General features: G+C 34.0%; 4 protein-coding genes across 26 annotated transcripts; 1 reads left to right on the top strand and 3 right to left on the bottom strand.

Moving 5' to 3' along the window:
• Positions 1–4,162: 4,162 nt before the first annotated feature.
• Positions 4,163–4,915, bottom strand: LOC143245597 (uncharacterized). The gene has a single exon (XM_076491954.1). It carries the CDS (start codon positions 4,913–4,915, stop codon positions 4,163–4,165), a length of 753 nt encoding a protein of 250 aa, XP_076348069.1.
• A 7,829-nt stretch (positions 4,916–12,744) lies between these two features.
• LOC143244999 (calcium-binding mitochondrial carrier protein SCaMC-2-like) lies at positions 12,745–60,599 on the bottom strand. The gene is made up of 10 exons (XM_076490705.1): positions 60,209–60,599; positions 40,811–40,937; positions 33,534–33,621; positions 26,993–27,104; positions 26,183–26,341; positions 22,552–22,698; positions 19,922–20,038; positions 18,193–18,360; positions 17,247–17,394; positions 12,745–16,552 (listed from the first exon to the last, which is right to left on the bottom strand). The coding sequence occupies exons 1-10, from the start codon at positions 60,401–60,403 to the stop codon at positions 16,377–16,379; spliced, it is 1,437 nt and encodes a 478-aa protein (XP_076346820.1). The 5' UTR covers positions 60,404–60,599; the 3' UTR covers positions 12,745–16,376.
• A 14,438-nt stretch (positions 60,600–75,037) lies between these two features.
• Positions 75,038–150,832, top strand: LOC143244997 (early estrogen-induced gene 1 protein-like). Of its 9 annotated transcripts, XM_076490699.1 has the most exons (11): positions 75,038–75,395; positions 94,688–94,786; positions 101,068–101,115; positions 109,911–110,160; positions 118,825–118,945; positions 127,919–128,109; positions 137,628–137,758; positions 139,551–139,734; positions 143,393–143,477; positions 144,177–144,288; positions 145,636–150,832. In XM_076490699.1, the coding sequence occupies exons 4-11, from the start codon at positions 110,015–110,017 to the stop codon at positions 145,749–145,751; spliced, it is 1,086 nt and encodes a 361-aa protein (XP_076346814.1). In that variant the 5' UTR covers positions 75,038–75,395; positions 94,688–94,786; positions 101,068–101,115; positions 109,911–110,014; the 3' UTR covers positions 145,752–150,832. The 9 variants fall into 9 exon arrangements, with proteins under 9 accessions (XP_076346814.1, XP_076346813.1, XP_076346815.1 ...); XM_076490698.1 differs by lacking the exon at positions 94,688–94,786; XM_076490700.1 differs by lacking the exons at positions 94,688–94,786; positions 101,068–101,115 and adding an exon at positions 100,802–100,937.
• Positions 150,833–158,601: 7,769 nt separating this feature from the next.
• LOC143244996 (nuclear hormone receptor FTZ-F1-like) lies at positions 158,602–264,256 on the bottom strand. 15 transcript variants are annotated; one of them, XM_076490686.1, is made up of 7 exons: positions 263,879–264,255; positions 228,241–228,306; positions 195,401–195,691; positions 186,075–186,811; positions 162,999–163,257; positions 161,929–162,029; positions 158,602–161,239 (listed from the first exon to the last, which is right to left on the bottom strand). In XM_076490686.1, exons 2-7 carry the CDS (start codon positions 228,278–228,280, stop codon positions 161,093–161,095), a joined length of 1,575 nt encoding a protein of 524 aa, XP_076346801.1. In that variant the 5' UTR covers positions 228,281–228,306; positions 263,879–264,255; the 3' UTR covers positions 158,602–161,092. The 15 variants fall into 15 exon arrangements, with proteins under 15 accessions (XP_076346801.1, XP_076346802.1, XP_076346794.1 ...); XM_076490687.1 differs by having other exon boundaries at positions 195,401–195,688; XM_076490679.1 differs by lacking the exon at positions 228,241–228,306 and having other exon boundaries at positions 195,401–195,748; positions 263,879–264,256.
• Positions 264,257–286,217: the final 21,961 nt, after the last annotated feature.

Below are 286,217 nucleotides of genomic sequence, written 5' to 3'. Positions count from 1 at the left end.
TTCCATAATAGCTATAAAAAATGTAATAGCCTATAACAGTTATAAAGCCACTATAACATGCCATAAGTTTTGTTGAAAAAATGGCAACATTGTTGAACATTACTAAAAAAGGAGTATGAACACATTCTCAACATAATGAGAAAGGGAATAAGGTGTGTTCATAAAATAAATAGTGGTAAAAAATCAGTTAGATGAATAACTTCTAATAGAATACAACTAAATTCAGAAACAATGTAAAATTGAATTAATATTTTTATTTTTATTACAAATATTAGGGACTTTGCTCTAGGCTAAGTGATCCCACACTACATCTTTACTTTAGACTTATCATATCAATACTCACTGCACTACAAGGTTTCAGGACACCCCCTTCATAGCCCCTTTGCACTTCAATCACTAAAATTATAATGGACAGATAGCAGTTGAACTATTATATCTTCACAAACGCATTTTGGCTTTTATGACTTTTCCTACTTTGAGAAATCAAGTGTGATGTGATACACACACACACTGAGTTTTAGGCAGATTAGAATTGGATAATATGACATTAGAATCATTAGGCAGAGGGAAAATATTCTATATAAATATAATAGTACTGTCTGTTGTATGTCCATGTAACTACTTCAAAGTGTGTGGATGACTCTTCACTGGAATTGGTATGGAGGTTCATTAGGTCTATGCAGAGTACATATAAATTTTCAGTTTCCCTTGTTTTGGTTTATGAGTGTTATTCCAGTTTTTACCACTACTTTGCCTTCTGTTTATGGATCTTCACCACATTTAATATGAAGGTTTGTTGGGTCCATGAGGAAATACATGCAATGATATGGCTTCCTATTCTGTGTTTTTCAGTTTTATGGGTATTTTTACAATTTTTCCAGTTACATGTAATGGAACTGTAGTGGTAGTTTGCTTCTCAGGCTGAGATGTTCCTCTTCCCTGCCATTCTATGCATGCATATTTCCAGTTGGTTCAGTGTTTGTTGGAGGTAGTTCAGTTAAGTGAGTCCTTGCATGTATGCTGGCTTGTTTCCCTCCTCATACCATAAATTGAATGTCTTGTGCCCATTGCCAGCAAGTCTTGGTCTGGAGATTCATCCAAGCTTTGCAATTCCTATTCCTACTATCTGCTGGATGCAATTTTCTGACAGATCCAGTGTTGATTGTAGCTGGATGCAGCACACTTTTCTTCATGTGTATGGCTGGATATCCTCCTCCTATTGCAGAGTGTAAGTAATATATCCATTGCCACCTGTATCCTAGGATATTTTTTTTTAAAATGCAGCATATTTTGTTTTGGCTTTAAAATTTATGGTTATAAGATAATTAATCAGAGGTTGGGATATGCTGTTTTAATGCAATCCTTCCTCATGATTTTATTTACTTATTTAAATGCAATTATTTAATTTCACTAGGATTTATTCAATGTATGTGAATGGTCACTATGTCACACCTTCCATTGCATTGTTCAAGCTTATGAAGTTAAGTATAATAGCTGTAACTAGTGATGTATGAAATTGAGACTATAATTTAGCCTCGCAAGCTTGTTATAGTAATTATATTGCTGCAAATGTAATAAAATGTAAGCAAATGATATATTGCATGTCCTGCTCTAAATACTTTTCACCTTATTACTTACACTAATTCATTTTGTAAAATAAAAAATAAAATTTATTTATTAACAAAAAAAATGTGATATAGGTGTGGAACATTGTAGATTTGAGCACCCACATCTTGTTCTCTTAATATCTAATCTTCTTATGTGAGACTACCAAATTGGAGGTTAAGACTGATAGATGGTGTATCTCTTCCGTAATGTGGGTCCTACTTTGACAGTCACCTCCAAAACCTAGGATACATTTTATAATCCTATGTTGTAGCTTGTACCCTAGGATCTTTTTTTAAAAAATGCAGCATGCTTTGTTTAATTTTAATGTGTTTTGTTTTGGCTTAAAAATTTATGGTTGTAATTAATCAGAGGTTGGGATTTTTTTAATGCAGCCCTTCCTCATGATTTTGTTTACTTGTATAACTTCATTTAAATGTAATTATTTAATTTCACTAAATACATATGCATATATATATATATATATGGGTGTTTTTGTGTGAATTATTCAAGATTAAGGAATACTCATTGCAGGAAGATAAGTTTTATTTGTTTTTTAATAAAAATAAGTGTTACAGAGAAACTTGTGTTAGAAAATATTAATGTTAGTATCCTAGAATAGCTGGCAATTGCCACTGAAAATTATTATTTGTTTGAAATGACTCGTTTTTGCCTATTATGTTTTACATTGGAAATTTGCACAAAACAGAGCATCATCTGACTGATAAACATTTCTTTCTTAGTTTAACTAAATGTAATTATTACAAGGAAACTGTGGCAGGTTGAGTTTTTAAAACAGTGCATTACTAGCAGTTGTTAACCCATTATCTCATTTGGTAAAACATTCATTTGTTAAAATTCATTGGCATTTCATGTAATATTCAGTGTTTAAAACTCAATTTTTATAAAACAATGATCATTTTTTCACATAAGTCAAAAAATGAGACTGTTCTCAGTTTCAAAATTACAATAAAATACAATAACTTACTCTAAAGGATAAAAATAAAAAACCTGATATGCCTGTTTTCAGTCCCAGTTTGTCCCAAGAAAAGTGTTCAGAATGCATAAAATGTCCCAGTTTCATGATGAAGACATCAAACTGTCGTTCACAACAAATCTCAAATGTAATAGGCCTGCATTGTTATAAAATATGCTCTTCTGCTGCCAAACTTTCAAAAGTTAATCTTTCTGTTTATGTGTGTGATGGTAAACTTAGGTCTTTGCAGATTTTTTAGTTAGTAGTACTTTAGTAGACCTGTAACAGTTGGTGGACAATTGTCATGGACTATTCTTAGATATTTTTATTACTGACAATGATTAACCTATTATATGTCAAAATGAGTGTGTTTTATTAGATACTTTGAAAACAGACTTTCTTTTTCAAAGATGAGTGCACTGTTTTCAAAGCTGTATTTCTGATAACACAGTGCCAAAGCATACATTATAGGTCACACTGCAGTAAAAGGCACAAATACCATTTTGTGTGTGTATATATATGTGTGTGGGTGTTAATGTATGTACATGTACTCACACACACACACACACACACACACACATATATATATATATATATATATATATATATATATAAACCTATTTCCAAATTAAAACTTTGGTGCCATTTGCGAGTTACAAAACTTTTGCTAACTAGATACATCCTTTAATATCTAGTGAATAACCTAAATATATTAATATTTTAAACTTTTCCAAAATTAAGATCCATAAATTTGGAAGGATATAATATGGTAATTATTTGTGGAACTAGTTTTAAATTTTGCATAATTATTTTCACATTGTAGATTTAATAGTCTACTTAGTTTTAGGAAGATCAGTAAGGATGAAGCTCACACTGAAGGTATTGGTTGAGTTTTCATGGAGTGACTGTGATGTGTTTGTCTGAATATACACATTTTACCAACTTGCTCATAAACAACTGTGATAGTTGGTTCTTAGCAGTTGTGCTATACTGATGAATTTGAGATATTTATTTTGAATTAGATATCTTATTTTTGAAGGGCTTCTGTTATGGAAATATAAAGGTAGAGCAATTTAAAAATCAAATGGTACACATGCCACCTTACATTGAAGTTAATCTACCAGTAAATGAGGCTGCACAAGGAGTGTAAATGTCTTCTGTTATTTCTGGCAACAACCTGACCAGATTAAATATACAAAAGTACTTTAAATTTTCTATCTACTGCTCAGAAGAATCATCATGTGCCACCTTCATTGAGATGATTGACTATACCAATCCTCTACTTCTGCCTGTCCTGTGATTTTTCTGTCTCAGTCCACTCTTTAATATTTGTTATCCACTCAGTTCTTGATCTTTCCCTATACTTTTACCCCTGTATTTGAATCTCTAATAGAACTTGCTGATTATTATTTCATCTCATAATATGGCCAAATTATGTTTCTTTTCTCTTCTTGATGGTCGGTACAACATATCTTTTCACATTGCTGATTATTATTTCATCTCATAATATGGCCAAATTGTGTTACTTTTCTCTTCTTGATGGTCGGTACAACATATCTTTTCACATTGCTGTTTATTATTTCATCTCATAATATGGCCAAATTGTGTTACTTTTCTCTTCTTGATGGTCGGTACAACATATCTTTTCACATTTACCATACTGAGAATTTCTTCATTTATTACTTTATCTATCCAGGATATTTCCATCATCTTTCTGCACACAAACTTCTCAAATGCTTCCAGTTTGTTAATGAATGCTTGTGTGAATGTCCATGGACATATAATAGAATTGACCATATACAGCACTTTATGATTCTCTTCGTTTTTACACATCTTTGATGTCAAACCTATTTTCGTACTATATTTTTCATCACCTGTTATGGTCTGGCCCAAGAAAGTGAATTTTTCTACTTCATATATATCTTTTTCTTCTATTTTTATCTGAATTTCTGACTTATTATTGTGCCTACTTATCAGCATGCTCTTTGTCTTAGCATTCATTTTCATTCCATACATCTTTCCTGTGTTATTTACATAATTCAAAATATATTTGCCTTTTTCTGTTGCAGCCATTGGTACAGTCACATCAGCATATTTTAAATTGTTTATTACCATGCCACCAATCTTAATATCTTTATTACTCTCAATGCTGTGAAAGATGTTTTCTGTACCCAGATTAAATATACACAGGGAGAGGACACATTCCTGGTGTACTACTATTTTAATTTGTATATCTGGTGGTGATCCTTCTTTGGTCCTTATGAATGTTATTTGGTTCCAATGCAGAATTTCTATCAGCTGCAGATCTTTGCTGTCCATATCTAAGCCTTTCATGATTACCCAGACAAAAACTTTTTCATAATTGATGAAGCACATACATATACATTTTTCTCACTACCAAAGTGTCCTTCTGCTGTTATTCTTAAATTGAAGATTCTTTTTGTTCTTTTTCCTTTCATAATCCACTTTGCACTCTATTTCTTCAGTTGTTTGTTGCTTTCTCTTTAGCATGATCTTCAACATGGCTTTCATTATATGACTCATCAGACTTAGTGTCCTGTAATCTCAACAGTTCATGACTTTTGGTTTCTTTGGTATTTTGACAAATATTGAATCATTCATATCAGATAGAATGTATCCCGAATTGTAAACACTATAATTTTCTTCAGTCATGCACTGTCTAATGTTTTTGACATTTTTGTAGTTATTTCATCACTTACCTTGCTAATTTTCATATCCTCAATGACCCTTTCTACTTCTATATTCATAATGGCTCTTCCTTCTTAGTTGTCAGTATTAAGTGGGTGTCCTCTATCATTATAATAAGAGTTCATTCACAAATGTATCCACTTTTATATTTTCCTTTGTTAGTCACATCTTTTACCTTTTCTTGCACTTCTTTTGTTTTATGCTCTCTGTTTAAAACCTCCATCTCTTCACATTTCCTATTCCACTAGACTCCTGTAGCCTCTTTACACTTATCTCTGATGTCTTTATCTGTTTCTTTGTAACCTTCTGTTCCTTTTGTATTTTTCTGACTTTCATCATGTGCTGTATTTCATCTGTTATCCCTGATTTTCTTTTTGAGGATAACTATCTTTGCAGACTCCACTATGATTTTTTTGAGTGACTCAGATGAATGAGATTTTACAGAACTTACAACAAGACCAAATTCAACACAAACTGATCATTTCTCTCCCTACATTCCCATGTTTAGCCATTGGAAAGAAAGAAAAATCAAAGAAGCTATCTGCATAAAACTATCACAACCTGAACTCAATGGGGATAACTACCTGCAACAAACCACAGGTAATATGATGATGTCACAGTCTTGCTAACACCTGCCAATCACCACATCAGCTCAACCCAACAACTGCACTTTGCTTAATTAGACACAACACAAATACTTATAATGACCCAAAGGAGACTTCACTATAGAAGCCAAAAGTCTGCTTTCCTTTCAATAGGTAGTTATAGTCCATTAAAGTTGTCACACCTACTATGTGTACTCAAAAGTTTCATTGCTTCAGAATCATCTTTAAAAATATTTTGTATATTCAAAACCCATTTGAGTTCAGTAATAAAGAGTAAACTAATAGACAGAAATAACTCAAGCTTTTCATTAGCTTATTAATTCTTAGAATTACTACTAAGTTTTCTCCTGTTGACACTGATTTTTTTGAACTACTTTAGAAAGAAGAAAGCTAGCTTGCTGTTTCACCAGTTTTTTTCTGAATTATAGTAAATTCATAATGAATAAGTAATTTATGTTACAAATAAATCATACTTTGTTACTATTCCTTACTACAATTGTGATTGATTTAAATTACTTATTCTAGTTCACTCCATTACAAGTTTTGTTTGTGCAATTTATGACCTAAATAGGGCTTAGTTCACTTGTGTCTTGTCTATTATGTCCTTGCCAAACTGATGAAACCTGGTGTTGGGTGAAAAGCTTTATTGGCACTAGATATGGCAAATGTGATGTGACTGCCTTGTTATTACACACTTTTCTTTCCTTTTACTCATCCATCCCTATAATTAGTTAATCTTAACTAATATTGTATTGAAATACTACTATTTGAAACAATAAGTAAAAATGTGCTATGTTTGAAAATACAGATTTTTAGAAAGCACATGTTTATAACTTTTTGAAAGCTAGCTCACTATTACAAGTGCACCTAAAGCATGTGCTTTATTTGCATTTTAAGAGGTTGTTGTTTAATGTTTATTATTAATTTTATGCATGTTTAACTCAACGACTGCATCCGATGTAAATGTGTGGAATTTTTGTAAGCTGTACACCATGTACAATACAATCCAATTCAACTGCTGGAGGCAGACTGTACCCTATGCAGTAAAGCAGCAGTCGACAGATTGTGTATTTTCAAAAAAATTTGAAAGAGAGAGAGAAAAAATTAGATGTAATGAATCTTGATTTAAATAAATAAACAAATACAAATAGTGGTTGTGTTTGTTTAATGAGAATTTTGAATTAAGGAGTAAACAAAATAGTTTGTGTTATTAATTTCAAACATAATGTGTTAAAATACATGTTGATTTGATTCCCGAGACTAGAAATTAAGAATATGAATTAAATACTTTTGTTACTATGGGTATCATCAATACATCATGCAAGCTTGCTAGTTTTGCATACAACAGTGTGCTCCATTTGTCAAAAGGATAGTTATTCTTTAAAAGTGAGCCATTTATTTTTAACCAGTACAAGGCAATATTATAATTAAATGTGATTGCTTTAATTTACAGCAATATAACTGGTATTGATCTAAAGTTAAGCCAAAGGTTCCACCAATCATGGAAAGTCAACAGAAGGAAAATATTTCCAGCTCAGGAAGCTTATGATTGAGTTACATAAATATGTTCTTTTACTGGTGAGCAGGAAAAGTGTCAGAGAATTTTATAAAGTAGTTTAATTTAAATATCTTTATTTGATTATGCTTTGGCAATCTTTGGATATCAAATACAGTATTTATGATATATGTAATGTGTATATTTATACAAATATATTTTTTAAACTATGCTGATAATTTAAATACTTTATCAGAAACATATAGCTGTGTTTGAAGGTTTATTTACCAGCTAGAAATATGGAGATAATTATAAACATTTAAAGATTTGTCAGGCTGCTTTCAAACGGTGTTAGATTTTTTCTCTTGTTAACAGATGTTCACAGTTTTTGAATAGTAATCACATATTAAATATCACTCATATTCATATGAAAAATTTAAGCTCTTGATTTTTATAATGCCAGTTACTTATAAAAATATTGCTTTAAAAATACACACCCCTACAATAAATTATACATAATAGCTTATTCTGTGTATTGGAACAGACTCTTACAATGTACAAGGAATAAGAAAATCCATATTTATTTTGTAATCAAAGTGTTATTGTTTCATTATTATACATTGCTTATTATTTTTACAATGAAATATCATTACTCTGGACATCAACAGTCTGAATTACTCACAATTGAGAAGGATTTTTTGTATTGACAAGTTTTCACAATAAGAAATGTAATCAATGATATATATATATATATATATATCCAAATCCAAACAATCATTACTCATAACAAACATGTATTTCTAATAGATATATGACTCCACAACAGTCAAGTATTGGTCAACAATTAGAACAAAAAATGAGGTGATAACTACTGATCACAAAAAAACTTGCACTGACATGTGGGTACCAGTTTATAAGTTTTTCTGAGAATGCCTTCACTCACTTTGAGTATCTGTTTATAACTTTTCTAAAATTAACATTCACAGCAGAGAGGTACATGTAAACTACAACCAGAGGTCATCAAAGTGATTTATTCTATAATAAAATCACAGTACTCCAGAATTAACATTCATAGAAGTATCAGTATTGTAATTGTGATGTTGCTTTATAAAAGAATTGAAATTCAACTGCAAACCTTTATAGCATTAAGCATTTCAGTTTAGACAGTGAGTACATGTTCCAGAAAATTCAAGTCAACAAATGAGAAAAACAAATAATTTTAACACTTATGAAAACTAAATACTCTTTACATATTAGACCACTAAATAAACTAAATAATAACTCTTAAACTGAACAGTCACATACATCCACAGAACCTCAGTATCATCCTTCATGCCCTTACACTTCAGTTTCTCCCTTTGATTCCTGTTTGTCTTTGTTTCTTTTATCATCTCTCCTTAGAAACTTTTCCTCCTCCTCCTTGATGTGTGAATGACAACATTTAGACTTGTTTGCTGTCATTACCTCTTGCATGTTATATGGGGGCAAATTTTCCTTGACTCCTATTTCCCTCCTTTTCATTTCTCACCTTTCTCATACTTGCAATTGAGATAACCTCTTATGTACTGCCCAAGCTCTCTCCTCTTACATAGGATTTTGGTTCATGTTTGCTTATTCCTTGGAACCCTTTCCCATGATACTTCTGTTACCCTTATGGGTTAGATTCACAAGCTGATTTGTCTGGCTTATTCTTCCTATTCTCCTAATGATTGCCATCTCTTCCAAGTCTCCTTCGTTCAAATACATCAACTTACTATGTCTTTGGCTGCCTAATTCCATCATCCTTTATAATATGTAGTCATGCTGGCATTTGGACCAATTCTCATACATTTATCTCACATTATCTGCATCATCTGGCCATTTCTTTTTTCTGCAGGTCACCATCTATTTCCTGTTGCCATCTTGAACTTCATGGTTTCTCTATGAGTGGGTGGATGCTCTTTTTATACTATTCTTTTTCACAGGGGCCTTTCTTACATGTAAAGATACTGCTTTAAAGTGGCAGGTGTTGCCTGAACAGGTATACTTATTAAATCTGCACTGTATGGCCATTCAGGTCAATAATTCCAGCCATTGAGATGGGGTTTTCCACAATACCACTTGTATGTTTTCCCTCATAGTATTTTACATTATAAATACCTTTGTCCCAGGCAGTACTCTTATAGACTAATGTAAGTAAAGTAGAAGGGGATTGCTGTCTATCCTTACAGCTACACTAATAAGTGGCATCAGGAATGGTCTGCCTTTTGTACTGTCTATGGTGATGCGTTCCTCTTCACTCTCCTTGGTGGAGAATTGTTGCATGCTCATTTGAGTGTTGTCATGCATTTGCTTCACTTGAAAACACATTATGGTAGGTGGGAGTATCAAGGCTAGTGGTAAATGATATTTTACACAGGGCAGTACAAGTTAAGAAAGGCTGTTATGTGAGTGGAAGTAAAAATTTATCAGAAAGACATTTTCAATGTAGGAAAATGTTAACATTGGTAGACATCCAACAAATTTTCTATATGAATAAAGAAAATGAAACCTTCTGAATAATATGATAAAAATTGGACAATGTCAGTGATTTTACAGGCTCAGTAATTTCATGTGTGGACATGTCATAAATAAAATAAAAATGCCATATGGGTTTTAAGATTGAGTTAAAATTGGCCTACAGGATAAGTATTTGCTAAAAACCTATTGTCCTGTAAATTCATATGTCAAGATTTTATTTCCCATGTGATTTCATTCTCTTTCTTTGACTTCATTAACACAGGTTCTCATTTTGACTCCTTTTATGACCTCACAACTTTGATCACCCTACTTTTTTAGCTCAGCTTTGAAAATAGATACATGTAAAGTTTAAGTAACACTGGATAGAGCAGTTTATAAACCATATAAATACTGTGGGAATAAACAGGTATGAGAAGAAATGTATGATTTTGTGAGAAGTGATCTAGCCCCTGTTAAAAAAACGTTTAGAAATCTTTGAAACAAGCCACAAATTGGAAATTTTTTATCCTGACTTGTCCTTAAAATCCTTCTGTTTTAAGTCAACTTTGTTTAAAGTTACATAAATTTCCTTCACTGGTAAGATACCAGATTTAGAGAATTTGGTAGGTGGCAAAATATTTTGAGTCAAATCCTTATCTATTGAATAGTAGTTTTAAGTTTTAAACAATGTTTATATACAAGAACTTGTAATTTATTAAAAAAAATTGTATGTATTAAATATTAACTGATTTCTACCAGACTATTGTCAGCCAAAATACTGTTGTTTGATCTGACTTGATATCATTTTAAGTCACTGTCAGTCAGCTTTTTATTCTTTTTTGTATGATTTAGAGCTGAAAATTGTGGCCACCAAAATTAAGATTCTAAAATTAAATAAAGTACTTTTTAACATTTTTCCAATACTTTCTCACAACAAATGTTTTAGAAACTTCATAACAAAAAATGATAGTAAAACAATATCAAATATTATTATTTTTAACACAAAAAATAGATACTATTTAGTATATTTGTTATATGTCTGATGCAATTTCAAGAAATATCTTGTATTTAACATTCTCATCTGCAAACAAAATGACAAAGTGTCTTTTGTCATACACTAGAAACCATCTCCAGTAACATCATCCATTTTCCTGGTATGTGTTTTAACAATTTCATTGCAAAGAAATTGAAAGCCATCACATTTGGTGATGTGAATGACATTCATATCCATTTCATTATTCAGCTGACTGAAGTAGGCAATGGTAGAATGTGAGTTCTGACTGGAACCCTCCTCTTGTGCACCTATATCCTTTTGCCTCATTTCAGTACAAATCCTGTATTTATGTGTTATATATATAATACATAACACTGGTTTCATTGTAAATAGAGTTCATTTTGGCCTTTGAATCCACTATACTGATTTCTGAATTATACCAGAGTATCTGTCAATGATCAAAAATCCCTTTTGAAAGTTTTGGGACATTCTGCATACTACTTTTAGATATATCTTTACCCATTGACCAGTAGAAAATGCACTAAATTTGTTACACTTATAAAGTTACATATGCTTTATCAAGTTATCTCCGAGTGCTATTTTTCCCTGAGTATGAGCTGTTCATACAGTTTCTTAAGGTTGGTTCTCTTTTCCTGGATATGTAAGGAAAACCACTTGTAAACACTTCTGTTGCTTTTCCATAAAGAAATTCTTCACAATAACTTTTCAAACTGTTTCGTTAGGTATGTGGACTGCTTTTAGCACTGAATTTTCTGTTTATGGATTCTCATTTGTTTTCCAATACAACAAGTACACTTCATATGCTCATTATGGAAATTCTAAATCTCCACTCCGAAAACAGCTTTACAATGTGGGTGTGTGAATATTTTGTACTGAAAAGAGCTGTTACATATTTGTCCCAAAAGAGATTTGTTTTGGAAGCAGCATACTACCTATAAAATGCCATAAAATGTCTAAGCATAATTTTCATACTAGTTGTTCCACTGTGACTATTGGCTATTGGTTCTCACATGACTGGTTGACTTGCATAGGAAGAATCGAAAATAAACTCTTATCATTGCTGCTAAAAGGAATAACTCATGGTTAGTTTGAAATAATGCAGCAAAGTAACAAGGTACTACATTTGAAGAATTTCCTTTGGTTTAACTTTTTCCAGCTTGTAGAAGAGTAATTGTTTGTAATACTGTCCATTATTGTTTAAGTTTTGAATTAATAACCAATACCCATCCAAAAAATTAGTTCATGGTGATTAGAAGGCTCATTCATTGGATAATAAACATTGATATAGTTAATTCAAATCAAACATCAATTATGATAATAATGCACACAAGACATCATCCATAAAAATGGAATACTGATGGGAACAATTTATGTATTACACACTTTTTTTCCATTTGAAGCATTATTATTTTCCTCAACAAGTGAACTGTATAATATTTGAAATATCTACAAAAGCAATCCTTGGGTGTTAATCCAGCTAAACAACAGTGAACATTTTTTTTACTTTAGCTCATTAACAGCAATCATTTACTTAAAACAAAAAGATTCCTTTATCATAGCTCACCCTTTCAATTTCTTCCAATTCTATAATAACTGCCAATCTTTCTTTGCCTGAACTGATTTTAAAACTATTTTTTTCTCTTCTAAACTCATCTTTTGACTTCATCCTAACTTAAGAACACTTCAATCTGCTCTTCTTGTTATGGTTTAAGGTTATTCCATGCCACCTGCCAATATGAAGTTTTTCTAATCTAATGCAACAACCTTCCTTGGTTTTAAAAGTCTTGAATTTAGCTGCACTTGTAATTATTAAGAAGTGTTGGACAAATTTTTGTTACTGTTTAGAAAATTAAACATAATCCATGTTTCTGGAAAAGAAAGTTTTTATTTACACACATGATGTTACAAATACAAATAATACACTTGAAATTGTTATTTTGCTATCTTTGAATAGAGTGGAATGCTTATGGCATTGTTCTATGGTAAAAGAACTGGAATTCCAATTCCAATTGTTAAATTCAAATAAAAATATGATCTTTATAAATGGAATATTTCAAAAATTTCTAGTAATAATTTCAATGGTGAATCAGCTTTACAATTCATAAAGGAATGTAGCAAAAATATATTTTCTGTAATATTATACTGTTTAATCTATTTTGTAAAGTGATCTTTATTTCATAAATAACCACATGGAAATATCTTTAGTTTTCAGTTACTTTTAAAACTGAAGATTAGTTGGTGATTTTCATTCCTTGTCACTAAATCCATATAAATATCTTTCTACAATGTGTACTAATAATTTACAAAAATATATTGCACTGTACATTTCATAGGCCAGTCTAATATAAGCATAACCTACTCATTATTACTTACCTAGTGGTGAGTTTACAGAAAAGTTAACATTATACACAGAAGTTTGGTGTTTTAATCGGTTAAAAATAAAACAACCATTACACATATGTATATTAACCACAACATACACTGTATTAATATACTGTGAAATTAAGGAAAAAAATACTGCTTTTTCATTTGAATGTCAGTGAGAAATATCAACTACTGCTATACAATTTTTAAATGTGTGTCAGTTTATATTCCATATAACTAGGTGAAAAAACTTGTTACATTCTAATGGGTTCTTCTAAATAGGAAACAATATAGTTTATACTCACAGCAGTCATGGTAGACAAAACTACAACAAAAGTGATCACTTTTGTTCATGTTATTTGAAGAATATTCACTTCACTATTTGCAACAGTAGGAACAGTAATAAACAAATATCAATAAAAATACTTTATTAAACATTACCACCTTTTTTTAATATTTAATAAAGCACGTTATCTTTCAGTCATAAACAAACATATTACTCAGTCTCAAGCTTAAGTCATTGACTTAAAGAAACTATCATTTTACTATTTGAGCATTTCAACATTACCAAAGACCAAAATGAAATGTTACTTTTTTGTACAAATTAATTTGCTCAAATTGCAAAACAAATAAACAAAGAAAAAACAAATGAGATAACTGTTTATACATTTGTTTAAAATGATTTAAATAAATTACAGTTCAGAGCTGATAGAAGAAAACTAAGGTGCATAAGTTTACAATAAGTGATTTATACTGAAATTATTTTGAAACATTACTGGTATGTTTGTTCAGTGAAAGGTTATCATAAGACTAGTTTATAGTTACACATTTGTCATATTACTATGATGGGAGGTCTATACAGACTTGACATACATAGACTTGCATCTGGAATGTAGAGAAAGTCAGGGCTTCACAACTCTATGGCCTGGTCAATTTTCAGACATGAAACCCCACTGAGCAACTATAGATTAACATCAATTAATCCTGAAGAAACATTCCAGTAATATCATTTCTCAGGATTCTCTAAAACAAATTCTGTCCTAGAAATGGGCTACAGTCTTGCCTAAAGACTAATTTTGTCCACTGTGTGCAAATATATTGCTACCCTGTACAAGGCAAAATGCTGCATCATAAAGTATAATACCCTCATTTTTCAGTGCTAAACGTAGTTCCACAATGAACCTGTATTGTTTCAAACTTAGGTGAATATTATAGTATATATTCAAGTATCTGTATAATTTTCACAAAATAGCAAGTCAAAAAGAAAAATAAATATATATAAAATTAGCTTAAGAAAAACTATTTATTCATGTTAAAACTTTGAAACCAGTGGTCCTATTTCATAAAATAAGATTCCAGTTTTTCACAAAGACTTAGAAATGATTAGTTCTACTTCAAAGAAGTTTCCAGTCCCTTAACATGGAATAAGTTTAAAAGCAGATAAACATTACTTTGGAATGACTGTGTATTCTAGAACAGTGCAACATTTCTGTTCTTTTTTTAACCCATTTTGTGTTTTGCTCAGGATAATTCAGGTGCCCTCCATGTTTCACAACAATACTTGCCCAAGATAACTGAACAAACCACTTTTAGCTACACTTCAAATTATTTGCCCAAAGGTATTTGCATGTTATCACATACTGCAATAGGCTATAAAAAACTTTCCTTTTAGTTTCACATGGAAGATGTTAATCAGAATTTATTAGTGCCAACTCACATGTAACTTGACTGAAATTTATCAAAGCTCATCTGTAAACATTTTAGGTTTAAACAAAATAATAATGTTTGAAGAATATACATGTTTAATGTTGCTTCTATTTACTGAAGTTTTTCTCATAAAAGGAACATTGTTCTGAAATTCTTTTTTTTCTTTGAGTTCTCAAATACTACTTGAACATTTTAGTTAGAAATTTCTCCTTATCATTTTATCCTTGGTTGAAAGTTTGTATGCACTTAAAGTACATTATAATTACCAAATCAATCCGTAAGTCATATAACTGAACAGGAATGTTTGATTGTTTTTTTCATTTGCAACAAAACCAAATTAACTTCAGATATAAACATATAAAAAGTTATTTCTGAACCTGAACACATGAATAACATCAATAGATTATGACTTACGGTAGAACTATTTGTAAGTTATAACATGTGGTTTGATTATTAGCAAACACAAATTACATCAATTTAATTTTTTGAGTATTTTTGCTTTAAACACAGTGCTTTTGAAATCCTATTACAGTAAAATTGAAATGTAAATTAAGGAAAATAATCAATAACAAATACTAAAGATATGTACAAGGTTTTAACAAAATTACTCAAACAATGGTGTGTATCAATTATATGGGTGATCATGAAATTAGTTTATTTACCGTAGCTTACAACAGAAAAGACATTTTCATGAATTAAGAATTTGTTTAAATTAAAAAAATGTTTGTTGTTAATCTCAAAGGGTTGTCTTATAAGACACCAAAGATATTGAAATAGTATTTAAGTGTTATAAGCCTTTAGACTTACTGTTACAGCATTGGAAAGATACTTGAAATCTTAAATTTGGTTTAAGTATTTCTTTCTGTTTCAAACTTAACTACAAAAAATAACTGTCTCTTAAGTTACTGAACAGTAACATTTGAATTTCTTAATTGCTTCTGATATGACTTTTTAATCTAAAAAAAAAAATCCCAATTCATTAAGTGCCATCTACTAAATTATTTCAAAAGATACTAATGAATTAATTTTATCTGTTGCACATAGGGCAAAATTTTTCTATATGTTAAAAACTAAATACACATGAGAGTGTGAGAATTTGTGACAATAAATGAATGAATTGTGGAATGAAACTTAAAATAAGCATATTATTAAATAAATATACCCCAAAATAAGTTATCATGCAATTTAACATACAGAACCTAGTGTTAAAACATGGAGAAAGTTTTTCACTGATTATAATTTATATCTGTTATACAATTTCTTTCCTGAGTTCCCACATATAAAAACTGATGCAAGTACAGTGAAACAAAAACTAAGATAATTAGGAAAATCTGTCAAACCTTTAGAATTAGATAAAAGCAAGAAATTTCTAGCTGAAGGTTCACAATCACATCCTAAATTTGAAACTAAACACCACAGATGTTATGTCATGGACACTCCCAACATTCGACGCACATGTTCATACATCACATAGCTGATACTTACAGCTGGAGCAACTTTCATGAAATTTGGAGTCATTCCCCGGTACAGCCCACTGAATCCTTCTCGTTGGACAATCCCACGAAACACAGATACCATGCCATTCTCAGATGAATTTTCTGCAAGATAAGATTCTGTTCTTATTCCCTGGCTCTACTAAAAGTGCTGAGAATAAAATATCTGAAGTACTAAAAGTATAGGAGAAACTTAAAAACAAAATACACTGAGAAGCAAAAATAAATGAAAACCACTAAGTTCTGGGTAAAATGTACAAGTACATTAACTGCAATGTTTCACTGAGATAATTCAGTACCATCACATACGAATGCAGTTTTCCTACTCTACTGAGCTTTATATTTCAGATATTTTAAATTTAACTTCATTTGTAGAGTACACCCTCATAAATTTTATATACATGCAAACAATACGCTACATTTGTAAGCATACTTTAATTACACAATACAGTTGTACAGAGGTTATAACACATTTTCATTTAAATACACTAATTTCACCATAAATAAAGTTAAACTTTTACCAGGCAACTTGAACATTGAGCATCTTTAGTGTTAAAATCATAAAAGATGACCTGCATCACAGTATCATAACAATTTCAATACTGACATTTCCCTAACTCATTTCACTAACTGTTTATCATTGAGTTTAACAGCATATATATATATATATAAAAGAATTAAATGTTTTTCTGAACATGTCAAAGATAAGTAGATTTACATTTAACTTATCAATCAGAAAAAAAAAAATTGATCAATTTCATTACAAAATCTTAAGCCCAATAATATAAACTTTTCTTACCTTGAACTTGTAGTCGAGTCCTAACTAAAGCTAATGGATAACTTGCTATTTGACCACATGAGCTGCTTACAGTACCACAACCTAGTAATACCAAAACTCCTGGGTCCTCTTGCTTCGAATATTGTCTAAGATATGTCTTTTTAAGAGTCTTTGAGAAGAATAATGAGACTTAGGAAGGTCTTTAAAACAAGCAAACTAATAAATAACTAGTTTTACATTTATGTTAAAAGGTTAGTAATTCTTTAAGATTCCAAAATCGTACCTTATCCTTCTGTACTTGAAAAAATTCCTTGGCTTTTGTATTTATCTGCTGATAAAGTTACAATAAAGATTTTTCTTTAAATAAGGCAAAAATAGAATTAATACTAAAGCTTTTCTAAACTTTTCCAGAGCTCCTGAGTACATATTCACTGTTACATTTATAGATAATAATATTATAATATGTGCCTGTGTGTGTGTGTGTATCTATTTATGTGACCAAAATAATAAATACAATGTGTTGCTATCTATTGAATGGCATCACAAACAAAAATCTATAAAAAACATTATACACTTTGAGTATTTAAGACTTCAGCAGAAAAATAACTATGGTATGTGCAATATTCATTTTGCTTTTCCAGAATACAATTTTAAATAAAAGTACTCTCCTCACAACAAGAATGATTTTTCACTAGGATAGTAGGTGAGGATTTGATTGTATCTTTATTGACGTAATCTATACAAGTACAATAATAATAGTAGTAGCACAAACAGTTACCTGTAGAATGACATTTCTGCTTATAATAATCAGATATTTGGCTCTTAAGTTCCTGAAACTAAAAATATTTTATACCTTTCTTACAATATTTGTTAATACAAGTATGCAAATGCATAATGGTTTATTAATGTACATCAGCAACAGAAATCAATACAGAAATTTAAAAGAAAAACAAAACACTTAACTCACTTCATATATAGCTAGATCAATTCCTGCATATGGCAATATACCAAGAAGGTTTGGTACATAACCACGATAAAAGATTTTAATTCCACCATTATTATATAATTTAACTGCAGCATCCCAAATTCCATAGTATTGACCTGTCTTTCTGAGAGCAAGTCTAGTTTTCAAAACCTGTAAAGAGAGAGTTTTTGTTAATCTGTTCATGCAAGTCTCGCACGACTAAAGAATAATAATAATTAAAGGGGAGCATAGTCCAGCAATACTTAAAACACGAGAAGATAAACAAATTTTATATCACATTACTGTTTACTACTAAAAACTCTTTATTGTAAAACTTCACAAAAATTATAAAGCCAACTATAAGACTTAAAAATATTTACATTCCACAAATAAAAAATGAATGCATACTGAAAAATGAAATTTTCAAATATACAATTATTCTTGCAAAAGTTCATAATTACAAACTTAAAAGAACTTCTGAATTTGGAGTTGTTTTCTATCTTTTTGAAAACAAAATTACTAACATAACTGATAAAACTCAACATACAATTTATTTTAATTTATTCAGTAACTCATTATTAAATAATTTATTTTTCTCTATTTACACCTGCAATTTTTAAAAGCTTATTTAACAAATTATATAAAACTGTTAAGATTCTGTGTTTACTTAAAGTATTGGAGAACAAGGAGAAATGATATCTTAATATTTATGGCATTTTAAGGTCCTTTTCAAAATACCATTCAGTACTTTAAATGTACAAATAATTTTAAACGTTTCTACTAAACTTAATATTGAACATCATGCAGTAAATCAACTGTTTAGTGATATTAACTTTGTGTTACAAATCATCACATATGCTTTCACTTGCCACACCACCATTATATAAGGCTTTATTGTATTTTCTTCTGTTTGCTAACTCAAACTGATGAGCCTGGATAAGGCAAAACTGCAGCCCACAGTAGAGGATGCAGTGAGTCACAAAATATACTAAATTATCAGTGGTAAAAATAAAATTGTAATATCAGCTTACAGTATCTAGCAATGATTGTTCAAGAAAAAGCATAAGTAGCACTGGAATGAAATAACACTAAAAATATCTTAGTGTTTCTATTGTTAATAAAAAACAAATGCAGGTATCAAAAATGTTAATAGTGAATTTTGAACTACAATGTCAGTAGTCGTAAATACATCACAACATCTAATGAGTGTGGGAAAATCAATATATCAAGTTGATTTACTATCACTAAATTCTGGCATACATAAATTCACAGTGACAATAGATCAGCTCACTGCCAAAATAAGTAAACCTACATGCAGTCACAGTAACAATACATTTGCTCACTTTTACTGCAGCTAGGCTGACATTTAGTAGACTTTATGACAGTAAAATGACCTAAAGCTACTCGTTTTAGTTACAGTTGCAAAAAACTTAATCTCATCTTAATATTATCAATTTATTTTCAGGCCCAGAATTGACAGAAATTGCAAAGGGGGGATCTTTAAAATTTACTTAGGTCAATTTACTTCTGAGAAAATTTAATCTTCTATTTCAAACAGAATTAATATGAAGAAAATACATAAAAACCTTGTAAATAAGCAGTACTTTTATTTCCGAAAGCCAATAAACATTGAAAGTTACTTGAAAATACTACCATAATGTTTTAAAATCACTGCATATTATCAAAACAACTCATAAAATATCAAAATTTAACTATAACAATTTATGACTACCTCTAGAGGATAAATAATTGTTTGAGAGAAACCACCAGCCAAAGATCCAGCTATGAACCTTTCCAATATCCCCAAATCTCTCTTACTGTCTCCGGTACTTCGAATGAATCGTTTGGCCTAAAAATAAGAATTTATGTGACACCAATCAAGAAATCAGATGTGTCCTTAAGGATTCTTTAATGCTTCAAATATATATTAAATCTGTACTACTGTATTTAGTATTTGGCCTAAAAATAATAATTTATGTGACACTAATCAAGAAATCAGATGTGTCCTTAAGGATTCTTTAATGCTTCAAATATATATTAAATATGTACTACTGTATTTATCTACCCCCCCACACACACACACACACAAAATAGCAGGTTTCAGTAATATAAGGACTTTTATCACAGTATCTTTTCCACTGTATTCTGTCTCAAGATACCACTGTCTTCTTTCTTCTTTCAGTGACCTAATTATTTTCATTTTTTGTTACTACTTTCAGGTTGTATCTACAAAAACATTGAATAAAAATCTAAAGAGGTTACAGTTCCATTGTATAAGTCACTAGTTAGGCTACATATGGAGTATTGTGTTCAGTCTTATGCTTTTTACTTTAAAAAAGACATTGAATTGTTGAAGAGTTCAGAGAATGGTTATTAAAATGATGCCTAGGATGAAAGGGTTTGTCTGGTGAGGAGAGATTATCATCCATAAAATTGTTTTCTCTTAACAACATGAAGAATTGCAGGGGATCTGTTTTAAGTGTTCAAAAATGTAAAAAAAATTAATAATGATGATGCATCAATATTTTTCATACTTCACAGCAAGAATTTTCAGAACTAGGGGACACAAGTACAGATTTAGGCAAGGTAGAAGATATCTTTAGCTAAAACAATTTTATTTTTCAAATAAGGTGGTTGGCCAATTGAATGGGTTGTCTTCAGATGTGGAGGTTGTAAACATGAGTGAGTTTAGAAGAAAAGTGGGTATACACACACACACACACACACATACATACATACATACATACATAAACAATAAGGGCTGGCTTTAACTTTTTTTTTAGTTTGGTTTAGAGGATGAAACAGCCAAGAAGGACTAACAGGTCCCTTGTTGTTTCTTAACGTTATGTTTCCATCTTTTAACTGACATTCTTTAACTTTAACTGACTGCTGTCCTTATTTTCTTTATACTTATCCTTTGTTCAATATCTACACGTATCATATTTTAACAACATAAGTAAAAATGTTAAAAAGTTTCTCTTATTCTATTGTTACAAGCCCTTTTCACTTTTTTCTTTCTCCTTACCCAAGGTAAGATACCATCTAACAACTCTAAAAGGTATTTTTAAAATCTTAAGTAGTAAAGTAGATTACTACACTGTTCTTGGTACCAAAGTCCAGCAATATACACCACAATTACTGTCAAGTACATACACAACTGGCACTACAGCATTGGCATGTATTAAAACAATTCAAATCTGTTACATGTTACCACTACTACAGCACTTTTATGTATTAGAACCATTCTTGACCTAATTGTATGTTACTGGTACGACAGTATTGATTCATTACATTTCACTGGCACCATAGAATCAATATACATTGGAATCAGTCCTTAAATCCATATGTTACTGGTACCACAGCACTGATATGTATTAGAACCATTATTCACCAATTAGTTTTACTTTTTTACCACAGTTAAGTAATATTTGAGAACTATACATTAAATACATCATCAGTTAGACTAAAGATCATGATACATTTAACATGTTCAGAATAGAATCTTTGCCTCTCTAGTTCAAACAACCACGAATGAATGATATTGCACAGAAAAAAACCCAAAAAAACAATTTTTTTGGCCCTCAAATTACCAACTTAATTTTATACTTTTCACTATAGGGTAGTCCACATATTGGATCACACATTTTTTTGCCTGTTACAGGACAACAGATAAACAGAACCTGTAAATTTAGATAAACTGTTCACTTTCTATATAACATATCCCAGAAGTAGTAAGCAGAATTACTTGCAGTATTGATGATACTTTTGTTCAAATTTTGTTGCTTCGTATGTTAATGGAAGTTGTGCCCTGCATAAAACCAACAAAGTCATGAACCCACAAGCAATGTCATGCAAAACGTTTAGACTAATGTGTTTAAACAGCCAACAGCAGTCCTCAATCAGTAATTCTAGGATTAAGTATTTTCTTAGTGATGAATGTTTGAATTTATAGAATTTTATACACTTTTAGACAAAATTATTTTTGAAATAGAGTTGAAAAATGTATCTAGTTCCAAAGTTATATGAAGATGATTAACTTTTACAAGTTGCAATTTCTACATTACCACAAAATGTTCCTGCATGTCCTTGAAAGAATCTACAAGTCAAAACCGTTTAGAAAATAATTTCTATTCAAATACTATGAATGCATGTTGAACATTCAGCATACATTTATATTCTTTACAAGTATCAACTGATGATTAAAAAAAAGTTCTTTCTTGATTCTCAAAAATGTAGGTTTTTTTTTATGAAGATACACAATTTAGGGACTACCAAGTTGTAATATGTAAAATATAAAAAACACAAATGAATAGTAATCAAATATAAAAAACAATCATGTGCTAGAAAAACAAACAATCTTACTTGTTCATAAGCCATAAATTTCAGTGCACTTTCTGGTGCTATCTTTAGTACATTTATTCCATTACCTCGCCACAAGGAATGGATTCCACCCTCGTGCAACATGTGCACAAAACAAGATCGCACAGAGGCAAACTCAGCTCCTTTCACCTGTAAAAAAGTTCTCATATTACTATGAACAAAATTCTTAACTCTACATCTTTAAATAAAGACATTTTAGTTAAAAACATGTTCAAAGGAAAGCATAGTTTCACAATAAAATGAATAATGATACTTAAGATGAGTAATACAAATTCCACTTTCAATATATATAAAGCAAAACTATAAATAATTACATTATTCCTAAGTAAATTAATAAATTTACTTAGGAATGTATTAACGTGTAGAATTCCAAAACACTTCTGTTATAAATAAACTATATTGCTTATTTTAAGTGTTATCATCCTTTCTATCAACAAAATACATTCATGTAGCAGTACCAATATTTGACAACCAGTCTTCACTGAGCAATACAAGTCCTCAAACCATATACTGATCATGCAGTTTTAATAAATAATCAAACCAGTACTAAAGTTCTAAAAAGCTAAAATATTACAGAATAAATCTAACTTTAAAATAATCTTCAAAATATGTATTATATCAAGGATTATGTTTATAAATATAAATAGAATTGTGCCACCATATGTCAAAATTTATTACCTAATATATTTTATTCATACTAAATGTTGTATCTATTAAGTAACTTAACCAAATTTTTTAGGTTGTACTTAAACACATAGCAACAAAATTGGCTATCTTTGATGTCCCTTACAGGTATCAAAACCCAGTTTCTAATGTTATAAGTCTGTAGACTTGTCACTATGCCACTGGGGAACTCATTCAAAGCAAATTATTGTCTGAAAATTATATTAATGAATGTAAAATATATGAATAAGTTAGGATAAAAAGTGATTTACTATCTTTATAATACTATAGGCAAGTGAAAAAAACAATTATCTCCTGTTTAAGTAAGCTAAGTAGATAAGAAATGTGACAAAAAATGAACAAAAGAATTACAACTCACAAACAGAATTTCAAAATATTAACAAAAGAAGGTGTCAAAAATAGGAAGAATTAGATTTTGAACCAAAAGTCTACTAGTAACAGTTTCTTGAAAAAAAGTGGCAGGAAAGAGTTTCCCACAATGTGATTTAAAATCACTGAAACCTTATTAAATGGACATTTCTGTTTTACTCTTTTTAATTTGCAAATTTGTTTGCTATTACTATTTTGTTTCAATTATATTTTAAGTAACTTAAAAAACAAATATATTACCAATCTGTTATAGCTTATGTAATGAAAGTATACTGTATTGAATTCAGTTGTATAATTTCTATATTCCTCTGTTTACCTGAACATGTAATATGCTCACAATAGATAACTGACCAGGTAAGAGATCTCTAGTGTTCACAAAAAGCCATCCCTAATTTCAAACAACAGATTAGAGGAAAGAAAACAAACCCATAGCACCTGCCACTTGAAGCAAATACTCTTAACTGAATATTAAAATTACTTGTCACTTTTATAATGGACCTACAGATAAAATTGTGATGTGTTTGGTAGTATCATGTCACAAACTTGATACTTTAAATTCCCCAGGCTGATATATGTTTTCTACTTGACCATGCTTGGGTCTCCCTCACATGTATAAAAGTACATTGGCTGTATGTTGTAATCATTTTATTTAAGCGTCTCAAACGCTTTAAATCTTTCAATGAACTAACACTAATTTTCATATTTCTAGCTTTTGTTTTCAGAAGCCACAGGTAAGAACATCAACAACACTACTAACACATACTATCTGTGTGTAAATTATCTTCTGAATTCAACTAGATATTTTTCTATTACTCTTAATGTAACACTTCAGAATAGTGTTACATATATAGTCTTCAACACTTGTGAGCTAATACCTTAATTTTGAGGTTTCTCTTATCTAGCTGTAGTAGAAGGTTGCTTTCTTGCTTGCTTCTCCTTGTTTTCTTTTTTTGTTTTGTTGTTGTTGGTGGTGTTTTTTGTTTGTTTTGTTGTTGTTTTTTTTGGGGAGGCTAAATTGTTCAGAGTTCGATAGAAATCTTAGGAGACAACCAGAGGAACTCAAACAGATGTTGCTTTTTGCCCAGCATGTGGTAACATTGCACAGCTGTATATGTAAACTCAAGAAAGTTGAGCATAAGTAAAAAGATATAAATTGATTGTTATGCTACTGAATTGATTGTAAATTTCAGCTGGAAGAAGGTTGGAGAAGGTGTGAATATTTGTTTAAATTAGATTTCCTCTTCCCTTACTAGAACTATAAGATGATGTTTCAAAGAGACAGTGACCTATAAATCCTATGCCTGGAGAATTTGATGTCAAACAGTAGTATCCACAGAAAACCCACTTTCACTTGTGAAGTATCAAATATTCTAACTGACAAGTGCCCAGTAAAAGTTGAATGGAATTAAAATTATATAAAGATACCACTGACAGAACAAGTGATAAGTGTAAGAGGAATAAATCAACTTCATTTGACTAAGGGTTTGTGATCTTCTAGACGGAGTAACTGAATGGAGTTTGCTGACAGAAGATGTCATTTGGGTTATCATCATCATCATCACTGAGGAAAGGTGTTGGAAAAAGAAGAATGTGTGACACATCTTATAAGTAGGGTCATGACTCAGAAGCAGCAAATTGTAATGACTTAGTTTGATATATTGTTTCAAAGTAAATGTCAGATTGGTTCCCTTAGGTTTTGGTAGCTGTACAAGTTAGGGTTTTCTGGTCTACTGTTGTTGTATGTTCATAGAATGTTCCAGCTTCCTGGGTTATTGTATAAGTAATCATTGTCTTACTATTATTGTTTTTCTCATGTTTTAGTTTATTATATGAGTGTGTTGGTCTTTGCTTGCTTAAGTTACAATGATAGGCATCTGAGTTTTTTGGTCAGTGACAGATGTTATGTGATGTCATGTAAAAGTTGGATGGACAGCTTACTTGAGGTGGTCACTGGAAGACATGATTTATAATAAAGTTTTTCAGCTTTGAAGTTAAAGAAATGAAAGAAGCAAATGTGGGAAAGAACAAATTCTGCTATTTGTTTTGAGGTAGTGACTACTTTCATAAAGTGTGATGGATCTTCTGTTTTTCTAGATGTGATATGGTGAACTGTATGCATTTTGATGTGCAGATCTTCCTCAATGGTTTGATGTATTTTTGTTAGTGGTAATGGATTGATCAGTGTAGGCTGGCTCTACTGAGATATTATATCATGGGTCAAATATGTGATCTTGTATGCAATCCCAAATTTTAAAATATTAAATTGAGTTTAAATACCAAGATCCAATCAATTTTACTAAATAGTTTGAGAAATCTATAATTAAAATTAGTAAGCCTTCTCTGGAAAAAAACAAAACACTTGATAAAAGATCTGTCAAAATGTTAAGAATGTGTTCAACAATTTTCAAAGGTTAATAAAAAGAATTTCTTATAAATGGTCTTATAAACTTGATATCCTCTGAACATTACAAACTAGAATCAAAAATAATCTAAGCATGCCAATTAAAAGCTTTCTTAGGTAATTATGTTACTGTTTTTCTACACCAATGCAAAAACATACCTGTAAAAACACCTTTAGTCTGTCTAGTGGTGCTGTAAATGTTCTAGAAACAGCTCCTGCTATACCACCTGCCACCAGATGCCGCCACCACATGCCAGTTTGCATTTCAGTTTCTGTAAAGTCATCAGGAACAAGAGTATCTTCTCCAATATCTACAAACTACAAAAGCAATTAAAGTACTTGAATTAGTTAGATTTTTTTAATAAGGAAATGTGTACATAAAAATTTTTATACCACGATCAATCATATTAAGTGGTCAAAATACCTGATTTAATATAATAGTTAAATATGCCTAAAACAATAAGTATTCTGGCTACTATGTCAATTTGATAACTACAAAAATAATTTATATTTACACTTTAAGAACTAGGTAATGCTCACATACAAATCCTACTACTGACACCTGATTGATCAATTTAGTCTTACATTTCTCACAAAATGTATACAAATGGCAATTATGTACAACACAGTATCACTTTCATACAGGGCATAAACAAGTTTTATGTTACATAGACAAAGTATTCAATTGTGTACAGTGTACCCAACTGCTTTATAACTTATACACGAGTTACCTTTTTTTTTTTTTTTTGTAACACAGCATGCTGTAGTTACTTTATCATGCATTGTAAACACATTGGTTTTGCCCACATACACCCATTTTTACAAGGTGTATTTAATTGGTGTATCTAAATAATTTTTGCTTTTGTACAAAGTAATTACTCTCACACAGAAACAAATAGTTTCTGCCAATATACCAAGACATTTACACACACAAAGTTTTATGCTGAATTTAAAATAGCCAACCCTTACAGTAGAATGTCTCCAGTAGTGGTAGATGTCCTTCAAATCTGGTGAGGGATGAAAAAGTAAATAACTCCTCCATTCATCAAAATTGATTGTGAGAGTCTTATCCTTGTCCATACTGGAAAAAAGAAAATATATTAATTAAAATTCCCAGATTTGTAAAATTTCTTAACAACAGAGCATTTAGTTCAAACTAATTAAGGGTCTTTCATATATGTAGTTTATCTTTTGAGCTTGTTGTAGACAGTAACACTGATGCATGGTTAAACAAATATACTACACAGTGTATCACTCTAAATACAGAATTTTATATTACATTTTCCCACACAAAATTGTGGCAAGTTTCCAACTTTCCTATCTAGTCACTCCCTCCATTATTTTATGATCCCTGGCCAATGTCATGTGACCATCAAATGAGAACAGTACTTTCACCTAATAAATTAAACAGTATACCAGAACATCATGAATTTCTGCTACTTTTTAGCCATAAATCACCAAAGAGACACCAGAAATTTACTGAAATAGCATCCAATAACTGTATCCTACTAAACTCTCAACATGAAAACCTCACAAACATGATTTTAGTAACCAACATTACTCAATTTCAGAAAATCATAATCTTTAGTAGTAAAACAAAAGAATGAAAAATAAATCATAATTGTTTGGTTGGTTGATTATGTAGTTTATGGCACAAAGCAATTAGGCTATCTGTGCCAAACAGATCGTAAAAAGTTAAAAGCAAATTTAGTAAAATTCATAAAAGGAAATTAAAGTAAAACAAAACAAAATTAAAGAAAAAACAAATAGTGTAAAACCAATGCTTACATCTAGTCTACAACATTAAGAGAAAAACTACAGTAATTCAAGTTGTAATGGACTTTCTGTAGCACAACTGTAATTATCATAACTTGTCAGGAAGACTAACAAGTAAGTACAAAAACCAAAGTGAGTTATTATTATAATTTTGCTACACATCTTTTAAAACCTTTTTATTACTATCCTCTTTGTAAATGGCCATAACGTGAAATAACTCAGAACCAGGTTGACTAACGGATAGTTCAAACAGCAGCATTAGTCACCTGAAGTTGGCCTTTCCAGTCCTGGTTTCAAGTTATTTAATGTTACGGCCAGTTTCTTATTTCAAATCGAACTAGATGAACTGTGATTTTAAAAAGGAGCCATATTAAAAGGTGTAATGTATATATTAATGTAAAAATTAAATGGCATTAAAAAGATTAATGGCCTTGAAAAAACTAAAAACACCACCCAGGTGGACAGTCTCACCACCACCAATAATACTGTCTAATGTTATGGACAAACCTTGGGACAAAATATGTTTAAAATAAAGCCATCATTGAGAGTGGTAATGACAGCAAGAAAGTAGAATGTGGCTTATTGTGATCTGAGTGTAACACAAACTACACACTGATGCATCAGTTCCAGATAAAAGAAAATGATGAGTTAAAAAACTGTAACCAATGCGTAGTCTACTAAGAACAACTTCCTCTTTGTGATCCCTACGGAGAGCAAGACAGCCAAAGTCCAATAAACAATTTCAGTTGGAAAAGCTTGTTTTCACATTGCTCACTCCAAGTCAAATGCCAGTTGACATGGAGCAAAACCTTGAATACAGGACTACAGTCCATGTATGGGACAGGCACAGCAGTGATAGTGCCAGAGCAGATAGATTTAGCTACAGTGTTGATGAGCTCATTCTGGCAAATACCAATGTGACCTGGTATCCACAAAAACTGGATAGAAGTAGATGTTAAAGAGAAATGGGCCAGTCAGTTTTGAATATCAGTGAGAACAGGGTGTGAACCAATGTGAAGCAATTCTAGGGCCATTAGAGAACTAAGCGAGTCAGTATAAATAGTGCAGTTTGAGTACTGTGATCCAGGACAAGAGACATGGGGTACAGTTCAGCAGTGAACACAGAAGCTGTAGAGGAAATTCAGTGCACAACCACCAAACCACAACAAACCATGGCAGAGTCCACACAGTCACCTGATTTTGAACCATCTGTATAAATAGTAATGGAAAGATATAGCAAATAGTACACAGTATTTCCAATCAGGAGTGTCTGCTTTTCTCAGATGACTTAAAGATAGGTCACATTGGGGACTATTAAAAGCCATGGTGGAATGGTCTGACCAGTGGATACAGCAATGTCATCCAAGGACAGACTCAATTCATCCAACTTTGCCTGGATACAAGGGCCAAAAGGAGCAGTGGCAGACTGTCTGTTCTGAAAAAGCATGGCCCACTGATGAAGGAAAATACAACCACAGGTGGAATGCTTTTGTAAGGAATGAAGTTTTCATAGTCAAGTTTTGATCAAATAACAGCACAATATATCTTTAACATAGAACATTGATCTGCTCCCCAACTGGCGGTAGAGAGGACACGGAGGATGTTCGGTGCTCTTGTACATTTGACCCATAGCTGCTTGATGTGTGGTATAAAGGTCAGCTTACAGTCAAAAATAAGTACCAAGAACTTTGTTTCAGGGACCACAGGCAGCATAAATTCATTGATACAGAGTTCAGGATCAGAGTGAATACCTCATTGGCAGCTTAAGTGCATGCATGGTTCACTTCAGTAAACAATTAAGGCAGTCTGCAGCTGCTGCCCAATATACCTCATGCTCAACAACTGACACGAGATGTGGAAGTTATCGCCATAGAACCTGTTTGCAGCAGTGAGAGGGAGTTGTTCAGTGATGGCATTAATCTTTATACTGAAAAGTGTGACACTCAGAACACAGCCCTGAGGGACTCCAAGTTCCTGTAGAAAAGAACGGGAAAGTGTCAAATTGGAATTTCCTGTTTATTAATAAATTTTTAATAAAAATAGGCAAATTGCCACGCAACCCATATATATAGAGGTGTTGCAAAATTCCTTACCTCCATTATGTATCATAAGCCTTCTCAATGTCAAAGAATATTGATACAAGATATTGGCATTTGAAAAAAGCTTCTCTGATTGACATTTCAAGTAGAATCAGGTGGTCCATGGTGGAGAGCTGTCATCAAAACCCACACTGGGTGGGCGAGAGGAGGTTGTTTGAGTCGAGAAACCAAACAAAACGAGCATTAACCATCCTCTCTAAGGACTTACACAGACAGCTCATCAAAGCAATTAGATGGTAGTTTGAAGGAATATTGGGATCCTTCACAGGCTTATGGAAAGGTACAACAACAGCCAGGTATCAGGAAAACATTCTCCTGCCAGATCTGGTTAAAAACACTCAGAAGAACAGCAAGAGAAGCAGGAGATAGATGGCACAGCATGTCATAGTGTATATCATCAGGTCCAACTGGTAAACTGCCAGACTAATGAAGGGCGAGTTTGAGTTCCATCAGTGAAAAGGGACGATTATAGTCAATAGAAACAATCAGCTTGTAAGAAAAATGGTGATTGCTCTGCCTGAGTCTTGATAGCTAAGAAAGTGGAAGAAGAAGCAGAAGTAATAGATATCCCACAAAAGCTTTCATCTAGAGTATTGGTGATGCTCCAAGTAATAGCTACTTCCTGGTCTTCAGAGAGCAAGATCGAGAAGGGGACAAAATTATATTGCCCACCGACCTTTCGAATCTTGTCCCACATGACTTTGGAACTAGTGGTAGAAGATATGCCAGTTGTAAACTTAATTCAAGATTCCTTCTGGTTTTGACGTCTTACCCACCAAGCATGTGCACAGGCCTGCTGGAAAGCGATGCAATTCGAGAGTGTGGGATATCTACAGAATGTATCCCAGGCCCGTTTTTGAGCCTTCCGTGCCATGTGGCAGGCAGGGTTCCACCACAGATGAGGATATCATGGAAAACGTGTCGAGGTTTTTGGAATACATTGAGCAGCTGCTTGTGTAATACAGTCATTTATTGATGGCTTACAGATGATGGCAGGATCAAGTTCTGCAAGAGCAGTGAAAGAGGGCCAGTTTGCATGAACCAACTTCCACCAGAGCACGAGATTCGGGTGGCACTGACCATAGCCAGTCTCTCTTGAAATTATAGGAAAATGATTACTGCCTCGTGGATTACTGTCAACCCTCCAAGAAAAATGGAAGAACAGTGAAGGGGAGCAAATTGAGAGATCAATCGCAGTAAAGGACTGATGAGGTGCATGAAAATAAGTACAAGAACCACTACTGAAAAGAAAAAGTTCATGATCAGAGAGCATACACTCTATGGAGCAACCTCTCCTATCAATATGAGCACTTCCCCAGAGAGAATGATGTCCATTAAAGTCCCCCAGGATTAAAAAGGGAGACAACAACTGTTCAATGAGAGCATCAAGGTCTGATTGATCATAGGTCTCTCCAGACAACAGGTAGAGAAATCAAACAGTGATGGTATGACCCAAGGAAACATGGATGACTAGGGGCTCCAAGGATGTGTCAAGTGGCAAAGATGTGGTGGGCACACGATGATCAATCAACAATGCCATCCCTCCATCACACAGCCTGTCATTTCTGTACAAAGAAAACTGCTGAAAGGTGACTGTATAGGCATGTTTCAGAATTGTTTCCTGTAAGGAAAGACATACAGGATGGTAGGGAGCAATCAGTGTTTTGATGTCAACCAGACTAGAACGTATACCTCGACAGTTCCATTGTATCAAGGTGGCCATTTTTATTTATGTGTAGGAAAACTGGGTGAAAAACCATCCTGTTTACAACCATGTCTTTTTTCTTTACAGTCTTTATTCAAGGGAGGTCTATCGACCTCCATGGATCGACCCTGGGTCAACTGAGCAGGTCTTTGGTGTTGGAAGAGGATTCCAGCGACTGAGGACATGAACAAATGATCATTTTGCATCTTGGGGTGGGAGAAGAGGATGTATCCAAGGAAATGCCTGTACCTGGAATCAAAGGAAGTGGATCTTGGAATTTTCTGGAATGTATCTAAGGGATAGAGATGAGTGTTAAAGTTGATTCATGAACTTTTTAACCATGGAGGTTAAAAGACTTTTCATTTGGTTTGAGAATGATTCTTTTGGGGGCACAGAAATTCGCCTGCACTGCCAATCTATAGTGGAATGAAGTGCAGCAGCATATGTCCAAGATGAAGTGGTGGATTGCAACTTTCAAGCTCAGGATAAGTAATGTTATGAATCGTTTTCAAATGCTGCACCTCTTTTTCTTTCAACCATTTAGGGCAAGAACGGATGTAGAACAAATGAGAGCCATTGCAATTGATACAATGAGGGTCTATTTCACACTCATAGGCATCATGGTCCTTGCCACCGCAACGAGCACACATCAAGGAACCACGACATGACATCTTTGTGTGACTGAACTACTGACACTGGAAACATCAGAGAGGGTTGGAATGTATGGCCATACCCTGCAATTAAGATAACTTGCCTTAATGGTGGCAGGTGGTCGTGGTGATGTAAATGTCAGAATGAAGATATTGGTCGGCATCATAATTAATTCCATCTTTGCAAATGGAGATACACCTCACTGCAGAAACTCCTTGAGTGGGGAAACTAGCAACAATCTCTGACTCAGGAATGTTTTTCAAATTCCTCTCAACAATAACTACTAATGATGAATTCAAAATAACATCAGATGTAACCTCAATATGTATATTCCCAATCACCTTTCAATGCAAGAGGAGTTTACCGTGTTGAGATGTGGATGTTTCCACCAATATCTCACCAGATCGAAGCTTTTTTATTGACTTTGGACAGCCGGCAAGTCCCTCTCGTCCGTTCTGAATGAAAAAGGGACACATCTGCCTTAAAAGTGTGTCTGAAAGAGAATGTAGGATAAGAAAATGAGGTACAACAGGTGTTACAGATGTTAAAGATTGCTGCTCAGAATCTTCAAGACATGGTTATTCACCTATGGACTGTTTTTTCACTATTTAAATTTTTATTTGGAGGATACATAATAAAAAAGGAACATTTCAGTGCCCATTGACCCCACCCACCATGGAGCCCTATGAGGGGATGCACTATAATGCCAAACAAGGACAATGCAGTAACACCAGGCTTTTGTGAGTAATATACCCAAAAATCAGCATCAGATACAATGTCCACAACACCTGTTGAGAACATCCAACACTGGTACTTGGTTGAACCTAGCCCAAGGAGGATCACCCCAAGGCTGCCCATCTACAGGAATTCAAGGCCAAAGTGGTGTGTTAGGGTTAGACCCCTCAACCACCAGGATCCTCTCTTCCCCTTCAGGGGTCACCACATACAGCAAACACGCGGGTGGATATTTAGATCCCAAAGGAGGTACACTTAAAGAACAGAACATTCCTTGGGAGGTCCCCTCACCATGTACAGGAATCCACATTGAGGGGATAAATAATAAAAGCCAAAATTATCATGTTTCTTACTAATAAGTATATTTTGCTTTCAATTTTCTGAAACAAATGTAATTATTTGAGTTTTCTTTAAGTGTAAGATATGTTAAAAAATGAAAAATATTGAAATATATATTTTACAAACTTGCAAAGGAGCCTAAAAGAAATAACAGAACTTGCTTTTAACACTGTAAGATACGTTACTGACTAAAAGTTAAACATACCGCTGTACAAGATTAATTGCTTCTTGATGGTTTAGAGAAATTCCAAGTTTCTTGAATGCATTCAAAATATCAAGAGCATCAATTCTACCTAATAAAAAACAAAAAAACAACAAAATACTTGTAATTCAAATTCTTGGGGTTGAGAATAATGAGATAGTATAACTTAAGCATACTACTACTAGTAGTGTGTTCACTACAGTTTTCATATACCCTGAGCTCAAAGCTCACTGACAGGTGTGGTCATTTTTTTTTAACTCTTTCTTAAATCTGTGGACAATTGAGAATAAAACTATCAATATCACACTTTGTAAGTATTTCATTACAGTACCAATAACCATTGATATATATCTGAATTCCAAATTTAACACTGGAATTTTTTTTTTGAGAAAAATTACTTTTCTTTCAAACATTTCACGAGTTGAATTTTTTCACCTGCTCAATATGTACACACACACACACTAACAAACAAATCTAACTTTGGTTTTTACATACACAAACTGTAAGGTCAAGTGTTCTTAGTTATCACAAGTAACTTAAATTATGCAAAATACTTAAGAAACAGAAAAGCTATTTTGAACATTTCTAAACATGTGTACCACTATGGAACCAATTAATAAATATTATAACCCTTCTGGTTAATAAATTGTAAATAGTGGTTATGAAAAATTGATTGATTGATTGATTGATTTAGTGTTTTATGGCACAAAGCAGCTAGGCTGTCTGCACCAAATGCCCAGCAAAAAGGTAAAAATAAATTAAATGTAGTGCAACAGTTCCAGATAAAAGAAAATGATGAATTAAAAAACTGTGACCAATGCATAGTCTAGTTAGAACAACTTCCTCCTTCCAAACTTTACGGAAGCTAAACAGCCAAAGCCCAATACAGGGTTTTATTTGAAAAGGTTGTTGCATTGCTCACTCCAAAAGGACTGCCAGCTGGCATGGAGACGAGCCTTGAATAAAGGACCATAGTCCATGTACGGAATAGGCACAGTGGTGATAGTGCCAGAGCAGATAGATTTAGCTGCTGTGTCTGCAATCTTGTTCCTGCAAGTACCAACGCAGCCTGGTATCCAGAAAAACTGGATAGAAGTAGATGTTAATGAGAAATGGGCTAGTCAGTTTTGAATATCAGTGAGAACAGGGTGTGAGTCAACGTGAAGCAATTCCAGGGACAATAGAGAACTAAGTGAGTCAGTATAAATAGTGCAGTTGGTGTACTGCTTAGCTTCAATACGATCCAGCACAAGAGATATGGCGTACAGTTCAGCAGTGAACACAGAAGCTGTAGAGGGGATTCTGCACACAACCACCGAACTGCAACAAACCATGGCAGAGCCCACAGAATTACCTGATTTGGAACCATCTGTATAAATTGGAATGGAATGATTGTTCGATAGATGTTCAGTAAATAAAAGATGGTATTTCCAATCGGGAGTATCTGCCTTACTTAAAGTAAGGTCACATTTGGGGGCTGTAATAAGCCATGGTGGGATGGGCTGACCAGTGAATACAGCAATGTTATCCAAGGACAGACCAAATTCATCCAATTGGATACAAAGGCCAAAAGAAGCAATGGCAGACCATCTGTTCTAAAAAAGTATGGCCCACCAAAGGAGGAAAAAACAACAACAGGTGGGATGCTTTGGTAATGAACGAAGTTTTGAAGCATATGGTAAAGATAGTTGCAAATGGCAGAGGTGCAAAGAAGGTTCATAAGATCCTATGTATAAGCTTTGAACTGGTGAAGTGTGGAAAGCCCCAGTGCAGAGTCAAAGTCCATGATGATGAATGGGGTCCAGCATCTTTAAGGCCGAGGGTCTGGCAGAGCCATAGACTATTGATCCATAGTCAAATTTTGATCGAATAAGAGCATGACATATCTTTACCATAGAACATCGATCCGCTCCCCAACTGGCGGTAGAGAGGAAGTGTCGAGCCCACACGAACTTGGAATCTCCTGTCCATTAAAAAAATTTTAATAAAAATGGGCAAATGGCCATGTAACCCATATATATGGAGGTCTCGCAAAATGCCATACTTCCATATTGTGTCATAAGCCTTCTCAATGTCAAAGAATATTGATACAAGATGTTGGCATTTGAGAAAAGCTTCTCTGATTGATGTTTCAAGTCAAATTAGGTGGTCCATGATGGAGTGCTGTCGTTGGAACCCATACTGGGTGGGCAAGAGGAGGAGGTTTGATTCGAGGAACCAAACAAGACAAGCATTAACCATCCTCTCTAAGGTCTTACAGAGACAGCTCGTCAAAGCAATTGGACGGTAGTTTGAAGGAATCTTGGGTAAGATAATAGCCTGGCACGAGACATCAGGAAAAACATTCTCCTGCCAGATCTTGTTAAAAACAATTAGAAGTATATCAAGAAAAACAGGAGAGAGATAGTGCAGCATGTCATAGTATACATCATCAGGTCCAACAGCTGTACTGCCAGACCAATGAAAGGCCATTTTCAGTTCCAGCAGTGTAAAGGGACAATTATAATCAAAGAGACAGTCAGTTCGAAAGGAAAGAAGTGAACACTCTGCCCGAGTCTTGATGGCCAAGAAGGTGGAGGAACAAGCAGAAGTGCTAGATATCCCACAAAAGCTTTCATCTAGAGTATTGGTGATGCTCCAAGTAATAGCTACTTCCTGGTCTTCAGAGAGCAAGATCGAGAGGGGGACAGAATTGTAGTGCCCACCGACCTTTCTAATCCTGTCCCATATGACCTTGGAACTGGTGGTAGAAGATATGCCAGTTGTAAACTTAATTCAAAATTCCTTCCAGTTTGGACGTCTTACCCACTGAGCACGTGCACGGGCCCGTTGGAAAGCGATGCAGTTTGAAAGTGTGGGATATCTACGGAAAGTATCCCAGACCCGTTTTTGAACCTTCCGTGCCAAGTGACAAGCAAGATTCCACCACAGACGAGGATATCGTGGAAAACATGTCGAGGTTTTAGGAATACACTAAGCAGCTGCTTGTATAATACAGTCAGTTACTGCTGCCACACAGTCGTCTATTGATGGCTAATTCAAAATGGCATGATCAAGTTCTGCAAGAGTAGTGAAAGTGGGCCAGTCTGCCTGATCCAGCTTCCACCGGGGCACAGGTGGAATCTACCACAGCCAGTCTCTCTCAAAAGTACTGGAAAATGATCACTGCCTCATGGATTATTGTCAACCCTTCATGAAAAATGGGAGAATAACGAAGGGGAGCAAACCGAGAGATCAATAGTGGTAAAGGACTGACTAGGTGTGTGAAAATAAATGGAAGAACCAGTATTGAAAAGAGAAAGATTGTGATCAGAGAGCATATGCTTTACAGAGCGACACCTACTATCAATAACAGTACTTCCACAGAGGTGACGATGTCCATTAAAGTCCCTCAGGATTAGAAAGGGAGACGGCAACTGTTCAACGAGAGCATCAAGGTCCGATTGATCATGTCTCTACATGTGGCAGGTAGAGAGAACAAACAGTGATGGTATGACCCAAGGAAACACAGATGGCTACCGCCTCCAAGGGTGTGTTGAGTGGCAAAGACAGGGTGGGCACATGCTGACCAACCAATAGTGCCACCCCTCCATGTACTCGTCCATCACACAGCCTGTCATTTCTCTACAGAGAAAACTGCCGAATGGTGACTGTATCAGCAGGTTTCAGAGATGTTTCTTGTAAGGAAAGACCTACAGGATGGTAGAAAGCAATCAGTGTTTTGATATCATCCAGATCAGAACATAAACCTCTACAGTTCCATTGTATCAAGGTGGCCATTTTTAATGACAGTAAGCAAAGTGGCTGGAGAACCCTTCTGTTTATGACCATGTCTTTTTTCCTTACTGTCCTTATTCGGAGGAGGTCTATCAACCTCCATGGATCCTACCTTGGGTCGATTGGGCAGGTTTTTGTTGTTGGAAGGGGATTCCAGTGACTGAGGATGCAAACAAATGATTGTTTTGTATCTTGGGGTGGGAGAAAAAGATGTATCAGAAGAAATGCCTGTAATTGAAACCGAAGAATGTTGATCTTGAGGTTTGTTGAAATGTATGGGAGGAACAGAGATGGGTGTAGAAGTCGATTCAACCTTTTTAACCATGGAGGTCAAAAGGTTTTCATTTGTTTTGAAAACAATTCTCTTGGAGGCACAGAGAGATCTGTCTGCACTACCACTGTAGTTGTGGAACGAAGTGCAGCAGCATATGTCCAAGATGGAGTGGCGGACAGCAATTTCCGAGCCTCAGGATAACTAATGTTGAGTCATTTTCAGATGCTGCACCTCTTTTTCCTCCAACCATTTTGAGCAAGAACAAAAGTAAAAAGGGTGAGAACCATTGCAGTTGAAACAATGTGGGTCCGTTTCACATTCATAGGCATCGTGGTCCTTGTCACCACAATGAGTACATGTCAGGGAACCACTACATGACGTCTTTGTGTGGCTGAACCTCTGACACTGAAAACATCGGAGGGGGTTTGGAATGCACAGCCATACCCTACAAATTAGATAACCTTCCTTGATGGTGGCAGGTACACGTGGTGATGTAAATGTCAAAACGAGGATATTTGTCAGCAGTGTAACTCCATCTTTGCTAGTGGAGAGACCAGCAAGAATCTCCGACTCTGTGACGTTCTTCAAATTCCTCTCAACAATAACTCCTCGTGATAAATTCAAGGTAGTGTGAGGGGTAACCTCGATCGGTACATCCTCAATTGCCTTTGAATTCAAGAGGAGTTCACTGTGTTGGGATGTGGATGACTCAACCAATATGTCTCCAGATCAAAGCTTCTTTACTGACTTTGGAGAGCCAGCAAGACCCTCTAGTCCCTTCTGAATAAAAAGAGGGACATTTGCCCTTAAGGTTTTTCTCAAAGAGAATGTAATATAAGAAAATGAGTTACGTGTGTTACAGATGTTGAAGATTGCTGCTCAGAGTCTTCAAGACGTGGTCGTTTACCTATTGACTGTTTTTTTCACTAACTTATTTAAATTTAAATTTTTCGGTGCCCACTGACCCCACCCACCATTGAGCCCTATGAGGGGATGCACTACAAAGTCATGCAAGGACATTGCAGCAACACCAGGGTTTCATAAACACTATACCCAAACACCAGCATCAGACACAATGTCCACAACACCCATTGAGAACTTCGAACACTGGTACTGAGTTGACTCCAGGTCAAGTGGACCAGTCAATTGACCCAAGGGGGGCCACCCAAAGGCTGCCCGTCTATAGGAATTCAAGACCAAAGTGGTGTGTTAGAATTGGACCCCTCAACCACCAGGATCCTATCCTCCCCTTCACGGGTCTCCACCCCGGCAAACACATGGGTGAATGTTCAGATCGCAGAGGAGGTAAACTGAAAGAACAGAACCTTCCCTGGGAGGTCCCCTCACCACGTACAGGAATCCACACCGAGGGGTTAAAAAATATTTACAAAATTTACTTTACTAAGGAATGCTGATACCATTTTGACCTGGTTAAGAAAAGTACTTACAATAATTACCTTATTAACTCTTTCAGCATTGGCTCAGTCCTAGGGAACTGACCTTAAACATTTCATGCTTGTTATAGTTTTTGATTCTACAAATTTTAAATTAGCAATGATATCTTCATGAAATTTTACAGATTATCAATACATATCACAAAATAGCAGATTTTAACTGATTTTTTTCTTTTGAAATGTTGTCTATCCAACTTGCAAGGTAATTTTGATTTTAAGATTAAAAATATTTTTATTCTTCAGAAATATTCAAATCTCACATATGAACTTTTGTTACATACAGATAATTGTCAAATGTTTAAAAAACTTCACATTTTATCTGTTATTTTTATTATTAAACCTCTGTATAGGTTTGGTCAATTTGACAGACCTCATTACCACCATACAAAATAAGGAAATACATATAAATTATGCTTTTCTGGTTTTAGAATGACTATATGTAACAAAAACACAAATGATTAGTCTAAATGGCTTAAACCTCATTACATTTTAGATATATATATTATATTGACCTTTCAGCTTTGCCTGGCAAACATAACAGAAGATGCAATGATGCAGTGCACAAACACTCTTATTACTGTATCCAAGAATAAAAAAATCTGGCCTTTACAAAGTGACCTGTGTTGACTGTTTTAGTGAACTAGTATTTTGTAAAATAACCACACTTCAGTTATGATATCTATGTATACAAAATATTACTAAATAACAATAAGCTATTTTTCTTAAAACAGTAAGAAGTATAGCATAAGGTTGCTAAGCCTTATCAAATTTTGAACATGGAAGATGTGAATTAAAATAATTTTCTTAGGTTACATATACACATTTTAAAATAATCAAAAATAAAATATGATATTAACAACATAGCATTCCACAATAATTTATCAAGTTCAGTAACTAAGCTGGATTTAGGTCTAAACAATTATGAAATTTTAAGCTCACCCAAGTCTTACCTTACCACTTGAAATTTCTTTAAAAAAAAAAAATTCCTCAAAAGGAAATATTTCAAAAGGGTTCAGAAAACAACTAGGAGGGCATCCTGAGTTTCTGATTGGTTATTCACACATCATAGAAAGAAGTAGGTACACTTGAACATTTCCAAAAATGAGCAGGGCCATGGCGTTTGAATCAGAAAATATAATGGTATCTCAGTAATTAGAAAAAGTAAGATTATTTTATCTTCTATTTTATCAATATTGGTAATTTGAGTACGTAATTCATAAGAAACTATAAATTTTATATTTAAACATGCCAAACATCTAATTTGAACCAATGTTGTATTCAACATGCCATGTGATACACACAAATCAATACTGAGATGATTTTAATATATATTTTTAAATTAAAAATTAACTAATGTGTGATACTAAAATTTGAATTATATTCTACAAGGTGACACCAAACTTACTGACAAATTGATAAAATAGTAGTTGAATAAAGTTTGAATGTACGTCAACAAAAATGACATGGCATAATGCCCATAACCTATGTTGATAGGGTTAAGAAACACAATATTGTGAATAGATTAAGTACTTAATATTTATCATATTCAGGAAGAATTTTGTCATTACAAATTGATTAAAGAAACTACTTAACAATACTCGTCTTATGAAGAAACACTTGTACTATTATGACTAAGTTAACTTAGGCACTTACAATATTTATCTACTACTATTTAAGAAAGAAAAATATGTACCCTATGGTCAGATTAAAAAAAAATCACATACAGCATCTTATATTTAAACACACAAATTTTACACCAATAAACAGTAGCTTACCATCTTTGTTTTGGTCTATACTCTTGAACACTACCATCAATTGTTTTTCATGTTCAATCACATAATGCACAAATTCGGCAAAATCAACATTACCACTTTTGGCCAAGTCAGACTTCTCAATGAATTTCTATAAAAAGATAAATATAAAAATTACACAAAAACTGAAATAACCCTTCAAAGACATGCTTTTTTATCATTACACCTATCAAAGTAATTGAAATACTGCTATTTGATCTCTCATTATTACTTTTTATTGATTCGTAATTGTTCAGCTTATTCAATTAGCATCATAACTCATGACAACGCAGTTAATGAAAGTTAACATTTTCCTAATCTGAAAATGTATTTCCAATAGATACTCACCTCCTCTCACATAAATACTATTTTCCTCGCACATCTGCCAATGAGATTTCCAATGTACTAGCCATGAGTTAACTTCCACTTAAATTTCTGTATTTAATATGAACTGTGCTGGTCCATGATAATGCTTTCACATGACAAAAGCCTTCCACCAGTAGGAGGAAGATACAAGCCCCATGCACAATAACTCCCCTTATGCAAGTATGATAATTTCATTATTTGATAAGGCAAGACAAAATGCAACAGAAGTGAGGAGAACGAGTGGGAATGTTTGAAGGGGTGAATATCTACATTTCCAGATAAGGAAAATGTTAACTTCAGAGACATTAATTCACCCACCTCTTCACAAATAAATGCTAGAATCTAATGATGAACTAGTGGAGAGGCCCATGCAAATTTTGACCTAAAACTCTTTTCAGAAAGTACTCGTATGGAAGCATATGGTGGGTGACACCTGACAGCAGGGAGCTCTATAGGGTCACATCTGTAGGAATCCACATTGTCTTGACAACTCAGAAGACAAATGATGAGGAACAGGAGGACACAAGAGGAGAAGTCTAAAGTTGAGAATGGTGACAAAAGTGTCTATGAGAGGCATACCTAACTGTAAGCAAACCCAGCAAATGACCTGGAAGTGTAGAGGCTACTTTACTGGTAGAATGCAAACTGCCTGAGAAATGCAGTTCACCATCAAGTTCTTAGCTCTTAGCAAATGATAGGAAACAAGACAAATTCAATGTAAATGGGTCCAGAGCCCAAAAGCAAATGGTCCTTGAACAGGCACCCCCTGAAGGAACGGGAAAGAGAACATGCCTGATGAATAGCAAGAAGTTCAAGTAAGCCAATGTGGAGGAAATGCTTATCCTGCTTCCAAATGTCAGAAGTCATGCAGTTATTCAAAGATGTGCCTTAATAAGGAAGGGAAGATCTAATTTAGGAGTAGGTAAAGAAATGGTAGAAGTAGTAAGGGCAGAGTCCAGTAACCATAACAATACCTCAAGAAGAAGAGAGGGAAGGTTTACAAATGAAGATAATGGACATGCTATAGCTCACAGATGAGAAAAAGAAGAATAAACCCAATCACAATGAAAACCAAAAGAAAATACCCAAAAGTTCCAAATAATGAGTTGGCATATGAAAGAATTCAAATCTCATAAGAAGCTACCCCAAACCTGTAAAAGAAATGAGACAAGGATACTACCTTAGAATGGGCCAAATGAATTCAATTGTCCAAAAAAAAGGAATGCCAGCCTCAAGCCATGAATATGGAGAGTAAAGACTTTTATGATACAAATGAATACAAAAGGGGCCAATATTACATTAAAAGGAACTGAAAGATATGAATGTGATGGAGGGAGCACAGAAAGCACATGAAGGACAGAATGAGATGGATGTTTTGAAAGGTGTCCAACAAATATAAACTATGGTCAACTGCAAACTGGGTGAAGAACACCTTAGATCAGATGTCTCCAAAGTGGTTAGTACTGACCCCCAGGGGTCGGTTAGAAATTTTAATACAGAAGCATCATTTGAATGACTTATTAAATATTGTTAGTCAAATCAACATAATATATTGTGCAGAAAACAAGAGTCATGTAATGAAAGAAATAAAAATATCAGCTGTAAATTAATTGTACAAAAATACAGGAGTCATTTAAGAGTTTGAACAAGAGAATTGTTTATTCTCCACCTACCCAACTGATAGTTGTAATTGAGCCAATCAAGAAGCATTGTGAGCATGATGTATTCTTCAATATGTTTTAGGTTTATTCTGGCTTACATTCCTGATGATTATCAATGACAGTTTTTCTTGGTTATTTTAATTGTTTATTGGTGTTTGCTATATCCAGAAGTGGAGGTGTGAGTTTGTTTACTTTAAAAGGGACATTAGGTATCGTAATTAATAAAACAGTACTTAAAGGTTAAAAAATCAAAATACTGTACTTAAAATAGGTAAAATAAAATTTTGTTTCAGATCTACGAAGTATATAACGTTGTGCCACATGGTCATGTAATTCGATAGCAATAAAAATTAAATACAATCTCAACTACTTTATATATTTCTATGCACTTTTGCTTATGCTTTAAATTTAAAATGTTAAAACATTGATCTGTCCTTCTTGTAGTCTGTTGATAAAGTTCATTTATTTAACTTTAGTCACAACCTCATTAACCATAATGACAGCCACAGATCCTAAAAGAAGTGCTGACAATATTCATTTGATAACTTGAAACTTGGATTCATATCTTCACTTACAAATGAAACGAAGCCTATGTGCCTCCTATGTGAAAAGGTTTTAAGTAATGATGCTATGAAACCTGCAAAGATGAAAAACCACCTTCAAAAAATTCATCCTGATAAGAAAGATAAAGATCTTGAATTTTTAGAACATTGAAAGAAAAATATAAAAATTGACCAAATATAATGTCATTTATGAAAGCATCTGCTCAGGTTGATAATGAATGAGGGTTAAGGGCATCATATAATATTTCTCTTAATATAGCAAAGAAATGAAAACTGTAAACTATTGGAGAGGAGATCATAATACCATAAATTAAAGAAGTGATTGAAACTGTTATAAAAAAGACACTGGTTCTGTTTTAAAATGCTTGTCTAAGTGCAAATACAGTTCAAAGATGTGTTAATGAGACGGCTGAAGATTTGTTAAAAACTTTGGCATCCGAGCTTATGCGTTGCAAGTTTTCCATACAACTTGATGAATCAACTTTTGGTCATTCTCATGGCTTATGTGAAGTATTTTAGTCCAATTCATAAACAAATTATTGATGAGTTTTTTTTGCAAGGTATCTTAAAAGTGATGCAAAAAAGGTGACAATTTATCAGTGTTAGGAGGAATATTTAAACAAGCACAATATTCCACTCAGTAATATAATTGCAGTTGCCACAGATGGCACACCTTCAATGGTTGGCTGTTACAGAGGATCTGCTACTTTTCTTCTGGAAAAGGTTCCTGATGTGCATACAGTTCACTGTGTATTACAAAGACACTACATTATGGCAAAAAATCTCAGTGACAAATTGCATGATACGCTAAAGGTGTGCATCAGATCGATAAACATCCACTTAATTCATGACTGTTTGCTAAGTTATGTGAAAAAAAAATGAAGAATTGGTGAACCAATTACTGTTGCACACTGAAGTGAGGTGGCTGTCAAGAGGTGTGTGCTTGTAAAGGCTTGTCAAGTTGTATGACTCAATTGTGGAGTTTCTTACAGGTGTGGATTCCTTTCTATATGTTGAGTTGAATAAGAATCATCTTTTCTATTTGGCAGACCTATATTCAAATTCTAATGATGTACATGTCCACCTGCAAAGTAAAGATGTAATAATTATTCAAACCCGAACAATCCTCTTAAGCTCCCAAGTCAAAATAGGCCTTTTTAAATCTTCATTGCTACGAAGAGAGTTTCAGTACTTTTCAAACTTATAGCAACCAGAAGATGAAGACCAAGTTATTTCTGATGATGATTTGGATATATACATAAAGCACCCTGAAAAACTGAGTACAGACTTTAAAGTGCTCTTTGAGGAATTGGAGAAATTTCATGTACCTGACTGGATTGTTATGCCATTTGATTTGGAAATAGAAAAGGTGATTGCTGAATCTAATTTACAAGATGAACTCATTGAACTTTCCATGGATCTTGAAGCTGAATCACTGTTCAAAAATACAATCCTCAGCAACTTCTGGAATAATGTAAATATTGTTCATAAGTATACAAAACTTTTTGCAGCAGTGAACCCTTTTTTACTTACATTCCCAGGTTCCTATATGGTTGAAGTTGGTTTTAACCATGTAAATTCAGTCCTAACAAAGCAGAGGAACAAATTTAACATAGAAGAGTATGATAAAACTCACCAATTTACAACCAAATATTAGTGCTTTTCTCAAACATCATCAACCACATCCCTCCCATTAAAGATGTCAGACAATCAATAAAAAGGTAAAGTTGGTTTATCATAATATATTACTATTATTTATATGTTTTTATTACGTTTTCTTCCTTTAACTATGACTTATAGATTTGTTATTACTTAAAAGAATGGAAGGGTTGATAAAAGGTCAAGAATTTCATGAAGGGGTTGACAGCCAAAAAAGTGTGAGGACCCCTGTCTTAGACAGAATCAGAGGAGGTTGAAAAGGAAATGGAAAGAGAAGTAAGGACAGAGACTATGGTTGAGAAATGAAAAATAAATGACAAAAGGAAATATCAGAAGAGAGAGAGAGAGAGGTACCCACAGGGTCAAATGACTTCTTGACTTCCTTCTACTAAATGAGGAAACCTGGAATGGAATAATTGGAAGTAAATAAATTCAGATGAGGAATAGGAGTAAAGGACAAGGTTTAGAAAAAAGAAAAAAAATCCCTGAAAAATAATAATAACTGAAATTGTACAATGTCAGTTCAGGTTTCCAAAGAGAAATAAAGACCAAAGATGTTTAGGAAAAGAAAGGTATCCCAATGAAGACTACATATACAAGGAGGAAGGTTTACAGTAAAGAAAAATGTAACCTGACTTAAAGAGTCCCAATAATGGAGGAATCAAGTATAGAGATACAGCAGCAGATGTGGAACAAGCTGGCAAAGAAAATGGAATTACCTTCTTCAGAAAATCCCCTTGGAGCTCAACAAAGTACCTCACACAAAAGATGGAGGTAGACAAGAAAGAATATAGTGGATTGAGAGAAAAGGATGAAGACATAAAATGGGGAACAAGAGAATGAAACAGAAGGCAATAGGTCTGATCTACAGAAGCCAAATAGATTTCAAATTTTTCATAAAAGATGAAAGTTACATTTTACAACCTTCTGCAGTATTACAAAATTTTCTTAACCATTTTACAATGGGCTGAGTATAATATACAGAAGTTCATGTGCACATTTGCACACCAAGTATTTACCCTATTTATTCAGTATGCATACCTTCAAAATATTTGGTAGAAATTTAGTAAAGACTACAGGTTTTTTGTACACAAAATAATCAGATTTTTTAATGAAATATTTTAACTAAAGATTTGTTTGAGGAAATAGTCTATTTGACTACTAGTCTGGGTGCAAAGTGATTTCATGTTATGATTAAAAAAAACTATTCTTCATCCTAAAAATCTGGTATTATTTGCATAATCTCTAAAACCTCCTAAATAAATTTCAAATATTTGTTTTCAGTAAAACTTTATATTTTGTTATTTCCTGATTTCTAACTATGTGGGGTCTTGTCACTTCACCTTCCTAGTAACCATCATAAAACTACTAGGAAAAAATATAAATTATGCTTCTTCCCATGCTAGAATGATTACATATAAAAACAAGAATAAGCTTTGTATAATATACAGGAGTTCATCTACACATTTGCACACGTTAAGTATTTGCACTATAACTTTTGGTACAGCATGTGTATCTTAACAAAATTTGACACTTTCAGTACAGATTACAAGTATTTTGAATACAAAAAACCAGATCTTAAATTAAATTTTTTTCTAAAGATTTGTTTCTGAAAACAGTCTGTTTGATTACTAGTCTGAGTACAAAGTAATTTTGTGTTATGATTAAAAACTATTCTTTATCCCAAAAACCTCAAATGTTATTTATGTAATCTCTAAAACATTCTAAATACATTTCAAATATTTGTTTTTGGTAAGAAAATATTTTGTGTTTTTTTTTTACCCTATGTGGATATAAACCTTATAATTATCATAAAAAATAGGAAATAAATATAATTTTTTATGCTACAATAACCACATGCTACAACACAAAAATACAAACATTTAGTCTAAGTAGCTTAGGTATCATAATGTTATATATATTTATTTAATTGATCTTCTAGTCATGCCTTGCTAACATTACATAACTGGCATTGATGAGGTGCATGTGCATTCATGTTACCATATCCAAAAATATAAAACTGCCACTGTCAAGGCTGTGTTTTAGTGGACTAGTATTTTGTATTATACAGTAACATTTAAATTATTAAATATTATATATGGATATAGGTTATTAGCATTTATAAATAAGTTATGAAACTATATTTCTTAAAATATGGAACAATAAATAAAGAAGAAAAGCAAACAATTATTTCTTCTAGCTATGATCTTTGAACTCAGTTGCTGCTGGACACAGATTACAGAGACTTAAAATTTTGTACATGGAGGATATCAGACAGTTTTTTGATTTTTTGGTTATTCAAGTGTATACATAAAACCTAAAAGAAACATTTATAGTTGAATTCTATAATTTATTTAGCATAGTAACTAAGCTGTATTTAGATCTAAAAAAGTACAAAATTTCCAGCACATTAAAGACATAGCCTGCCTCCTTGAAATCTTGGATTGAAAGAATGTGGTAGCCTTTTCACAGATTAAAATGGCTTAGAAAACCACTAAGTTGATGTTCTGAACTCTCGATTGGTTATTCACATCCTATATTGTAGAAAGTGTACATGAGGGACAATTTCTAAATATGGGAAGAGGTAAATGAGGCCCACTATGTTTGTTTCAGTGCAAAAGCCATATTTTAGCAAAATAAGAAAATACGAGGTTCTTATACATTCTAGCTTGTCAATATTGATAATCTGAGTTCCTAATGTATACAAAATTATAGATTTAGTATTTTGACATCACAAATATCTAACTTTAACTAGTACTGCATTCAACATATCATGAATCACTAAAATCAATATTTAGGTGGGTTCTTTTAATATTTACTTTTAAATTAAGAAATTAACTCATATAATATTCAAGCTTGAATTATAATTTGCAGTTTCATTCAAACTTATTAACATAAATTCATAAAATAGTTCAATAAAATTTTAAATGCAAGTCAACAAACTCAATGACATGGTATTTAAGTCATGCTGAAAGGGTTAAACTACTTTATTATCAACAAATGCAAATAAACTTGGTATCAAACAGAAAGTTAATGAACTAAATTTTTATATTATACAAGTTTTTAATTTTATAAAGAAAAATTCTTTTAAATCAATCTCCCCCAGTACAAGAACAACTAGATCTTTCCTCTTCTCTAATTTATCACCACTCTGAGAAGTATGCAATTTAACAATAATTACCAACTTTGCAGGAACATATATACAGACAGCTTCTTTACATTTTGGATACTTTAATCTAAGTTTGTTGGTCGACTGATTTAGGGGTTTATGGCAAAAAGCAGCTAGGCAATCTGTGCCAAACATATGGTAAAAAGTTAAAATTAAATTTAGTAAGATTCATAAAAGGAAATTAAGGTAAAACAAAACAAAGTTTAAAAAACAAACAGCATTAACACCAATGTTTACATCTAGTCTACAACATTAATAGAAAAATTACAGTAATACAAGTTGTAAAGGACTTTCTGTAGCATAATTGTAATTACCATAACTCCCCAGGAAGACTAAGAGGCAAGTACAAAAACCATTGTCAGTCACCTGAAGTTGACCTTTCCAGTCCTGGTTTGGAGTCATTTGAAATTATGGCCATTATCAAAGTAATAAAAGTTTTAAGACTTGTAACGAAATTTTAATAATAACTCACCAAGAGGACTAACGGGTAGTTCAAACAGCAGCATTAGTCCTGAAGTTGGCCTTTCCAGTCCTGGTTTCGAGTTATTTAATGTTACGGCCAGTTTCTAATTTCAAATCGAACTAGATGAACTGTGATTTTAAAAGGGAGCCACATTAAAAGGTGTAATGTATATATTAATGTAAAAATTAAATGGCATTAAAAAGATTAATGGCCTTGAAAAAACTAAAAACATTACCAAGGTGGACAGTGTCACCATCACCAATAATACTGTCTAATGTTATGGACAAACCTTGGGACAAAATATGTTTAAAATGGTGCCATCATTGAGAGTCGTAATGACAGCAAGAAAGTAGAATGTGGCTTATTGTGATCTGAGTGTTACACAAACTACACACTGGTGCATCAGTTCCAGATAAAAGTTAAAAAACTGTAACCAATGCGTAGTCTACTAAGAACAACTTCCTCTTTGTGATTCTTACAGAGAGCAAGACGGCCAAAGTCCAATATACAGTTTCAGTTCGAAAAACTTGTTTTCACATTGCTCACTCCAAGTCGAATGCCAGTTGGCAAAGAGCAAAGCCTTGAATACAGGACCATAGTCCACGTAGGGAACAGGCACAGCAGTGATAGTGCCAGAGCAGATAAGTTTAGGTACAGTGTTGGCAAGCTCGTTCCCATGAATACCAAAGTGGCCTGGTATCCAGAAAAACTGGATAGAAATGGATGTTAAAGAGAAATGGGTCAGTCAGTTTTGAATATGAGTGAGAACAGGGTGTGGATTAACATGAAATTATTCATGTTAGTAGCAGGTCAGTATAAATAGTGCAGTTTGAGTACTGCTTAGCTTCTATGTGATCCAGGGCAAGAGAAATGGCATACAGTTCAGCAGTGAACACAGAAGCTGTAGAGGGGATTCTGCACACAACCACCAAACCACAACAAACCATGGCAGAGCCCACACAGTCACCTGATTTCGAACTATCTGTATAAAGAGGAATGGAAGGATGGTTCAAAAGATGTTCAGCAAATAACAGACAGTGTTTTCAATCAGGATGTCTGCTTTTCTCAGATGACTTAAAGATAGGTCACATTTGGGGACTGTAAAAAGCCACGGTGGGATGGGCTGACCAGTGGATACAGCCATGTTATCCAAGGACAGACCCAATTTATCCAATTGTATACAAAGGCCAAAAGAAGCAATGGCAGACCATCTGTTCTGAAAAAGCATGGCCCACCGAGGAAGGAAAAAAACAACCACAGGTGGGATGCTTTGGTAATGAAGGAAGTTTTGAAGCATATAGTAAAGACAGTTGCAAATGGCAGAGGTGCAAAGAAGGTTCATGAGACTTTATGTATAAACTCTGAACTGAGGAAGTGCAGAAAACCCCAGAGCAGATCCAAAGTCCTTGATGATGAATGGGGCCCAACATCTTTAAGGCTGAGGTTCTGGCAGAGTCATAGACCAGTGATTCACAGTCGAGTTTTGATCAAATAAGAGCACAATATATCTCTAGCACAGAACATTGATCAATTCCCCAAGAAGTGGAAGAGAGGTCACAGAGAATGTTCAATGCTCTTGTACATTTGACCCATAGCTGCTTGATGTGTGGTATAAAGGTCAGCTTATGGTCAAAAATAAGCCCCAAGAACTTTGTCTCAGGGACCACGGGTAGCACAACTTCACTGATATTGAGTTCAGGATCAGGGTGAATACCGTGTTGGCAGCAAAAGTGCATGCAAACAGTTTTAGAGAGAGAGAAGTTAAAGCTGTTTGCTGTGGCCCACTTCAGCAAATGATTGAGGGCAGTCTGTAGCTGCCACTCAATATACCTCATGTTTGACGATTGATGTGAGATGTGAAACTTGTCAAAATAGAGCCCATTTGCAACAGTGAGAGGGAGTTGTTCAGTGATGGCATTAATCTTTATACTGAAAAGTGTGACACTCAGAACACAGCACTGAGGAACTCCAAGTTCCTGTAGAAAAGAACGGGAAAGTGTTGAACCCACACAAAGTTGGAATCTCCTACCCATTAAAAAAAATTAAATAAAAATTGGCAAATGGCCATGTAACCCATATATATGGAGATCTTACAAAATGCCATACCTACATGTTGTATCATAAGCCTTCTCAATGTTAAAGAATATTGACACAAGATGTTGGCATTTGAGAAGGGCTTGACTGATTGACATTTCAAATCGAATTAGGTGGTCCACACTGAAGCGCTGTTATTAGAACCAACACTAGGAGGGCAAGAGGAGGTTGTTTGATTTGAGGAACCAAACAAGACAAGCATTAACCATCCTATCTAAGGTCTTACAGAGACAGCTCATCAAAGCAATTGGACTGTAGTTTGAAGGAATCTTGGGATCCTTCCCAGGCTTAGAGAAAGGTAGGACAATAACATGGCACCAACACCAGGAAAGATATTCCCCTGCCAAATCTGGTTAAAAACAATCAGAAGCATCGCAAGAGAAACAGGAGATAGATGGTGTAGCATTTTATAGTGATCATCATCAGGTCCAAATGAAGGACCAGTTTGAGTTCCACCAGTGTAAAGGGACAATTATAGTCATAGAGACAATCAGCTCAACAGGAAAGATGTGATTGCTCTACTTGAGTCTTGATGGCTAAGAAGGTGGAGGAAGAAGAGCTAGATTCCCAGCAAAAGTTTCCACCTAGAGTATCAGTGATGCTCTGTTTATCAACTAGTTCCTGGCCATCACAGAGCAAGATCGAGAGGAGAACAGAGTGATATTGCTCTTGACATTTCAAATGTTGTCCCACATGACTTTGGAACTGGTGGTAGAAGATATGCTGGTTTTGAATTTAATCCAAGATTCCCTCTGGCTTTGATGTCTTACCCACCAAGCATGGAAAGTGATGCATTTCGAGAGTGTTGGATATCTACAAAAAATATTCCAGGCCCAGTTTTGAGCCTTCTGTGCCATGTGTCAGGCAGGGTTAAACCATGAACAAGGATATCATGGAAAACGTGTTGAGATTTTTGGAATACATTGAGCAGCTGCTTGTATTATACAGTCAGTTACTGCTGCCACACAGTCTATTGATGGCTTAAAGATGTCTGCTCTATCAAGTTTTGAGAGAGCAGTGAAAGAGGGCCAGTTTGCATGATCCAGCTTCCACCTGGGTACGATATTCAGGTGGCACTGATCACAGCCAGTCTCTCTTAAAATTATAGGAAAATGATCACTGCCTCATGGATTGTTGTCAAACCTCCAAGAAAAATGGAAGAATAGTGACGGGGAGCAAATTGAGAGATCAATAGCAGTAAAGGACTGACGAGGTGCATGAAAATTAGTAGAAGAACCACTATTGAAAAGAGAAAGGTCATGATCAGAGAGCATACACTTTATGGAGCAATCTCTCCTATCAATATGAGCACTTCCCCTTGAGGGGATGGTGTCCATTAGAGTCCCCCACGATTAAAAAGGGAGACAGCAACTGTTCATTGAGAGCATCAAAGTATTATTGATCATAAGTCTCTTCAGGCAACAGGTAGAGAGAAAAAATTGTGATGGTACAACTCAAGGAAGCACGGATGACTACGGCCTCCAAGGGTGTGTCGAGTGGCAAAGACAGGGTGGACACATGCTGATCAACCAACACTGCCATCCATCCATCACACAGCCTGTCATTTCTGTACAAAGAAAACTGCCAAAAGGTGACTGTATTGGCAGGTTTCAGAAATGCTTCTTGTAAGGAAAGACATACAGGATGGTAGGAGGAAATCAGTTTTGATGTCATCCAGATTAGAATGTAAACCTCGACAGTTCTATTGTATCATGGTAACCATTTTTATTTATGTGTAGGTGAATTGGATGGAGAACCCTTCTGTTTACGACCACATCTTATTTTCCTTACAGTCCTTATTTGAGGCAGGTCTATCGACCTCCATGGATCCTGCTCTGGGTCAACTGGGCAGGTCTCTGTTGTTGGAAGGGGATTCCAGTGACTGAGGAAGTGAAAGAATGATCATTTTACATCTTGGGGTGGGAGAAGATGTATCCAAGAAAATGGCCGTACCCATAACCAAAGAAAGTTGATCTTGGGATTTGTTGGAATGTATGTGTGGGACAGAGATGGGTGTTGAAGTTGATTCATCAACTTTTTTAAAAAAAGACTTCTCATTTGTTTGGAGAATGATTCTTTTGGAGGCACAGAGAGATATGTCTGCACTCCCACTGTTGTTGTGGAATGAAGTGCAGTGGCATACATCCAAGATAAAGTGGTGGACAGCAACTTTCAACCCTCAGGATAAGTAATGTTATGAATCATTTTCAAATGCTGCACCCCTTTTTCTTCCAACAATTTATGGAAAGAACAAAAGGAGGATGGGTGAGAGCCATTGCAATTGATACAATGAGGGTCTGTTTCATACTCATAAGCATCATGGTCCTTGCCACCCCAACAAACACACATCAAGGAACCACAACATGATGTCTTTGGTGACCAAATGGGTGACAGTGGAAACATATGAAAGGGTTTGAAATGCATGACCATACCCTGAAATTAAGATAACCTGCCTTGACAGTTGCAGGTAGATGTGGTGATGTAAATGTCAGAATGAGGACACTGGTCAGCATCATAATTCCATCTTTGCAAGTGTGGATATGCCTCACTGCAGAAACACCTCAGGTGGAGAAACCAGCGAGAAGCTCTGACTCGAGGATGTTCTTCAAATCCCTCTCAACAATAACTCCTTGTGATGAATTCAAAGTAGCATGAGGTATATCCCCAATTGCCTTTGAATGCAAGAGTTCACTGTGTCGAGATGTGGATGTTTCCACCAATACATCACCAGATCGAAGCTTCTTTACTGACTTCTGAGAGCCAGCAAGTCCCTCTAGACCCTTCTGAATGAAAAAGGGAGACATTTGTCCTAAAGGTTTGTCTGAAAGTGTATGCAATGTAAGAAAATGAGGTACAACAGAATCTTCAAGATGTGGTCATTTATCTATAGACTATTTTTTTAGTATTTTGTTAAGATTTTTAATTGGAGTATCCATAATAAAGAAAGGGAAATTTCAGTGCCTGCTGACCCCACCCACCATTGAGCCCTATGAGGGGACACCCTACAATGTCAAACAAGGACACTGCAGCAACACCAGGGTTTTGATGAGCACGATACCCAAACACCAGCATCAGATACAATGTCCACAACACCTGTTGAGAACATCCAACACTGGTACTTGGTTGACCCTAGCCCAAATGGACCAGCTAATTGACCCAAAGGGGCCACCCCAAGTCTACCCATCTACAGGAATTCAAGACCAAAGTGGTGTGTTAGGGTTGGACCCCTCAACCACAAGGATCCTCTCCTCCCCTTCATGGGTCCCCACGCACAGCAAACACATGGGCGGATGTTTGGATCCCAGAGGAGGTAAACTGAAAGAACAAAACCTTTCCTGGGAGGTCCCCTCACCACATACAGGAATCCACACTGAGGGGTTTATCTAAGTAACTTGTTTTATATTTTTAAACAATTCTGGTTTGTTTACTGACCTTTACAACTTTATGCCATTTACTGAAGAATACTTTTCTACTGGTTTCTTTCAAATATATTGTTTAAATTGTTAGTTTTCACTATCCATTTAGGGTATTAAAGGAATATTACTGTCAGATACAGGAATTACAGCTTCTTTCAATATTGCAAATGTAATACAAAAGGTCAAATTAATAATTTTACTTTTTGGTGAACAATTGATACTTTTTGAGAATCAGCTTGAAAACTAATTGTGCAGTGAAAGGATTAAGTTTAAATTGGTGAAGGACTAATATGCAATCACAATGAAAAAGCAAGCACATGTAACAAAGTAAACACACCTATGCACAGCGATACCAATAGATTGTTAGAATAGTAGGGAGAGCTAGCATACTAGTATAGGTTGTATGACATAATTGGAAGGTAGTCACATGATACATACCTTCTGAAATGGCATGAAAATAAAGGGGTATATAATAGGCTGGTGCATTTTCAGAATTGAACTACTCAGATCTGAAATTTGAACACACCTGTTCTATGCAGTGATAAAAAGAATAATGAAGTTACCATAAGTTCAAGTGTTTAAAAGGAGTTATTGCACACTAAAGTTGTGTTGACCTCCTACTGGTGGAAGGCTTTTGCTGCAAGATGTCATCATGCACCAGTGCAGGTGACATTAAACATGTGAATTTAGGTAGGAGTTACTTCAAAGATAGACATGTACATATCTCATATGCAAATGCACAAGGATGATAGAACTTGTCTCCAAAAGGTGAATTACCTCAGAAATTAATGTCTCAGATTATTACTATTTTTGATCATTCTAACTATTGAAACCTCATGTGAACATAACTGATTACCTGAATGTATTCAGTGTATGAGCCTGAAATTAATTAGTTATCAAATTCAACCACTTACTCAACTCTACTTAGATGTAATAATGCCAACTTAGCTCAAATATTATTGTTTAGTTGCAATACCCCTCCATGTCAGCTTCAAATATCCAATGTCAAATTAATCACTGAAAGGTATGTACAGTTGAACAGAAAGTACATATTCCACAGACATTAGGGTTACAACAACTAAATATAATTACAATCTGGAAACAGCACAAACCTTCAATTAAATAATACTTACACAATAGTTACATATAGTTCAGCACTACACATACATATTTCAAGTACTTCTACTAAACTTTAGTGCCTTAAAGAGCATGTACTATCTAAAACAGTAGAAAAGACAGGCTTTAGTCACCAAGTGATTACTATAATGATTGTTCTTGTACATTCAAATAAAAAGAAAAGCACTTAATATTATCCTGGATAATTTATATTTTATCTGCACACTATTACTTTTACATATGTGAGGATATATATATATATATATATATATATACACATATCAGAAGTCTATGGATTTCAAAGAAGTCCATTGGAATAATTGTATAAACACAATATGACACTGCAATAAGACTAAAAACAAAACAATAAAAATATTTGGTTTTGTTAGCACTTTTATTAATAACTGATTATAAAAACAGCAGAATATACAACATTATTTTGCATCAGATATAATTACTATATTCTTTTGAAGTCTTTTACATTAAACAGTGTTAAAATAATTCACATCACAAAGAAAGCCTTGAATGATATTTTGATAATTTTGCATGACCTCTTGATACAAATTATCATTGAGATAAAGAGAATTTGAAAGTAAATGTGATGATCTTTTTCTTTTTGTAATAGTGAGAAAGAAACCTATACATCTTGGTTGACTTTCTGAACATTTCAAAATATTTTCTATCTTTAATTACTGAATTATATTTGCTCAAGACTTAAAGTGTGCACGTATGTATCTCACCGATTTTTTTTTATTGGCCTTTTGGTTTTCTACAAGCACTTTACTGTTAACTCCAAAATCACAGACATTATTTAAGTTTCCTGTATTTACACATATTCATGCAATTTTCATTCTTCTTAAATGCATAATTACATTAAAAGGAGTTTGCCAGACTTAAAAGGACAAATATATCCAACAGCCTAAACTCAAACTATTTCTCAGACAATTATGTATATAAAATTTTCTACTATATAAACTCCTATAATATGTATGCCCAACTTTGAATGAAACTCTATAGTGAAGTGAAACATAAGCAACTTATTTTATTTACGAACAAATACAAATGAAAGTACCAATTGCATTTGCTTCAATAATCATAATAGTTAACTCAAGTTTTTCTGGCATTTATATAAAACTGTGATTTTCTCTCTACATATTTCACTTCTACTACCCTTTTTCTTATAATGGTTACTTATTAAACCTGTACATTGCAGTACTTACTGATGCTGCATATATGCATGTCTTCTAATGCTACACATATGCCACTTTCCTGACAATCAGATGGTCTGCTTTTATTGCTGTTCATGTAGAACCACTGCTATCCTACACATCTGGATGAAGGCTAAAACTCAAATGAACATATGTAGCCTGTACTTTCTCTTAGTTCAGTACTAAGGAAAATGAAATGGTCATTTAAAGTTGAAAATAATACATTTAAAACTACTAACAGTAGCTAAAATTTAAAACATTTAAGGAAAATATTTGTTTTATAATACAACAGCAAAATATGACTTAAACCACATTATTAAATACTTAATGGTTTGTATAGATTTTTGAATATTAAACTGAATTTTTCTCATTCTATCAAATTCCAAGTACAATAAAACCTTAGTGATGCTATTAATATTGTCCTTGAACATTCGGCTAAGTGTGTGTACCTAGATATGCTCCTAAGTTTTACAAAAATGTGTCTTACAGTGATAGAGAGTGACCTAGTTTTTCAAGGACTTAGTTCAGTTTGAGTGGCAATCTTGCTTTGAAACGGAGCAGCTTGATTCTATACCTTCAGGCCATATCTAACAATTATTACTGCATTATAAGATATTTTAAATTTTACAGAGAGATAGATAGTTGCAATACTTTACCAATTTTAATGACAAAGTCAAACTTGACACTATATGAGAGCATAAAATGGTTGGAAAAATTATGTTATCCTGCTATACATGAATTATCCTACAGTATACCCAGATGATAATGACAGTCATAGTTCAATGTTTCAGTTCAAATTAGTAATTAGTTCTCTAAATATGGTATATTGCTTATTAATACTTTCATTAACAATACTAGTTATATCATTTAGCATACTAAAAATCATTACTTTTAATTTTTATAATTTTATAACAAATATTGTTTTGTATTATTAGCTTAACATGTGTATTTAAGACTAATTTAAAACTTAAGCTGGCCAAATTCTGTGATTGGCATTATGGCCACAAATATCATTAACTATGAGCATATTAAACTAATGAAAGAATAGATTCTAATCTTTGTTAGTAGAAACACAAGTATATTACATCACTTATATTTACAGCCTGGTTGACTTGTTTTCTTCCAAGTACATGGCTTATTCTGATTCTGACTTATTCAGTTAAGGAGTAGAAACTTTATTTGAACATTCATATTATTTTAAAAACAACTGTTTGAATGTGTTAAGTCAATGTCAGTTGAAAAGTTTTCTTTCACTTGTTTCTGTATATAGGAAAGCTTTTTTCTTAGCTCTCATTCATTTACATTTTTCAAAAGTCTGCTTACACTGCCATATAGATATTCTAGATTTTTTTTTTACTTTTCTTTTTCACTTCAGTATATGGGTATTATGGGTTGTCAACTGATAGAAAAGCAATTTCAATATTAGGTTAACTATTTCTTAATGAGTTGGACTGAAATATGAATTTAAAAAGCATATAGTTTTGATTTCAATGCTTTCATTAATTGTTAATTTAAAAGGCCTATGGGCTAAATGGATTCCTATAATCTTCTCTTTTCAGGTTCTTAAATTGGCCAAATACAACCATTAACTGCTTTTCAAAACATTCTTATTTTCCAATCTTACTTAAGTACAGACCACTAATGACAAACAGCTGTAACTTCTTAAACCTCTCTCCAATTTCTTGTATACTTTTTATTTAACAATTTTTGGGAATAGAAAAAATATTAAAAGAAATACTAAGTTAATGAAAAGGAAATTAAGCTTAACTACCAAGTTATTCAGTAATTAAGGTTAAAGAGTAGTTGTAATGGTTAACCATTAATTTCTAATTTCAATATTACATTTGGTTATCTGACAAACAAAACTTCAGTTGTCCTACAGAAGCAATAAACTTCACACATCATATTAAATTAATGCATATTTAAAGTTCTACTTGAGATGTTGCAGTTATGCAGCAAGATCTGAATAACTTGGCATGCTGGATAACACATGGATAATGTTTTTTCAATCCTACTAAAAATAAAATGATGCACATTGATTATCACAATGATAATTATTCATAGAGCATTGCTAGAGAAACTAATTAAAGCTGATGATAAAATATACTTTAGTAAAGATGTTGTAAAATCTCTAGAGCCTTCCAGAGAAGCTACATAGCTAGTAATAATATAAAGAGGGTTTCAGGTTGTATACATAGAAACATTTAGTCAAACAAAATCATTGGTTCATTCCACAAAGAGCTGGTTAGGCTTCATTTGAAATAATATATTCAATTTTAATCACATCATCTGAGCAATGGTGTTGAGTTTTGGAAACAGCTCAGAGAAAAAGTACCAGGATAATTCCAGGTTTGAAAGATGTTATTATAAGGGAATAGGTTGAAATATCTTAACATGATTTTGATAGAGAGAAGAACTTGAGGCTATAAGTGAGGTTTTAAACACAATTATAAAGTTTAAAGCCATAAATCCAAATTGTCTTTCCATAACAAAAATATGTAGATACTACAACTAAAGAACACATGTTTAACATATGGAAAAAATAATAACGCCACTTAAGCCAGTGTTACTTTTTTAACACAATACATGCCTTGATTTAACAGTAGATAAACAGTAGATAACAAACAGTAGAAAATGAAATGTATAACCAAAGTATTTAAAAACCAAACTGGATGAGAGTTATAGATTTTATGGCTGTAATGAATAAGGTGGGGGGTATATATTATGATGGAGTAAGGTATTGGTAGAAAATGGGATAGCTTATATGAACAAAATGGTTGGCTCCTTGTTATCTTTTATGAATAAAATCCACTTTTTCAAGTATCTTTGGTAACAGTGTGGATATAAAATATCATTTATAACATGTTTTTTTTCTAAAACAATCTACAATTTTTCACTTTTTCCAGTGATTACTTATTTTCAAAAATATGAATCATATCAATAGCGTTCCAATATTATGAATTTTTCTATTATGAAAGGAGCTTCCTTTTAAGAAGTTTTAAAATGCTTTCAAAATTGTTTTTTACTCAACAAAAATAAAATTTATGCAAAGTTTCTTCTTAATGTTTAGGAACCTGAACGGATAAGGATTCTGTTACTCTCCTTCAACTGTAGGAAAGCAAAATTTTTAAATAATGCAATCCAAGTTTAACACTGTGAAAGGAATTTACTATCAATATCACTGTACCAGTTTTAACAACTTACAGAACAGAAAAGAACAAACTGTCTAATCAATATTGATATATTGAGCTGCAAGCTTTTTAAAAATCCTTCATACCACAACTTCCTAATATTAATTAGTTTTATAAGCTTCTACATCTTCTAAGAAAGTTTTATGTTCCACAGTCTTACAAGTTACAATAAGTTATACAATCAGAAAACAAAAAATTCTGACTTAGGTTAAAATTATGTTTAAATTCCTCATTGAGTTTTAGTTTTACAATGCATCAGAAAAGAAAAAAAGTGTTCTATGTCAATAACTGACATTATAATAATGAACACAAACAATAAAAGTTGATACATACAAATGCGTTTCGTCGACTCGACGTCGTATGTTTCCAGTCTCAGGTAACGTTACCTTACCAAAGACTAGATACTAGTAAATACTAATTATATAAAATACTATTACAATTTGTACTAAGTATTGCAATTAGTAATGTTATACATACTTCAACATGGCTTGGAATATGTGGTAATCCCATTCTTTGAAGAGCTTCTGTGAGATCTTCAAAATCAATCCTGCCATCTTCATCAACATCTAACTGTTTGAACAACTTTTCAAGTCTTCCCTCTTCTTCTGACGGAAGTTCCAGGTAGTAATGAGGAGGGTGATTAAACGAAATATTCTGTAAGTATGAGCTCATTCTGCTTTCCCCAACTAATAAATGTTTTAAATGGTAATTAAATAAAATTTCATAGTTTTGCTCATTAAAATTATAATTTTACATTTATTTTTTCTCAACTCTCAAAAATAAGCAAAATACCTAATAACCAAACGAACCATCCACGAATAGAAACTAGTCAACCTACAACCCATGTCTTGCAATTTTACGATGACGCAACGAACATTTTAAAGAGACATCTATGGAGAATTAATAAAGCAAGATACGAGTTTTACAAAACTCGTAAAAATGTATAGGATAGTAAATAGTTTTAGCATAAATTTTAAAAACTTCATCTTTTTAAATTAATGATAAATGATGTGTACACATGATACAAACTATAAATTTGGAGATACATTCATTATTCTAGCATTGCTGATTAAAAACCTCATGAACGTCCTTTCACAATGCCACATGAAGTATTATATTAGGTAATTCTTTAGTGTTAAAAGATCATATTAAAACTCTTTTTATGTGGTTACAGTTGTTTTAGAACCACGCTTAGTCTGGTAACACTACGTCAATCTCGATTTTTATTAGTTTTTCTCCTAAATCGTTTACAGTGACGACCTGCCTGTCTTAGTGTTCAGGTTCACAATAATCCGACTTAAGAGTAAGAATGTTATCGCGCTGAACACAAACTAAAAAGAAAAGATTACACTGTTTGTACATTATAGTCTGCGAGTGTGTCCACTTGTTTTTCTTTCTTTTTCCAAAGAAAAATGTTGATTCTTTACTTAAAATGTGTCCTACTTACTTGCACATCAAAAGGAACACTTACACTATCTCATCATAAGAAATCTCCAAAGTTCTCCTTGACGAACTTTGCAGTTATAGAAACTCTATATGATACTTATAAGTTGTAAGGAAATCGCTTTTTAACTGAAAATACCACAATTAAATACATAATTTCTCAAAAATGGCCACTTGAAAATATAATTGATAGTAGAAAACGAAGTGGCTATGTTTTAGAAATAGAACAAATGGAAAGCTTTTGTTTGTTTGTTTTGGAATTTCGCACAAAGCTACTCGAGGGCTATCTGTGCTTTGTTTGTTTGTTTGGGAATTTCGCACAAAGCTCCCTATTTAGCCGTCCCTAGTGTAAGACTAGAGGGAAGGCAGCTAGTCATCACCACCCACCGCCAACTCTTAGGCTACTCTTTTACCAACGAAAAGTGGGATTGACTGTAACATTATAACGCCCCCACGGCTGAGAGGGCGAGCATGTTTGGCGCGACTCGGGCGCGAACCCGTGACCCTCAGATTACGCAGCGCACGCCTTAACGCGCTAGGCCATACTAGGCCCAAATGGAAAGCTAAAATGCCTTTATGATAATCTGCAGGCCTTGATTAAATAAGAAAATATGGTACTAAAAGTATTTAACTGTTTTAAAAAAGTACCAATGATTCTACGGTAGTTTCAACTGTAGTAACATATCTCTATATACGACCGTTCAGCAATATAATTATTCATGGAAAAGACAACACGAGTAAGAAAACATTAGTTTATTGAAATTAAATAAAAAATTAAGTTTTCGATCATAAACTAAAATTCTTGTAGCCTACGAATTACAGTTTTAAAAGTTAAGCAAATCGCTAAATTAATTCATTATGAAAATTTATTCCTCACCTGAAATTTAAAAATAAAGCTGATAAGTTCCTAAATTTCGAGGCGTTCATTATTTTCAGAGAAACAAAAGTTTGGCGTGTAAAAACTGAATGATACTATTTGTTATGTAGTTTGTTCTTCGCAAAAGGTCTGGTATGGCCAGGTGGTTAAGGCACATGATCCATAATCCTGAGGATCGCGGGTTCGAATCTCCGTCACACCAAACAACCTCGCCCTTTCAGACGTGGGGACGTTATACTGTAACGGTCAATTCCACTAGTCGTTGGTAAAAGAGTAGCCCAAGAGTTGGCGGTGGGTGGTGATGACTAGCTGCGCTCCCTCTAATCTTACATTGCTAAATTAGGGACGGTTAGTGCAAATAATCCTCATGTAGCTTTGCGCAAAATTCAAAGCAATCTTCGCTATAACATGTCTTTACTCTATATAAAAATCAACGTTCTTTCAGATCTGAATTACACAGCATATTATCTAAAATATTTTCAGATATTTTATTTAAATAAACGTCAACCCAAGAAAAATCTATCTAGCAAAAAATATAAAAAATACATAATATTAAAAGGAAGGTGTACTATTGTTTTAATTTTATTGCAAAAGAAAAAACGTGTTTTTGACACTGAGGTTAGACTAGTGGGGTTAATTATTTTTTTTAGTTGAAAGTGATACTTTATTCATCTTGAGGATGTGTATGATACATATTAATCGTTTCCCCTCGGTGGGCTCAGCAGATAGCCCAATGTGGCTTTGCTATAAGAAAACACAAACATATTGATCAGGAATGATTTTAAGCAAAAGTTATTTTTAAAATCCAATCATAAATTTTCTGTGTAATTGTTTTCAAACTGATTCCCTTAGATTTGACAGGCGACTTGAGGATTAATCAAAATGAAAAGTTTTTAATATATTAGAAGTATACATATAATTAAATTGTGTGATGTTTAGGTAATGTCCAGTAGATTAACTAAAAATTCCGGAGATAAGGAGAGGATTGGAAATATGGCTTTCTTGAACAATAAAATGAACTCGAATAGCAAAAGAAAATGGGTAAATAAATGTTACAATCACGCTATCTAATTATCGTTCTTGTCTTTTCACCATTGCGAACAGATAAATGTCTGGCCACATTGGAAGAACCCTATTGGTTCAATACTTTAGATTTGACATCTAAATACAGGCAAGTAAAATGAATGACGAGAGTGTCCCCATAATTATTTTCAATATGAGAGATGATTTGCATGAGTTTTGTATAATACTGTTCGACGTATGTAACACTTGTCATTTCAACAGGTTAAGGAGCTTACACTGAAAGAATTGCAATGGAGAAGTACCTGATCTATGTTTGCGAGTTCTTGATGTATGAAAAACATGTAAGAGTATGAATCTGAGAACATGAAAATGCATACAAAAATGTAATCTCTTTGCTATATTATGGGTAGAGAATGAGTATCCAAGAATCTTGCTGTAATAAAAGTGGTATGAGATTGGCCTCAACTTGTGACCAAATTAAATGTTCACAATTGTCTTGTTTTCATTATATTATGTATGATTCATGACCAACTTCTCAATATCATCAAATCTTTATCAGATTTACTGAGGCATAAACATTCTTTCTCAGGTGAAGTGAGAAATACATACAAGTATTGCAGTCCCTGAAAAGTGCTTTAGTATAATCTCCAATGTAGCATATCCAAGATAAGACTATAAATCACATCATGAAATCAGGATAGTGTTATCACAGTTGTAGGAGGAGGTAGAATGAATAATTACATACGTCAGTCATACAGTTAAGGATCCTGACTGCAGATAAGGTATGAAGAAGAGAAGTTGCTTGCTGTCGTCTTTATGAAACATTTCTGGCACAACTTATATGATAAAAAGTTCACTATTTGAGTGGGTCAAGTAGCATTAAATTGTTGGTGAAATTTAAAGCCTTATAAGGATGACATTATACTGAATAACAGCATCGTAGGAGTACGAGTTAATAATATATTATTGCCCAGACCAAGCACATGGAAATTCAGATGGCGAGACGCTATCCGTTTTCTGATTGTAGGAGTTAAGACAATTTCTGCTAGAACTATAGATCATACAGTAGGGGATTTCGCTATTAGAAAAATGCCGTAAATAATGTTCTAAGAGCTGAAGAGCCTAGCTCTAGTTCTATCACTCCATGTCATATAGCAAGATAAAAACTGCCCAATTCGGATTAAGGGATGTAGTGTGAATGCACATAACCCATAGCGTTTGTATAAGAATAAAAGGTTCTGAGCAGTGATTTTCAGCCTGTGTCACAGTTAGTGATCTTTAGAGTACTGAGTCACAAATTATCCAGACTTTCCACAGCATAAAAATTGAGAATGATGAAATTGTTACATGCATTTGTGCTGACATTTGGTGGCAGTTATTCTGGCTATATTAGAGTTGAGATATTCAACACTGATGTAAATATTGTACAGGGGGTTCCATGTAGAGGTGATCTTCGGCAAAGAAATTGTTATTTTTCCTGTCTAGAGAATAGTCCCAGATGTCACTCATCCACTCCAAGAGAGTGTAAAAGGTTATCTGTATAAAGTGGACTGAGACCCTCTTTATTGGTTAACACGTTCATTCAGTTTGTGGCTGATGCATTAGCACAGTAGTATTGTGTCACTACAATTAGAGATGATAGCTAGAACTCTAGAACTTAGAAAACACTTAAAAGGTTGTTCGGACTCTTGATTTCTGAAAGGGCTTTGCAACCATTACTTTACAAGCTATCAAGAATAATTCAGCTATAAGAAATATCCAGTAGATATTGAATGATAACTTTTTAATTCGTACAGTTTATGATGGCTGGTGCCAGTAGGTGTACTGGCGTTGATAGCTTGCATAGCTGAAAATGATAGATAGTTAGAGGTTTCAAAACAGTCAAAGGAGTTTTTCAGCCCTTGCTTTCCGAGTTATCAAGTGATTTCTTTGAGGTGAATTAATAAAATTTCTGAGACATTTCACAAATGTCAGTAATTTGATTTAGCACTGAAGTAAGAGCTCCACGGTGATTAGCACATAGTCATTATAAAATTTCTATTGTTGGTAAACCTACAGGCTCTATAATTTCTTTATATGCAGTGAGAGAAATGTGAATATAGTGATATATATTATAATAACAACACAAATTATTAATCTTGACTTACGACAAACTTTAACTGAAAAATTTAACTTTAATCAAGCTTGGTATATGTTTATCTTTTTCATGAAACCTGAAAAGAAAATTTCTCGAGTTTAAAATTAACCAAACATGAGCTGGAAGTTACCTGTTGAAAACTATTATATGTAATTACATGTAATAGAGATAAACGTATAAGGCAATGTACATATCTGAATAAGTACATACGTTTGGTTCCACGTTTCAACCAAACTAAACATGAAAAAGTTGGCCTATCGTTCTGCTTACTGGACTCGTGGATGTAATTAGATTGCTTACTGATGAACTGAACATTTAGAATCTTGCTAAGTCAAGTGTTGGGTTGGTACTAATATCTCCAAAAGCCAGGTCACTTTGGTGAGAGCAACTCAAAACCCTCCCACCACAACCCCTTCATACAGATAGTGGAGCCGCCAGTGGATCAACCAATCCTCACTTTCATACCGGTTGTCACCTACCTACTAGTGACACAATAAAAATTGAAAGAATTTACTGTGCTGCTGAAACACATCCTTCAGTCGGGCATCCAAGGATCGTTACATACCAAAGCCTCAGACGGCCTTTCCAGACTTAATGTTACCTTGATCAGTGACGATAAGCAGAGAAAGGGTATCTACCAGCATTCCACCAGCATCCACTAAAACAGTGACAGAAAATATAACTTCTGAACAACAGACTGGCAGCATAAATACTAAATGAAGGGACGAACCTCATTGATCGCCAAGCTATCCAAGTCAATGAAGGAACTTGGCTTTTAGGGGCCCCACCTCCCAAACCACCAATTAGATGAAGCATAGAGCTTCTGCAGGTTCAACATTTGAACTAATATCAATGAGGCCATAGACAATAACCCAGCAGCAGTCGAGCGTAGCATTCCTGACCATTCTACCTACCATTGTCATAGACTGCTTCACCTTGCAGTCTTGCAGTAAATCTGCAAAGTGCAAGACATCGTAAAGACGATAACAGCAAATTGTCAAACAATTGCTATGCTGAAGAATCTACTGACAAGTTTAAAATAACGACAAAGGTGATCGGTCATCATGGGTGCCTTGGATGAGTGTATATATTGAATATTATTATTTCTATACTGTTATAACTTTTGTATATTTATATATTTCTACATTTTCACTTATTTTCTGTTTGGTGTGTTTTGTAGGGAAAGGTAGTTTACCTTTTTTTTTTTAGTATAATGTTTAACTTTTCTATATCATTAATTTATGGATATGTTTTGAGTACTTTTATTTAATAGTAATGAAATGCACTTTATTTCTTTTTAATTATTTAGTATTCTTATCCAATTATCTTTTTTGTATGTTATTCGATGTTTAATAAAAGTTTATTTTGGTTTAGTTTGATATATAATGGTACTAAAATAATGGTATTTTTTTATATTTCTATAGCCTGCATATTTGCAGTTGCAACTTTGATAGCTACTGTTATTTCTCCAATATTACTGCAGTAAGTCTACAGACACATAACGCTAAAAACCAGGTTTCGATACCTATAGTGGGAACAACCAGTGGTGGGATTCAGCCTGTTTACATCAGTTCTTAAGAACCTGTTCTTATAATTTCACGAGTTCGCCGAACCGGTTTTTATCGGCTCTTAGCCCTCTGATGCTAGATGTACTATAAATCGACTGTCACTATGGGAATTCATGCAATCTAATCATCTGTCACTATTGGGATTCTTGCTACGTCAAGTCACGCGCAATAACACAACTCTAAATTATTACGATAACGTTTGAGACCGGATTTGCACGGGTCTCTACAAGTGACAGATCAGATATCTTAGACAAAGGAAGAAGAGCATTGCCGTAGACTAATGTAGGCCTACATTTTCCTGTGTGAACATTTGGAATCAGTCATTTATCATACTTGGAGCAGACAGAGAAAAGAAGTTAAGTTTGAAAAATGATGTAGTCTGTGTAGACTTCTACGCTATTAACGTTAAACTGTGATGCTTATTGTTATTTTGTAGGTTTTGCTATTCTAGAGCAAAATTAAAAGTTCATGGATTGAAGATTTAGCCTGTATTGATGCTTTCGTTGTCGATATTTTCAGTACTGGTTGGTTAACATTGCTACCTTCACCTTTTTAAAGCCAAATTCTGCCGGTTAAACATTTAATTTATTCACACAATGAAATGTCATTTAATATTCATTTTACTAAAAATGTTAAGCGTAGTGCGTGATGACATCTGACCGTCTAAGGGAATAAAATACATTTGATGTTTCTGCTCGGGATACTGAATCTCTCTTTGCTTGTATTTTCGTACTGACAGGATACAAAATTTGGATACTAGGCTTAGTAGGCTAGTACTCACGTAGAAAAGCTATTCCAATAATAGATACAAACATGAACCATAACACCATAGTACTACATTTGTGTTGTAATTACATGGCTTGGTAAAACTATATTTGTGCTTGTTGATTTATACTTATGACATAAAATTCATTGCGTAAGCGGAACAGAGTCACCTAAAAACAATGCTTGCAAAAATAGTTAACGTTAAATTAATTTTCTCTGTTTATATGCGGCCAAAAAAATTAAAATATGATTATAAAAATAGTTTTCATATGAAAATTTATAAATGTAATTAGGAAATAATTTTATATTTTTAGTCCTTGTGGTGAAAGTTTAATAAGAAGTTATATTAATACATTTATTTTTTGATAAAGGAATTTTGGTATTTCAGACTTCGGCCCCTAAAATGAAACCGCAACATGATATACTGGAGTTTGGAAGAAAAACCCCAAGAGCTGAAAATTCAAAGTTAGATCCAATTGCACATCTAACACCAGTAACTTCAAAAAGCGATGAAACTTCCGCTTCTAATACTTCGAAAACTATGATGAAGATCCAGCAACTGCTCTTCCAGGTTACTGGTGTATAAAGCAGGCCGAGGAGTTCAAGAAAAAATATTATGGTTTGGTTGTTCACAGCAAAAAACTTGGTTGTGATCACTATGCCAAATTTGACTCCATAAACATGAAGGGAATTCACGTATCGATGGAATGGAGAAGCTACAGTGTTGAAGCAGTCGAAAGATCATGCAGATGATGCAATTACCAAATGCCTAGATAAAATAAACCAAAAAATATCAGTTCTACACGTAAAGGTTTTAATACAATATACAGTTTAGCAAAACGAAGCAGGCCATTTTCTGATGTTGAAAATGAGACTAAGCTACAAATAAATAATGGGTTGGACATGGAAGTGAGATTCCATTTTCGGAATACTGCTGTTAAAATAGTTGACAACATTGCAAAGGAAATTAAAAATGAAATATTTACTAAAACAAATGAAGAAAAATTTAAAACTGTGTCATCACTGATGAAGGTTCATCCATATCTAGTAAACCAGTGATCATAATTTTTGTAAAGGTTGAAGACTGTGATATGTCGCCCATAATTTTTCTTGATTTGGTTAAGTTGAAAGGGTAGGATGGGGAAACTATGTACATACTCTATTAAAAAGTTTGCATGATGCAGGATTCGATAGTGGATATTTGAAAAATAATTTGTTCGCATTCTGCTCATATGGTGCAAGTGTAATGCTTGGCCACAAATGTAAGAGTGAGCACTAAACTTAAAAATGATTTTTCTGACATAATAATCTGATACTGCTTAAGTCACCGCTTGCAACTGGTGTTATATGATCCTCCTGTCACTGATATAAAACAAGTGAATCACTTCAAAGTGTTCATAGATAAAATCTATGTGATTTTTTACCAATCAAATAAAAACCACATAGAACTTTTCAACATTTCGGAAGAAATTGGACTAGAAATTCTGAAAATTGGTAGAATTTTGTGACCAAGATGGGTTGATTGCAGCCTAAGGTCAATGCTTATTGTATGACGTGCTTATCCAGCACTATACAAATATTTTTCTACTGAGAAAGAATTCAGGGATGGCTAGCCGTCTTTGCAACAAATTTTTCCTGGGGGATTAAGCAATAACGATAGATATACTACAAGAAATTTCTTTACTTTCTAATGCCCTTCAAGCCAAAAATTTAAATTTAGCAAGAACTGAAGAACTAATAAAAAGGGCCATTAAGACATTTGAAATGCTCAAAGAAAATAGAGGAACCTTTGGAAAAAAAATTGATGAAACCATTGATTTTCACGCCTTTTGGAATATTGAGTTTATCGAAAACCAAAGATATGTAGGCATTCCTCGTCAAAAACTACTTGAAGCAGCAATAAAAAATATGAAAGCCAGATTGATGGATTGTGATAACTTAAAATGAAAAAATAATGTACAAGAAAATAACAATAAAATTCATGAACTAGTAACCACTTTTTAGTCAGATTCTTGGAATATTGATGAAGTTGTTATCATCTTGGAAAGTCACTGAAGAAAAACTATGAATTCAATAAGTTCTTTCATCACAAATTCAACATTAATGATTTCCGTGACTATGTGGAAAATGTCCTACAGAATTGCCATAATTAAGAGACTTCAGGAACGGTACAAAAGGTTAAAAATATCATCAATACTGTTGCTTTTAGTTCTGTAGAGGCATAAAGAAAGTTTTCAAAAATGAATATCATATATTCAGATAAAAGAAGCCACCTCACAGTTGAGAATGTGGCAAACCTGATGATAATTAATTTGACTGGCCTCCCTTTGGATTCATGGGATCCCACTTCTTCAGTTCAAACGTCGCTAAGAAAAAACACAGAGCTGATGACAACAGGGTTAAACGTGGAAATATTTGAAGCATGATAAATAAATTATTTCAGTAATATATTTTTGTTATTATTTTTCATTGCAAAAAATGAGTATGTGTAAAGCGAGATAGAACCGGTTGTTAAAAATTTTGAATCCCACCACTCGGAACAACCCAGAGAGTTTTGCGCTTAAAGACAAATAAATATAGTGTTAAAGAGTGTTTTTTATATTATTATTAAACTGTCTCAGTTTTTAAAAAATTAGAACTACTGAAATGATGTATTTCCGTGTTAAAGAGTTTAAATGTAATTTTCAGTGTTATAAGGTTTTATGTTACTTCATGTGTAGTTGTATCTTTGTTGAAGTGTTTATTTAGGTATAACATATTCTTTGTTAAAGGATTTATTTTTGTGTTATATTTAGTATCCTTGTTCAAAGTTTCATTCATATATTATTTATTATTTTCATTGTTTATGATACTACATATTACAATATTTTTCTTTGTTAAAAAGTTGTAGTATCTACGTGATGTGTAAATGTTTTTTGGAAGCCAGAAAGGGTTAGCATAATTTTTAACCAGTACAAATTTAAAGTTTATTGGAGTTAACATTAACATTAAATGTTAGCTTGAAATAATCCTCAGATAAGAAATACTGGAAAATGGGTTTATATTTTCTTGTAATGTTATGATTTTTACGAGGAGAAAAACCAGTGCTTCGCGTATGAAACTCTTTTGGTTGTGGTATTTTGTACATTAATGCATAAATTTTATAAAATATAAAAGTTTCGCTTTGTATTTTTGTAAAGGGTTAGGCGTGTACAGGTGTGAACATGGTTGATGGTCGTGTGGGACGTCTCAATAACTGTGAATTTAAACTTAATTGTGTCAATTCTATTCCACAACACGTGATACCCACCAAATACATCTAATATAAAAGGCTATTTGAGTGAAATGGTACATTAAAAACGACAAACTGATTGGCTTACCTAGAAAAAAATCAAGGTCTAGCGATGCTTTTAAACTTCGAGTATCTGAGGTAGTTTTAAAACTCAACAGGATGACTCAGTTGACAGGAAGTTCTAAGTGTCTATAAACAAACGAAAATATTACTCACGAAACCCCAACACATAAACACTGTTGTTTGAGATGAGGCGCTGAGAGGTGACAGATCCATTTCCTATATACTTTTCCCCTTGCAATTGCATAGTGCTATCTACAAACACTCTTTCCTTATGCATGTCAGGTGATGTCGTCCGCACTTCTAGTTTCATTTTTGCGTAATTTAATGAAGTTCAAAAACTTTCTACGCACACATATAAGTTACCTTTTTAATTACGTATGTACATCCTTGTGCAAATTAATTGAAACAAGACGGACAATTACGATTTTTTCAATATTTTGCGTTTTATTTCTTTTCCCCAAAGTCTTTCCTTACAAATCGGTCAAAGATTTTCAATAGGATTTAAGTCCGGAGAGTTTCCAGGCCACTCCAGCACCTTTATTTGCGTTATAGTCATAAAATTCTTCACAAGTTTCGATGTGTGACACGGAGCCAGATCTTGCTGAAAAATGCCAGATCCATATGGAAATCTCTTTTTCAATTCTGGAACGACTCTTCTCTGCAAAACTTCGATGGTCCTCGCATCATACCTTCTACGATATGTAAGCCTCCTACGTCACAGTTGATGAAAAATCCCCAAAACATCTTCTTCATGGGATGTTTTACGAACTGATTGATGTGAGATTCTCGAAGTTTCTCACCTGGAGATCTGCAAGCATGCAGACTTCTTTGACCCTGTACGAAGAAATGAGTCTCGTCACTGAATAACACCTTCCTCCATTGTTCTTGCGTCAAACATTTGGGTCTCTGATAGGCATAGCGTTGACATGCATAACGAACAGAGTAGGGCTAACAATTCCTACCTAAGAAACACCTGCCACGGGGGTAAATTACGCATTCAACATTAACTCTGACCAGAGGTGTCGCTTGACTATGCATACGGGGCCCGTTCCCTGATTCTATTTAGCAGTACCCCGAAACCCCAGTTGACGTTGAAAAATCAGAAAAGAAAACCATGATCGATAACACACTCAAACGCTGAAAATTCCCGGGCTTATTGGCTCGAGCCCCAAATATTAAGTCTCTAGCGATGCCTCTGACTCTGTCACTTCTATCTTCCAACAAGTTTGGCAACCATATAATAATTCTGCTTGGGAGTCCCATTTGAGACATTTAATGTTCTAGATCGTTGTGACAGACACTGCGGAAAACCGAAACGACGTCAAGAAAGCATGGGATAGTGTACTCTCTTTTTTATTTTTGTTAAAGCTATTAATTATTTCTTCTGTGAGCAGCAGATTAACTTATTTGTTGCTTGTCTTGATTTATGAAATATGTTTAGGACCTCTGATAGTTTGAAATAAAATAAAATAAAATTGTGCGTATGTCATTCACATTCGCGTCTGTCCAACATTATGTGTTTATGCACGGGATAACCTGAATAATTAAATTAATTCACCCTAGATGGCAGCATAAAACTCACCAAAATCAATGATGTTCATTTAACGAATAGGGGCATGTTATCTCACTTTTCATTATGTCTGAGTCAATGGTTTAAGAAAATCCACAACTGTTATTTATATTTTGTTTATAAAAGTACTAAAAATGTATAAACAATTGTGAAAATAATATAAATACACCCGTAAAAAAGGTTTTAGTTTGAATTTCGTGCAAAAGTACCGAGGGCTAGCTACGCTAGTCGCCCTTAATTTAGTTAGTTATTACCATTCACTGGCAATTCTCGAATTACTCTGTCACCAATGAATAGTGAGATTGACCGTCATAGAATAACGCCCCCACGGCTGAGTTATCAATCACGTTTGAGAAGACAGAATTTCATAACTCGCGACCCTGAGAGTGGGAGTCGTACACTCTCACCGCCTAGTTGTGCTGAGCCGTTAAAACAGTTATATTTTTGTTATAATTATGGAAGTGGAGCATCTGCCTGTTTTATACAGGACAAGTACACATAATTTAATTCTTCGAGACACTGAGAAAGTTTTTATATCTCACAATAATTCAAATTCAACTTACTTCTGCTCATCTCTGAATTTCTTTATGAATATTTGCTAAGAGTTTCTATTACTTAATTTCCCCGCACATTTCAAATTTCCTGATGCTGAAAATTTGGAAATCTTGAGGATAAATTTCCATCATTGTACCATTGAATTTCTGTTTTTGTTGTGTTTGTTTGTTTTTACTGAATTTTCTTTTTTTTTCGTTGTAGCTGTTGAAAATTCTAAAGTATTTTAAATGGAGATTAACTGAACATCAGTCTTTGTTGTATGAATTTGGGAGGTTAAGAACAATATTTATAGGGGACAAGACTTTATCTTAAATCTGTAGGCAAATGTTTGTTGATATGCTATTCTTTTCTGCTTGAGTTTCAGAATTTCTGATTCTGACGTTTCATATATATAATGGTCTGGAATAACACTCCAACCTTAGAATTACTTACCGCGATTTTGTCAGAATTAAATTTTGATTTTTTACCATTTTGAGAACCTTAAATTTCAGACATCCTGCTGTTACCTTTTATGAAGCACAATAATTGGTTGCTAAACCTCACTTCAAAATTTCTAGCTGATATTTTAGCACTTTTTCTCCTTTTATACCATTTCCTTTTTTTGCAATCGTTTAAGGCATTATAAGAAGGGACTAACTATCCGTCTGACTCTTCAAATTTTTTTCATAAGTGTTTTGTATGATTTCTTACCATTTTATGTGCGATCCATCTGATGCGGAGTATGGGACTAACGTTTCAGACGGCTAGTACCACTCCTCATGATTTACACAATATATTTCATCTGATTTTCTGACATCTGATGTGCGAGTTTCAGAAGTACTAAGTATGCTTTCTTTTTTGAAAGATGTAATACAAAATAGTGGTATGAGCTAGTCATCACATTATCATGAAAAGCTGTCCAGCAACCATTCTTCCATCGTAAAATACTAAGATAATAGAAGTTCCAGCAATTTCTAGGAAGTTTCAGGGACGCAGTATTGGAAAATTACGGTGGCAATATTGAACAATGACTATAATGATATCCTTAATCTAATTTCTACAAATCAGTGGAACGCGATTTCCATGATTTATTATGCGAAATATTTTGTCTTTGTGTTACACGACTTTCCCGGCATGACCAAGTGGTCAGAGCGCTCGCCTCGCAATCTGAGGGCCACGGGTTCGAGCCCCCACCATACCAAACATGCTCGGCCTCCCAGCCGTGGTGGCATTATAATGTAACGACCAATTCCACTATTCGTTGGTAAAAAGAGTAGCCCAAGAATTGGCAGTGGGTAATGATGATTAGCTGCCTTCCCTCTAGTCTTACAGTGCTACAGATATAAATTTATACTACCTCAACAAAAGATTTAAGTTAAAATAACCTCAAGCGGAAGATTTAACTGTGAGTAGAATTCCCATAATTCGTTAACAAACAGCTGTGAGCTGAATTTATATTGAATATTCATTACGTAAATTTTTTTTTCAATTGCGATATAAAGTTGTTTTAAGCATTTCTGTTTATATGGTGACATTTCATCCGATTTCCACATTACTGGATCAAGCCTGATAACAATCAGAACGTTATATAAATATTATGTATTTGAGTAAGTGGGAGAATCCCAATTAAATCTCTAACACGTTCGTTTTAATATTACATATATTTACGATTTTGGTTTTATGAAAGCTTCTTTGTGCTTATTATACATTGAAAAATATGCAAGAAATCCGTTACTTTGTCATGAACCACTTTATTTTGGCAGTTTCCCCGAATTATGGGCGATGGAACAAGTGTCCAAGGTTGAGCAATTTGTCTGTTTTATATAGATCAGTAGATAATTCTGAATAATCCACGTGGTCTCATACGTTGTTAAGTACATCTGCATATATGTGCTTAGTTCTTAATTAAAGACGCCCTCTTGTTCTTAACATTACTGCCTTTGTCAGACAGATCTTGAAAATAACTTAAGATTGCCTAAGTAGGTGGCAGTCTTGAAAGAAAATGATCTATGTGACGTAAGTCAAAACGGGCGTGTAAATACGGAGTTTTAAAGTTCAGTAGAAATTTCTTTACGTAGGCGGGTACCATAAACAATTCTGTCTTCACACCCTTACGTCAGCAAATAGCTGTATATGTAATGTGATATAATAAAGAATTACGTTTAACGCTATAGAAATCTGGTTCGCTCTGTATGTATTAACTTCCCACGTGATACAACTTTGAACACTGGATGATAAGATTTAGAAGAAAATCACCCGTGCTCGTTTCTTATGCTTTTTAACAAATCTACTTCAACCTGTGTACGATATCCTACATAGTCAGAACCATTGACAGTAAGAAACAATCAACCGTACTCCCACGCTCGTATCTAACAAGAAAACTGAAATCTAATGGATGACTTCCTATTAAAAGGTACGCTAAAATACAGTGTATTTCTTTCACAACTAAAGGTTACGTATTTCGCATTGAAATTTCTTTAGTTAAGGGAACGAAAAATAAAATAATCTTTCTTTCCCGCCCATAAACTGATGACATAAATTGTTACTTTACATCTGCATAATAATTTGAGAAAAAAAAATATTCAAGTTTTTAAATATATTTTGCGTATTCTAAAAAAACAACAACAAAAGTGGTGTAAATGTCAATATCTGTGGTTTACAGATTGGGCATGTCAATCAGATTTTGGGAAATACGTGAGAATCAGTTGCCAATGTTGTTAAACTGAAATACGATGCAGAAACGCTTGCGCCGAAACCATTATTATAAGGTTAATTTCAACTGCAAGCCACCCCCATTAGAACAGCTCTGTCTACGGAGTTGCAACATTAGAAACTGGGTTTCAATATCAGTAGTGGGTAGAGCATAGATAGCCCATGGTGTAACTTTGTGCTTAATTACAAACAAACAAACAATTACAAATATATTTAAATGTAATTAATCATAACCGAATATAATGAAATTTGTTTAACTAATTTATTAAATATAATAAGATAATATGTTTATAGTATAAGATAACAGTCATATAACTTACGGTAAGGTTGTAGCAACCAGTTACAATCACTTAAGCCCAATCATTAATTACTGACTTTTTTTTTATTATTGGTTAGTTGTTGATTATTAACTAGTTTTTATCCTACATTTCGGCTGCTACTCCACTGCTGTCTTTAGAGAAGTCCCGATGAAAACTATTTTCTGTATTAACAGTGTGTGCGATTCGACCTTGGGATTCCTTTATAAAATTTTGATATATTATCCATTCGAATGGAAACGTCTGTTTAATTAGTAATTAGGGGGGGTAGGCAGTAGAGTGACAAGGGAGACACGAGCTGGGCAGCAGTCCTGGGCGCAGCTTGGAAAGTGATTCAGAATTCCAGCTATTTTAACCGATATTTCATAACTAAATCTGGTAATAATGATTTGGGAAACATTTCCCATATATGTTTATTATTATATATTATTATAAACAGAACTTTTAATGATTACGTAAAATGCGGGGAACGAACCAGTTAGTTTATGATATTAAACTTGCCCCGGCGCATAAATACCTAATTATGTCACTGGAGTTAGGTGGCTGTATAGACTACTAACCATAACAACAATTCAAAAATATGTATTAAACATTGTTTTATGATCAAGTTATACTTGTAGGTGGTTACCTTAATAAATTTGTAATTGGGAACTGTGTTATGAATGAAGCAACATGATAATACTGTTGAGAATAACGTTAAATTAACAATTATTATGATGTAAGTAAAGTTCATTTGATAAAGATTTAAACGCAACTAAACGTCTAGTCATAAATATTACATTATTCATTTTAAAGCCGATTTCAAAGGCAAGCGTTTCACGGATACTTCAAAACTAAAGCAGCGTGTAACTTCAAATATTTTCAATAAAAACTCAACTACTTATCATGCATTAAAATAGGTAATAATTTATTTTAGATTAGAGGGTTGACACTGAAGAGAGAGCTTGCTGAAGATGAAAATACATAAATACTATACTAGGTGTGTAATGAAACGTAGAATGTTGCTCCCTCAGTTTTATGCCCGGCCGACTTCATCATCCTTGCCAGGAAGAGCTGGTCCCGATCCTGAACTGAGGCCGGTAACATTTAAAAAGATCTATAGTGGACTTTAACAGTCTCATTCGATACTATCCTAAGACTGAAATAGTTAACACAATTATAGTTCATATTACACACACCGAGCAAACAATAAAATATTCAATAGGCTTACCAAAAATAGTAATGAAAACAGCAGTTAAGTTCATGGTTGATATAATAAAATGCATTCAGGCCAATCAAATTGAATCATGCATTTCCTGTACTGAAATTAAAAGTATCATATCAATCGGATTTATGAAATTATTCTTATCTAGTTTTACAGCACTAGTGATGTTTGTATATCGCCAAGTTGTTTGTTCGTTCGTTAAACTGCACAATAAATGACAATTGCACGACGATGAATCTACGCGTCTTACAATGGAAATGGTTCTATAGAAAATTGAGGATAATAAACAAGTTACAATCGTGAACAGCGTAAAATAATATAATTGTTGTAAATTGAAACTTAAAATCGGCTCCTGAATGTTTATTTAATTCTTTTTATTTTTACTTGAAGGACATATTTTGAGTTTAAAAGTTAAGGTATTATGTTCTAACTGCATATGTAAAATATATACACAATTTAATACTTGATGACGAGAAACCCACTGGAAATTGTTTTTGTCTGAATTACGTGCAAAGCTACTCAAGAGCTATCTGTTATTGTGATCAGTAATGACCAAGCTAGTTCAGTGTTGGTGAAGTATTCAATAAGAAGTTAATAAGATTTAAGTAATCACTGAGTACTGGTCAGTTTAGTTTATGAAATTATGCTCTGCAAGGGAACACGGTTGTGATGAATGTTTCTAAAGAAACGAATAATTCGTTATCGTTACATGGACTGGACTCGGCTTTAATTTTACCAATGAATAAAAAATACGAAGACTGCCAATAATAAGACACACTACGACACTTAGATTGCGTTCTCAGTATAAATTAGTTGAGGCTCCATTCGTCAAGTATCACCTGAATGACCACTGAAGGACATTTTTGTCCAGGATTTTGGACAACGTGCAATATTACAGCGATATCTCTTTAACATAGAAGTTATATTCTAGTCGAAAATGAAATCAACTTAATGTATCTCTCATTATGTGAAAACTGCGCATAAACAATACAAATAATAAATTTAGCATAATTACTATGATATTAGAAGAAAATAGAAAACTAGGAATATTCATACACACACACACACACACACACACACACACAAATGATTATCCTTGCATATCTGACCCTAATTTTGAAGTCATAAACTAATGAGAAAGCTTTGTTTTTGAATTTCGCACAAAGCTACTCGAGGGCTATCTGCGATAGCCGTTCTTAATTTAGCAGTGTAACACCAGAGGAAAGGCAGCTAGTCATCACCACCCACCGCCAACTCTTGGGCTACTCTTTTATCAACGAATAGTGGGATTGACCGTAACATTATAATACCCCTGTGGCTGAAAGGGCAAGCATGTTTAGTGCGACGGGGATTCGAACCCGCGACCCTCGAATTACGAGTCGAACGCCTTAACCATGTCGGGCGGCCGCTTGAAATAAAAATGTATCTCAGAACGGCTGCTATGGGTATTAACACATTTATTGATAAGGGGTGAACGTTTCGACGTTCCTAGTTCGTCTTCATGTTAAGAAGATGACCAAGGAAGGTCGAAACGTTGTTCTCTCCTTATCAATAAATGTGTTAATACCCATAGCAGCCGTTCTGATATATATATATATATATATGTAATTTACTCCGTGTTTTAACTCTCAATGACAAACAAAAATAATTGAAGCAAATACCTTTTCTTCCCCAAATAAAAAAATAAAAGGAAAATATACGATTATCATTTCAGGTTGGACCGCACGCTTTAAATATACAATTAATGCCATAAGAACTAAAGAAAGCAATTTGATTTTAATATTTAGCTAATCACATTCTTTTTTCCTGGACGTGTTACGTTGAAGTGATTTTTTTTTTTTTTGTGAAACATAAGACCTTTATCTACTTTTACAAATATTGTTTGTTTCAGAATACGCTAAGGTAAAAAATAGTTTTAATTTATGTTTATCTGAATTCATCATGCCGTCGAACTACCTAGAAATATGAAGTTAGCTAAAATTATTTTCATAGTCTGAATATCTCAGGTACGAACCCCTTTCGTACCATACGTGCTTGCTCTATCAGCCGTGGGGGCGTTATATTGTGATGATCAATCACACTATTCATTAGTAAAATAGTAGTTTAAACTTTGGCAGTGGGTGGTGATGGCTAGCTGCTTTTCCTCTAGTCTACACTGCTAAATTAGAGACGGCTGGCGCAGATAGCCCTCATGTAGCTTTGCTCGAAAATTTTAAAACGAACAAATGAAGTAATAAAAAATATTCTGATATCATTATATTCCAAGCAGAACTAATATACCAGTGGTTAGAATTTGCATGACGTGTATCGTATAGAATTTTTCTACAGCTCAAATATCCTTATCATTAGGCGATTACTGTGAGTTGAAAATTCCTTATTTTTTAATATTATCTCGATGTATCAAAATAAATTTACATGCTTATATCACTAATATCCGGGGTTTGATTTCCCGCGATAGACAGAAGACGTATATACCATATTTTATAGTTTTGTACTGATAAACAAACGTGTTACTTAACAAGACTGTGTGTAAATCACGTTTAGTCCTTTGGTTCAAACCCGTAATACAAAAATCTACAATTCATCACATGTGAATACCATTTTGAAACATATTTTTAGAATTATATATGTATATAAAAAATAAAACTGTTAGTTATTCACGAAAAAAGTGGCTTAAAATTCCTGGCTGTTTAAAGTTATCATGTTGCAGCTTTGACATGAAACTGTTTTTGTTACCGAGTTTTAACTATATGTGAGACCTTTCAAAGACTTCTTTCAGGCTCCACTCGCAAAAGTTATGTATACCATTTATAACTTATCTGTGACATTTATCTACTTAGATTGTTGGTTGTGTAATTTAGTGGTTCACATCAAATTCCGCCTGAAGTTGAACGTGGCACATTACGCAGCTTTATGAATAACTTACACATATTTTTATCTTGAACACTAAGTTATTATTTCCGCTATGTTGAAAAAGTGAAGGAATCTTTCTTCTTGCGTTCAATGTGATTTTAGACGTTTTCCTCAAGTTCTGATTGAGGAGCAGTCTAGTGATTATAATGCTACTCTGTAGTCCGAGAATCCAAGGTTCGTATACTGTTGTCGCAAACCACTTATTTTCCGCACTCTGGAGTCATGGTTTGTCGTACGAATGACGGTCAGAATCCCGCTATTCCATTAGACTAGTCCAAGAGTTTGTCGGTACGTGTTCCTTGCCAGTTGCTTTTAACCTATATAATCTACCAGTTCAAAATCAGAGACTGCTATCGCAAAACGCCCTCGTATAGCTTTCCACAAACTCATACAATTACGTTTTTTTAAGTCAAGCCATTGATTGACAAGCTATGTTATTACGTACTGGGTTAAAAAGACGCTACAACGGAAATATGCTATCTCTTTACCAACGACACAAAGTTGCCACAAAGTAATGGTAATTATTTTTGTTATAACTGAAACTAATCTCTCAGTTTCAAAGCCTAGCAATATTCAACAGAATAGTTGTAACTAAGCTGGGTTTTGTCTTGTGTTCTGACAGACATGTAAATATCGCTGATGAAATGTTTTAAAATCATACTACAACAACTAAATTCTTTTTATCATATTAAACGCTTTCACATTCACTAAGGTTAGTTTTATAAATTCCTGTATCTTCTATAGATGGTGGGAAATTAGGTATAATAATTCGTTGGAATATATAGAAGCCGAAATTTGTGCCGAATGAAAAAGTTATCTGCAGCAAATTGTGTAAATGGAAGACGAAAATTTTGTTTCAAGAGTGAAACGTTAAATAAGTTGTTATGAGGTGGCGCTTCATTCAAACGGTCTTAATGATCCAGTAGTGAGCCTCGGGACTTACAACACTAAATAAACTATGGGCTTTAATGCATATGAAAAACTAAGCGCAGATAGACTATTGTGTACGATTATTTTAAACCGACAGATATTACTTTCATACGCCTAACATTTGTAATAAAAGTCACGTAATATGTAGGCGTTCCTCCCCTTCACATTCCTTCTAATTTGACAATTGTGAAATCCTAACCAGAGGTTTAGTTTAGTTTTTGTAATTCATAAGATTAGGTAACCTGTGAAAAAGTACATAATAATTTGTTCTTCGTAAATTTGATGAGAGTTTGTAGATGTTGTTATAAGATGTACAAGTATTCGTATTGTGTACACTGAGTGTTAAATTTATTATATAATTTCATTTCATTGTGTATGTATATACTTTATTTACTAGTGACCAGAACAATTGGTTTTGATGCCAGAGAAGTGAAACATATACAAACTGAGGCGAACTTAGAAGTACAAGAAAATATAGAATACTGAATAATTGGTCTATTTTTAACCATTTTTCATAGGTAAACACGTGAACTTTTGCTTGGGGTGAGGGCAAGAGCTTAGATTACTTGGTAGTGGGATATCTCGTCCTGGTATCTGGTCACGAAAATTATATTTGTGACTAGGCTTAATACTTTCTGCCAGCGCTGTATTATTTCCCCGAAAAGGGCCCGAAAGCCGACTGGAGGGTTACCTGTTTTAAATTCTCGCACCACTATCTAATAGTGTGTTGCTGCCAGTCATTCAATAGATACTGAATGAAGTCGCCTGTGGAACGCTCAAGGTTGCATATTGTACTGTTATGATGTCAGTAAAACGTGCGAATACCCTGAATCACGATTGGAGCTATGCATTTTGTAGGCTACAACACAGCATGACATATGAACTTCAAAAGCAAGAAATGTAAAAAAGATTTGTTACTCTTCAAACAGAACACTTGGACCCCGTGGAAGTACAGAAACTGCAATGGTTCTTCAACTCTTTTAGTCTGGTTCCCTTGATGCGAATAAAAAAGTTTGAGATTCCCAACCTACAACTTTAGTATGGTGATTAAAAACCAGTGCCATAGTAAAAGCAATAACATCTGCTTTCGACATACTTTATCATTTAATTAATTCAATAATAATTTCATCAGATTATTGTTTATTTAGGAATAAAACCAATTCAACATCTTTGTTTTCGACCTATTTTTGGTCATTCTTTAATATTCCTTAATAGTTTTGTTATTTAAATTAAGTGCGGAAACTTCAGTTACTACCTTGATCAATGTTTAAGATGTTTTAATTACTTGGACGAAAGTTCAAGGGATTATTTGTTTTTGAATTTCACGTAAAGATACATGAGAGCTATCTGCGCTAGCTGTCCACAGTTTAGCAGTCTAAGACTAGAGGGAAGGCAGCTAGTCATCACCACTCACCGTCGACTCTTGAGCTACTCTTTTATCAAGGAGTAGTGGGATTGACCGTCACATTATAACGTCCACACGGCTGGGAGGGCAAGCATGTTTGGTGTGACGGGAATTCGAATCCGTCATCTTGGGATAATTAGTCGAGTGCCTCAACCATCTGGCCATGCCGGGCCCTATTCCAGATATTATCATGAATTACCTTCAATATAACATTGTACCGTTGAATTATATTTTTGGATTAGTTGGAGTACCCGTCCCATGGACAAAAGTTATATAAATTCGTGTAAATTTAAGGGTGATTTTAGGATATTAAAAGTTGTTTCTCTCACATGTAATTGCAAAAAAAAAACCGCAAAAATGCCTATCGAAACTGCAAAACATAAAATTTTAAATCGCAAATTTGCATGTATCTCCGCACGAACTGAATAAATCTTCGTGACAAATTTAGTGAAGATCCTTCAATAGAAGCGAAGTATTGGTTAAAAAATACGCCCTAAAAATCGCAAAACTGAAAGTTTTTGTGTATCTTCGCATGGATCCAATAAACCTTCATATTACATTTGATGAAGATTCGTTTAAAGGGTGCCAAATATTTATTAAAAAATGCAAAAAACGTCCATAAAAACTATAAAACCGAAATTTTGTACGTACATCTACATCTAATGAACACCATACCGGTTTTGGTGAAGATTCATCCACATCCTTCGAAGTAGTTAGAGACATACAGCAGATAGTATTGCTATATTTATGTGTACAATTGTTCGAAGAATACCGTAGACTTGTAAATCGTTTCAAATATATTTATGTGCATACGATTATTATGTGCTCCATTATTGTGGAATAAGCTGCATTTCTTTCTCTTTTCCGTTTGCCCCCCGTTAGTACAGCGGTTTGTCTCCGGATTTACAACGCTAAAATCAGGGGTTCGATTCCCCTCGGTGGGCTCAGCAGATAGCCCGATGTGGCTTTGCTATAAGAAAACACACAAACTCTTTTACTTTTCTGTCTTTTTGTACCTTCTTAAAGAATTCCATTCTGAAACATTTCTCTCGATTTCGCTGCCTTTGCGTTACTGATAAATTATCAAGTTTTATTTCTAATCTTCAATCATTTCTAAAATAATCTATTCGAAACCCACGTACATTTTTGTCATACACAACCTTGTTACCCTATAATACGACTACATTTTTCCGCATGGAGTGTGTAGCTTTATATATAAATGTGGGGTTAATGATGTTGTTTTAAGCTGTTTTTTTTTTTTATTTAGATGCTTTTGTTGCTTCGTCGGAGCCATCAAACGAGCCCTAGACCCCAGTTGTAATGGGTGCAGCTATAACGGGTATTCCCAAACATCGGTTGGTCAAATAAATCTCCCCCACCTCCACCCACTTTTATTTTACTTCCTACACCTCTATATCTGATTATTAATTAAGCCTAAATAATGAGTCCAAAATAGTGATATATGATTGAGTTGGAAAGCTTATTAGAGAGCTGTCTGCCATTTTTAGATCCGTTTTGTGATTAGCGAGTTTATGTTTCGACGAAGAAATAAGATATGTAGGAATTAACAAGTCACTCAGTAAGTGACAATTTTGTATTGACATCTACTGTGACCATACGCATATTTTTGAAAATGTTTGTTTGTTATGAATTTCGCAATAAACTACACGAGGGCTATCTGCGCTAGTTGTCCTTAATTTAGCAGTGTAAAACTAGAAGGAAGACAGCTAGTCATCACCACCCACCACCAACTCTTGGACTACTCTTTTACTAACGAATAGTGGGATTGGCCGTACACATTATAACGCCCCCACGGCTGAAATGGCAAGCATGTTTGGCGTGACGGAGATTCGAACCCACGACCTTCAGATTACGAGTCGAGTGCCTTAATCATCTGGTCATGTCGGGCCCAATGAGTTAGTTCCAGAGAGAGTTGAAGAGTGGATTTCATTTACCTCTGTCTGGTTTGTGTAGTACTTGTCAAATAGGTCTAGAGCTACATTTAGACATTTTAATTACTTTAAATTGGTTTTAAAAAATGACAAGAATTCAAATTACTTAGCTTAATTGGAAGTGATAATTTGCGAGTTTTAATTTCTTATTTTCAGTTGTAATAGCTTTATAAAATGTCACGGTAAAATAGTTTCGAAACACTTTTATTAATGCGCCGTATTCTGTAATGAAATTACTATTTAATTTCTAACAGGATAAACATCCTGTCTTTATCTACGCTATCACACTCGCCAGATTAATTGCTCGTTATATTATTTTAATCACTAATCTTCCCACATGCAACCATTAGGTAATTTTGGTTAGAACGCTTGACTCGCAATCTGCGGGTCGTAGAATCGAACATCGTCATTGAACATGCTCGCCTTTTCAGCCATGGGGCCTTATAATGTGATGGTCAATCCTATTGTCACTTCATAAAAGAGTATTACAGGAATTGACGGTAAGTTGTGTTGTTTAGTTGTCTTTTATACGGTACATAACTTTAAATTATAAACGGCTAGTGCAGGTAGCCCTCAAGTAGCTCTGCGTGAAATTCTAAAAAAATATATTAAGTTTATTGTCTATTATAGAATAATGACATCTGGACTGAAGCTAATCCTCCTAGGTCGCACAAGGACGTAAACGCCGACGCAGATAGATCATTGTATATCGTATTATTTTCTAGTGTGGTGGAAGTGGCTAATTAAGGGTCAGACATGCTCCGGGTTAAATTCTTCTAATGGGCCTGTTGTGATCGCGACTGAATACCAAAGTGAAAAACAACAAAAAAACGCATCTAAACATCGAGATACGTTTCGCTTTTGGATACAATAATAAAATAATAGCTGTAGATTTTCAAGACTTTTCTACAAATTAATGAACAGTATTAAATGTTTCTTGAATAGGAAAGGGATGATGTTCTAAAACAAGTAAAAAATGCGTGTGGACAACAAAGCATAGAGATAAAAATAGAACAGATACATACAAATTCAACAACTCATTAGTAGCTGATCATATCATCTGTACTTGGTTAAACTAATGTCTTCCTGGCTCTTTTTGTAGCAAAAGAATTTGTGATATATTTATATATATATGGTGTCAAGCGATTCTAACAAGGCATTTTATATACATAAAAGGGTGTGTTTTTCGTATAGCAAAGCCACATCGGGCTATCTTCTGAGCCCACCGAGGGGAATCGAACCCCTGATTTTAGCATTGTAAATCCTGAGACATACCGCTGTACTAGCGGGGGGCATATATAAAAGAACCAGTGTATTCAATTTGTCTTGGCATAATGTTGATTGAAGTGCGTTCTTCAACCTTTTTCGTGTCTAGAATTATCTTCAGGCAGAGAAATTGCTTGGTATGAGGCTAAGTACTAAGATTATCAGGGCAGGTGAGAAAGCTCTTTCAGACATTGACCACATACCATTGTTAGCATACTCTTTCAACACATCCTGTCTTGAAAAAGGCGGCAAATTGAACAGTTTTTCCATTGGACTTTTGGTGGCATTACGGAGGTCGTCTGTAGGCATGGACTTAAGTTTCGTAAAAATTCGTGTTTACAACTGACGTTTTCATATGTCACTATTCTGTTGTATAGTGCAAGTGGCAGTTTGTCATTATTGTCTAACCAAACTGAATGAATGAGCAGAGTAGGGAGCAGAGTCTGCTAGGGGTGTTTCTCTTTAATCAAGGTTTGCATCCCAACACGGTTGCTGCTCATGTTGGATGCATTGTTATAAAACTTTTCACGGTGATCGTGAATTCTTATATCACCCTTTTTAATAAACTTAATGAGAACTCTGAAATTTCTGATTCTGTAATATTGCTTATCAGTAAGAACGTGACAGACCTCTCTACAGGGCGATCATCTAAAACATATGTAAAGATTATTGTCAATTGATCTGTGGGGGGGATATGTTTGGAGTAGTATCAAAAAACACTAAATAACACTTGGACGTTTTGTTTTCTCCATAATGGCAGTGAGAAGATTTTTTTGTGTGTAGGATTTTTATTAATGGGTCACAAACTGTTGAAGGTAAGTAAGATACATGATTTTTTCCCTTATTTGCACATTTTCGAATGTGCTTAGGAAGAAATGTATCATACTCAGTCGATAGCTCCAGTATTCCTAATTATACAGATAATAGAATATTTATGATTGAGAGAATAAGCTCTAGAACTTGGTGCTAGTATGTTTTCTCTAACTCTGTGTTTTCTGTTAGAGTCTTGCAGATTCGTCTGGCTTTGATTTTATGGATAACAAATTTGGTGACGCAGCTTGGCTGCAGCGTATTTGTTTCATGCAGTCTAAAGTCCCTTGCAGCATGTTTCCAGCCAGAGTAACTAGTTACTGGTGAAGAAGTTTCCATTGTTTTTGAAAACAATTTGTATATAATTCAAAAGATGGTTCCTTTCGACAGTGAGTAGCAAAGCCAGTCTTCTTTTAACTTTTAACCCCCCATGTGGCACAGCGGTATCGGTACATTGTGGGCTCGCATCACTAGAAACCGGGTTTTGATATCCGTAATGAGCAGAGTACAGATACCCCATTGTGTAGCTTTGTGTTTGATTCTATAAGCACAACCAATAAACTTTTAACCTTTTCTCCATTTAGTTATTACGATATATACAAAAAAGAGTCTTCGAGCATTGGCATTTTATGCTTGTCATCCGGAAATAATTTTATAGATTCACTGAAATTCGCATCAATATACTGTCAAGGTGTAATTTCTGACGCATAAACAAAACTTCTCATTTCATCAGAAATTTATGTTAGTGCCACAATGTTGGATGTAAAGGACAGGACAGGTTAGCACCTTCATCGCTATTGTAATAATTTATTTTTTCCTGTTGTTAGGTGCTTCATTCAAGTTGATGAGATTGATGGTCATAAGCATCGAGAGTTGTAGTCTTTACATGATTGTTTTACAATTTTCGTTGGCATCCAAAAAATGCCACCTCACACTGATTGATTGCCTCAGGGTAGGGGGCAATGTAATCAAATATGGCGAGGTCATAGTTCAAATTTTCACGCTTGCGTGCATGTGGGCTTGTGTAACGTCATCGAAGATGATAAGGAAATAATTCAATGTTACCACCAGAGGAATGCGTTTCTAGGTCGCCATGACAAACATTCATGACGTCATTTAACAAAGTATCACGAGGAGGCGTGTCGTTGGGAGACGCCTTGCTATGTCGCCATTACAGGCGGCCATGAGAGATGTAGAGTGAAGAGATTTTGAATGGTTGAAACCTATCATTCGATTAGCATGGCTATGTCTAGCCTTGCTTAAACCTCGTTTATTTGCATTGCAAACTGCATGCAAATATTCTGGGTTAGAACGAGGTTACACCTAATCACAGTATTCGTAGGCAAGTCAATCAAATCTTTGCATTCTACATAGCAGATAGGCCTACCCACATTATACACACACTCCATCTCTCTCTTCAAAAATAAGTAGACTTAGTCGAATGAATTGTATTAAGCATTTTCATGCAAAAATTAAGAATAATATTTTATATGTATATATATATATAACGGGCTTGTTTTTAGCCTAGGCCTGGGGCTGCAGTTCCAATATCCGCTACCTTAATCTGCTCTTGAATAGAAGTATGTAAACGTTAAAGTACTGTAAAGTATTGACAAGATCGTTGTGCCTATTACAAAGAATACGTACTTGTATATAGTTTAATGTTGAAAATATATACGTACAAGCTAATGGGCATTAAATCACAAAACATAAAAGTGAGGGCGGCGGTTGGAAAGCTTTCTGGGCTAGAAGCTGTCCCAAATTGTGCCTTAGTCTCCCTTGTAGTTTCCGCTCCTATCAAACAATGCTTACTGTTAAAGCTGGATCACTTCCAGTATGTGTGCCCACAAGATGTAAAGAACATCATCCTCAATTTTTTTGTGTAACCCACCTCACTCCTCTCGTCAGAAAGATGCAGTACTTTAAAGTTCTTTAATCCATTTCTTTTGTGCATGTATTTTTTGCAATCGCAAAATAAACATTTTTCCAGTTCGAATATACTTAAATTGATTCTGATAAAGTATCATTAACTAGTTCTCTCATAACATTCAAATACTTAAAATCGGTGGGATAATTCTTTATCTTATCGTCTCTCCAGTCATAAAACGTGTTGTTGAAACATTTGAATAAGTAGATAAAGACAGACTTATTAGTCAATAATATATTGAGATAAAAAGTGAGTTTGTTACAGCATTCTGCAACAGCGCTGTAACCTGAGTTTAAAAGTCAAGGTTGTCGTTATATTAACTAGCACGGTTTTTGTTAAGTGAATGAAGAATTTCAAGACATTAGACTTTATCAATACAAGCCTTGATATATCAAAATACGTGCCTTATGAAGGAAGGGAGGTCTTTGCAGCTTAAAACAAACAGGATTTCGCGAATTTTTTTAAACATGGAGCCATAACTTGAAGGTTAACTTAGCATTGGAATTTATAAATTAGATATTAGAGTGCTTTAATTGCACAACTTTACGAAAAAGTATATACATTAGAAATTATCTTCCTACATTTATACACGTATGCAATTATGTGCTCATTTGTTTCAGTTCTTAATTTTGTGTGTTTTTAGCGTGAGATTTCTTCTGTTAGTTTTTGTTTGTTTTTCAGATATTCACGTGAAGCTACTCATGGGCTATTTGCGCTACTCGTTCCTAGTTTTAAGTTTATAAGTTAAAACTAAAGCAAGTTTGAAAAGCTTTAGAATTCGTGTATATATGTTTGTCATGAATCCACTGTGTAAATCTTGTTAATATTATAATAAAGTCACTGGAAAAATATGTAAAAATCAACGATTTCGGTGTTTGCAAATTCCTGACAAGATAGCAATACACATAAAATATTCGAAGAGAAGTTTGCGTTACGAAAATGTTATGCTCTGTTTCGCCAAGGTATATAGTTCGGAACTCAATTAATATTTCTATCAACCTGTACATTTTTAAAATGCTCTCAAGTTATGTATAATTCAACATATGATTTTTACTTAAGGAACGTATGTTAGCCAGCCAAAGTGAATTGTTTTTCTCGTTAACTAATGACACGATATTTTAGTTGTCACAAAATTAAGTGGGGATATTCAAAACGATTTTCTAGTTAGACTATTAAAAACTGATTTTAATTCTTAAACATTCAATACCTTTGAAACTTGTGTACTTGAGGATGATCGCACCAGTCGTACCCGCTCTGAGATATATTCTTCCTGACTGTAAAAGTTGTAACCTGTAATAAAATAATTTCTCAGTTTGTTTGTAAGTTTTAAGCAAAGCTACTCGAGAACTATCTCTGTTAGTGGACCATATTTTAGTGGCGATAGAGTACAGGAAAGCCAGCTTGTCAACATCACCCACTGCCAACTCTTGGCTTATTCTTTTTGTCAACGTATAGTGCGATTAATTGTAACATCATAATGTTTCCACGACTGAAAGGATAAGCATGATTCGAACCCGCGACTCAAATATTGCGAGTCGAACGCCTATGACCAACTACTCATGCCAAACCTAACATTTTCAAGGGCAACAAAAATCGTTTCTTGCAAAATTACCTTTTAGGAATATTATTTAAATTCCAATCATTGTGTGTGTGTGTGTGTTTGTGTGTGTGTGTGTGTGCATGCGAAACGAAAAACATGCGTTTGAACATTCCACTTCCCTAGAATATTTATTCTATCAAGTGCACCTCTTGCCTTTATTACTTTTTACACAACTTCTATACATATATAATTCATAGAATTATGTAAATTTGTTTCAAATTCCTTTAATATGGGACATTAGTTTCATACATTGTCCGCATTGTTGTATAGTGAAGCCTTCTCGAAAAGTCGACACGACACACATTTTACGGTTGGTGCACGGCAAAACGGTTATCGTCAGAACCTGTAACATAGGTTCACGTATGACCAGGCCAAATCGGTAACCACACTGTTTAAGACTGTAGCTCTTAGTGTTGTGTACACAATCGGTGTGATTTTAAACATAGAAATTGTACTTCATCTTATTCTTTCATAATAAACGAAGAAGTAAATAGAATGGAAAATATTTAAGCATGAATGCGTACTTTACCACACAGAATCCATTTATCTACTGACTAAAATATCACAAAAAGAAATGTCAGCTGTTTATAAGCGCTAAAGAATTGGGTTTCTTAGCGTAATTCCTGAAACTTTAACCTTTGTAAAGATAGTTCAATTCCCTTAACTACAAGAAATAGTACCGTCCATTTATATATGTATTGTGCAGTACATATATGATTTTCACCATGTTTTATCTCATTGTGAATAATGAATACTCGATATATACAATTTAAGATCTTATTTAAGACCTGCTTCGATTTCTAAAGTATTAGGCATTGCTTACCTGACAACAATCAGTTTGAAATTTGATTACTGTAAATTCAAATTTAATTGAAACATTAGCATAAAAGCATTTCAGCAAGAAAAGAATCGAATATTATCAAGTTAAAATACATTATTTGTAGTTTTATTTGTTTAAGAACTTTTGCGCGAAGCTATGTACACAGATATTTATATTGCATGTCTCTAAGTTTGACCTGATAGACCAGAGTTTGTTTGTTTGTTTTAGAATTTCGCACAAAGCTACTCAAGGGCTATCGGTGCTAGCCGTCCCTAATTTAGCAGTGTAAGACTAGAGGGAAGGCAGCTAGTCATCACCACCCACCGCCAACTCTTGGGCTACTCTTTAACCAAAGAATAGTGGGATTGACTGTAACATTATAACGCCCCCACGACTGGGAGGGCGAGCATGTTTGGCGCGATGCGGGCGCGAACCCGCGACCCTCGGATTACTAGTCGCTTGCCTTACGCGCTTGGCCATGCCAGGCCGATAGACCAGAGAGAAAACAATCAGTGAACAGTATCCATAGTCTATGTAACAGTATACTATTTAACAGGGTTTAAACTGACAAAATATTGTGAATAAATATAAGGTTTTTGTCATAGACGTTTTGTTTTACCAATATTGAACGGTTTTTTTTTCGTCATTTCATTATTTTCCCACGTTTTGCGGTCTATTTTACTGTTTTGTTTTGGTTTTTTCCTAAACGGTATCCATCGCGAAATCACGAGCTACTTTTCTCTAAACGAATAGCAGTGTTTTAATGTCACTCTTTTATAAAGCACCCTGGCCTCAAAATACAGATAACCACTAAGTCACACCTAACCCACCAAGTATAAATTTCAATGGAAAACACTAACGTAATGTGAAATATTTAAATCAAACTCCCATTTATTTGCATGTTTTAGTGTTGTTGTTTTTAATAATTAGAACCTTATTTCAACTTTACATCTTTAGCACTATTGTATACCAACATCTTTAGCACAGATAGCCCTCGAGTAGCTTTGTGCGAAATTCAAAACAAACAAACAAACATCTTTTAGTGTTGGTAGGTATACATTAGTATAACAAGATACTTTGATTTACAGAGAAGTAAGATCATGCTAAACGTAAGTCCAACTTCATTTAATGCTACTATAGTCAACGACGAACTTTAAACTTCTGTTTTTAACAGTATTATTATTATTACATTCTGATAAGTCTTGGAGTGTATGGCTTTCCATTTTACTTCACAAGACATTGGGGTGTACGTCTTTCGGACCCTTTTTATGAGTTACGTATAGTAAGTTATTTGGAATATACTACTGGTACCAAAATATTAGGGTCACAAATAATTTATTAAGCTTAATGATTAAGCTTTTATTTAAGCTGTAACATGACCCTATTTTTTACGGTCGAAATGCATGTTTTTGTAACATTTATTTTAAAGCCACAGGTTTCGAGATTAAGTATTGTTTATTTGTTTTAAAATTTCGCGCAAAGCTACTCGACGGCTATCTGTGCTAACCGTCCCTAATTTAGCAGACTAAAACTAGAGGGAAACCAGCTAGTCATCACCACCCACCGCCAACTCTTGGGCTACTCTTTTACCAACGAATAGTAGGATTGACCGTCACATTATAACGCCCCTACGGCTGAAAGGACGAGCATGTTTGGCGCGACCGGGATGCGAACCCGCGACCCTCGAATTACGAGTCGAACGCCTTAACACGCTTGGCCATGCCGGGCCTGAGATTAAGTAATTGGCAATCAATGTACTAAGCTCAAAGACTCGTTTGTCTTTCCGTTGGTAGGCAATAGTGCGTACCGTAAATGAGGTACAGTCAGGATTAAAAAGCATATTTATTGGTAAATTCTTATGTTGTATAAAAGAGAATAATAATGAATGCCTAGCAATAGCTTGTTTAATATATGAGAGATACTGGGCTCAATCCTGAGCTTAGGAAATGCATAAATTTGGCGCCCAACTAATAACCCTTCCATGACTTTGACATTTAGCCCAGAAACGGGAATTGTTTGTGAACGAGAAGAATTTTTTTTTGTTGAAAAATGCCTTACTAATGAGTTCGACCCTAAACACGGGACAGAAAACGGGCTCTTTTTGCTGATAAGTGTGTCAATATTTTTGTCTGTTATATATGCTGTAACTCAGGAGGTTTGTAGCTTAACAAGAAGTGTTTATGAAGAATATATAATGAATGTAGATGGCTATGCGAAAATAACTTGAAATTTAATTTTCCCGAAAGGGGGTCGAAGGCCGTCAGAAGGTGTCTCCTGTTTTAGTCGCTGGTGTCGCTTTACAATAATGTGTTGTCTGTCAGTCAATCAGTAGAGAATAAAATGTCACACAAGGAACATTTAACGTTGTAATACGTGTTTTCGTGACGTCAATGAAACGTGCACATGCCGTGATTCACGAAAATGATTATTTACTCTGTAGGCTACAAAACAGCACGACATGAGAAGTTCAAAAACAAGAACTAAAAAGTATTTGTCGCTTTTACTTTTGGTTTCACTCATTCTTGAAATAGAACACTTCCAGGGACATGCGGAAGTACATCTAGTATACCTAGGTTTTAGTTTGTTCCAGGGACATGCGGAAGTACATCTAGTATACCTAGGTTTTAGTTCGTTCCATGGACATGCGGAAGTACATCTAGTATACCTAGGTTTTAGTTTGTTCCAGGGACATGCGGATGTACATCTAGTATACCTAGGTTTTAGTTTGTTCCAGGGACATGCGGATGTACATCTAGAATACCTAGGTTTTAGTTTGTTCCAGGGACATGCGGATGTACATCTAGTATACCTAGGTTTTAGTTTGTTCCAGGGACATGCGGATGTACATCTAGTATACCTAGGTTTTAGTTTGTTCCAGGGACATGCGGAAGTACATCTAGTATACCTAGGTTTTAGTTTGTTCCAGGGACATGCGGAAGTACATCTAGTATACCTAGGTTTTAGTTTGTTCCAGGGACATGCGGAAGTACATCTAGTATACCTAGGGTTTAGTTTGTTCCAGGGACATGCGGATGTACATCTAGTATACCTAGGTTTTAGTTTGTTCCAGGGACATGCGGATGTACATCTAGTATACCTAGGTTTTAGTTTGTTCCAGGGACATGCGGAAGTACATCTAGTATACCTAGGTTTTAGTTTGTTCCAGGGACATGCGGAGTACATCTAGTATACCTAGGTTTTAGTTTGTTCCAGGGACATGCGGAAGTACATCTAGTATACCTAGGGTTTAGTTTGTTCCAGGGACATGCGGATGTACATCTAGTATACCTAGGTTTTAGTTTGTTCCAGGGACATGCGGATGTACATCTAGTATACCTAGGTTTTAGTTTGTTCCAGGGACATGCGGATGTACATCTAGTATACCTAGGTTTTAGTTTGTTCCAGGGGCATGCGGATGTACATCTAGTATACCTAGGTTTTAGTTTGTTCCAGGGACATGCGGAAGTACATCTAGTATACCTAGGTTTTAGTTTGTTTGTAGTTAAGCACGAAGTGACATAATGGGCTGAATGTGATGTAGTCGGTTTTCAGTGTTTTAAGTTAGCTGGCTTACTACTGTACTGTTGGAGGGCAATACAGGTAGAAAAACCAATGTAATTAATGAGTAAACATGTGGATGTTATAAGGTAAGAATTAATGTTATATTTACACATATATACGAGTTAATGGTTCAAATATTAACAAGTAAAAAACCAAAAGGCTAAAATCATTGAAAAAAACAGCGCTTAGTCCTCTTAATACCAGTGTTTAGATATAAATCAGCTTGTGATTTTATTTTATTATGACAGTTAGCTATTCATATTATTATCTATTACCTTTTTCCTATAGGTATCGTCGGTGAGCATACACTAAACTAGTATTTTAATGGAAAGTAAGAATCTCTAGAGAACAGCTGAATATCAGACGTCAGTTCGAAGAGCAGTGATAGTAAGAAGTTATTGTTTTATAGTTCAAGTACTGTGTAAAATCAATGTTCAAGTCAAAAAATGTGACTATATGAGATCGTCTTATTTCTATCCATGTGTATTTTAAATTACGTTGTTAAGAATTAAGTGTGAAATATTCATTATTTGGGGATTCGTTATTTAATTTACTACGCAAATGTAGCAAAACACCTACATGTCGTTATGTAGCATTTTGAAACTTACTATATCTGATGCAACGAGTTTTTTTTTTTTTTTATAAGTTAGGAAGTTCTTGTTTTCTAACAAGTAATTTGTCAATTATTTCCATTAAAATCATTCTCTTGATAGCTAAGTTCACAACAGTATGTTTACATAAAGTAACTAGAGAGAAGTACAACCTTCAATATGTTTGTATGAAATAACTAGAGTACAACCTTTAAACAGCTATCTAATCATTCTTACTTTATAAACGGACTTGCACATAGACGTAGCAGACATTGCAACATCCTTGTAAAATACATAGCATTATTCTTAAGGATATTGAAACCTCATCAATTCGGTAAATTATATTACTTTATTTCCAGAAATGATATTTTAGATTGTTGCTCGTAACCCTTAAGTTACTAGTCGAGCGCCCTAACCACCTGGCCATGCCGTGACCTGAAATGCTGAATCGTGGATCTTCTGCACGAACATAATTTTCAAACAGGTTGGGCCCGGCATGGCCAGGTGGTTAGGGCGTTCGACCCGTAATCTGAGGGTCGCGGGTTTGAATCCACGTCGCACCAAACATGCTCGCCCTTTCAGCCGTGGGGGCGTTATAATGTTACGGTCAATTCCACTATTCGTTGGAAAAACAGTAGCCCAAGAGTTGGCGGTGGGGGGTGATGACTAGCTGCTTTCCCTCTAGTCTTACACTACTAAATTATGGAAGGCTAGCGCAGATAGTCCTAGTGTAGCTTTGCGCGAAATTCAAAAACAAAACAAAACGAACAGGTTGTTAGAGCACAGCGAAAACTGTAATAAGTTACTACAGCAATTCAACGCAGTTGGATGTGTGAAAAATAACTCGCGATGACCTCGGTCATTTTGGAAGCTCCTACCAGTCATTTCAGGTCAAAGTTTTGAAATAAATACCCCTTCTTTCAAATTGAATTGGCTTTGTTAAAAATTTCATCCAAGAAATTTATTTAATTTTTTATCTCCTTCTCACATGGTAGTAGACATGTTTGTGATCATTTTGAAATGCTACTTATTTTAATTACAAGTAAATATTGTGATGATGAAGCTAAGAAGAAATACTTACGTAAATTGAAACAGAATTTTGCTAAATGAATAATACCATGCGAGTATAAAATGAACATTAATTCGCCTGTATCTTGTGAAAATTTTCAGCAAGTACGTTTACAAATTATATTATGATTATATTCTGTAAAAATGAAATGGGAAATAAAAGCTCAACATTAATGCCTTGTTGAGTAGACAATTTTGTTTATCACATTTTGACTTTAAAGATGCTAAAGGTTCATAATGTTTTATGATACAATGTTGCTACAAATCATAGCAATAAACAGAGGCTGAGAACGTTATAATAGAAAAGTTTGGAAGCCTCACCGTGTACTTAACTCCATGTCACTACATCCGGTCGTATTCTCTCTGACGATCATGCTTCTTGACAGTGGCCCCTCAGCGTAGTTCTTTTTGAAAAAGGCTTCTTTGTAAGGTTGTCAAGTCCAAAACAAACCACTCTTTTCAGCGGGAGTTAACTTATTTCATCATTACATATTTCAACACTATCAAATTTAAATCGATTATTACGTAATGCAGTTTGGGTATCTGCTAACCGATATTATTGTCATTATCTTGTGCGAACTGGATTGTGAATGAAGCGATCAGATAAAGGATATTAACCGAAACTCAGTGCCAACTTTGAAGTTTTTAAAAGCGCAGCATGGTACTCCACAACGTATTGAATATTCTCTCTTTTAATGACTCCGGGATTTAATACCTGAGGTGTTCCGAAATGTTTGTTGTTTTTAAGTTTTACACAAAGCCACACAATGTTTTTTTTTGTGTGTGTGCTGTGCCCACCACCGGTATCTAAACCCGATTTCTTGCATTGAAAGTCCGCAGGTATGCCGCTGTGCCACTGGGGGGAGTTTCGAAATGAAACAATTTCCATTTGGTCCACTCATGCATTGAGGTTATTACAATGTAAAAATAGATGACTCGTATGTGTGTATACCCATATATATTGTTCTAAATTCTATGAACCACATTGAAGTTATAATTGAAACTGTAATTCTCTTATCATTATTATATTTGCCATCACAATTAACCACTGGTAGGTCAGTGATAAATCTGAGAGCTTATAACGCTAAAATTTGGGTTTTAACACTCACGGTGGTCAGAGTACAAATGTACAAATAGCCTGTTGTGTAGCTTTTGCGTAACGGAAAGTAAACAACGTCGTCGTGAAGTTAAAACATTTTGTATCGATTTTATTGCACTTAATTGACTGCATGACGGATGTTTTTTTATACAGGGTCAAAAATTTGCAGAAACGTTGGCTGTTGTTTCTTTGTTACTTAAAGTTAATGGTATTATGCATGGTATCAAATTTCGTTTAAACAACATTATTCATTACGTAATTAAAAATATCACGTTTCGTAGAGCTTATTTATTTAACTTTCACTGTTTTTATTCTTTCTTGGTAAGGAACTCTTTATATGTACTAAACGTCAAGTGTAAAAGTCAAATCTAGCCTTCTATAGGAATGTTAAATGTTGAGTAACTTTCTGTATTAAGTATCACACACGATGAAACAACTCAGGTCGTAAATCACTTATATTTTTTGTACATAATGCTAAATAGACTAACATAATTCGAAAATAAATGGGACCTTCGCAATAAGCTCTGGCTTTTCTCAGTAGACACTCAACCCATTCATTGACGGTGTTATTTTTACTTCAAAATAAAATACTTCATTACTTTAAGATTTCTAAGTTTTTAATATATTTGTTTTATAAAAATGAGAGTTTAGGACAACGACAGTAACACATTTCAAAAGCGTAAAGATATAAGGCGAAAATAGTGTTAAACTGCAAAATGTTTATAACTATCTCATCCAGGTGGTCTACAGTATTAACTATCTTTTGTCAGTTTATACTTTTGCACCAAAAAAGAATGCATTATTTTTGTTTTTTGGGGGCTAGAATATTTATTATCGCCTATATATTATACTATTTGCTTCTTTTTTTAAAAGAAAGTCGCATAATGTTTCGTTTAAATTTCGCTCAAACCCACGCGAGGGTATTTGCGATATCCGTCCAGAGTTTAACAATAATACCAGAGGGAAGGCAGCTAGTCATCATTAACCATTGCCAACTTTTGGGCAACACTTTTGCCAACGAATAGTGGGATTGACCTTCACATAATAATGCCTCCACGGCTGAAAGGCGAGCACGTTTGTGTAACGGCGACTCGAACCCGCAACCCTCAGATTGGGAGACGAGTGCCCTAACCACCTGGTCATGATGGGCCATTACATAATGTATATGGGCGTTACTTAACACGAATTATTAAGCTAAATATGATAAATTAGTAAAGAGGTGGTTAGTATATGTTTTGGCCCGGCGTAGCTAGGAGGTTAAGGCACTCGACTCGTAAATCCGAATGTCGTGGGTTCGAATTCCCGTTACACCAAACATGTTCTCTCTTTCAGTCGTGGAGGCGTTATAATGTTATGGTCAATCCCACTATTCGTTGGTGAAAGCGTAGCCCAAGAGTTGGTAGTGAGTGGTGATAACCTGTTGCATTCCCTCTAGTCTTACACTGCTAAATTAAGCCCTCATGTAGCTTTGCGCGAAATTCAATAAACAAAACAAACAGTATTTGTTTTTATGTCGCCCTCTATTGGCTCAGTGGTAAGTGGTTTATCCATGTATCATTTGTCGTAGAAAATCCTTCTAAATCACTTCAGAAATCTCCCTCCCTGACTAATTGACTCCATAAAATTGCAGTCAGTGTGTCTATATAGTGCATGCTTACCAATTTTATTTACTTTTATTATTTCTTAGCACTTTACAAGGACAAATTATAGAATTAATTTATATTTTCATAAGTTGCATAATCTAATCAGTAAGAGAAAGTAGATGACTATATTCTCACCAATGTTGCTGTTACTGTCTAAACTTTGTATGCTTGTACAAAGAGTCAGAATCATCACTTGTAAACATTTATATATATATATATATATTTTAACGATAAAAATTGTTAACTTGAAATATTTTTTTCTTACATTTTGTGCCTCTGGTTTTGAATCCAAAATGAATAAATATAGAGGAATGTTGGTATTTGTAACAGTATTTGTTTTTATGTCGCCCTCTATTGGCTCAGTGGTAAACTTGCAGATTTATAATATTAAAAATCTATTTTTGATACCTGCGATAGGCACAGCACAATTAGCTTAACTGTAGCCAAACAACCAGTTTTTGTCTCATGAATTACAAAATATATTGATAAATGCCTAACGTCAACTTTATTGTTTAATTGTTAGTGTACACAACTAATAGAAACATTGTCTGTTGCTATTGTACAGAATATTTTCTTCATTATATATAGAAAAGTTACTATGGTTATTTGCTGATGCTCCTACTTTTGAATTACTGACAAAAGAATCTTGCCAACCAGGCTAAGAGATTGACTATCATTCTTATAACGTACCACAATTTAGAGTATTGATAATGATATGTGGTTTTGCATTTTTATGCGTTTGAATTTGCGGTAAGACTTCGTTTACAATTGATGTTGAACCTTTCTAAACACAGTACAAAGTATCGTAATAAGTTGTTATAACTAACTTTATGCTTCGGAGTGTCGTTTTATAATCTACGTTTGAATATACTAGAACGTTATATTATATTCTTAGAATCTTTCAAATGTTCTATCTAGGCTTTTCTTAACTTGTCGAACTTAAGTTTCTCTTTAACAATATATTTTTTATGCTAGAATTTACTGATTTGTTTTACTGTTTACTTAAGGATACTGGTCACTAACATCATTACATATTAATACTTTTTAACGTTATAATAAATTAAATAAAAGCTTCATTTCCTTTGATTAAAATTTAGTATAAATTCATAAAAATCCATGTGAGTTACAGGAAGCCGAAGAAGGTATCGCCATTTAATGATCTCTGAACTATCCTCTTTAAGAATTTTAAATATTTGTCTGAAGCCTATTCTTAAGTTTTAGCGACTTACTGTTCTTTTTTGCTTGTTTACTTCGAAATAGATGAATTGTAGGATTTGCAACAAAATAATTTAATTTGTAAAGAACAAATATGATAAAATGTTATGAGCAAAACAATCATACCACATCACACAGGATATTTCATCAGTTTGAGATCACTTCATTTAATATATATATATATATATATCCCAAGATTAAAACATTGTTGGAAAAATAAATGATAATAATAGAAACAGAAAATAATTTTTAGTATAAACAGAATCATGCATAAACGTTTACTAGAGACTCTGCAACATTAAATATTACTTGGTGATTAAAGCTCTACTCACAAACTGAACATACCCAACCCATTGGAACTTTCAGCTTTGGGGCATTATAATTTTCGGTCAATCACGTTATTCATTTTTAAAATGATAGCCTTAGAGCTAGCGGTAAGTGGTGTTGATTTGGTGTCTTCCCTCTAACCTATCATTAATGAATTAGGGACAGGTATCGCAGGTAATCCTCTTGTAGCTTTGCGAGAAATTTAAAACCAATCAAAACAAATAATATTAAGAGTATTTGTGAATTTCTGCACCTGGGAAATTTGTTTAATTTCAAAATTTGAATTTGGGTTAGGTTACGAATAAACAGTGCTAAAATCAGAGCTCGATTTTCCGTAATGGAAAGAATGCCACTAGTTTATTGTGCAGCTTTGCGATAAAACAAACGACCGAATGAGGTAGTCTTTATTTAATTTTTAATCTTTTATAAAGACATATTTGAAATTTAGTATTTTTTTTAGCGAGGTTAAAAGAGTTACTGGAAGATGGCGCTCTTAGCTTATCTCCTGACGCCATTTGTATAATAGTGTAGCAGAAAAAAAGGATGAAAATTTTCACTATCGTTTGAGAATAACTGAATGAGAAGCAAGAAGTAGAGTAAGTTGAAACTTTCAAGAAAGATATGTTTTTAGTGTTTGGTTTAGAATATTAATCTAGTTATATAGAAAAGTGATGTATAACGTAATTCTTTTTATTTTTTTTTTACTTTCTACGCTACTTTTTACAGCACGACTGTAACTATGCTGGAATACTGGCAGGGTTATTGCTGATTTGGGTAAGCCTAACTTTCTGTGTGGTATGAGATCGTGTACAGCAAATGACGATTTATCCCCACTATATTCTGATTATAACAAAAAAGTGGAAGTTTAACTTTTAAAAGCTAAGCTATAATGTATCCTAAGTATTATTTTGCTGGAATTTAACGTATATTGATTACACGGGCGAATAATGTTATTTCCATGTTTACCGTGCGTGAAGTTAAGTTAGTGTTAATTATTACTAGTATTACTACGTAGACCATGGTCAACTATATAATATATTAACCTGTATTATGTATGCAGTATAGGCCTGGGTGATGTTATATCTTAACATATATTAATTATTTGGTAATGTTAAGATAGTTATTAATTTGTAAACTACTTGCTCATTTCTTTTATTTACCTAAAACATATTGTGTAATTTACATTATTAACTTGCCACTGTAAATTGCTAAATATAAAAACAAAAGGAGTGGAATGGGTGCCAGCTGTCTTGCATTTACAAATATAGCAGATATTTACTGAAAGGGTTTCAGTAAAAAAAAAATTATCCAAGGCTAAGGTGATAAAAGTTCAGAAGTTTTCTGTTTTTGGCTCATTTAATGTTTTGCCCTGGTGACTGAAGGCTTCTTAAATGTCATCATGAATACACTTCATATTTTGTCGTGTTGCTAACTTTAGGCTTAGCACAACCACAAGTCTAATCAGTGAGTGAAAAACAGTGCCCTTGGCACAATTAAGTAACACCTACATCTATTAATTGGCTCAAACATATTTCTCATGGTTGTATAGGGTTTATAAAGAGATGTAATTATGTTCTCAACATAGTTATGAGTAATTAAATGTACAGGTTTGTATGTTTAAATGTCAAAATTTGTTTTAATCCTTCCTTTATTATATGAATGCCTATGAGTTTAACAGACAGTTCTGAATGGCCCTGTCTTAGTAGCAGTCAACTTTAGTTTTTATAATAATCTTGATGAGGAATATTAGTTTAACTGAAAAGCTGGATAGGATCATTTTCCTAGTAGAAATTAATGTATTAAAATGTCTCAGAGACAAAATTGGCTTGTATTTTACTCTGCAACTAAAGTGATTTGTTGAAAATAAAAATTTGAAACAGAATGCAAACACAAGATACTGTGTGAAACAGAAGTGGGTAACCCATGCTGTGTTACCCTAATCAACAATCTTGTTTAAACTTAAGTACCAGAAAATGTCAGTTTTTACCCCTGCAGTATTACTCTGAAGGTTACTTCATCTTGAGGCATGAAGTCTTAATAATAGTGAAACACCTTCAGTTCTAACAGCTTATTTCAAATGATGCATTTTCAGTTCTTAATAAGTTCTTAATTTTATAATCCAATATTAAGAAGAGATCCTGAATATCCTCCAGTATGAGAAATGTGAATTTTTGCTCTAGACACCCCCTCTTCCCTAATTTAAGACCTATCCAAGAAATATAAAATTTAACATTAAATACTTATTGACATTTCTCAGACAGAGTACAAGTTTCACAGCCTTCAAATCTGATATGGTACAGTTCATCTTCTAACATAAATAGCTGTTCTTGTTCAATGCTGCCCTGTATATGAAAAACAATTTTGTATGCCACTATCCTTGAGTTCCTACATATCTTATAATAGGTTGATTCAATTGTGCCTCTCATACAAATCATCATCAACCCTCCACCAGTAAATAAATCCTATTTCACATTGTCCTTATGCGTGCAGCTCCATCTATTCAATTCTACTATACTATCACTTCTCAATTGTGCCTCTCATACAAATCATGCATCAACCCTCCACCAGCAAATAAATCCTATTTCATATTGTCCTTATGCGTGCAGCTCCATCTATTCAATTCTACTATACTATCACTTCTCAATTGTGCCTCTCATACAAATCATGCATCAACCCTCCACCAGCAAATAAATCCTATTTCACATTGTCCTTATGCGTGCAGCTCCATCTATTCAATTCTTCTATACTATCACTTCTCATTCGGCAATACTTTTCTCATGATCTTTATTTGTACTCTCTTTGAGCATTGTTTTTTCATAACTTTATTTTATTTCTCTCAACAAGTTTATTGTTCATTATACATTAGTGTTATTTGTAACTTGAGTTATTCGAAATTCGAAATATTTTATATTTCTTTCTGCCAACATGGTTGTATTTGGTCATTAATTTAGAATTTCAAATTCTAAGTTACCATTTTGGAGGATATATGTTCTATCAGCACATTTACATGCACTTAATGTAATGGTTCTTTATCAGGTAATTATAAGCATTACTTCATTGGGAGACTGACCAGCTGGTGAACTGGCCTCAGTTGGGTCTTAACATGAGTTTGGGAACCCACATATTTTGAAATACAATCCATCAACTTAGGGTAAATTAGACATTATACTGTTTTTATTTTTTAATACTGTTATTATTTTTATTATCTGTAGTTATTTGGGTTCCATAACAGAAGCTTTGTTAGGTTGGTTGGTACTCATAGTTGAGTTCTTAAGTTTGACATTAGGCTTAGTTGTATTTTTTGTCAAATATTATCTTTGGCTTACCTTGGGTCTTTGTTATTTTAGTGTTACCTATAATTCATCTTACTGGTATATCAGTTGTTAGTTTAACTATATTTTGTTTCTTCCATGCATCTCATCAGATACATGTTATTGTTAGTATACCCTGACTTAATTTTGCAAAATAAATCCTATTTCACTTTTGTTAGTTATGTTTTATACTTCATATGAACTTTGGGAAGAAGATTATATTTATTTATTTATTATTAGGTCAGGGTTTTTAATTTAGAGCTTAGTGATATCCTTTGTTCTGCAATGTTTGATTAGGTTTAACAAGGGTCTTATTTTTGGTTTACCTGTAGTTCTATTTCCATGTTAAATATATATGCAAAAACAGCTCATTTGGGTTGAGCCGTTTTTGCATATATATTTCTCTACAAGTGGGTTTTCTTGACATCACTGATTATTTCCATGTTAATTGACAATTAATTTGAAATCTTGTTTTCTTCAACAATTAACATCTAATATATATGTGTATTTCACCACTCCGTTTCGTCAGATGTAAAATATATCTACTATTCTTGTCTTTCTTTACAGTTTGTACTTGCTGTTAATTTCATTTGCAAGTGTCCCCGGAGGTTGGGTTGCACCTTACCTGCTCCCAGTGTTGCATTCCTCCCTCTTACAATGGCTGAAACAATTTCAGACAACTTAAATTTTGTTAGTTTTTCTCCATTCCATCATGGATTGCCTTCATAATGTATTCTCCTTCTTCTTTTGACATTGGTCCATGATGATCATTTATCAAGTGTTTTGTGCAAATATAACTTTTTTGTTTCATTAATTTAAAAGCTATAAAACAGCAAAATAAAAGCTTAAATTATTTTTAGCTCAATTACAAAGAAAAGTCTGACTTAAAAGGTGATTAATTTTTTACTTTCTTACATCTCACCATTCTACATTTGAAATTTCTTATTTTTACCAATTTTTGCTAATCATATTCTTTGTTAATATTTTGTATGATACCTTAAGTATAAATACACTAGGTCAACTTCATCACCATGTTTAGCATCTTTAGAAAATGTAATTTACTTTTAGTAAATCCATGTTCATTTTTTTTATTGTAACATATTTCACTAAATTATTTGCAAAGTTTTTGTATCAGCTTAGAAAATTTTCAGGTACAGAAATAAGGCTTAAATGATTTTTAAGATTCAGAGCATTTGTTATTACACCTTTTAAGAATAGGAGTAACATTAGCAAAAAAAACTTTCCAGATCACTTGAACTGTGGCATCCAGTTATGGACATCCAGCTTTCTATTGTTTTGTCAGTGGTGGATGCATTCTGAATATTGAAAATATATCAAAATGTGTCAAAAAAGTAACTTGAGAGAACTGTAGGGATGATTCAGTTGTTTTTAATCAGTGTATTATTCCATAAGTGGCCTGGATGACTGACTACTTGTATTGGTAACATCTCTTTTTATTAAATAAAGTTGAAACATAATTGAATATCAATGATACTTGTATCTTGTTGATTTCACTAACACAGATAACGACCATTACGATTTGAGCGTAATCACTGGGATTTTGGTGTATACATTATGACTATACGCTCATACAGACAAATATTACGACTTGTTGCAACTCCCAAATTATTATATAATATATAGGCCTATACAAGAGTGATAAATTGTTACCCCAGAGCTTGAAATGGGTGTAAAGAAAATTTCTAATGATATACAAATAAATTTTGATAATAAATAAAAGACATAGTCCAAATAGCTACTTGCGATAATCATGTTTGTACTTGAAATAATAAAAAATATTTGTATCTCTGACATCTACCAATAGTTTGAGTGCATGGCTTCTTCATACTGGGTACATGGGGGAATCCATAGTTACGTCATCAGTGCTTGTCAGCCAATCAGTGCTCGCATAGATGGGTATTTCTCATTTTCTAAGCGGCATAGAAACACCAATGTGATCGTTCACAAGATGGAAAAAAAAAAGAGGCCTCGTTCACCAGATTGTCTTGTTTCTGGCAAATCTAAAAGGACTAAAACTGTGAATCAAAAATTTAGGAAAGAGTATAGTGCAAAATATCTGGTCATTGCATCAAACGTTAGTGACAGTCATGTGTTTTGTACAGTCTGTCGCATCGATTTTTTTCTGTGACTCATTGCGAGATAAACGATTGTTTCAAACATACAAAATCAGTATTTCACCAATAAAAGGCTGAGGCAAAGACAAAAACGATGCAGATAATGACATTTATGAGTAAGAATTTAGAATATGAAATACAGTCATAAATGAGCAATCTGTCGCAGTAATAAATAAGTTATAATATATAATAATTAACAGCTTAGAGAGATTGGTTAGGCCTAGTAACTGCAAATGATAAAGAGCTTTGTCTACAATCATTACGCTCAGTCATTTGAAATAGTTGGCATCTTTGCACTAGTAGCATAACTTAAAGAATGAAATACTACAAAAACTTTGTTAGCTGGAAATTCTTAGCAGGATGTATGTCAGATATTAAAGTGAACAATGTTGTGACTCATGAAAATGACTGATACTGTTTTGTAATTACAGAAATCCACATGGATTTTTTTTTTTAGTCAGCTCGGAATGTGTAAAAAACATGGTGGGCTAAGGTTTGAAGTTTATCTGTTGTTGCAACTAAAATGTGACAGTGTTGGAGTTATTCTGAAGTTGTTGTTTTTTTTACAGTCTGGAATGCAAACAGTAGTCATGTGATGTCGTGACATTATTTTGGAAAAGTCTGTTCTTCAACTCTGGGTAACCTATGCATTATTTGACCTATTAAAATGAAAGAGAGATTCACGGTGTTTGGTTCTAATCCTTTATCTCGGGGGTTCCCAACCGGTGGGTCGCGACCCCCTTGGGGGTTGCGAAGCCTTGTTAGAAGTAGCTTGGGATAACATTAATTTTATTTCATCAATTACATTTTCAAGTCGCGAGTGCCAAAAGTTTGGGAACCGTGCTTTATCTAGATAGTTTGTCAGCTATCACTTTAGTATTACCATGAAGATGTTAATATATTTATGATTCAAGTCAATCCCAGTATTTACTGTAGATGTTCAGGTTCAGAAATATTAACATACTTCAAAAGCAGAGAAAAGACAACATTTAAAAGCTGTCTTGTCATCAGCTTATTTGAAGCAACTAATCATTATTTTAATATTTTGCTTGCCTTACTGTTAGTTTCAACATTATCAGGCATTCTGTACAAGCCCTTTTAGATTTAATTAATTTTTTGTTATTTAATTCTTCCATTTTATTTGTCAGTTTTAAACCTTTTGTACTCACGTAAGACCTTTTACTCTATTTTTATAAAAAAAAATGTAAATCTGTTGCTCATCATTTTTTATTCATTATCACAAATTCCATTTCACTAATGATAAATCTTTTCTTGTGATCTCAAAATTGGTTTTACATAAATTAAAACCTTATTTTTATTGATGTTGTTTTCAGGAAGTAACTTAACATCAGATATTATAATGCAATGATCACTTCCCCCAAATGTTTTTCCATTTCAGGTTCAACATTTTGAACCAATTCTTCATTAATAATTAATAATAAATCTAAAATTGTAGCCCCTTTGGTTGGTTCCATGATCACAGGGATCAAAATACTTTACTCCTGCTTTTCCAAGGAATTTAACTTTGCTTGAAGAATTTATTCTTTTCTGTTGACAGCATGGTTCATCCATATTCTTTTAGTTATGACCAGTGAAAGTGAATGTATTGGTTGGATTAAATAGAAAAACAATTAATGAGCGAATGTAATGTTCTTGATAGCTTTCTCCTGAGTGAATGTAATTTTATTTCATTATTTTTATCCATGCATCATTTGCCATAGAAAATCCTTCTAAATCACTTCAGAAATCTCCCTCCCTGACTAATTGACTTACTTTTATTATTTCTTAGCACTTTACAAGGACAAATTATTGAATTAATTTATATTTTCATAAGTTGCATAATCTAATCAGCAAGAGAAAGTAGATGACTATATTCTCACCAATGTTGCTGTTACTGTCTAAACTTTGTATGCTTGTACAAAGAGTCAGAATCATCACTTGTAAACATTTTTATATATATATAAATTTGGGTAAATGTTGTGATAAAAATTGTTAACTTGAAATATTTTTTTCTTACATTTTGTGCCTCTGGTTTTGAATCCAAAATGAATAAATATAGAGGAATGTTGGTAGAAAAATAAAAACACATATTTAATGTATTTTTACCATAAATTTTATACATATTGATTTTTAATGCTTAGCTAGCATTTATATAAATACCTTTTTCTCTATTATAATAATGCATTAAACATTAGTAGACTCATTTAATAAGACATTTATCAGGAAATTTTTTCTTCTAAAATAAAATATGTAATTAGCATGTGATTTTGGTATAACAAAGCAGTATATTTTATACTTCTGCTAAAAACGAAAAAGGGCCTGGAAAAAATGAAACTGTTGTGAAAGTGGGAATTTAGTTTTTGTCACTGAAAATGTACATGTATAAATGATGCAATATGCATGTTACTGTGACTGCTTAGATGTTAGTAAGTATTCAGTTACAAAATTTCACAAGCCATTTGAGTTTGGCTACCAAAAACAAACTTCTGACTAGCTGTTTGAATGTGCATCATCATTATAGCTTACAGTTGATTTATTCAAGGACACAATTATCTCTTTTAATGTTGTAATTTATCATATGTAGTATACGGTGATCTTTAAAATGGATATTGCACCATATACTTATCTTTTTGTGCTTAATTTTATTTAAATAAATTTTACAGAAAGTTTTTCTTAGTCATTAAGGTTATTGTAAAAAAACTTGATCAAACTTATAAGATGAAAACAAAATGACAACACATCATAATTTAAATATTTAGATGTACATGTTTGTACATTTGCAATCTCCTCTATATCAGTAGTTGTATGAATTTTTTTAAAATGAAATATCCATTATAAAAACAATTATGAGGAAGGTGTAATTTAGTTAATTGTGATAAAAAACTTATTCAGAAACAATTTTTTTGAAGTGATGTTTATCTTATGAAATATTTGTTGCTAAGCAAATAAATAGTTCTGTAAAGGTTGTATTGAATGTGTGTCTGTCTGTGTGTGTGCGCGTGTAAAACTGTATTTGTGTTTTTCTTGAATTGTTAACAGTACTTAAGTTTTTTGATTTACAAAGTGAATTATCTCACTCATTATTTTTGTAAATTAGAAATCTTCCATTCTGTGCTAAAATAAAAAATTAAATAAAAATATATATGTAGAATAAATGGGGCAAAAGTTTAGTTGCATTTAATATACAGATAGTATTGTATATAATTTCTATAAAATCTCTCACAGATAAGATAATTTGTAAAAGATAACACCTCCCACTTTTTGTACTTTAGAACTAATGCTTATAAGACAGTGAATCAATAAGTAAAAAGTAATGATTGTATATTGCACGTTAATTACATAGGATAAGAATTCAGTTTAAGGAGTGTCTCTAAAATGTTGGATATTGGAAGTTATATAAATTGTATGCTTTTATTTGTATTTTGTTTTATACACATATTGTGGTTCATTTAAAAATATAAAAAATGGTTATAAACTTTAAAAGTTAAATAAGCAAATGTGACATCATTGAATGTTTTTATTTTCTAAGTATTGTTTCCTTTATGTAACCTAAAATGCAATGTTTGAATATAAGAAAGTGCATTTTCATTATATAAATATATTTGATCATAGCATACAATGAAAATTGGAAGATATGACTGACTAATAGGTTATAAAAAAATTTGTAAAACCTTAGTCCATTTATTTTATTGCTGATTTTCAAAAAAATGTTTTACATTTATGGGGTTTTACTTGCAAGCTTAAGTGAATATTATCTGTCCTGCTAAATTTTCCACTGTTTCATTAAGTATTATGGAAAAAAAATTTTATTTCCTGTTTATTTATAAGTGCAAGTTAAGTACATTTCATTTATCAGTTAAACATATAAGGTCAAAAGACTTGCATAATTAGCTTTACCTGTCAGTTGATCTTGCAAAGATTATTGACAATTCACCTAAGATAGTGTATTGTTTGTGTAATTTTGCATGTTTTAGTATCTGGCTAACTTGGATAAGATAATGTGATGTCATGATTCACTGTTAGCCTTTTTTTAATCTACATTGTTTGTTACAGTATATTTATGTACATTGTACAGGGAACTTGTAATTCTCAAAATTGTATGTATGATGTTTTTCTTTTTCAGTTTTTCTAATGATTGTCAAGGTTTTTAGATAAAATTGGTAGATATTGCCATGCTGGTCATTTTTTGCTGGAAGAAACGTTTCTACCATCTTGCGAGAAAAAGTTATGTCTTTCATGCTAAAAAAGAAGAAATACAAGTTTCAAGTGGACTTCGTCTTGGAAGATCTGACAGCAGTCCCATTTGTGAATGGAATGCTGTTTGCAAAAGTCCGTCTGTTAGATGGAGGCAGTTTTTCTGAAATGTCATCAAGGTAAGTATTTTAGATCAGATATATTTGCACACTGAATGTGCAGGTGATTGTGAAACCAGTGTGGGGGAGTTTAATAGTTTTTAGGGTGAAGTATTTTGTGTGTATGCAGAAGAGATTATAGAAAGTGCAAACCACTGATTTTTTTGAAATGACACTAAGGGCACCATTTTAGGATCCTTTTTACATTGACACTGTCATTTTCACTCATTTCATCAGTAATGACAACAGTTGTAAAAACGTGTTGCATGTAACACCTTGAGGGATTGCTCAAACCTCTCATAATGGAATTATAGTCCTTATCTTCAGAAAGCTCATAACCAGTAGTCAGTAGTGGTAAAATGAAGGGGAATATGATGGCCAGGTGAGATTTAAATTGTATTTGTGAGGCTCAAATGATTTCCAAGTGGTTACACACACCTGAAGTTCAACAGCATTGAAAGGGTGGACATAATAATTAATAATGCCAACATTAAACAACTGCTATAGTGGTACCCCTAATGTCAATGCCAGAAAATATTAGAATGCAGTTCATTGGGATTTCATATGCCTGTATGTTTTGTGGCCTCCTTTAAGACTGTTCCAAATACTTATGCTGACTATAACCATTTTGTATAACACCAAAAGTATTGCACATGCATTTATCAATCTCATTTGTGTGTGTGTGTGTTTGATACAAATTTATCCTTTAAATGAATGATATTGGAATTAAGAGTAATTTATTTTTAAAATAGTTATATATACTATTTTCATTTCCCTGACAGTATTGTTATGTTACACATTATACTTATTTTTATTTGAAAATGTTTATTTCTACTATACTTGTTTTTAGTATCTTGGAGATGTCATAACACTTTTCCTAAATTGTCATCATAATATAAATCGCACATTTATCAGTAATTTTATTGTTGTTGTTTGGATCACTTTGAAAAGTAGACATTATTTGTGTGAAAATGTTTACCCCAATTCTTGTTATTAATATTCAGGCTTGGTTGGGATGAAAAATTTCTAGACATCTAACAAAAGCACCTTGATTAAACAAATTTGAAAAATGTCTTTTTGAAAGAGATTTTTCATGCTATAACTGACTACTGTGTACACTAAAAGTAGAAATTGCAATATTAATAGTTTTGAATCTGCTTTAATGTCCTTCGATATTAGATATAATCGGGGTTTTGCATTTGACCGAAAGTAATGGTATTGTATAATATTGTGAAATATTCTATTTATAATTTGTTTTTAATAATTTGCTTATATATACATGTTATAACCATAAATTGTAAGCCATGAACAATACACATTAAAATTAAACAAACTATGCTGCATATTTTTAAAAGGATCCTAGGTTTTGGAGGTGATTGCAGAAGTAGTACCCACATTGAGGTTAGGATACATAGTCTATCAGTCTTAACCTCTAATTCGCTAGTCTCGCATAAGAAAATTAGAAATTAGGAGAGTGAGATGTGGATGCTCAAGCCCACAATATTCCACATCTATATCATTCTTCATTGCCTGAGGACAGTTGTGGGAGGGTGACTGCTCTCCCAAGTAAAAATAAGGAAAAGATAAATATAAAAAGATGAAAAATAAATAAAAAATGAAAATTAAGGTACTACCATTTGGGGGTAAGTAAGATAAAACTTACCTCTTAAAGTTAGCATTTCTGTCCCCAGTATGGTAGAGGCACTAATTAACATGACCTCAGTAAAGTGATAGTTTACTGTGATTGTCATACTTTTACATGCAGCTCAAGCTGTACATCTGCATAAAGTAGTGCCAGGTTTTTAGATGACCTTATTTTTAAATAAAATGTACATCCAAATGAAGCCAAATGAGTAAATAAAATCATGAGGAAGGACTGCATTAAAAATCCCAACCTCTGATTAATTATATTATAACCATAAATTTTTCAAGCCATAAACAAAACACATTAAAATTAAACAGAATATGCTGCATACCTCTAAAAGGATCCTAGGGAACAAGCTACAACATGGGATTATAAAAATGTATTCTAGATTTTGGAGGTGACTGAAGAAGTAGGACCCACATTGCGGTGGGGATACACAGTCTATCAGTCGTAACCTCAAATCCACTAGTCTCGCATAAGAAAATGAGAAATTAGTGAAATGTGGGTGCTCAACTGTCTGCAGGCAGTGAAGGGTGATACAGATGTGGGAAGGTTACTGCTCTCCCAAGTTAAAATAAGAATAATAATTATATAAATATAAAAGTAAGATAAGAGAGATTTTACTAAAAATTACTTTTAGTTAAAAATAAGATCATTTAAGCACTTGGCACAGTAGACTATCACTTTACTGATGTTGTGTTAATTAATGCCTCTACCATACTAATTTCAAGAGGTAAGTTTTATCTTACTTACCCCTAATGGTAGTATCTTGTTTTCATTTTTTATTTTATTTATTTTTCATCTTTTTATCTTATTCTTATTTTAATTATGGAGAGCAGTCACCTTCCCATAACAGATGTTGGACATTGTGGGCTTGAGAACCCACATTTTGCTCTCCTAATTTCTAAATTTCTAATCTTTTGCAAGACGAGTGAATTGGAGGCTAAGACTGATAGAGGGTGTATCCCCACTGCAATATGGGGTCCTACTTTATCAGTCACCTCCAAAGCATAGGTTACATTTTATAATCCCACATTGTAGTTTGTACATTAGGATCCTTTTAAAGATGTTTTGTTTATGGCCTAAAAATTTATGATTATAGTTAATCAGAGGTTGGGATTTGCTGTTTTTAATGCAGTCCTTCCTCATGATTTTGTTTAGTCACTTGGCTTCATTTGGATGTAATTATTTAATATTAATATATAACACACACACACACACACACACACACAGAGAGAGAGAGAGAGAGAGAGTTATACTTAGATAATATAAATTACATAAAAAGAACCAATTTATGGTTCTTCAGCTCATGACAACAACAAAGCCAATGCTTCTATTTTGACATTGTGTTGAAAATATGTCATTATACGAAATAACTTATTGATATGAAGTTATATTGTGAGTTATGACAAACATCATGGCTGTTGCCAATTTAAAATGAAAGTATAATATACTATCACTCACCTATAAAGATGAAGAGCATGAACCCAATTAATTTACGCATTATATTGTTTTGTTTTTTTTTAACATTCTGATTTTGAAATTTGTTATTGTTTCAGTGACAAGACATTTATAAGCAGAGGGAGACTATAGGGCCTAAAAATTAATCCAAAAATCTTGCCAAATATACTTATATTTAATAGATATTTTAGATTATTTGACCAGTCATGTGACTGGCATGCCAACTTTTTAATGTAGCAGTCCTTTGGACTTGAGGTATGTGATTGTGTTTGAGAACAATACCACACAAATTTTGCTTCAGGTGTTTTTAATTGCTCATAAATATTTCATTATTGCTTGCATACTAAAACATGTTAGAAATCATTCATGCAACTTATTCAGTGATTGTGATGAGTGGTATTTTCGTATCTCAAATAATACACCTGGGCCGTTCCATGTCAAATCATCCAGATTTTGGAACATTTTCCAGGTGACTCCCTCAGAATGTCTTGAAAAAATTCGCATGTCCTCATCTACCTATATAATGAAAAATTGCCAAAGATTAGATCAATATCTGTAATAGTTTCTGATTTACAGCCCTGTAAAATTTTATTTTTTTTTTTTTTTTTGGCAAGTTCATTTTCGGACAACTTGGGCTGCTTAAAGCTGCAAGAGTAGTGGTGGTAGAAGGCTGACATTTGCTACGCTGACTGAATTAATCTCACAGAATTCAGAGATGGTCTCAAACCCAGTTTATCTCTCTTAGAATTTTTATAGTGAGGCTGTAAAATCATCTGAAAACCCAAAATCATGAAAACATTGGTTTATTTAATAACCCATAGCTCTAAGACTTAATATGATACAAAGCTGAATTTTCTTTTCAAATTTCCTATAACATATCAGTTGATAAATCAGCAATTGTTGTAATTAAAAGTCTGTTAGATCTGTAAAAAACTGTAGTTGCATGCAACTTTTTATGATTTAGCTAAATATAGTTTTATTTCAGGTCATAGTTTGACCATGTCACCAGTTATTTAGCCTTTTCAGATTTTTACCATATATTCTTACATCTATGAATATGATCTACAAAAAAAAATCAGGATGGTGTTCAACCTACTTTTTGAGTTATAAATTTTTAAAGTATCCTCTGACCATACATTTTTTTATTTAAAAGAAAATTCAGTTTAGGTGTGTTACTGTGTGCAAATATATCCATATAATTTTGAAAAATACCTGTCAGAATGTTATGAATCCCACTGTAATATTCTAACCAGCTTTTCACAATGTTAATTAATGAAGTTACAAGAAAAAAGAAAGAATTAATTCATTTCTGAACACGTTTATTGGCATAACTAAGATCACATGACAGTGCAAATATATTGTGTATGCAATACAGTTATACAGATGTGGCTGAGTTTAAGATTCATAATATAATAAATACAAAGGTAAATCAGACACAAAAAGCAGTGTTACAACAGGGGATAACTGAGAAAGATTATAGTCACACCAAACTGCAATAATTGTGACAATGAAATGTTTCAAAAACTGCTTTGGCAATAAATTAGTCTTAACAACATCAAATAAATATTACTTTGTTCAGACAGCTTGAATAAATTTCTGAAATTCGAGTTTGATTATGTTGAGATCACTTTGACTTAGAACATTGTGGTGAGCACTACTGCCTTGCACGGTAGGTACACTTATCAGACAAAGAATATGTTGGAAAGGAATCCAGCTTTCATCTTTACATGACCTTGCAGGCCATGAGAACAGTTCGTTTCTTGATTTATTCATAAATGACACCAACACATCGGAATGTTCATCTGATCTATCTTTTATGTTTCCCACATGACATTCATGATCATATATGCATGCCACATATTTTCCTGGCTGATAATTGTCATTGCTCTCATTAGACCCTATTTGAGCTGCTGCAGCATCACTTTCACTGCTACTACCAACAGGTACAACTGTGTACACATCATCTGACAGCCTTCTCATATACAATTTGTTGGTAGAGTGGGGAATAAAGCTATGATGTGACCTAATGCCTGCCACAGTTTTGCATTTTTCATAGCACTCAAGTACATCAAACTTTACACACTTCTGCAGGACTGTTTCCTGATTTACAAGAAAGAACTGAATGCCCTGAATGTGGTCCTTTGCGCAATGGTACATATCTGAGACACTTAAAATTTGATAATTTATTATTTTTCACAACCTTGATTTTTGTGAAGATCATGTTCAGAGATGTAAGAATATATGGTAAAGGCTGAATATAATATTTCAGTGGGATTCATAAATTATTTCAAAATTGTATGGATATATTTGCACACAGTAACACACCTGAATTGAGGGGTTTTTTGTCAAGTAAACAACGTATGGTCAGAGGATATTTTAAAAAATTATAACTCAAAAAGTAGGTTGAACACCATCCTGATTTTTTTTTTTTAGATCATATTCAGAGATGTATGAATATATGGTAAAAATTTGAAAAGGCTGAATAACTGGTGACATGGTCAAACTGTGGCCTGAAGTAGGGCTATTTTTAGCTAAATCATAAAAAGTTGCATGCAACTACATTTTTTTACAGGAGATCTAATTACAACAATTGCTGATTTATCAACTGATATGTTATAGAAAATTTGAAATCAAAATTTAGCTCTATCATATTACATCTTAGAGCTATGGCTTATTAAATAAACCAATGTTTTTTTACGATTTTGGGTTTTCAGGTGATTTTACAGCCTCACTATGAAAATTCTAAGAGAGATACACTTGGTTTGAGACCATTTTTGACTTCTGTGAGATTAATTCAGTCAGTGTAGCAAAGGTCAGCCTTCTACCACCATTACTCTTGCAGCTTTAAGCAGTTAAAGCTGCCCAAATATGAATTTGCCAAAAAGTAACAAGTAATTGCTTGAAGTTTACAGGGCTGTAAATCAGAAACTATTACAGATATTGCTCTAATCTTTGGCAGTTTTTCATTATATGGGTAGATGAGCACATGTGAATTTTTTCAAGCATTCTGTGGTGGTCACCTGCAGCCCCCTGAATGATTTGACATGGAATGACCCACCTGTTTACTACTTTAGCAGTGATGATCCACTACATAGGCATTGTTGTTGAGCATGTCTTAATCCACATTGGGGACAAGAGTCTACTTTTGTGAATCACCATTCATATAAAACTGTGATGACGACTGGTACAAGTGTACACTTGTCCACATTTTAAGATGGGAATTGCAGGTTTACATCAGTTATAAGACAAAAAAAATGTAAACGAGTTGGATGTGAAGGTAGATAATCTTATGAATAAATACAGTATGAATGATACTTTGATATTGTACTAGCAGATTACATTTTGTTATATATTGTGCAGGTGTTCTTTGTAAGTTTTAGGCCTTATGCGTAAAAATTAGATTGATATTTTTGATTGAGTAAGAATAGTTTTGACTTGTCATCTAATTATTTAGTCTGAGATCTTCCTGGACAAAGTTTGTGTCATTAATAGCTTCAGTTTAACATCTGATTTTGGCTGCTTTCTTCAAATGTTCAAAGTGACAGTGGTTAAACTGGTTAATTTTTTTGTCAGACTGTTTTATAGGATAGCTTTTCAGGTTTGGGTGTTATACTAAAGAGGTGTAATTTATTAGTTTACATTAAATAGGGCAAGTGTACAGCCTCTCCCTAAATTTAATGAATGTGCTGCTTTGGTAGTGGATTAACTCCACTTATGCATCCTCATTTAACGTCATTAATTATCTGTAAATATTTTTATTTATTTAGAAAAATAAATTCAGTTTGGCTCATTTTTGTCAAATGCTGATAAACGAGGGTGCATTTTAAGGATGTTTGAGGAATTATTAAATACTGCATAACTTTTATGAAGGTAACATAAACACTTATTTCTGAAAAAAAAAAAAGTCAACTAAGTAAATATTTTTTTTTAACTTTCCTAGTTATTTTATTCACTACATAGTGATACATGGATCTGAAGAAAAACGTTTTTCTTTGGATGACTAAATTCACTCGCTATACTATTTTTGGGAGAGTAAGAACATTCTTTCCATTGTTTTTGTTGTAGTGATTCAACATATTAAAATGTTTTAGAACATTATTGTGATTGTTGGAAATTATTGATGGTGAGAAGCCCAGTTGAAATAAATGTATCTCAGAATGGCTGCTATGGGTATTAACACTTTTACTAATAAAGCAGAGAATGTTTCAACCTTCCTAGGTCATCTTCAGGTTAACATCATCAGGTCTAGATTCATTTTTTGTTTCTGCAAGTCGTTTAGTTCTTTATATTTCGAGTTTTACATGGCATTTAGTAATTTTTTTCCTGTAAATTATGTATAATGTTTGTACACTGGTTAAAATTCTTGTACAGATTTATCTTCACCAAATATGGGATTAGGTTTTCTATTCTGCACTATTGGATGAAATGTCCATTTTTCTATAGATAATTTTTGGTTTAAGTTTCTTAGTTTCGTTAGGATAGTATGAGGGTGTATGGTTAACAATGGCATAATGTAGGTAAGTTCAGGCATAATGGAATTGAATCAAATAACACAGTACACAAATAAACACGAACGACTTACACTTGGATAATCACCATGGTGAAGTAATTGTTGATGAGATTAACCCGAAGGTGACTAAGGAAGGTTGAAACATTGTTCTCTACTTTATTAGTAAGTGTTGATACTCATACCAGCTGTTCTAAAATACAGATTGTTGGAAATGTTTAAGTTTCTTTCATACATCAAAAAAAGTGTACACCAAGCTTTAATTTTAACTGTTGTAAAATATATTTATTATACATGGTAGATTGTTGCTTGTTATAATAGTGTTTTTCAAAGCAAATTTAGTGTTGTGTGGAAGCTTCATTTGATAAAATGAGTGCTGCGTGTGTATGTCTTCATAATTTGGATTTTTTTTTGTTACTGCTATTTTAAATTATTAAACATTGTATTATTTATTTCACCCACTGGCATTTTAATATCAGATTAGGAAGACAGTTAAGATATTGTCATGTGTTAATTTAAGTTTTCATTACATTTTTAGACAACTGATAGTTACTTTATTTGCAGTCATCACAAGTAGTATTATTTAAACATTCTTAAGTAATGTCTTTTCCCATACTTATGTTTTATTTAAAATACATGTTACAGAACTTGAATGGCATTAAATCGATGTTAGCTTAAGAGAGTTTTGGTGACCAAACTTACTGATTTGTTTTAAAAATGAAATTGGATTGTGAGATTATTCAAATTTAAAGATATTCACATAATTTAGTAAAATCTAAATTTAATAGTGGTGATAATAAAGCTTTGAAATGGTTACAGCTGACCCATTTCCTGTGATACAACTTAAACATTTGTAATAGTAGTTTGTCATATAACTTTGCAATATGAAATTAATCAATAAAAGACTAGCATAAAGGTTACAAACAAATATCTTAATGAGGAGAAATATGAGAGAAAGGTATGGGAATTTGAATAAATATTTTGTCTCCTTTTTATTATTTTCTGATGATAGAAAATTGATATTTAAGAATATAATGGATAGATTCTGTAGCGTTATTTGTTTTAATTTCAGGGAAGAGGTAAAAGACCACTGTGTGAAATGGGGAAAACGATTTCGATTCTGCTGTAAGATGAGTGCCAATGTTATAACAGGAATTTTAGATCCCTGCTTATGCAGAATATCAATCAGAATGGTAACTGAGGAATTTTGTCTGTTGTGTGTCTGTATTTATGAATACAAAAGGTTATTTTGTATAACAAGTTAAACTTTTCTCAGGAGTAGAAAAACAAACAAAAAAAAGTACTTAAATTCACGAATCTTAAATAATTTGTTGTTAGATTTAAACTTGTTTTGATTCTTAGTGTTGAAGTATTTCATTGTATATTAAACTGTTCGTAGCTGTTTTGTACAGTACTCACCACATTGATTTAAGGCCTCAGCTTGTGAATCAAATTTTTTTGTGAGGCTTTGTTCATCAGTAGTACTTGCCAAGGATATTAAACAAATTAGGAGGGGAGGAACAACAGTGCCGTGTCCTCTTATATGCTCAAATAAGTTTGTTTGTAGTGCGATTTTGTGATTTGTACAATGGTCATTCTGTACAATGTAACAATTTTACACCTGTATATGTTATATAATAGTGATAGTGAAATTACATTGTTTGACTAGAGCATTGTCACTTTATTTGGCTGAATACATGTAATAGATAAAGGCATGAAGACTTGATGAAAATTATTTTTGGAATTCTTAATGAGAATGAACTTTTAATATTGTTACCACATATTAACTTAGTTTTGTGTGTTAATTTGATTTAAATTTTTAACAGTATCTAGTAATGTGAGATACATAAACTTATCTACTCAATTTGCTCAATTGAGTCTTTTTTCATTTATTTATACTTTTAATTTTACCATCAACAGTGAGTACAAAAAAGTTTTCAACTTGCTTCTTTTTTAATATGAATAATTATGTATCATATTTCAAGTTTTATCTTGTATCTTTACATAAATTTTGTTATAGCATTCTGATTATTTTATCTATCACTGCTGTTGTGTTTTTTACATTTGATTAAGTGCTTTTATCAGTTTTGATCACTGGTGATCACCCAAAGTTCTCTATAGGAACTGGAGGTGAAATATTCTTGGGTGTCAGTGTCAAATTGATGTGGAGCTTTGAAGTTTAAAAAAACAAATATGCTGTGCTTATTGAGTAATAATTATAATGTCCATGTAGGCATCCTTTGGTCTAAAAGCCATGCTGATTGCTGTCTTTTAAAAGTACAACATATAAAAGCTCATGAAAATATTTTAACTTCTTTACAAAATCTACTTGATAATCAGATTAATGTTGTGTTTCTTTGATTGCAAACTGTTTATAATTTACAAGCCAGAATTGTGTTAAATAGCCTATCTCATCCAGTGCCAGTTGTTAGTGGTGTGGGCCAATATGGTTTGAAATGATATATTTACAACTTGCTTATTCAGTTTATGTATATCTCATTCCAACTTAAATCTTTACATACATACATGTACTTATAATTTTATTTATATTATTATTTCTTGTCTTGTGCAATATCTATTCTTAGGATTGGACTAATGTTAATAGCTATAAAACAGTACAAATATCCTAATTTTAGGCAGATGGTCCAGATCTTGATCTTAACAGTGTAGGTAAGCTGGAGGTCTAAGCTTCATAATACTTTTTGTATCATTGCTTTAATAATTGTAGTATGTGGTTTTATGAATTTACACAGTTCAAGTGGTGTGTATTCAGGCATGGATGTAAAATAAATCATTATGTGCAGTTGTAATACTTATGCACAGAACAATGTAGGTATTAAAGCTAGTTGTGTCTAATGTCTAGGTTAGCCTACTCAGCTTTAGGTTTCAGCCATATGTCAATAGTATGTACATGATTATCCCCTCCAGTCCCAAATTAAATTGGAGAATCAGAAACAGAAGCAGTAGAGATGGTAATATGTTGTGCTTATAAAAGTGGTGGTGGTCTTAATAATGAAATTGAATGTTTTATTATTTATTAATGTCCATTTACTTAAAGAGAAAAGAAAATGTAGTAATAAATGGACACCTAAAATTGCTTCAGGAGTGAATTCGTTTTCAATATCCAGAAGTCTGTTTTAAGACACCCAAAAATTTTGTTGATTGTGTATGGGTAGCACTTAATTCTGAGACTGTGATTTGTATAAGTATCCAATGAGAACAATTATTAACTCTTTGAAATATGGAAGATAATTGTGCATTATGAAATACTAGATATCTGTACTTTTATGAAAGTTGGACATCTAAACTTGTTTATCATGAAACCATGACATAAAGTCAAACTGTATAATAAGTATACTCTGTAAGACTACCTGGTCTCAACTTCAGATAGCATATTTTAGTGAGTTCCCTGGAAATTGTCATATATAAAAAAGGAAGTTTATGTATTTCAGAAGATTACAAATAAGGTTTATGAAATAGTAAAACTATACAAAGAAGTACTTTGTTAGTTGGTACATCTTATTAATGAATAAGTTAACTTAAACAAGATAGAGCACAACATTTAGTTTTTACCTTGTGTTAATCTGTTTATCAGAAAATATTAACTTTTTTTAGCATGTGTATGGGTATAAACTGTTATCAGTGCAATTTGTGAAACATCTATGCTTTTATTGTGGAAACAGATTACAATTTCATAGAGATTAAAATAGTCAAATACTGATGTGGGCTAAAATAATACTATACAAATCATACAGTTTGATTACTTTCCACATTTTAATTGCTGCAAGGTTCATCAGTTTAGCTTAGGTTGTATTTTTGGTCTGCTTTGTAATTCCAATAAAAAAATGTACTTTATTCAAAACTGCTAGATATAGAAAGTACCAGGTATGTCATAATCATACACATTTGATATATTTGATTGATTTTGTTAATTTTACCATTGTTAACTCGGAGAACCCCTTGAGGTGGGTTCCTGTACATGGTGAGGGACCTCCCAGAGGAGGTAAACTGAAAGTACAGAACCTTCTCTAGGAGGACCCTTACCATGTACAAGAACCCACCTCAAGGGGTTCTCTGAGTTAACAATGGTGTTTGCTGTGTGTGGCAATTCATGAAGGGGAGGGGAGGATCCTGGTGGTTGAGGAATCCAACTCCAACATGCTACTTTCACCTTGAATTCCTGTAGATGGGCAGCCTTGGGTGGCTTCCCAGGGTCAATTGAGTACCAGTGTTGGATGTTCTCAATGGGTGTTGTGGACACTGTGTCTGATACTGGTGTTTGGGTATAGTGCTCATGAAACTGGCATTGCTGCAATGTCCTTGTAGTGTCCCCATCATAGAGCTCTATGTTGAGTGGTCTAGTTGGCACTGAAATTTAGGGGTTTTATTATGGATACCTCCATTAATGAAAAATAAAAAATTGAAAAACAACAGATTATCAGAAAATGACCATGCATGGACGATTCTGCTGTATAGTCAACATCGCATTCAGATTCTGTATCTTGATTTCTAATTATCCATTCCTTACCTGAGAAATACTTAGTGCAGATATCCTTTTTCATTCAAAAAGTGTTAGAAGGGCTTGCTGGCTTCCCTAAATCAGTAAAGAAGTTGCACTCTGGAAACATTTTGGTGAAAACATCGCCACCACAATATATCAAACTCTTCTTGAAATTGAAGGTCATTAGAGATGTACTCATGGAGGTTATTCCACATGTAACTTTGAATCCTTCCAGAGCAGTTATAGTTTAAGAGGGATTTAAAGAATATTCCTGAAATGAAGATCCTCATTTGTTTCTCCAGCCAAGGCATTTCTGTAGTGTGCTGAATCTCCACTCGCAAAGACGGAATTATGGTGCTTACTATTATTCTGATATTGACATTTATGTCACGTCCTCCTGCCGCAGTCAAAGCAATTCATTTTCCAGTGTCAATGGTTCAGTCACTCAAAAACATCACATTGTGGTTCTTTAACATGTGTTTATTATGGTGGCAAAGAGCCTGGTGTTTACGAGTGCAAACTAGAACCATGCTGTTTTAACTGTAGTGGCCCATTCCTCTCTTACTCTGTTTCTTACTGTAAATGCATGGAGGAGAAAGAGGTGCAACATTTGAAGACTATAAATACAGTTACGAGAGAAAGTGTTTGTACCCCTGCGTTCCGAGTAGTTTTTTGCTCATAACTTAAGTATCAGGATTAGGCTAATAGACGTATAATATATTAAATATTATACTAACACACATCTACATAAATTTTTATGTAAATTAAACGACAAATAAACTGTTTATAAACAAATAACCAAAAATAGGAGGAGCAGAAAGTGTTCGTACATTTCAGAACGTGAGAAAAAAACTGATATTCGCCAAACTAAAAAAAATTTTTATGGGAATAAACTACATTGTACCAGTTCAGAACTAGGTACTGGGTTCATAATTATTGGAATTTATCCAGCAAAAAATTTACTTCTGGCAATTTAGTGCTGTCTCCGTCATTATCTGCTTGGTCATCATGGCGAACAGGAAACAATTGTCCAATGATTTAAAAAACTGAATTATTGTAAAATACAAGTCTTGTGCGTCTCCTTCTGGTATTGCTACATGACTTAATGTGCCCGAAATCTACTGTTCAAAGCATAATTGCCAAGTTTAAGCTTACAGGATCAACTGCTAACCTCCCTCATTATAGATGCCCCACCAAATTTCCAGAGAGAACCAAGAGGAAGGTTGTCAGAGAAGTTAGTAGTACCCTCATTTAACACATAATGACATACAGAAAGTGGTAAGGGAAACTGGGGTTGAAGTAAGCACCTCTACAGTTACGAACATGTTACACTCTTTTGTGTCAAAGCATGCCATCCACATAGAACTTCATATTTAAAGACTGTTCATTTAGAAGCACAATTGAGGTATTCAAGAAAGCATGTGGATAAACCCTTTCCTTACCGTAAAAGTATTCTTTGGTCAGACGAGACTAAAATCGAACTTTTTGGCTGCAATGATGTTCTCAATATTTTCTGTAAGAAGGGGGAATGAAATCTTCCAAAGCACATCATCTCTACAGTTAAACATGGAGGTGGGTTGATCATGCTATGGGGTTCCTTTAGCTCTTCTGGTGTAGGCAACCTTCACCACATCAACGGAATCATGAAAAAAGAAGAGTGTTGATATATTAGGCAAGAATGATGCTCGGAACTTGCGGCTTGGGCATCGTTGGATCTTCCAGCATGACAATGACCCTAAGCACACATTGAAGTATGTGCAATCCTGATTGCAGAGGAACTATATAAGCATTCTGGAGTGGCCATCACAGTCACCTGATCTCAACCCAATGGAAAATTTTGGGCATGAGTTGAAGACCAGGGTTCATCAGCATCATCTGAAAAACTTGCAAGAGTTGGAGGCCTTCTGTGAAGAAGAATGAAAGAAAATACCAGTCGAGTACTGTCAAATGATCATGGAGGGCTATAAGGAAAGATTGGGCCAAGTAATTCACCTGAAAGGCCACGCAACTGACCATTAAAGTAGATGCACAAACACTTTCTACCCCTCCTATGCTTGGGTATTTGTTTATAAACAGTTTATTTGTTGTTCAATTTACATAAAAATTTATATAGATGTGTGTTAGTATAATATTTATAATATACTCTACTTTCATTATCCTTATCATGATGCTTTTTATGTTATGAGGAAAAAACTACTTACAACGCAGTGGTATGAACAGTCGTAACTGTATGCTGCTGTACTCCATTCCACTGCCAATGGAGTACAAACAGATCTTTCCGTGTCTTCAGCAGAGCCGTCTGCAAAACATCTGGAAAATCTTTTGTCCTTCATGATTAAAAGAGTAACAAATCTACATTTACTTCTATTTCTGTCCTTGCCACTTCTTCCAGTGATTGCTTGGTTTCTCTGCCTTTGGCTTCAGATTTGGGTGTTTTCTCAAGTCCATTCTCTTCTGCATCCCTGGAGAAGTGAAATAACCATTCTTTCATGCTTTCAGTCACTGGAATCTTTGTCCACAGACATAAACCTGCTACTCTTACCAGGGCAAGATCCATAGAGATTGACAGACATTTGTCCAATGAAGAAAAAATAATGTGGTCAAAAACAGAAGAGCTTCCTGCTATATTCTTCTTTAGGTAAATAAAAATGGTCACATTGATACAGTGGAACTGTCAGGGTTTTCATTCAGATATAGATGGCATTATAGAGTTGATTGATTCTTACCATTCTGTGGGTCTCTCTTTACAGGAAACCTTTCTGAAACCTGCTGACTCAGTCACCATTTGGCAGTTTTCTTTGTACAGAAATGAAAGGTGTGTGGTTGTGTGGCACTGCTGGTTGATCAGCATTTGCCCATCCTGTTTTTGCCACTTTATACACCTGGAGGCTGTAGCCATCCCTGCTTCCTTGGGTCGTACCATCACTATTTGTTCCCTCTACCTCGCTCCTGAAAAGACCTATGATCAGTCAAACATTGGTGCTCTCACTGAGTAGTTACCATCTCCCTTTTTAACCTTGTGGGATTTTAAAGGACATAATTTTTTGTGGGGTGGTGCTGATATTGATGGGACAAGTCATTCCATCACAACCTGTCTTTCTTCAGTACTAGTTCTTATATTTATTTTCATGCACCTAGTTAGTCTTTTACTGCTATTGATCTTTTTGTCTGCTCTCCTTCACTTTTCTCTTACTTTTCTTGGAGTGTTGACAGTAACTCATTTTGAGAGAGACTTGTCATGGTCAATGCCAACCAACCCACGTCCCTCGATGGAGTTGGACCAGACCAACTGGCTCTCTTTCACTGCTCTCTCAGAACTTGATCCTGCCATCATCTGTAACCATTGATAGACGACTGTGTGGTATCAGTGACTGACTGCATTGTACAGGCAGCTGCTCAGTGTATTCCTAAAACCACTACACTATTCCCACAGTATCCTCATCCTTGATGGAATCCTGTCTGCCACATGGCAAGGAAAGCTGAAAAATGGGCTTAAAATACCTTTCATAGGTATCCCACACTTTTAAACTGCATTGCATTTCAGCAGGCCTGTGCACATGCTTGGCAAGTCAGGTGTCAAAACCAGAAGGAATATAGTATTAAATATACCTCTAGCATCTCTTCTATCACCAGGTCCAAAGTCTCATGGTACAACATTTGAAAGGTTAGTGGACAGTATACTTCTCCCCCCTTACATTCTTGCTGTCTGATGGCGAGGAAGTTGCTGATGCCTAGAGCATTGCCAGTACTCTTGGCAAAATCTTTTCTTGTGCATCTGGCACTTGTGTTTCATCCCCCACCTTCTTTACCATCAAGGCACAGGCAAAGCAATCACCTCTTTCCTTTTGGGCTTATTGTCTCTGTGACTATAATTGCCCCTTTTCACTGGTGGAACTCAAGCTTGCTCTTCATTGGTCTGGCAGTACAACAGTTGGACCTGATGATGTTCATTATGCAATGGTGCACCATCTCACTCCTGCCTTTCTTGCTGTTCTTCTGGTTGTTTTTAATTGGATCTGGCAGGAGAATGTTTTTCCTATGCTTTGTGCTGTGCTATTGTACTCCCTCTTCCTAAGCCTGGGAAGGATCCCAAGATTTCTTTGAACTTCCACCCAATTTCTTTGAGCTGTCTCGGTAAGATCTTAGAGAGGACAACAGCTCTCCACCATGAACCACCTGATTTGACTTGAAATGTCAGTCAGAGAAGCCTTTCTCAAGCGACAATATCTTGTTTCTGTATTTATTGGCCTTGAGAAAGCTTATGATACAACGTTGAGTTATTTTATCTTGTCAGACCTCCACCCATACAAGTTGCATGGCCATATACCCATTTTTATAAAACACTTTTTAAATGAACAGGCAATTCCAAGTCTATGTGGGTTCCACACTTTCCTGTTCTTTCCCACAGGAACTTGGAGTCCTTCAGGGCTGTCTTGAGTGTTACACTTTTCATTGTAAAGATTAATGCCATCAGTGGACAACTCTCTCCTACAGTTTTAAACAGTTTTTGTGTCAAAGACTTCCACATTTTGTGTTAGTCGTCAAACGTGATTTATTGAAAGGCAGTTACAGACTGCCCTCAATCATTTACTGAAGTGGACCACAGCAAACTGTTTCACCTTTTCTTTGTCTAAAATCATTTGCACGAACTTTTGCCACCAATGGGGTATTCACCCTGATCCTATGGTCCTTGAGGAAAAGTTTTTGGGGCTTATCTTGACCATAAGTTGACCTTCATTCTGCACATCAAGCAGCTGTGTGTCAAGTGTACAAGGACATGGAACATCCTCCATGTCCTGTCTTCCACGTCTTGGGGAATAGATTGATGTTCTATGCTTAAAAGCTATTGTATCCTTATTTCATCAAAACTGGACTATCGGTCTCTGGTCTATGGCTCTACGAGGAAATCAACCTTGAAGCTGGACCCAGTTCACCATCAGTGGCTTCAGCTCTGTACAGGGGCCTTCTGCACTTCTTTAGTCCAGAGTTTGCACATTGAGACTCTTGAACCTCCTCTGTACCTTTTTACATTTGCAACCGTTTTTATTGTATGTTTCAAAACCTCAATTCTTACCATAGCATCTCACCTGGTGTTGTGTTTTCCTTCCTTGGTGGACCATGTCTTTTCAGAATAGACAGTCTGCCATTGTTCCTTTTGGCCTTCGTATCCAGGCACAGTTAGATTAATTTGATTTGTTCTTGTAACTGTATCCACTGATTAGTCCAATCCAACATGGCTGGTTAGGATTGAGAGTGATGGCATCATTTTAAACATATTTTTACCATGGGTTCACCATTGACATTGATGATGGTGACACTGTACACCTTAGTTTGCTTTAAAATTTGTAAGGGTCATTGGTCTTTTTAACTAAGATTTTAATTTGAGAATTGGATTATGTTTTGTTTTAGCATGATTTCTTTTTATATATTTTAATGATTTTACTTTATCTTTCTACTCGTCTCTGCTTGTTCTCTGCCTATCAATAAAAGTGTTACTACTCATACCAGTCATTCTTAGATACAAGAATTATCTTTTTGTCATAGTTTGGAATTTTTACATCTGATAAAAATTTGAAATGAGCTACAGTATACAGATGATATATTTTAGCTTAGAGTTTAGTTTTGTAAGTGTAAGCTCTAACTCTTCATTATTTTAACTTTTTAGGAAGCTAAGGGAGGCAGGTCCTTCCTGAAGCTGGGTTTTGTTGACCTAAACTTGGCTGAATCTGCTGGAGCAGGTGTGCACACCCGTAGATGTCTACTTGAAGGTTATGATGCTAAACACCGGCAAGATAACTCCATTCTGCAGGTGACCTTACAGATGACCTTATTGTCAGGGGATCCTTGTTTTAAGGCGTAAGTTCTTATTGTTTAGTTAGATAATGAAAAACTAACATTTTGTAATGAACTGAAATATTTAAAGATATAAAAATTGAAAAGAACTTTGTTTTTAATTTTCACTTGGCCCAGGAAATTGGGAAAAAAAATTAAGCTGTAATCCCTGCACTGTGTAGTTACTGTCTGTATCTCTACACTTGCATTTATTGTTTAAGTTTGCATAGGCAAGCTATGTTGTGAGCACTTTGCAGTATGTATTGGTTATTCAGACACCAAAAAGAATTGAATGTGCTCATCTTGTTTCTTTAAAGTTCTGGGATTTCAGAGATATTTGTATAATAAACAGGCCTTTAGAAAAAGGTTAAAGGACTTACCATTATAAACCATGTTTTTTTTGTCTATTCTGATTTGTTAGGATAACAGTGCCTGTATTACTCTGATATTTGACTAAATTAATTTTTACCAACAAATGCAACCAGCAGATGAAAAAAAAGTTGTGATTTAACTGCCTGTATCCACTTATGTAGCCTATGTCAAGGTACAAAAGTACATGGATAATTTTAAAACACAGTGGTGTAAAGTACATCTTGAATATTTCATTTTATATGATAGTAAGAGGGCACGTACCATTAAGTAAGCCTAAAACACCTAGAATGTTCTAGCTGATGTAACCAAAATCTGTTTACTTGAATTAGTATCTAAAAATGAGACATAAGATATAAATAGTAGCAAGCCCATCAGTTAGTTAGCTGGTTTTGTACCTGTCAGTTTTATTTTCAATGGCACAGTGCCAGAGAAATGTTTGGATCAGTGTTATTAATTATGCATATTTGCTTATTTGATTGATACACTGTGAAGATGTATCAGTAAGTTATTTTTGCATTATTTGTTGTGCATTTAAAGTATTTCCATTTAAACATCATTTGAAAACTTAGGCCTACAACTGAAGGGTGGTAATGTTGAAGAAAGAAACTAATTTATTATTACCTAGTGGAATGGACTTGACTTTCATTTCACCAAATAATATAAAAGAACCCACCGGATAAAAGAACATTATGATAGTAGTGATTCTAAAGTGGGACAGGGTAATTTTTTCATGATTAAGAAATTATAAACAAGAAAATATTCATTGAATTTGCAAATTATTACCCATTTAGCCATGGTTGTTTATTTGATGGTAACTTGTATAGGTAAGTAACACCAGGAAAAAAAGACTTTAAAAGCATGTTAAGGTCATAGTATGAAATAAAAATATAAAAACATCTCTGAAAATACCTCCTAACTTAAAAAAAAAAAGATACATTATGTGTGCATGCATTTCATTAGGTTTGGCCATCAGGTTTGTGTTTGTGTGTCTTGAACAGACTTTTATGCTTTTGTTTCTCAGTTGTATTCTAGCTAGTTACCAACTGTTAGGGAATAAAGTCATATGGACAAAATTTATTGTTGGAAATTAAGTAATGATACTGTGAAATACAAGTTAGTTGCATGGCTATTGCTTTTTATTTAAAGTTCGACTTTGATTTTTTTTAACATTTCTGGATTTTTCTACAGTCACATATGATGCACAACAAATTGACGCTTTTTAACTGTTAATGATAACACTTAGAATAAACATTGCTATTACATTATTTCTCTCTCTTTTTTTTTTTTTTATGGAATTTTTCCATAATCCAAGCTGATAATGTTGAATATACTTGTTTCCTTAAAGTGTAGAATTTAATAGGTACACTTTATGTAATAACATAAATTTCAATTACAAGCAAAAAGAAAAAGTTGTCAAGTTATATATTTATTTAATTTTACTTTTTTTTATAAATACAAAAAAGCTAGCTTGGTCATGATAAAAAAAAACAACACAAATTTAGCATAACCAAGATTTATATTATCCAAATCTGTAGTAATCCATATTATCTTGTATTTTTTTACCCTAAAAGGATTGTATATCCAATTACAACTGTTTTATAAGCCTTACAGGTTAAAGATAGCTTCTCTTCACATTTTTATTTTTTATACAGTGATGGCTTATGATTTGTTGATAAGTGAAGCACATGCATTTTAAACCAACTAAAAATATACCATCTCTCATAATCTGTCTCTGGAGCCAATTTCTCACTTCTCTGTCTTTATGTTGCCTACACAAACTCTCCAGTTGTTATGGCAATTGGTCATTCCAGCATGCTCAATATTTTTTAAATATATTTACTGTTTTCTTATGCAGAAATGCTAAGTTGTGGTCAAAATTTTAGTAGTAATTAATTAAAATCTTCTCTCATAGATTTAATAGGCATGTGACGGTTTCATTGTCTTGAAATTTTTACATTTTACAGTAATTTCTGTACATTGGTTCTGAAAATATCCATTTTTCTCCATTACATACAGATTTTTAACAAAATGTCGTGTACTTTTATATAAGTGAATGTTTGGTCATAGCTATGCTTAAAATATTGATAATCACTGGCTATAGATTTCTCTAGACCAGTTGCAGTATGTTATCAATCATTCTAGAATTCACATAATAAAAAAAAATATTCATTGTGGTAAACAAGAGAGTAATTGAATATAAATGAGATTTTTTTGTTTTCCTGATTTGTAAAATTTACATGATATAAAAAATGAATTATGAATTTTACATAGTTCATCTATGCAGATTTTGAAAATAATATTCATAATTTTTTTATGGTGTAAAGATTTTTTATAATTTGTGAAGAAATAAATATTACTTTGATAAAAATTATTTCATTTACTACACTGAACATTTTCTGTTTTTTTAACAAAAATGCAAACAAATATGCATCGTGATTTATCCTGATATTTTTGTGTGAAACCTACATCTTTTAGTCTCAAAACTACATGTTATGGTCTCTCTTTTATGTATTGCATCTGGAGCATCTTGTTTTAATGACCAGCAATAACCAGCCATTATGCTAATGTTTTACTTTGCCTGATACCTCCTCTCCATTTCTTTGATGTCTGGATGATACCTTTCCCATTGTTCTTAATGGCCCTGGGATTTGTAAGGAAATAGTCAATATGTGAATGTAAGAAATTAACTTTCAAGCACATGTTACATGTTATTGAGTATGCTAATGACAATATTTTTTGTAATTTGGGTTCTTGTTGTTTCCTAGGAATTTGTCAATAACATCTTTAAAAGTAATTCATGCTTTTCTTTTTAATGTTCATTGTTGTCCTTTCAAACAATTCATTGAAAGTTAGTTTCATAATCTGAGACCCAATAAAAATCCCTTTAAATTTTGCTTCTGAAAGAGCTTGGAGTTGCCACATGGTTACTTGAAAGAGTTGCCATCTCTAAGACTTTTACAAATTACTTTATCAAGCCCTTTTTTTATGTGAAGGTAACAGGACTTCGTGTCAATCAAACTTTCACATTCAGTGTTTTTCAATCCTGGTATCAGGATGACTGTGCATAGCTATTGCTTCTGTATCCTGTGCTGACTTCATTCTCTGCTGTTTCATTCACACACAAAAAAAACATGGAAAATTTGTATAACTGCATTGTTGACCCAATAACATTTTAGGGTCTTTTAAATTTCCACAAAATAGTCCGTCATGTTCTTTGTATTTGACCTTATTAAGCAGAAGTTTGAGATTTTTGTATGTTTCTTTCAAGTGAAATGAACAAGTAATAGGAATAGATGCATATATGTTATTATTGTGAAGGAGAACACCTTTTAGACTTCTTTTGGAGGAATATTGGTTTATAGACTACATCTCGTATCATTTTGTATTAACCCTTTTGCTACAAGTTTGTCTACACATTTACACAGTGTTTGCACTATAACATTTGATACAGCATGTGTATCTTAACAAAATTTGACAGACTTTTAGTAAAGATTACAAGTATTTTGTGTACAAACAAATTGATTTTTAATGAAATATTTTCACTAAAGATTTGTTTGTCAGTGTTTCATCTTGAGTGCAAAGCAATAAAAAAAACTATTCTGTCTCCCAAAAAATATTAAATATTATTTATGTAATCTTCAAAACTTCCTAAATACATTTCAAATTTTTGTTTTCAGTAAGACTATTTTGTTGTTTTTTATACTATAAGTATGGTTTGTCACTTATTCAACCTTGTAACCTTCATAATAAAAAGGAAATATAAATCATGCTTTTTTTTCAAGCTAGAATGATTATATGTTATAACAACATGAAAATACAAATGATTAGTCTAAGTAGATTGTCTCATAATGCTCTTTATGAATGTATATGTATTTATTATTTTTTATTATACTGACTTTCCAATCCTGTGTTACTAACATTACATATATTGCATTGATGTGGTGCACATGCACTCAGATTATGTATCCAGTAATGTAAAACTGACCTTAAGTCTTCCTTTTCTTAGCTGTGTTTAGTGAACCAGTATTTTGTAATATACAGTCACATTTCAATCATTATACATTATATATGTGTATATAGATTATTACTATTTATAAACAAATAATTAAATTATTTTTCTTAAAATATAGAATAATAAATCAAGAAGTAAAACACAATTATTTCTTCTTACTACAACACCTGTACTCGGTTCTTGCTTGACATAGGTTACTAAGCCTTTTAACATTTTACATGTGAAGGATATCAAATAAAATTTTTTTTCAATTTATGTATACAGTTGAATAACCAAAACATCATAAATAAGTACACTGATACCAATAAAATTCCATTATAATTTATTAAGCTTATTAAGATTTATTTAGATTCTAAAAAATATGAAACTTTGAGCAGACTAAAGACACAACCTACCTCCTTGAGAACTTGGATTGAAAGAATATGGTAGTTTTTTCAAATATTTAAATGGCTGAGAAAACACTGGGGGACATTCTAAGTTGTTGATTGGTTATTCACGTTTCATATACTGTAGTAAGAGTATATAAAGGACCGTTCAGCGGGTTTGATTCAGTACATAAGCTTTATCTCAGCGAAATTATAGATATGAGGTTCTCATTTTATATTCTAACTTGTCAGTATTAGTAATTGAGCTCCTAATTTGTATGAAATTAGAGACTTAGTATTTTGACATCACAAACATCTAATTTTAGACATTCAACATACCATGTGACATACTAAAATCCATATTTAAGTGTGTTCTTTTAATATTTAAATTAAGAAATTAACTTGTACATAGAATTACAGTTTGAATTATGATCTACAATTTGATTCCAAACTTATTAACAAATTCATAAAATAGTAGTTTAATAACATTTTGAATTCAAGTTGACAAACTTAATGAAGTGGCTTTTGAATCATGACCAGTTGAGAAAGGATTAATTTGGCAATATTGTTGCAATTAGCCAATGAACCTTCTTGAACAACATATTGTATAAATTTTTTTTTTAATGATTTATGTAACAGTAGAATGATATTCTTGGAGATAGCAAGTTTTTTACCTAAATTCTAGACCACAAAAATCTCTGAAGAATCCTTTGAAAGGTCCAAATCTCTCACCCATTCATTAAGTTAATATTGTGTACAAAGTTGTGGTTCAGGTTGGAAACAAATTCCTGTCATAATTTATTTTTACATCAGATTCAGAATCCGTTGAAACTGTATCAAGATGTTTTGGTAGTCTAGGTACAGGTACATCAGGCCCATGAGCAACAGATTTTAAAGCAGATTGAAGGTTCAGATAAAAAATTATCTTTTTATATCAAGTGTTGTAGCCTTTCATGTTACATGAGTAAAAATAGCAGTCATCTCTGAGGTGTCTAGGCTCATGAAAGATCATTGAAATACCAAAAGGCAAATACTTTTATTATTTTTAGCCCATTGTCTCAACATTTCAACCTAATTGATTTGAACTTTTGAACTTTGTGTGGATCCCTTGATCCCCAAGTTTTATTCAAAAATGTGTGTAATACACTTTTTTTGACAAATTCTGTAATGTTTTGTCTTTGTTTCTTTTAAAAAATATAACAGAATATGTTTGGGCCATTTACACAACCTCTTATTGTTCCAGCAACAAATAAATAATATTAAAAAGAAAATAACAATGTGAAAGTGCATGCACATAGACAAATACCATCTAGAAATGACATCATGTGACATGTTAACCAATTATGTATTCGTGGTGTGTTTCTCATGGGTTCTAAAACAATTGGTAATACTATCACATCATGATTGGTCAAAAGATATATATAGCCAGTGGTTGTCAACATTTTAAGCATGATAAAATGTGGCCAAATTTCAATGAAAATGGTTTATGTAAAAGTACATATGATACATTGTGAAAAACTTGTACATGGTGGAGAAAAATTGACATAAATTTTGGATTCAGTAGATACAAATTACTGTAGAATGTAAACATTTCAAGACGGTAAAAACCATCACAGCATTTGTTGTACAAGTAATTGAATTAATTAGGTTCACTAAAATTAAGTTGCCCATCTGTGGATATTAATAAATTTGTGCACTTGTTTTCTCTGTCAGTAAGATAATGCACATTCAATGCATGACCCTTTATTTACTGTTATAAAAAATCTGAGTCAACTGTTATCCAATTCAACAGTCATCTAAGTCATTCTGTAATTTCTTGATAGAGCTAGAAATACACAAGAATTTAGTGTTATTAGCATGCATTACTAGTTATACCTCTCTTTGTATCATCAATGTAAATAAGAAAAAGCAGAAGCCCAAACACATACCTGAGGTATGCCGCTAATAACAAGTCCAGTTTAACAAATTTTCAAAGTTTTACAATTTGGATAGTACTTCATTTAATATTAGTTTTATTGAAAATAACTTCTTTTCTCAGTTAAATGTATATTAACATTTTTGTATCCATAACTAGGTATTAGTGACTAAGAACCAGATACAAACTCTGGTTTGTACATGTTTTTCTGTTTTGCTCTTTGTAATTCATTTGAAGAAAATCAGATAATTTCAAGTACATAATAGCTAAAAGGTTACTAATATAACTGTATTATTACATTTATATTTATTAAATACTGATCATTTTTAATTTATTCTTTTCTCATGATTTTTTTTCCTTTTGTACAATGTGAAGGTTTTAGATATCATTAACTCTTCATGGGCTTGGTCATTTCAGACTGACCTTGTAACAACCATGAAATTATAAATACTATAACTATTATTGTGGTAAGTGTAGCTTCACATAATGTGATAGGAAGCTGCATTTGTACTCAATTAATTCCACACAGTTTTGCATAAACAACATATCCAGTTAATAGCACTCTTGTGTACAGTTATACAAGTGCACTTGGCATGTGCTATTGTGAATAGTCTATTTAAAATTTTTTGAGAAACCTATGAAATTTTATTTGTTATTTCTATGATAGTAAATATATACAGAAAAAACAAGGAATTTAGTACTCACTTTGCAAACTTGTCTTTTCCTATGACTGTCCAGAGGATTAAAGGAGTGATGTCACACTTACATGCTTTTATTTTATAAACTATACATTTATTTTCTATAAGCTTGACATAGTACAAGTTGTATTTTGTAGGTAGCACAACCATAAAGTAGTAATATGAAAACCTGTACTGTGCACTTTTCTGAATTTCTATTAGTGAGCTTGAAATTCAATATATATCTCAAGGTAAGGAGCCCAAGCCTTGTACAAGGAAGTTGTAACTTCTTTAGACTTGTATTCATTATTTCTGTAGCTACAACCTAAAATCCTAATTGCTCTACCACTAGCAACTACATACTGCTTGGATAGCTTTAGAGACTGATTGTTACACCAAGATTCCTTTCTTTCACAACACTGTTAAGGCTATTCCTATCCAAATTATATTTATAATTCAAATTATGATAACCCATATGTATTATCTTGTATTTACTACAATTAAAACCCATTTGCCATTTATTTGCCCTGTTCACTAAATGGTATAAATCCTTTTAAATTAGCAAAAGCATTTTCACAGTTAGCAGCATCCCAGATTTTAATAGGATCAGTAAATTTAAGTAATTTATTGACCATTCTTTTATCTGTTATTAATGTAACTAAAAAAAGAGTAAATTAATCCAATTTGTCTGAATTTCGTTTGTAACAACACTTTTCTTCCATCCAGCCACTCTTCTATCCAATTTGGTATTGTATCCCCCACACCAAAAGAGAGAATTTTTTTTACAAACCTTTATATGGCACCTTGTCAAATGGTTTTTAAAAATTTAATTACATCAAATTTACTCTTAATCTACATAAGCAGTAATATTTTCAAAGAATATCAAAAGATTTATAAGACAAGATTTTTCTCTAGTGAAACCATTTTGACTACCACAAAAAATTGTAAATTTTGTTAAATGACTTTACAAAGCATCTCTTTATCAGACCTTCCAGAACTTTTCCCACAACTGCTATAAGACTAATGGATCTATAATTACTGGGACACTTTTTTTTTATCACCTCTTTTGAAAAGAGTTATGTTAACTAACTTCCAGTCTTCCTGTACCTGCCAGCTGTTAAAGGACTGACAAAAAATAGTAACAAGTGGCTCACATATAGTTTTTAATCTCCTTCCAAATCCTTAAGGAAATATTATCTGACCCAGGAATCTTATCATTCTTAAAACTTCCTAATATTTTCTTGACTAACTTAATGCAGTTGTCGTCTTTGATTTTATTTCCATCTGTGAACTGAGATGCGGAATACTGCTTAAACCTTTGTTTGCAGGAAATGAAGAAAAAGCAAAATTTAATAACTACCTATTTCATAATCCTGAAGTGCCTTTATCATCCTTCAAGGGCCCTACTCTCATCCTAAACTTTTCTTTATCTGTAATATATTGTTAATTTTTACATCTTCACCCAACCTTTTCTTGTACATCTTTTTTTTTATGTTCTAATTTCTTATTTCACCAACTTTCTTGATCATCTAAGTCTCCTGTCAGTTTAAATTTCTTAAATTTATTATGCTTTTGTTTTAATTTCTTCTCTTATACCGTTAATGAGCCAACCTGGTTTTTTATTTGCATCTACCATCTACTTTCTGAAAAGAATATGTTGACCTTAAATATTTAAGAATTTCTCTACATCATCAGTTCCCAAATCCACCACAAAAACTGTATCATTGCTAGACTCTTGTATTATATTATCTTGCTCTGTTGGTTATATCCTCAAGCTATGCCCCTGGGTAGCATAATCTGATTCTTTTGTTTATATTTACTCCACAGATAATCCTGTACACATACCTGTCAAGGAATCACCTGAAAAACTGTAACTGTTTTTAATCTCCCACATCCTTCTCTGGCCCTTTTTTCCTTCCATTCAATAGTTCTTGTCTTCTAAAGCCAAGGGCTGAAATTTGTTGCTCAATATAATAGGTTTCTTACAGTTAAATTTCACTACTTTTAGCCATAATAGTACTTTTTAACTTCCTGAAGGTCATTGTTAACTGATATTTGTTGCATGTAAAAGTTTAAGCTTTTTTTTTTTTTTTGAAATCCTTCCATTTCCAACAGTCTACTACTCTGTGTTGTTGTTTTTGAAGTGCTTCTTTTTGTGTTTCAAAACAAAAAGTCAGAACAGTGCTCTTTATTTATTACAGGCCTTCCATACGACCTGCTATTATTCCAAGGGAACCAGAAGAGCAGTTACTTCCTGAAAGGAAGACAGAAGATTATTCTGAAAGTAGTTTAACTAGCAGTGGATTTGGCAGCCTTCCAAGAAAGTCAAAAGGTGAGAGCCAATTTGTCAGGTTAATTGTTACATTAAAGCTAAACTATTCAACTAATAAGATAATTTTGTCTTAGAGGAACTACAATTTAAAAAAGTGGTGTTCATAATCTATTTTTAGTATTCTTAGGAAAATGGTATCAGTTGAGTATCAACTGTGCTATTTTTGTTGGTCAGTATTTGTTGATACTTCTAGTTATAATCTGCAGTAGATGGCATTTAATTAACCTACTGAAATTCATTTGTTAAAGAAATGTATGTAGCATTTTATTCATTAATTGTTGCTGCAACCTGTCACCTGTATTCACAGCATTTGTATAAACAACCACTTTTTTGTGCAAAGTTCAGGTTTGTCCTGTATCATTATTGACCATTGGTCAACCAGACATTCACTCTTTTCTATCTTATGTGCATAGCTAGTTTGTCTGTAGTTAAGAGGGCAAATGTATGACATAAATTTTTAGATTTTTAAAATACTTAATTGGTAAAGTACAATCAAGTCTTCATTAAATTTGTTTTGTGTTAATGTATCTTATTATTGTGAACAGAACACATCTTTTTTATCTGTAGAATTTTATTTCAATGAATTTTTAAAATGATTAATTTCTTCTCTGGTGTTGAGTATTATAATTTATTTCAGATGAGCCTCCAGTTTATTATGTACATTATGTGTTACTATTTCAAATAACCAGAAATTTTAATTTTAATTTGGAAGTTAATTAACTGTTAATTGGTATCAAATTTATTATATTTGCCAACAAGATGATCTCCAGTTTTCTTTTTTTAACACAAATGTATTCATATACAAACAAAAAAATAATACAGTTTTATATCCAGTCTAAAACTGAATATTTTATCAATGATCAAGGGCCATGATGAGTAAATTAATTCTGATTTGATACACTCATTTAAGCTAGCTGGTTCATTTGGCCTAATGCTGCTTTAAGTTGACTTTTACCAATGAAGATATTTAATGTACTCATAAGGATAATAATGTCTGAAGAAATTCATTGAAGTTAAACAGTTTGTAATGTTCAAAATCTATAAACATTCCTTGTCAAATTCTGTAGTTTTCCAGTTAATAGGCAATAATCACAATTATAGCTTTCTTGGCCTATAACACACTGACTGCAGCTGATCAACAATATTCTTCCTCTGTTTTTTAGCACATCGGTTTTTATTTATCAATCGTGAGATTTTAGAACAATACTTTTAGTGACCTAGTATATTATTGATTCTTACTCAATCTCCTACAAAGTTAGAGAACAGGTGGGACTTGTGCAAAACATAGCCAATAACATTTGTCACATTCAAAAAAAGAAAACTACACAGAAACAAATGTAGGCACTAAAATAAATGTATATAAACAAATCCATTACATCAGAGACTGAGTCTGGCCACATCATGGCTTCTCATAAATTTCATCTACCCATTGCATTGTGAAGAATGGTAAGTCTAATTAAAGCACAGTGTAATGGAAATTCTTTGAGTTATGGGTCAAAGATACTTAAGTAGACTTATTGATGTATAGATTGGTAAGTGGGAAAATATGCAAAGCTTTGTAGTTTTGATCACAACTTAAAGTGAGGTTATTTAACTCAAACACACACACACACACACACACACACACACACACACACACACACACATTAATCTGAGAGTCTTGTGGATTAACTACCTCAATAATTGTTACAATAACCTGTAAATATGTTGGCTATAATAGTCCACCAAATAAAACCAAACTATTGTATAAGAAAACTCTTATGTAAATAAAAGGTTAAATTATGATCTGTAGGAGCAGATGGCACTACCACAGATGAGACTGAATGGAAGAAAGATGAACTTCTCACTCCTCAGGTGGAGTGTGAATCAGGCCACTCCCGTAATTCCAGTTACGCCAGTCAACAGTCGCATGCCTCAGGTTATAGTAGTCTCCATTCTCATTCTAGGCAAGGAAGCTCAGAGTCAGGACATCTTCGGTGAGTAGATTTGTCTATTTATTTTATATTAAAACGTATAACAACCCTCCTTTTAAATAAATGGCAAATGTTGTAACTGGTGGTATGATTAGAAAACCATAGAAACAGCACACACAATTTGACATTTCTGTAAGAATTTTGTTTTTAATTCCCAAAGAATTAAATGATATAAATTACTTAGTCTTGTCATTTTATAGTTTTCAGTTAAAGTTTACAGTTATTGGAATGTATAAGTAGTGAACATTAAAAATACTGCATTTTTTTCTTAATTTACATGTAATATAACACATAAACAAATTTCATTTCATTTATTTTTAATTTTAGCCCCAAGTAATACTGTGATCTTATATAGCAAAATGTTTGGTAATGAAATGGTTTATGAGAAAAAATGAAATGACAAGCAAATGACATGCCTTGCTTAAATAATTTTTTGAACTGTTGGGTACAAAGGACCTGTACATGTGTACTTGTATACTTATTGAGTCAGGGAATAACACATGAAGTGTTATTAACATATTGTTAATATGTTAAGTGTTGTCTTTCTTCAGAGCTTCTTATGTTGTGGATACTAGTTATACACTTGGTTTAATGCAAGATTTTGCTTAATTACATGCAAAAATGTTGATTAAATGCGTGATTGTAATGCATCCTTTTTGATGCTTAGGAAAAAGCTGGGTCATGCACATATTTTAATCATTTCAATTTATTATAAACTATTTCCATTATAAAACTATATTCCATTTTTGCTGTAAAATCTTCTAAAGAATAACATTCTGAGGCATTGACGTTTAGACCTGAAGAAGAAAGATTTGCAAGTATTAAATAATAACTTAAGATTATGCATGCTACACAGTTTACTTTGATTTGAAATTTGCACAAAGCCACACGAGGGCAATCTGTGCTAGCCATCTCTGATCTTGCAGTGTGAGACTAAAGGGAAGGCAGCTAGTCATCACCACCAACTCTTGGACTACTCTTTTACCAATGAATAGGAGGATTGACTGTCACATTATAATGCCCCCACATCTGAAAGGATGAACATGTTTATTGTAACAGGGATTCAAATCCACAACCCTCAGATTACTAGTCAAGTACCTTAGCCACTTGGTCATGCCAGGCCTTAGACAGTATGAACTGCAGAGATGCCAACCATTACAATTTGAGCATAGTCATTATGATTTTGGTGTATACATTACAACTATACGCCCATACAGACAAATATTATGACTTGTTGCAACTCCCAAATTATTATATATTATATAGGCCTATACAATAGTGATAAATTGTTCCCCCAGGGCTTGAAAGGGGTGAAAAGAAAATTTCTAGTGAGATACAAATAAATTTTGATAATAAATAAAAGACATAGTCCAAATGGCTACTTGCGATAATCATGTTTGTGTTTTAAATAATAATAATAAAAAAAAAATTGTATCTCCGACGTCTACCGATAGTTTGAGTGCGTGGCTTTTCATACTGGGTACGTGAGGGAATCTATAGGTGCGTCATCAGTGCTTGCCAGCCAGTCAGCGCTTGCATAGTTGGATATTTCTCATTTTCTAAGCGGCATAAAAACACCAATGTGATCCTTCACAAGATGGAAAAAAAGAGGCCTCTTTCACCATATTGTCTTGTTTCTGGCAAAACTGAAAGGGCTCTGTCTACAATCATTACGTTCAGTCATTTGAAATAGTTGGCATCTCTGGAACTGGCATGTACAAGGTACAGTTGTGACTATGGTACTTTGACTGCACTTGATGTTGGTAAAGCATTTTGTTGTAATTGGGCACTGTGTTGTGCACTACTACAATTTCTGTAAATTATTTGTAATATATTTAATTGTTTAACTCTTAAACTGTTGGATGAAATAGCTTGAAATTTCAAAAGGATTTTACTTATTTAATTCTGATATTTTTAGAAACAATTAAACATGCCTCAATTTTGTTGTAGATTTTATTTGGTGATTTTCATGTAAATGTTCCTTATAAAATTTTCCTATAAAATTGTAAATTTTGTTTTCAATTGTAAAACACCACAGGCAGTTTTACAGTTGGTGATGTGTAATAAAAATAACCTTTGTATCAAAAATTATAAACAAGATGACTTTTTGGAAAGGAATATTAATCACATATCTTTTAAATGTATCATACATTTTAGATCTAATTTGCCATTTATATATATATATATGTGTGTGTGTGTGTTTTGTTGTTTTTTTTCCCATTCAACTCAAGCTTTTGCTTAGATGGCCTAACATTGTCTTACACAGTGGCCTTATCAGTGAAGTGAAACTTGATACAGTCAAAAGCAAAATTATTTATTTAACATTTATTTTTTTTGTCAGTATCGTACTCTAACTTCATAGTTCAAATGATGTATAAAAATGATAAAGGAAGCATAAGAAACAAAAACACAACTGTTATTATAGTAGAAGTTGCTCTCAAACATCTCCAAGTACCATGGCATCAAGCTAAAATGTTATCACTTTATTCAGTCTACTAATCTCTGTGAACTGGAAGTAATAGTAGCTTAAGCAGTTTATAAGACCAGAAGAAGAGCTCTTTATTATATGTTTAAATCACAAGCCTATGACTTCTCAAAAGTAAAGTATAAGCAGTTAGATGTATTGAAATGAAGTTTGGGAAACAATGATTGACTGAAGTAGATGAAAATGTACTTGTATTGAAATTACATAGTAAAGTAATATAATTTTGTTGAAAGCTGTTTCTAGTTGCCTCCTAGGGGCCCACAAGTGTAATTTTATGCTTAGAAAAATTCAGGAAAATTACTAACACTGGTGGTGTTTTGGTTCGTGCTGAAATCAACCCAAAATCAAAATTCTTTACCTTTTAGAATTTTAACTTTAAAGTATATTTGGAAGAATGAGTAGAAGTTTATTTTTTTTATGAAAAATCTTAATTCAATATGTGAGTTTTTTTCTATAGGTTGATGTACCTATAATAAGTGTGATAGCTTGAAACAAATCAAAAACTTCTAAAACATTTTAACAATTAAGTGTTTGGGAATGTGTAAATATTTTAATTAAAAGAACAGTTATTACATGAAAGCTGATTTACACATTTTTTTTATTAGGAATGTCATTAATTTTTTTTATTCACTTGATACCAGTTTTTTAATTTTTTGAATAAAAATCCTGTAATATCATACTATCTATAATGTTAGTTTATTTCATTGCTTTCAGCATTTTTATTTCTGATTGATGTTTTTGAGTAATAAAAAGAAAAAAAAGACTTAGTAGATGTAAAAGCTTCCAAAATTTGGTTTTAGAAGTTGTACAAGTTGCTAAAATCCTGTCAGTACTGAGTGGCATTATAACATACTTGATGCTTAACATAGATGTCACCTACTTACGTTATTGATAGAGGTTTTACATTATTGTATTTTTTATCTACTCTCTGTATGAATGATTTGAGTATCATTACATACAATTCATAACTTTAATAACTTCAAGTTGGCTAGAATTTGAGTACAGTTATAAGCAACCCACTAGTTATGTTTCTTATGTTGTATTTCCTGCTAGATATTTTAGGTATTCATATAAGATATAGTTCAACATATAGGTAAGTGAAATGGTGCTCTTGATTGTTAGATACAGTATTTTTTTTAGTATTCTAATTTAACTTTCTACATTTTAATATCTCAGGAGCCTCAGTTCAGGTTCAGGTTACATTGAAGTGGCATTGCCAGGAATGCCCAAACTTGCTGAAAGAAAGAGACCAACAGGAAAGGTATTGCACTTTTCAGAGAAGCTATTATAAAATTCTAACTTTACACAATGTAAAACAAAGAGAGCATGTGTAAAATGTATACAAGTAAAAAAAAATACTGTTTGGGATTTGCAATTTTTTTACTTAAGTGTAGAATATTTTTAGGGCTTTTTAATACATTTCCACATAAGAAAATTATGCATATTGAGTATGTATGTTTAATTAAAGTTGTGATTCAGAAGTGCAGAAAATATAATTTTTTCTGGATTTCACTTCACTGCATTATAGACTGATGAAAATCAACTCATATTTTCAATTAAAAGCTTCTGAAATACAAGTAGGGGATTTTTAGCCACAGTTATTTTACATTTCTTTAAAATACTACATTGTTGAGAGTATTATATAATGCACATCTCCAGTGGTTTCACACAGTTAGTATTTAATCTTTGCTTACATTTTGTGATAAATTAATTGCTGCTTTCTGGAAAACAGTGCATCATTGTTCAAGCAAACAAAATGGATCTTTTTTTTTAATTAAAATGTCAGGGTTATAGAGTGGTTTTTGTGTGTAATTTTTAATTGTAAAATTTTGAGTTAACAAGAATTACTTTTTGTTTACTTTATCATTTTCCAGGTTTTGAATAAGTTTGTTGTAGGTTTATACAGATTTTCAGCACTTATGTAGTGATTTTATGTATGTATGTTTGTTTATTTTCTTAGAAACATATAACAGAAGAGAACAGAATGGATTCTACCAGAGTTAATGCTGATCAACTGATTAAAGAACTTTTTGAAGCTAGTAATTTTGATGAAACTGAGGAACATGCTGAAAGTAAGTTTAGGCCAGCTGTGACTGCATTACTGAATGCAATTAAGAAAGTAAAGTTAAATTCTTAAGTTAATTGAAGAAATGTAAAAAAAACTCAAAAGTCATTATTGAAACTTTAAGTCTGCTATATTTACTGGCAATAAAAGTTTGGAAGCAAACTCCTTATTTAAACTTTATTTTTAAGCCTAGATTTTTTATACACATGGTTAATAGTTCTTCAGCATTATATTTAAGCATCATAATTATATTGTTGTTTCTGTTTAATATATATTGGTATAGAGTTTAAAAACTTCTTGTCTTCTTTTTCCTTTTATCATGACTTGTACTTTCACCATATAACTCCAATAAGGTGTAAAAATAATAGTTTCAGAGTGGTTCCTCTCATTTTGAATGGGATTTTTTTAATTAAATAATAAGTAAGTAGCAGATGAATATCACTGTTTTTTATACATTTTGTCAAGTGTTCTTATCAAATTAAAGAGTATTGTGATTGTTCATAACCACAAAATCAGATTGTGTTTGTAGTTTGGTCTTCAGCTATTTACTTCCATCCAGTGTAGGGCATGTGCTTTGCCACACAATAAAGTTTTATATATACCTGACATATGGCTGTCATATATTAATAGTCAAAAAGTATTTTTGAACAATGTTATGACTGATGAAACAAGCTTATCACACAGAATAGCAGATGTTCAGTTTCTCGCCTTTCAGTTCTCAGTCTTTAGGTGAGAACAAATTTCAGATGATTAGAAGAGAAATAATATTACAAAAGTAAAATTACTCTTGCAGAAGTAGTATGTTATTTCTGAGTAGACCTATTCAGTAGACATCAATGATTATTTCCATAAAAACATGAAAGTTGGGAAACATATTTCTTTTTTAGTTTTTGTAGTTTCTCAAAACACCAAACTACACTCGCTAAATCACAAACCACAAATCGTAAATGCTTCTTCAGAAATATGGATTGACAGTGTTAAAAAAATAAACTTTTGTTGCAGTTGGGTTAGCTTGTGTCTAATTTTATTACCTATTATGGCCATTTGTTTCATTCTTTTATTTCAATGTAAAAAAAAAAGTTATATATACAAAAGTGTGAAAAATTGGTTCAATTAACTCATGTTCTTGCACATTATCATATATCAGTACTTAAGAAGAGCTTTCAGCAGTTGGTTCTTCCTCACACTTTCACATTTTCTGTCTTCTATTCAAAATATAGGTATTTGTACATACTCTAGATAAGTGAGATATCTGCTACAACAGTCATTTCTTACTTTAAAATATAATTGCTTTTAATGAAGCAAAAAAGAAAAAAATACATTTAATTTGATGTTTGGTTTCTAATTTCCGTAGATCGTGGACTGCAACTGTTCATTGACAAAGATGGAAAGACTACGTTAGGAAGCCAGAGCAGCAAGTCTCAATCTAGCAAGACCAAGCTAGAGAAAGTAGTGATTGAACACAGATAGCACTGTGTGGTAAAAGTCACCTACTAGAAGCACAATTTGCATTGCATTCAATGATATTGTAGCTTTATATGTAGATGTTTTTCATATCATACTCTGTGATGATTATGAAATTAAAGTTAAGGGTCTTCAATCAGATAATATGATTATAATTTCTAAAATGTTTCTTTTTTTATTGGGTTCTGTTTAGATTCATGACTAATCTTCTGCTTTGTATGCTGTTAAGATCACCTAATAACGCAATGTAAGAATTAGATGTTACTGTGGTGGCAAGTATTAACAGAGAAATTACTCCTGCATTAGCTTATGTGACCTTATAGTAGAAATGCTGATTTTTTTCTTCTGCTTTGGATGTTGTGAGATTAACTACAATGAGACAACATATTGTGTACATAAGGCACAGGATCACTTATTAAAAGACTTGTTTATGGTGGAACCTGTGAAGATTGTACACTGAACTGAAAGTAATGATTTTTTTCATTTGATGCACTGATAAATAGATACTGCAAGAAGTTTTTTAGTTGATTGGCTATCTTCACTGATCATCTACTAGAAGAACAGGTCATTTCTTCATTAAAGATTAAAATGATTATCATCTAGATACAGTGATGTTTTGTGTATTTGATGTTGTGGTAGTAATTCACTGGAAAGACATATATTTTCTGCAGTGGATGTTGTGGTTATAATCTTTTGATTATATGCATTGTTTATGATCATTGTATAATCTGTTGATATAAAGAACTAATAAATTATCGAAATCTTGTACTTTTGTCAAAGCTGGCTTTGTATGATTGCTTGTCAGTCTAGTCACAGAAAGCTGACAATAAGAAAAGAAACATCATAATATGCAATTATTATTGTGCACAAATCAGGACTTTGGATGTATATCACATAAAAGCAGATATTTAATGTAAATAACTGAAAGCAAATGGTCTATGTATATATAAAATTGATTCAAAAATATGTAAGATATATATGCTATGGCAGCAAAGAAGGTAAAGGTTTTTTTTCGTACAGGCACTTGTATATCAGTATTGTCATTAACAAACTTTGCTGCTTGATGTTATAGTGTTTGGTATGTAAGGTACATTTATAAATACCAGAATTCATGAATTTCTTTTACTGTTCTGGAAGATTTATTAAGCTGTTTTGCTTTCAAAGGAGAAAAGAGTAAAATGTGCCATTATATGAGGGAACAAAAACTTGTGTCATGCAATTGTTTGATTTCTTTTTTTCTTGAGTATTTGTGCAGTTTCAAAACTTCTTGTATCAAGATTTTCAGAAATCAGGATTTTACTTTGTGTTTCTATTTTAATTAAATCATATCCATATAAAGGTAATTAATAATAACCAAATTTTTTTATTCCAGCAAAGCAGGTTATGCTTATTTAAATGATTCTAAATCAGTCATAAGCCTAAGTAATCTTAACATTTCAAGTAAAACCAGATCTTGGAAGAAAAAAATACATCATAGATTTCATAAACTTAAAGATTAGGATAGTACAAATCAAAATTAAATAAAACTTAAATGTGTAAAAATATTTTTTTCATTTTTTTAATAATATTAAAAGCATTCAAAAGTAATATAAAAATCTACAATAATATTTATAATATTATATCTGCTCACATGAGGGAGAGAAAGTACTTTGGAGCATTTATAATATCCATTTAGCAAGAAAGTAAGAACTATAATTTTGAAGCATTATGGGATACTCAGCAAAGGTGAGATTTAAATTTAATAACTAAAATGTTTGCTAAATGATGAATATTTATTCCAGTTTATATATTAACTTTGTAAGTTTTATCTGTAACTGTGAATTTTGTTGTTGGTTATCCTACATGTTTTAACTAATTCACTTAAGAACAAAAAAATAACACTTTATGGAAGATGCTTTCTTTGTTTTTGAACAAGAATCATACAACAATCCCAAAATGTAAGTTGTAATCAAAAGTTTATTTGGTTTACAAGCTCAAGCGTGAATACAAAAAACATTTAATAACATCATAAAAGAGATGTAGATGGTTGGAAATGCTATTAAAGTTTGTTTATTTTTATGCTAAAAGACTAGAATATCACATTAAAAAAAATAACTTGTGTTATGTAGCCTTGTTCCTTTATATAAGGCAGTCAAGGCACTTTCAAATTGCTGATCTTTTAACCAGTACTTACAATAATGTTTGGTTGTTAGAATGAATATACTAATGAATCAGAGTTGACTTCATTTACAGAAAAAAATGTCTTTCTATTATCTTTTATTTTTGTCTTTCTATTATCTTTTATTTTATTTAATTGCTTTCATTTTTGATTATCATAAAGATAAATTATTTATGATTCTACATCAAGAATTTGTTTCATAATCGAACAAGTCTTAAAAAGTTTTACAAAATTTGTTATGTATTTGAACTGTGTAGTATAACTTTTGTGAAGCATGACCAACTAATATGTATTATAATGCCTTCAAGATTGTTGATTATTGAAAGCACATCACAGTATTATGTGCGAACATAAATATGTTTATTATATTGCACAGGTAAAATAAGTATTTATTAAAGCAAGCTGTTATACATCAGTTTTCATATTTTAACTCTCACGTTAAAGTACAGTGTATTGAACTAAAGTTCTGTCCTTAATATGATGTATCATAACAGCTTTGTTAATTCTATGTGATTGTATAATGAGTATACAGTTGAGAATGTTAACTGGTAGCTAATAGTTTTAACTTCATATCATGTTAAGTACATATATTTGTGTATTATGTTGTAATGAATCAGTTTTTCACTAGTTCATGTGAAAAGCTATACTGAAATAATAACCTTGAATATAAAGATATATATGGTTAAATATACTTTTTGAGCCAGTGCTGAATAGTTATGCATTTGTAGGGTTTTTAATTGGTCTGAGGTGTAATAAGTGGTCATCCACACACACAATAATAATAATAAAATTAGATAAATGCCATTACACACAGGATCAAAATAATTGACAAATCCCATTTACATGAACTGTCTATGGATTTAAATGAACATAAATGTTATGCTCTGGACATGTTATTAATGTAAGCACATAAAAAATGTCAGGTACTGATTTTTCTACTGCTTCATATGGATGTTGCTTTGAACTGTACAGATAACATATGACAGTTTTTCTGGCTATTCTTTTTGTTTTCCTAAAAATCAAGGTAAAACTAATAAGCTGCATAATGTGATTACTGTTATTATACTGTACACTGATTACATGAATTATCTAGATTAATCTTATAAAATGAAAGTTGGCAAGTTGTACATTTAATCTTCCAAAATGTACTAGTATAAGAAATGCAATATCTAGTTATTTGTAAAGATCAAGAGAAAGCTAGTGGGCTTTTTGTATAGCTTTTAAGCATGCTGCTAACAAAAGAAACTACTGGGTTAATTTTCTCAGAATTGAGGAAGAGAGTTTTATGTTTAAGTATATTAGTAACACAAGACATGAAATATCCAGGTTGGTTTTGGGAGAATCAAGGAAAGCTAGTGAACTCCCCATTTAGATGCTCTTGGTATTGACATGTAAGAATGAGAAATAATTTTTGTATGAAGTTAATATTAATAGTTAGTTTATACTTCAGTAAAACTAAAGTTATTTTTCTTTTAAGTTTTTATTCCTGTAATATTACATGAAATTTGTGACCTTAACTTTTCACTATAGTAACAATGTTTTAACCTTGTTGCCTTTGGCTTATTCTTCAATAACATTAACTAAAGTTAATGGTCTTTAGTAACCTTCATGATTTTTTGATAATAAGATTATTAATCAGCAATATTTTGCAAACCTTGAAGCATGTCGTTAACAAGCATGATGTTTTATCCTTGTTAAGTGAAGATTTTCTTGCACGTGTCTAAGAAATTTAAGTTTGATTTTAAAATAGATAATATTTTTTCAGTAAGGCTACATGGTGATTACTGGTTCAGTTGACCTCTTGCTTATCAGATCCTATACTGTGGGTGGTATCATGAGTGATGTTTCTCATCACTACTTAGTTGAGTTCACATCACATTAAGTATTTAAATACTTTGTTTTCTTAAAACAGTTATTCCATTTATTTTATAACAGAGAAAGATTACTTTGTTGTTGAAAGAAGAAATATTTTTTAACAAAATTCAGAGAATCTTTAAACTATGCCTTTGGATAAATGAACAAATCTTTCTTCATATCGTGATGTCATCACATCCTATATTTGTAAATGTCTTCAATGATCAGAAGAACCTATTGTTTCTGGGTCTTTTTTTTAAATACTGCCACAGTTACAATGGTTAATAACCTTTTTATTGCATAATCATCTTGGTAAGCATGATTTTTCTACTTTGAATGTAAGAATTGCTAGTTCTGTAAATGTTAAGGGGGTGTGAAATAAATGATTTTTATTGTGAGAAGGTATTTTGAATGTATTGCTTAGGTACATTTTTAAGTTCGTATTTTGATAAAAGAATTGTTAATGTATTACTTGAAGCTGTATTTAGATGTTTAGTAAGTATTGTTACAAAGCTGAGGGTAAAGTTGCAGGTCATAAAGAATTCTCTTTATTGTATGCATAATTCATGTTTGTTTGGAATGTACAGGAGTAGTAAACAAATTGTGTAACAATATAAAATATATCTTGTACAAACAATTTCTGTACCAATGTTGGTGAAAATTAATCGTTATCTACTAGTAGTTTAAAAATTTTGTGATGTGGATCCAGGTGTATTGACACCCCTGTAATTCATTAAGTGTTTATGGGTGCACACATTGAGATAGAGGTGCTTTCTTGTTCTTATTAAATAAACTCATCATTTTGCCTGCACAAAGTGTGCTGTCTGTGGGGTTTCAGTGAGTGGTAAACCAGTTTACAGTTTCTATTTGTACGTGTTGTTGGTTTTTAATATGATATTTGTACTTTTATCTTTGCATGTAAAATAACTATTTTCTCATCTATTCTTTTCAAGATATTCAATGTGATTGTAATTTTTCTTGACAATACTGACTTTGGAACTTTTTGTGTATGTATTGCTGTTCCATGAAAGAGAGAAACTTGCATATGTGAAATAAAATAATTTTTCTAACAGTGGTTTTATGAGGAACTGTTATAAATGACTACCATTTAAAGTGTGTGTATGTGTTTATACACTGTACATTTCTACCTTACGGTTCAGAAACGTGCTTATAAAAAGACTGAGGACGAATACACTGTTTAGTCGAAGGTTCTTGATGGAATTTTGAATATTATTATATACAGATATAGGAAAGTTTAGTAAATTCGTGGAGGATCAAAGTCTTAATTGTTTTTGAATGAGATATTCTTCAGCAAACGGTTATTTCCTAACATATTAGCCACTTGCGTGAAGGAACCTTCGGGATTAGAAAGCAGCAAAGCATGTGAAATTCACCAATGATGTTAATACACATGGATTACTTTTTTTTTTGAAAGACAAGTATAATTCGTTAACGTTACTCATATTTCCAAGAGATTGTACTCGTGTATTTCTGGACTCGATGTGATGCAATCATTGAATGGAAGTAATTTAAATCGTTCAACTATTTTCTTTTGATGGTAAGTAATCATAGGAGTTTAGATACCTTGTGTTTCGCAGAACTTAACTATGTAATGCTGAAAAGTATTGAATATCTGTGGCACGTGACAACGAAACCCGAAATAAGGGTGGTAGTTAGTGTGGTGCCACCGAAAATTCATAGCTTTTGGAAAAGGTATGTAACAGCTTCTTTCAGTGGAAATTCTTTATACATTACTATCAAGGTGTGTTTACATAGCATTTTTTATAGAATTTCCATAATGATGTCAAGTTTACATAATGAAGTTAGAAAACAAACGAATAAAGATCAAATTTGAGTTCAGGAGACCATCCAGAAAGAGAGCTGCAATAAGTGGCGTTGTGTAACAGGTGAAAACCCACAAACATAAAGGTTAGTGGTAAAAACTGTCTGTGTTCCGGCCCACAGTAAACAATATAATGAAGAGGAATCTCTATCTGGAAACGAGGCCCTCAGGGTATGGGTTCATCAATACAAAGTGTCTTGTCATACCTCTGTTCAACCGTTGCTTTCATCAAGAAACTTTAAACAAATTTTTTATCGTGTTTAATTTCGCGCAACGCTACTCGAGGGCTATCTGCGCTAGCCGTCCCTAGCCAGTGTAAGGCTAGAAGCAAGGCAGCTAGTCATCACCAACTCTTGGGGTACTTTTTTACCAAGGAATAGTGGGATTTACCATACCTATATAACGCCCCCACGGCTGAAAGGGCGAGCAGCTTTGGTGGGGCGGGGTTTCGAACCAGCGACCCTCAGATTACGAGTCGAGGGTCTTAACCCCCTGGGTTAGAGATTAGTAGTTTTTCAATGAAAACTATTGAAACTTTGTATAAAAAACTTTATTACCCTGACTATTTCATATTGTAGTTATTAACAGTTTCGTCTGTGTTTTTGAATATAACTTAATTATGTACTAAGAGAGAAATGTTATGTAAATATCACACACAACTAATGATGCTGTCTGAAACTGTAAGTAGTATTACTTAAGGAATTTAAGCACTAAATGTATAGTCTATATGTCGCTCAGCTACAAATTTCCAGACTCATTACGCTCAAGTTTGGGGCTAAATCCAAGCAACTGGCACAACATAGATACATCACTCTTCCACTATGCGTCTGACAATAAATAAGTACTTCACTTCCTCTGATATATCAATCACCCTCAAACTCGTGTTTAATAATACCTATAATTACAGAAATGATATGTATTCACGTTTTAAGTGATCCACACATCTTTTTCAGTAACGAAAAAAGTTTAAATTCGCTATTGTTGTTAAGTGAATCCCCCATAATGTTTAAAAAAAACTACACTGATGATGAGTTGACTTTTAATAAGCGTACATACACTTTTTAAGCATTGTTTTTCATGATTAATAAAAGTTTTCTCCCTTAATATTCAAATTTAAGTTTAATAATAGACCAATTGCTTTGCATAGAAATAATGTCATTAGATTTATAACTCTACAATACAATAATAAACAAGAAAAACGTGTTGTCTTTACTTTTCTTGTACTCTTAAAGCTATAATAGAAGAGCGAATAAGAATAAACTTCTCTCCCCCTCCTGGCCGTTATGACCAGGTGGGTTAAGACGTTCGACTTGTAAAAAGGGTCGCGGTTTGAATCCCGGTCGCGCCAAACATGGATACAGCCATGTTATTCAAGGACAGACCCAATTCATCCACTTGAATATGAAAACCAAAAGTAGCAATGGCAGATCTTCTGTTCTGAAAAAGTACGGCCCATAGAGGAAGAAAAAACACCCCAGGTAAGGAACAAAGTTTTGAAGAATATAGTAAAGACAGTTGCAAATGGCAGAGGTGCAAAGAAGTTTCATGAGACTATGTATAAGCTCTGAACTGGTGAAGCACTATGCCGAGTGGCAAAGACAGGGTGAGCACACGCTGATCACCCAAGAGTGCCACCCCTCAATCACACAGCCTGTCATTTCTGTACAAAGAAAACTGTCAGAAGGGGATTGTATCGGCAGGTTTCAGAAATGTTTGCTGTAAGGAAAGACATACAGGATGGTAGGAAGCAATCAGTGTTTTGATGTCATCCAGATTTGAACTAAATCTCGACAGTTCCATTGTATCAAGGTGGCTGTTTTTATTTGTGTAGACGAATTGGGTGAAAGAACCATTCTGTTCACAACCATGCCTTTTTTCTTTACAGTCTTTATTCAAGGGAGGTCTATCGACCTCCATGGATCTGCCCTGGGTCAATTGAGCAGGTCTTTGCCGTTAGAAGAGGATTTCAGAGACTGAGGACATGAACAAATGATCGTTTTGCATCTTGGGGTGGGAGAGGAGGATGTATCTGAGGAAAGGCCTGTACCTGGAACCAAAGGAAATGGATCTTAGGATTTGCTGGAATGTATGTAAGGGACAGAGATGAGTGTTAAAGTTTATTCATCAACTTTTTAACCATGGAGGTCAAAAGACTTCTCATTTGGTTTGAGAATGATTATTTTGGGGGCACAGAGAAATTCGCCTGCACTCCCACCATATAGTGGAACGAAGTGTAGCAGCATACGTCCGAGATGAAGTGGTGAACAGCAACTTTCGAGCCTCAGGATAAGTATTGTTATGAATCGTTTTCAAATGCTGCACTTCTTTTTCGTCCAACCATTTAGGGCAAGAACGAAAGTAGGAGGGATGAGAGCCCTTGCAATTGATGCAATGAGAGTCTATTTCACACTCATAGGCATCATGATCTTTGCCACTGCAACAAGCACACGAAATCACGACAAGACGTCTTTGGGTGGTCTGCTGACACTGGAAACATCTGAGAGGATTTGGAATGTACAGCCATACCCTGCAATTAAGATAACCTGCCTTGACGGTGGCAGGTGGACGTGGTGATGTAAATGTCAGAACGAGGATATTGGTCGGCGTCGTAATTCCATCTTTGCGAGTGGAGATACACATCACGGCAGAAACTTCTTGAGTGGAGAAACCAGCAAGAATCTCTGACTCAAGGATGTTCTTCAAATTCCTCTTAACAATAACTGCTTGTGATGAATTCGAAGTAGCATGAGGTATAACCTCAATAGTATGTCCCCAATTGTCTTTGAATGCAAGAGGAGTTCACTGTGTTGAGATGTGGATATTTCCATCAATATGTCACTAGATCGAAGCTTCTTTACTGACTTTGGAGAGTCAGCTCCCCTCTAGTCCCTTCTGAACGAAAAAGGGAGACATTTGCTCTAAAAATTTGTCTGAAAGAGAATGTAGTACAAGATAATGAGGTACAGATGTTGAAGATTGCAGTTCAGAATCTTCAAGACGTGGTCGTTTACCTATGAACCGTTTTTCACTATTTTATTTACGTTTTGATTTGGAGAATCCATATTAAAAAAGGAATATTTCGGTACCCACTGACCCAACCCACCATGGAGCCCTACAAGAAGATGCATTACAATGCCAAACAAAGACACTGCAGCAATGCCAGGGTTTCGTGAGCACTATACCCAAACCCCAGCATCAGATACAATGTCCACAACACCTGTTGAGAACATCCAACACTGGTACTTGGTTCCCCAAGTGGACCAGCTGATTGACCCAAGACTGGCCAACCCACGGCCACCCGTCTCCAGGAATTCAAAGCTAAAGTGGTGTGTTAGGGTTGGACCTCTCAACCACCAGGATCCTTTCCTCTCCTTCGTGGGTCGCCACGCACGGCAAACACATGGGCGGATGTTTAGATCCCAGAGGCGCTAAACTGAAAGAACAGAACCTTCCCTGGGAGGTCTCCTCACCACGTACAGAAATCCACATTGAGGAGCATCTTCTATGGTAGAAGGAAGTTGTGCAATGATAGCATTAACCTTCACACTCAAATGAGTAATGCTTAAGACATGTGGTTGAGGAGTTCCAAGTTCCTTTCAAAAAAAAAAAGGGAAAGTGTCGTTCCCACACCGATGTGGAATCACTGGTGTATTAAAGATTTGAATAAAAGTGAGTAAATAGCCACACAACCCATATGAGTGGAAGTCTCGCAAAATGCCGTACCTCGAACTAGTACGTAAGCCTTCTGAAGGTCAAAGAAAATAAGATGTTGCCACTTGAGGAAGACTTCTCTGATGGACATTTTAAGTCGAATCAGGTGGCCTACAGTGGAGCACTATCATTGGAACCCACACTGGGTGGTCGAGAGGAGGTTGTTTGATGCGAGGAACCGATGAGCGTTAACCATCCTCTCTAAGATTTTACACAAACAACTGATGAAAGCAATTGGACGATAATTACAAGGGATCTTGAGATCCTTCCTTGGATTAGATAAAGGGAAGATAACAGCCTGGAACCAAGCATCAAGAAAACATTCTCCTGCCAGATTTTGTTAAAAACAACTAGAAAAATAGCAAAAGAGGCAGTAAATAACAGGTTCGACCACTTCATTTTAAATAAAAAAGGAAGACATTTACCCTAAAGATATGTCTGATAAAGAATGTAGTATGAGAAAAGATGGTAAAGGTGTAGAAGGTAAAGACTTCTGTTCAAAATCTTCATGATGTGGACGTTTACCAATGAGCTGTTTTTTCTTATTTTATTTTTACTTGGAATTGGGAATCCATAATAAAAGAAAGATTCGGTGCCCACTAACCCTATAAACCATGAAGCCCTACGCAGACATACTAAAATGACAAACAAAGACATTGCAGTAATGTCAGGGTTTCGTGAGCACTATACCCAGACACCAGCATCAGACGTAATGTCCATAGCTCCCGTTGAGAACATCCAACACTGGTGCTCAGTTGGCCCTACTTCAATTGGAACAACCGACTGACCCTGAGGGGCACTCCAAGGTCTACGAGAATTCAAAGCCAAAGTGGCATGTTGGGGTTGGATCCCTCAACCACTAGAATCTTCTCCTCCCTTTCACGAGCTACCACACTCGGCAAACACGTGTGTGGACATTTAGACTTTAGAGGAGGTAAACTGAAAGTACAGAACCTTCCCTGGGTGGTGTCCTCACCACTAACAGGAATATTCCTCTAAAGGTATATTAATCCATAAATGATTTCTATTGTTTAACTTGTACATAATGTTACATATTATATTTCGGGCGAACTTTCGATTTGTTATGCTGGGTATTACGATTCCAAATAGCTGGAAATTTAGATTTAGAGGTTAATTGAATGCTAATATGTATCAAATTTATTATATTTACCAACAAGATTGATACACACGATTTTCCTTTGTAATACACGTATACTTTAATATTCAAACAACAACACAATTTATAATAATGGTTATTACAAATAATGATTTATATACAAAAGTTCTATAAACTTCCAAACAATACTGATTTTTATATCAGTATTTATTTTTTTTTTTGTTGATGTACACAGGTACACTTGGCTCTGTTCTTGGCTGGCCGACGCCGTATATACACTAACTTTTCACTGAGGAAGATATCTAATGTTGTCGTAGAAATACTAACATCCTAAGTTAATCCTCTAAAATTAAATGGTTTGTAATCTTGAAAATCTAGAAACGTTCCTAGACAAGTATCTGTAGTTCTCCAATTAATAAGCGTTTATCACAGTTAAAGTGGTTTATAATGAACTGTGCCAAACCAACAGTATAAAAACTGTCTCTTCGCGAGTCGATTTATAAACATTTAGGATGAGGTTCTCGAAAGTTTAGTTGGTAATAATATTGGGAGATACGCTAGGGCTTTCGTATATCATATTGCTGATTCTTACACTCGGGAATATGCTACAAATTTAGAGAACAGACGAATCTTTCGCAATACACATTTAACAGTACAAGTTACACGCATTTTAAAATGTATATTAAATTGAAACACAGATATTAAAATAAATATGGAATAATAAAGCCGTTACAATGCATATATCTATATGAAAACAAAATAAGCAAACAAGAAAAAACGTGTTTAAACTAGTACGTTTTCCATTTTACAGGCACTGTTAAAAGATAACAAATCATGCATTAATTTTTAAACTATTACAAAACAAACTTCTCAAAATGAATATAGCAGGACCTGTAGTTGTCAGTTCCATACTTCTTACAATATGATCACGAAGTTGACAATGACAATGTTTTGTCATTAAGCTACTATCTACTATTTCCTATATCCATGCGATTTTAGGGTCTGGAGGTATTTATGTTTCAAAAGTAGAGTGAAGGACGTTCACCAATTTTGTGAATATTAGACCTTGCAAATATCACTAAAATAGGGTTAAGTACAAGTCAATGATTTAAGACTCAACTGGTTTGTATAATTAAACTATGAAATTCTTACAGGTTCTTAATTAATGACACGAAAAACTTGTCTATTGAAACAATTGCAAATGTTCACTTTATTTATGAGATACTCTCTTATAAAATATGAAACTTAATGCGTGTTTTTATATACATATAAGTTAAGTTACTCCTTGTGCTGGCGGGCCTGGTGGTTAGGGAAATTTGTGAGGTGGTGTACTCAAATCCCTGTTAATTATGGGTGCGTTATAACACGACGATCAATCCCATTATTCGTTAGTAAAGAAGTAACCTAAGAGTTGGTTAACTCGCTGCCTTCCTTCTAGTCTTACACTACTAAATTAGGGAAGTCTAGTACAGATAGTCCTAAAGCATCCTTGCACGAAATTCAAAACAAACAAGCCTTATACTGCGCTATAGTTTTAAAATACTTCTGTAGTTTACATGAAATATTCATATTTCCGAAAAACAAATTTGTTCTGGATTTCATGTGGCTCTGCCAATACTATTGTGCTGTTATGCCTAGAGAAAGAGTTCTTAAGAAGCATTCGAAAGTAACCTTGTTCCTTTGGAAATGACTTTTGAAAGTTGTAGATGGATAATTCCGAATGATGTCTTTGTATATTTCACAACCTTACCGTAATCAGCTAAAACTTTTGTTATAAAACGAAACTTGAGCTGTAGTAAAGGTCGGTATTACTATACACATTATCCTGCCTATTGAATTGGGGTTCAAATCCTGAAGCTTTTTTTTCTAAATCCAGGAAGTTTCCTATAATTATGGAGGTTTGGAAAGCCTCACTAGCAAACGCATTCCAAACGTTGCAATTCCTACTCATGAGTTGATCCCCTTAGTTGTCCGTGCGCACGTTTAGCAAGCGCACTGTGTTCACTCTTTGTAAGTTATCATAAATTATTACATTTAAGTGATGTTTGTAGTAGCGTCGTCTGTAGAATAACATTTGACAATAATTCCGTTTACATGGTGTATATTTCACGCTAATTTTAGACAATATAGACGTATGCGTTATTCTGTAATAAATAATTGCAGAAACACCAAGTTTCAATTTATAAAGGAGTTTTATTTCCTTTTCATTGTTATACAGGGGTATCATGTGATTTATGGACACCAGAATGATTGTTTTTAAAGACAAAGGTTATTGTTATGATCTCTACCTTAACCTCATCAGCACCATCTACCGATCATTTATACAAGATCTTGCGTCATAAACTTACACCAATACTACAAATTACACTGTGCTAATCAAGAACATTTTAAAATATGTATTAATCAATGCGACTGCTAATTACAAGTTGGCCAGATCCAATTAAAACAAGTTAAAATCGTTATTCTTTATTGCAATAACCCATACGGCTATATGTATAAAAGGCTTAAGGACAAAGAAACGAGCGTTGTTCAACTTGTCTCATAAAATGTTACTGCATTATTACTAGCGTCAGTGATGTTGTTAATTACGTACAAAACCTAAATTTCTGGAGCAACGAACAAGACAAATGTGTGAGATCAAAGATCTGTAACAATAACCTACCTTTAAAACATGTGATCATAACATAAACTTCAGTATTTCAACCAGAAATCACCAATTATTTACATGCTCATGATGTAAGAACAAACAGTACCTAAATATATCTGCTTTGCTGCCATTGTTAACACTTTTTTTAATTACTATCTGTCATTAAAATTCGTAATCATTTACAATAAAAATACAAAAAATTCATCAATATAAAACAAATTCTATAGCTTCTATAATCTTATTTACTTTAAATTTCTAGGTAAAATATTCTAAAAAATCAGAAATCTCTGTTTCATCTCACCGATGTTGATACTTTTAAGTTTCTGTCATTGAATTCCACATTTAAATTGTTAACGACTGACAGCAATACACCAGATAGACATGACTATTTTCATATACAAAATTACGACATTTAGTGACTGAGTTGGGGCTGGAGACAAAGTTGTAGTATTCTGAATGAGATTAAACTAATAATAATGCGATTTATGGCCTTTAAACAACCAGCCCATTACTGGCAGGGTGTGGTAAAACTGGACAGCAGTTATTAAAACAACAGGTAGTGACATTACTGATAGACTGTACAAAGTTCAAATATAACAATAAAATCTAAATTATCATAGGCACAAAGGTAACAACAAGAAGTTATAATTCAGTTAACAAGAGCCAAAAACATCATGATCTTAAAAAAAAACTTCTCCTATTATTCAAACTGACCTATGGTCACTTGCTGGGAGAAAATCACAATGGCAGCGCTGTATTTTCACAAGGTGATCTCAATATAGCAGAAATTTGTGCGTCTTGCAGCATTGAAAACAAAAACACTGAATCAATAATATGTACATTTTATTTAGTTTTTTTTTCTTAGAGAGTTTATAGCTAGTGAGAAACTATATATATATATGCTCTTTATTCGACAGAATGTTTTGAAAAGAATATTTCAATGATCAATGATTTTTATTTGTTTACACAAATTTCTACCAACACAAACTCATTCCAAACCTTCAATAATTTACCGTACATTTCTGGAACTTTAGTAAAATACCAACGTGAAAAATAAATCCTTGTGATATACTCCAGCACTTTAAATAAATTTTGTTGGCTAGAAAGGCTCCCGACAAAAAGATCAGAGCACACATTTGAGATGTACACTAAGAGTCGAAAATCTGCATTAAAAATTTTACCAAAAGGGCAATTTTTTTTTTTAATTTGACCCACTTCGGGCAACATTCTAAATTTTGATGTTAATGCAGATACTACCTTAATAGTTAGCATGCTGCCCATAATTTTATATATTTCAAGAAAATACAGAGGCAACAATATTATATAAAGTCACTTCTGAAGGTGATACTTATTTTGTACTAAACACAATCAACAAACTTGCAGTATTTTTACACAATATTACCCAACACCGATAACACCCAATAAACAGCTAAATGATAGAGCTGGACACATAATGACCTACATCCTACAACAAAAATAACAAAGTCCTCCAGAAGGAATGTATATCCATCAACAACAAAATGATCTCTCACTTGAAAGAGGTCATCTTTAGCACATAAAAACTGTTCTCTCTCTCTCTCTCTTTTTTTCCCCCATAAATTTCTGATAAAAACAGTTGGCTTTAATGCTTCCATACTTTATGAAACATACTACACCAATTATTACAGTCTACTTCTTTAATTACTCTGGTTTCCATTGTTTATGTTAGCCCAGACTTCATGATCCACTGGTAAATTTCAATTCATAAGTCTACAAACAAAAAGGCAGCTTCTTAAGGTAATTTTGATGTGTATAAACGTTTTCTCCAGCTTGCTGGTAAAAATTATGATGTAATATTGTGTAAGAACAGAGGATGCCTCCAAATATGTAAAACAACTAACGATTAAAACCTCTACCTCAAAAACATCAACAAGAGAGATTAGATATCTTGTGTACTTGAGGTGTGCAACCAATACATTTTACTGATAAATGAGGTTACTGGAAGAATACATTATGTTTTCTAAGTGGTCCACCATCGTTATTTTCTTTTAGCATGTAACATCTCCATGAGCAAAGTTTGAGTAGGGGCATTACCATTGAGGTGTTTATAGTAAAGGAATTCTTCCCCTCTCACGCTAATGTGCTTCAACTCAGAGATACATTGCATCAATAGGTTGAATTTCTCCTGCAATAAAAGACAAATTTTGACATTACAAAAACAATGTGATTTCATACGAAAAATTCAAAAACACTAGTAACTGAAGATTATGGTTGAAATACGACATTGATTTATTGAGAGAAACAATTATTTGCAAGTGTTCTTAGTTTGATTTGTGCTGCCATCTATTGAACAAGGGTGAGAAGAAACTTCTTAGTAATTCCATTACTTCTGTTCTTTGACTAAACAAACATACAAGACAAGAAACCATATACAATTTTTCTTTTTAATTCTATCACTTTTATTCATAATGCACAACACTGATATTATAAAAAATACGTTACTAATTAATAACTACTTTTTTCAAGAACAGATAATTTATTACTTTAACGAGACATTCGTGGTCAGCAAGAAATGTTAATTTTATTCTTTCTACATTTTGTTTTTGTTTTCAGAAAACTGTTAGCTATCCATGAAATTTTACCGTAATAAAACAAGAAACACTTTGTTTTAAAAAGCGATTTCTAGTAAAATAACTACAATGTTAAACCTTTATTCTGTAACCTATCTTTGAAAATTTTGCTTGGACTGATAATATCCAGTACTGGTGTACGTTGATATAAGTTATCAGACCAGTGTTTGCTGTATAATTATTAAAGGTGTATTACAAAAGTCAACGCTGACCTTTCATGTTTTAATTTGTTTAAAGTACTTACAGTGATTTGTGGATAACAATTAATGGTGTACTCCAACAGAGTTTGTTTGGTTTGTTCATAAGCTTCATGGACCAACTTCATATTTGAAAGTTGTCTAACTTCTACAGAAAAATAACATTTTGTACAGTCACAAATCTAAACACCAGCGAAACACTCTGACTAAACTACAGCATAATTCAATTTTATATTGAGTTATTATTAGTTTAAAAACAGTGACCAACATGATATGAAAGTAATCTGTTTTCCTTAATTACCTATAATAGTATATAGTTCTATGCATAACTTTGAGCCAGTACTAGTTCAAATTTAATACACAGCATCTTCTATTGACTCAAATGAAAATCCTAATACAAAGCTTCACTTACTAGTTAATTTTAATCTCTGAATTACATAAAAGCTAAGTGTATATCTTGCAATCAATGTTTTTCCTAGTAGTTAAATTTGTCTGTACACAAATATGCACTCAATAATTTCAACTTCTGTTAGTCGTATTTTTGGGACAATAAAATACAGAGGTTAATTTGCAGGATAGTGCAATATTTATTAGTTCCCAATAAAGGGTACAGAGAATACTATATAACAGGTGTAAGGATCCACATATTGTAGGTCATATGGGTACAGGTGGACTACCCAAATCAAACCAAAATATTGAATTTTCAACAAGTGAACGAAAGCAGAAAGACTGGTTTTAATTGAGATATCACAAAACACAACTCCTTCTCCTAGCAAGTGAATACAATCAAATTATTTAAACTATTTCATCAGTTATATCTTCATATACAAAGTTACCATTTATTTACTCTGATGGTTACAAAATGAAGAAGCATTAGAGTTGTATTGTAGCAGCTGAAATACTTGGCAGTCAACAGGTTAAAGATGGGTATTTTTTTTAATTAATACTTAATTTGTGTTAAAAATGCTGTAAACTTGTAAAAGTTTTAGGTTACAGTTTACAAATTTAATATAGCAATTTAGCTTTTTTTATTATGGTTTAATTAAACCAAAATAAATAGATTACAAAGATTTAAGAAAATTACAGCTATACATAATAAAAAATAACACATTTTTACCTGGGTTCAACAAAATTAGAAACTTCAAACAGATGTAATCCACCAGATCAAACTTTAATTCCTGCAGTCGGAGAGACAATCTATGAAATTGTTCAACGAGTGTAGGAAGGCCCATTAGAGCTAGAGTCAAGAGATCAAACTTCTGACCATTAGGTAGAGTAGTTTCATCTGGCAGACCATTGTGAAGCCTATGGTGCAGGTTATCTAATATAAGCATGTCACTCCAAGAATGCTGCAATAGTTTCATCTGGTCATCCACCTAAAATAATTGTATATTAATAAAAAATACGTTATGAAAAACACAAGTCTACCACTACTTTTGTATATTAGGGCACATCATTTTAAAACTTTAGTTCATGTATTTTTATATATTATTTCCGGAAACCATAATTCATGTGATACACAAGTGGCATTGTAAATTTGTTTGTTATTAGATACGTAGTTACGCAAGGTTACTCAATGGCTAATTGCGCTCACCATTCCAAATTTTGAACTGATAGATTAGACGGACAGCAAGTAATCAACCCCACCCACGTCCAAATCTTGTGCTACTCTCTTCTTACAATGTACCAACAGACCCCCAGGAGTGGAGGGCTGTTTATTTTTCTTTTTGCGGTAACAGTTTGGTTTGATTTGTTTTGAATTTCACGCAAAGCTACACGAGGGCTATCTGCACTTTGCGGTAACGGGACGTGTACATTGAATCTACAAGTCCACAGTCTAATAGGCTAGCCACTGGACCAAGCTCGACAAATATGATACATCAAATAAACATGTACTATAGTGTGCTGAGTAGTCTACATAGAATAAAAGTCACGTACTAACATAGTAAACAGCAAATCGGTTTAGTCCAAAGGTATCAGGAACAATAAACGTGCTTTAACTTAAATGCTGTTTGTTATTTATTGTTCCAGAAAAAAATAATAATCATATTCTTTTAAGTGATTAAAAGTACTTTAAAGCCTTTCAAATTTATAACAATCTAATGTTTATTTCATTTTGAGAAATCAGTGGATATAAAAATTGTAATAAAATATAATTAACCTGGCAGTATGTATTTTAAAAGTTCGTAAAATATTGGAAAACCAATAGGCCTAAACATTATCACAATAACATGTTTACTTTGTATTTTGTCGTTACAGTCAATGGAGCATGAAATTAAAACTACTAGAATTTTCTGAACCATTTGACAAAAAAATTTAGTCTTTCCTTAATTTTGAATAATTTCACACTTGTGAATATTTAAACATGGGCAGTAAGTTAAATATCAGGACAAACAAACAAAAATAACAACTAACTAACAAAGATCACTAATTTATTTTTGTATTTTTATGCACCACGTGAGAAAGAGTTAGAGTTGCACGTGATTCTGCTTCATAAATGTGCAAGTTATACAATTCTTCACTCACCATGACAAACATGCTTACCGAGAGTGGTCGTGACCTACTGACCTATTTTCTTGCTCAAAAGCTTCACGGTTAGTGAAAGTGCTTCAATAAACACGAAGTTTAGTAAGCCTGTATTATATTTACTACCGTTCCTTTCATATCACGTGACTAGACTGCCAGTGACTCTTCAATACATAAAACGCTAATCTTTCAAATGCAGTTTCCGGTATTGTGTCACTACTTTGTTTAGCAATCGCGTTTTGTTAGCCAAATATTCTCAAAACGTTTTCTTCTTTTACTATAGAATCATCTCATCGTTACTTTAGTTTTATCCCAAATATCTTACATGTGACAACCTCAATAATTAAATCGTTTAATTTCTGTTGAAGATTCCGCTTAATAATTGAGTTAAAATATAAATAATAATAACAAACAACTTACACTGTAATTATCTCCGATAGTATCAAGCCATCCCTTAAGTAATGTCCGATTTTAGGTTCAGAAAATGAGAAATGATTTCAAACGCTTTTAATGTTAGTTAATAAATAACGTATGTTCCATTATTACTAATTACTTCCTGCAAGCGATTTACGAGCTTCTAAATGCCACTTCTATAAAATTCTTGGGGTTTGGAGGAAAATAACATAGAGAGGATAATTTTGACACCTTCATGTGTTCCAAGCTCTTTTCCATTAAGATAGTTCTGCAAACTTCGGAATAGATGATAATCAGATGGGGCAAGGTCTGGAGAATAAGGAGGATGTGGAAGTATTTCCTAGTCTAGCTTTTCAATTTTTGCATATATGATCCTTGCTGTATGGGGCCGTGCATTATCCTGGTGTAACACAACACCTTTACGACTGATCAAAGCAGGCCTCTTTTCTTTTAGTACAACATTCAAGCGTTCTAACTGTTGACAATAGAAGTCTGATGTAATTGTCACATTGAGTGGCAGCAACTCAAAGTGGATCACACCAACAATATCCCACCAAACGCTTAATAAGACTTTCCTGCGGTGGAGGTAGATTTTGGGCTGTGCTTTAGCCAGTTTACCTGCACTGAGTCATTGTTCACGGCGCTTAACATTTTTGTAAAATATCCATTTTTCACCTCCAGTCTCTAACCTGTCTAAAAAAGATGAGTTACGTTCACGAGAGTGCAGAAACATGCAAATGTCCATTCTTGCTCAAAGTTTGGCTTCTGCCACATCATGGGGGACCCATTTTCCAAATTTTGACACCTTTCCAAGCTGTTGCAGATGATGGTGAACTGTTGGATGTGTTGAATTAAGCTTCTGTGCTAATTCTTCAACTGTTACAGTACAATCTCCATCAAGTGCAGCCAGCAGCTAGTCATCATTAAACTCAACCTGAACGTGGCGCATCACTTAAGCTGTAGTCACCTGACCTGAACTTCTGAAACTACCTTCGAAATTTTCTTCCACTGGGAGACTCCGCACCATAAACACCTTGAATGTTTCGTGTAGTTTCTGCTGCACTACTGCCTTTTTTAAACCCATAAAGCATTATATGCCTAATGTGTTCCTCACACGCACCCATCTTCATAAGGGTTTATTTGATTAATGATCTGAAAAAGTGTAGTCGGGTTAGTTTCTTTTATTTGTCTGAGCATTTTTATATACGTCCTACTACATATTTTAGTCATTAAAGCCTTCCACAAAAACAGAAATGATGATGCATTTTCTATATTACATTTTCGACAATACTTGTGGGATGACCTGATATGTGCTCTGCCTTGATAACTTCATTTTAAAATACGTATCTTCTTAAGTAAAAACGTGGCACTATGCTAAGAGAAATTAAGAGAATCAGAAAGGTATGCAACATCACACTAGAACCGATAGGGTTACATTTATATACGTGCCTAAATATTTCTAATATTTTCACTGAAGAAATATTGTGTGTGAAAGCTTCTTTTCATTCGAAGCATTGCAAGTAATGAGCCTATATGCAACAGAGGTTGTTGACCCCGGTATAGCTATGCAACCATTTAAAGGGCAATGAACTTTAATGGAATCTCTCTAAAGTGAGTTGTTTTCGACGAGCAATCAAAGGGAACCCTCCACCAGGAAAGAATGACGAGAGGAAGAGGAGGTGGTGGGAACAGGGTGAGTGATCATTGGCGGTCAGACAGAATGACACATTTTTCAGAGTGTTGTGTAAGTGTACGTTGAAAATGTGTTCTAAGGATCAATTTGAACTAATATCTGTGCGATAATATTTTACATTAGTGCAACACTACAAATGTTCCACTCCTTTCATTGTAACTGAGAACCTATCGACAACTTTTTGAACTAAAAAGCCACGAAGACATACCTGAATATAATAAAATTACAGAACTTTAACAAAATGATAAGAGATTCACCTTTCCTCTTTAATTTCGGAATATTCTCACACAAGTAAAATCTCAAACTTTGGCAGTCAAAGTCCATATACGTACTAAATATAAAGCCGAGCTTGTGAAAGTAAGTTGAGCTAAACAAAATGATCCTCTTTCTTCAAGTATAAAGACAAAAAAAAAAGTTTATTGTTATTAAAGGCAAAGCTACACAATAAGCTATCTGTGCTCTCTGCCCACCTCGGGTATCGAAACAGGTTTTTAGTGTTTTAATCTGCAGATATGCCTCTAAGTCACAGAGAAGCAGAAAAAAATGAAATTATTTTTTGTTATTATTAACTGCTAACAAAACATAGCAGTGGGGTTTAACTGGTAACACGAGTTTGCAATGAAGGCCATTTTTGTAGAGCACTCTGCAAATATACTTGTATTGAAAGTATAAAAAAGTGTTTGTTAAACATAAAGATTCTTTGATAGATTGTTTAGGCAGAGTATTCATGATGAATAATGAAATAGTTTTAAAAATATTAAATTTAAAAGATAACTAGAAAATTCTTAAAGCAATATAACATGAATACAAAAGCCACTGCATTAAAGAAGTTACACCCAATTTACAGTTTATTTTATCACAGGATTTCATATAGTTTCAAACAACTAACCTTAGTTTCTAACCTTCTGAAAACATTTATGCGAGAAATAAGTTGAAATATTTACCGGCTGCCATAAAAACAACTTTTATCTTTTATTTTTCTATTTTAAGGACATGAATCTGAGAGCGGCCAGCATATTTCCGAATGTGGTTAGTTAGCGCACCCGACTGTGGACTTGAGGGTCCATGGTTTACATCCTATTCTGGAAAATCGCGTCAGCAATTTGAGGCCGGCACTCTTACAGAACAGTGACAGTTGAATCCAATTCTAGACAAAAACAGCTCAAGTTGACAACTGCCTTCTTTCTAGTCCTTCAGTAGAAAATAATTATATAACTACTGGCGCAAATAGCTTTTTGTAACTATGAGTGAAAATTTGAAACAAACCAAAAACGGCGACGATAATTTGGCGCTCTAACTTAGCTAAGTGCTTAAAAACCCTAGCTGAAAGTAGTATGGCACTTTTGAAAAACAACTGTTTTTATCAGGCTATCGGAAACCTTTAATAAAGTCTAAGACGTTAAAAATATAAATTTTACATACAAGCACAACAAGTGAGATTGTATCAACTTTTATTTTAAAACATTAAGTGATTATGACGCGACACGTTCATCATTTAGAATGTTATACAAGATCTTGATTCTCGGCCTTTTATACAATTTATAATACTAAACTTGTATCATGTACAACAATATATACAAATCATTTTGACGTAACGATCCAAGTACAATTATTAACATAATATTCAGTTTGTTCTGAAAATGCGGGCGTACAATTAAAATATGTACGTGCACGCATTTTATTTTAATGAACGTAAACAAAAGTTTAATGCAAATATACCTTAGTAACCACTTTGTACAACAGCATAATTAAAAGTTTAATTTTTTTTAAGTCTAATTTCAGGTTACAGAATAGTTTTATTAGTTTATCTCTAACTAAAGCAAAAGCGTATAGACGTTACAGTTATCTCTTTATCGAATATAAGCCGTATTTAAAAAAGACCTAAGCAATAACAAATGGACTTGCAGATTTCGGTGTCTGCGATTAGAATTTTGTATTATTCTAGAAATCCTGTATTTAACGAAATAGCGTTGCAACAAATACTAATTCGACCGCAAATGTTTTGCAGGTTTCTCAGTTTTCTGATAATATTAACAGCAACACTAAAGTCTACTTTGATGCTGCGATCCTTATCCCCTTTATCAACTATAAATAGGTTTCATACATTGATCCTTCTACAGTTTATACCATTATAAACAATTATGGTGTCATACAGTTTTGGCGATATTTTAAGTAACCTTAATACTGTTTTTTACTCAAACAACTTAGACACAATGAGCAACTTTAGTGTAATGAACTTTATATCATAAGCGACTTTTCATTCCAAAAATAAAACCTCTTCTCATACCTAATTACGAAGTCAAACAGAGTGAAATGAACACTTCCTAAGACTACAACAGAAGTTACTAAAACGCGTAGAACAGATTATTCATAAAACTTTCCAAGAAGGCAATTATATCATAAAATACGCTCACTGTTTTACATGGTCAAAAGCTGTTTCTTCTTTAAAAAACACACTAGCGCCAATATTCGTGTTTTCCAGTAATTGTTGTATATGTCATCATCTAATTTTTTTTATATACCAAAAACTTAACTTTCTCAACTACACTGGGCATTTCTACAGTCTCATTTGAATTAAACTGGCAGACTGCTAAAGTATGTGTGTCTGTAACAATAGTTACAGACGCGCTCGTGAAAAAGTTAGCCAACGATTCAGTTTAGGGGTAGCGATATTAAGCCTAACGTTTTTACTTTTGAAAATGGATATTACGCCTAACATTCAACATTAATTCGAAAATGGCTTTATGAGATAAAATCTTTAATATATTTCTGATCTTGATTTCTACAACAAAAATACAAAGGAAAATAAGAGAGACTGCCTATCAATAAGAGTTCGTTTTGAAAGGTTACGCTGTCACCATTAGGAGATTAAAATAGAGATAAAATTAATAAAATAAAAAGTTCCCATCTCAATCAATAATCCATTGTTTATTTATTCGTACACGTGACTCTTTCGCTGCTCGAGAATCTAATTAATTGTTTAACCAGAATAACAGGTTATGCATGCTTGGATAGAGAAGCAGAATAGACACGTATACAGTTTAGTTTCGATAAATAAAAAATGTTTACTCTCATTACTCACTTCATTCTGTACAGTTTCTTTTAATTCGTAGCATTTTAAAAGTTAAATAATATTTTCCTTTCTTTAAACCAACTAGTAAAAAATTTCGTGTAGAGGGAAAAAAATCCGTACGTTTTAATATGTTTATTATCACGTACACAATTTCTTTGCAAAATTAGTTTATTACAAGACAATGTAGACATTTTTCTAAATGGCGGTAAGAGTAAATTTAATGCAAGTTTAAAGAACAAAACACACAGAAAGAGAAAAAGCAAAAACAAGAAAAACGACCGTGACATTTTCCTAAGATTATACACGAGTTGAAAAAAAATTTCATGTATACGAATAAAACACCAGGTAACTCTCAGTTGCTAGGTGCTTTTATCTTTATCATTAAAGCCTAGTTGGACGAGAAACACTCCATTCTGCAATGTAACTAACAGTCCTAACGTCGTGTCTTTTTCCCGCCATAACTTTCTAAACCTGTTGCTCAACAATCTTGGCATATTGCCAGCATGCTATAAAATCTCGCTGAATAATAATTTAATATTTTGTTTATGCTAATATAACATTAATATTACACCCATTCCGTTCTTTATAACACATATATCCTCTCTCACTGTCCCATTTTAAATGGTTTTTTTTATGTTTCGAATGCAAGATACACAGTTTGACATCAGAAAGTTATCTACGTAAAAATGCTTTTACTAAAATATCAAGCATCAATTCATTAACCATCACTAAAGTACTTTTGTCATTAATTTATCAGTATTATTAACGAACGAATCCCCACTGACTGGGCAAATCAGCTTTGTAGTTTCAAAATACAAGAAACTGATCATTAGCGGTTTTCAAAAGTGTGTACAGCAGATAGCCCTATGTGGCTTTGCTATAAGAAAACACGTACATAAACGTAAGTCACAAAAAGACTTCGAAAAATATTATAAAATATTATTATAGCACAAACACATGGTTTTTACGTTTTCTCTATAGAATTTGACGAAGTATGTATAACACCACATCTGAACATTTCCGAAGTTTGGTGTTTATAAGAGGGTTAGGTGTTAAAAATTTTCGAGTGTGGAATAAACTGAGGCTACGTTATTTAATTTTTATACATTTTGAGTAGAAATGAGAGTAAGCAGAGAGGTGTTTGTTTATACCATAAAAAAAGGAAATAAATAAAAAAGAAGCGTGTGTGCACGTGCAGTTTGTTTTATCTCAAGCCACGAGATAGCTGTCTAAGTTCTGACACCATTGGGAGGAATCAAACCTCAGATGTTTATCAAAAGAACGTAAACATACAGCTGCCCCAATGAGGGACCAAGACAAAGGCTAAGAGTAGAATGTTATATTGCTCCAAGGTAAGGACGAAAAGTACGCTGGGAATTGATTAATTTAATTCAAAAAAAGAAGAATGTGGGCTGGTTGTGTAATGTGTTTTTTGTAGTTAAGCACAAAGCTACACAATGAGCTATTTGTGCTTTGCCCACCACGTGTATCGAAACCCAGTTTGTAGTGTAGTAAGTCCGTAGACATACCGCTGTGTCACTGGGGAGGGGATCTTGTCTATATGTATAAGGATGGACAGATATGATCGTGAATGACGAGTTGGTTACCTAATTTCAAAAACAGAATATTTTAAGAGTTCCTAATTATATCCACAAAGGAAGAAACCTACAACTTCGTTGTCTAAATCCAGAGAAAGAGGAGGAGGACAATTAGTCACCCATTTTCAAAAGAGAAGATTTCGAAGAGTTGCTTTATTAGATCGGTAAAAGGAAGAAAGCTTGGCCTGTATGTATAAACTGAGACACAGAAGAGGATGAGGGTGGATTGTTTGGTTTAAGAAGGTTGTGACTGTTATTTAGATTCATAATAATGAATATGTTGATACTTAGAGAATTATATTCAAGTGGAAAGGAAGAATATGATGTTTAGATCCTGGATGAGAGAAAGAATTCCTAAAGAAAAAAAAAACACAAAAGTACCAACAATTGTTCAGGCTTGTTTTGTTGATATGATAGTTAAAGTAAAATATTATCGCGAGTTGCTATTCATTGGAGTCAGTAATTATAATAATAAAATGATTCAAATTGAGGGTTGTTATAGCATGGATTGCGTGTGATAACTGGGTAAATTATTAACGTTTGGCGGTAAGTGTTACTCTACGCACGTGGAGAGACATCTAAATTCTGGACCCAACATATTATACCCTCCAAAATGAATAAAAGAATTTGCAACCAACCAACTAACGCTCAGCTCTCGATAGGCGGTCGTGAATTTAAACGGGTGTTTTTAAATCCAGTAACTGGTTGAAAATACATTTTAGTTGTACCTGTGAATACACGACTACTTAATTAATCTAACGTCAAATTTGATTACATATTCCACAGTTTGATGCTGCTCACTTCTGAGAGGAAGTAAAAACACAGTTTGAAAATTGTGATCCAAGGGACGCCATTTTTGAGAGTTAGATTAGGATTCAACGACCCTGAAACTTAATTCTACCTCCCCCTCTCATGATGCCTAGATAACTTTCCTGATGCATTTTAGCCACCCTTATCAGAGGGGAATATGTCTCATATATACACTGTTCGCCAAAATCTTAAGGCCAATGAACATAAAGAAAAAAATATGCATTTTGCGTTGTTAGACTCAACCACTTGAGTACAGCTTTGAAAGATGAAAATAAGAAAATAAAAATAAAAAACGTTTTTAGCATTTAATAGGGAAAATGTGAACACTATGAAATTAGCCTAAATACTAGCTGATCAAAAGTTTAAGACCATACTGAAACAAAGCGTTAATCGGTAAACATGAAACGAAATTTAGTCATTTGTGTTCAAGCATTAGCGTTATAAACATCTCCCACTGACATCTCCTGTGTTACATTGGGTAAACACATGGCAAAGGCTAAAACGTTGACAGAGTTTAAACGTGGCAGAATTGTCGAGCTGCAAAAACCAGGTCTCTCTGAACGTGCCATCGCAGGTGAGATTGGGCGTAGTAAAACTGTTGTTGCAAGTTTCTTAAAAGACCCTGAGGGATATGGAACGAGAATTTCAAGTAGTCGGCTCAAGAAAATTTCGCCGGCGTTGAGCAGGAGGATTCGACGGGTTGTCCGGCAAGACACCAGCCGATCGTCGAACCAGATTTAGATCCTTACGGGCACAGAATGCAGCTCAGGAACAATAAGACGAAATCTACGAGAGAAAGGCTTTAAAAACCGTAAACGTCTTCAAAGGCCACACCACGAAACAGCTTGGTTAAACTTTGCTGAGAAGTACCAAACATGGGATGTAGAAAGTGGACGAAGGTTTTGTTTTCTGATGAGAAAAAATTTAACCTGGATGGTCCAGATGGCTTCCAACGTTACTGGCACGATAAGGATATCCCACTGGAGACATTTTCTACACGACACAGTGGAGGAGGTTCCATCATGATCTGGAGTACTTTCTCCTTCCATGGAACAATAAAGCTTCAGGTAAAACAGGGGCGTCAAACAGCAGCTGGCTACACTGGCTTGTTGGAGAGAGCATCCTTATTGACTGAAGGTCCTCGCTTGTGTGGAAATGACTGGATCTTTCAGCAGGACAACGCTGCAATCCACTATGCCCGCAGGACAAAGGACTTTTTCATGGCGAATAACGTGATTCGTTTGGACCATTCAGCGTGTTCGCTCGAACTGAACCCCATTGAAAATGTTTGGGGTGGATGGCAAGGGAAGTCTATAAAAATGGACGTCATTCCCAAACAGTGCATGATCTTCGTAAAGTCATCTTCACCATTTGGAATAACGTTCCAGCCAGCCTTCTGCAAACGCTTATATCGACCATGCCAAAGCAAATGTTTGAAGTTATTCACAATGACGGCCGTGTAACTCACTACTGAGACCTTCCTACCCTGTTTAGGACTTCTTTTTCGTGTGGTCTTGAACTTTTGACCAGCTAGTATTTAAGTTAATTTCATTGTGTTCACATTTTCCCTCTTAAATACTAAAAAAGGTTTTTATTTTTATTTTCCCTTTTCTTATTTTCATCTTTCGAAGCTCTACTCAAATAAGTGGTTGAGTCTAACAACGCAAAATGCGTATTTTTTCTTTATGTTCATTGGCCTTAAGTTTTTTGGCCAGCAATGTATATCTAAGGTCATCCCCTGGCCACCCCGAGTCGACATGACAAGTTCGATTTTATAGCTCCAAAACTGAAAGAGATTCGCAGGTAAATTCACAGTGTGAATTAATAACCGATTAGAACGAGATAGAAATTGTAGACTCTAATTCTAACATTAGTGACCTTGACCTTGTTTCTGAATTCAGCCCATGTAAAATTTTCGTAGGAATGGTCTTTATTACTTTTACCATTTCTTTAAGAAATATTACTAATCAATTTGTTGGAAGGGGCTAAATTCTTATGCATGTCCTCCTATTTATGTGCGAATAAAATTATCACAAGTGTTACCCCTCCCAGTACAGCGGTAAGTCTGCGGATTTACAACGCGAAAATCAGGGTTTCAATTCCCCTTGGTTGGCTCAGCAGATAGCCCGATGTGGCTTTGCTATAAGAAAAACACACAAACACACACAAGTGTTGCCTATGTTTTAATAATCATATGCTATCTAAACTGCAGGAGATTTTTCCAACTCATATCATACATCGAATATTTCATAGATGACGTCTTTCCACGTGGTAGGTGGTCAGTGTTTTCTTAGAATTTTGACATCATGCTGTGAATAAGTTATCTTTCTCTCAGTTTTCTTACCATGCATGCCTACACTAATTGCAACATTACGTAACAGTTTAGTGGAGCCAATAATACTTTTACAACTTAAAAAAAAAGAAAAAAACAATTGTGGTGTGTTTGTGTATTTATTACACAAGAGTTTGGCGGTGTCCGTTTATAGTATTGGAGTTAATATTCAGTACATAAACGTATAGAAGTACAAATACAGTTTATAAAGTTCTTTTCTTCAAACAATGAATTTGTTTGTTTGTTTTTTTTGTTGTTTTTTTGGAATTTCGCACAAAGCTACTCGAAGGCTATCTGTGCTAGCCGTCCCTAATTTAGCAGTGTAAGACTAGAGGGAAGGCAGCTAGTCATCACCACCCACCGCCAACTCTTGGGCTACTCTTTTACCAACGAAAAGTGGGATTGACTGCACATTATAACGCCCCCACGGCTGGGAAGGCGAGCATGTTTGTCGCGACTCGGGCGCGAACCCGCGACCCTCAGATTATGAAGCGCACACCTTAACGCGCTAGGCCATGCCAGGCCCCAAACAATGAAACACGACTCAAACTATGGTCATCAATAGTGCAGCATGGGTAAAAAAAGAATAAAATATGCTGTGACTATCACAGTAATTGTCAATATGGTCAATAGTGTTGAATTAAAAAGCAAAGTAGAATTAATTTCACCACTAACGAAACTTAATTCCATAATACTCACTTTACAAGAAGAATATCCTTTCTATTTTATTTTCATGTCAAACTAGCAATAAGATTCAGGGTGAAAAACAAAGAAAACATAACATCGCGATAACAAGAAGTAATTTTGTTTTCTGTTCGAGATTAAGCTTTAAGTTTCAGCCTGAAAGCTAGTGTTAAATTTCAAATCTACATAACAACTGTTACCTAAACCAAAATTGGAATGAAGTGTTGTCCTTTGCAAAAGTATATTTATTTGTTTAGCCATGATATAGCGGACTTGCAGCCATGTTTGTTTTTCTACCACTAAAACAGACAACAATTTATGTAGAAACAAAGTTGTTTAGCTTCAGGACGCTAATCAAATACGGAAAAACCCATTATTAATTGTTATCAATGTACAATCAGTGACGAAAACGAAATAGTATTAAAAAACTTGCGACCATTTCTATGAAATATTATATTAATTTAATGTTGGCTTTCAAAGCATAAGGGAGGTGGTGGTACAACAAGTTGGAAAAGAAAGTATATTTTAATAACTTGTGATTTCATTTTTCATGATGTTATGTCTAAAGCGTCTTACTTGAAAATACTTGTAGTACGAATACATTTCTCAATATAAATAACTTTATCAAGTAACGTGAAATGCTACAGCCAGATTGCAGGGAGAACTTAATAGAAATAGTGGAACGTTCACAGAAAATAGATAAGTCGTAGAAAATGACCAATTAAGCAATTTATAACGTATCCCTTACAAGTGCGAAACGTTTGAGTAGCACCAAATCTCGAACCACAGATCTTCGGATAAGGCAAATTATATCATAGGTTGTTCTGGTGACTGCCAGCTGGAGTCACAACGTTTAATTTATAGTGATTTATTTATCGCGAATCCCCTTGTGCAGGTGGCTTCTGTAAGTAATAAGACAGTCCTGTTCCGGATGAGTCTGTTTTTTTTTTAGATAAGAGATGGGGGGGGGGTTCGGCCACATACCACAAACCGTTTATAATCTGTATAATGTTACTGTATTTTGTCCACATGAACTGAGCAAGGATATATAAATGCATCAATTAAAACAACCGCCTGATTTGCTTCAAAAAAAGCTGAAAATTGAGGTCTAACTACAGCGAAGCTTTATCTTTGTAAATATAATGTTGTACGTCCATGTAACTACTCCGAAGGGTGTAGCTGGACCTTCACTAAAATTGGTATGAAAGTTCATTAGATTCATGAGGGGCACATACAATTTTTCAATTGTGCATTTTGCCCTTTACGGTTCCTTATCAGCGTTTTTGCGATTTTTACCACTACTTCGCCCCTGCAGATGGATCTTCACCATACCTGGAACAAAGCTTCATTGGTTCCATGAGGAGATATGCAAAAATTTTCAGTTTTGCATTTTGCGGTATTTATAGGCATTTTTGTGTTTTTTACCAAATAACTCCCTACTGTGGATGAATCTCCACTAAATATAGTACAGACAGACAGGTTCATCGGGTCCATGCTAAGATATATATATGTATAAAAATTCATCTTTGCAGTTTGCACCTTTTTCTTCACAGGCGTTTTAACCACTAATTCGTGCTCCTGTTGATGGATCTTTACCAAATTTGGCACGAAGGTTTGGTGGGTCCATGAGGAGATATATTCAAACTTGCGGTTTCACACTTTTTTGTTTTGCAGTTTTTAGGAAAGTTTGTTTTTATACAATAACATACAAGGAAAGCAGCTTTTCGTGTCCTAATATAACCATTCATTAGTCATAGCATAATTTATATGTATTATCGCACACTCATTTTTATCTGTTTTTACTTCATCTTTATAGTGGGGCATAGCCAAATTGTTATCGTGCCAGGCTGTAAACGCAGAAGTTCATGATTCGAGTTTCGTTGATGCAAGATCGCGCTCCGCACATTGGGATGTGGACGCATTATAAGAATGATGGCCATAACTCACTACTGGATTAGAAGAGTCCCGGAGTTGATAGAGGATGTTGCTATCTAGTTTCCATCCCACTTAGTTATCAATTTAAAACTGGGGCGACTAGTGCAATGTCTTTTAGCTTAGGTGGCTTTTCACAAATATGCAGTCCCCCGAAAAACGGTAAATCTACGGATTTACAACGCTAAAATCAAGTATTTGATTTCCCTCGGAGGACAGAGCAGATAGCCCGGTGTGACTTTGCTATAAGAAAAACACACACGCAAATATGCGAAGTTATCTTTTAATCTTTATTTTAAGGTGTTAACTTGCACCTGATTTGTGAACAGTAGCGGCTTTAAAATGATTGTTTTAGCTTATTCTCAAACTGCTGTTTTCACTACATTTCTGGTCACGGCAACAAAGTAAAAGCGAAACAACTACTCACGAAAACAGCACTTTAACTCCTGACCTACTTTCAAATATAAAAACCTAGGAACGATGATAGCAAAAATCATCTTGGCTCAATGCCAAACTGTTCAAATAAGCAAAGCTCGTTGGAACGACGCAGACATTTTCTTATCGTAAATCATTTATTTGATTTTTATGTTTAAGTAATATATTTAATGTCAAAAGATTGTGAAATAAAATGGAAATATTTAATCTCTATACGACAAATAAATCCAGCAACAATGCATTTTAAAACTCTTATCCCACAATTTTGCGAAAAGTTATAGTACTGACTATTATCGATAGATGGAGCTATAAAGAAACTAGCGTTAATAACAACTAACGAAGAAACACACACATTGCAACATTTGTTTGAAATACACACCTATTTTTTTCGTAAAATATTGTTTCATTAGTTTGTAAGCCGTCGTTCTATCTCTAGCATTATTGCTTTATCAGTTAGCAAGACACTTTTTTTTCCATCACGATATTATTTCTTTAGTCAGTGTTAATTCTCTTCCTTATTTCACTCATTTGTCAGTTAGTCAGTCACAGTTTTTTTCTTGACATTCTGTTTTACTAGTTTTAGTTTGAAACTATTGACCGTAATTCATATCATAACAATAACTGAAAATGTCTCATAATTCAGTCAGCTGCGTTTCATTCCATTAAACTCTAGGTTATACTAGTGTTAGTTCCTTTCAAAACATTACAGTAACATTAGTATTACAGTTGTAGTTTTTCCATGAAACGTAATGCCTTATTAATCGGTCAGCCATGGTCCTTACTTTATTAGTTACTCAACATAACATTATTTCTTTCCAATCTGTCACAGTTCACCCAGCAACATTATGTTCTATTACTGTCTGTTTGCACCAGCTCATCCTGAACACTATGTTTTGTTACTATTTGCTTGTTTAGCTAAGCAAGGTTTTCAGCCACAGTTATTTCCTCTAGTATACATCTAAAATTATTGACCATTTTTATTTCAGTTATAAAGCCTGTGTTAACAGCCTTAATGTGACCCAGTGTTTGTTTTCCCTCACAAATAATAACAAACTTAGATTATAAAGTTAGTTATTTCTTTTCACATCACTTATTCAATATGACTTTTACACCATCACTCTTTGTAACATTTTATTTACCTATAACTTTTTGTTTTCATTAGTATCAGCCACTGTGTTTTTCTGTTGTATCTCATGGAATATTTTTAAAACGTCTTCGCAGTAAATTTTGTCGTTCAACACAAGTCTGTGCCTTTTAACTACCTTCTAGCTACCGCTATTAGTAGGTTTTCAGCAAATTCCCGCATCAATCAAAAGCTGTCTGAAAAGAAACCTTCACCTACATTTTTTGACATAAACGAAAAGTGGGTCACCTACTGAAATAAAGTAGCTTTCTGGCTCTACTGTATTTTAACCTTTATACTTACTTCCCGGCTACCAAAGAGCACGTGATTAATACTCTACAAGTGTCCTACTAAGACAGCTATAACTTAGGCTCAAGTTCCTAATATCAATGTCCAACCCCACCAGATGTGTAGATCACGTCATAATCTCCAAAACAAACATTATTTCACGTTATGAAATATGTTTTAATAAGAAATTTTAGTACCTTTTCAAGCATTATCAATTTAATTCGTAAAAATATACCACGCGCCACTGAGTTCTTGAGCTGAAAGAATAAACTTGTTTTTGATGGTTATAAGGTCGTCTAGGCTTTCGTTTTCTACTCATTTTTAAAATGCTGTCAAGAACTACAACTGTCCTACTTTGTCTCATACGTTTTGCATTTCCTACCGTGTCTGTTAACCTCGTTATCACACATTCTGCAGAGCGACACTAAATTCAATGTAATTTTATTTCTTATTTAAAAGTGTAACGACAAGTTAATTCTTTTGTCATTAGAATTTGACCTGACTGCGTATTAAGAACGTGAACGTCGTGGAGTGTTCGTTTTAAATTTCGCGCAAAGCTACACGAGGGTTATCTGCACTAGCCATCCCTAATTTTGTAGCTTAAGACAAGAGGGAAGGCAATTAGCCATCACCACCACCACGCCAACTCTTGGGCTATTTTTTTTTAACAACGAATAGCGGAATTGAAAAGGCGAGCATGTTTGGTGTGACGGGGATTCGAACCAGTGACCTTCAGATTACCAGTCGAGGGCCTTAACCACCTGGCCAAGGTAGCCTAAGGCCCAAAAGCTGAGGTAACTTCTTGTTTGCATCTTAAAATAGCTTCACTAGAAATCTTTCATAAGACAGGCTTTGAATACATATCTACAAGCATGCATGTTAAACTAGAAACAAATCCAAAAACACTTCAGTAACAACACTGCAACAAAGCCAGATTATTAAAGTAAAAAACCCTAACGTGGGTAAGCTACAAGTTTACTTTTAAACAGACTGTAAAATATTGTCGAGAACTATAACTCTGCTATTTAGCGTTTCACATGTAATGCATGTCTTAGTGAATAGCACTGGTTAATTAGTATCAAAAACATATAAATCAATAATAATACGATACCTAATGGTAAATTATAGTACAATAGAGCTTTAAAATTGGTTGCTATAGGCCAGTTGGCTCCTTCTAGTCCGAGGTTTTAGGAATTAGGGATTGCGCACTGACAAACGTGCTGCGGCGGGACCTCAAGACTGGAGGAAGGATAGCTTTCTCATTTATTCTCGAGTCAGTTTGTTAGCATGCTCGTAAAGAAAGATATTTCCCAAATGCATAATATTAAAACTGGGTACAAAAAAACTCTTCCACGTATCAACGAGATAACGGCGTTAAGAATGTTAAGGAAACGAAGAACAGTAAACTTAAACGTAACGATGGTTTCTGTGAGTGAGTATGCGAAACTCACCATGAGTCAACCATATCAAGTATGTTTTGAGTGAAATACAAAGACAATGCACTTTGCCCTCGTGAAAGCTTTATTCGTTAGAATGTGTATATCGGGAAGTAATTAGTAACGAGTTCCAGACAATGAAAGATCGTAACACTTTTCGCTATAACAAAACTATCACGTAACTTCTCAGTATAACAAAGTCCTCTTTTATTTAACGCTTCTCACGTGCCAAAACAAACATCAAATTATAAAAATAGTTCTTTAAACATTCACGTTTCGCTGTTATGTTTCGTGAAGGTAGTTTTATCTTGTCGTGGATTTTCTCTACACAACCAACTGGTCAACGTTACACAAACTGATGAATTTGTTGGGTCTGTTAGCCAGTTCTTAGGGTTAAGTTGGATTGAAAGTTTATTCTATATTCGAATTTTTTACATGCAAAATAAACATCAATCATTTTGTCACCCGAAATTAAAATATCATCTAATCATCTAATATCCGTTGTTCTACTTATTTTCATCAACTGAGTCTACGCCATAACATTAACTACTTGAGTGTCTTCTACAAAGATATTTCTACTGTTTTCGGTGGTTTGCTACAGTTAGAAGTTTCAGTTTTTCAGCCATGTTGTTCATACAAGAAAATTCCCACTTCAAATAAGCATTTTGTCTTGTTTGACAAGATTTATCTGTTGTAGAACTTGAAACACGTGTCAATAAAACATCTACTTACTTCCAGGAACATAAGTAGTAGTGAACTTTCGAACATCACATGCGTTTACTTTTGACAGCGGCTCAGTTTGGAACTAATCCATTATTTTTATTTGATGATATCTATGATTTTACTGTTATTAAAATTGTTTCAATAGTTGCTGTCTAATAGCAAGCTGTTGAAGTATTCAGAAATTACAAATTAAAACTAATTTTAAGAGTCTATGGGTGAAAGACTCTTTGTTATAAGAGTCTTAATTGAAATTAATCGTGTGATAAATGTCAACCACACGAAATTTATCATATCCAGTGCCGATGAGGCCTTTCGTGTAGCACAAAGTCGGGTGGTTAAGTTTGTTTTAAATTTCGCGCAAAGCTAGGCCGACTGGGTTAAGACAGTTGTGATTCTTACACAAACCTTCAGAATTCACGATAACCATACGCCCTTTTTATCGAACTTTTAAACTTTCTAACATAAATAACAGAGTTACTATGGTTATAGTAAAATATAGGATATGTCTTGAAAGAGCACTTATAACAATTACCGTTATATAAAATTTGTCAACAAAATAGTATCTCAAACTTTTAATTGACCGCTTTGTTCTTACAGCCATTTGTAGTTGGATCACGTAACAACTACACGTGATTTAGTACTTGGTTCTACTTAATGTAATGTTTATGTTCATTGTTTGATTTTTAACCGGATCACTAGAAGTAACATATACTTCAAAACAATTTAGCTCGTGCGATAGAGACAAGACATAGGGATAAGATTAAAGTTCAGGATGGGTTATATTGCAATACCCCGTACGGTCTTCAAAGACTGTACCAGGTATATCCAAGCGCTTTTGCGGTATTTTAACACAATCAGACAAATAATAACATATATGCTCATACGTAAGCATGTCTTAATATGAATGCTCATCTCCCATCAGATCCTAAAGATAAAATACTGCCTGCAAGCAAAAGATTTTAACAACAGTAAATCTTTGTGAAAATAATACACTTTCGTCATCGTAACATGGTACAGCATAATACAAACTGGGAAACGAAATACAGTTTGCATACATATGTATGATGAGGTTCCAGCAATTTTGTAATATTGGATACGTCAATACTGGACATGTCAAAGTTGCTAAGCGTGAAGGTATGAGTAATAAGAAAAACCAGCAGATACATGTTACCCCACACTAGTATAACCAAAGAAATAACGTATCACTCAGTATTATATCTATCTGCAGACACCTATCATTCAATACTACTTCCAAGTGCAAACACGTGTCATTAATATGCCTACCTTGTAACAGTACACAAGTAATTCAGTGGTAGCTGTAACCATAACTTACTATCCATTACTGTGTTTATAGTGAGCGGTACAAGCATCCTTTACTACAGCTGTAACCTGAACTTGTTATCCATTAGCAATACAGAAATTAGTTTTGTACAATGTTTGTTTGTAATTCTCATTGACAAATTAAAGTTACAAAACTTAGTTTATATGATGTTTTGATTTTAAAAATTGTCTGAAATCATAGTATAAAAATTGCCTTTCTGTCACTAAAATGACGAATTATGGGAAGACTATGAAAACAACATGCATAAACTACGATTTTCTGAAGAGAAGTTCAATATTTGTCTGTTTACTTATATTACAGTATACGTACTCATCCCTAAAAAAGAAAACTGACCAAAACTACCGATTATATTACGTTTGATTATATAAAATCGTTTCATTAGCAGACGCTGTGAGAAACTATAACACGTCACAGCTCAGTGATTTAACTGTTATATAATTTCGATCATTAACGAACTAAAGCAAAAATATGTGGTTTGTTTTTAATTTCGCGCAAAGCTATACGAGGGCTATCTGCGCTAGCCGTCCCTAATTTTGCAGTGTAAGATGAGGGGGAAGACAGCTAGTTATCATCACCCATCGCCAAACTGTTGGGCTACTCTTTTACCAACGAATAGTGGGATTGATCGTAACATTATAACGCCCTACATCTGAAAGGGCGAGCACGTTTGGTGGGACGGGAATTCGAACCCGCAACCTTCAGATTACGAGTCGAGTGCTTTATTCACCTGGCCATGCTGGGCCAAAGCAAAAATAATAATAATTTCCCTCCAATACTACTTTAAGTAACTGATTAATAAATTTATTGATCTGCCACATGTTTCACTGTAATTCGAGGTGGTCAAATCAGTGTCAATAGAGAAAAATAATAAACTGCTCGCCGTACTAGTACGGCAGTCATATATATAATAATAAAAGGGTATCTGTGGGTCAGTGTATAACTACTAAAATTCCAAGTGGAAAGAATTTAGAAATCTTAAATATTGCACACAAATTTCGACCCTGAGGGTACGTACCTGACTATTATTACTTAACTACATGTGCACGCATTTTTTGAGGCAAACAATCGAAAAACCACACAGAAAAGTATACGTGATCGCTATAGATCCATGAGCAAAAGCCCAGAAACCTAAAAATGTGCGCATATATTAAATGGACCGTGAGGGTGTGGCACTTGGGTAATATTACTTGTCTACATGTATGCCCGCACACGTCTTTTAATGGGGAAAGCTGGCGAAACACCACCAAGAAAAGTGGTTCCTTATATTAGAAACATAAATAACAGACCCGTAGAGTATTATGGTTTGCCTCACAAAATGATGGGCTCGAGCACCACGTTGATAAACAACAATACCCAGGTTTTAATGAAGCAAACTAGCGAGAAACCACACTGAAAGAGGTGATTCCTTACATTACAAACAAAAATTGCAGGCATACACACACGCACGTGTGCGTGCGCGTATGTCCGTGTGGACACCATAACATAGCAAAAACCACATAAAAAGAAGTGGTTCCTTACATTACAAAATATAAAGTGGATCCTGAGGGTGTACATCTTGATATTATATTACTTATCCATGTGTACGCGCATCTTTTTAAAAAGACAAGGTAGCGAAAAACCACACACAAAAGAAGTGTTTTTATGTATCTGGGCAATAAAAATGTTTAAAATATTTTTGACTGTTCTTCTATACGAAAATAGATTAGATGGCTATATCAGTGTGTGTATTCCTAAAATGTAAACCCAATTTCACAAGCGAAACGGGCATTTTCGTTAATATGCGTACATTCAGAGGAAGAGCTGATTCGTACCAACACTGTATTAGCCTTCCGCGAACCAAATGCCAATGATTTGACCAGGAAGGACTTAAACCTCCGACTGTCCTCCACGAGACGATTTAGCTAAGTTACCGTACATATGAGTTTCACGTCACTATTTATTTATTATGCAATAAATTGGATATCAATTCTCATATCATAAATGAAACTCTGCAAAGTGTAAAGCTCGCAATATCTAGTTAAAGTGATCAGCGTGTCTAATACTTTGTGTATAAATACAGTATTTGCCGTTACTTCGATACCACATTTCGCCTCTCTTCAGTTTTAAAATTTTCATATACACGCCAGGTTCAAATGAGTCGATTTAAAGCATTAAATCCCAAAATAAAAGTTACCACGAACTTTAGCAACACTAAGTGGATTACGTGGAGTACAGGTGAGTTTTTGTTTATGGCAAAGCCACTGTGCCTCCGCTGCTGTTCCCAATTTTGAACTGTTTACCACAGTGAAGATAAACTGGCTGTCAGCACTCACCGATGACAGTTCTTGGGCTACTATTTAACAATGAATTTTGGGATTAACAAACTCATGAAGAAAAAAAGAGATAAGCATGTTCAACACTAGGTGTCGATTCCGTGATCCACAGATTGCAAGTTCAGTGTCCTAAAAATCGAGCCACGTCGGAGAAATTACAATATATACTCTTCAAAACAAGAAACGCAAAAGGATATTTTTGTTATTTTAAAGAGAAATATATGTAATAACGTTACAAGCTCAGAGTATGTGATGTTACACGTGTTAAGGCACTGATTGTCAGACCAAAATGACAATAAAAGTTGTGCACTTTGAAAACGAAGAAAAACATCGAATTTTTCGCCAAAACGCATGCGTGTCCAATAAATTAGTTTGAGAGATCTGCATGTTCTGCAAGTTCAACATGTGCAAAATCCCTATAAAAGTCACGGGTTCTCGGTTTCCATAGCTCAGTGTTAAGCCACCGACACGCAATACAGTTACGCCAAGACAGACTGAAGCACAACGCAACAAAGCCATTGGTCGCTTGGAAGCAGGCGAATCTCGATCAGATGTTACCAGAGCTGTGAATGTCCACCCAAGCACCATCACAAAGCTATGGAATCGTCACCAACAACATGGATCAACTCGTGACCGTCCACGATCTGGCTGACCTCGTGTGACCACGCCCGCACAAGATCGCTACATCCGGTTACGTCACCTTCGGGATAGGACCACCACTGCGACATCTACTGCCTCAACCATACCAGGGCTGCGTAGGATTTCCGATCAGACCGTACGCAACCGTCTACGAGATTCTTATGCCCCATGTGCAACCCATTATGGTGAGCGTCAACGACGTTTTTCAGCATGACAACCCCCGTCCTCACACAGCCCGACTCACCACTGTCTTCTTGAGACACCACAACATCAACGTTCTTCCCTGGCCCTCCATACCACCAGATTTAAACCCCATCGAACATCTTTGGGACGAGTTGGACCGACGTCTGCGACGGCGACAACTTCAACCGCAGACTCTACCTCAGCTTGCAGCAGCTTTGCAGGCTGAGTGGACAGCCATTCCACAGGATGTGATTTGTCATCTCATCGCTTCCATAGGCAGGAGATGCCAAGCAGTTATTGATGCTCACGGAGAGCATACTCGTTATTGACGTTGGGTGACGTTAAACATCAACTAGTGAGCGTCGACTTTGCCTTTGCAGACTTTGGATGTTCAGCAGTGAATGTGCAAAGTTTCACACATGTCATACAGAACTACCCGGAATAAACTTGTTAACAATTTGTCTCATATTTTGCCTTTTGCGTTTCTTTTTTTTAAATGATGAGGCGTTCTATCCAGTCGTTGACCAAAGAAAATTGTGAGAAAATGTTACACTTCGGTTTAACAAACGCATGTCATATAAAAGCAGTGGAATACCATTTTTTTTACCATGAGTATGAAAAAACGAAACAGGAAAGGAACTGGAACTTACCTTAAGGTCTTTGAAGAAAATACTGTTTCTTGCCCAATCCACTTGGGCGAAGAGGGATTGATCAATGACCTTACACATCAATTCGAATAAATCCACTTCGCATTGATTGTACGTCTGGTTTTGAAGAAGGCTAAACAGCTGCGCCTGCCATTCCTTGTCATCTGTCATAGACATCTGGAATTCCCTGAGGAGAGGCATGGTCTTTCCACTTCCTGCTACTAAAGCAACTGAAGCAGGGAGAGAACTCCCGGCATCGTAATGAAACACTTTGGGAGAGCAAGGGTTAGTCGTTACTGGTTGTGTGGGCGAAGGTGTGTTAGGACCATGGGTCATTACCCAAGAAATTTTGACCAGTTCTTCGGGATGTAGATTAGGTGAATGAAGTGGAGGTGTTGTATAGGGGACGGGAAGGGTTGTGGTCGGTTGAGCTGCTGTAGACAATGGTGAGGGTGAAGAATCTGGAGAGCTTGTAGACGAGCTGAGTTGAGGGATTTGTATGAGTTCCTGTTTCACGGGCGCAGAGTCTGGAGTGTACACGGGTGGTGATGAGGTGACAGATGGTGGAAACACTACTTGCAGTGGGGCACCCGTCATTGCCTCTCCCCCAACAATTCCTTGGCACTGTGAGGAGTGGGCCAGTTGTTTCTGTCGCATAAGCTGCATCTTCCGCGCTCGATCTCTCTTGTACATTGGACCAAATTTGTTCCTTCCACCTCGCATTCGGTCAGGTCGTACCGCTGGAGGGGAGGAAAATGTTTTAAATACAGGCAATTATACCAACAGGAAAACAAGCAATACATTCAAACATTGGATAACTTATCAGTGAATACAGAAGAGATTTTCAGTTCAAATAATTGAACGAAATGTTAACTAGACAACATCTGTCAATGAAAAGTGAATTAAAATGCTTTAAACGACACGAAGAATGAAAATAACCAAGTCAGGATGTGGAAGTTATCTGTAGGTAACCACATCTGACAACTGGTAACTGCATAAATAACATCGTATTGTCAACTTCCTATTTCCCATTTTATTATTCGTATTGACACAAAAAATTCGCAAAACACTCCATGTTTCTGTATGATAAGTTTACACATAATCAAACACACACACATATATTTAACTTTCACATAATTAACACTCATGTTAACATTGCTCTACTGATGTCTAATTCTAATTTGAACGATAACTCACTCGTGTTTGAATTAATTGTAAAATACTATTATAATATTAAGTCATCTTTACTCGTCTGTTACTCCTAATCTAGGTGTTATAATTAATTTGTAAGTGGGGGGAAAATCAAAAGAAACGTATTATGCTAACAGACTTATTGCCCTACATATTCATTTTCCAAAAGTAGGTAACTAGGTTGCCTCTTTTATTCCGAATTGTGTTCCGGGCGAGTCTGGTATTCACTTTCTACTGAAGCAACCTTGAACACCCGCTTGAGATCTGGAGCAAATCTCTAGCGTATGAGGTCCTTCATAAATCAGCTATCAGCACCAAGCTTTAACACAGTGAAGTTCCGTAATAATCCAACTACAATACAGTAAGAAATAAATTAATTCACATACGAGACACGTCTGGAACAGTTTCACTATCAAAGATGGTTAAAGAAAAAGAGAAGATTATATGTGTGATTTCCAATTAATTTTTATCTTCTGTACACACAAAATTTACACATCTGTGGAGTGTAATATAACAGTTTATCGAGCAGAGACAAAACAGCGACATATGTGACGCTCTAAAACTAACTGCTCTATCTTACACAACAAAGTAAGGACAAAGAACACCTGAACATCAACATATATAACACTCTAAAACTGCTCTGTCTCCCATAACAAAGTAAGGTTAAGAATTCCGACATATATCACGCTCCAAAACTGCCTTGTCTCCCACAACAAAGTATAAGAACAAAGATCACCAAGATATGTGACACTCGAAAACTGCATTACCTCCCACAACAAAGAACACCGACAAATGTATCATTCTAAAACAGCCCTGTTTCCCATAAGAAAGTAAAGACATACAACACCGACATACGTGACGCTCTAAAATTGCCCCGTCTCCCACAACAAGGTTAGGACAAAGAACGCCAACTTATGTGACCCTCTAAAATTGCCCTGTCTCCCACAACAAAGTAAGAACAAAGAACACCAGAACATCAACATATTTGACGGTCTAAAACTGCCCTGTCTCCGACAGCAAAATAAGACAAATAACACCGACGTATGCGACGCTCTAAAACAGCCCTGTCTCCCACAACAAAGTGAAAACAAAGAACACCAACAAATGTGACCCTCTAAAACAGCCCTGTCTCCCACAACAAAGTAAGGTCAAAGAACTCCGACATACTAGACGCTCTAAAACTGTCCTGTCTCCCATAATAAGGTAAGGGCGAAGAACACCAACACAAGTGACTCTCTAAACCTGCTCTATCTCCCACAACAGTGTAAGGGATAAGGAAAACTGCTTAAAGGGAAAAAACTGGCAATTCAAATCGACGTAATTTACGTGAGAAGTATTTGATTCGTTTGAGCACAAAGCTAAACAATGGCCTAGCTGAGCGGCGTAAAAGGCAGGGTTTTTAACTCCGAATTTTTGCTTTACAAGCTATAAGACTTAAAAGTGAGCAAGTGAGGGATTTCTAAATATGTATATTATAAAAATGTAAATATATGTATTATACAACAGCACTTAAAATAGTATGTTTACCACATTACAATCCTCACTAGGTAAGCAATGTTTCAAAATATTTGTGGCCCACTAAAAGGCTTTCTAGTTCACAAAATGTAAAGCTGCGGTACATAAAGACATTTTCCGTATGATTAATGAGATTAAAGTAACGTGTATTACAGAAAAACCCTAATAGCAAAACTTCAATACAGGATTCTAACTAGATGTACTTCAGCAGGATCTTGTGTTTTGTTTCAAAAATATATAAAACCAAAATTAAGAATAACAAATATTTTTATTTCTTGCTTTTGAAGTTCATATGTCACACCGTGTTGTAGACTACAGAATGAGCAACCCTTCTCGCGATTCATGGTATGCGCACGTTTTTAGTGACATCACGATAGTACAAATTGCAACGTTAAATTTCCCTTATGTAACGCCACGTGACCGAAAGATGATACCCTACTTTAAAGTTGCGCAATTGGTAAAAACATGTGACCCCCTCCAAGCGGTTTTCGGCCCCCTTTCTTAAAAATAAAACCTCATAAGTAACTAAAACAGATAATGTTTGTCGGCTTTCAGAATTTTCTGTAGTGTATACTAGAGGGATTTACACATTTCGATAATAAAATTAAAAAAAAAAGAACAAAAACGACTTTTACATTTCCAAAGATTATAAGAAAACAGAAAGAAGGTTTACCTTTGTGGCTTCTTTAGGGCAAGTACATAAAACTTTTTGATATTACAATTTTCGTAAAATTAACTATTTTCAGTGTAATGCTACTTTTTTCTTCTTAATTTATGATCTAAAGATATTAATGTGCATTACAGTACAATTCTTTCTACTGGCAAGATTTGAAAACGGGTTTTGTATAATACGTCCTAAATGTATGAGCCATACAACGAATATTCCTATATAAATAAAATTTACAATGAAATCCGAAAAATGCAAGAAAAAAATCTAATAATTTCAGTCTTTAGTTGTAAATTTCGTTTTAATTGTTTTAGTAAAATAATTTGTATTGAAGTATTTGTGAAATTAAGCAAAATATAAGTTTATTAATAATAGTGTTAAAACTTTAAAATATAGAATGTGTGACCCTTTGTAGTTTCAAACAAGTCCTGCTGTTTTCCAAAGTGATTAGTACCCAACTTTTTATAAATTATTCAGAGACCGCGCTTTATTTGCAAAAGTTTCAAATCTTTAGCGCTTGTACCATTGTTTGTTTGATTATGTTTATTTTTTTAATTTTGCGCAAAGGTACTCAAGGTCAAAATTCGCTTGCTGTTCCTAATTTGAATAGCAGTGTAAGACTAGAGGAAAGGCAGCTAGTCATCATCATACACCACCAATTCCTGGGCTACTCTTTTACCAACGAACAGTGGAATTGATCGTAACTTTATAATGCCCCTACGAGTAAAATGGCGAGAATGTTTGGTGTGTCGAGGATTCGAACCCGCGACTCTCATATTACGAGTCGAGCGCCCTAAACTACCTGGCCGTACCAGGCCTGTTTATTTGATGCTAAACAAAAAACAGCACAGTTATGCCTACCACTGATATCGAAACTGAGTTTTTAACGTTATAAGCTATTAGATTCGCCTCTGAGTCAACGAAATAAATCTGGATAACTTAAGTGTTAACGTAATTGTACGTGTGCGTTATTGTTACACATCTTTACAAGTTTACGCATTGTTTTGCTATAATTTTCTAGAGTAAAACTTAACCTTTTCCTTTGAATACCTATAGTATTTTGTTTTGAAACACGCTATATAAAGAATCCACTCACATATACGAGTTAATTTATTTTTAAACGCAACTCTTATGATTTTCGAACTGTGTATGCACTTCATTAAAATCCTTAACAAATGTAGAATTATTCCAAACTCCACTATCGTATAGTGTTTCAGAAATTTTGTATTGGGAAGGGAAGGATAATTATCTAACTGTTTTGTTGACCAATCTTCATAGCGAGTTAAAATCGCCATTCTATAATTCGTACTTTTACGTTTTACATACAAATACTTTAACTGTGTTACTCCCATTTCAAGAGTGTTGTTACATTATAAGGGCTAAGTAAGTATTTTTTATTATTGTAGTTCATGTTTCAGATTCTGATACTTTTTAACTAAACTTATACAGCAATGAATAATCTAACGTTATAGTTTCTAGATCAGAAAAATCACTTATCACAATTTTCTCGTCACAATTCTGTATATAAACCCCTTCACATGTAAATGAAGGACTTGCTACCCTTGACGAGCAGATATTTTAAGGAAGGAATATTTATGAGCCAAGCTGTTTATAAGGTATAATTACTGGCGTTTGGTACATACGTTAAATACATAACAATATTAAGAGAACGAGAGAACAAATCTGAACAGAGCGATAACTGCCAGTTGCATAAAAATTACTTCACTAAAAAAATACACAAAAAACTGGGAAACTCCCTTCTGGTTATACAAGAGGCTGGATTGGTATCTCGATATTGAAATATCGGACGAAAAAATTAGCCAGATGGTACATGAAATAAATCGCCCTCTTATAGATGGAAATAGTAAAAGATTTGTAATACCAAAACAGACACAGTGGTATTTATTATATAGTTTTCTTAATCATGTAAGTGTATGATGAACAAAATTTTATCATCATCACTGTAATATTCACATAGATACATGTGAATATTACGTTTTACTGTTAGTATTTAATGCTTATTAATAAAGTATCTTCAGTACATTAATCACTGATCTACAGTAAAGAACCTCTTCGTTTTTACAGACAAAATAGAAATGTATCGCTCTAACATGTGTTTAACATGTATAGTTTCCACTTAAAGTTGTATATGTGGAAAATGTATGTTGTTGGTTGACTGTGAGATACAAATACGTGAATGCTGTAATAAAAAATAAATCATAACCTATTCATTAAAACTTCTGTAGCCTACATTAGTGTCAGGCTGTAGGGTAGAAAGATAAATTTGAGGATAATATTACGTAACTATTCTCTTTGGTTCAAATGCAGGTCGTCTAACAAAAAACAAGTGAAAACAAAATGCATAATTAAACAAAAACAAGCATCTAACCTATAAAATCACCTTCTCAAATGTTATCTTGAAAACTCACCGCAAAATTTAACTTTTAAAAACGTTTCCTGATAGCGACTGAAAAGGTATTCATACATAAATTCAAAGAAACTCAAATGATGATTTAGAAAATACCTATATTATACTTGTTCAGTTTCTTTTAGTCCAAAATGGTCAACCTTTTCTTTCTGAAATTTTGGGAAAATATAACAGTTGTGTTCGGATTAATCTACTGAAATGGCTGTTGCATGATAATATCTTCAAAATGTTACAATAAAAATAAAGGAAAACTCGTGTATATCTTAAAACAAGCTTGCACCAAATGTTGGTTTGTGTTTTGAATTTTTCGCAAAACTATACGAGGACTATCAGCGCTAGTCATCACCACCCATTGTCGATTCTTAGGCTACTCTTTTACCAACAAATAGTGGGATTGACCGATACATTATAATGCATAACTTTTTTAAAATTTTGACCTCCCACGGTGGATCAGTAGCAAGTTTAAAGACTTGCAACACTAAAATCTGCTGTGGACAGAGTGTAGATTACTTAGCACTGAACTAAGAAACCAACACTGATTTCAGATTGTCAAGTAAACTTGTTTGTTCAGAACCTGTAAGTTAATTTCATCAGGTAGCAAAAAAGTGGATTACTATCACTTATCCAATTAGCTCCATTTCGCATATTAAAAAGAGTTACACACAACAACTGAGTAAAATCGTAAAGCACTTACAATCAAATGACCAAAGTACCATAATTATAAAAATGGTTGAAAAAGTGTTTCCAACCAATCTTGATTAACCATTAACTTTCTTTCGTTACCAGCTTCTTTCCAGAGTTTTACACGTTAGTGAGAGAAAAGATATCCCTATTTTAATTCTTAAAAACGTCTTTATTACCTTAAAAAGGTACAGAACTGTGAAAGGTAAAGATATATATATAAACAAATGACGTGTAACTGATGTGCTATGTCTTATCCATCAACAGGTTATCATTATGTGGTTGCAATAGTTTGTTTGTGAATTCTTCATGAACGTTAGCTGCAAGATGGCCAATTACTACAAATGGCGGTCACCAGTACTAACTAGTCTACACAACGGAACGCCAGAGTTTTAACACAGAATCTTTTTTATTCGCAATCGCACAAAGACTGTATTGCGCAAATAATACACAGTACAAATACACACATTTACGATGTCTGTTTCCATCTTAAGTAACTTCCAAGTTGTTTGTATTTCTCTAATTTACAGTGAAACAAGTCGATATATTTGTTACACAAATCAGGGACAGCCTATCCAGGAGACCTGGCATGGCCTAGCGCGTTAAGGCGTGCGCTTCGTAATCTGAGGGTCGCGGGTTCGCGCCCGAGTCGCGCCAGACATGCTCGCCCTCCCAGCCGTGGGGGCGTTATAAGTGACGGTCAATCCCACTATTCGTTGGTAAAAGAGTAGCCCAAGAGTTGGCGGTGAGTGGTGATGACTAGCTGCCTTCCCTCTAGTCTTACACTACTAAATTAGGGACGGCTAGCACAGATAGCCCTCGAGTAACTTTGTGCGAAATTCCAAAACAAACAAACAAGCCTATCCAGTGTACCATATACTCCTGACATTGGCGAAAAGCTTCATCGCATATGGCAGATATAGTGGTAGGCATTATTACGTATTCTTCTTTGTTTTCTTAAAATAACCAGATATATAACTAATAAATCGTGGCTAATGTTTTTAAAAAAGAGGAAGCTAAACAGATATAAACACAAAAATAACAAAATACTAACAATAAAACAAATTGATGATTATAAATATCGCATCGATCGCAGGTCTATTTAAGTTAAGCACATAGCTACACAAAGGGCTATCTGTGCCATGCCCACCACAAGTATCGAAATCCAGTTTCAAGAGTAGTAAGTCCGCAGACATACCACTGTGTCTCTGGGGAGCAAAAACGTGTTTGTTGAATCAACCGCAGGCCTACACTTAAAAACAAATCATACGTATTTGGAAATCTAGGGCACGATTTAACAGTGACCTTCTAATGAATACACACACACTATATATATATGAGCAATTAAAGAGTTGGATGAAAAGCGCCTGAATTTTTATATAGGTCACAATTTACATAAAAACTAGGTCAACTTCCGACTTCGAGCTTACTGCTTTAACATTTTGTCAAGTCTCGGAAAACTTTCACTTCATTGACCCACCTTTCTAGCAGATGTTTGTTCCATCGCAAGAGTCGAGGCGATGGGCTGAAGGCAAACGTAATGTGACGATATGTTTTTGATGGTAGAGATAATTCTTCCTTGACTTTATTCTTATTTTTTGAAATGATTGCTTTTCGAGTGCCCCCGCTAGCTCAAATGCTAAAAATCGAATTTCGATATCTGCGGTGGACAGAGCAAAAGCAACCCCATTATGTAGTTTTGAGCTTAACAATAAACACTTTTCGACTGGTTGGTAGATTTAGTGTTTTATGGCTCAAAGCAGCTAGGCTATCTGTGCCAAACCCCCGGTAAAAATGTAAAAGTAAATTCAGTAAAATTCATTAAAGGAAATTAAGGTAAAACAAAACAAAGTTAAAAAATAAATAACTAGCACAAAACCAATGTTTACATCTAGTCTACCACGTCAAGAGAAAAACTACAGTAATTCAAGTTGTAAAGGATTTTCTGTAGCGTGACTGTAATAATCATAACTCGCCAGGAAGACAGTCGCCTGAAGTTGGCCTCTCCAGTCCTGGTTTTGAGTTACTTAGTGTTACGGTCAGTTTCTAATCTCAAATCAAACTCGATGAACTGTGATTTCTAAAAGGGAGCCACATTAAAAAGTGTAAATTATATATTAAAAAACTTAAATGGCATTAAAGAGATTAATGGCATTTAGAAAAACTGAAAACATTACCAAGGTGAAGAATGTCACCATCACCAATAACACTGTCTAACGTTATGGACAAACCTTAGGACAGAACATGCTTAAAATGGTGCCGTCGTTGTAAATCATAACGACGACAAGAAAGTAAAATGTGGCTTATTGTGACCTGAGTGTCACACAAACTACACACTGGTGCATTACACATTGGTGCATTAGTTCCAGATAAAAGGAAACGATGAGTTTCAAAACTATGACCAACGCTTAGTCCAGTTGGAACAACTTACTCTTTGTGATCAGGAACAAGACAACCAAAACACTTTTCGAGCATTATTCCTTCAGTACTAGTAGTACACGATGAAGTAACTGTAATTCAAATCAAGAACTCTCCCCGCTTTTTTTTATTACGAAGATAAACTATATCAGAACATCTAGGGAACACCGAATTACGTTTCTAATACTAGACGTAACACATAAGAATAAATTGCTTACACCAGCGGTTCTTAAAGTTTAAGTTACAACCGACAGATGGGTTGCAGAAAAATACTAAATATATAAACATATTTTTATATTAACATCATTCATAATAGCCCTACTATATTTAAATGTACTGAAAGAGCATGGATCCTACAACATTAAGTAATAATCAGGCAGGTTTTGAGTTCGCCGAACACTAATGTTTCGTAAATTAAGACTGACTTACCTTCTAGCTTCATCCCAACATCCAGACACTTCTGGAAGCGGCAGTACGGACAACGTTTCCTCTGGCTTTTGTCTATATGACAGTTCCTGTCTGCTACACATGTGTACACTTTTTTGTTCTGTACAGTACGTTTGAAGAACCCTTTACATGATTCACACGTGAGTAAGCCGTAATGGTAGCCAGACACTTTGTCCCCACACACTGGGCATAATTCCTCCAACCCCTCCTTAGTGTCCGGCGGTTCGTGGAACTCCTGGGAGGAGGCCGGACTGCTTAACATGTTGCTAGCTGCTGAGAAAAAACAAGCCGTTGGGTCCATTAGTGGCGGAGAGGTCATTATGTTACACGCTGTGGAATACATTATATATATATATATATATGAAAGATTACTTTTTCTAAGTTAGATTTTAAATAATTCAATTTCTTTCAACACAACAACACGGAAAAAGTAAAACATGGTGCTGTCGCCACACACTAATTACAAAGGAGTGTTAGGTTGAACAGAGAATTAAATAGCTTCACGTTGAAAACCCTCCGAATCAACCACAACTCGGAGAAAGCACCTTTCGCTACGACACATATAAACTACTCACTAACCTCTAGATACTGTCTAGAAGTAGTGGGTCTATGTCAGGCAATGCGCGTGCCTGTGGAGTATTGACTTACTAACTGGGGTAAGTATTGCCCAATCATGGTCCGCGGTACACTACCGAAGGAGAGCGACAATTAAAGGGAGTAAAAAATTTATCACCCGAATGGAAGAAATACTTTATATTCTAGAAGTCGATTCTGATGTAAAGAAAGCTAAATTCATGCCAGGTCTTATCGTCAGGTAGTTGTTAGATTCTACTTCACAGCATTCAAATTAGGCTTAACAATCGCAAGAATCTGTAGATACGAATAAAAATTTTAATAAAATCCATAACATTAATCACGAAATTCCCCTTTACGTCACCTAGATATTCATCTGAAAATTGAGTGTAATGCTTTAACACATATTCGAGAGACTTTTGCGCAATGTTTTACCATAAAAACTGCAGTACATTGCTTCAAAACATACTTAACGCATGGATTAACAATTTCATACCTGCATACTTTTAAACCATTATAGAGTAAAAACGTTTTTGGCAATTTAATATCTTTTAACAGGAATGAGGAATCAGTTAGATGCGTTACCTTAACTACTCGATTTTCCGCGCTTGAATCAAGAAAACTTGGTGTCGATAGTTGTATTATCAAAATTAACCTTTGTCAACTTTTGAAATTTCAAACCATAATATTTACTTCAAATTATTTCCATTGTGATAAATAAGTTGTTTATTACTTGGCAAAAAGATTTAATTCCGTCTTTTTATTTACACATTTAACGTTCTATTTATTATGTGTGTGTGTTTTTTTTATGCTATAACAACATTATTTAAATGCAGTTTCTATGTGCTGATTTCAGATATATAAATTAAAATTTGGAGAGATGAAAAGGAAGAACTTTTAGCATCACATATATACCTACGTGTTTAAAAAGAGCTGCAAAATATCAAAATCAAGTTTCTACTGAGAATGTAACAAATTCAACGTGAAAGTTCATAAATATCCTTCAATATTTGCTTCAAGACATCCTAATATTTATGTCTATGGTGCCATACGAACTTACAGAGATACAAGTCAATCAAGTTACGATTGGGTTCCACAGTGTCGCTTGTTACTTCTCTTAACCACATTCCAAATACTTTCAATTTGCTAAGTTTGAGCACCAATAACTGGATTAATTAAAGGTTAACTATGATTGACAGTATAGTGCTGAAAGTTATAGTTTTTAACTGACTCAGTGTTACTGTACTCTTTCCACATATCGTTGATAATGCTAGATCCTGGAGGTTTGTTTTTGTTTTTGAATTTTGCGCAAAGCTACACGAGGGCTATCTGCGATAGCCGTCCCTAATTTAGCAGTGTAAGACCAGAGGGAAGGCAGCTAGTCATTACCACCCACCGCCAACTCTTGGGCTACTGTTTTTCCAACGAATAGTGGGATTGACCGTCACATTATAACGCCCTCACGGCTAAAAGTGCGAGAATGTTTGATGCGACCGGGATTCGAGCCCGCCACCCTCGGATTACGAGTCGAACGCCTTAACTCACCTGGCCATGCCGAGTCAGATCCGGGAAGTGTGCTGGCTTTTATGTAAGGATTTGACTGTCTCCTTGTTTCTTCATAGAGGAACACAGCTTGAATCTCCCTACATATTCTTCCCGGAGCTGTCTGCTCAGATTAGATTTTCTTTTGGCATAGACTGTTTCGACTGTTCAACTAGAGCTACCGATTTTTAAGGGGTTCCTCCGAATTTATTCAGCACATTTTAAATTAATATAGTATATTCAGTTATTTTGGCTTAGGCTCAGTCATGTTGTATTGTCATTTCTACATTTGATTAAATAACCCCTCTTAAGTGGTTGTTGTAATATACATTCATGTGAAAATGTTAGAACACCCTACAAAAGCTTGTGTATTTTTGTAACATTTTTGGATATATAGATATTTAATCTCAATATTTAAAATACTGAGATATTATAGGAATATAACTAAACAATTAAAACTGAAGAAAAGACTTTTCAAGATCTTCTGTAAAGGTAATTCTACAAAAATGCATATTCTAACTGAGGAAAAAAGTTAGGACACCCCCACATTTATTCCCACTTAAAATGGCTCAACTCACACACAGGTGTATCACACCAGGTGCACATGATTAGAAGATCATTTCTCAGCATTTTGAATCAGCTTTGCCCTATTTAAACCTCAGACATTTAGTTTGGTGTGCTCCTGATTGTTGAAGTGAGAGTGAGTACCATGGTGAGAGCAAAAGAGCTGTCCGAGGCCTTCAGAAAGAAAATTGTAGCAGCTTATGAGTCTGGTAAGGGATTTAAAAAGATCCCAAAAGATTTTGAAATCAACCATTCCACTGTCCGAAAAATAGTCAACAAGTGGAGGGTTTTTAAAACAACTGCCAACATGCCTAGGTCTGGTCGTCCAAGGAAGTTCACCCCGAGAGCAGACCGCAAAATGCTAAAAGAGGTCTCCAAACACCCTAACATGTCATCATGGGACATACAGCAGGCTCTGGCTACTGTTGATGTGAAAGTGCATGCCTCTACAATAAGAAAGAGACTGCACAAGTTTAACTTGCATGGGAGGTGTGCAAGGAGGAAACCTTTGCTCTCTAAGAGAAACATCAAGGCCAGACTGAAGTTTGCCAGAGAGAATGTAGACAAAGACCAGGATTTCTGGAATAATGTTCTTTGGACAGATGAGTCCAAAATTGAATTATTTGTATACCAGAACAGAGGACATGTTTGGCGTAAACCAAATACAGCATTCCAGGAAAAGAACCTCATACCAACTGTGAAGCATGGAGGTGGAAGTGTCATGGTTTGGGGCTGCTTTGCTGCAGCTGGACCTGGACATCTCACAATCATAGAATCCACCATGAGCTCTACTGTTATCAGAGGGTGCTTGAGGATCATGTGAGATCATCTCTAAAAAAAGTAAAGCTGAAGCAGACCTGGACCCTGCAACACGACAATGACCCAAAACATACCAGTAAATCCACCAAGGACTGGCTGAAAACTAAGAAATGGAGAGTCCTGGAATGGCCGAGTCAAAGCCCAGATCTTAATCTCATTGAGATGCTGTGGGGTGACTTGAAACGAGCTGTAGATGAAAGAAACCCCTCAAACATCTCTCAGTTCAAAGAATTCTGTATTGAGGAGTGGGGCAAACTTTCTTCAAACCGATGTCAGAGATTGGTAGATGGCTACAAGAAGCGTCTCACTGCAGTTATTTCAGCCAAAGGGGGTAACACTAGCTATTAGGGGGGGTAGGGTGTCCTAACTTTTTCCTCAGTTAGAATATGCATTTTTGTAGAATTACATGTACAGATCTTGAAAAGTCTTTTCAGTTTTATTCTTTAGTTATATTCCTATAATCTCTCAGTATTTTAAATATTGAGATTAAATATCTATATATCCAAAAATGTTACAAAAATACACAGGCTTTCATAGGGTGTCCAAACTTTTTCACATGACTATACTACAGTACAATGGTTCATGTGAAGTTTATCCTTGCAAAACTTGATGTTGTACATTCTTTTTACCAACAATATTTGGTTTGTTTGAATTTCGCGCAAAGCACGAGGGCTATCTGCGTTAGCCGTCCCTATTTTAGCAGTGTAAGACTAGAGGGAAGGCAGCTAATCACCACCCACCGCCAACTCTTGGGATACTTTTTTACCAATGAATACTGGGATTATGACGCATCCACGGCTGAAAGGGCGTACATGTTTGGTGCGACGAGGGTTTGAACCCGCGACCCTCGGATTACGAGCCGAGTACCTTAACTACCTGGCCATGCCGAATCTACCAACAATATATAAACATAATAATAGTTTTCGGTGGGAACCTCGAACCTTCTTATCAGGTTTTTACGGACACTAAAATTCATTGCATGTTTTTTTTCGACATCGCCATGCACAAATTCTAGTCATTTTGTGTTTTCAACAACAAAATTTCTCTTGTGGAATAATTTTGCTCTCTTGAAGAAATCTTATTGCTGATTCTTCTAACTGTAATTTTGTCCAAAGTTATTTGAAATTTATTTGTTCACTCATCTTAGGCTAGGTACGGTTAGGGTTAGCTCGGTTTATGTGAAGTTGGAACTAGTTAGACTAATTAGTAAATGATCAGACATTTACTCGAAAAAATTTAATTAAACAATTTTTTTAATGAGAATATTGCCCTTTTTCCCCTTTAAGAACCAATTCTCCAAATTCTAATTTATATTTCTGAAATCAGCATTGAAAACATTTAATTTTTGTATTTATTCTTTTCGATTTGAACGTGGTTCATGAAACATCTAAACATAACTATTTCTCATACCAACTAGCTTTCATATGCTGTATCAGGTGTATATGTTTATCATATTAGTTGGAACTAAAATGTTGTGTGGTGAGTACATTAAACATGAAATAGTATACCCAAGTTGTATGACACGAATATCGTTTCACTTACATTTTCAGATACATTATTAGTAATACTAACTGTATTTATTATTGTTGTATTCAATTAAAGAAAAAAAAACGATTATTGTAAATATACAGATCCTTAGTTAAACATAATAATTTTCTAAATTTATTGAGCTATCTTTCTTTTGTATATGCATGCATGAACACACTTAGGGATACACATGTGTGAAGGACAGCACACGTTATAAGCACAACGTGAATTAACGTTGGGAAATCGTACTTTAAAAATGTTTGTTCTAATCCAAAACCAGCATTTTTCGTCAACTGTATCTCTCTTACCCTTTGATGATGTACGGGGCGTTCGTTCTGTTGTATATAGGAGAGATGTTTCTCACAAACAAGCAAGTTCAAGTGATATTTTCTAAACAGAAAAACAAGTTAGCACACAAAATTATTTTACTTCCTAATGCTCCCCGAAAGTGTTCCGCTTCAAGAACAAATAAAACCAACACTAAGAATAACAAATATTTTATTTCTTGCTTTTAAAATTCATATGTTATAATGTATTGTGGCCTAAAGTATGCATACATCTCGTGATTCATGACATGCGCGCGTTTTTACAAATGTCACAATAGTACAACTGCAAGGTTAAACGTCACTTATGTGACACAATTTTAGTTATTATTGACTGACTGACAGACAACCGTTACTGGTTAGTGGTATGAGTGGTTAAAACAGGTAACCCCTCAGGTCATTTAAGAAAAAGGCGAACATGTGCGTCAAAAACAAAGTACTATTTATCCTTCAACTCTGTGAAGAAAAAGAATACCAACAACTCTTCTGAACACGTGATAAAAAAATATTATCTAGAAGAGGTTTCATGCATCACTTCGTAAAAGAATCTTGACTTCAGAATGTATTAACTGCATGAAACTTTAGATTTATTTTGCAGAAAAATAATTTTTGTGAGCCTTGTTATACAAACTCTATAAAATATTCATGCCCCTTCTTGTATTAACACAATAATTTCAAACGGTATACATTTTAGTATTTTATCTGCCTTTTCTAAAAAACCTTTCAATTTACAAAAAACAACAACAAAAAACAAAACCTTGATTTCAAACGTTATATTACAAAATATCTTCATGTCTGAAATACTTGTAACGAACTCGTACGTCACAGCACTTAACTTCTAAAATATTGATGTTCATAATAACGATTTTCAGGAATTCATAACACTCCTCTTTTTAGTTTTAGCTTCGAACCGAATCATTTTCTAGAATAAAAATATTTACATAATTTTGTAATGCGAGATTAGTCCGACTAGAAAGCGTAAACAGAGCGAAAATAGACCTTACAAATACTGCCAGTCTATTTTCCAGACTAATTTTGCGAAGACCATAAGATTTGTTTGTTGCCCCTGTAGTGATTCAACAGTATCATGCTCTTACTTTAAAAGCATCAAATTTAGCATTAAAGTGTGTGACCCGATGAGAATTCGAAGTGTTTAAAAGGACTGCCATAGAAATCAGGACAAATGGAGTCTGATGCGAGGAAATTGCCCACTCTGTAATTAAGTGTCGTGAGCGTCCGTTCTATAACAGGGCATCAAGGTAATAAATAACCTTCTATGTTTGCCAGACTTCTTTATAACTGAAGGTCATTTTCTACATTATACTTTCAAATTATGTCAAAATTCCTCATTTGATACCGATTCTTTCGCACACTAATGATCGCCACCCCACCAAGTGGTCAGTTACTTCTCTTTTTATTATTATTATAATAGCTTAGATTTCAGGATAATTCATAAAAGGAAACTAATGCCAAGATTTGCTGTTACTTACAATAGTTTTGTGAGGGAGGATCATGAAAATATGATTATCATTCGATAAACTTAACGTTTTGAGTAATAGGTGTTGAGCATCATGCTATTCCATTGTCAAATACCGGCGTGGAATTGATATTATTTTTAGTACTTTCAATCTGAATGACACCAGATCATGAAACCTTAGCATTAGGTGTCCAACCCTATCTTTGAGCTACTGACTATAGGGAATGAGGCTAGCCAGCTGTACTCGCCGCCACAAGGGCTTTGTTCGATTTCAAACCGAATAACTGGACTGATTGTTATTCTTGTAACTTACCTAAACCTAAAAAAGCGGTGTGCGAACTTTAAACTTTGCGAACACAGATCGGTTCAGCACCCACTAGGGCCTAGGTTACACTCAACACTATAAGTTAAATTGTATGAACCGCTCAAAACTTTACTATTTTCGGTTGTATTGGTAGAGAACTGATTTAAAGCGTGAGAGATCTTGGCTGCATAAAAACAAAGTCAGAATACCAAAGAAAAAAAATGTCCAGCACAACTAAAAGATTAGACCCAGGAAAGGTAGGCAGGGAATTTTATTCAATAAAACAAGAAATTACTAACTTAAGGGTACGGGATTAAACTTCATATCATACAGTACTTTCGTTTGGTATGTGAGAGATACTAAGTTTGATTCTAGTGCATACAAAAAAGTAGAACCTCATGGATTATTCTTCATTAACTTGTAATGTTTTATATCATCATGTGAACGTTTAACATAAATTAATATGTTTATTATAGACATTAACAAGTGCTAGTACTCAATTCTTTTACTATTCGACTGTAAATGCTTCCCTTAAACCAAAAGTTCATGTCACATAATTTAACTGAATTTGCATGTAAGTTTCAAGTGCAAATAATCATATTAACAGTAACTAAGTACAAATATTTAAACAATTACTATTACACTAAACTCCTCGTGGTTTTATATATATATATATATATATATATATATAGTTAACTAAGGTTCCCATTCAATATACTGGGAACACAACACAAAGGAGACTCTGGCGTTATATAAGCCCCCAATGCCACTATCCTGAGGAGTCTGAGTTTTGGTAACAATCGGTCCAGTAATTCACCAGTTATAGGTGAATACATACTTTTGTCAAATAATGGTTTAGAATTTAACTCGCATGTTGTGACATGCTTCTATGCAGTATATGCTCAGGCACTGTAAAAGTAAATATTCGAAAGCATAGAGAGTTTTTTCATAATATTTTAATTTAAAATTTAAAACTAAAAAGCACATACTCCACTGCGCGTACCAGCAAAATTTAGGTCACCCGCATTCCAAAGTAGCTGTGATCAGAGAAGAACAGCAGCGAGCCAGAGCGTTAATTATCAAGCAGTGACGCAATGTTTCTACGTAAGAATAAAGACCCACAATCCTCTTCGATCGGCTTGGTCTTGAACTGAATACACAGTAACATACATATTTGTCCCATTTTGCTCTCGATGACAGTGGCATACTTTCACTCGTAAACTAAAAAAAAAAAACAACAACAGATTTAATTCCAATTATTCAGATAATCAAAAGGTGTTAATAGTTTGATTCGTCCTCCACTTCAGTCCAAAAAGAAAAGAAAGCTCATAATTATGTAATGTATTTATTTGCCTCATTCAAATTAGTTGACCAGCGATTGAACTTCCCAAACTTATCGGATATTATAAAGTACAAGTCATTTACTTATGATGATTGTATTTACTTAGGTGAGAACTAGTTATTTTACCTACAAAGGCAGAAAGAAACGACAAACAAAAATTACGTTATAATATTAAATATTATGGCGAAAAAAAACAAACCTATCCACTGATCACGTCGTACTGATACAATTACACAAAATATGCTTGTTAGTCGATGGACTGTCCAATCCAGAGTAAAAATAACTATTGTACCTTTAACTAATTTACCGTGTTAAATCTATTTGGAATTTGCATGTATGAAGAAATTTCGTTAATCCACTTGGCTACTGATTTGCTGTTCAATTTACTATAGGACTAACTGATTCGCCGTGATAAATCACTTTTTGATAAAGAACGTTGTTTTAATTATTATATTTTTATAAAACTCAAGTTCAAAAGGAAATCAACTTTTATTTTTCTAGATATGCAACTCATATAACGATGTTTTCTTATTTTATTTTCGACTTAATCACGTTTGATCGACAGGTTATATCATTACTTGTCCTTTATTAAAACTTTAACGTTTTCGTTTAGTGTTTTCGATCATTTCTGTATCACTTTTGTAGGTAGAATGATTTGCCGTATTTTGATTACGAGGCCTTCTATAAAGAACGCCTTAAAACACAGAGGGAGATAAAACTGTATCCTATATTCACTTTAGTGTTAAATAATTTACCACTGTATTTGACACGTAGCTAGTCTTAGATCAAGGTATAAAGATTCATCCTTAACTGACCATTTCATCGCTGCTAAAGTATATCCATCCCCACGTTTACATACCCAACACTAATTAGTCTCAATGACTGAATTTAAGTACATTCTATAGCTCAATACGAACCACGTAACAGGCAAATCAGTCTCCCGTGAAATATTGAAACGTTGGTAGTTTTGCCTCTTGAAAGTGGAGGGGAGAAACAATACCAAGTAATGAACGTTTCTTGGGATGAAAACCCCATTTTTACTGTTTGTTCTCTGTCAAGTTATTCACTCATTGTAGACACATAAATATGGGCAGAATTTCAGCATGAAATATTTAATATTTGCTTACTAAGGATTTAAATATATAATTTATACATTTCTTACAATTCAAAGATGCAGCTTATCATATACAGTGGTTGTAAAAGCAAGTTAAAATAGCACTTCAAAACACTCGTTATTTGAAAATTACTGATATTTAATACCTTTCAACTGCAAGCTTTGATATGAAAACTGAACACTAATCAGAAAAAAACTAAGGTACAAGTTTTGAAATAACTGAAGTCAAATCAGGTTCCTGTAGTTTTGAAACGTCACTGCTTTACTGTATTCGCGACTGTTTCGTAAACCATAAAATAATAATTTTTTTTATTCAGTTATGGTTTTAAATCAGTTCACAGAACCGTGGGGGACTTTAATCTGTTAACTTAATTTTCAATAACTGTATAATTCTCATTTTCTTACTTGATACCAGATATTATGTAAAATATTAATAAATATAAAAAAACAAACGACTACCATGCACGCCTATATTTGATTAATCTTTCGTCGAGTCATCTTAGCCTCTGTCGGGTTGTTTGATACTCTTAACAATTTTTGTTTGTTTGTAATTATTAGCTAACGTTAGCTACAAGTGGGGACTGAATCCAAACCAGTACGTTCACTTAGGGATTTTTTTTTCCCTAATTCTTTATAAATTCGACCTATCTTGCCTTTTCTAAATACATTTTTATTTTAAACCTTTTAAGGGCAACACCAAACCAAATTATAGCAAAAACGTCGATATGTTGATCATAAATGGAATGGTAAAACTTTAGTTTGTACTTTTCTAATCAAAGTCTTTCCCGTCCTACGAGTTAGGCGCCTGTGTTGTTATCTGGATGGCGGAAGTGATGCGAGTTTCGTGTATTCAGATTTTCAAAAAGCTTTTGATAAGATGTCACTCAAAAGATTAACTAAGGAAATCATGTCTTCAGTAAAGGTTGATAAAGACTAGTTAATTGGGTTGTAGGGTGGTGGTTAGATACGGGAAAGCAAAGGGTTGTTATTAACGGAACACAGTCAAACTGGAACCTTTCTAATAGTGAAGCGCGTCTGGGGTCATCCTGGCATTTAATATTAACACAATGGGTATTAGTAAATTAATATATTTCGTTCATAACGGTCAATTCTTAGGTATGTCTAGCTATATTGTGGATACTGAAGTACTGCAGAATTACATAGATCAATTGGTAATTTGGGCAAATAACCATAATACGTGCAAGGTTACGCATTTGGGTTATCATAATTTGGATCACTTATTGAGTAATACAGAGGATACAAGAGTAACTGAAGGAAGTGGTTTAATAAAAAAATATTGCAACAACCGAGTATTTAAAAGAGTATTGATTACATGTCAAAAGAGGTTAATTATATCTCTCAATTTCTACACTACTTAACTTCACTTGGAATACTGTGAAAAGTTTTGATTTCCTTATCTTGGAAAGAACAGTGACTTACTGTAAAGGGTTTAAAGGAAGAGCTATTCAGATGATTCAGGAGATGAAGGAGATAACTTAAGGAAGAAGGTAAGATCTCTCAACTTGTTTTCTCTTGAGAAGAGATGGGTAAGAGGTGATCTTGTTGAGGTTTACAAGTTTATCTGAGGATAAGATAAAAACCACCGATATTTTTATATCGTGTTTTGAAATCAACAGGTCAACAGGTCACAAGATTTGTAACAGTGTAACAGGTGTCCATAACTAACACTTTGCATGAGTTTAAGAGAAATCGATGATTTTTCTGATAAAGCAAAGGGTGGGTTTAGATTTTTAATTTTTTTTAATGTGTTAAAATATTAGCTTCGAAAATAAAAGCAAGGGAGAATCCTCAATACGCGCAGTACTTGCAATTCTTTTAAACAGGACTAGAGAAAATTAATCTAAGAGACCTTTTTTTTTTAACTTTTAATTAGCCATATTTTTGTACGCCACCAATATCGAGCGTGGGGCGCGTGTACATTCAATTAAATTTTATTACTCATCCGGACCTCTACCAGCCTACCCTCAAACTGAAATTCTCTTAGGCAGGATTACAGTATATTACTCTTTGAGACCTTGAGCTTGGTCAAATACATCACTCAAAACAATTTGACCTCCCGAGTTCAAAACTGTAATTAGATATCAAATCGGTAAAGAGATGACAGAGCTATGAGATATAGGTTTGTAGTTGAAAAACTCGGAGCCATTTTATGAACCGCTATACTGCAGCTAAAATGTCGTGCGTTTTTGCAAAATGTACAACTTTTCTTAATTTTAATTAACGTTATAAATTCTTGCATCATGAAAACTGTCTGACATTCTAAAATGTTTTGATGTAGTAGTATGCTCTTATTTTATGTTTATTTGAATGAAGGTAAGCCCAAAGCTACATAATGGGTTATCAATGCTCCGCCAACCAGTAGTATCGAAACCTGGTTTCTAGCGTTGAAAGTCCGCAGACAATTCCCTGTGCCATTTACTGCAGAAAGATGAAAAAAAAAAAAAATCCACTTTACAATACGCATAGCTGCCAATTGTTAATAGTAATTATGTTATAAGATCAGCCGTTTTGCAGTGGTTTGATCGACTATTGTCAAAATATCTCGTAGATAAGTATGGTGGATCAACGTTAAATTACTGAAAATATAACAAGTACAAAAGAATATTCTGAACGATATGACTTAAAGCCTAAGTCTAAGCAAAACACTACGTCGAAAATGACGTAAAATGGATTAACTTCAGTATGCCAGTGAAAGGTCAATATAACCCCGTACTATCTAGTGTTGAATGGTTGAAATTTTAACGGTAGGATTCTAGGATTAAATACTGAAGTTCTAAGATCATGTAACACAGGAAACCCGTACAGGACTAGTGAAGCTCGTTGTTGAGCAGAAGTTCACACAAATTAACGACCTGTGCTGTGTCCATGGAAACTTTATTTATAGTCAAGACTTACTGCTGATGAACCGAGGGGCAGGGGGGGGGAGGCGAGTAAAACAAGAGATTAAGTTGAGATTATTATTAGTCTTATTGTGTTCTAGTAAAACTCTTACAACCCATTAATCATAGAGCCTTATGGACTTGAAAACATTAGCAAAATAGCAAAATATATTCCAAAGATGTCAATATATTCCGTTAAAAGCCCTGCATTTATTAACAGAAAATTGTTAATTTGTATTATTTAATTAATTTGAAATAGTTAAGTTGCAGTCTTCTAGTATATAATATTCATGTAGTTTGGTTTATTTTGAATTTCGTCACCTTATAACGCCCCCACGGCTAAGAGTGCGAGCATGTTTGGTGTGACGGGGATTCGAACCCGCGACCCTCGGATTAGGGGTGGAGTGACTTAACCATCTGGCCATATACATGTGCATTGCTCAGTTTTTATTCTATTCCCGATATCATTAAGTGCATGTTATGTAATTACAATTCTTTTAAAGCGTCAATGAAGACATAACTGGTAAATTTATGTAAATACCATTTATTATGAAGCTTTGATGAGTATTCTATTGTGATTTTATAATTCATTCTCACTACTTCAGTATAGGATCGATAAAAAAACTATCTGAATTATACGTAAATAATGTACATTAAGGTTAAAATATAAACTTATCGCGAATATTTCACTATTTTCTAAATCTTAGATACACGATGTAATCACAAGGCTCAATTAAATATCATCTAAAAACTAGGAATCTAATGAAATTGTGCATTATAAATGCAGTTGATCGTCTTTTTGTAGAAACTGTCATTCAGCTAAACCCAAATGGACTTGTTAGCCGTAAGAATAACATTTAATTACAAATTTCCAATTGTACTTCGTAGTACAGCCATGGGTTGCAAAAACACATTGTATCTGAGTAATAGCAATTAAAATCCTAGTATCTACCTTCAAATTATTTATTGAGTTACCTATACCTAGCTATTTTCTTGTGTTCAGTCAACTTGAAATAAACACACAAGTTTTGTTAAGAACTTTATTTAATTTTGACGTTGTTTTTAAATGCTCGTGTAATGTAAGTTGCATACAACCTTAAACTGACTTAACGGTGGTGTCTTACACAAAGGTGGCCAGGTGGTTAAGACGATCGACTCGTTATTAGAGGGTCGTGGGTTCGAATCCCCGTCACACCAAACATGATCGCCCTTTCACCCGTGAGGGCGCCATAATATGACGGTCAATCCCACTATTCCTATGTAAGAGAGTAGTCCGAGAGTTGGGCAGTGGGTGGTGATGACTAGCTGCCTTCGCTCGAGTCTTATACTGTTAAATTAGGGGCAGCTAGCGCAGATAGCCCTCGTGTAGCTTTGCGCAAAATTAAAAAACAAACAAACAAACAAACAAACACAACCCTTCTTTCCACGACTGTTATGTATTACGATATATTATTAGTGCGTATTGTTAACACAATTTGCTAACATAAAGTACAATATATGATTACTCCGTGAAAATTGCAAGATAAGGATGCAAAATATGGTCGCAGGAATTTACAAATAAGCTTTAATCTCAATCAAAGAATGCCAGTCATTTATTGTGTAATAATCTCATTCATTTCCAGTATTTTTTACGGGGTATGTTAATAAGGCATTTTCTCATCTTTAACTATTAACTATTACGGTGAGGTTTATTTGAGCAATTTTCTTTTGTCGACAACTACGTTTTTAACATTTAAGAATATGAAAAAGACTACCTCAACCTCCCATAGCAACCAACAAGAAAAAAAAATCAAAACTCCGACCGCCAGACTTTCACGACAGGTAGCTAGAACAAATGTGGTTGGTTCCCCGTGATCCCCAAAACTGCATCTTAAACAACTTTTTCAAAGACTTCTCTAATAAAACCACTAATGTAGTTAACCAGACCCGTAAACTGAAGACCAATCTCAAACAACGAGATAAAATGCATTAATAATATGAAATATATATACACACCAACATTGAACTTCTAAAAGCTGACAAAAGCAACACTACTGTAATTATGAACACAGAATCCACTAACAGAATGAAAACATTTTTTCATATAACAAGAAATTTAAAACTATCCAAACAAATGAACAAACCCAGCCTGATAACTGAATATCTTTATGTTTATCTGACCCACATATACTACAACTTTATGTCATTCCCAAACCATACAAACAAAACTGCTTCATACGATTTACACAATCCACAAGTGACTTGTTTAACTATAACCTTGATAAATACATAGTTTGAGCTCTCACATCTTATATAACTTCTGCAGGTAATTTTTTAAAACATGTTTCAATTCAGAAACACATTAAACCCGCTAAATCCCAAAGCCTTAATGGCCAGCTTTGACATTGCATCACTTTTCACTGAAGTTCCCGTCAAATAATCCTGTAATGTTACACTTGATTTCTTCAGTAATGTCCTCAACCCCTTTAATTTACATCCCAAACACACTTTTCATTTCCCTTTTACAATTCACAATAACACAAACCAATCCTGTTTCACCTGTTCTCGCCAACAAACACAAACTCCATTCACCTTAACACTAAAGTCACTATTGAACATAAAAATAGTTGTCTTTTCTTAGTTGTTGACATTATCAGATCTGACACACATTTCAAAACCAAAATTCACCGAAAAGTCACTCACACAGGCTTCTACATGCTCTGGAATTCCAACCATTACTCCAAAGAATATATATAATACAATACACAAAGCTTCAAGACTTTGTTCTAGTAATTACATAGATGAACAAAGTAACTCCACAAATCATTACTTCATTCACACCAACAAATTTCGACACAACCACCAAAACAAAAACCTCAAAACTAAACTCACAAGCAAATTTGACATTAATGCACCAAACAAGAACAGAATATTACATTGTACTTTATCATTTATCCTTGACATCAGCTCAATAATAATCAACATTTGGAGAAAAATTGCCATCAAATACAAAATTTCTGTTGATGTCAAATTCGCCCGAAAACCAAGCACTAATTTAAAATAATTATTAAATGAAAATCACATAGAATCGCAGTTTTAATGTCATTTATGAAGTAACATGAAATACTTGTCCAGAATTTAAATAGGAGAAACGTATAAAACTGGAAACCTTATTCACTGAACACAATATAAAAAACTCCCATGTTTACCACCAGTGCACCTCAAAAAAACAAAACAAAAAACAGTATATCTATGTAAAACACTGTACTAGCCGTCCCTAATTTAACAGTATAAGACTCGAGGGAAGGCAGCTAGTCATCACCACCCACTGCCCAACTCTCGAGTTACTCTTTTACCAACGAATAGTGGGATTGACCGTAACTTTATAACGCCCCCACGGCCGAAAGGGCGAGCATGTTTGGTGCGACGGGAATTCGAACTCGCGACCCTCAAATTACGAGTCAAACGCCTTAACCCACCTGGCCATGCTGAGCCTCACTGTACTTTAAAACAAATAATCTGACACCAATAAACGCAAAATAAAATAAGCTTTCTTAATTGAAGAAAACAGCCCCACCCTGAATCAACATCCCGGTACACCAACATAACTACAATAGAATGTGAAGAAATATCCGGTCATGTGATCTCTTTGTTCTATACTACATATATACACACTTGTGAATCTCTATAAAGTACTTGTATCTGATGGTGACAAAAATATTGTCGAAAATTTCATCACCTAGTCAAGCCGTCTCAAAACTTTTAGTGTAACAATACTGAGAAGCTCTTCGATATAACAATTTTATATATATACAAAGAAAGTAACTGATTCGGTGTGCCACTAATAAAAGTCACGCTAGTACTTGCGTGAAAGTTTATTAAAACACTATTCGTTATAAAAGAATAGGCCGAAGTATGAAGGGTAGAATTACGCTTCTATGTTCTATCAATGCAATAATTATTTCCAGTTTGGACTAACAAGCGTGCCACTATTGAACGATACTGGGAAAGATGTTTGTGAACAAATATTGAAGTACAAACATCTTTTATTATTATTATATAAAAGTGCGTTTGTCTCATATCAAAGTCACAATGTGCTATCTGATGTGTTAACCGACGAGAAAGGAAACCCTAATTTTAGCCTTGTAAAGCTGAAGACCTACAGTCGTCTTAGAAGTGGACTATTTTTTTAATTATCTAGAAAACTAAACAAATGAATTATCTGTGCTTTGCTCACCATGGGAATCTAAAACCGGTTTCTAATGTTGTAAGTCCGTAAGTCATACCGCTGTGCCACGGAGGGGAATACTTAAATATATTCCTTTACTTCTTACTCTGAGATTATCTGTTTTTATTCAAATCGCCTACTAGTCCCTACTTTTCGAAGCGATAGAAGGTCAACACTACCCACCATAAATTCTTCAACTACTCTATACCAACGAAGAGTGGGATTAACTGTCACATATAACGCCCCTACGGCTAAAAGAGGGCAAGCATGTTCGGTGAGGGAATTCGAACCCACGACCCATAGACCACTTGCTAATCGAGCGTCCTAATCATCTTATATATCGAATATAACGTTTGTGTTATAAGCCCTCAGACGACAGACGAAACTTTTAAATCAACATAAGAATTAAGTATTTTATTGCTGTCTTGATGAACTCTTTGACGTGTTAAGCCTCACTCCGTAAAAAAACAGAACCGATGTCATTTAGTCTACCTGATATTTACTTGAGCATTAAAATCTAAATCTAAAACTCCACTTACGAACAATAACCTGCAATCTCGAGGTTTGCTCTATATATTACGTATGGATATTCATTATGCTTTATACCCGTAAAAATGTTTTAATGTTTCAGTGGTTCTCGGTTTCTCTGTGGTTCAGAGGCACGTCTGACGGCGTATATCGCTAAATCTCTGGTTTCGATACCCGCTGTGGACAAAACACGGGTACAAACTATATAATTTTGCACTTGATAAAAACAAACAAAAAAACACACGAAATAATGTTGCCATAGATGCTTTAGATATCGCACATTAACGCCCTCCACACATTGCAAAATACAAATTACCGGAACTCTTGTAATCTTTGAACTTTGTTGTTGTTAAGCCCTCCCCATTCTAAATAAAGTAAAAAAATAGTAAATTTTTGCAGTAATCTAAAAAGAGGCAAAATTTGAGAATCTGAAATACATATGAAATTTAAACCTACATTATAAAGCAACAGCACAATTTATCACGACTGTAACACATTGTTATAATGAGAAATTATTTCCAATCTTCACATTTCCCTAGTAATCAACAACGTTTCTGATATAAAAAAACATACACACTGCTATAATTAATTAAATTACCAGTAAAATTACACTGCAGTGTTACTGAAATTTAAAACAAAACGGTGATAATCGCAGTGCCAGAGTTCTACTAAATATAAAGGATATTGCCGCAAATTACATATATTTTCACTGTGAATTGTTCGTCAAACACATTTTCTACTACTAGATGTCGCTCGAGCACATCAGTGTGCAGAAATTCGTAATAGTAATTGTTTGGTTCACCACGCATTCACTACAGAAAACATCAATTTTAAACTTTTGTAAATTCCAGAAATAAAAATGGAAGGCAAGCCGCTTGGTAAATGTAATTTTGTTTTTATATTTTTACGCAACACAAAGATTAATCTCCATCTATCCGATAATTTTAAATTGAATTAATACAAAAGAACGAAACAAAAAATATGGATTTAACTTTTAATAATTAACAACATGGAATTTAAATTTGATAATCTAACAACAATGGTGTAGCAATATAATTCTTAAAATCTTGATCAGATTTTGAAATATGAATGTATCTATAAAGTGTTATGGTGTAGCAAAGTATAATTCTTAAAAATCTTTGTAGTTGTTTCTTGGTTTTGAAATATGAATGTATCTTTCGACACTGCCACACGTACTTAGTAAGCTTATACGTTGAAAGAAAGGTTGTGTTAAAGACTACTGAGCGTATAAAAGCGGAACTGTGTACATTGAGTTCCAACTACTCTTACCATAAAACACTTGATAACGTACATCACATACAAAGCATAATGAATAACAACTTAAGACTAAAAAAACAGACAACAGATAACAGAACGAGTCAGGGAGAACTTAAAACAGAAAATATGCGCACGAACGCAGAACTAGGTAAGTGGTAATGATAATTGCACACAATAATACGGTTAAATACAGCCATAAACAAGTAAAGCAGTGACTTGTAATTCATACCATACATATAAATAAAATATATCTTTTCTTTCCCCGTTACTTGTACAGAATCTATGTGGTTAAATTGCGTACGTAAATAAAATAAAAAAATACTTAAAATAAGTAAAGTATTTTAAATTTGAATCACCCATTACCCTGCCTTAACTGAGAATTATCTTGTTTGGAAGTAAAATATATCACATCATAACTATGTGCTACAAACACTTCCTAAATATCATGCATATATTTTTAATAATTAACAATTTTTAAATAACGTGACAGTCGTGCTCCCATATAAAGCTCCCACAAAAATACCCGTCTTACTACATATTCGCTCATATTTTATATCGTTATTTTCACAATGCTACCTGCATTTGAACTTCGTTTATGTACCACAGTCACTGATAAATCCACACACACCGTTTCCTTACATGCCACAGTTATTATACACAAAAGTACTTGTAACTGAAATGCAATATAGGCCGAGAGTGCCTGCACTGAGAATCTGAGGGTTCAGGGTTCGCGTCCGATTATTATCAAAACACATTCTGCCTTTTAGGAACGGTGTACTGTTATAAGGTCGACGGCCAAATACCACTATTCGATTAAGCAATAACAATTTTCGAGTTGTTGTTGAATAGCTGCATTCCTTCTAGTCTATCAGGTTAAGATGCATAGATAACTTGTTTTAGCTTTGCTCGAAAATTGTACACAAACAAAATAAAAGCAATAAACTTTCTTTAACTATCAGTGTTAATAATAGCGTAGTATCACGAAATAACTTCATCATAATTTGCATTTTGAAAGAACACTTTCTATCTGGGAACTACAGTTAAACACTGCTACGTCACATTAAAAGGACTTTCCCCCCCATAAACCACACACCTTTTACTGAGTCATCGAATTCACTGCTGTCTTTTCTATTTGTTTTGTTTGTTTTGAATTTCGCGCAAAGCTACACGACGGCTATCTGCGCTAGCCATCCCTAATTTAGCAGTGTAAGACTAGAGGGAAGGCAGCTAGTCATCATCACCCACCACCAGCTCTTGAGCTACTCTTTTACCAACGAATAGTGGGATTGATCGTACATTATAACGTCCCCACGGCTGAAAGAACGACCACGTTTGGTGTGACGAGGATTCGAACCAGGTCTTTTCTATATCAGGCAGTTCGAGTTTTGAAAAGTGCTAACGGGTTAATCCATTTGATCAGTTGAAATGCCAATCAAACAACTCAAATATAAATGTCGCATTTCACTATTAGTTTTCAGCCAATACCATGACGAATTGACATTTTTTATAATTAAAAAACGATTTCGTAAACTCTAATATAAATCAAAATCGCGTTCTATTCACGCTTACGTAATATCCATAGAAAAACTTAGCAGAAGGAACGTAAGCTCATTAGAATAAATAAAACAATTACTAAGGTTGAGGTATTCCTATGTTATGAGTCATGCCTTATTTAAAAACGGCAGGGAAAAAATACGACACACGAAGCAAAGTCTAAGTTACTGGCATTACGAAAACTGAGAATTTAGAGATAAGACAACGACAAAACTTTTCTGACTTGTAAATACACTCATAAAAATTAAATTTATTGGCGAGTAATTATATTTATACACATTTAAAACGCGACGCACTACACGTAGCCCCTCCTGTCTTACACTAGCTTTTAATTACAGGAACTTGTAGAGAACTTAACTGATAACGCATATCATACACATAAACATGATTAAATATTCTGCTAAGCCTAAAGAGCACCTGAACGTCCACGTTCTTATTCCGCATAAAGTGAAAATAATGGAAAAAGTTTAATGCTTAAGGAGTGAATGATTACATAAGAGCTAGGAACACAATGATAAAGTAATGCGACAAAAATTCTGAATGCTATAACACAATGAAATATATATTACACTTACGTAACACAAGAGTAATACACACACACACAATATACGTTGATTAAGGAAGCAAAATTAAAAGTTAGGACTAGCCTCCAATCGTTAAATGCATGCTTTACTTTCAGAATGGTTGTGAATTATATGTTCACACATGGGCATCACTTCAAACTCGGAAGGGTCCCCAAACAGCGGTTACTGTGAAGCATTTTTAGTCAGGCCGGATACCTGGGCTCTGGGTGTTGCAGCTTCATGATAAGCCCCATGTACTGAAGAAGTTCTCCCATTCACCTCAATTACTTTTATTATTGCTCCAAGCAGAGTCTGTATTCGGAAACTAATCCCGTTCGCCCCCCTCCCCGCCCATGGTACCTGTGTACGTGTTCGAACGCTTGTTCCCCGCCAGTTTATTAATATGGCGCCCCGAGATGCTGGTGTTGATCAGGTACTTAAGGTCTGATTCCAGATGCTGGTTCAGCTACCCTTATACTCCTACACAATCATCATGGCTGGAAGGCCTTCTTGGAGAGTTTTTAATCAACCCGAGATGCTGGTGTTGATCAGGTACTTAAGGTCTGATTCCAGATGTTGGTTCAGGTACCCTTATACTCCTACACAATTATCATGGCTGGAAGGCATCTTGGAGAGTTTTTAATCACCCCCCTCCCGATAGGAGATTACGTCATATCAACGAGGACACATTCACTGGGCCATCCCGACAAATATGGTCCTGTTAACTACGAAACTGTGGGGGTATTTTCGTTGACAAACGTACACTTTCACAAACACACAACGGATGAACATTCCAACTAGTGTGTCGCTGTTTATCCGATACGGCATAGTACTATAAAGAAAACCGTCGTGAGCTCCATCAGTGTGTTTAAGTAACAGTCACAAAGTTATTCAAAAACCTTTGGAAGTTTCGGACCTTTTAACCTACCTGTGATCGGACACTGATACGTTTTTAAAAAGTTCCATTTTTAACTACTACTGAGATAATGGTTTGTTGAAGGTGATTTCATCTTTCACATATTTCAATTTATGGAGAATTTTCATCAGACCCTTCTTTTATTATATAATGGTTTGTGATAATATAAAAAATGGATATATCATGTAATACTTGGTGCGTAAGAAATCATCGCTGTATTTCATGGCTTCCAAAAAAAAAAAAAACAAGCACGGCTACGACCCAGAGCACGTTACGCTAATAAAAACATGCTCAATAATAGCGAAAACATATCGGCCTGACGCAGGAAAATGTTGAAGTATTGTTAAGTTTTTTCTAATATAGTGACGTTTATTATAGGGGTGATTGATTTAGGTTAGTTAAAATGAATGACAACAACACTACTGGAGCATGCGCTAATTGATCAGGCATTATCGTCTCACAACGTGTATGCACCCCTCCTACATTACAAGTAAAATCAAACAAAAACTTGGTAACCCTATTCAGCGTTCCATAAGACCTGTTTCTGACGGATCCACAGAACTACTGCGTGCCTTATTTCACTGGAATTAATAGTAAAACTTAATTTTATCGTCTACAATATACAAATATCTAGGCTTCCCTTACCTTTCATTTAAACTCTCACATCGCCATTAAATCTAATTTTCGCCAAGTGACATTTTTTTTGCACTAGCACTAATGAGATGCCACTTATTCATGCGAACCCTAAACCGTATAAAGTTAAGTTGTGTCTCCAATTTGTGAGCCACAAAAGAGAAAATTCCTCCTACACAGATTTTTCCGATTAAAATGTTGAGCATTTCTTGTTGACCCATATAATATGACTCCCTAACACGGCATAACAGGTTTTAAGTAGTGAAACAGACAGCCAGTGTATCACGAAAGATTTTTAAAAATCTCGTTAATCGAGCTATGGACATGCAACACTTTGGGCTGTCTGTCCATTTTTTGTCTGTTAGTATGACAACTGAAGAACGAATACGACTAGAATTACCAAACATGGCATATGATTCATATTTAACGTTTACTGGACGTGAGATACTTTAAATATAAAAGTCGTCGGCTTTAGTTTAACACAAGAAGGGCATTGTTCGTGTGGTGATATCTGACGTGGGTTGGCACCTTAACTTTGGGTTGTTAATATGCGAGTAATATCTTGAGAGGTTATCGATTACGCCTTGCACCTTTGTAAGTAACGCCTGTGGCTGCTAACCTTTGATATTTTGACCTCAAAAACATTTAACTTCAGGGTGTATCTTAACTGAAAAATAAAAACAAATGAAGTTTGTTTGCTCAACCTTAATTTACTCAGCTAGAGCTATCATATGAACAGATGAAATAAAGGCACTGTTTATGAACATTCGCAGCGCGGGAAAAAAATGGTATTGTATGGTAGGTGCTATATTGTTGTAATTTAAATATATTTTGACTATTCTTTGCAACACGTATTACAAGTTTAGCTGACACTCTCTTAGACCTATTTCTTTAAAATGTTATCTTAGAAAATGATATAGTCCGACAAAAATAATTATAAAAACTTCAAAAACCGTTTGAGATACCTTAAGTTCAAAATGGCCCGTGTGAAAATTTAGCTTTTCGTACTACTATTTACATTTTCTTTTCAGGATTAAAGAAAAGACAAAATTTTTAAAGTCTTGCAAACAAAGTGAAAAAAAACAAAACAAATGTACGCCTACTTGGAATCAAAATCATTTCAAAATAAGTTACCCAAAATATTAGAAAGTTAGATTTTGTAGAACATTTGAAAAAATGAGTTTAAGTCATAATCATTTGTTTTTCTAGTGAATTATGATGTTTCATATCTTAAAGACATTGCAAGTCAACTGTCAATTATTAAGGAATTCACCTTTTAATACAAGTTGGCACCAGTGGGTTCTCATCCATTTCTGTGTATCGTAATAACAAATGATTCCTTTTTTTAAGTAAAATAGTTCATCTGCACGAGTGTGAAAACCTCGAGACTTGTGCACGTGTGAGAGATCTTAAACTTTCCCAAGCCTTTAGTAACTGGTATTGTATAGGGGTTTATTTGAAAGAATGTTGAATTACAAAATTCTGAGCCTTTTTACATCTCCCTCTGTGTATATGTTTAATGAAGGTAAAATCTTTTATATTGATAATTTCTTCTAATTCCCACAGAAAATTTGTATACGGTTTAATTACTCTTGCTCCATAATTTTGATTTTGATTTCTACAGAAGCTAAGGTGCCCGTCCTTTGTCAGGTTTATGACATTAAAAAAATATAGGGGTGAATGTTTGTTTGGTTTAATTTGAATTTCGCACAAAGCTACACGAGGGTTATCTGCTCTAGCTATCCCGAATTTAGCAGTGTAAGACAAGAGAGAAGGCAGATAGCCATCACCACCCACCGCCAACTCTTGGGACACTATGTTACCAACGAGTGAATGGAGTGACCGTACATTTTTACGCTCCCACTGCTTAAAGGACGAACATGTTTGGTGTGACGGAGATTCAAGCCTGCGGCCTCGGATTACGAGTCGAGTACCTTAACCACCTGGCCATGTCGGGTCTATTAACAATATACAATAAAACCTGTCTAAGCCGAAAACTGCACAGGGTGGAAACCTGTACAAGCCAGAAATATTAAAGTTTTGCAGCATTATCTTAAGATTTCTCTTATAAAAGGCCCTCTGTCTTACACCTACCTCATCTATCAACAAATAGGATTGGAACCTGAGTAAGGTGGAAAAAATGTTTAAATTAAATATTAATTTCTTATTTAATTAATAATTTCTTTAAATGTTAATAAATTGTTGTTTAATTCATAATTTGTCGTATTTGCTGATGGAAAACGAGAAAAACCATGGGTAATAGGTAAAAGTGAAAATCCGCGCTGTTTCAAAAATTTAAGGAAGAATCAACTTCCTGCGGAATGGAAAGCAAATACTAGAGCGTGGATGACAAGTGCTCTATATTGGAAGAATTTTTGAACAAATTAAATAGAAGAAAGGAACAAGAAAATAAAAATACTCTACTTTTCCTTGGTAATGCTACTTGTCACCCAAAAGTTCAACTTTCAAATTTCATTTAGTATTTCTACCTCCATGTAAAATATCAGTTCTACAGCCACTACATAGTGGAATTATACATTGTATGAAATTTAAATACAGAAAAACTGATGTTTCAGCATATTATTGCAAACATGGACGACTGTAAAAGAGCATCTGAATTGACCATGAAAACTGACGTGTTAGACGCAATTGCATTTTCAAGTTATTCAATTAAATGCGTAAAAGATGAATGCTTAATAAAAGTGCTTTCGAAACTGTGGATTTATTCTTGATAATGGCGGAGACTGTGGAGAAGTTGTTTGTTATGACGATTCTAGTGAAATCCAAACTCTGATTGAGAATATTGATGCAGATGAAGCTGTGAACGCGGAGTTTTGTGAACGTTGACAAGAATGTTTTAATAGAAACTGATGAAATTGATTTAAAATCTATAATAGAATCACAAGATGGTAACAGTGAGACATTCGGAAGATGAAGAAAATGGAAAAGATAGTGAGAAAATAATAATTCCTACTTCATCGCAAGTGTTAAGTTATATTAACACTATCAAATTGTGTGCAAAAATGAAGGGGCGGAACGAAATTCATGAAAAAGCCGTAGAATTGGCGTTCTTTTTTATCCGCATGAGAAAGCCCATTAAAAAAACGAAACAGTTGAAATTGGACACTTTCTTCAAATAAATTTAAGATTTTGTGTACTTATGTATATTTTGAATGTCTATTTTTGTTCTTATTCTAATAAATATAACAAACAGTATAATAACTTTATTCACAAACTTCTTACTTCCCTTGAGCCAAGCAAGTATAACGTTCCACTCAAAAATTATATATAATTAAGGAAATGGATGTTGACTGTCTAAGCCAGAAAACCTGCTTAAGCCGGAAATTTTACTCGTTCCTGTGCCTTAGATTCAGCCTTAGACAGGTTTCACTGTATAAACATAATAGTTTTCAGTAGGAACGTCGAACCTTCTTATCAGGTGTTTTAACGGGCCAGGAGCGAATGTTATAATAAATAACACAAAAATTTGTACACTTTTTTATTCATTACATTAGTCATTATTATCTATTATTCATTACATTACTATATTAGTCATTATTATCTATTATTCCTTACATTACTACATTAGTCATTATTATCTATTATTCATTACATTACTACATTAGTCATTATTATCTATTATTCATTACATTACTACATTAGTCATTATTATCTATTATTCATTACATTACTACATTAGTCATTATCTATTATTCATTACATTACTACATTAGTCATTATTATCTATTATTCATTATTACTACATTAGTCATTATTATCTATTATTCATTACATTACTACATTAGTCATTATTATCTATTATTCATTACATTACTACATTAGTCATTATTATCTATTATTCATTACATTACTACATTAGTCATTATTATCTATTATTCATTACATTACTACATTAGTCATTATCTATTATTCATTACATTACTACATTAGTCATTATTATCTATTATTCATTACATTACATTAGTCATTATTATCTATTATTCATTACATTACTACATTAGTCATTATTATCTATTATTCATTACATTACTACATTAGTCATTATTATCTATTATTCATTACATTACTACATTAGTCATTATTATCTATTATTCATTACATTACTACATTAGTCATTATTATCTATTATTCATTACATTACTACATTAGTCATTATTATCTATTATTCATTACATTACTACATTAGTCATTATTATCTAACCGAAAGTTTTGTAGAAACTTTAAACTCCATACGTAAAACACGGTATACATTGTGCGATAGTCGGGATAACTTTGTAGGAAGAGGTCGCAACCTTTAACATCTAGTTCGTAATGTCCGTCCACAGTGTTTCACTTTATTAATTAATTGACAGTCATTGGCTGCAGAAACGTCTTACCGGCCGAAGCTGAAAGTCACAATTACGAAGTAGATATAACTCAAGCCTTATGGTAGCTGTTGGAGTAGAAATTTCATCTGAGTTTATGCTATCACTGCAATAGTGGCAGCCATTTTTTCATTGTATTCTCTTTGAGATAGCTAAGACGCTTGTGTGCCCTCCCTAAAGTGTGTAGTTAGATAACGTACGGACCGACAGACAAAAACACATTTTGGTGCTCTCTCTCTTTTTCTTTAAATATATCGTAGCTTCACTTATTCTAATATAACAACAAAGTGCATATACTCAACAACGCACATAGTAAATACATCCGAGTTGTTGCACCAAAGCCCTTTATTAAAAAAAACAACAAGAAAAATGTTGGTTTTCTTTTCAGCAAATACATTATATTTTGAAATATTTCACATTACATTTGTTAAAAACACGAAACACTTTCTGCGAGTTCAACTTGAGAAATCAGCAACTATCTGTATATTTGTTTATTAGCATTTTCGTTCAAGTAATTAGAACAGTATAATTACCTCAAATGGTTGATCGTTTCATTTGTCAACATAAAGTACGATATTCTATACAAATCAACAGTTGAACTAGAGGGGCGCTCGGTAAAGTGCTTACCTCCGCCACGCAACGTTGATCATATTCGACTCTTAAAAAATATGTAACTGTATTCATATGTTTGTCTTTATCAACAAACACGGTTCATTTTTAGCAAGACAATGAGAAAAGATATTCTACATATGTTCAACACGTCTCATCATTTTTGGCTAAGTTATAGAGCAAAAGTAATGTGAAATATCGGTCCCCGTGTTAACACAGGATTTTTTTTATTATTATTTTCGTCATCTTACCATGACTTCAATCCTCCAAAAACTAGTCATTGTAAGTTGGATCATAGTCCAAATATATACCAACATTTGTTCAAATCCACTCAACCATTTTTGAGAAATCTTGCTTACGAACACATACACAGTAGTTAAAACCTCCATCCAACTGTACATCTCAGTTTTGCTTACAGCATATAGAGGATAACATACCTCAGAGATATTCAGGAGTTTCTTTTTACCCCTCTTCACAGTTTGTTGGTGTATCTGAATCTGGTAAGTTATGATCTAACCTCTTAATATTGATCGAAATCTTTGTCTGCAGTAATGTGTGTTCTAACTTCTTACGAATCCTTAAAATTCTTTATCTCAAACTCCAAGAGATCACGACGACCGTTCTCTTGAAAGGTATAGTCAATTATTATTTTAACGTCTGGTCAGAAAGAGAACACTCCATGCCATCAACTCATGAAAAAAGTACAAGGTATTGTTGTTGCTTTGGTAGTGGAAACACACCTACCCAAAAAAAACTATCTGTGCTCTAATCATTACGGGCATCGAAACCCAGTTTCTTGCAGTACAAGTCAGCAGACATACAGCTGTGCCACTGGGAAGGGGTGGGCGTACAAGGTAATTTTAGCAGCATTATGAAGAACCTGCCTGATAAACCATATTTTACACATTTAGGAATAGGTAATATCATATCCGAAGGTTATTATGATCTTACACTTTCAAGCTATGATGGGAGTTATACATTATCTGCTATATAAACTCGAATGAAACTGTACTGCATGTGCACAACCCATAGTATATAACCTATAGCAACAGTAAAATAACGAATAGCACACACAACCAATAATTAACGAACACGCAACACATTAGTGAACACAACGCACCATACTACACACACACACACAAGTAATATTTAAATAAAGTTGCACACATGACATATACATATTACAGTATACCACTATAATGTACAAACGACCCTTGTGCACCTATGATACTGATAACCTGAGGTTAATGAACAGTTCTACACGTGTTCAGTGTAACTACAGACCTTCTGTTAATCGACCAAGACAAATCCTAGACATATAAATCCTTTCCCTTCGTCTTGTCTTCAGCCCTAAATTCTTATCCATTCTTCATATTTCCCAATAGACTCGTTGTATTTTCAGCCCAATGTACGCGATTCCCTCTTCAAAAGGATCTTTACTAAAATCAAAGTCGAGTCGATAACAGTGAGCCACTATATTATACACACACACACACACACACACACACACACACAGATGTTCATCTTTTCAGTCTTCAACACATCCAGGTAATCTATCCTACAACAACAATGTTGCGTAAGAAAATGAAGCCTAAATTTGACTTGATGCTTAAGAACCAAGTGTTTAGATAAAGACTACATATAACGATATGTTAACCATATAGAAATTTGAATACAATATGAGGTGTTTAGACAAGGTCCACACATCACGCAATGTTAACTACAATAACTACAAGTGGACTTAGATCCCAAATCTGCTGAGCAGTGCTTGCGGTAACGGGTCACGAACCAGGATCCTTGGATTTACAATGCCACTTTGCAGATTTTTGTTGAACTACATCGCTACCTGTATTCTGAACATACTAAAAAGTAGCTGTAAGATGTGAGAAATATTTTTAACATAATGTGTGTGTGATGTGGGTGTGTGTGTATACTAAAACAAGCTCAAAACTTAAGTTAATATACAACCTATATGAATTTGTACGTAACAGCTGTACTGCTAAACCCGTTTCGATTTTTATATTTATGTGAATTGGCGTCGAGGAACTCACTTTTACATTTACGTTAAAATGTATAAACAAATGTGCTATTCGTAACATCTTGTAAACGTCTACTCTGAATACTGAAGTACAATCTTATAAACGACGTTAAATACATTCTACGTAATGGAAATCGATACTTAAAAAGGAAATATATGATCCATAAAACCATTAATGCGGATATTTAGGGATGTTGTACTGACTGAATAGTTCATTCTGCCTGCATACTAAAGTGTGGGTAAATAGCACGCGTCACCGAATAACATGCGATAGACTCATGTGACAAGCGACTTGTTGATTGGTAGTTTCAAATGTTTCGTTATTCTTCTATTTCGATGTCGGTTTGGGGTAGGTTTCTTGTAAACATCATAGTGATGTAACATATCAAACTTTTGGAATAAGGGCCGGATGAACCTAAAGGCACAGTAAATAGCCGTCTGTGGTCCCACAGTATCAAAAGGCACCCAGAAGTGATGATGTTTTTACACAACCTTCTCAGATAATTTTGTTCGAAACTTGAATATTTTAAAAGCAATACATTTGCTGACAGATTATTTCGGTACGTAAAATGTCAATGTAAATAATAACGAAAATGAGGGCTTGTTTAATTCAGCCTTGTTTAAAACCTATAAATATTCATCATCAATCATTTAGGATAAATTTCTATTGGTTATGAATAAGCGTGCTGATATATATATATATATATATATGCGCGCGCAGGCGCATACAGTTAGTTTTGATCAGGAATATTTAATAATGAATAACTGGACGCCCCGAGTCAGTTGTAATTAATTTTTTTCTTATTTAGTAAATAGGATAAAATAATCACGGTTATTCAGTATACATAATTACATACATTTATTTTATAAATTATGCCACTCAACGTTACGTTCTACACGGAAAATCGTAATACATCAGAAATGAAGAGTTTTGGTGAAAACAACTTATCTATCAAAATAATGAATAAAAAGTCATAAGAAGAGGCAAGACTTACAGAAGGATAGACATGGTCCCTCTAATTATTTTGTATCACTACACAAATTATTTGACATCTTTACACAGAAGCTGTTAAACTGGACAAGCTAGTCAGAACAACTCATGAACAGGTCATTTTCTACACGGTATTCCGAATATCGTGTATATGACATAGTCATGAACACTTATACATGATGATAAGACGACCTGAAGTAGCTGATCTTTATAAATAACTTATAGAACTTACTTGTATAGTTCGATGGCAACACAATCTGAAATATTTTTTTAAAAATGAATAACTATTATTTCGACTACATATCAGAAACTCAAAAATTAAAATTAAAACGTATAGTTTGATGACTACCGATTTACGCATTACTGTAGCTGGAACCCAAGAAAATCTGAACTATTGAAGTTCGTAATGCAATAGGTAGCCTGACTAAAGTGAACCAAAACATCGCCTTATCAAGTTCACCAGGCAGGTTGTCCATTTCAACAACGCTGAAAAGTTTAAATATCACATCATTCATTTTCTATACACGGAATTAGAAAAACGTATACGAAACATATTTCTGTAAATTGAAAACATGTTTGAAGTCATTTTATGCATGTAACAAAAGCTATGTTTTTAATTTACTAATATGCCCAAACAGCTTATAAATGATTCTTTTGTTTACCTGTGTAACTATAATATAACTGTCCAAGTTCTTTCAGCCACTAAGTTTTAACAATAGATATTTGTATTAATATTTTAAACAATATTTAAAGGAGTTGTTTAACCATCAAGACTAAAAGTTTGATTTGTAATATATTGTTATAGTAACAACATACAATTCCGTGTAAAAGTGTTAGGACAACAGAACATTTTGTCATTCTTTCCATTTTATGGGCTAATTCTTCCATGGCATTACACAATGCAAATTTCAACATTATAGTAATGCTTCGCTGATCCATGTTGACAATTGAATGAGCCAAGGTGAGAATACTTATTTTTTAAAATTCCCATATACTTGTACCAAGTGCATACCATAAATGTTCTGTTTCAATAAATGTAATGATCAAATTTAAGGTCCAACATAACTGTCATGGTACCCTATGCAGTGCCTTAACTATATAGAAAGAAGCTAACAAGGAGTTAATGTAAAGTATTGGTACATGTATATGCCATAATAAATCAACTTAATAGCACTCCACAAACATACCTTGAGAAAAACTGTGTTAACATTATATATTAAGTTTTGTTGTCATGCCACGGCCTAAAAAGCATAAATAACTGTCAGTAGAGCAGAGAGTTTGCATAAAAGCTTTTCGTGATGCTGGTTGGACTCTGACAAATTGCTGCAGACTTGAAATGATTCCCAAACACTGTCAAGTACACCTTAGATCGTGAGACCAAGACACGTACATTTGAAATTAGGAAAGAAAGAGGCCGAACACCTAAACTCAATGATACTGATGTTAAATATCTTCGTTTATGCAGCCTTCAGGACAGATAGAAGACTGTCTGTCGTTGGGGCGTGATCTTTTATCTCATTATTGAGAGCTGTTACAGTGTCCAAATCTACAGTATCAAGAAGCCTCAACGAAAGTGAAATATCTGGTTACGTAGCAGCTTAAAGAAAATCTTTACTTTTGATCTCCAAACCTGGCCAAGAGACTCAACTTTTCTAAAAACTATAGAACTAGACTGCTGATGATTGAAAATGGTGTTACTAATGGATGAGTCCAAATTTGGGATATTTGGTTCAAAGCGTATGTTGTACGTTTGCGGGAAGAAAGGTGAAGAATACTTCAATGCATAGCACCAATCATGAAGTATGGGGAGGGTAGTGTGATGGTTTGGGGTGTTAGATAAAATATGGCGTTGCACCTTAGAACATGATCCACGTGCTCAAGTTTGTACATGTATGCCACGACTAGTGAAAGATCAACAACAACCGTAAACTAAACGCACTGAACAACACCCATTTACCACAAGGAGAGCAGGATGCCAAGAATACAAAAAAGATGATGCATTGTCAAGGTCACTGTGCCTACCTGATGAGGCCCATCTCCATAGATGATCTCTCTCCTGGAACTGCACCAGTTTCCAGCTGTTTCCTATCATCTTAATGTTCATTAGTAATTTGTCCTGATACAGTTCTAGCAGGTTCACACAAGTTGAGTAACTCTAAATCGAGCATATTTCTCCGCTGTGTTTCAGACGGACTGGCATCAGCAAATAAGGTTCTGATATTAAATAGAGCACAGAATGAGCACATTTTGTGATTACTGCCGGCTTAATCGTAATTCTTGTATAGTTAACGTAACATATTAGTTTCTCTGCCATACCCACTACTCCAGTCAGTCAAGTGTAGTTCCCCACAGCAGGGTTATACAGCGCCACTCCTCCATCTGGGTGACACCACCGAGACTCCATTTAACAGACAGCGTCACGGTTGTCGCCTGTTAGGCTCTGCTTGGCTGCTTTATATACTATGCCTTGTGAATAAAACAGACATTTGGCAAAAGACCAGCTCAACCATACACAACACGTAGTCTTACATAGCTAGCTACTTTAAATGTCCAAATCACTGGTTATGGTAGTTTAAGCATAATTATTATACACAATGTAGTAATTTTAACAAAAAAAAAAGAAAGAAATACATACATGGTTGTCGTGTCCTACTACTTGTACGTTTAAGAGACATTCTTTACGCCAAGGGTCTTGTACCACCTATCACATAATGAGAATAGCTGAAGTTTTTGAAGGAAAAAAAAAAGTGTAGCGAAAGATAATGCACTATCAGGTCCATAAAATGTAGATACATAATTCTTTAATAATATCTCATACAAATACAACTAACTGCTCAGAGTTGCACACGGACTGACAAGAAGGTCGTCACGATACATTCGAAATTTCAAGCTGTTTCTTAACAAAACTGAAACAAATAAACGAAAAAAAGAACTTAATATCCAACGGGAAAAATTTTTTTAAAAACTAAACGGCATGAGACTCTGACGGGTCACAAGAACAGATGTTGACTGACAGTTACACAGTAACTATAAGGTGAAATTAAGTTTCCAATAAATTTCTTGCCAAGTGTTCCTAACGGGAAAATGTTTTACAAAACCCAGACACGTGTACAATTACAAAATAACGTTATTTAATATAATGCTTTATTTCCATAGGTATGGAATAGTTTTCATTTCCAGTTTCTATAATTTCCAGTGACTTAATAAACAGAAGTACATTAAGTACATTTCTATTGAAGATTAAACTTGCATCTTCCTCATTTGCATTTTATTGTTTAGTAAGATTGTCTGTCCAAAAAGTGTGTTTGGTATTCTCTAAACTGAATAACACAAACGACATATCGGAAGACCCCTAAGAGGGGGTCTGAAATAATCGTCTCTATCTGGGAGCTGTTGTACAATCAGCACCGCCCACTCTTAAATGAAAAGCAAGACTGACTATCACTTTCATAACGCGCTCACACCTAAAAGCATGCAGTGTATTCAGCAATTTCGCAAGGGGAATATTGGACTTTCTTATCCACAGCCTGGCTTACTAACCACTGCTTTCCTCTGGGTTCTTTTATTGGGCAGGGTTTGACTATACTCGAATTGTGAATTGAATATAAGAGTACATGGTTCGCGGTCCGCTGCGCAAAAACGCACTCTGGATTTTAGGGTCGTGGATGTCCTGTAAGAGTGAAAATTAAGTCTAATTATTCAATCTGACAATTGTCTGTTTGCTTGAAGTTAAGCACAAAGCAAACACAACAGGCTATCTGTTCTCTGCCTACCACTAACATCGAAACCTTGATTCTAGGGTTCTAAGTCTGCAGACATACTGATGTACCACTGGAGGACTCGATCGGACAATAACAGCCTAGAAGATAGTAGAAATGTTATTTTGTTGTTAAATAGCTGCCTCCCTCTATTAAGTCTATTCCCTTAGTACAGAATTATGGGCAGCTATAAACAGATAGCATTTCGTGTAGTTTAATGGAAACTGAAACAAATCCATTACTTTATTGATATGTATTATACACTGCTATGTCTGTTTGCCATTTATGAACTAATTACAGTCTATTTCTGTATACTGTTATCCATTATCTCTCTCTAAAGCTCACTTACCAAAAGTTTTAATTTTTGGTTTATCGAAGTCTGTGATGCTCAATGAGATATGGACTACTATATAATATTTTCTTGGTATTTGTTTGGTTCAGAATTTTTATGCAATATGGTCAACATTATATCAAGTTACCATATCGTTAAGCAGATCTTTTGTCTAAAATGCTGACCAGTTTGTTTCGTTAAACAAGCTGATGGTACGTGGTGTTTCTCGTTGATACTGGTAGTTAACTGCATTTGAACAATGTTCAGCAGATATAAGGCTCCTGGAGATAAAAAGAAAAGGAACTTCAGTTTAAAATATAATTTGAAACAGCACGATATTAAGTACAATTGAGTTCTTTGTTGTTTATTGTCACCTTCTGTCGAATATTTTAGGCAACAGCTATATAGCCAAAACTCACCTTTGGTGTTGATCGCATCTAGCCATGATATGCGATGAATTTTCAAAAACTGAAAGAATCAAAACTGGGACAGACAAGCACAAGAAATAATGCTAAAACCCAAGGTTTGTTTCTATAACTGACGAAGTCAAACCCACAGTAGGTACAATTACCTCATTTAGATTAGGTAGAATCATGTATTACTGATTGATGCATAGACTTTGGATCCAATATTGAACTGTTCATGAAACTCGGTAACTTTATGTGGGACAGTGTTTAAACCAGCGAAATGGGCACTATTATAAAGAGGTGCTGTAATACTGAGCAAGATGCCCACCATACAAAAGACGATATGAAGAAAGAAATACCACAGTCAACAAATCACATCTTAACCTAGAAATCTCTTACAAATTGAAAGACTAGGAGATATTTTTGAAATTAAAAGACACGGAGAATCAATCTGCAAGTTCGGACAAAAAGAAAGCAGATTGATCCAAGGAACAAACGTGTTATCTCTGGTAGAGACCACTTTACAACCTGATCCACTCGTATTCACCGAGATGTCTCTCTGTTCATGTTTCATTAGTCTTGTTTATAATGTTTCTATCTAACGTTTTCCATCTGTAAAAATAAGTGCTAAGGGTTAACCGCACCTTATAAGAACGACGCTCCTGTCCTTATCCTAAACCTTGTAATCACTTCCCTGCGTGCTTGTTACGGTGGCTTGGTTACACACTGTTACCGAACACTGCAGTCCCCCTAGCAACAAGATTCTGTTTAAGACAGCGAGGTCAATCTCAGATCACACATCTTGACAAACGTCCACAAACCCTCCTCCAATGTACGTGGAGTTCAAACTTCCGAGACCACGCTTGAACAAACGAAACTGCTTCGGGATTCTCGCAGGTCAAAAATAAAATTTTGTTTGTTTCATGTTGGCGGCCGGTCCACAAAATATAGCGAGGCTCAAAATGTTTTTTAGCAATTTCACGCCCCCTCTTTTTTCTTTACTTACCTAGTCATTTCACCATGTAATCTTTTCGTTCCATAAAATATGAAGCTTTCGAAACGTTATTTATCATCTGAGGATTGTCTTTTAAAGCATTTATAAATCAACAAACTTTCCGCAAAGCATATCAGCTGCTTACGCGATTATTTACATACTTCGGCAATACACTTCCTCTGAACGTAACCATGTGAGCAGTTTCCTGGCAGAGTAATGGCGTCACTGTCTTTAGGGAGAAACAGCATAATTTTACGCTGCAGTGTCACTGATATTACAAATTCCCCCATAACAATTTAAGCTTTGAAAATGTACCATTCGTGAATTCTTTATTAAAAAGTTTCCAGGGGATATGTTCCCAGACCTGCCATAGAGAGACTTCATGCCCTTAGCAATTGTTATTTTTGGCAATAAGAAGGAAAACATAAACCTTCCTCAGATGGGTAAGTAGGCAACAGTAAACAAACATTTTTTTATTTAAAGATTGCCCTTATCGATTGTGACTGTCGTTATTTCATCGTCTTCAATAATTTTTCTCATTAAGAATAGTCACTGAATTTCAGATGAGACTCAAAGCTCGTGAGATTACAGTTAATTTTTTTTTTAAATCAAAAAATCCTTGCTTATTATCATAACAACAATACCAAAAAAGATGTTTAACGCCATCTAAATATTTTTCCCATTGGAAGGTTTGTTTTAAACTCCTTGTGTGTGTCATTTTTACTACGTCCATGAATTATAATAAAGGCTCCCTCCCCCCTTATTCGACATCTCGAGTCCTTAATCTTTACATCGCTTACAATCTCGTTTTATTTCCTAACACGCAAGATGGTATTTCGTCTTCCGGTGATATTGGAGTGTGTGTGTATAATTATCAAACGAACCTAATGAGATTTATTAGTATGATAAACAATACATAACTCTCCACATTCTTACAAGATTTTTCTTTTTAGAAAGAAAGCGTAAATGCTTTTAACCTGATTTCAATCGGTATATACAGTCAACTAACATACTTCTAAACAGTATCCACTGTTTGCACAAAGAAAGGAATAGCATTAGTCCAGCTTCAGTACTTCTAAAGATCCTATTGTGACATCAAACATTAAGGTTTTATATCACATTAGCTCATTAGCAATATCTAGTTACGACAAAACCACGATGTTGCTGAAACTGAACTTACAGTGAGAAGTCGCTGGGTCAGGTGACTGAAACGCTTTCAAAGGTTAACCTGTGTAGCAGAGTAAGATAACGAAGAGATGGACTTCACAGACTTTGGAACTCATTACAGCAATTACCACGGGAAAAAAAAGTGACGGCTATTGTAACCCAATCATGGTCGTTTACAATAACCGAACTGTTTATGCTACAGCAGTACAGAAACTAATGTAAATCACTATTCTACACTGAAGAACAAAATATCCTAAACTTTCATCAGCTGGTTTAGATGTATTGTAAACATAATAAAGAGAAACATTGTTTGGATATAAAAACAGAATGATATACTTACTGGTATTAGACTCTTTGTGAACAGGTCTCCAAACACATTTGTATTTCTATAACTTCTTGCCATGCCATTAGCTACAGGCAAGGTTTTTGCTTTTTTGGCAAAATAAAAGTATTTTAAAACGTTTACATGGCTGTATACATGTTTTTGTTTGTTCTCAGGTATTACTCAAGGACTGCTATGTATACTAAACCGTCTCTCATTTTGAACAGCATCTAAATTTGAATGTCACATTTTTAACGTAGCAACAAAGAGCGGATGTTTTGTTTTCTGCAGTAAAGAGACGCAAATATTAGTTAGATCCGTAGGCCTAGTGTCCGGCCTACGTCTGTTATTTCGTTTTCAGTTGTTGCTTTATTAACAGGCATATATAGTGATATAACTTTTTATTGCAATATACAACAAAAAAACCATGAGGAAACAAAGCACAATAAAAATTAACAGGACAAATAACATTTGTCCTAGACTACTGATGACGTTTTGGTAATTACTACAAGCAGTCTTGAATACCTTTCAGCCAAAAGTTATGTACTCTTGATCACGTGTTTTAACATTCTAAAGAATTACCATATGTTGGAAGAACAATTTGTGAGGATACATTGCGGACTGATGAGACAAAGATGGAGTTTTCTTTAAACTCTTGCATAAGTGTTAGCAAAGCAGCAAAACAAAGCAGTATGGAAAATATTCTCTTGCTGCAAGGTTGAAAATATTTTAGAGAACTTAATAATAAATGTATTAAGAAAGTACCACAATATATTGTTGAGATTCAAGCCCTGGACCAAGTGAACGTCATCCAATTATTACTGTGTGATGAACTATGGAAGATCATACAGCAAATGTATTGAAGAAACTGCTGAAAAAATCAATTTTTTAACATCCAAGTGTGATAAATTTCGTCATATTTTTATGGCTAAAGAAGTACCTTTTAAATACTAGTTACTATATTCCAAAATAAATTATTCATATATGATACTATAATACCGAATAGAAATTCAGTAGGTTATATAAATTTGGAGATTCATCACATCATTACATTCAATCGAACTCTGATGTCCATGCACGTTGATAATAGCCACACAACACAGTTTTCACAGCCATGAAACTGTCATGTCCTAAGTACACCATTCCCGCATGAAAGTTTTCTATAGTTCAGTAATGCATAAGGACGGTGGTTTCCTGATGCCTGTTTCAACAGTCTGATCGCACAGAAATCTACTGCAGCTGTGTTCGGCGACATGTCTTGATGTCGAACAGCATGAAAATTCTTATCACTCTCCAGCTGTATAAGGCATGCGACTGTTAAAAGGATATACTGTAGAAATTCGTATCACTTCCAAGCAGAGGCCCTTCTTGATTATATTGCAACCTTTAGCATGTTGACGGCCTTTGTCACTGATCTTTATGTTAGTAGATTCTCATCTATTATAACACGACGCACTTTTGCTTATCACGTTGAGATACGACTTCTTGCTAGCCTCTTTTTGAACAGTCCTGTGTGCCCATGTTGATACCTATTCTCTTGCTTTCCAATGCCAGTAAATAAAAATATCCCGTTTTCAAATTACGGAACAAGTCTTTATAACCTAAGTCTATAAATATTTTATGTTGAAAAGTCTGGAAAGGTATGTATCATTACACTACTTATGAAATGAGTTCCTATACAAGACGTTCCATTCCACTGCGACTTGGTAAGTTGCATATTCAAATCATTTTAATATAATGTACTTAATCCTCTGGAAATGTAAAGATCAAAACAACACTTTTTAAAAACCTTAAAAACCTCAGTGCTCATATCTTAGACTTACACTTTTGACCATAGCTTTAATATTTAGATAGGTATACGCTAAAAAATACCAAGTTTTGTTAGTTACTGAAAGTTCGTATACATTTAATTAATGGTCCATACAGATATTTCATTTCTATTTACCGATCTTCACATTTAGTTAAACTACTGACTAATCATTACCTTAATAAGGATTTCAATGTAATGCACGTGGTGATCCAACGTTGATCGCAACATTAAAAAACGATTAGGTTATTTTTGTTCTTTTTCGCGGGTATAAATTCTGGCCAATTAGTGGTTAAAAACACGCAAAACAATGCTTAGAATGTGTTTAAATAATACTAAAAAATATTTCTTCACGTCTTTTGTGTTCATTTTTTTAATACAAATATTGTGACATATTTTGATTTTTGAAAAGCATTGTACAATTTTGTATTCCCACATCCCTGACAAACAGCCTGTTGGAGCTATCCTAGACAACTATGAATTGTAATTTTTTTTTAAATCTTTCTACCCAATATTTCTAGTGACATTTTAAGTGTTGAAAAAGGAAACATTTTCTTTCACAAAAACTATCTTTTGCAGCTATAACGTACAACAGATTTTACTGACCTCTGTTTATTACATCTTTTTAAAATAAAGAACGTTAAAGATTTTTAAGCTCTTGCGCTGCCTTCTTACTTTACCGATGTCACGAAAATGGCCTGTTCCAGAAAAAGAGGACATAAGTACAAAACCAAGCCTGTTTCAACAGCTGAAATATTAAACCTAAATTCCGCGATCTGGGCGAAGAGAAGTAACTGTTTCCGAGCGCCCCCGGTTGTCTCTCAAAGCCCCTTCGGGGATCGTTAGATTTTAACCAAAATACCTATAGTAGTCTACGGCTGAATCGTGGAGTGAGTGTCATTCTTAGTCACCTAACAACAGGCAGAAGGGGCGCGTGCGTGCAATACATGCTTTCAATACAAAACCTAATAGTACATACAGAGCACGACCTTTACTGGATTTCGCGAAGAGCTCGTTCCTTTTCACCCAAGGAAGTACTCTATTCTGACAAGGCTGAAACTACCCATGCCCGTTTTTTTTTTTTTCTTTCTTTCTCCCTGTCCCACTCACACGTGTTAAATCCCATCATGGGGTGTCGTATCGCTCTTGTAATATAATATGTTTATTTATATTACATTCACACACATTTACATACTTCTTGTCTGGAAAAGTAACACATTTTTGCTATCTTCACATCAAATTCAGTTATAAAAGATGTTTAACCTAATGCCTTATATGGAAAACAGACAGTTTCATGTTCTTTCTAGATCTAAAAGTTCATTGTGTTGAATGCATTACAATACAGATGTAACATCTGTAATTCAGAAGCATAATACCCACAATTAGAAACAGACATTCAATATTACAAGTTATCACATCAGCTATACTGATAAGTCACTCATGGAAACTTCACAAGTCTCAGACAATATATACCAAATTACATAGTTTATTTTTGTTTATAGTTTCGTGGTACATCAACACAAAACTTTAACATAATTACGTATTAATACATTTAATAATACCACTGTATAAACGTATACCTCGCCACAATAATCCTACAATTGTACTAAATAGTCCTGATTACTAATAAATTATGATTACGCTACACAGATCAATGATAAGAATTATCACGGCATATATTGTAACTAATTTAAGGTAACGATTTCCTTAGGAGTGTGCAAAGCTAAAAATAAAAACGTTGTGATAATTTAAGTGCATTGGTTCATTAGTTCAGTATTCCAGTTGCTAGCAATACTTTCGAACGTAAACCCAATATCTCACGAGTCAACAAGCTCAAAATTAGATTTGTCATAATTCCAAACATCAAGCTAAGATAGCAAATCAAAATGTATGTGTAACAAATAAATGAAAAATAATAAAAATATTTACATGTTGAACAATTTAACGACTGATGTTAAAGATACATTACAAAAATAATTGAGTATTTAATTACATATCAACTGTTATAGTTACAAGCAATTTTATACATAACAGAAATACTTACAGAATGTGTCATGTTTACCTTAATACGTTTTCGCTTCTGTTGTTATTGGGATTTTGATCTTAACAGAACAGGGAGGGTCAGGTACAATAAGAGAGACCTCTTCTTCCTAACACGTACTACTACGGTTTGTTTTGAACTTCACGCAAAGCTACACGAGGGCTGTCTGCGGTAGCCGGTTAGTTCCTAATTTAGCAGTAAGAGAGTAGAAGAAAGACAGTACTGCCAATTCTTGGGCCAATCTTTCACCAACGAATAGGGCGAATGATTCTCACATCATAACACCTGAAAGGCTGAAAAAAGTGAGTATGTTTGGTGGAACAGGGGGTATAAATCGGCGCCTCTCAGAGTGCAAATCGAGCGCCCTAAATCACCTAACCATGCCGGGCCAGTTTGTAATGACATTATATCAATTTGTATAAATTTTTTATACATTAATACTTAATTAAAATACGTTCTGTAACTCAGTTGAGCAACAATTTGTATTTAGTATCACTTGCACGCACGCACACACACACACACATACATACATAAAAAGCCTCAAATTATTCACATACACATTTTCACTTATAAATGAATTTTTGAATTTCATGTTTGTTTTTCTACAAAAATACAGGATTGAGAAGTATCATATTATTTCCTATCTATCAAAGCTGAACTATTTGACCTCAGTATGTTAAGCGGTCACTAAAACTTTGAAAATACACGTTTACTGTGTATTTTATTCTTACAACTTAGACTTACTCGATAACGAGGTTATTCTCACACTATGACTGTAAACGTGTATAAAACCATTTTGATACAACTGGCAATCATTTACAGTTCTTTGAGCATGTCATCTGAACGACTAGCTCGTGTATATGGTCGCACTTATAGAATTTTGTTGGGATTTTCAGCTCTAATAATGAACTTTGTTCCATTTAATGCTTAAGAACGCGTAGATTAGTATTACATTTACTCTTTTGATTTTTTTAAACCTTAAGAAAATGGCCAACTCGAGTTACCATACATTAAACCATTGTATCAATCAAGCCAATAAACACTCGCACTGTCAGTTTTTTGTTCCTATTACTAAAAATACAAATACGTAGTACGTTAACACTATACATGTGGTAACTTAACAAAATCTAAAGCCTCATCTACCATACATACAATGGTTTTTGAATATGGTTCCGTTTGAACCATATGACAAACTTAAATTTGCGAACATAAATTCAAATTGAAAGTGTTTTAGTTCTTTCGATCACAAAATCGATTTTTACGTTAAAATTTTACACCCATGATTCATGGGCTATATGCAACATAATGGACAAATGAGCTTAATAATTTCCGTACAAATACCAACAGTGTATTTATAAATACGTGTGATATCAAATTCACAATGTCTTTATAAGGTTTCTTTTTCTTTTTTTATGCTGTACTAAATAATCTTATAACGAAAAATAATTAAGGAATAACCATAAATAATCAAGTAAAATGTTAAAATATTAAATCAGTCACACATATTTATACAGCTCAGCAGTTTATTATTCTATAGAGCTTTAGGTGGAAATTTCTGTTTTAGAAATCAGACTTCATTGACTAAAATTGCTGTCCCTTTATGAACGGTGTTTCTAACCCATTAAGCCGCATTTTCGAAAAGCCGGTTTTTAAGTAGTCCAGAAACCCATTAATATTATAAAATATTTTGTTCGTCTTAAAGCACCTACATTTAACAAAAAAGTCATTCATTGTTAGTTTTCCTGGTAATAATTGTCAAAATATACAGGGAACATATATAGGTCAGGCTTCTAGAAGATTAGAAACTTTACAAAATTAGCATATAAAGACCTTGAGGTTAGGCCACAAATCCCACTCATCTCTGGCCACATATACTTACAATAATATTCACGTTATCCACCTTTTTCTTTTGTTTTAACGTCACTTTCTTGTCACACGGCCTAATTTACCTAAGATGTGGAATTCTTCTCAATTCGTATAACTTTTGTTACTTTTGACACCACTTACACGTCAGTCATGCGATCTAAGCTATGAGTTCTGCACCGATAATGGAAGCTCATAAAACCCTTTTCTACTCAAACTATAAAAGTAATGCGTTCTAAATACCTTATAATTCTACATATTTACCATAATACATTCTACTGCGTACTTTTGTCTAAACCAATGGAGTTTCCACTATGCCTAGAAAAGAATCGATCAATTCACATACCGTGCAAAAAGAACAGAATCGAAAACAACCAGAGGTGGTTAAACGATTCTTGTCTCGAACCCATAGGCGTTGGGGTTTTCGGCGTTTCAGTATGATATCGATCACGGTTTTCTATACTGATTTTAAGACGGCAGCAACTGGGGATTCAGGGCACTGTCAAATAGAATACTAGCGACTAGCGATGCCTCTGGAAACGACACACTAACAGTAAAGTCATGAACATACACACAACACACATATATATGAGAGTAAATGATTGAATGTTTCTGTAAATGAAATGAAAATTGCTATGAGTTATAAAGTGTCTATTTTAACAGATTCCTTTGCAAAAAAACCGACCAATGAAATATTGGTTACGCTAACGCTTCCTGTATAATAATCCTAAAATAGCTCGGACTGTCGTTGGGAGATTTCTCTAGCTTATATGATTGATATGCGAGTATCCGTCCGCTTTTGATACTCCGATAAAAATCCATATACATCTAGGTATAATACGAATGGTAAGCATATCTTCCACATTTTAAATATCTTGTCAACCCAACGGACGGACACGCGACAGTTTCTAAAGGTAAAGTATATACTTTATACAGGTACAAAAAAGGGAGTATTAAAAATATATGAATTTTAAAATGAAACAGGAATCCTGATGCAAAAAACAATGAATTAAAACCACAATCATAAAATTACAAGACTTAATCCTTACTTTGGTTGCTTTACACAATTATTTGTAGACCTGAACAAGGGTTAAATTTCATAAATTCGTGATTGTGGTTTTCATTCTTCTAAAACTAATAGCTAACAGGGATATAGCTGTACTTAAGTTTTATAGACGTTGTATTCATTCCATGGGAATATAGATAGGAAAAATATATTAGAATTTTAACGAAAAGTAAGGATCGTTGGTTATTCGTAGAACTGCTATACGAAGTATCCAAAACAAAGTACTGCAATAGAAATACACAAACGAATAAAGTGGTACTTGATTCAAAATCATTTAAAATTTATCCACCTAGTATCATTTTATTTGTTTGTGAACTTTTTATTCGACCATTTATTTTGTTTTAAATACTTCACGTATTAATTCTACGAATAGTGAACGATACCTACTTTCCATTACTTTTATTTTTTTCAAATTTTTAATGGCCCTTTGGATCCATTGTTCTAAAACAGGTCACGAAATCATTAAATTGGTTATACTGTATTATCACACGTTCCTGCGTATTAAATTATCAATGAATTACACCGTTTAAAATTTACGGAAAACGTTACAAGCTACCTAATCTAAGTAATTTTGGCAAATGAATAAAATCAACCAGCTAATGCCGAGAAAGAGGGAAAAGAATACGTTTTTTCCCACGGTGTGTGTTTAAAATTCTCTTTGAACTTCCCTTTAACTGACAAAATAAAAAGAATCTTAACTGTTTAATATAAAAAGAAGGTTGTTTTTTTATTTGTTTTTAATTGCGCAAAGCTGCACGAGGGCTATCTGCGTTAGTCGTCCCTAATTTAGCAATTTAAGACTAAAAGTAAGGCAGCTAGTCATCACCACCCACCGCCAACTCTTGGGTTACTCTTTTAATAACGAATAGTGGGATTGACCGTCACATTATAACGCCCCCATGGCTGAAGGAGCGAGCATGTTTGGCGCGACGGGGATGCGAACCCGCGACCATCGTATTAGGATTCGAACGCCTTAACCACCTGGCCACAACAAACAGATGACTTGCAAAGGTTTGAAATGATACAATTTGGAAGTAAGACTACCTAAATATATGTAAATTATTTTAAAGAACAACTCTAAGGCAAAATTTACGAATCAGTTGCAAAACTAAAAAGAGTCTGTGGTGATGAATAGCTAGCTGCCCTCGCTCTAGTCTTACATTGCTAAATTAGGGACGGCTAGTGCAGATAGACCTTGTGTAGCTTAAAATTACAATATATAGAAAATAAAAAATTGATTACAAAAATGCAAATTGGAAGAACACAAAAAGAATTAGACCATTGGTTACCAAACAAAATTATGAAAATAGATAAAAATAAAATAGATATTGATAATTGCTGTAAAATAATGACGAAGTGCCTTCAAACTGCACTAGATAAAAGCCATACCAAAACAACAACATAAAACCATAAATGCATGGAAACCAAACAAACATCTAATAACAATAATCAAGGATAGACGTCAATTAATAATACAATTCATGGAGACAAAAGATAGAAAATTAAAAGCACAGATAAATAAAATATGAAACCAAATCAGAGCAGAAGTTAAATTATTAAAACAAGAAAAATGGGACGATTTCTGCTATCAACCAAATGAAAAAAACAGATCCAAAACAATTTTGGACACACCTTAAAAAGACTCATAAATGGAGACACAGCAACAATAAAATATCCACCATTAGAACACAATAATACTACAGGATATACAAATAAAGATAAAGCCGAAGTATTCAAACACGTTTAAAACATACATCGACCCAGACACGAACGCATACTTTTATAACACAGTAAACAACTTTATAATGAATAACAATGAACTATTTGAACCACTCTTCCCAGTCAACTTAAATAATTATCAAATCAATAACACAAACGAATACACAAACACAATTTCCACACAAGAACTCATAGAAGCAATAACAAACAAAAATAAATATCCAGGAGAAGATGGTATACAAGTTATCCTTCTTAAAACAGGCACTCCGAAATTATTTGAACATTTCACAGAAATTTTCAATTTATCATTATACTCTGGTTATACCCCGGTTTCTTGGAAGCATGCAAATGTATTAATGTTCCATAAAGAAGGAAAGCCAGCCAATACCTCAAATAGCTACCGACCAATCAGCCTGACCAGCTGTGTAGGAAAAATTCTTGAGAGAATAATCAGTAACAGACTCTCCACATTCCTGGTGACAACATCAAAATTATCAGAAGAACAAAATGGATTCAGAAAATTCAGACAAACTACAGACCATTTAGTTAGATTAACAGAAGCAGTTGTTGATAGTTTTAATAAACGAGAATGCACTGTCGCTTGCTTTCTTGATATTGAGAAGGCTTTCGACACTATATGGCATAACGGTTGCCAGTTCCGAATGCAAAAAATGGAACTACCACGTGGAATTATTTGCTGGCTATCTAACTTTCTCGAAAACAAAACATGTAGGGTTAATGTTGAAGGGACCTTCTCAGAGTGTTTCACTCCAGAAGCTGGTGTCCCTCAAGGAGGAGTGGTTAGCCCTATCCTATTCATCATGCACGTGAATCATATGCCTCTAAAAGATCCAAATAATGGATACTCCTCACAGTTTGCTGACGATGTGAAAGTCTGGAAAAGCACACCAACACCAGCAATTGCAGCCACAAACATACAACCACAATTAAAAAGCATAAGTGAATATTGTCAAAAATATAGAATAAAAATAAACACAACTAAAACACAACTAGTAATATTTGCAAAATTAACTAAACATAAAAAAGCACAACCTCAGATCTATATGAATGGAGCACTCCCTTCAGACTGCTACATCTGCAAAATTTTTAGGACTAGCACTTGACTCAAAACTAACATGGGTAAACCACATAAATAACATTAGAACAAAAATTTGTCAAAGAACAAACTATGCTAGGAGTCTAACTGGTAAAAACAGTGGAGCAACGGCAGATAACATCGTAAAAATATATAAAACATACATTAGACCCATCATTGACTATGCAGTCACTTCATGGATAAATGCAAGTAAAGAACTGTTACAAGCTAACCCACAAACAATACAAATACACTACCACAACAACTTATAAAGTACCCAGAACACCATCAGGATTCATGCATAAATACGCATACATAGGAACAATAACAGACAGACTCCTATATAGTACAATAAACTATTTTGACAAAAATTGGAGAAAAAAAATGAACTAGTAAGCAAACTACACAGATACTGTATACATGATGAGGATAGTCCTAAACACCTTTCCCCAGTAAATATATATTTAAAAAAAAGGCCACCTATAAACTAAACTCCACATTAGTTTAGGGGTTAATTACTAAACATTGAAAGGGTTTTTTTTATATGTAAATGTTTTATAGTTAATACCTATTTAATGAAAGTGTAAATAATTATGGAATTATAAAGAGAAATGATTTATTTGCACCAAGTGCATGTGTAGATAGTACATGGACATTGCCCTGAAAGAGGCCTGAGTAAGTGCGGGCTACTCTGGCCCTCGTTTACAATGTATATATATACACTTGAAAGATGAAAGAACAAATATAAATGAAGGAGGAAGAGGTCGAAGAAACCTGACCCTCCTGGGTATATAAACATCAATACCCAAATACCTATAAGAGAGAGAGCTAGCTCTTTTCACATAATAAATTACCACCAATACCATAACTTTTCCAAACTTAACCCACTAGCAGTTTTCAAACACTCTCTCAGCAAATGAACTAATAAAACTCTTAAGAGCTCTTACCAAAGTTTATACGGACGCTTTTATATCCTTATTTTACAACAAATATCAGTTCAAAAACATATTGTGCCAGTTATCATAAATTGTGAAGTTGTAAAACTACAAGGGAAGGCACCTAATCATCAGCACCTACCACCAAATCTTGAGTTAATCCTGTTTAACTGAATTATGGGGTTTGATTGTCACTCTTGCGATACACTCACGGCTACAAATTGCAAAGCACGTTTCTTTATTCTTCTGTTACGGTAACGGGACACGATTATGGACCCTCACATCAAGAGATCTATGTTAATTGTGGGGTCACAATGAGTTCATTACGAAGTCTGAGAATTCAAACAGTAATTATGAGCGAAAACATGGAGAACACAGTTACATGTATGTTCAATAACATTTACATCACAAAATAACACTTAACTCTATGGCAAAGGAATAATTTTAAAAAATCTGGAATTGGCACACCATCAAACAATAAATGAGTGAACAAAAAGTGCAAATATTTAAGTTTAAGAAACCATTATGAACAATGGTTATGGTCTACCACATAACTGAATTCAAAATAGCTGAGAATTTGTATAAGTTGAATTCAACAAAACACGTTGACTTATACCCAAATATTTGTTTCAATTTTAAGAATATTGTTTTTTTGTGTGTACTGAAATATGGTACTCATGGATATATACACTTTCAGGATATTACCCCCCCCCCCAAAAAAAAAGTGTTGAAAAATTAACCTTATTCGCTCCAAGAGAAAGATGTTTGGAAAACTCCAAAAGTATTATTATTCACTTTGACCCACATGTTTATACGATTCCTTGTATTTTTTACGCATTTAATATCGTAGAAGCATTTTCATTTTCAAATATTCTAAAAATTCCTGACTAAAGTTAGAACATGAGTCTTTTATTCCTATCTTACATAATTTATTTGTTTGTTGAATTTCGTGCAAAGCTGCACGAGGGCTGTCTTCGTTAGCCGTTCCTAATTTAGAAGTGATAGGCTAAACTAAAGGCAGATTAGTCAACACCACTCACCGCCAACTTGTGGGTTTCTCCTTACCAACCATCACATTATAACACGCCCATAACTTCAAGAACACCCATATTCGGCGATTGGTTTAGCTCTAGCAGATTCGAAGTCAAACCTTCTAATCACTAAATCATGCCAGACATATATATTATTAAAACAATTACAAACCTCATTTTGACAACACGAATTAAGAAAATATTAGCCGGCAACTCCAGACTCGTCATTAAGAAAGACAAGACTTTTGTGAAACTCATTTACAAATGTTATACAAATAATATTAATTCACAGAAGTGTGCCTGATGGTTTCCTTAGATGCTTGTTTTTGTTTAACCAGAGAAGCCATTGTTTTCACACTATGCCTTCTAGAATGAAACAAGGAATGTCATTATACTCTAGACTAGACGAATGGCACCAAAGGCTTACTTGTAATAAATATATGCCGTACAATTCTAAACTGTAACCTACAAAGATACCGACAGAAACAAGGCAAACTTTAATCCTTCCAAATCATTTATATGATGATAACAAACAGAAAACTGAGAGAAAAACTTAAGAATATATAAAAACAACAATATAACCCTAAAAACATAATTTGCTTCATTTCTCTTCTAACATGCTTCGAACTTTCAGCTGTGGGTGCGTTATAGTAATGACAATCAATCTCACTGCTTGGTTTAAAGTAGCGGCCTTAAGTGGCAGCTGCTTCCCGACTGGTTGCATTGCTTTTGGTCTAAAGATTAAAATTAAGGTTGGTTATGCTTAAACCCCAGCAGGTCGCTGACTTGGGTTTTTAAACTCACTGTGTGTTAAAATAAACAAAACACTTCTTTTTACACTGTTACGGCGACTAAAAAACACGAAATGTTGAACTAGAAAATATAAAGCTGAATTATCCGTTCTTGATATAAACAAAACTGACTTAAAGCAAATCATTAACAAATTAACATTATCCAAAGCTCATAAAACTTCAACGACTTCAACATAATGAGCAGCTCAGCAAACGTGCCAGAACACTCATACAAAAATGACTTACTACTGGGAAATATAAACAACCTAAGTTTTATACCACAATAATCTTTAAAAAACGATGTTATCATAAATCAAAACTATATAAAGAAGCGATTATATTTACTCAAATTAAACACTTCTAATAAAGTGCATAAATTATTGTCATGTAGATGGTTTTAGATATATTGTTCCCTATATTTTCTTATCCCTAATTTTATGAAATAAAGGTGAAAAGAAACGTGATTATACACAAATACAACATATCTAATACGATTAAACCTTATAAACTCCCCCTGGGAAAACTAAGTTTTACCAGAGACACACTGAAAATCATACATTTCATTTCATAACGTTTTTCCGTAGTTAATCAAGATGTTTAACAAGTTACCTCATAAAATGTACAATGTGCTTCCATCTCTCTCATTTTATGAATATTATCCCTAAAAGTTACTGCACACTTAATCTGTTTTGGACAGTGGTTATTAATCCCAGCAATATCCTAAACACCGAGACGCATCTTATTCTAACCACATCTCGTGTTATCGAAAAAGAGAGAGAAAGAAGAAAAATAAATGCAATGTTAGTTTGCGAGAAAAGCAATTAGAATATACTTTCGAAACGCAATCTGAATCGTGTCCAGATTTTCCTGAATAAAAACCTAAGATTCTGAATGTATGTCTAACGAGTTCGCAGCTTGCGAGATATGATAATTTGAAATACGGTCTTTTTGTTTTCGTTTTTTGTTGTCTAATCGCCCGTTAAATGTTTCCAAAATCTGTGTCTCACTTTCAGTGAAAAATATCATAGTTATGCCTTTAAGACAACGCTTAATGAATATGAAAAAGTGGGATAACTTACAGAGAGAAAAAATAACTGCATTTTTTCTTCTTATAGATGAAAGTTGTCACTACCAGAACAGTTCGTTTGGCACATCAACTTATATTACTCTTTCGCCTTTATATTTCTAAGATTTATGTTAAAACATTAATTATTTAGCATGAGCGCCCGCAGAAGGGGGCAAGACGAGGCATTTGACCCACTTACATTTCAGGAAAAAAATGCACCTGTTATGATGTAAAATTAACATCGTAGTTCAACTAAATAGTTACCGCAGATAGCCTAGCTGCCTTGTGCCATAAAACACTAAATCACCCACACTAAATCAACTAAATACTTTTGGTAATTTTTTTTACTAAAACTGCAAATTTGCATTTGCGTTTAAGCGCACATAACATTCTTTTAATTTAGTCTGTTGACTTACACTGTAAAATCCAATTCCACACATTTATGTTTTGCCTACCCTCCAAGGTATAAATTATATTTGATTTTACAGGAATATATTAGTTTTATGACGTAATTTTCCAGTGGAAATGATTAGTTATGAAAACTTCATTTTTTTTATTGTCCATCTACTGAGGTGATACAAATTTGAAACTACATAACCTTAACAGTCAAATTTACAGAAATTTATAAAATTATTGTATCAAGAATATCTGGAGAAACCTGTTGTTTATATATCAAAATATTTTTCTTAAGTGCAACTATGCAATATTACTGTTAAAAGGTAGATTTTCTGTTACTTTAATGTATATCGCTAAGCTGATAATAGTACTGTCACATTAAACCGATCGTTCAATATACCATGAGTCGTCTTGCCCCAGATTAGTATTCTATTTTCTAGAGCGCTTCAGATGATGACCATAAAGTCAATTGAGCTTGTTGGGGAATACGCCATCCATCAAATACAATTTTGCTTACTTTTGGGATAAGGCGACTGTAGCGCGGGTCAGGAATCAAGCTTTTGAGGGCTTGTTATAGCCGTGGGCTACCTGCTGGAGACCACTGCCCCAGATAAAGATACGAGTAGTTTGTTTCCACCCGATAATTTTACGGAGTTTGGCTTCTTTTTTTAACTTACTATTCAAAATTGTCAACTCCAGTAAATATTTTACCGATACTTAAATAGTTTCACCATCACTGACGTTGGACTAAGTCTAAAGTATTTAACATTTCTAAAAGTAGATACCACCAATTAGCTTACTATAAGAGATAATTAATTAAAGATCTTATGACACTTAGAAAATTAATATTAATGAAATACCTCTTTCCGCGTTTTCCAAGGTTTGCAAGTAGATGACAATACCTATGACATTTTTAAAATGCCGCCCACTCCCACAGCTCAGCGAAACGTCTAAGAGTTTTAAAGCTAAAAATCAGTACGAGTTTCGAAACTCCCAACAGGCACAACATTAGAAAACATCTTAGATCTAATAGCAAAAAAAAAACCCACAAAAAAATATGAAAACATTAAAGTTGTATTAAGCATTTCGAACAAACAAAATTTTCTCTACATGCAAAAATATACTGAAAAAGAAAAAAAACAACAACACGAGGAACGTAAATGTACAAAAAAATTTTTTGTTATTGCGACAGGACTATTCCAGTTTTCTTGTCATGGTTGGTGATACTATACCGATTACTACTGGGCAGTGATCTATTTACAACGGTGAACACCGATAGCGTTTCCCTTTCTTATCTTTTTATTTTATTTTTAAACAACACAAATGGTTTAGGGAGAGTGGGAGACGTTTGGAAATCAACGTGTAGTCTGCCCTTTGCAACAAATCAACAAGTATCTGAGAGAATAGCCCAAAAGGAGGTATGACACCTCCTATGGCTCAAGAGGACAGGAGATTGGCAAATGCTACTCTCGGATAGAGACGCCTGTCCTAGTGGCCTACATACCCAGCTGTAGAGCCACTCTCACCCAGACAGGGAATGGATACGGGTGGTAAGCACTGTAGTTTCCGCGCTGGGTTTATTGCATACAACAACAAACAAGGCATTAAATTTCAGACAATAGTGCAGTCGGGCCTCAAACCATACACCACCTCACGTCCTTTCTCTCTCTCTCTTTCATTTTGTAACTAGTGTATCTTTTCTTCCCAAGTCAAATCTAACGATTTAATCTAGCTTTTCACTAGAATATTAGCAACAGACTAGGTTGCTATTACCAAAGTATACTCTATCTTTTATTAATATAGTATTTCCTTAACAGTACTGGTTAAAAAGTTTTATATCTATAACTTTTATTATATATATATTTCCTTTTTATGCTTTTATTACAGAAGTTGTTTTGCATTGTTAGCTGACTATATGGATTAACGACTAACCTAAGTCTACTCTTTTAAGTTTACAGAACCCCTCGTGAGATATTATTGGGTTTACAGCTGAAGATATCGCTAACAGCAAGGAGGTACCCAAATGAACGAGCAATGTATTGCAATATTTACGAGAACAAAAGAAAGGCTTGTTTCGTTATTAACAGCCATTAATGGACTAATGTTTACTTCCGACATAGACAGGCAGCTTTTGCTCTGATGAGAATTTAATACACTTTTTTCATAGTGTGTGTGTTCTTATAACAAAGCCACATCGGGCTATCTGCTGAGCCCACCGAGGAGAATCGAACCTCTGATTTTAGGATTGTAAATCCGTTGACTTACCGCTGTACTAGCTGGGGGGCTTCTTTCCCTAACAAAATATATTCTTATATATTAAATCTGTTAGGAAAATAAGACCACAAGTAACAAACACAAAGCAGTTTTTTTTTTTTAAATTTCAATCACAACTACTATCTGTTCTACATAATTGTGTTTGTGATGCATTAATACCAACTAAAGACGTATTGAAAAAAACCGATAACCTGTTGCTTCATGAAAATAATTAATTCCTAACATTTCCAAATGCTAGATTTTAGATAAACAACAACATAAGAACAACACTGTTAATGGTTGAAATATTTCTCTTTTTTTTCTTCTTAAGTAAGAAACTTTGAGTCACACCTGTCGCTCCCCGTGGCACATTTTGGTCTAGTGTGGCTATATGTTAAAACAAACGAACATTCTTAGACGTCTCTCTTTTCATTTTGGTAAATTACTTACTTCCCGCAAATAATTCACGAAGATTTAAAACAACATAAAATCATATGTGACAGTCTGTTAAACCATCAGTTCTGTGATAAATTCATCATATACTTATATAAAGACACAGAATCAAACAAATTTGACAGCATGACGCATGCGCATCGTGAACTTCAGATTAAATCGTACATCGACATTTGTATAAGCAAATCGCAACTATACATTGCTGACTGAAAAACATCACATTAAAATATCTAAATGGACCTCTTTTTATATTTTTACAGCAGATAAACAATTTATGCTTTGCGCCATTCACCACGTGTTTGTTCACGTGCTAAATCGAAATACTGGCCGTCGTTTTATATTTTTTATATGGTAAGACATATCAATTCCATCAGCTCCAAATAAATACAAAGAGCTTTATGGATACTTGGAACAACACGAAGACTTGTGGCTTAAAGACACAGTCGTTCTGAAAGTAGCTTCTAATACGTCAACAAACATTTTCTTATGGTTAGAATATTCAAAATAATTCAAGACTTTCAGACTAAACTTCTAATACATTACGTTTGGCATATTTAAAAAGTTAATGGTTTTGTTATTTTTTGTTTTGCAAAGGGACGACTTTTGCAGCAGCTGCAGGTGCTCCCTCTCCTCACTGAATCTATCTATCAGTCCATCTACATGGAAGAAATAAAACACGTACAACTAGAAATACATATGCTGCTGGCTGTTATCGTCCGCTACAGCGGTCGATAACTGCTTAATATACACTTATCAGCACAGAACGTGTTTATTTAGAATTTCATCAGTACGGAAGAATATGCTTATTCGTGTTAATATATTGTGATTGTAAGTTCGTGGACCAATTTTCGTGGTGTTACCGAAATTCAATACTTCTTATGGGCTCTTACATTTGTGAATATATACTTTAATAACCATAAACAGTCTAAATGATATTAAACTACAACCTTTTAAAATTTTTTATACCCACTGGAAAAAAAAAACAACACTAAACGAATACTTAACTCCTAAAGTGTCAATGCTTAGATGCCAATATATGTTAAAATATTAGTCAATCTCTTGTTAATATACGCACGTTTATTACTCCAGTGCTTCAGTTCTGATACATTTTGACATGGAGGATACTTCATTGGAGATTTCATTTCATGGATTATCAGACCTCAAATGTAGGGTACCCCACGGATAACAATGAATTCACATGATATAAATAATTATTGTTCACATTATTATGAACTTTTCAAAAAATCTTAAGTTCAATGTTATTACTTGCCATTACTATTTCAAAGCTAATATGTTTCTTGCTAGAAATGTTTTTTTTTCTAAACTATGAAGAGTAATATTATTAAGTTCTAGAACTTATTGAAAAAACAACAAACAAACGAACATTGCCTTAATTCAGATCCTCACCTAGCGGCAATTCAGTTACCTAACTATGACTTCATCCGTACTCAGTTTCTCGTGACTGCAAAGGAGTGACTCGCACAGATGAATAAGAAATTCTGGGGTGATCTTAAAAACCTCATTAGACTTCTTTCATTTAGACAATACAACATTCAACTTCTTACGTGTTATCATAAAATGTTGTATAGGGTCAGATGACGGTTTTGTACTATATTTGAAACCTGTTTTAATCAAACGTATAGCTTTGTATGAAAATATGTCCAACTAACTACTCCCTCCACCCCCACAATTCCGGAGCTAGTAGGACCAAACTTGACAGGCGGACTCGTAGTGTTCTTATCTATATGGCGTACATTTCCTAGTAAAGAGGATTAAACGCCCTTGGAAAGTTATCTAGACATATAGAGTGGTCTAGAAGTAACCTTTTAGGGTTGTTGAACCAGAATTTGGCACCTGTTTTTGTGTTTTTGCTCCCAACCTTCCCCGTGAGTGCCATGTTTGTAACCGTGTTCATATCCCACTCACAAGCTAGCGGGATCAAATTTGGCATTTGTGTTCAAGTGTGTGCACAAACAACTGATTCTATAAACATACAGAATTACAGCTGACAAACTAATCAAATAACATTTTACGACTATAACACTTTTATCCAAATAACGCTCTGCACTTTAGACGTGGGTAAATTGTGAAAAAAAAAAATGTGACAACACGTACAGCTACTGGCTTTGGTCAGTAGGTCAAAAGTAGGGATGGCAATATTGACATTACTGGCCTAGCATTTTAACGCACGTGCGCATCAAGTACCTACCTACCAATTAGGTTTAAAATTCCAATTTCTCGTACGTACTGAAAATATTTAATTTTTATAGCACGATGGCTAAAACATACAGAGTAAAATAATTTACAAAGAACAAATGTATCCGCACTGACAACCTTACTGATGAGAATAGTAACCATTACTATGCAAATGAAACAGCGCATGCTAAATTTTTTAACCCTTCGTTATCAATTTCCCTGCCCCTAAGAACTGGTTAATTTCAAACTGCCAGAGTGAAACCTCTAACAACAAATATAATGGAACGTAACAAATTGCATTACACGACAACAAGCATACAATCAAGGTTTGGAATGACAATTTTCACAACCATCAAAGAAGCTAAAAATACAATAGGCTCTTGAATTAAGCTTCGTGCCGACGATGGTGTTTAATCAACTGAACATATCTCGTAGACGTATCAGGAATATTATACTTTACACCACTCACTACATCAAAAATACTTCATGTAATGTTCAGAGCGTATGTATTTTTTTTCTTCTGAATTTCGCGTAAAATTACGCTAGGGCTATCCCTTGTTTAGCAGTAAAGAACTAGAAGGAAAGCAGCTAATCATTCACCGCCAACTCTTGGTCTACTCTTTTACAAACGAATAGTAGGATTGACCGTCACGTTATAACGTTTCCACGGCAGAGAAAGAGAGTATGTTTGGTAGGACAGGAATTCGAGCCCGCGACCCTCAGACTGCAAGCTTTGGTTGTTTGTTTGAAGATAAGCACATAGCTACACAACTGGCTATGAGCTATCTGTGCTTTGCTCATCACGGGTATAAAATCTCGGATTCTAGTGTTGAAAGTCCGCAGACATACCGCTGTGCCACTGGGGTCCAGAAAGCATGCGAGTTAAGCTCCCTAACCATCTGGCCACGCTGGGCCAAGATTCGAGCCTGGTAATGATTATAGCTAATTAATTAATTATTTTCTTACGAAATCTTCCAAGTACATCTTTGGAGTACTTTTCTTACGTTCTTGTAAGAATTAGAGTACATTATTTCATTAATTGGATACCCACGCTTTTAATGGTATTTCGGCCATACAAAAATGATATCCCACGAACACTGTCCAGCTTAAAATACTTAGATTAGCCCTAAATCCATATATCAAGATAACAATTTTAAAAAAAATATACTGTGAAAGTATAGTAATAAAATAAAATTTATAAAAATGGCTAATATCTGGGAAAAAAATTACGCCATGCAGAAAATAAAAGAAAATCGATGTCTCATTAAAACGGTAAAAATCGAAAAATATGTGTGCGTTTCACATTAAAAATGTACTGCTGTAGTTCAAACTTTAATTTATTCTTATAAGTGGCTATAACAAATAAGCGTCAGCAAAAACAAATGCATTGTGTCAAAGATGAAATAAGTAGAAGTGCCTTGTCTATAAAAGTGTGACTACCTTGTGTATAAACGTGAGTGGGTGTGGGTGAGTCGATCTTTGCTGTGTGTAAATGTGGAGTTGTGTAGCACGTAGAACTAGCTGCCCTGTGTATGAATAGTGGCGGTGGTAGGATAAGTGTGTATACACATGGGGGACGGAGCTGTGGTGTACAAAGCCGAAGCAAGTAAAACTGCTAAACTACATGAATGTAGAATAACGAACCGCTTCGTGTAAGCATTTGTTAAGAATAAGTGTCTTGTATAATGGGGATGTAGGTTTGAGCTTCACAGCGTTCTTTTATGTGACTGCAGAGCCTTCTTCTGCATTTCGAGCACTTAATTCATATACCACCAGAGGGAGGGTTCAATGGATTTTTTTTTTTAAGTTGGACAACAACTCCAATATTTTATCGGATTCTGTCTGAACAACTATAATATTGTGCTTACTTGAAGTTTCTTCTGTTCCATGCTCCATTCATGGGAAGAATTCCAATTCAGAATGCTTGAATATGTTGCTAAAAAGCTAAGAAAACCATTTCATAAACAGAAAGTGATCACGCTACATCTTCACTTGTGAAAGAAAATGTAAAGAAAGAAGAGAATATGAACCACAACAAATAGACATGGGTTAGACTAGAAACTGAAATGTGTATTTGTGACGAATACGCTTCTTAAAACCACACAGAACGTTTATGGTTATTCTGGGCATCATGCAAAAGAAAAAAAAAAAAAAAAAACACACATTAAAAATGTTTTTGCTTGGTACCTGAAAGGATGCCAGACGAGAATATCCTACTAGTGAATGATTACGTTCTAATCTTTATAAAATTGTGATTTATGCAAGAAAATACTCCTAGATAAAATGGTATACTGAAACACCTATCTTAGTTACTAAGTTAGGTATTAATTTTAATCTAAGTAGGTAGTTTATCTTCAATGTAGATATTACTCGTCGTGAGATGCAAACTAACCTGGCATTAATTCTATTTTCTAGAAATATGACGAGCAGATAATAACTGCCCCAATCACAGATATGAATTTTAATGACTAAGCCAAAAATTTCATTTATGGTTTATTATATGCATACTCTTCTTCAATACGAAAACAAAGATAACATATCCCTCAGGGAATAGGGGAAGTAGTCAATTAAGAATGTAGATTGTTGGGTTTAGGGACTAGTGGAAGAGGTGACTTTTTTTCTGTTTTTTTTTTTTTTTATTTACCCAAATTAACACGCCAAGAATTACGATGGAAACATCATGAAAATTAGATATTTAAAATTATCCAATTAACGCATTTAAATAGAGGTTCAAAACGTCCATACAAACCGAAAAAATAAAAATGTGTATGTATCTCCCCATAAACCCAATGAATCTCCATAACAAATTTATATGAAGATCCATCTACAAGTGGAATGTTTGTACGTGTGTGTTTTCTTATAGCAAAACACACTGGACAATTGCTGTGTCCACCGAAGGGAATATAGAATCCCCGAGTTTAGAATTGTAAATATGCAGACTTACCGCTGTACCAGCGGAGGACTATAAAGGGAAAAGTAGTGATTAAAATAAACACGTTAAAATGCCTATAAAAACGGCAAAACGCAAAAACCTCGTTACGAATCTTAGATGAAAAACCATCTAAACCCTGCGAAGTAGTTACATGTACATACAATACACAGTACTATTATATTTATAAATATTATTATGTATTAGGTTTATTTCAGCTCAGTACGCATTTTTATTGACTTTCATTCGTACCTTCTACTATAATTACACAGTTTTCTCAGGATCGCTGGCCCCTTCACACTTATTCTTGGTCTGTTAACGTCACACCAGTTAATTCCTCACGAGGGCCCCTTGTGTTTATTATGTAAGCATTTTCTATCATTTAGACACGTATTTTTCTTCATGAAAAATCTGATAAACTTTCTCAACCTAACATTCAACCTTTCTGCTAGAGTTGGTAAAAAAAATCCTATACATATTTAAAAAAAAATATAATTCGTGTGCACACTGGATAAAGCAGTATTCTGGTCAATTATGTTTGATTAATGTAATAAAAACTATTCATTTCTTCCCTACTCGAGAGAGAATCGACTAGTATACAAGTAGATAAATTCTCGTGACAAACTTTCGCCTTGTTTTTCCCATCCAATCTTTAAGCCTCATGCTAAAAGTTTGTTTGTTTGTTTGGAATTTCGCACAAAGCTAGTCGAGGGCTATCTGAGCTAGCCGTCCCTAATTTAGCAGTGTAAGACTAGAGGGAAGGCAGTTAGTCATCACCACCCACCGCCAACTCTTGGGCTACTCTTTTACCAACGAAAAGTGGTATTGACCGTCAAATTATAACGCCCTCCCGGGTGGGAGGGCGAGCATGTTTTGGCGCGACTCGGGCGCGAACCCGCGACCCTCAGATTACGAAGTGCACGCCTTAACGCGCTAGGCCATGCCAGGCCCTGCTAAAAGTAGTCACTGAACCACAAAGCAAAACGGTCCGAAATGTCCAATAAAATGCCTCGCATTTTTATTACACTTAATACGTGTGTGTGTAATCTACTTTGTAAGTGTGTAATATCAGAAATACCCTGATCTTCACATTATTTCCCTATGCGAGCTACTTCCCTTTACAAGGTCTGATAAAACAATAACGACGACAGTGAAACACACTCAAAATACCTGAAATCCATCCAAAAAACAACGTTCAAGCTAAAAAATAACCACAAATTTTGCTTTAACTCAAACAGTAGGAGATATTTCACAAATACAGTAAGATAAAACAGCTTGGTATGACTCGCATTGCAGTATTTTTTATTCATGTGCTAAAAATGATCTTATAGCGCAAGAATAAATATGATGCAATGCGAGTAATTAATTCCAAGTTGCTTATTTTGCTTTGTTTTGATAGATCACTTACTGTTTGACTTAAAGCGGTTTTTTTTTATGTAAAACGTTTTTAAACGAACATTATTTACTGTTGTCGGTCTTAACTGAAGACATTCGAAATCAAAAACGGTTTAGACGCATCCTTTATATGCAAGTAGAGATATTGGAAAATATAATTACAAGAAAACTAAATATCTTTTACAATCACAGATATCTTACCGCTATGTTTTAAGTTATCCCTCTTCTCTCTTTAGTGGATGCTCACAGATACTTTCGTATTTCTAACTCTTTAAACATAAAACTACTTTCATGTCGAATAATAACACATCACTACATATACAACACACGTCATGTATCTAATTACGCACCAACAGTACACTATTTCCTTATGGCACACAGACACTTTGGTACGTCTATCTTACAATGACGTGCTCTGTATCATACTTTTGGTAGTAGAAACTTCTTCATTCGTATAACAGCATTTAAGACACGTTGAATTTGTATGCTAAGGAAAACTTTTTCTGACACACGAGCTTTCCATAAGTAAAGAAAGTTTTGTTTTTTTTTTTAACACTTGTAAAACGACTTCGACGGGATAACGGTAGTGACCGCGTTGCTAAACCTAACGTGATGTAGAAGCTAGGCAACCGAGAATCGCATACTTAATATTTACTGTAATTTACGTACTTATCACATTACCACCAAACCATCAGCAATACCGTATCCCCTGATCCTCTTCCTGCTCAAATGATGAAACAAATATTTAGCTAAGCCAAAGTGAACAACCGCCTAAACGCTGTCCCAGACACCATCACTGTGACTGGTCTAGCTAGCTCTGGCTTTTTATTGAAGGGGTCGTCTAATACTTTACAAATCAAGGAATGAAACAATACAGTTTTGACGGTCCACGAAAACATTCACTGTGACTGGTCTAGCTAGCTCTGGCTTTTTATTGAAGGGGTCGTCGTCTAATAATTTACAAAGCAAGGAATGAAACAATACAGTTTTGACGGTCCACGAAAACATTCAAGAAATAATACCACTTATAACAGTATGCTCTAACAGCATTGCGTCCAAAACAAAAATGCTTAAAAATAAAACAATATTACAGAAAAATGTAAATTCTCTCACCTGGGTTTCCAAGGCATTATATTAAACATGTTAACATTTATATTCTCATTGCGACAGTTGCGTACAAAATAATAAAATCATGAGCGCTTAAACACACAAAATGCAAGTTGTTTGTGGGTTTTCTTATAAACCCACATCGGGCTATCTGCTGAGTCCCCCGAGGGGAATCGAGCCCCTGATTTTAGCGTTGTAAATCCGTAGACTTAACGCTGTACCAGCGGGGAACATGAAAGTTGTTAAATTAACAATCAGCTAAAGAGGGTTTCTGTTTTTTAGTCGAAGTCTCATTAAGCTCACCTAAATATCTGAAAAGCTTTTTTTGTTTATAATAAAGCACAAAGCTACATAATGGACTATCTGTGCTCTGCCCATCACAGGTGTCAAAACCCGGTTTCTAGCGGTGTGAGTCAGCAGAAATTTCGGTGTGCCACTGAGGGGCATATGAAATGAAAACGTCGCTGTTAACTACGAAAACACAGATTCATTTTAATATGGCACGTATTGTATTGTATAGTTGTCTGTAACAGGAGCTACACGTGAACGTCTCATATTTCGTAACACTTCATAATGCGTCTTTTTTAAATATCAACTAAAAACTTTACAGACGAAAATATTTTTACTGAAACCTAGTTACCTAACTTGTGTTACACACCTATCATCACGTTCTGATAGATCAGGTGCAGTATACTGCAAACATTTTACTCTGAAATACTACACAACGCAATACCTACAGCAAATGGTTCTACTGAATAACACAGCACACAGTACTACATGTAGTGTAGCGTAAAATGCTGATGTAATGTGACAGTACTGATGTGTGTGCCGTGTGATTCAGTAGAACCACTTGCTGTAGGTATTACAATGTGCGGTATTTCAGAGCAAAATGTAATACCTACGGCAAGTGCTGTTAGCAAGTTTGAATGAAAACACACAGGTGTAAAATAATGCAGAAATTACATCACTACCACCACATTCTGAAGAACCATGTTAATTATATAACCGTCACAACGTGTAAGGGGATCTGTATCATTCTCACTGAGAAGTTAGGGTATTATCAATACGTTCAGAAGGGCCACGCGAGATAAACAACATCGCCATCTGATGGTTAAAGTTTCTACAAACTACTAAATATAAACAATCATAAAAGGAACATGTCACTACTACCGCAAACTCGACAATCAGATATAAAGTGTACTATGCTATTACTCTTATGACGTAAAATACACTACATTACTACAACAAAGAAATAATGGAGTAAGATATCCTTATATGTGTCTCCATCATGTAAAGTATACTACATCAATATTACCATAAAGTCAGAGACTAGCTAAGGTATACTATAATTATTATCAACTAATCCGTAAACTTTCCAACTCTCAAACCTCATCACCGACGTTTTTTAGGTCGATATTTCACGTTGTGATATCTGATTATCTCAGGAGAACACGTAAACGACAAAAAGAAACCACAAAATGACAGAAATACATGAAATAAACACTATTTGCTTAATGCACTCAGTTTACCTAACTTCATAAAAACAATAACAACTGATTATCTCATGTCTAAGAGTTGGATTTAAAAATGGTTACATGCATTTACTATAGTTAGCATGTCCAGCTCACACGTGAAGTTTTATATAAAATTTTGAACCTTTTTCTTTTCCAACTAAAATCACTGATTTTTATACTTACTCTTAGCACAGTCGTACCCGGATTTAGAACATGAAACTGTACATGAAAAAGACACGGTCATAAAATTTTCTAGTGTTACATAATTCTAACACTACTGATCAATAATTACGGAAAAAAACAGGAAGTAAAGCTAACACTTACCCTCAAAATAAAACATTTTCAAGTCTTTCACAGATAATCCATATGATAAACTTACTGATTTAATGCCTCTCAATTTAGGAGTTATTCTGGGGATACAATATTAAGTTATCGTGCAAAGTAAGAACACAATCCCCCACCTGGTTCGGCGATGAAATGAAGATTGTTCTTTTAAAACTAGCGAATTAAAACAGAAAATTTTCATTTTAATTGGTGAAGTCTACATTTAAAAAAATCTAATCTACTAAGTTTATGCTGATAACTAATAACCTAAGTAAGGTATTGAAAGTACTGAACACATTATAATTATATAAAAACAATCTTTCAAAATGATCGGTTTATGTATAAAACAATCAGAACAGAAGGAAAAACTCCATGAATCTAGAACTACATAGCTGGCTGTAAAAGTACATATGAGTATATAACAGAAAACTGTCTGTGCGGTATTCCTTGTTTTCTTGAAATGACAACTACAAGCGACCTCTTACTAAGCAGAGTAATAGTAAATAGCTCCGAAAATACAAATAATTATTCTTGTAAACGTAAAATACGTCTATGTCTACAACAACAAAAAGAGATCTCTTTGACGGCCTGGATTTGATTGCTAGATTTATTTCACAAGGCCTGATTTCCAATCGAAAATAATGGTCAACATGTAAAATTTTCAGTTCTCTATTGTTATTTTTTAAATAGTTAACCAAAGAAAATCAAGCTACTTAAATCTATAAACGATGCACAGGAATTTGCGTGTGTGTGTGTGTGTGTGTGTGTGTGTGTGTGTGTGTGTATTTTGAATGCGAGTAACTTCTCAGGACGAAATTTCGAGATATCATTAGTATGCTAATTATTTCTAAAACAACTAAAACTTCCGATAGGAAATACGTAATTAAATCACTGGATTTGTTCTTACCAAACTACCGATTTGGCTATTATACACACAACAAACCATAGTGTCATTAGCTCTTGACACCTCGTGATTTGAGACATATTTTATTGCAATTCAGTATGTATGTATGTATGTGTTTTGCGATGTTTCACGCTCACGAGTTTGAACAGCAAATTTGTGAAATTACTTTTCCGGGGTCAGTATTTTTTTCTTAACAATCTCTATTCAAAGATGCTTAAATAGACTTTACCAAGACGTTCACAAACCTGACAGCACAAATCACAAAGTCCTTTCGCGATATGACTAATCAAGTCTGTAGAGTTCATAATTCGTTATGTGGAGCATACTAAATTTGCAACAGATAACAAAACCTGTTGTTGCATACATGAATAGCTAATTACTTCGATGATCTTCAAGAGGTACCTGAAAAAAGTACAATATAACCTACCAGCATCTTCATCTGAAATTAGTGTCATCCACAAACGTATAATTCTGTATTTAAATATTACGTATATATATTTCAGAAGTGTTAAACCGATATACTGAGTATTCTTTTAAAGTACCCATACCAAACCACGTAACCACGTGTAAGATGATTTCATGAGAAATAGAAATTACTCTGCTAAAAAAAAATACAATTTTCATTTTCTCACTTTTTACGAATCACACACACGTGTGTATACATATAGAAGAGAGAGAGAAACATAACCATCACTTCCTGTCGTTGTATCATGCTTTCTTTCGTTCTTTCCTGTGCCTATTCTCTCGAATGATCGTTTTTCCTGTGTTATTTGTCCATGCCCTAGCACACACACGCACAGTCACCAGCTCTTATAAAACAAAACTGAAAGTAACACTTGAACATCAGCTCGACCTACTGATATAAAATGCGTATAAAGCACAAAACAGGTTTATGATCTCAGAACTGAATGCAGGAATGGTAAATGTGGGAAACGAACAGGAGGTAACTAACTGGTAACATACGAAACAATGACTAACATATGTGCGTAGAATGCGGGAAAAGCTGAATCCTAGGGTTCTATTACACTCAAACTATGCTGGCTTAGAGATACGAATTGCATAGCTCACCCACTACAATCTCTAACAAATACAAATGCAGGTTGGTACTTTTTATTTACTTTGAAATACACAACAAAACATAAGTTGCAGTGCATTACATGTATAAATAATTTTATATTTAAAGAAAATATAAAACAATAAATAGGTATTGTATGTTGACTGTCAGCTGCTATTCTTGATGACGAGAAACCCATTTGCAGTAAATATGTATCTCAGAATATCCATACCAGCCATCCTGCGATACACATATCAACTGGTATATTGTTGGTAAAGCTGTCTCTTGATTTTGAGCTATTATATTGTTCGTAGAAAATTCTCTGTTGACCGTGAGCTATTGTAAAGTTCATAGAGTATTGTAACTTGACAATGAACTATTATGATGTTGGAAGAGTATTATCTGCTGTCACAAAGAAGCATATTTAGTTTAAAGTCGTGTGTTCAATTTTAAATTAAGGACATTATAATAATAATAATTCTGTTGTTCACACACTCAAGATATTACAAAACACAATGACATAGATAATTATTTAGATATATTAATAATTTTAAATCCAAGTCCCATATGAAGTTACTTCGGGGTTATCTCTGTTAGCTATGCCTAATTGGGATAGACTGGAAGGAAGGTAGCTAGTGAACACGATGCACCGTTAACTATTGGGCAACTTTACACCAACTAATAGCAGACTTTGACCGTTACAATATGACGCCTCATGATATATTCGGTTGCGTTTTTCAATTCCACAAGCCTCAGATTGCGAGATAAGTCCTCAAACAATCAGGCTCTGAAATTTGGTATCTGTACATTCAGTGTGTATTGTATAATCATGCAAAACAAATTAAGTATTGGAGTGACAACAAACTATACTGCAACAGTCGTAACATGTATAATTTCAGGCTCTTTAAGCATATTTATGCAAATCAAACACTTTACAGTTTTCTAATGGGAAATTTTTCGCCCCTTTCGACGAAAATCAAGAGACGGTTGTACGGTATGACAAAAAGAATATTAAACCTAATTCTGACTTCAAAGAACACCAATTTTTGTACTGCACCAAAAAACTGCAAGGAAAGAAGTTCAAGTTATATATGATTGTTTTTTATGTATATTATAAACAACAGCGTGAACTTCAAATTTTTCAAAGGTTCGATTGGTTTTCATAAAAGGTAAATATTATCTTTAACAAAGACAAAAAATAGCACACTGGTAATAACTAGTTGTTCTTGCTTTCCATAAAATAATACGCCACTGATGTTTTCATACACTTAATGATGATTGGTGCTACGAAAACCACACTGATATTTGTTTTTCATTTGTAGACATTTGTAATTCGTGAAATGTAAGAGAAATAAAGAAAGAGAAAAACTATATATAATTTGAATCGGTAATAATCTCATATTTTACACCATCTTCGAAATAAATTGAGCCTGGAACCACTAGTACACCAAACACATACCCTTACAACTCAGATATAAAATCTCTCTTTAAAGATTTCCTCGCGAAGCTTATTGTGAAAACTAAACCAACCTTGTTACCACATTTTTTTCACAATCACTGGACGCTTGGTTGGTCGTCACTTTTCATTGGTCAGGTAGCGTATTTTTATTTATATTTTACTGTATCCCAAGGTCTCATCCGGTACCCTTCCAAGGTTAAGGAAACCCACTACCGACCGACCTACAACTTTAATTCCTAATTTTGCTAAAGAGGTGCTTTAACAAATCATGCTATATGGTACTACACAAAGATTAAGTTTATTACCGTCGCCTACGGGAAACGGGGGAGGGAGGGGGAACGAAGGTATTTCAATGAGAACCAGAAGTGTTTCCACGCGCGTATATCGAAAACCGCACATATATATAACTGTATGGAAACAATTATTATAAATAATACGAAATAAGTTTCACAAACTTCTTTTCCAGAACCTTGTGGTTAACAACTATGTGTCTTACTCCCGCCCTTTGTGGCACAGCAATAAGTCTGTGAACTTAAAACGTTAGAAACAGTTTCGATACCCGTGTTGGATAAAGCACAGATAGCTCTTTGAGTAGCTTTGCGCGTAACAAACAAACACGTTTATCTTGCCTCTATAGTAGGGAATACTAGTGTAGTACTGCAATTATGAAACAAACCTTTAGTGCAAATACGCGTACGAACAACCGACTACGATAAACAAATCAGTCAAACTATTATGCTATCTATAATTATGTTCTCATCTAATATCGAGTTCATTTAATCTCGTACACGTGTTTGGTTTTTCACTGAATTTCTAGTCAATTTAAAACGTTTATCTCACAGAAACATTAGAACTGTACTCCGATCATGTCAGATTTCATTCTTCTTATTTATTAACGAATAATGATAGTTGTAGAAATACAATAACAGTAAGAATAATAATAAGAATTTAATTTCAGTGTAACTCCATTATTTTCATAAGTACAATCTATCGTTTCGATTAATTCAGTTTTATAAACTGATCTACATACAACACAGTATAATTATAAAAGAGCCTAGTTAAGTACGGGAACTAAGAGATAATTATATTTTTCCGTCTTTCGTTTTATGCGAAAATAAAAGAAATAGCTTTAATACTGTAAATGCTAGGAATAAATTCTCTTAACACTAAAACATCAAGATATTTCTAATCTCAGCAAATTTATCAGAGAAAATAATAGAAATGAAAACAATTGTAAAGAAAGACAGGACAACAGATAATTCCTACACTTTTTTTTGTATTAGATTATTCAACACAATTCTGTACCATGTACGTGTACTACTTAACCCATATAGTTAGTCCCTCCTCAACCTGTTGCCACACCTCGCCTTTGACACGCTGACATTGGTCTACTGTGATGGCATCCAATACCATCTTTCATTTAAAGCAAGTTTATGATTCTTGATATATTAAAACACCTATTTAAATTAAGCATCCCAATGTTCTTTCACGTTAACTTACAATAGTTACAGCTCACACAGAAATCTTAACGCCTAATAAAAACAGATAGAGATTAGTTATTTTATGGGTGACGGAGCAGTTAATTTTAGTTACTTTTTAGACTTAAACAACTCTGAATATTCCCAACTACATTTCACATAAGAAATAATTACTGCTCCACATAATTATTTTTTATTATTTGCTTTATCTTAAACTGGTAATATACATTATATATATATTATAATAATGAATCACATTTTAGAAAATACACTCTGTTAAAAGTATTTACAAAAATAAATACTGGTATATGCTTATACGTTTAAAGTGATTAAATTAACTTTATAATACTCAACACTAACTGATGGTGTTACTGTTACACAACAGAACGAAACCCTTAGGGAAATATATCCACTCACCAGGACCGGGAGATTCCTCTACGCCAGGCTGGGATTTGGCTGTAGAAACGTTAGCGTCGCTATTCATGGTGTCAGTTTGCTCCATGTACAGGCCCGACCCATCTACAAGCATTGCTTTGCAACAGGGGGCCCTCTTCTTTCGTTGGCTGTGTTCTGTCTTACAATATCAAACCTAAAGAAGTGATCGTATTCCAGTTTTCAAAATCACCAATATTAGTCGGGATCTTGCCTATGGCAAGCCCGAACTAACCTTGTCAAAAATCAGCGAATTTTCAGTTCTTCCCGAACACTTCTCGTGTTATAGAGGTCGGTAGTTAGATCAAGGACAAGGCTTACCGCGACCAGCCAACTTCACTTTCGGCCACAGTGAGCAGGCGCGAAAGTGGGTTAGGCAGGTCGCTTAGATCAGTAAAATTAGGTCAACAACAAAACCATATACGCTTTTCTACCCATTGTATATTTGCAAATTTTGAGCCAGTTTTACAGAGACTATTGTGTATGGTATTAAGTATTCCAATTCTCTCAAAAATCGAGTTTTAACAATTACATTCCTCTGTACATTATCCTCTTTAACGTAAGCGATTGTACGAACACTTAGTCACGAGCATTTAGCGCTAGCTACTTCAAGATTGGTAGGCGATTTAAATAAATACACATAATCTTAGAGCAAGAATTAAAGGAATATATTTAAACTAAGTAGCTCTCTCTGTGACACAGCGTAATGTCTTGCGGACTCGCATATCTAAAAACCGGGTTTCGATACCGATCGTGGGCAGAGCATAGATAGCCATTTGTGTAGCCTTGATACCAATATTTCAATATGAATTAACGTAAATGAGTTGAATGCAAATCTATTTTTCATTGCTTGCCATCCAAAATTAATTCATATTTTCGTAATTACTATTAAAAGTAAAAAAAAACAAAAACATTAGCTTTACAATTCAGTGAAATACATTAGTTATAGCTAATATTTACGAATTTATTATTTTTTAGGCTAATTTAATAATCACTGCAAATTTGTTTTACTTTGTTTTTGACATTGTTGTTTCACTAGAAGATTTAATGGATTTGGCGTGGCCAGGTGTGCAGGGCGATCGACTCACAATCCGCAAGTTCTAATACAATCACTAACCATGCTGGCTTTTACAGTCGTGGGGGCGTTATGAGTTACGGTCAATTCAGCTTTTCGTTGGAAAAAAATAGCCTGAGTATTGGGGATGAGTGGTGTTAACTAGTTACCTTCTCGCTTTTCTGTTACTTTTAATTTAGGAATGGCTAGCGCATTCCCTCGTGCAGCTTTCTTCGAAACTGAAAACAAACAAACAAGGTTCAATAAATGTCTAAAGCAACTGCCCTCTAGTGTAGCCTCTCTAAAATATTTGTAGTGGCAGTATGGTTTTACTATAACTATGGTAACGCTACATAAAAAATTGTTTGCCTAACTTTGTGGATAAAACTAAAAACTAGCTTTTATTATTAAAAATATATATAAACTGTTGCAAATCCTTAGTAATATAAAAAGTTAATTTCGTAATCTTATTTTAACATCATGAATAAATAAATCTGTATGTGTTTTCTTATAGCAAAGCCACAGTCCAACAAAGGTAATCGAACCCCTGATTTTAGCGTTGTAAATCCGTAGGCTTACCGCTGCACTAGCAGGGGACAAAATAAATCTATCTCTAAAATAACATGAAAAAGTATTAGCGCAAAGCTACGTAAAGGAATTCCTGTACCTTATTCATCGCAGGGAAATAAACCCTGACTTTTGGGGGCTGCAGTAAATATGTAAACTTACCGCTTATCCACTGGAGTTGGGGGTGCACTAGAAAATTAATTACATATTGGAATGTTGAAAATTACAGTTATTTAAAAAATACTGTAAATGAAGAAAAAAAGGAAATGTGTAGTAACTGAAATATAACAATGTCGATAATACAAAAATGATAGATGGGATATTATTTCTCAATGTTTGAGATTTTACATCTAACGTTTGATAATACTTTTATGAAATTTAAATGCATATTGTTTTGTTAATTGTAAAATAAACATAGATTTAAATTAATTTTTCGGAGCAATAATATTTTAAATATGTATTTTGTTTACCCATATTGTTCTTAATATTATATTATATTATATTATATTATATTATATTATATTATATTATATTATATTATATTATATTATATTATATTATATTATATTATATTATATTATATTATATTATATTATATTATATTATATTATATTATATTAAAATATATACTTTATATTCATAGTCGTTTACGAATTAATAAGTACATATACAAATCTTGAAAAACTGTCCAACATAAATAATTTATATTCTGAAAGGCAACAGCTGTTGCTTTAAACTATTGAGCTGACTGTTTTCAAACATATGCCAAGCAATTATTTTTTTTTTGCCAAAGGTGACAGGAAAACATTAATATAAAAATGACAGTTTAGTATCTAGTTTGTAAAATCTATGAAGCTTTTTGCCTTTACCACTGAAGAATACAGGTCCGCCTTTCAAAAACTCTAAAACCTGTCTATTTATCAATGTGATTTAACAAACCATTTTATTTTACTTTATTTTTTCATATAAAAATTGTTCGGTACATAACATGTTAGACAGTTAGAGCATAGTCGTAGCTCGATTTCACAAACTTTATTATCACAATACCATTCCATAGACAATATATAGCAAGGTAATATAAATCATAGGCAACAATAAACATATATATATATATATATAATAATTTGCATTGTCTTTTGGCAGTTTTATTTATTTTGCTGAAAGCTACATTTTCCCTATTTTAAATAAGATGTTAGATAGAGGGCGCCTAAGGACAATTCAGATATGATCTGGATTGGTACATTAATTTTAAATACAGTATTAGTAAGAAATTCACAGAGTACCAGAAGAGTGTGAAGTTATGATTAGCGTAATAAGTGGGAATTTCGAGAAATTGCTTAGTAATTGCGTATATTTGGTATTTGTATTTAATTAGCTGATTGGTAAAGAAATATTTTTTAAAATAAAATTGTTATGTGTGAAGTTAGGCCTACAAATGTGTACAAGTGAAAGTTGCCTGTACCAAATTTAAGGAAGGAATAAACTAATATATTTTCGTTACGTGAACTGGATTTGGCTTTATTTTTTATCAAATCATTCAGAAGAATGACCAACAGTAGAAAATGTCACAATGAGATTTAATGTTTGTCAGTGTAACTTCAGTGTTTGCATCTGTATTCCTGATACAAGGTGGGTGATTAACATCATAAACCAACAATGTATTAAATATAGTTAAAAACATGTGAACTATGAATTTTAAAGTAAATCTAAGTTTTTTAATATATAGGTAAGGAGAATATAAATATATATTACTCAAGGAAATTTTGACGCGAAATAAAAATTATTTAATCATTGGAATAGGCACTTGAAATGGTAATGATTGTATAATGAAGATATAAAAACAAACAAGGAAAATTTTTTGATAAGAAGTGAACACATTAATAAACACCGGTCATTGCAGTTCTGAAAGAAATTAACTATTTTTTCTTTAGAAAGAAAAGGAACAAAGCGGTCAAAAAACTTCCAATGCCATGATGTTATGACATTCTCAATAAAAGTACATTAAGAACTTAATTATGTATTTTTAAAAAGTGCGTACTTATACTAATATAATAAAATCCACTGATGTAAACATCCGTACAGACACAACTATATAAGTAAGAAAGACACTAAAGAAAATATACTAAACATGATAAAACTCATAGACTCGTGTCACTAAAGATAACGAAAACGTGTTGTTTCAAGAAAATAGAAAATTAATGTTTGTTACAAAAATAGAGATGAATGCTATAAACAGGTTTAACGATAAAGAACAAAAAACCATAATGGTTTAACAATAAAAATAAAAATATCATAGTGACTGAACAATAAAAATGAGAAAAGCATACGTCGGTTGAACAAGAAATATCAGAGGAACACAGTGGTAGAAAAATTAAGATAACAGAGCATGTTGGTTTAGAAATATATTTTTGAAGGTATATTAGTTGAAAAATTCATACTACGAGAGCATGATTGTCGAACGAAATTTATAATTAACATGTAAATTAAATTAGTAAAAATCGTGTTTCAAAATAAAATTAATAGTAAAATACTGATTCAACTATCAAAATAAAGAAAATAGTTTGGAATAAATTGCTAATATAATAAACGTATCAGTGCAAAACATGACAGCAGTATTTAATTTTGATTATGAGCTAAAACGATTTTGATTTGTCTTTTTCTGAATGCGAAACATATGGAATTGTGTAGTTCTGATATTATTGTAAGATAAACATGGGTAAGTTTTTTAAATGTGAGACGTAAGTAATTGTCTGGCCAACTTTAAATAAATATCGTTGACCTACTGTAGATGTAATTATCATGTTGAATTGAAATAAAGAATAATAATTTTTTTTGATAAGAAAATACAATGCGTTCTTGTTAAAACATAATAATTTCAATAATTCTGCTCAGACGTGTTTCGAATTGTACAATAACAATGGTATTTATTCACAATTCCATCCCGGCATGGCCAGATGTTTAGGTCGCTCGATTCGTAATCCGAGAAATGCGGGTTCGAATCCCCGTCACACCAAACATGCTCGCCCTTTTAGCTGTGGGGGCATTATAATGTGATAGTTAATCACACTATTCGTAGGTAAAAGTTGGCGTTGGGTAGTGATGACTAGTTGCTTTTCCTGTAGCCTAAAACTACTAAATGTGGGATGGCTATCGTAAATAGCTCTCATGCAGCTTTGCGCGAAATTAAAAACACACAACAAAAACAAAAAGTACTATTAGGACCTGTTTCAAAGACAATTGTTACAAGAGGTACGCATATGTCTGTTTATGCTAATGACCAGAAAGTTATAGTTTCCTGAAGGTTAAAGTTAAAGATAATAGTTTATAGAACGTGGGAAATATGAAATTGCCTGAATGATGCGATTCTGATTTAAGAGTGAGAAGTGCATTTTTATCACCGAAATCACTTTTTAGCAAAAGTAAATTTATGAAGAGTTTTAAAATGTTGATAACAAATTAACATGAAAGTTGAGCATTCTACATAAACACCATAGTTGGCCTAAGAATAATCAGGTGATAGTTTTGTTGCTAAGCGACAATGTATATTGTTGAGTATTACTAGTAAAAGGAGGATGAAAACGTTCTCGACAAAGTGATAAAGGAAAGAAACCTTTTATAGTTAGTGATGTTAATACACGATGATTTGGTCTTCCCTGAGTAGATAATATAAAATCTTAACACGACGAGGAGACTTGGATCAGACAACGATATTTTTTGCCATTTGTAAATGAAAATGTTTCTCATTATTTAATAACTTCAGCAATATGAATTGGTGCATTATCTTATTAAATAAGATATTCCAGCTCCATTTGGGAGTAATATTCACCTTAAAGATGTTTAAGTAATGCCACAAGACAATCAGGAAAATAAGCTTCTTTCGGTTTTCACCAAACATAAACACATCCATTTGATAGGAAAAGTGTAAAAGGTAATTTATCTGACCTAACCACATTTTGGATTAATCTTCTGTTTAGTTTTTTTTCTGAGATAATTTTTCTTTGGCGTTTGCATTTCATGGTGTTATAAGTTTTTGAATGGTATATCTGTCATTGCAAACTATTTTGTGCAAAATTACATTCGAGTTATTTTGACAGAGATTGATTGTTGTAGGTTAGCCTTAAGTTTTCGCAAACTTTTGATGTTATAATAATATATGTTCCTTTTATCATTCAATACCAGCTGTTACGATCTAACTTAAATAATGTTGTATATCATTAGTGTGGTTCGACTTGCTATTATCTAATTGTCAGATTCAACATGTTGAACCAACTGGAACCTTCTAATGTATCCAATCATCCATCTTTTAATGATAAAGTTACCTTATTCACCCATCGAAAATTCACACAAAACTTTGATGACCCTTGTTTCTTCTTTACAACCACTTTTTGAGATGACAATCACTTTCCAAAGGCTTCATTACGCTATGCTCCATCATCAACTGTATTTCAGTACTCACAACCATCGTAGTACTCAAAAGAAGTAATTGTGCTTGTGGCTTTAACTATTATGCATAACTTTTGATTCAATCAACCATTTGATCCAACAAATACACCAGTGCACTCATCCAACAAGTCATTGAGTTGTTTTTTGTGTCTTTCAACCATGGCACGACAGATGCAATTCTAGTGTTACTGCTTCCATAAATTACTTCGATTTTGCTCTCTGTGCCTGCAGAATCTAGCTGGGTAACCATTTATCCATAATTACAAACCAACAACAGGATTTTATCCCTTGTTGGACAAATGAATGTCAGAACCAAAGTTAATTCCATGCACGGTTTCCATAATTATGTTGCATGACAACAGTACGTTATATTTAATTTGGATTTATCTTTGAAACACCACAAGTGTTTATGGAGATATTTCCTTCCATTTGCCACATACACCTCTGTGGTTCACTGCTCCTAGATTCAGTACGCATGACATTGGATGACTTTTATATAGAAGATCAACTCACTCATTATACAAGCAAAATTGAGGGACAGGTTTTCCATTATGTCTATCTTAAAAAATCCAGTTCCAGATCTTTCATTGTCTGATGTCTAGTTTATTGCCATTCACCAAAATGAAGTCGATATTCACTGACCTTTGTGGTGGTCTTACTAAGAGAGCTTGAAATAACATGAGATAAGTTAGGATCATCGATGCTTTTCTGTTTACCAGGAATTCAACATTTTACCCTTGTACCGTTATTACTACGTACCAAACTTTATCCAGTATTGACAGAGCTCAACTGATCAGTAAGTTCTTTGGTACAAGTAGTTACTCTATGTTTCCAAGTTGTTTGTCAAGCCTGATTTAGCTTCTAAACGTTTTCTACAGCATCCACCACTTGTTGCTAGTTATCCCAAACTTGCTGCTCTGACAGTTGATCGTATTAACCCTGTCTACTTTGTGACTCAGCAAAGTTCTGATATTATCGGTTATCTGAAGTCTACTGATCCATTGCCTGGAACTGATAGCTCTGTTGTCTTTGCTGTGTGGCAAAATATTGGCATTTTATCTGTCAGAGACTCACTAGTTTATAAGTGAAATGGATTCTTTGCTCTATTAATCCTGGAAAATTTCCAAATGGAGGAATTGGCCATATCTGTGACATGAATCCCATTGGTGTACCTTGCAGTGTCTCGTACCCTTGTAACAGCACATATCCTATGGACATACTTTGTTGTGGCATATACGCATGTGTGGATTTTATTTCAACGTGTACTTTACATACAGACCTGAATAACTACTCAATCAATGGAAACTAGTATTATGGTATCATATTTCTCTTCTACTGAGGTATCTTTTTATTACCATTTTGGTAATAAAATGCAGTGAAGATACTTGAGGCATACCTTCTGCAATGGAATTGCTACTGCAACTCCATTGTATATTTCTTCCTCTCTGACAACTGATTTAAAGTGATTATTTCAAAGAATGTTGCAATGGACATCATTCCTGTGACAGTGAGAATGCCCTTCACTCCTAGGTGCTGTCACATAAGCTCATGGTGATGTTCTTCAATAAACTTATTGACAAAGACATAATTTTGATATGCAGAAGCAATTGCCAGGTATGTCTTCCTGTGCAATTGGAACGAACTGTCTGCATAGGCAGTCATTCCTTCAGTGCCAATTCTCTTCTCTGTTTTGAACTCAAATCTGATAGATTACCTAAGTTTCCACAATATCATATCAGTAATGCATCTCATATATGATTGTCTTTCAGTTGTTATGCTGATTCTTATCCTTTAGTTTGATAGCATTTAGGGTCTGAATGTCTAAGCTCAAGACCAGTCTTTACAAAGACTGCCCCTGAGTTCATCTGTTCCAGGAAAGGACTTGAAGACCTCTGATACAGTTTAGAAATCAACTAGCTCTTCTCATGGTGTCTCCTTGAGCATTGAGGATATATTATGTTTGGGTTTATTTATAGGAAACATACATACCCAGACAAAACTTGTTTCTCTCATTATCCCAATGGATATATTTGTTGATGGCAACCACTGACAGGGAGTCAAACACTTCCCACAATGCTTTGCAGTTCAATTCGCAGACAATGTGACAATTTGGAAGAGTTACTCCGATCCCTCCAATAATTACCAGAAACATATAACCAGTATTAAATCAACTAAATGGGTGGTTGGTCTTTGATTCAGGGCTACAGCACTACAAAAATCCAAATATTAAATTCTGCCATCAAGATTTCAGAAAGCCTTCAAATCCTATAGGGTATCCTATTACATTGGTTTCCCATGAGTACCCATCTTGTTATCTGATGTAGAAACGACACGCATGGGTGTTAATCAGCAAGTGCTCTAGAATAGAGCTAGGGCTGCTGTGCTTTAACTGGTGACAGCCTAAAAGTCTGGTAGAAAGCTCCTTATGCCATCTCAAACTCACCAGGTACCTTTCCATCTTGATGGCTCTCAGTAATCCTTGCTTTCCTTCTGATGAAATTGATCCTCGAGAGTACTGTCTGCTCAAATGGTCCAAGTGCTTCAGATATAAACAAACCTTCTTAAGTAAACAGTTACAAGTTGGCCAATGCCATAGACCTTCACAACATGGGTAAATGTTCTATGTCCCGAGGAGAACTTCTCCCAGACTAGACATTTTTTTTCTGCCACTGTCTCATCTCCTCAGCAAACTCTATCTCTCTCAGTCATGAGTATTTAAAATGTTCAGAAATGCGGGTCTTTCAGTGAGAAGTATTTTTAAAACTCTTTTCAACAAAAGAAGATCAAGGAGAGGCATGTTGATAAGACAAAACATTACACAATAGGTTATGTTTTCGTGGTACTAAACATTTATCTTTTCTATGTTTTTGTGGTATTCCAACTTAATTAATTTCCATACAAGTATCAGATAATTAGTCCCACTAGTAATAATAAGCCTGTCAGTCTTAGATCATTTCAGGGAAAAGTTTTTTGAAAGTCTGATAAAAATGCGTTGCAAAGCCATTTAACAAAGTTTAAAATTTTGTTGGTTAGCATGGCTTCAGTAGAAAAAAATCTTACCTTATTAATATTTTTACATTATTTTAAAAGATTGCTACCCATGTAGATGAGGGTACAGTTGCGGATTCAGGGTATGCGGATGTTCAGAAAGCACATGAAAGGCTTTTAAAAAAGTTATCTGTGTCGACGTAGGAAAAGATTGACTCATCTGATGAAAAACAGGTTAGACGAAAGAAAGTAGAGGGTTGTTATAAACTGCGTGCACTGAAACAGCATTAAGGTTTCAAGTGGGGTACCTCAGAACTCAATGTTAATATCTTTGCTCTTTTCGGTTTACATCAGTGACATCTATGAAGAAATGGTCTATAGATTATTTAATTTGTTGATGACATTAAAGTTTTGAATATTGCTGCATTATTAAGGGACTTGGATTATTTTTGACAGGGGTGAATTGCAAATAACTTTTAATTGCAATGAATTCAAGATAATACATGCAGAATATCTTAATTTGAATTATGAGTATAATTTTGAGAGGAATAAATAACCTTAACAGTGTTATTGAAGAAAACAATCACGATGTTCTGGTTGAACACTCTCTTAAAAATGTTTTGCTCTTAGTAAGAAAGTAAATATGATTTTAGATTGTATCTGCAAAAATATTTAATACAAGACTAAATAGGTTACAATGTTATTGTTTGTTGGAATTTTGCACAAAACTACATGAGGGCTATCTACACAGGCTGTCCCTAATTTAGACTAGAGGGAAGGCAGCTAGTCGTCGCCTCCCGCTGTCAACTCTTGGGCTACTCTTTTACCAATGAATAGTGGGATTGATCGTCGTTTAATAATAACGCCCCCACAGCTGAAAGGTCAAGCACGTTTGGTGTGACGGCGAACCCGCGACCCTCAGATTACGAGTCGAATGCTTTAACGACTACGCCATTCCGGGCCTAATGTTATTGTATAGGTCAATAGTTAGGCGAAATGAGAGCACGGTGCTTAATCTTCGGCTCCTTACCTTAGAAAATAATGACAATGAACTGTTGGAAAAGATTCAGAGGAGGGTTACTTAGGTGATACCTGGAATCAACATCACCACACATGCTCAAACTTTTTTTTTTCCCCAGTGGCTCAGTGGTAAATCTGCAGACTTGCAATGATGCAATTAGAGTTTCGATACCCGTGGTGAGCAGAGCATGGATAGCTCATTGTGAATCATTGTGTTTAACAAGAAATATTTCAACGTAGTCTCTAAAAGATTTGCAACTTTATCTGGGAAATGGCTGGACTAGACGATTGTTTGTTTGTTTTTTAAATTTCGCACAAAGCAACTCGAGGGCTATCTGTGCTAGCCGTCCCTAATTTAGCAGTGTAAGACTAAAGGGAAGGCAGCTAGTCATCATCACTCACCGTCAACTTTTGGGCTACTCTTTTACCAACGAATAGTGGAATTGAACGTCACATTATAAGGCCCCCACGGCTGAAAGGGCGAGCATGTTTGGTGTGACAGGGATGCGAACCCGCGACCCTCAGATTACGAGTCCCACGCCTTAACACGCTTGGCCATGCTAGGCCGGACTAGACGAACTAAAACAAAAACTCATCCTCACTGGTCAGTTGACAATAAGTAGGATAAAAGTAGTAGCAGTGAAATAAGATAAAATATTCACTTTTACTGTTTAACATTTACTTACATATCTTTTTTTCAGCAAGTTTGATTTGAATGTGTTTAAATAGTCGAACAAAAATCTATTACATGTATGAAAGTAAAAAATTACTAAGACTATTTTGCTCCTATCACGATAAAGATTTGTTGTCAAGTCGAAATGAGGAAATAGCCCTATTTTCTTTTAAAAGTCTGGTTGGATGGTATATTGCAGAATGAGATATTCGTGACTTGATAAAACAAATTTTCCTCCACCATCCCGATTTTCTTTACTTGGTCACTGACCTCTTAATGACACTTAGGTCTTGTGAGATAGTATAATATCAACGATTTTCACTTCTTCCGCACAAAACCCAAAATTATTTGAGGAACTGTGTCACACCTGCTTACTGACACGATAGAGTTTGTAATGTTGTGCTTCGTCTCGGTCAGAGAACCAGAACAGGTGGTCTGGCAATCAATTTTTACTTGTTAGTGATTTTTTTTAAACTTGTTGAAACCAACACCAATTGTCAAAACTTGTTTAGGATCTAGAAGATTGACTAATCAGAGAAACAAAGCCACTGATTTGTGTTCACCAGTGATGTATTTTGTCCGTTTGGACAAACTCAACTGTTTTAGATACACACAAGTGGCTGTGAACGACTAAATATGTTTCCTATTAATGTATGTATCTTCGCAGGCTAAGTTAACCATAGTGTTTATTAATAATTAAAATGAAGAATAAACTAACACTCATTTTGGTGAATAAGATATGTTGAGGACTAACCGGTGTTGATGTCTGGCGAAATTCATACACTTGTATAACAGAAAATGTCTACTTATTCTTACGGAGACCACAAATGTTGGTAACAAATCAGAGAACTGTCTTTTTTTTTTTTTTTTTTTTTTACTTTTGGTTGGTTGTTGAGGACAAAATCACACCATGAGTATCGAAGCCCAGTTTTAAGTGTCTCGAGTCTACAGACTTGCCACTGAACCGCTGGGAGGAACACTTAAAAAGCAACACATAATCAAGGGATGAATTCGTCACGGAAAACAGAAAATCGAGTATATTAAAACAAAAACAAAGAAATTAAGAAAAATTGTATACGTTATTGTTTTAAAAGAATAAAAAACTATAATTTTGAGTTTTAAATAACTCAAATCAAAAGATTAATATACCTGGTTGATTTTACAAGATGTCCTTATTGTTACAGAACACTTCTGTCTTTGACTTAGGCCAAGAGAAATTTAAGAGTTTATGAATGAAAACAAAGGAGAATATGTAATATTATGTCAATAACACTAAATCTACCATATCCCCTGACGATAAGGCCTTTCGTCCAATATCAGACTTAACCACACTGGCTGGGATACAACAGAAATTTTAGTGGTCGAGGTGCTATTTATATTGTCAATTTTATAAGTATTGCTTGTTTATTTTGAGTTTTCGCGCAAAGCTGCACGAAGGCTATCTGTGCTAGCTATCCCTAATTTAGTAGTGTAAGATTAGGGGGAAGGTAGCTAGTCATCACCACCCGCCGTCAACTCGTGAGCTACTCTTTTACTGGCCTGGCATGGCCAAGCGTGTTAAGGCGTGCGACTCGTAAGCTGAGGGTCGCGGGTTCGCATCCCCGTCGCGCCAAACATACTCGCCCTTTCAGCAGTGTGGGCGTTAGAATGTGACGGTCATTCCCACTATTCGTTGGTAAAAGAGTAGCTCAAGAGTTGGCGGTGGGTGGTGATGACCAGCTGCCTTCCCTCTAGTCTTACACTGCTAAATTAGGGACGGCTAGCACAGATAGCCCTCGAGTAGCTTTGTGCGAAATTCAAAAAAGAAAACTTTTACTAACGAATAGTGGGTTTGGCTGTCGCATAATATCTCCCCCTAAACTGAAAGGGTGAGCATGTTTTGTGTGACGGGGATTCGATTTTGTTAGCAAAGTGAGCAAATTATAATTATTTTCAATTTTATTTAATTATTTACCTCGCACTTTCAAGATTAGACATATATAAATAGATCGTTGGTGGTTGTTTTAGAACAAAGTCAAATTTGGCCGTCTGCTTAATCTACTACGGAGAATCAAACTTCGTAGTTTAGAGTTGTTAAATTCATAAACTTACTGCAGTCACATCATGAAACTTTATTGCAAAAAATAAGTATACGTAGAGATATATATCTAATTATCTACAACTTAAAAGACATATTTATAGCTTTAATTAATTGTATTTATAATGTTATTTAATTTTGAATATTGTACTAAATTTGTTTGTCTAATGTCAGTATGTTTTTTTGAATTTCTCGCAAAGCTACACGAGGGCCATATGCACTAGACATCTCTAATTTACTAGTGAAAGACTAAAGAGAAGGCAGCTAGACATCACCACCCACCGCCAACTCTTGGGCTACTCTTTTTACCAACAAATAGTGGGATTGATCGTGACATTATAACGTCCACACGGCTGAAAGGACGAGCATGTTTTGTGTGACAGGGATTCGTACCCGCGACCCTCGGATTACGAATCGAGCGCCGTAACCACCTGGCCATGCTGGGCTAAAACTAGAGGGAAGGCAGTTAGTCATCACCACCCATTGCCAACTCTTGAGCTACTCTTTCACCAACAAATAGGGCGGGGACCCTCACATTATTACGCCTCCACGGCTAAGAGGGTTAGCATGTTTGATGGGATGGAGGATATGAACCTGCGTCCCCCAGATTGCAAGTCGAACGATCTAATCTCCTGACCATGCCTGGCCAATTTGTAATGTCACTATATAAGTTTGTATAAATCTTCTATACATTAATATTTAATTAAAATATATGTTCTGTAACTAAAGTCAGTTGAGTGACAATTTGTATTTAATATTAATATTACTTGCACACACTCACACATAAAAAGCCTCAAATTCTTCACATACATATTTTTATTTGTAAATAAATATACAAAAAACAAACACTAAAATTTTGGATACACACATTTACTGTGCATTTTATTCTTACAATTTGGATTTGTTCGATCACAGGCCTGTTCTTACTCAGTTGATTATGGATATCATTTAGACTTATCTTTAGCTAGTGGATTACGGATACCATTTGAAAACGTCATTATTCACTGAATTACAAATACTACTTGGACGTGCCATTACTCACCGAGTTACAGAAACTATATGCACACGCCTTTACTTGCCAAATTACAGAAACTATTTGGACACACCATCACTCATTAAATTACAGATGGAGGAAGGTCTGCGATTTTGACCGTTATCAAAAACAAAACAAACAAATAAAAAACTGTCCTTATAAAAGCTGTATCGAAGCATCAAGCAGTTTAAAAAATTATTGATGGTTAAACTGTTTGTTTTTTGAAATTCGCCACTCGAGGGCTATCTGCGCTGGTCGTTCCTAATTTAGTAGTGTAAAACTAGAGGGAAGGCAGTTAGTCATCACCACCCACCGCCAACTCTTGGGTTATTCGTTTACCAACGCATAGTGGGACTTACTGTCACATTATAACGCCCCCACTGCTAAAATGGCGAGCATGTTCGGCGCGACGGGGATGCGAACCCGCGACCCTCAGATTACGACTCGCACATCTTAACACATCTGGCCATACCGGAGCTGGTTAAAGTAAGTTTATCACTTCATTATCATTTTGATATAATTGATGTTATAGTGTATAAATAATAGTGTTCGTATTTGCTTTATTATTATACAGTGATGGCCTTTTTTCCCAGAAAATTAGCCAGTTATCTTATTATCGTGTTTTTCCAGCCACTCATTGAATAACTTGATTATTGAATTTTATTTTTAATCAAGTTTAGTGAGATAGTTTATTAGTTGACATTTTTTTTAAAAGTGAGACATTCCTCACAACTAAAATTTTAAGGACAATTTTCCCTACATGCTGTTTGTTATTTAAGCTTATTGTTATTTTAATTTATGAGAACAAAGTAGTTCACTGTGCAACGAAATGTTTTATTTTGAGGAAATAATTATGTGCCAGCAGTAAAATGTGACGGCAGTTAAATGCGTGACACCAATCAGCTTGGCCAGCTGTGTAGGCAAAACTCTTAGAAAGAATTGTAAGTTTTCCATTTCCATTGAAGTCACATGAAAATTACCGGATCTACAAAATGGTTTCATAAATATTCTGCAAACTAATGATCATTCAGTTAGAGTTAGGTAAAATGAAACCTCAGTGGACAGCTTTAATAAAGACGAATGCACTGTCACTGTTTTCTCGACAAAGATAAAGCATTCGACACCATATAGTACAATTGTCGAAGATTCCGAAAGATACGCCGCCCGCTAGTACAGCGGTATGTCTACCGATTTACAACGCTAAAATCAGCGGTTCGATTCCTCTCGGTGGGCTCAACAGATAGTCCGATGTGGTTTTGCTATAAGAAAACAAACACACACACACCGAAAGATACATATGGAATTACCGTCAGGTATTATTTGCTGATTATCTATCTTTCTGGAAAATAGAAAACGAAGATTAAACGAGGAGGGTACCTACTCGGAGTATTTCTCTACGGAAGAGGGTATCCTTCAGGGAGGTATAATTATCACTTTCCTATTCATCCTGTATGCAAGCGAAATGCTATCAACAGATCCAAATTATAGCTTTGCCGCTTAATTTGCAGACAAAGTGACAATTTGGAAGAATTACTCCAATCCCTTCAATAATTACCAGAAACTTATAACCAGTATTAAATAAAATGCATGAGTTTTGTTTGGCTTATTTTTACTTTTGCGCAAAACTACATGAGGGCTATCTGCGCTAGTCGTTTCTAATTTAGCAGTTTAAGACTAGATGGAAGGCAGCTAGTCATCACTATCAAACATCAACTCTTGGGCTACTCTTTTACCAACGAATAGTGGGATTTTCCATCACATTATAACGCCTCCACGGCTGAAAGAGCGAGCATGTTTGATGTGACGGTGATTCGAGCCCACGATCTTCAGATTTAAAATTAAGTGCTCTAAGCACCTGGTCATGTCAAGCCAAAGAGTTACGTATTGCCAAAACAATCGAATTAAAGTAAATGTTCCGAAAGCAAAATTAATCCTACTTTTGAAATCACTCAAAAGAGACACCCACTTGAACTGTACCTACGTGGAACTCGCCTTCAGATTTTCACGTTAGCAGCGTTCGGAAGATTAACATATTCTTTCAAATTAACATGGATAAAAACACGTTACCCTAATCAGCAGAAAAGCAGGGTGATCAGTCTGTCGGGCAAAAACAGCATTCAAAATATCGTAAAAATTTATAAACAGTGCATACATCCAGTAGTTGAAAACACCAACACAAATTGTATAGAGAAATCACTAACTCAGTAATCTCAACAACACTCCAAGCTCCTGGAACAGTGGTTCTTAACCTTGTTGGGGGTACTGAACCCCGAAAATTTCGTACTTGCATTCACTGAACCCTTCGTAATTGGAAAAATAAAATATGAGTTTTTCAAATTCAAAACATAAGTAGATATCTTATTAGTGCACAAAATGAACAATGCATCACTTGCATTTCAAAGAACAAAACCAACAAAACATGTATTTCACACAAAAACAAAAATATAACTCAATGAACTACAAATCAATGTGATTTTTGCTGTTGCCTTTCAGAGACAAGTTCAGAAATGCGCGGCTTCACCTTGGCAAGTGCCACTCTCATATCATTTTCGCAACAATTTCTTTTCTTCGTTTTTATGTCTACCATCCTCGAAAAGAATTGCTCGCAAAGATACGTTGTAACAAACGGTATGAGTATCTTAAGGGCTGGGCCCGGCATGGCCAAGCGTGTTAAGGCGTTCGACTCGTAATCCGAGGGTCGCTGGTTCAAATCCTGGTCGCACCAAAAAATGCTAGCCCTTTCAGCCGTGGGGGCGTTATGATGTGACGGTCAATCCCACTATTATTATTATTTTACCACTATGGTAAAAGAGTAGCCCAAGAGTTGGCGGTGGGTGGTGATGACTAGCTGCCTTCCCTCTTCTGTCTTACACTACTAAATTAGGGACGGCTAGCGCAGATAGCCTTCGAGTAGCGTTGCGTGAAATTAAAAAAAACAACAACAATCTCAAGGGCTTTCTTAGCAATAAGAGGGTACGCTACGATTTAGTGACACCAAAACGTTGAGAGCGTTGTTGTTCTGAAAAGTTGTTGTTGAACCTGGTTCTGCTGAAGTTCAATGATTTCGTCGAGGTATTCATCATTTGACATCTGCTGTCGCAACACTAAACGTGAACGGCTGTCTCACCCATGCTGGATATGACTCTCTGGTGTGGAAGTATCTCTGATTTCAGACACATATTCAATCTTACTTACACAGTCGTCCAGCAGGGAAAGTTTGCGAAGTTATCATTCTCTGTTCGTCGTTTCCATAACGGTAGCTTTTTTGAAAAGCCTTCAGGTTTTCTTCCACTTCGATGATGCTGACTCCACCGCCCTGCATCTATGGATTGAGATGATTGAGAGCATTGAAGATATCGGCCATGTACGCCAAAATGAGAATGAACTCAGATTTTTCGAAGCAATCTGCATGTTGGTGCTCTCGCAAAAACAGGGCTAATTCCGCACGCATGGCAAAAACATGATTCAGCACCTTTCCCCGGGATAACCACCGAACGTTAGAATGGTACAGAAGTACCTCAAATTCAGAGCCCATTTCATTACACAGCTCTTTGACACTATTTCGCACAAAGTTCACACATTCCACTACATTTTTAATACTTCTGCCGGTTTTGAAGGCAAGGTTTTTGTTGCCAACGCATGCCTGTACAGAACACAGTGTGTTACAATGATGTGTGGTGCATCGGCTTTCACCAGCGCACCAACAGAGTTTCGTCCCAGCATGACTGGAGCTCCGTCCGAACAAACTGCAGAAACCATATTCCATGAAAGATCGTTGTCTCTGAAGAAGTCGTCCACTAGTTTCTTCACGTCGGCTGCCTTAGTTGTTGTTGTAAGAGGCTTACAAAATAAAAAAATCTTCTTTTGTCTCGTCGTTCTTCACATAGCGCACGAATACAACAATCTGGCTTAGATTGGAAATGTCTAGTTGAAGGCTGAATTTTGCTGGGCTTGAAATCAGATCTGCAATTACTTGAGCCAAGACGTCATTGCTCATGTTATCTATTCTGCTGCTGATGGTGTCATTTGAAATAGGAATTTGGGGTAACTTATTTTCAGCAGCTTTTCCCAGCATGATATTCGCCATTTTCAATGCAGCACAAAGCTACGCAAAGCGATATCTATACTATGCCTACCACGAGTACCGAAACCCAGTTTGTAGTATTTAATATGTTAAAATTAGTGCTTCGACACATTTGGAAAACAATTTGTTAATGTTAGAAAAATACCCAGCTCTGTAAGAAAATATATTAAATGTTGAACGGAGTACATAACGACTTATTGTTTTCATTAGTTCATATATGAATTCAAAACCTCTATCAGAGCTATGCCCATCATAACCAGGTAATTAAGGCATTTGACTCGTAATTTGAGGCTAATGGGCTTAAATCCCCTTCACACCAAATATGCTTGCCCTTTCAGGCGTGAAGGCGTTATAATGTAATGGTTAATTCCACTATTCATTGGTAAAAGAGTAGCCCAAGAGTTGGCGTTTGATGGTGATGACTAGCTGCCTTCCCTCTAGTCTAATTTAGGAACGGCTAGCGCAGATATTCCTCGTGTAGCTTTACGCGAAATTTGAAACAAACCAAACCATTCTTTATATTTATACCAACGACATGATATTCACAGACTCAAATATATTAGCGCAATAAATCAGTTTTCAAAACATGTAAAAAAGAGGTGTGATTTTTCTTCTGAATCGGCTGTTAATTAGAAATGTCAAATCCTGACTTTCTTAAATGAATGAAGTTTAAACTGTTGAAGTACTGCACGAATATCCAAAGTAGTATTTTACTATGTCTATTCAAAATACAAAATTTACAGAAGAATCCAATTCGAATAGTATACCCTTGACTGTAGACTGCATTCTCTAGAGATACATTTTCTGAGCATTGCAAAATTGGAAATGATAAATTATATACAGCTTTCAAATAGACGCAAATCTTGAGTCTCTCAGGCTAAAGGGTTAAATATTGTACGTGGTAAAATATAAATTAATAATAATACAGCACAACACTTACAGTAAAATATGGTCTAGTTCATTTGGAATTTCGCGCAAAGCTACAGTATTTCTGAGCAACAAACACCCCAGTGGCACAGCAGAATGTTTGCAGTCTTACCACGTCAGAAACTGGGTTTCGATACTCGTGACGGGCATAGCACAGATAGCCCTTTGTGTAGCTTTGTACTTGACTGCAAAAATGAAGTATTTCTGAGCAATTAAGTTACAGTAAAACAGGTTTTTTAACGAAGAGTATTGTCCGTTATACAGAAAATATAGGATCCGGAAGTTATATTATATACAGTGTAACACATTTACTAATACTTACTTATTTTAATATCGATGTGCGTTTCAGTTTAATATATATATTTAGAAATTCTTTCTTTTGTTTCTTTTCAATTTCGCACAAAGCTACTCGAGGGCTATCTGCGCTAGCCGTCCCTAATTTAACAGTATAAGACTAGAGGGAAGGCAGCTAGTCATCACCACCCACTACCAACTCTTGGGCTACTCTTTTACCAACGAATAGTGGGATTGACTGTACCATTATAACGCCCCCACGGCTGAAAGGGCGAGCATGTTTGGTGCGACCGGGTTCGAACCCGCGAACCTCGGATTACGAGTCGAACGCCTTAACACACTTGGCCATGCCAGACCTATATTTTGAAATATATGTAACTTATATTGAATTACGAAAGTCCTGCCTATTCTCTAACCCTGAAGATTTTCGAGTGTAAAAATTAACATATCTTCCATTACTGTTGCCACCTGAACTTTCGAGAATCTCACCCTGAAAATTTATAGATCGACGCATCAAGAGACAGTTAAATATTGTTGGTTAGGAACTGTTAGTATACTATAAACCTTAAAAATGTGTAGCTGTGATAAACATTTATTAATCGGAAAACTCAGATTTCGAACATTATAAACCCTTTATTTTCAGAGAATTAAATTGAGAAGTTAGTATTTATACTGTGTTCAGTGAAGTAACTAGCTTGCTAGCCGTTAAGCGAACTGTACCGATAATCAGATCGATATTCATTCATTCATCGTGAACCGTTGATAAAATATTAAGTTATAGGCCAGATAGAACACTCTGTATTGTTTGTAATTTTGTAAAATTTTTGTATAAAAATCATTATTTGTAATAACCATTATTTTAAGTTGTATTGTTCTTTGTATACTAAAATATATTTGTGCTATGAAAGAAAACCGTGTATATTAATCTTGTTGGAAAATGTGATACATTTATTACATATTGACATTCGACTCACTTCTAAATTTGAAATAAAATTTCAGGCTATTTGATATCGTAATAATAACAATGCATAACATTATAAATTTAAAAATTGTTCGGGATATAATACGTAAAAAAATAAATTGGGACCTCATGTTAAAATCTAAATCAGAGAACAAATTCGATCTATATTAAAATTTAAATAACTCAATTTATATTTGTCAGTTCCAACATATTGAACGTTTACCTGCCTTATCAAACAACTAGAAAGATATAATAAAGTGAATTGCTCAAAATTGCTAACATTATAGAATAAGAGGTTAAGAAACCAATAAGAAAAAATTTACTAAAAAAGCATCTTACTGAAATAACATTCGATGATGATTTGTTGCCTGAGAAAGAATTATGGGAATACTCTAATGCCTCCATTACCCAATCACAGTTGAGTGATAGAAATCCAGTTAAAACTCAAAGAAACAGAGCTTGCGCAAGCCCATATTGAAACCAAGAAAAAAAAAAATGTCTCGAGGCCGAACAACTCCGTATTGAAGCCGAAAAAGAAATTAGACTCAACTATGTTTGATCAAGACAACTTTGAACTCATTTGTATATTAAAGTACCGTCGTTTCATGAAAATGAAGTTCATAAATATTTTCAACGTTTTGAGATTGCCCAAACCACGGAATGATCCACCGAAAAATAGTTACTATTATTACAAAATAAAACTGGTAAAGCAGAATAAGCTTACACCTCTCTCTCTTTCTCTAGAAGACTGTTTGAATTATTAAAGCAGCTGTTCTCAAAGATACGAGTTATTACCGGAGGCTTATCACATTTATATGTAATTCACCCATGAAAATGAGGTTTATTTTATCGATAGTGTAATTCTATGCATTTTGGAAACAGTTTCGATCAACTAAGACAATTGTGTCTAACTGAGGTATTTCAACGCTGTACGAGTGACGACATAAAAACTTACTTGGATGAAGAGAAAGTTGAAACACTACAAGAAGTATCTACTTTTTCCAATTATTACACTTCAACACACAAAACCACTTTTATAAAGAAGAAATTCCTACACTTTCGATAAAACTCGATATCTGTTCACTCCAATAAAGTTTAGGATTCTTTTAAGAAGTCCAATTCCTTTCGTTCGAGATCGTATTACAGACAGAATAAAACTCCATAAAGGCCTACCATTTTATATAAAAAAAAAAAAAAAACGATCATGTTTTGTTTGATTGTTGGCGTTTGATAGAGAAAAAAGAAAAAGAGGCAACAACCATTGCTTTCGTGTCTACGTATAGACGTAGTTTCATCAAATCACACAATGCAGTTGATTTCGCCACTGATGAAAAGGCTGATGTAGTTAGGGAGGAATTTATACTTTTTGTTTGTTTTTTGAATTTCACGTAAAGCTATTCGAGGGCTATCTGCGCTAGCCGTCCCTAATTGAGTAGTGTAAGACTAGAGGGAAGATAATTAGTCATCACCACCCACCGCCAACTCGTGAGCTACTCTTATACCAACGAATAGTGGGATTGACCGTCACATTATAACACCGCCAGAGTTGAAAGGGCAAGCATGTTTGGTGCGACCGGGATTTGAACCCGCGACCCTCAAATTACGAGCCGAACGCCTTAACCTACCTGGCCATGCCGGGCTAGACTTTTTGTATCTGTTGGTTTTGCGTCTTTGACAAATGAAATATCGACGTTCAGTTACTTTCCAAATTAAAATTTTGGGCCTTTTGAAATCGCAATATGTAACATAATAAACTATAAACTCGTTCGATATAAATTATAATACGTAACAACAGGAATTATATGGTTTCCGGAAATTACTAACATTTATTTCCAAATGTCTTGAAATAGCTGCTGTTGATCCGCCATGATTTTCCATGCATACTTCAATGTACCCTTTTAATTTACAAATTACAAAAATGATTACATTTCATGTCCTATATAGGGTTCAACGATACGTCTGAAAGCTTATAACTTTAAAAATTGGGTTTCGATATCCGTGGTGAATACAACACAGAAAGCTTATTGTGTAATTTTTCTGTGCGTTTAACAAAGCAGACAAAATTATTTTTGTTAAAAAGTAAGTTGACCCATAAACAGTTAAATTATATGTTATTGTTGATTTACCTACTGCTCAATAAATCATCTCACAACTTTTAACTGTAACAGAGAACCAGAGTCCATGAAACCAATTCAAAGAATTT

Source organism: Tachypleus tridentatus, chromosome 2 (assembly GCF_004210375.1).
Source record: "Tachypleus tridentatus isolate NWPU-2018 chromosome 2, ASM421037v1, whole genome shotgun sequence".
NCBI lineage: Eukaryota > Metazoa > Arthropoda > Merostomata > Xiphosura > Limulidae > Tachypleus > Tachypleus tridentatus.
The sequence above is the reverse complement of the archived record's forward strand: the minus strand, read 5'-3'. Positions and strand labels throughout refer to the sequence as shown.

Excerpts from the sequence above, each read along its gene's own strand:
- LOC143245597 (XM_076491954.1), bottom strand. The coding sequence starts at position 4,915 with ATGAAAGGCTTAGATATGGACAGCAAAGATCTGCAGCTGATAGAAATT.
- LOC143244999 (XM_076490705.1), bottom strand. The coding sequence starts at position 60,403 with ATGAGCTCATACTTACAGAATATTTCGTTTAATCACCCTCCTCATTAC. Across the intron at positions 33,622-40,810 it reads TATAGACCAAAACAAAGATG|GTAGAATTGATGCTCTTGAT; the intron begins GTAAGCTACTGT and ends GTTTTTTATTAG. Across the intron at positions 22,699-26,182 it reads GACTAAAGGTGTTTTTACAG|GTGAAAGGAGCTGAGTTTGC; the intron begins GTATGTTTTTGC and ends ACTTTTTTACAG.
- LOC143244997 (XM_076490697.1), top strand. The coding sequence starts at position 110,015 with ATGTCTTTCATGCTAAAAAAGAAGAAATACAAGTTTCAAGTGGACTTC. Across the intron at positions 118,946-127,918 it reads GCAGAATATCAATCAGAATG|GAAGCTAAGGGAGGCAGGTC; the intron begins GTAACTGAGGAA and ends TTAACTTTTTAG. Across the intron at positions 137,759-139,550 it reads CCTTCCAAGAAAGTCAAAAG|GAGCAGATGGCACTACCACA; the intron begins GTGAGAGCCAAT and ends TATGATCTGTAG.
- LOC143244996 (XM_076490679.1), bottom strand. The coding sequence starts at position 263,990 with ATGCTTGTAGATGGGTCGGGCCTGTACATGGAGCAAACTGACACCATG. Across the intron at positions 195,749-263,878 it reads AGAGGAATCTCCCGGTCCTG|CGTGTAACATAATGACCTCT; the intron begins GTGAGTGGATAT and ends TGTATTCCACAG. Across the intron at positions 163,258-186,074 it reads TTTTCTTCAAAGACCTTAAG|GTGGATGACCAGATGAAACT; the intron begins GTAAGTTCCAGT and ends CAATTATTTTAG.